At 44.1% G+C, this 206,668-nt stretch overlaps 1 protein-coding gene across 1 annotated transcript; it reads left to right on the top strand.

Moving 5' to 3' along the window:
- Positions 1-283: 283 nt before the first annotated feature.
- RGS11 (regulator of G protein signaling 11) lies at positions 284-167,519 on the top strand. Its single transcript, XM_030212787.1, has 20 exons — positions 284-390; positions 17,318-17,414; positions 21,774-21,824; positions 40,900-41,006; positions 46,740-46,791; positions 48,511-48,569; positions 60,069-60,145; positions 62,926-62,967; positions 86,791-86,872; positions 100,455-100,523; positions 109,744-109,773; positions 115,438-115,499; positions 120,208-120,321; positions 121,832-121,947; positions 124,083-124,170; positions 127,113-127,251; positions 130,679-130,761; positions 139,567-139,690; positions 148,443-148,600; positions 166,727-167,519. Exons 1-20 carry the CDS (start codon positions 328-330, stop codon positions 166,839-166,841), a joined length of 1,728 nt encoding a protein of 575 aa, XP_030068647.1. The 5' UTR covers positions 284-327; the 3' UTR covers positions 166,842-167,519.
- Positions 167,520-206,668: the final 39,149 nt, after the last annotated feature.

The raw sequence follows: 206,668 nt of genomic DNA, 5'->3' as shown, positions 1-206,668 counted from the left end.
TCTGCCCCAAATAAACTTTTTTTTTCCAGCAAGTTCTGTTTGAGAAAATCCAAATATCTGATGCCATTTACTAAGGAAAGGACGGCAAGGGGAGAAGGCAGGTGGGAGAAGAAGGATGTGAGCAGATCCCTTATGGGACAAACTGGAAGTGAAAGGGTTAATTCCTTGGCTGCTGCACATTTCTGAACTGGCAGAATCTCAGTTTAGACCATCAGATGGCAGCAGAAGTATAAAGGGAGCAGCAGATCCTGTGAGGAGAACAGTCTGTGGTCTGGGTGCTGGGAGAAGAAAGAAGTTAGGGACTGCAGTCAGCTCTGAGCCATCAGCATGACTATAACCACACAACATCAGGGCAGGAGCAACCTCAACCAGCTGCCATGTCTGGCCAAGGTAAGTTCTCTGTGTATCCATCTCTCCAGCCTTATGAAGAGGTTGGCAGCTTGGATTCTGAGGAAGGCAGGGAAAGAGCAGCTCCTGTACCCTAAAGATGACACAAGTTCTTAGGATGAAAGGGTTCTTGCTACCTCAGTCTACAATTGTGAATTATAACTTTTAAAACCATTTCTGGACGTTGTTAAGAGAAGATGGAGTGGATAAACACTATCAGATGTGGGCATACAGCTGCCCAGGGTGTGCTTGTAAAAACCATCTGGTATACAAGGGCAGGTTTCTGTCTATAGTGAGAGAGGAGGGTGAGATATAGGGAGTGGAAGGAGAGGTGAGAGAGAGGGTAGGGGTGGAGTGCAAACTGTGGGAGCGAGACTAAGGGGAGATATAGGATAGAGTTGCTATTTAAAGGGCAGGAAAGGACTGTAGGATGGAGGTGGCATACAAGGGACACAAGGGAGTACAAGGAGATAGTGGGTGAGACTGATCTGGGGAGCATATAAGGAGAGAAAACATTTATTTATTAGGATTTGTTTACTGCCTTTTTCAAGAAATTCACCCAAGGAAGTATAACCCAGACATAAGCAATAAACAATTACAGTGGTAAAAATATTCAAATAACAGTACACGTGATAGCACAGTATACTACTTACAATGTCAACAAAATACACATTAAAACATCTTCACAGACAGCAAAGGGAACAAGCAGAGATGGAACATATGGACAGAAAGAATAGAGTAACAAGGGTTTAGATACATGATAAAGGTGACTACCTTGAGGAAAAATTGCGTTTGCAGTCAGAAAAGGTGCATGAAAATGATCTCAGCTAGGGTATGTGGGGTGGGTGAGACCTACTGCATTATAGGGTCCATTTACTAAGCAGGGCTAACATGTGGATAGCTTTCACCAAATAAGCACTACTGCAGGGGTAGTGTGGGTGCCCTGTGGTAGTTTCGAAGCTGGAGCGCACTGTTTCCCGCGGTAGAAAATATTTTTCTATTTTCTACCGTGGGGAGGGGTTGTTCCCGGCAGTAATCGGCAGCTCAGCCACATTGGCGCGTGCTGCCTGATTACCGCATGAGCAGCGCATCAGCCCTACCGTTAGGTCAATGGGTGGCGGTAAGGGCTCAGGCAGTAAATAGCCATGCGTTACTTTTAATTTTAGTGCTCGACCATTTACTGCCCCCATCTACAAAAAAACCTTTTCCCCAGCCGCGGTAAAAAATGGCCCAACACGTGCCAATTTCTTGCGTCCTCGCTACCGCAGGCCACTTTTTACCGCTTGCTGATATTAGTCCTTGTGTGTGTGTGACTAGCTACTTAGTTGTTGCTTCCATTAAAGGTTTGGGAGAAGAGCCAAGTCTTCACCTACTGAAGAAGAGATAGTCTCAACCTTTCTGGAAGTGCATTCCAGAGTGTGAGAGCTACTCCTGAGAGATATACAGTGGGGAATGTATGTAGGGGTGGGAAGGAATATGTGAGGGGTAGAGTGCAGGGGCAAATATAAGGAGGGAGGAGAGTTAGGTACGGTATGGGATAAGGCGTGTACAGTGGACAAGAGTGGGGGAGGTGGCTTTCCTTCCTCTGTCCACTCCACCGATTGTGCCCTTCAAGTTCTGCCTTCTTGCTCTGCCGCTTTCCTACTCTTCTGTTCTTGTTACTCCATCTTTCTTATGCGACTCAAAATGTTCTTATCTTCTAGCCCGCTCATGATGTTTCTGTCTCTCGGTTCTCACCCTTTCTTTACCTGTGCTGGGAGGCTGCATCAATCCTTTGCCTCTTTTAACTGGTCTCCCTGGCTTTGGTCCCAAGTCCCTCTTCATTCTGAGGATAAAGGAAGATGGAGTTGTATTTTGGACAGCGCCCCTTATACCCAAGTGACAGTGAGAAAGGGTGAGTCATATATTGGAGTACCTCCTCCAGTTGTATGCAGTAAAAGTGGGTGGGGCTGTGAATTGGGAGCACCCTTCCCTCAGAGATAGGCTATGAGAATGGGTGAGGCTGTGCATTCAGGGCTGGTGTTAGACATTCAGGGGCCAAGGCAGAAACCGAGGAGGGGGCCCAAAAGCTGGCCTTAAGTCTATGCCTCCTTTAGCTTGAGGAAGGTTTGGGGCCTCCCTATGGTATGAGGGCCCTGTGGGCTCTGTTCTCATCTGCAGATGCCTCAAACACTTATGATTTTATATTTAGATCTTTTTATTAAAGTATAAAAAGGAACAATATGCTATGCAACTTTTGTGTGTAAAATTACAAATAGGAAAAAAATAATAACAATGAGCAGCTATAATAACCCTCCCATCACTACCACCCTCTACCCTTCCAACCCCATCAACAGCTGACTTCTACTACTTCAAGGAAACCTAATCCACCCTGTTAAAATGTCCAGGAGTACAAAATACAACCCGTTCTGTATGCCGTACAGAGGGAAAACATGCCTTATGAAGCACTGTTATGATTTTTTAATCTGTGGATGAATAAGAAGTCATCAACAATCTCAGGATTCAGTCTAGCTCGCCAGTCTTCCACAGTCCCTCCTGCAATAGATGTCTTCTTAGAACAGGTGCTGGCAGCAGGATGTACAGGATCCCCCGTGCAAATTTTGCTAGATGTGGCCAGCATGTTTGCTTGTTTTTCCAAAAAATAAAAATATTGTCATCTGTATCAATCACACATAAATAACAGTCCAATTTATTAAGAGGCTTGAAAGTAGAAAGTGACTCAGGCCCTCATAGGCTCTGTCCACATCCCCACCCCACCCTGTGGGATCTGTCCCCGCCCCATCCCTGCAGGCTCTGTCCCCGACCCCATCCCCGCAGTTACTGCACATCCCCATCCCCATCCCTGTGTCATTCTCTACTCAGAAGGTCTTAACCAGCATTTCCCTCAGCTGTTCTGTCCCTGTTTGCTAGCAGGAGAAAGGACGCTTAATAGTGTACCAGCTTCCTCTGCAGTGCGGGGCCAGTTTCATAGTATGAGCCACAAAGTTATGGGATCTTGCAGCTCATGCTCCAAGATTGACTCTGCACTGGAGGAAACTGCACATTAAGGGCAGGATTCAGTAAATGATGCTCACAAACAGGCCCCAAAAAGCACACAGGCAAGCAGTCTGCAAGATCCAAAACAGCAGAAAAGAAAAGCAGACCCACTTGTTAAAATAAAGCTACATATATTCAACGTAGATATATAAAATCAGCATCTAACTTTCCTCTAACTGCCCAACATGGCCATGTGTCAAGCTGCAGCTGCTTGAGAAAGACAGCTCACTGCTTGGGAGAGTTATTCTTTGTATTACACTGCACCAACCAGACAGGGAAAACATTGGACTGTTCCTGCTGGTTTCATGTTAAGCCCCTGATGCAGCCCTTGAGAGGGTGAAACATGGCCATGTTGGGCTGTTAGAGGAAAGTTATATGCTGATTTTATGCATCTGCGTTGAATAAATTTTGTTTTATTTCACCATGTTGGTCTGTTTTCTTTTCTGCTCAAAAATAGGTGCCATGAAAAATCTGTGCCAAGCGCTAGTCTATACGGAGTGCTCTAAGCTGAGCGCCATTTATAGAATAGCAATTAGGACCAGATTCCATATAAGGCGCCTAAAAAATCCGCTCAGTAGACATTTCCGTCTAAGTGTATTCTATAAGCGGTGCCTAGATTTAGGTGTGGTATATAGAACATGCTTAGTTGATATCCCAGTGCCTACAACTACCTCCATTTATACCAATGAAAACATGGCGTAAATCCCTGCACGTAGATTTAAGCGCACTGGGCCATATTCTATAACTACGTGCGTACATTTGGGTACGCCCATGGAATGCCTATTTCCCTGCCCATAGCCATGCCCCTTTTGAACAGCGTGAATTAGAATTTAGGTGTGTAAATTCCAATTATTGTCAATTAGTGCTCATTATTGCTTGTTAAATGCTGTTATCAGTGCTTATTAGCTTGTTAGGCCAATTATGTTACACACGTTGTTATCGAATATGCCTGGATTTCAGCACAGATCTCTAGGCGCGCTATATAGAATCTAGCATTTAACGCGGATTCTTATACCCAACTTTGGGTGCAAGGACCAGGGATTCTGTAACACTGTACCTACATTTCTGGAAAGCCCCTCCAATGGCCACACCCCCCTTTGAGTTGCACATGAGAGACATTTTGGGTGCATAGCGTTATAGATTAGTGCAGTGGTTCCCAAACCCGGTTCAGGAGGCACCCCAGCCAGTCAGGTTTTCAGGATACTCATAATAAATATTCATGAGAGGGATCTGCATACACTGCCTCCACTGCATGCAAATCTATCTCATGAATATTCATTGTGGCTATCCTGAAAACCTGACTGACTGGGTTGTCTCCAGGATCAGGTTTGGGAACCATTGGATTAGTGTGTACACAGATGGGCACACATGCCCAAATTAGTGCCAATTAGCACCAATAATTGTTAACAGCTCGTTAACTAATTAATTTGCCTGCACATCTGCCCTGCGTTCCCAAATTTTGGTGACCTGTGTATAATCTGGAGTAAATGCCCTCCTCCTGTGAGCCATGGGGACAAGCCACTATGAGAAGCACTGTTGTAGGGCCTCCAAGAGGGCAGGAACCAGGAAGGAAGAGATTTCAAATACCTGACCATTACCTTTTACTGCTCCCAGAATCTTGGCAGTCTAGGCAACTGCCTAATTCACCTAATGGAAGCACTGGCCCTGCCGCTTTGGCCTCTGTGTTTTCTGAATCTATGCATTAGTGATAAGGAACAGCTGAGGGAACAGAGTGCAAATGCTCACCAGCTCTTGAACTTACCAGTACCCAACAGCACTGTGCTCCAACAAACTGAGTGGCTGATGCACTAAAGTCCCCGGAGACAAACAATCACTATTTCCACCTCGGTAAAAATTGCCAAGGTGGAAATAGCGAGCAATTCCCAAATGAAATCACATGCAAATGAGCTGCTTGCAAAAACAGCGACTGTGCCGGCATTACCGCATGGCTTAGTAAACTGGAGGGGGGGGGGGGGAAGGGGGGGTAAGATTTAATAAGTGCTGAGAAATATCCATTATTGTATACAAATACAATACAATACAATAAAATTTATATTCCGCTATCTACCCACAAAGGATCAATGCAGATTACAATCTAATTAAAAATAAGCTAGGCCATCACTAGACATTTAGACTTTACATGAACTAGACAAATCTGAATGCTTACACTTGACTGATACCGTCACTACCAGTGAAAAGCACGCAATCCACGCAGTACCACTTTATTTTTCATACCGGAAATGAACTTGCTATATAGTTAATTTAACTTATTGTTATTACTCACTCTATCATTCAGGAACTTCAATGTAACACCACTTTGTACTCGACTTCCCCACTTATAAACCTTAATGCAATACTATTTGTAATTTCTATCTGGAAATGGCAATCGCCATTACGGCATAATGTAAGCCACATTGAGCCTGCAAATTGGTGGGAAAATGTGGGATACAAATGCAACAAATAATAATAATAGGAAAAAATACAAAATAACCCCAATATTGTATTAACCCAAACTGTACCATATTATTGCCTTACTCGGAGAACTAAATCAAATAAGAAGAAAATAAATGAGCCTTCACCAATCTATGAAATCTAAAATAAGATGTTACCTCTCGTAGTTCCAGAGGAAGAGAATTCCAACATTATACTGCACAATATACCAAACTAAAAAATTATGAAAAGATTTATATCTCATACTTTTAACGGATGGAAATTGCAACAAACAACGATCATTTGATCTTAGTGAACGACCTGATCTTCCCACCATAAATATCTCAACTAAGCAATTTGGAAACATATATTATTTATAATGATTAAAAAAAACACTGAAATTTGTGTTGCCTAATGGGTGTGGCAGACAGCAGTGAAAGAGTTAAACCAGGAGAAAAAAAACTCTATGGTGTCCCCTTCCCTTGGAGTCCTAAGCAAAGGTTTATTATGCTTAATGTTTAATCCAGGGCTGCTGGCCTCCCTGTGCTCAATGAAATTTGGGTTTCAACTAGGGGTGGGCATTCTAGTTCACTATTAAATTTGATTAATTTTTTAAATTATAACTAGGATTACATTTTTTAATCCTGATCAAAAATGTTAACTCTCCTCTGTTGTCCAGCATTGCTTTCTCTCCCCTGCCTATCCTATTTCACCTTGGCATAAGGTAGCAGAGGGAAGGCATGGAGGTCAGTTGCAAGTAGCATGTGGGAATCACTGCCAGAGACCCTATGTAGAGCCAGATAAATGTTAAAATGCATGTGGGCGGGGGGGGGGGGGGGGAAGAGATGCTGAATCTGTGTGCTGGGGGGGGGGAAGCAGTAGCAGGAGAGGAGAGAAATGGGTGTCTGTGTATCAGGATAACAGGTTTAGCAGCGGAAGGTGAGACAGGGGAAGAATGCAGCAGAAGAGGAGAAAGGTAGGTACCTGTATGGGGGTGGGAGGGGGTGGGTGGGAATGTGCTGTAGGAAAGAAGTCTGTGTGAATGCAACTTTTCATTATATTCAGAGGATTTAAAAATTTTTCCAGTTTGTACAGTGGAAACTTACTGGTAAAAAGCCATCCAACCCAGAGGTGCAATTAATTGTATGATCAGAAGTTTTAATAACATAATTAATTTTGATTAAAATTTGTCATCATTGCTCACCCCTAGTTTCAACCATAGTCACTCCATACAAGTTAGCACAAGACTCTATGCACCCTGTGTCTTCTTGGAATTACAGTGAGACCTTGCCACTAGCATCTGAGCTACATGTCCACTGCTTTTCTTTGGTAGCAGAAACTGTCCAATCAATGCATTACCCTCTTCCATTGCCTATCTATGGAAGAGGACATTCCAAAACACAGCCCCAACCTCTCTGTTTTAAAAGAAGGGGTGTTCTCCCCCCTTCGTAGAAACCAATTCCCTATATCTAAGAATATTTTTCTTTCATTTATTCTTTCATTCTCTTCTTTCTCTCTGTTCTTTGACCATTGTATGAGGAACACTCGTTTTCCTTCTTTTTCTCTTCTTTATATAATTAATCTAATTACTTATAATTATCAGAGGTACTGATGTTAGATTTTGTAAGTCTTGTTATAACTTTACAACTGATATCTGATGCTATGCTGGTGGGTGAGTAATTAAAGACTTTTATTGCTCTCTAATTCCTGTTGAATTTTTTGCCTGTAAAATTTTGTAAGATGTTTAGAGAATAGCAAACCAAATTTGCAGCCTAGTACATCTCCCTTTGTTTTTCTCTGGGAGGGGGGAGTGTAATGCTTCAATATATAGCTCCCACCTCTACCACTGCCTCTTTCTGTGTGGTGGAGGAGGGTAGCAAAACACTACAGTACATGGGCCCACCTATGGGAAGGGGAACTCCAATATAAAGCTCAATCTCTCTTACTGCCTGCATGTAGAGAATGACATGGGGACAAAGTGTGTCCCCATACCTGCGAGTTCTGTTTCAGTCCCCACTCTGTCCCCACAGGTTCTGTCTCCGTCCCCGTCCCCACCCTGTGGGTCCTGTCTCTGTCCCCGCCCTGTCCCCTCAGGTTCTGTCCTCCTCCCCACCCCATCCCCGTGGGCTCTGTCCTCATCTGCAGAAGCCTCAAACATTTATGATTTTATATTTAAATCTTTTTATTACAATAGAAAACAATAATAAAAACGAGCAACTTGTCTTCTTAGAAGCTGTGCTAGTAGCAGGAATGTACAGGATCCCCCATGCATATTTAGCTAGTTGTGGCCAGCATGTTTGCTTATGTCGTCTGTATCACTCAAACATAAAGAACAGTCCAGTTCATTAACTGGCTTCAAAGTAGAAAATGACATGGGGACAAAATCTGTCCCCATCCCCGCCCTGTCCCCAACCCATCCCCATGGGCTCTTTCCCCGTCCCCATCCCTGCGGTTACCGCAGGTCCCATCCCTGTGTCATTCTCTAGTTGAAGGGCATTCCAATATTTAGCATCAGGGGTCCTGCTTTAACTTCTTCTTAGATGTTTTCCATCTCTCTACTCTTCTATCTCCCCACAGATCTGTGCTGCCTGTTTTGCTGCTATATGCAAATGACGACTGCCCCTCTCCAGAGATGAGCTTGTTATTTTTATAAAGTATTGGCTTCAAAAGTAGTGAAGTAAAAGTAGAAAGTCTTATAAAAAAAATACTCAAAAGCAATACAGTACAGTTCTTAAAACTACTTTTTTACTACAAAGTAAAAAGTATTCTTAACAAGCTGGACCACAGAATCTATTATATTTACAAGCCAACTTCCAGGGGGGTCACACAAGGTCCTTCCTAGAAAAAAACCAACAGCCTGAACACTGTAGTGGGTAGGAGAATATCAGTGGTGTTCCTAGGGGAGCTGAAACCCGGGGCGGATCGCCGATGCGCCCCGCCCCTCCATGCAGCGCAACCCCCCCCCGGCGAAAGGACACCCCCCCAGTGAAAGAACCCCCTCCCCCCTGGGTGCACGCCGCTGGGGGGGGGGGTGCCGCGCACCGGTCAGCGTCGTTCGTTTCCATGCTCCCTCTGCCCCGGAACAGGTTACTTCCTGTTCCGGGGCAGAGGGAGCATGGAAACGAATGACACTGACTGGCACGCGGCACCCCCCCCCAGCGGCGTGCACCCGGGGCAGACCGCTCCCACCGCCCCCCCCCCCTTGGTATGCCACTGGAGATTATTAATACACCTATTGGGAAACAAAACGAGCTGGATTAGTACAGATCAGTCCTACACAGAGACTTGATGCTAACAGAATACCTAGTTTTTTTCACACATGAATAAAGATAGCCCCTCATGAAGTCTAGAATAAGTACCCACAAACTAAAAATAAAAATATGTAGACAAAAATTAAACTAAACCCTCAATAAGCTATATTCTGCATTCAGTGCAAAACCAAAGAAATAGAAACAGTGACATGTCCCTTTGTACCATGCAAAATATAAAGAGGGCAGATGTAATTAAAAAAAAAAAACTTTACATATTTCAATTGCAACATTTAAAAAACTAGCCCCCCTGTTTACTAAGCTGCACTAGTGGCTGCCATGTGGCAATGCCAAACACAGCCCATTCAAAGCAAATGGGCTGTGTCAGCATTAGCGCATGGCTCGGCTGTGCTAGCGTGGCTTAGTAAACAGGGGGGTAAGATTGTTTCCATGGGAAAAAGAAGCTTAGGGGCCCTTTTACTAAGCCGGTTGGTGCCTACATGTGCACAATGCATGTCAATTTGGAACTACCACCCGGCTACCGTAATTTTATTTTTAAACGTGTCCGCTACTCGCGCCGGAAAATATGTTATTTTCCAGCACACCACGCTAACCAGATGTAATTGGCATTGTACGCATGTAGATGATTATGGTCCAGTTAATGCGTCAGACCTTACCGCTAACTGAATGGGTGGCGGTAAGGTCTCAGGCCCCAAACAGACGCGCGCCTATTTTTATTTTACTGCACGTCCATTTCTAACAAAAAAAAGAGGCATTTTTTTACAGGCGTGATGAAAAATGGATCTGCACATGCCCAAAACATGCACCTACACTAGCGCAGGTCATCTTTCAGTGCACCTTAGTAAAAGGACCCCTTAGTAAATCGGACAGGAGGCTTCCTTTCTGAAGCATACTGTCAGTAGCATGCCAATACTACTACTACTACTACTAACTAGCATTTCTAAAGCGCTACTAGGGTTACGCAGCGCTGTACAATTTAAACATAGAAGGACAGTCCCTGCTCAAAGAGCTTACAATCTAAAAGACAATGACCCCTGATAGCTGTGCACAGCTGCCTCTTTGTTTCATGGAGGGGAGTAGTGGCCTAGTGGTTAAAGCACCAGTCTTGTAATCCAGAGGTGGCTGGTTCAAATCCCACTGCTGCTCCCTATGATCTTGGGCAAGTTACTTAACCTTCCATTGCCTCAGGTACAAACTTAGAGTGTGCACCTTGAGGGAAAAGTCCATTGAACATTATTAAGGTTTTTTTTTTTTTTTTTTGGGGGGGGGGGGGGGTTGCTGGGTCCTTGAAGCCTGGATTGGCCACTGTCGGAGACAGGATGCTGGGCTTGATGGACCCTTGGTCTTTTCCTGGTATGGCGGTGCTTATGTACCCTCCTGGGACAGAGAAATATCCAGAGTACCTGAATGTAACTCACCTTGAGCTACTACTGAAAAAGGTGTGAGCAAAATCTGAATAAATAAATAACTGCAGCAGTGGGGTCTCTCTCTGTCTTCCCCCTTCCTTTCTCAGAAATAATATTGCTTGAACTGGATCCTTAAAGCCTGTTACCTTACCATTTGGAAGAGAGAGTGAGAAAGGCTTGCCTCTTGCTCCTCTTGAGATCACTAATATGGAAATATGGAGAGTGGTGGCTAGGGTAGAAGCCATGATAATTAGCTATTTATTCATCTCAGTCATGTCAATGTACTTGGGAAGACCTCTGGGGAACTGGGTTTGATTCCCACTACAGCTCTTTGTGACTGTGGGTGTCACTTAACCCTCCATTGCCCCAGGAACAAAATAAGTACCTGTATATATGTAAACTGCTTTGAATGTAGTTGCAAAATACCACAAAAAGGCGGTATATCAAGTCCCATTTCCCCTTCCCTTTCCCTAATTACTCTGTTAAAATCTCTATTTTACAGGAAGAGGAGACCAGGTGTGTGGAAGACATTTGTGAACAGTGGGCTAAGTCAGAAGATCTAAATAAGCAGAGTAAAACTTTAATTAAGGATAATCGTCTGATGGAAAATAAAAAAAGAGAGCATGGTATAATAATTTACGTGTTCTTAATTGCCCTGTTTTTCAACATTTCTTCAGCAGAAATCAGTTTGCAAAGATATTTCATTGATGTTTTGCATATGAATCCAGTCTCCTTGCTGACTTTTTTCAGACCTTTTTACTAGTATGTACCTAAATCAGCACAACATATGGAGGAAGCAGGAAGTTTGGATCAGTTGCTCATCGATGAGTAGTTTTACTTTTTTTTTGAGACATTCACTGAAGAAGCTATCACTAGGGCTACATTGGTGGCCACTTTTATATTAGCTTCAAAAAGAAATGCGATACTTCAGCCTTTATTTTAAGAATAGAATGTCTCTGTTTTATAAGTGGCATTATCAAAGTGTTCCCAAATGTTTGTTAGGAGATTGAGAAGAAATTTCTTTGCGATCTAGGGCTTTGGTTGTTGGGATGGGGAAAGGATTCTTACAACTTTTATGAACCCCCTCAGTTTTAAAGAGGAAACCTTCTGTCTCGGACCCACCATAGGCCCCTCTCTGGGTTTACTTTACAGCTCTGGTGGTCCAATGGTGAGCTAGGGCAGGAGCAATCCTGCTATGCTCCTTCCCATGTGGTCTCTGTATTGAAAATAGCTGCTACAAGTTTAAGCAGCAGTCTCGTGAGATTGAGGGCAATGATGGAAAAGGGTTGTGAAAATAGCTAAAAAAACAAGATGGCGGGGGAAATTGATATATAGGAATTTTAATGCTTGCATTCATTAGTTTTGACAGTTGATTTGGGACTAGCATTTGGCATCTTTTTTTAATGTAGAGTACATACAACTGGTCTGATTGTCCATTAAGACAGGAAAGGGAGGTTGCTATTCAGAGGATTAATGAAAGCTTGCAATCAGAGGCGTAGCTATGACTGAGCAAGCCCAGCAAAATGCCCATGGAAATCCAATGATAGGGGCCACCTGCTGTTGCACCCTTCCCCTCGCCTATCCTGGCATCTCTCTCCCCCTGCAAGTGGGAGTGAGACAAACAGACCCCACCTCTCTCTCCCTGCAGCAGCATAAACAAACTGCCTACCATCACCACCAGGGCCTTTTCACTGCTGCATCCCACCCACAGGAAGTGACATCAGAGAGGTGGGATGCGGCAGTGGAAAGGCCCTGGTGGTGATGGTAGGCAGTTTGTTTATGCTGCTGCCTTTGCTGGCAGGATGCCATGGGTCTTGCATACTGTGGGGGGAGAAGGGGGGTTGGAGAGATGCCAGAATCCACAGGGGGTGGAGAGGGACGATATTGGACCTGTGGGGAGAGAGAGGTGGGGTCAGAGATATGCGGGGCTGAAGGAAGAGAGGGACACCAGATCTTTGGGGGGGTGGAGGGGTGTCGAGGCAGAGGGAAGAGAGAGAGATATGGGGAAGAAAAGGTGAGAGATGATGCTGGACTCAAGGGGGTAGAGTGGAGGGAAGAAAGAGAGAGAGAGAGGAGAGACCAGAAAGGGAAGGCAGGGATGGATGGATGCTGGACCCCAGAGTAAGTAGAAAAAAAGAGAGAAAGTGAGAGAGACCGATCTGACCCTGAGGGAGAAAGAGGGAGACAGTGATGCCAGACTGTGGAGGAGGAGTAGGTGGTAAGAGAGATAGGCCCAGGGTGGGAGGTGTGAAAGAAGGGGAAGAGACAGGAGACATGCTGGGAGGGAAAGGAACACAGAAAAGAGATCCTGGACACGGGGAGGGATGGGGGTCACTGAGAGGGCAGCTGCTGAACATAGGTGAGGATAGGGATACAGAAGAAAGATGGTAGTGGACCCTATGGAACTTTGGAAGGCTAAGTGCTTTGAACATATGCCTCATTGAGAGAGAAGAAATGTCAAAAGGACAGGACATCCAGGAAATAGATTTAAGAAAAAACTGAGAAAAGAGAGACAACAAAGGTAGAAAAAAGTATTTTTTTCTGAATTTATTAATTGTAATATGTCAGCTTTGGGAAATGTGCATCTCTGATATCTTTTACTATTATTATTTATTGTATTTGTACCCCACATTTTCCCACCTTTTTGCAGGCTCAATGTGGCTTACAGAGTATAGATATGAGAACGTCATTACATGTTTTACAAAAATAGTTGATCATAAGCTGAAGTGAAAGAGGATTAAGATGGAAAGGTGTTAGGTAAGGTCATGAGAGAGGTGATCTTTGGTGTATTTGGGTGGTTTAGGAATGATTTGTTTCATTGAGGATGACTTTTGTAGGCTCTGTTGAACAGATGTGTTTTCAGAGCTTTGCGAAAGCTGGTTAGATTGGTCAAGGTTTTCAGGGCCATGGGTAATGCGTTCCAAGACTGTGTGCTTTTGTACTCAAAGGTGGTAGCATAGGCCTGTTTGTATTTCATTCCTTTACAGCTGGGGAAGTTCAAATTGAGGAATTTGTGGGCTGATCTTACGGCATTCCTGGGTGGTAAGTCCACTAGGTTTAACATATAGAGTGGGGCATCTGCGTGAATGATTTTGTGTACAGTCGTGCAGATTTTGAACTCAATTCGTTCCTTGAGCGGGAGCCAGTGCAGTTTCTCTCTTAGGGGTTTCGCGTTTTCGTATTTAGGTGTTCCAATAATGAGTCTGGCTGCGGTGTTCTGGGCTGTTTGGAGCTTTTTGATGGTCTGTTCTTTACAGCCTGCGTACAGAGCGTTACAGTAGTCCAAGTGGCTTATCACCAATGACTGTACTAGGGTGCGGAAGATGTTTCTCGGGAAAAAAGGTTTTATTCTTTTGAGTTTTCACATCGATTGGAACATTTTTTTTGTTGTATTCTTCGCATGGGTATCAAGCGTGAGGTTTCGATCAATGGTGACTCCCAGGATTTACAGAAAACTATGTTAGGTTTTCTATATATGGCTAAAATGTGTTTGATTTTTGCAGGGTTTGTATTCTGGAGCTCTGAAGGCATTCTTCTCTCTTCCCCTCCACCCAGTCCCCACTACCTTGGGAGAGATAGTGTTATAGGGGGCCTATCTTAATTTTTCCACCTGGAGCCCATTCAGTTCTTTTCTATGGAATTATCTGCCCGAATCTCTAAGGGGCCCTGCGGTAAGGCCATTTTTGCTGCGGTAAAAACGCGTTAGGGTATACTGTAGCTTTTTAAAGGGGGTGGGTCTGGAGGTGCAGAGTGGGCATGTCCTATGCTAATTGGTTAGTGCAGCTACATTACCATGTGCTAACCGATTAGCGCATGCTTCACGCGTGAGCCCTTAACAACTACAGAATGGGTGGTGGTAGGGGCTCAGATGCTAATGGCCAAGTGATAATGGGAAAATTAGCACATGGCCATTATTATGAAAAATAGAAAAATCAGCCATTTTACCCCAGTGATGAAAATGGCTTTAGATTGTCCTTACGTGGGTTATTCCTGCACGCTAAGGCCATTTTTACCACTGTTTGGTAAGACAGCCCCTAAGTGATTAGAGCAGGGGTGTAGCCAGATAGCCAATTTTGGGTGGGCCTAAGCCCAAGGTGGGTGGGCATGGAATTTGCTCCCCCCTTCCCCCCCCGGTCCCCCTCTGGTTTGCTCCCCTCTCCACCCCTCTCTACCTCTCTACCCACAAACCCCAAATATTAAATACTGAAGATTTCCTCCTCTGCCTCCAGCAGCCAGCACTCTTCCAAATGGCAGCTGGTAGCACTTGCCTCAAACTGAGGCTTCTGCCAGCAGGCTGTGCATGCTCAGTGCTTTTGCATGTGCGAAAACTGAGCAAGTGCAGAAGGGCTGGTCTCAGCGTCAGCTTAAGGCAAATGCTTCTGGCTGACATTTGGAAGAGTGCTGGCTGCCCAAGGAGAGAAAATCTTCAGCTGGGAAGGTTTGGGGATCCCCACCAGCCACAGCAAGATTGTCACAATTTTGGGTGGGCCTGAGTCCAAAGTGGGTGGGCCCCAGCCCACCCAGGCCCATCTGTGGATACGCCACTGGATTGGAGATTTCACTGCTTTTAGAGAGATGTTTTTAGTTATTTTCATCGGTTGTTTGGTGTATTTGTGAATTTTAACAGTTTTTAGAATATTCTTGAGGTTACTTATAGTTTGCCTAGTGTTTGGTTTTCTGTTTTTCGTTGTTATTTCTGTAATTGTAATTTGGGTGTCCTTTTACTATACTGTGGTAGGAGCCAACTTTTCAAAATTATTGGGGGTGCTAAGCCCAGTGGAAATAACCTTTCCTTGAACACATACAAGGAATTTTCTCAATATTGAGGGGGCTCAAGCACCCACAGCACCCACAGAGTCGGCTCCTATTGTGTGCTTACTGCAGATCAAAAAGCACTATGTAGTTTTTGCATGTGCGCGCACTACCCATACACTAAAAAATAGTTTTATTTTTTAGCACTGGGATGGGTCTGGGGGCAGAGAGTAGATGTGTACTGCAACATTGCGCATGAACCCCTATATGGAGTGGAGGAGTAGCCTAGTGGTTAGTGCAGCAGACTTTGATTCTGGGGAATTGGGTTTGATTCCCACTGCAGCTCCTTGTGACTCTGGGCAAGTCACTTAACCCTCCATTGCCACAGGTACAAATATTTACCTGTGTATACTATCAGGCTTATTTTCAAAAGAGAAGGGCGCCCATTTTTCGACTCAAATCGGGAGATGGGCGTCCTTCTCCCAGGGTCACCCAAATCGGCATAATCGAAAGCCGATTTTGGGCATCCTCAACTGCTTTCCGTCGCGGGGAAGACCAAAGTTCCCGGGGGCGTGTCAGAAGTATAGCGAAGGCGGGGCTAGGGCATGCTTAACACATGGTGTCCTCGGCCGATAATGGAAAAAAGAAGGGCATGCCTGAGGAGCACTTGGCTGACTTTACTTGGTCCATTTCTTCTTGCGACCAAGCCTCAAAAAGGTGCCCGGACCGGATGACCACCGGAGAGAATCAGGGATGACCTCCCCTTACTTCCCCAGTGGTCACTAACCCCCTCCCACCCTAAAAAAAAAACTTAAAAAATAATTTTTTGCCAGCCTGTATGCCAGCCTGAAATGTCATACCCAGCTCCCCGACAGCAGTATGCAGGTCCCTGGAGCAGTTTTAGTGGGTGCAATGCACTTCAGGCAGGCGGTCCCAGGCCCATCCCCCCACTACCTGTTACACTTGTGGTGGTAAATGTGAGCCCTTCAAAACCTACCACAAATCCACTGTACCCACATGTAGGTGCCCCCTTCACCCCTTAGGGCTATGGTAGTGTTGTGGGGAGTGGGGTTTGGGGGGCTCAGCACACAAGGTAAAGGATCTATGCACCTGGGAGCAATTTATGAAGTCCACTGCAGTGCCCCCTAGGGTGCCCGGTTGGTGTCCTGGCATGTCAGGGGGACCAGTGCACTACGAATGCTGGCTCCTCCCACAACCAAAGGGCTTGGATTTGGTCATTTCTGAGATAGGCGTCCTCAGTTTCCATTATCGCTGAAAACCGGGGACGATGATCTCTAAGGACGACCATCTCTAAGGTTGACCTAAATGTTGAGATTTGGGCGTCCCCGACCGTATTATCAAAACGAAAGATGGCCACCCATCTTGTTTTGATAATACGGGTTTCCCCACCCCTTCTCCGGGATGTCTTGTGAGAACATCCTCAGGAAAACTTGGGCGCCCTGTTCGATTATGCCCCTCCACGTAAACCACTTTGAATGTAGTTGCAAAAACCACAGACAAAGTGGTATATCAAGTCCCCTTCCCTTTCCCCCTTGCTATTGGGAAAATTAGCACATGGCCATTATTGGCAAAACAGAAAAATCAGTCATTTCCTGGCAGTGCTAAAAGTGTCCCTAGCATGCAGTAATATATATATATATATATATATATATATATATACACACACACACACACACACACACACACACACACTGTTCTAAGCATGTGTTTGATGGGTGGTAAATACATGGGAATATATTGATCTATTCAAAATGGGAAAAAAATCACAACTGGGCAGGCTGAATGGGCCAATATGATCTTTTGTGCCATCCTCTGCTATGTTACTGCGTTATTCAAAAAGGATAAAATGAGAACAACAGCATTTGTGGAGAAACATAGAGATGCATGCACACAAGTCTGTATTCTTACCCGTCTGCCCTTGCGTTTGAGGAGTGTGTTTGTATTTGCTGTAGTATTTCAGTGAAACCTGCCCCATTCTGTGGCTCGCCTGACTCTGCTCCCCTTTTCTTTTCTTAGATGGAACGTTTAATTATTGCCATGCAAGAACCAGACATAGGCATCAAGATGAGAAATCAGAGGTTACTGATCACTGTTATTCCACATGCTGTAACAGGTAATTCCCATTAATGTTCTAGCACACTGTTGTCCTACCTGCCATGTCAGTGATTCTAGGCATGTTATAACGTACAATTATTTCATAAGTTGTAAGATAGTTACTGGTTGTATTCTAGCCATGGTTTTCTCACACACTTTCAGTCCTAAAAATAAGAGAAAAACGTTTAAGAGATGCACATGAATATAAGAGCCATAAATTGGCAAAAAGAATAAAAATAATAAAAGGAAGATTTTATTTTGATCAATGACGAAGAAACTCAACCGCAAAACAACAGAAATTGTTCTGCAAGTTGTGGTCAGTTATGTTGAGTATCTGAGATCTTTTCCTCCATTTTTTATAAAATGTTTCATTTGGCTCTGTGTTAACCCTTTCCTGTTAGGTGTTTTTTGCAAGTGGTTAGCTTTTTTTGTATAGTAGTTTCTCACTCTCTTTGACATATAATTTTCAGCAGTGCTATATTGCATGGCTACCCTTGTAAGGATTCCAATATCCTCCTATTTCTAATTGATCCAGCAGTTGGCACGCTCTACATCCCCCATTAACAGCACCTAGCCATCACATACTATCCAGCATTTCTCTATCTACTTCTTCCTGTTATTTTGACCAATGCTCTCTTTTCTGTTTGTTTTTATTCTGAACCACTTTGATTGGTTTTTGCTGTGAAAGGCAGTAGACCAAATGATTAATAAACTAAAAATCATGACAGGGACGGGGAACAGAGCCCTTGAGGACGGAGTGGGGACAGATCCCATGGGGACGGGGACAAACTTTGTCCCCATACGATTTTCAGCTTTGAAGCCTATTATTGAACTGGACTGTTATTTATGTTTGAGTGATGCAGACAACGATATTTAGATTTTTTTTGGAAAAACAAGCATAGCAAAATTTGCATGAGGGATCCTGTACATTCCTGCTACCAGCACATCTTCTAAGAAGACATCTTCTATTGCAGGAAGGATGTGGAAGACGGGAGAGCCAGTGGCGTAGCTATGGGTTGGCCTGGGTGGGCACAGGCCCACCCAGCTGCAGCGCCACACTGCACTCTTCTCCCCTCTCCACCATGGCGTCCCGGCATCTGCACTCCGGTCTCTAAAGCCCTTCCCTCCCTGGTGTCGGAGTCTGGTGGGGCCAGCGATTCATTCTTGCTGCTTGCGCTGGCCCTGCCAGACAGGAAACAGGTAATGACGTCAGCGAGGGTGGGACAAGCAGTTAGAATGAATCACTGCAGGTGCTACGGATGCCTGTACCGACATCGGGGAGTGTTAGCAACAGTTTGGATATATGCTGCTGGCCGCTGCTTGGAAGCGATCTGAATGCCGAAGGGGGTGGAGGTGTTCAGCTGGCAGGAGTGTCAATTTTGAATGGGCCTGAGCCCAAATTGGGTGGGCCCAGGGGTTTCATCATCAGACATCTCATAATGAATATTATCCACAGGCTGACATTCAGTGACTGGAATGTACATGCCACACTCCCAGAAAACTGGGATTAGAAAGAGGTTGGAAGCATCAACAGAGATCCAGAAGACAGAATCAGCAGTGGTGACAGACTTGATGACACAAGGGTATTGCAACTATTATGGGTGCCTGCGTTGAAATCTTCCTATGCTCACTTATGCCATGCCTACGGCAGGCTAAATGTGTGCCCCTAAATGTGACACTTTAGTGTATAAATAACACTATTCTATAACATGTGCGTGTAATTGTGGAAGATACCCATGCCCCGCCCATGGGCGTGAACACTCCCTTGCATTTGCACGCAAGATCCTTAAGCAACACTAAATGTATATTGCTCGTTATTCTACTACCTTGCCTTACTATTATCATGTTACCCAAGATCCTTAAGCAATACTAAATGTATATTTTCTTATAGATTTCCACTATTCACAATGTAATGTAAGCCACATTGAGCCTGCAAAGAGGTGGGAAAATGTGGGGTACAAATGCAATAAATAAATAAATAAATACACACATAAAATAGACCCTCCTCCCCCAGCCTGTTTAAAGTACCCAGTAAAACCATCATTACATAATTGATAGCATCATTCAACAAATTCTTCTATGAGGGCGTGAAGTTTGGATTCTCAACAGGATTGGTCAGAATCTCAATATAAACCTTGAAGCTCTGGTTCTGTATCACAAACTCATAACCCCAACAATGAAGTTACCCTATGCTTACAACTGGCCACACAAAATATATTCAAATTATGATAATCAACTCAGGAACAGCACATGCTCCTTCCACTGCCAGATACTTTGTTTAAAGTCTATGGGTTTTTTGTTTGTATGGTGACTACTGCAGTGCTTCTCAGCCCAGTCCTTGTGTCACACCCAGCCCCTCAGGTTTTCAGGACATCTACAATAAAAATGCAGGAGAAAGGTCTGCATACCAAGGAGGCACTGCATGAAAATCTCTCTCATGCATCTTCATTGTGCATATCCTGAAAACCTAACTGGCTGGGTGTGTCCAGCACTGCTCTACCAGAAGTGAAGACTCCACTAGTCCTGAGCATTTTATATTTTTCAAACAGGCTAGACAATGAAAAATAACAAACAAATCTGCAAAAAGGCACTCAAAACCTATATAGAAAAACTTACCAAACCATAATAGCCCTAACCCACATATGAAGACAGGCCCTAGAGCACCAAAATAACCTGCTACTGGGAAACTGGAACAAGATGGACTTTACAGATTCCTACACAGACACCACATGCCAGAAGAATCCTTCACCTCAGTTGCAGATGCAGAACATGACTCTCACCTGATACAAAATAGGGAACTGCAAAAAAACATGCAGACAAAACTTGAAATGGAGACAAGAACTGAAAGCAGAGATACCAGACTCTGCATGTCATGCAATATCAGAGAAATAGAAAGAAATGCATGTCCTCCTTTTCAGTGCAAAATAAAGTGGACAGATATAAACTCTCAACACCGACATAATTCAATCACTAAACTGAAAATAAAAGCATTTACCTTTGTTGTCTGGTGATTTTATTATTGTAATCATCTTGTTCCCAATCTCTGGTTCTCCTTTCCTCTGTCTGTGCTCTTAACTGTGTTTCATTTGCTATTTTCCCCACCTCCTTTCTTCTTCACTTTCTGCCTTATGTTTGGCACTGATTCCTCACATTCAGCTTTCTTCCATTTTTTTGCCTCCTTCTCAAATCTATCTAGCTTTCCCTCTTCCCTTTCCTTCATGTGCAGCACATCTCCCCTCTTCCTTTCACGTGCAGCATATCTCCCCTCTTCCCTTCCCTGCCCTCCTATCCAAGTGCAACATTTCCCCCTCTCTTTTCCCTCCTATCAATGTACAGCATTCCTCCTCCCTTCCCTTCCTTTCATGTGCAGCCTTTCCCCCTCTCCCTTCCCTGCCCTCCTATTCAAGTGCAGCCTGTCTCCCTCGACCTTCCCATCATGCAGAACCTCTCCCTCCTTGGCCCGGATGCAGCGCTTCTCTCTCTTGGGCAGCAGCAATCTCCAGTAACTGCTGCCCGTGCTGGCTCTGAGAATCAAAATGGTGGCTGCGTCCTCTCGCAGTAGTCTCGCAAGAGTTCGCAGCCACCATTTAGAACTGCAGAGTTGGCCTGGGAAGTAGTGACTGAGGGATTGCTGCCTGACCACACACCAAAGCCCCCTCCTTACAAACTGGGGAAAGCGCGAGTCCCCGGAGTTACTTGAACCGTTTGGTTAGGTCCAGGGACTCAGGATGTTCGCATGTGGCTTTCACTGAGGGTGCAATGAAGAATTTTGGGGGTGCATTTGCACCCCTGTAGTGATGCCTATGCTTGCAGATCTGTAACATCCATGCCTAACTGCTAATATTCCAGAATCCAAGCTTACATTTACATGCACATGTTATAGAATGAGGGGTTAGTGTGGATGTAAACAGGTCCCTAATGATGTTAGCAAGGGTGCACTAAATTTAGCATCATGTCTGCACTTGTAAGTGAAGGAACATCACATGCAAACACTGTTCCCTCTAAGCTGAGCGGGAGTCTTCCAACTGCATTGCTGCCAGTAGGGGGCGGTGCTTCAACGTTGAGCTTTTAATTGCTAGAGACAGGCAGGTTCCCTGGAATCCTGCAGAACTTGCTTGTCCCTCACTATTGAAACTGTAATAGCGAAACAGCACCCCGCACTGGCAGGACTGTAAGTGGAGGACTCTTGCTTAACTTGGAACAGTGCATGCAAATGAGGCTTTGTCATGTGCCTGTTAAACAGCATGCTATGTTTCCACATACTATTTACCAAGTACTCGATAAGGTGTTAAATTTTTACCTTGGAAGTTAAAGTCTAAAGTGCTTGTCTATCTTGCAATCACTTCCCTTGTAAAGACCAAAACTTGTCTTCTTTCAGGAAGTGACATCGTGGAATGGCTGATTCAGAGGCTGTCCATCCAAGAAGAAGGTAAAGTGTTCTTGTGTTTTGGGAACTGTGCTTCCCCAGTCCCTATACCCACAATGCAGCAGGCATCCATGAGTCTCCCTTTCCCCTTTCTTCATTTATCCCTTTCTGCTTCCTGCAGTAGTGCTGTTACTGATTCTGCTTTCTGTTGTACCATTGAGGATGGAATTGGGACATGCAGGAAGTGTCAGTTAAAGAAACAGAAGAACAGAGCAGGGTGTGGTTAGCATCAGTTTGTACTGGCAGACTCAGCTGTGGTGTTCACCTGACTGATCTAGGTAGAACTTCTCAAACATATTTGAGTTATCGGCCTGGTGGTACGTGCAGTCTCCTGACTTGGATAGGGCTCAAGTAACATTCTAATAGCTCTGCATTTTTCAGCAGAGATGCTGCTGCTGATCTGTGAGGGGCACCATTTAACGTAACACTGGTGCAGGGGCAGCATTTAGGGTGTGTGATCTGTGCAGCTCTATTGAGTGCTGTACTCTAGGGGGTGCTATTGCTTCCATCTCTCATGTGATTCCACATCATAGTAACATAGTAAATGACGGCAGATAAAGACCTGAACGATCCATCCAGTCTGCCCAAAAAAGATAAACTCATTTTACATGGTATGTGATACTTTATATATATACCTGAGTTTGATTTGTCCCTGCCTTTCTCGGGGCACAAACCGTAGAAGTCTGCCCATCATGTCTGCAGGCTGCAGCCTACATCCATCCAAAACCCAATGTTCATCTACAGGCAGCAGGCAGAAGTAGAACATGACATCTGTAGAACATGGGAAATCAGAAGCATGCTTGCCGGTCACGTAGCCAGACTGTCAATTTTAGGAGGGGGGGCCTGAGCCCAAATTGGAGGGGCTGCACAAAAATTTACCCCACTTCCGCTCTCCACCCCCGCCCTGCTCTCCATGCCCCCTCCAACATGATTCCCACACACCTGAGCTGGCGGGAATCCCCAAGCGCCGCCAGCAGAAGAGGTCCTCCAGTGGTGGTCTGGAAGTCAGCAGCACTTTCCATGGGGCATCACTGCCATGCTGCCTCCCACTGTGTGCATGTTCAATTTTCCTGCCTGCTTGATAACAGAACATGCGTTGGGGGTGGGGGGGAGGCTGGTGTGGCGGCAGCCCATGGAAAGTGCCACTACTACACCAGCCTCCCATGCATACTCAGTTTTTGCGCACATGTGAAAACGACTGGTTCAGTGGTGGCCCAATGCCGCCAGCTACCAGGCTGCTGCTGAAGGACCTCTACCACAGGCAAAGCTTGGGGATTCCTGCCAGTCTTAGCAGCAGATGGTATTGCAATTTTGGGGGGCTTGAACCCAAAGTGTGTAGGGCAGCAGACAAGAACAAGGAGACAGTGGTTGTGGGATAATGATGATGGCCAGAAAATGGGGGAGAGCGAGCTCAAGGGATGCAGGACATTTGAGAAGGGGGAAGAGAGAAGGGATCGGGGGCATTATTGTTCTGGGCAGAGGATAGAGGTGGCGTTTCAGTATATTCTGCCAGAGCCACTGCTGCATCCATAGAAAAGAATGCTGTGCTAGAGCTGCTAATGAAGTGGGAAGATGATTTCAGTTTTCACAACAGGCACAAATTAGCTTATGGTTGTGAGACCTACCACCTGTCCAGTGAGGAGCAGCATGTAACATAGCACTGGTGTATCGTGTCAGAACCTTCGTCATGTCCTAGGATGAGCAGCGTGTAACATGGTATTGGTATATCATGTCATACTCTTCCATGTGTCCTGTGATAAGCAGTATGTAATATTGCACTAGTATGTCATGTCAGACTCTTCCACAGTCCAGGATTTCTGACCACCCCATCCAGGTGCATTATGGGACTTGTGGCAATGGGCAGGATCAGGCACTACAAATCCCACACTGCTTTGGGATGTAAATCTCCAGCCTGGAACTGGATAATTTGGCATTTCTGAAGCTGAGCTAGAAAGAAAAGAGGAAAGAGATTCTTTCTCCAAATTTGTATTAACAGCCCTGAGTGGATCCCAATATTGTGTGTCTGTCATTGTCTCCATCCTTGAGTGTAGCTGTCCTCCTTCATCTATGTGTGTTTTTCTGCCTGTCTGTCTCTCTGTGTCTGTCTCCCCGTCTGCTTGTTCCTCCTTCTCCAAATGTATATGTCTTCATAGGAACCAGCTCTATAGTTGCCAGTGGGTGCTGAGCACCCCAAATATTAAGAAAGCTCTCTCAATCATTGTGAAATTTTGGCACCTATGTATGTCTACATGTCTTTCTGTGTGTGTGTGTCTGTCTGTCTCTCGCTCGTTCTATGTGTGTATGCATGTTTGCCTTCCTATGTCTGACTCCCTATTTGTCTCTCTTCCCCTCTATTTCCTGTGTGCCTCACCTGTATGCTTCTCTGTCTTCCTCTGGTGGGGACAGTTTCATCTATAAATAGTTTCCCTTCGAAAATCTGGATTGGTGAAGTTCACAGGTATAAATGCACCTCTGGACTTTGTACCTGTGTTGCTGAAGATGTAAAGTACAAACAGGAATTTCAGCATCTAATCACTAGGCACACTTTGGCTCCGCCTGCCCTTCCCTCTTCTCTGCAGCTAAAAGTGCTTGAGTTCTGAAACCCTTGTGCGTATGTTTAGCCACCAAGTGGAGAAACATTTTCAGCACAGGGAGCTTACCTAGGTACCTCTTAGTTGCCTCAGCAATTCCTCTGAAAATTGTCATCATGTTGCCTCCATTCTGTGTACGATGTTCAAAGAAATGAAAGGCAGACATTTTATTATTATTATAATTATTAAAACATTTAGCTTATGCTGATCTTTTCATTTCTAGGTGAGTTATATGATGACATACATAACAAGTGAGGGAAGCATGCACAGATGGTTCATGGAATTCTTTCCAATGTCTGCATGTGCATGATTATGTATGTTTGAGACAGTTGTGGGAGGTGTCTGTGTGTGTGTGTGTGTGTGGGGGGGGGGGGGGGGGGGTTGCAGGCTGGTAGCTTGGAGTGGGGCAATTTGCAAGGTGATGGACAGCTCTTAGGGGGGCAGTTTTGGAGGGGGGGTTGGGAACTGATGTATCATGTGAGATTCCTCCCCCTGGACAGCTTGCGAGATGGTGAAGCAGTTGTGTGTGTGTGTGGTTGGGGGGGGGGGAACGTTTGGGTTAATAGAAGTTGGTAGGGTGATGGACCATTGTGGAAAGGTAGTTTTGTGGGGTGGGGCATAATTGCAGGATGAGGCTTTTGTGGGTGGGGCAGTTTGTGGAAAGCTAGATTTTAAGGAATAGGACAGTTTGCGAGGTAGTAGGGCAGTTCTGGGGGTAGTTTTGGTGGATGGGGCAGTTTGTGAAATGCTTGAAGCAGTTTTGGTATCTCAACATGCAGCCTGCTGCACTTGAGCTTACAGATGTGCATACAATTTATAATTCTGGTATGCCTTTATTTCTTTTACAGTTTTTGATAGCATACACTCCTTCTAGACAATTTACATCATCACAATGTAATTGCCTCTTTGTACCTTCATTTAGACATGTACAACTTGATTCAATTAGGAATACTATTTTTAGCACTGCAGTCCCAACTGTATGGAATGCTCTCCCTCTTAGTTTATGACTGGAGCGTTTCTTCTAAAAATTCAAAGTTGACTTGAAGACCTTTCTTCTTCGTGATACATATGGCTTTTGATCGCCTTTTTGCGGTTGTCAGTAGGAGGGCTGGGAACAGGGCCACCGAGAGACAGAACCGGGCCCGGGGCAGGGTCATCACCCCCCCCCCCCCCACACACACACACACACTCAGGCTGCTGCCGCAGCTGCCCCTACCCCCATACCTTCTTGCATCTGCTCCTCCTTTGATCTGTCACTCTCCTGCTCCTGTGTGCAGGGACCCAGGTTATTATCGTATTAACGCAATCACCCGGGTCCTGACACACAGGAGCAGGAGAGAGACCGACTGAGGGAGCAGAATCTTCTGCCTTCCTCCGGAAGCCTTGGAGGCCGGGCCAGGGGAATCTTGCTCTCCATGCTCCCCCCCCCCCCCCCCCCCCCACCAGTGGCCCTGTCTGGGGGATACATGCTGGTAGTATTGACTGCATCTTTGGATCAGCCCCCTTCCCCCCTTTACCCAGGATTTTGAAGGTACAGCCTAAAGCAGTGTGGTATTTCTAGTTCCTGATTCTGCCCATTGAATTCAGTGCTGCAGTGCAGATCCCATAATGTACCAGGATGGTGGTTGTCAGAAATCGCATACTGGCCTCAAATCTCATAACTGGACAGCTTTGTTAATGACTGTCTTTTTCAGCCCAGGAGATTGGTTCTAGTGAAATTCTACATTCAGCTGCAGCTTGCTGTCTCCCAGGACCACCAGGAAACTCAAACTCATTCTATCTTTTTTGTTTTCTTGTTCTGAGATCTCCCTGCGGGAGAGGTGCTGGAGGAGAGAAGCCATGAGCTCCCCTCTTTAAAACTGCAGCTATAATGAGTTCTTCTAATTAGAAAAATGAGGAAGATAGTTCACCTATTAATCACATTTAATTAGTACCAGATTCCTGGAGGACAGGGGTGCTCAGGTGTGTACGTAATGGAATTAGCCTGATTGGACTTTGTTATTATATTCAAAGGTTCTGTGAACATTTTTCCTCACCATAGAGCTGTAGATGCAAGCTGAGATGGGGGGAGGGGTTGATGGAAAGAGGGTCCTTGGCTTACTTGGGATCTAGGAGGTTAGTGCATCCTTTGCTGTTCTTGGGGAAGAGTCCTGTGATGGGTAATGGTAGAGGGAATCCTATTCTATTCTAGTCTCTGTTTTTATTGGTCACCCACTCCTTTATATAAAAGGTTCTAAGTGGTGTATAAATTTACAAGAGACTAGTTTAATACTAGGAATTCCTTCCTATAAGATATAATCATTCTGAAAAAGAGAGAAACATTGATTATGATAATGCTTATCAAAGGTAAATGTCTTAGAGACACAGCATATTTAGAATGCTGTCTAATATTCAAAGGGAGACTATTCCAAATTTTAACCACTAAGAATCTAAGGGGGTCTTTCACTAAAGCTTTGGTAGCATTTTTAGCTTATAGCAGAAATCAGCTGGGGGTAAACACCAAGACATGCATAGGAATATAATGGATGTCTCAGTTTTTACAGCCAGCTGATTTCTACCATGAGCTAAAAACACTACCGCGGCTTAGAAAAAGACCCCCTAAAAAGGGGAATTAAAAGTTTGTTTATATCCTAGGGAAAAACACACAAAATCAAGCCATTGGGATGTAGGAGGTGCCAGCATTTTTAGTAGATTGGTCACACGTATATCCCAGCAGAGCAGTGGGGCACCCTAGGGGGCACTGCAGTGGACTTCACATAAAAGGTCCTAGGTACACATCTCACCATTATCACCTTATATTGTTGGGGGTGTCTAGGCCTTTTAAAGCGTAATATCTGTGAAGCTTTAATATCCTAGAAATATAACCTCGGCACATCAGAACACACCTGAAGCCTCTTTATTTTCTGAAATTTACTTTATTGAATAAATAAAGATAGTTTACTCACAACAGTAGATCTTCAGAAGTATTGCCTCAAGGCAAGAGACTCTGTAATTCTGAGAGCTGTATCAGTGGATGGAGATAGAAATCTGAAGAGAAGAAGTTTTATTGCAGAGGTGGGAGAATAGCTAAACAGATACAAGCAGTTCAGAGCTAGGTGGTTGGGATTGTGCAGTATCTTGAGAGAAAGAATGAACAAGGTAAAAAAACGAGTTTGTTACAAGGAGGGAGGGTAGCAGGACATGTGCTGTCTGAAGCAAGATGGAGAATGTCTCATGGAGAAGGGGAGGTCAAGAAAGGGCTCACACAAGCCCAGGGAGGAGGAGGAGGCAAAGGGACCAATAGGGACAGACCGTGCCTATTGGTAGCAGGGGTGGTCCCAGGGGGCAGTCCTCTATTGGAGGGAAAGGTCATGCTCACCTGACCTCTCAGGACAGAGATAGTAAGAATTACCAGGAAATAACAGTAAGTAACAAAGGAACCAAGCTTGAGGAGGTCTAGCAGGAGAATAGACCACTAGTAATAGGCTTTATACAAACAAGCAGGTGTGACTGTATTACATGCGAGACTACATTACACACAATGCATTGCTCATATATTTTTGCAGTGAGGACTGAAGCAGTAAAAATCCTTAGAAGTGAGGATAACAGTATTTTAGGGCCCCACTAAAACTAGTGTAAGGCTGTTGGGGGACAGAACAGGGGGAGCCCTCCAAAACACTACCACCACTACAATCGTTCTTATGTATGCAGGGGTCAACTATATGTGGGTACAGTAAGTTTTTGCTGTGTTTTGGAGGGCTCATACTTTCTACCACAAGTGTACCAGTTAGAGTGGGATGTGGGGCCTGGGTCCCCTTCTCTACAGTGCACTGTACCGACCACTAGGCTACTCCAGCTACATGCTTGCTGGTCTATAGAACTGGCCATAACATCTGAAGCTGTCATAGAGGCTGGTATGTACTGTTTCTTTCACATCTTTGGGGGTTAGGAGGGGGTCTGTGACCACTGGGGGAGTAAGGGGGGTTATGCCTTAATCCCTCCAGTGGTCATTTAGGGCACCTTTTTGTGACTTAGTCATGACTGAACCAGGTCTAGACCAAAACGTCTTAAGTTTTAGCCCTGGGTGTTTTTGCTTTGTTCCATTATGGCAGAAAAACATCCAAGTTCTGGAAATGCCTATATCCCCTCGTGATTTGGATGCACTGCAGACAAACTGCATAGAAAAACGTCTTAAAATTGGATTTTGAAAATAGCGATTTGGATGTTTTGGCAAAAAAAAAAAAAAGTGTCCATCTGCTGCTTTGTACCACTTCTGGGACGTTTTTCTGTTTCAAAAATTATCCCCTATATCGCATAAAAGACAGCCAGCTGCATAAACTTGGATATTTGATGTCAGTTCCCGGACATGCAGGGCCACCGAAAGACACAGCAGGGCCCGGGGAAGGGCCCCTGCCCGCCCCCCTCCACCTGGATCTATGCACTGTGCCCCCCACATTTGGGCCAGTGCCCCTGCTTGCCCTCAATCTGTCTTCTGCTCCTGTGTGCAGGGACCTGGATGATTGTATTAACACGATAACCCAGGTTATCACATTAATACAATCACCTGGGTCCTCCTGGCACACAGGAGCAGGAGAGAGACAGACCCGGAAGCAGGCAGCCAGGAAGAAGCTTGGCGGTACCAGACCCCCCCCACACACACACACACTTGGAAGCCGGGCCTGGGGAGTTTTGCCCCTCCTCTCGGCAGCCCTGCGGACATGGCCTGGCATTGAATATCCAGGAATAATGCTGCCAGCGGCCATAAAAACACTTACTGCTGCCAGTTGAATATTGACCCCATGCAGACTAAAACTGAACTGGAAACCCCAAGAGGTCAGACTCCGCTTGAAATGCAGCACCACAGAGAACTAGAAATAGAAATGCATTGCTCCTGTACTTTACAAAATCCATAGAGATGCACATTTTGCAAAGCTGACATATTCCAGTAACTAAAATCGGAAGGAGTAGCCTAGTGGTTAGTGCAGTGGACTTTGATCTTGGACAACTGAGTTCAATTTCAACTGCAGCTCCTTGTGACTCTGGGCAAGTCACTTAACCCTCCATTGCCCCTGGTACAAAATAAGTACCTGAATATATGTAAACCGCTTTGAATGTAGTTGCAAAAACTTCAGAAAGGCAGTATCTGGAGTCCCATATCCCTTTCCCTTTATTGCTTGGACATTTGATTTTCTGCTTGCATCTCTCTTTTCTCTATTCTTCTTGCTAATTTTCTTAAGTCCTTTTCCAGGATCTTTTTTTCCATTTGTTCTCCCTCTTCCTGCATTCATCCCTATATCTGACAATGAACTTTCCTTTTCCCCCTTTCCCTGATCTGCTGTGGCAGCAGAAGCAGCTGGAGCGTGTCCTGCTTCTGCTGCTCTGCGTCTGTCTGTCAACATGGCAGCAGCTTTGAGTTTGTCTTCCCACATGGCAGCAGGTTCAGATCTCACAGCATGAACTTCCTTTTTGCTAATTTTATGAGTTCAGGCTGCAAACTTTGAACCTGCTGTCATGCTGGGAGATAGACTCAGAGCAGCGCAGTGAACAGTCACTTCTGCTGCTGTTGTTGATCAGTGGATCAGATGCTGGGAAAAGTGGTGCTCCACAAACCCTCCTACTGTTCAGTCTGATTTGGAGGCGCAAGGAGCATTGCAACTCTCAAGCATGCTCCATGCTGCTGATCACTCCCCATGGCAAGTCAGTTCGGTGCTACCACTCCCTGGACCTGCTGCCCCAAGCAACTGCACAGCTTGCGTAGTGGATTGCATCAACCCTGCATTCTCTGAAGGAGAGATAGGATAGGGCCCAGGGCTGAGGCTTTGAAGGCGATGGGATAAGACTAGTGTTGCTGGGATCAGGAAGACTGGGGGAAGGTGTGTTCTGCGTTGGGACTGTATAGGAGAGGTATGCCGTGTGTTGCTGGGGTACTAGTGTTGCAGGAATGGATGCATGAATTTGTGATGCTTCAGGAGTCAGACAGCACACACCAGTATGAGAGAAAAATCTTCTTTATTTGCCAGCAAACAAGGCAAGACATCAGTTCTAGCTCTCTTCTCTTTCTCTCAGCTCTCTGTGTCTTTGTCTCAGCTGCTTCTCTTCTTATGCTGTCTTCTCCTTCTTCTGTCTGTTCCTTCTGTCCTTCTCTTTCTTCTGAGCTCCTTCTGAGTTCTTTCTGACGTAAACTGCTTCTGCTCCTACTTAAATAGGGTCCTAAGCCCTCCTCCTAGCCTAGCCCCCTTTACTCCCAATTGGTTAAGAAATTGATTGGCTACCTTGCCTCAACCAATCATTACTTTTGAAATATCAGTTACATAGGTTCCAGACATCCTAAACTGACCTCTGACCTGGGGCCCCTTAAGCCAGACATTTGATCTCCAGTCTCTTACATGTTATTATGATTGATTTCTCATATTCCTAGTACTAACTGCTAACTAAACTCTGGCATTCATTAAAGGGGTCAAAAGCCAATCTTACTTAATAGCATACATATCAGGTTATTACTTCCAGGAGGCCAGTCCTACACTTAGCTATAATTAATCAAAGAGAAGAGAGCTGACTAGTTCTGACCTCGTTCACCTATCAGCTTATACATTGAACCAGCCAGAACTATGGCTAAGTCAAACCACATGTTGATCTCCTCAACTGCAGTCTTAAACAGCAGACAAAGAGTAATACAGAATTTAACAGATATTCTACACAGACACAAACCTTATTAATTTACACAGAATCAGTATTTCTTATAAGACATATTCTAAATATCAGGAATATCTAGAATTATTTAGAATCTAACTAGCATTAAACTAATTCTTTTAAAACTACGGCATGTCTGGCTCATGCTTTGTTCATTCATAATAGTTTACAGCTGTGCCAGCTAGCATTGGCAATTCACAAGGGACAGAGTTTCATTTCTCACTGACCTTTCCTAACCTTAGCTCGGCCAAGCTAGAGTTCAATATAATCTGAACCATCTGGCATACCTTCACTTCACTTGCAAAGTAAAAAGTTAGAATTCTAACTTCAAGCTTTTAACAGAATTAACCCTTCATATGATTTCTTATATATGATTATGCCCATGGCTGCTTCATTCCCCCCTTTGAGACTAAAATCAGCTTATGCAGAGATAAGTCTCACAACTCAGACTCTGGAGATTATAGTGATCCTAACTAGGAATAGACTTGTGAATCACCATTACCCTACTTGTTAAGGTTCGACGGCATACTGCCGAAGCACATGAGGCCAGGAAACAAAACAACAACCCTGCTAAAACTAAGACTATTAGGGAAATGAACAAGGGACGTATCCAGGAGGTCAATGACCACCACCAGGAGGTAAGATCTAATCCTCCTCGGTAATCCTCCACATTAAGGCTGGCCAACTGTAGGACTTTATCCATAGCATGCCTAACTACATGCGTCCTATTTATGACAATAGTACAGCACTCTGAAGAATTTAGCACTGTGCAGAGGCCACCCTGAGCTGCAAAGAGGTAGTCAAGGCCCATACGATTATACCGAGAAACTATACTTAATTCATTAATTTGATCCTGCAATGCATTGACTACCACGTTCAGCTCATGAACTAAAACATGGAGTAGGGACTGAAGTCTCCGAGTAGCCATACCTAGTTCAGTAATACCCGCTACCGGGCCTCCAATTGGAATCCAGGCCGTGGCAGAAAGGGCTACAAGTCTCTTTTTAGTCAGAGGATAAGTAGAATTAATATACTGGAGGGCTAATTCAATCGCCTCATCCTCTGTGGCAACGGAGGAGGGTAAGGACAAAGCCTCTCGCTTAGAGCGGTGCGGGGATGGTGGCTTAAGAGGAATAACTTTAGGAAAATAATTCAAGGTTACCAATACACAAAAATCATATGTGGCGGGAAGAATCATGTGGAGGACATTATCACAGAGCCAGTAATGACCAAGGAGAGGGTGAGGAAAGTTCCCAATAAATGTTGGCTCAGGCTGGACAGGGTACTTAGGGTGCCCATAATGCGAGCCCCTATCCCAGGGGGAACGAAGACGAAATGGAGACTTTGCACACCATAGGCGCCAATCCCCAATTGTGACAGGCTGCTCATTTGTTAATAACTCTTCATACCCCGGGGACTTATGAAAGTAGAAAATAAGCTTGGACACTATAGTCTTCTCAGTGGTACGCTTAGGAGCCAGATAATCACCTGGGTCATAATCTACAGGTATGGTAGCAGGGCACATAGGAGTACCTGGAGAAACTACCCACACAGATTCTCCTTTTTCTGGGAGAACATTAGTATAATTACAGGGAATGGGAAGAACAGTTGAGATGCTTCTTGTTAAACAAAACACTCCAGAAGCTGGATAGGGAGACGTAAAAACTGGCCTTAGAGAAGAGTCAGAGGGGGAAGTAGCATTATAAAAGGACCACCAAGTATAATCCTGGCTCCAAGGACCTGAACTCGAAAAGTAGGGAGGTATAAGAGCTGGGAGTTGCACAGGGACAGGTACAGCTGGGACATCTGTGGTATAAGGAGAAAATCGGGAACACACAATACAAGGGGAAGTAATCTTTGCCTGGCTAATTAGTTCCTGGACAGAGTGTAACCAAAGGTTGGAGCGAGTTGGGGTATTAGGAACAAGGAGGCAAGGAGTAGAAAACAACAAAAGCATCCAAACTACTAACATTTTCTTTCTTCCTAATCTAAAACAAATACAGCAAACTAATTAAGCAGTAATATTTCAACAGTCTGTGCTAATCACAGATTACTCTCATATAGTGTTCTCAGTCTTTGAGTTCTTATACCAGTTGGGATAAACCCTCAACTGATAAGGATCAAGCTTTCAAATTCCAAGAAAGCCAGAATCAGGCAAGAAAGAGTCTCAGTGTGAAGCCGAAGTTCAGCCGCTCCTGCAGTATGCAGTTGACCCTTCTTTTCAGCTAGTAGATTCTTTGGTTCGGGTCAAGCGCAACTTCAATGGCTCCGCTGGATCTCTTTCTGCTCTCCACTGTCTAGGCTCCGTCTGATCCGTGCTGGGCTCAGTCTGGTCAGCAGACTTAATTCGAGACCAATGGACCCATGGAGTTATCCCTGCGACCTTCACAGCTGCAGGGGTAGAAAGCAAAACAGTAAAAGGTCCTTTCCATCGGGGCCCCAAAGGCTGGAGCCTCCAATCTTTCACCCAAACTCTATCCCCTGGCAGGAAGGAATGTACCTGAGCCTGGAAGGGGACAGGGTTTATTTCTCTCACATAAGACTGAAGCTCAGAAATTATCTTACCCAAGAGGGCTACCTGCTCCTGCACCTGGGCAGACCCTAAAATCCCTATGTCTCCCTTAATTCCCTGTAAAATGGCTGGGGGCTTCCCATACACAATTTCAAAGGGAGAGAGGGCTGTTCCTTTAGTTGGGGTGCATCGAAGGCGAAAGAGGGCTAGTGGCAATGCCTGTGGCCATTTCAATTGGGTTTCCTGACAAATCTTTGCTAGGCTATTTTTCAAGGTTCTGTTTGCCCGCTCAACCTGCCCTGAACTCTGGGGACGATAGGCACAATGCAATTTCCAGGTAATGCGCAATGCGCGGGACAGGGCCTGAAGTGTAGCTTCAACAAAGGCAGGACCATTATCTGAACCTATGGCAAGGGGCAGTCCATACCTGGGGATGACATCCCTAAGGAGGGCTCGAGCTACTTCTGTGGCTTTCTCAGTGACTGTAGGATATGCTTCCACCCACCCAGAAAAGGTACAGACCATAACTAAGAGATATCGGAGCCTACCGCTCCTGGGCATTTCTGTGAAGTCTATAACTAGGGACTCAAAGGGTGTTAGTCCTCTAGACTGAACTCCTGGTGGAATACGGGGTCCCTGACGAGCATTATTCTGGGCACAGAGAGTACATCGGGCAGAGGCAGTGGCAACCAGACTATCCAATCCTTCCAGCACCACTACTCGATTGAGTAGGCGGGCTAGTGCTGTTTTCCCTAAGTGTGATAGGTCATGAGCTTGAGACACTACAGGCCAAGCTAGGTGGCGTGGCACCAGAACTCTGGTATCAGGGAGATGTAACCAGCCATCAGGTCTCCTTACTGCACCTTCCTCTTGAGCCCATTTCTCTTCCACTTGGGTATATATAGGTGTCCATTCTTGCAGTCGGATTTGGAACAGGGGGGTCACAGTACTTGCTGGGGGTCCTCGAGCAGCTTCCTTGGCCACCCGATCAGCATGGCGGTTCCCTCGGGCCACTGGAGTATCTATTCTTTGGTGTCCCCTGCAGTGAATAACAGCTACCTTCTTAGGGGCCCACACAGCCTCTAGCAGCTGAAGTATTTCAGGTCCATACTTAACAGGTTGGCCTGCAGCATTTATGAGTCCCTTTTCCTTATACAAAGCTCCATGAGCATGTAGGGTTGTGAAGGCATACTTGGAATCAGTATAAATGTTGGTTACCAGTCCTGCTGCTAACTCCAGAGCTCGTATGAGGGCCACAAGTTCTGCTTTCTGGGCTGAAGTTCCTTGGGGCAGGGCTCTCGCTTCTATCACCTTGTCCTCTGTCACCACAGCATAGCCTGCCAGTCGCTTGGAGTTCTCCACATAACTGCTTCCATCTGTGAAATAAATTACATCTGGGTCCCTCCACGGAACATCTTTAAGATCTGGTCGACTGGAGTACACTTCATCCATAGTTTGGATACAGTCATGATCTGGTGGTCCCTCAGATGCTGGCAAAAGAGTGGCGGGATTGAATGTAGCCACTGTTTCCAGGTGTATCCGTGGATTCTCACACAAGCTGGCTTGGTACTTAACCATACGGTTATTTGTAAACCAGTGATTGCCCTTATACTCCATGAGGGTAAGAACTGCATGGGGGACTTTAACAACCAGTTCTTGCCCCAAGGTCAACTTATCAGCTTCCTGGACCAGTAAGGCTGTTGCTGCAATGGCCCTCATGCAGGCTGGCCATCCTTTAGCCACTCCATCCAGCTGTTTAGACAGGTATGCAACAGGCCTCTGCCAGGATCCCATCATCTGGGTCAGCACACCCAGAGCAACCCCCTGTCGCTCATGGACATACAATGAGAAAGGTTTCTCCACATCAGGAAGGCCTAACGCAGGGGCTTGGAGTAGGGCTTTCTTTATGGCAATGAAGGATTGTTGAGCAGTAGGTCCCCATTCAAATGGTTCCTTTTCACCCCCCTTTGTGGCTTGGTAAAGGGGTTTCGCCATCAATGCAAAATTTGGAATCCAAATTCTGCAGAATCCAGCTGCTCCCAGGAATTCCCTAACTTCTCTTCTGGACTTGGGTTGGGGAATTGCAGCTACCGCTTGCTTCCTACTAGCATCCAGTCTCCGACTTCCCTGGGAAATGCAAAAGCCCAGATACTTCACTTCTGACTGACAAAGTTGGGCCTTTGAGCGTGAGACCTTATAGCCTGCATCCAAGAGTAGCTCCAGCAATTCTCTAGTAGCCTCAAAACACTCTTCCTGGGTCACTGCTGCAATCAGGAGGTCATCTACATACTGGAGTAAAACTCGCCTGGAAGGCTCAGATTTAAAAGTCTTAAGGTCTTGCCCTAGGGCTGTCCCAAAAATGGTGGGGGAATTCTTGAACCCCTGTGGCAGGCGAGTCCATGTATACTGAAGCTTCCTTCCTGTTACTGGGTTTTCCCATTGAAAGGCAAAAAGCAACTGACTGGCTGGGGCCACCCGAATACAAAAGAAGGCATCTTTTAGGTCTAGTGTTGTGAAATGGGTAGCTCCAGAAGGTATCAATCCTAACAGGACATATGGATTAGGCACTACAGGGTGTAATGAAATAGTGGATTTGTTAACCACTCGTAAGTCTTGGACTGGCCGGTAGTCCTCAGTCCCTGGCTTCTGAACTGGCAATAGTGGCGTATTCCATGGAGACTGGCAAGGACGAATAATTCCATGGGATAACAGACGATTCAAATGTGCTTGAATCCCTTCCAGAGCCTTTCTGGGAATTGGGTATTGGCGAAGATGGATTGGCCGGGCACTTGGAAGTAAGTCTACATGTACAGGAGGAATATTTCGGGCCAACCCTGGGGGATTATCTTCTGCCCATACCCCTCTGACCTGAAAGCTGTCTGCCAGGGGTAGGTCAACTTGGCTATGTGACTGATGCAGCCGCCATTCTTCTTCAAGAGGGCAGCAGAAACTCAATATACCCTTAGGGCTGGATATCGGGGGCCGAAAGGAGACTGAAGTCTGGCCATCAGAGTCAAAGGAAATTTGGGCCCTAAGCTTGGACAGCAGGTCTCGACCTAACAAAGGGATTGGACAGTCTGGCATATACAGGAATTCATGAGTGACTATGTGTGAGCCTAATTGGCATCTACGGGTTGTCAGGAAAGGCCTCCGGTTCTGCACCCCCGTGGCTCCCACCACTCGGACAGTTTTTCCAGACACAGGCGCTAATCGCTCCGTCACAACAGAATGTTCAGCTCCTGTATCAATCATAAATGGAATTGAGCGGCTCCCTATAGTTAGCTTGACCATAGGTTCCTGGGAGCCCAGTTTGTAGGAACCCGGTCTGTCCTATTCGTCCCATTCTGCCATCTCGGCTATCCCGATGATGTCAGATTCAGGAGGCTCATATCTTCCCTCTCGAACTCGGCCTCGGCTTCCTCGATCTCCTGGTCCCCTTCTCAGTCCCTGGCGCCTCTGGGGGCATTCATCTTTCCAGTGCCCTCTTTCCTTACAATAGGCACACTGGTCCCTCTCCAATCTTGGTCTGGGATTCTCCCCCCTTGGCCGGGATTGATTGAAGGAATCTCGGGGCCTGGCTGGTGGTCCAGGGTCCCACTTTGGCTTCCCATTAGCTAGAGGTCGACCTCGGTTAAGGGTGGAATTAGTAATGGCTGCCGCTAAAAGGTCGGCCTTCTTCTGCATCTTCCGGTCAGCCTCTCGGCGCACCTCCTGATCTCTATTAATGAAAACCTTAGTTGCGATCTCAATTAGCTGGGTGGTATTCATCCCTGCGAATCCCTCCTGACGCTGCAACTTCTTCCGGATATCTGGCATACTCTGGGCCACCAATGCACTATTCACCATTCTCTGATTTTCTTGGGCTTCAGGGTCAAATGGGGTGTATGTTCTGTAGGCTTCAATTAGTCGCTCTAAAAAGGCCCCAGGGGATTCAGTTGCCCCTTGGAGAATTTCAGAGACCTTTGCTAGATTAATGGGCCTCTTTATGCCTTTCCTCATACCTTCCAGTAAGTCCCGGCAATAGCCAGACAACAGTTCATAGTGCTGCCCATCATTTGGATCCCAATCTGGAGCTGCGCGAGGAAACCGAGCTCTAACCCATCCCTCTGGGTCTTGTGTCCCCCCGGGGACACGCTCTCGCGTGATGGCCTCAGCATTTTGCAAAATCTTCCGCCTCTCCTCAGTTGTGAAGAGGGTCAGGAGAAGTTGTTGACAATCAGTCCAGGTTGGGTTATGGGTGGCCATAATGCTAGCCACTAGGTCCACCACTGCCTGAGGCTTTTCAGTATAAGAGGGATAATGCGTCTTCCAATTCAGAAGATCGGTGGTTGTGAAGGGTACATACTGATAGGCCTGTGCCTGTATAACCTGACCCTGATTATTAGGATCCGGTCGAGTGGTAGTTACCTGACGAAGTGGCAGAACTCTCGAGGAGGTGGGAATGGAACCTGAGGTAGAGCTAGGAGCTACCCTCCTATCATGCTCAAAGGTGATTGCAGCAGGTCTAACCCATTCAGTGGAGGTAGGTTGAACCCCTGAGGGATGGGGAGGGGTACTCATAGACTGAGAGGTGGTCACAGGTGAGTCAGTCCATTGAAAGGGATGCCGGGCCCCTGATGAGTGGGTAGGGGTATTAGAGGGAGAGGCTGGGCTGTCAAGAGTTGAGGAGTCAGGGAGTGGAACCCAAAACGGGTCTTCAGAGGTTAATAGGAGAGGATTTGGCACAGAAGGGTAGAGGCCAGGTGAAAAGTCCAACCTAGGATGTGGTGGGGTTCGCACAGTGGGGGAGGAACTATCTGGAGAAGCCTGTGCTGGAGAAGCTTGGGCTGGGCGGCGTGGATCTCTGGGGGTGGCACGGAACCCCAACAATGGGCCATAAGGTGGTGGCTCAAGGTCTGAGGGGTCATCAGAGAGTATGGGTTTCTCAGACAGGGTAGGGGCGGAAGCCACCGATTGGGTGGTAAGCTTCCTAGGGCTCTTTCCCTCTTCTAGTTTAGATTTTCTAATCTTTCTTTGAACACGGCCTAACATGAATTTTACTGGGGATCCCATATAAGTTTTCAACCACGAGGGAGGGTCAGTCACAAGGCTGTCCCAGGAATCTATATAAGGGAGTTGTTCAGAATATTCTGATTCTCCTACTACTATGCTGTAGACCTTCCGGATTACTTCAATATCTAAACTGCCACTAGGGGGCCACCCCACTCCCATAGATGGCCACTCAACTTCACACAAGGTTCTTAAAGTACTTGAGCTTAAAGTCTGTCCATAGTCATTAATTAAAAACCCTTTTTTGAAATTCTTAAGCATACAATCTAGGGGGGTAGCAATTTGTCTAGATGATGTCCCACCCATAATGCTTACAGTTACAACACACAAAGAGGGGGGGAATTTTTGAGAATGCAGTAAGGGGTCTGCACTCTCGAGACACTAGGTAGACAGACAACAATCGCTTCCTTCCGTTGCTGACCAATTGAACTCGCGTTAATTGGAAATGCAGCTATAAGAAGTCCGCACTCATTAACATTCAGGCTTCACACATTCATTCAGTACAGAAAATCCCACCCAACAATTTCAGATTTCTCAAATACAGATAAGCTCAAGCGTTTTCGCTTCTAGTCCCCGCGACTAGAAGGTACTAGGGCCTTCGCTGAGAATTGATCAGATTCTCCTTCCCTCCTTCTTGAGGGGCTGATTTACAATTTTCTAGCTAGAATTACAATACAAAATACAGAATACATACCCGGCGAATGTTCTCCAGTCAGTTGGGTGCTGGGATTAATGCAGGATTCATCCCACTGCTGCCACCAAGAATTGTTGCAGGAATGGATGCATGAATTTGTGATGCTTCAGGAGTCAGACAGCACACACCAGTATGAGAGAAAAATCTTCTTTATTTGCCAGCAAACAAGGCAAGACATCAGTTCTAGCTCTCTTCTCTTTCTCTCAGCTCTCTGTGTCTTTGTCTCAGCTGCTTCTCTTCTTATGCTGTCTTCTCCTTCTTCTGTCTGTTCCTTCTGTCCTTCTCTTTCTTCTGAGCTCCTTCTGAGTTCTTTCTGACGTAAACTGCTTCTGCTCCTACTTAAATAGGGTCCTAAGCCCTCCTCCTAGCCTAGCCCCCTTTACTCCCAATTGGTTAAGAAATTGATTGGCTACCTTGCCTCAACCAATCATTACTTTTGAAATATCAGTTACATAGGTTCCAGACATCCTAAACTGACCTCTGACCTGGGGCCCCTTAAGCCAGACATTTGATCTCCAGTCTCTTACATGTTATTATGATTGATTTCTCATATTCCTAGTACTAACTGCTAACTAAACTCTGGCATTCATTAAAGGGGTCAAAAGCCAATCTTACTTAATAGCATACATATCAGGTTATTACTTCCAGGAGGCCAGTCCTACACTTAGCTATAATTAATCAAAGAGAAGAGAGCTGACTAGTTCTGACCTCGTTCACCTATCAGCTTATACATTGAACCAGCCAGAACTATGGCTAAGTCAAACCACATGTTGATCTCCTCAACTGCAGTCTTAAACAGCAGACAAAGAGTAATACAGAATTTAACAGATATTCTACACAGACACAAACCTTATTAATTTACACAGAATCAGTATTTCTTATAAGACATATTCTAAATATCAGGAATATCTAGAATTATTTAGAATCTAACTAGCATTAAACTAATTCTTTTAAAACTACGGCATGTCTGGCTCATGCTTTGTTCATTCATAATAGTTTACAGCTGTGCCAGCTAGCATTGGCAATTCACAAGGGACAGAGTTTCATTTCTCACTGACCTTTCCTAACCTTAGCTCGGCCAAGCTAGAGTTCAATATAATCTGAACCATCTGGCATACCTTCACTTCACTTGCAAAGTAAAAAGTTAGAATTCTAACTTCAAGCTTTTAACAGAATTAACCCTTCATATGATTTCTTATATATGATTATGCCCATGGCTGCTTCACTAGTTGTGGTAACCAGAATGCTGTGTTGATGGAGCATGGGAGGACTATGGGAGAGTATGTCCTGTGTTGGTTGGGCTCTAAGGAGGGATGGGAGTAAGAGACATGTGCTGCTGGAGCTTGGGAAGAGTTCCTGAGATTGAAAGTCTTCTGTTCTGGGATTCATTCATGAGTAATATGGGGGGGGGGGGGGGGGGGGGGGGGAGGTGTTAAGCCATGCCACTGCTAGTTTTTTTTTTTTTAATAAGTAAAGACATTTTACAATAAAATAGAAATCTAGAAACAGAATATGACTGCAGACTGGTTCTTCCTGACTGGATCTGGCTTTTCTCATTTCCAGAGTCTCTGCATTTGGGGAATTTGGTAGTTCGATATGGTTACATCTATCCACTAAAGGATCCCAGGAACATGATCCTAAAGGCAGATGAGTCACCCTACAGATTCCAGGTATAGTAAAACCTGCCCCTTCTCCCTTCTCCCTACTCCGGCAGCACCCAGAACATCAAAACGAGTGAGTAAGACATGCTGAACTCATATACCTGAATATGTAATTTGTCATGAGTTTGAATTTGGAAAAAATCGAGTAATTCAATCTAAAAGCCAGACTAGCCTGCCATACCACTGCTGTGGCAGTAAGATCCTGCGTGATTGGATCCCCTCTCTCCTTATCCTTCGTGTAGACTGGTGATGGTCCCCACAGCACCCTTGTACCTTAAAATGCAGATAGCCACAATCATTGGTAAAATTCCTCTTTTGGATTTATGTTTCATTTATAATAGAGAGAGAAATTATTTGAGAGCTTCTCCTACTTACCCACAGGACCTCAACGAGTTATAGTTGTACCCTGTGCAACTCACCCATTGCCCCCCCCCCCTCGCTCCACCCACTTTGCCACTACCAACGAGAGGAGACATGGACTGGGAGCAGTTTTTCACCCCTTCATATTTGCGTCCTATGTGGCACTGATATGGTACCACTTATCCATGCCTTCTTTTGTGGAGCTAGATAAATCCTGTTGCATCCAAATAGATCAGGTCATGACCTGAGGGGGTGACAACCTGAGACGTGATTGTTAAATGCATGGCTTAGCGGTTAGAACACTGGTCTTGACATCCAGAGGTGGCCGGTTCAAATGCCACTTGGGCAAGTTACTTAACACTACATTACCTCAGGTATAAACTGAGTGTGAGCCCTCCAGGGACAGGGAAATTACCCAGTGTACCTGAATGTAACTCACCTTGAACTACTAGTGCAAAGATGTGAGCAAAATCTAAATAAATAAAATAAATGATTTCCAAGAGATCAGAAGCAGGATATATGTGTTTGATTTGTACAAAGATTGTCTGCAAGACCCTGGAAGGGGTAAAGGCCAAGAGTAGGAGACATACAGGGGAAGGAGTTTGCTGCTGAGCCAATTTCACTAGTTAAGTGGCAGGACTAGTACAGTGGTTCTCAGTATCCTTTAAGCTTATGCCCCTGTCAGTCAAATTTCTGACCCTTAGGGCAATGCTTTTCAACCCAGTCCTTGGGACTCACCCAGTCAGTCAGGTTTTCAGGATATCCATATTGAATACGCATGAGATAGATTTGCATGCACTGCCTCCTTGGTATGCAAATCTCTCTCATACATATTCACTGTGGATATTCTAAGAATCCGTTTGGCTTGGTGTGCTCCAAAAACTGGGAAGCACTGCTTTTGGACACACCCCGCCCCGTGGATTTAGATAATTAAACTCAACAGACATGATCCTCTACCAGAACCATGCTATAAAAATACGTAATTAAAATCATGGGGGTGATATTCAAAAGCACTTACGCAGTCAGCAGAAAATTCTCTCCTCCCCTCCCCTTTCATCTTCCCTGCGGTGCACATAAATTTTGGCCATTAAGGGTCAGACTTTATGCATTTTAAAAGATGCGGAATATGGGGCAAGTCAGAGGTGGAGGAAATGGTTAGACAGAGAACAACAAAATTCAGCTGCATATCGGAGACAGTCAACTAGAAAGTATGAGGTAGATAATCCACCAGCGGCAGTGAGTGTTTTTTTGTTTTTTTTGGCTGCCAGCGAGGTTATTACCAGATATTCAATGCTGAGCCATGTCTGGTTTTATTCAGCCAGCTATCTGCAATATTCAGCACTTAACTTCCTAAGAAACAACACATAAAGATGGGTCTGACTTTTATGTGATATGATATGGCTACTTAACTTAGGGGTCTTTTTACCAAGCTGCAGTAAAATGGCTTGTGGACTTTTCTTTTAGGAAGCTATCCAAACCTTTTCTAAACCCCACTAAGCTAACTACTTTTACTACATTCTCTGGCAATGAATTCCAGAGTTTAATTACACGTTGAGTGAAGAAAGATTTTCTCCGATTTGTTTTAAATTTACTACTTTGTAGCTTCATTGGGTGCTCCCTAATCCTAGAATTTTTGGAAACAGTAAACAAGCGATTCACATCTACCCGTTCCACTCCACTCATTATTTTATAGACCTCTATCATATCTCCCCCCAGCCATATTTTCTCTAAGCTGAAGAGCCCTACTCTGTGTTTTGAGTTGCCGCATTACAGGACCCCTGACGAAGGCCTGTGTGCAGAAACACAGCCCGTGTCGGGTATTGCCTGTATGTGGAATTAAAAGATATGTCTCATATTGTTATAAGTGAAGAATAAACACCTTTGGACATTCTTACTGGTTGTCTTTGGAACCTGTGAGTTTGGTGACTTCCACTTTTGTTCTTTTGCTTATTGCTACCTTTGTGGAAAAAAGTTTCCTCTTTTTTTTTTCTTTTGTATCTTGTGTGTAACTGACAATATTGTAACTTTAGGGCAGAATTCAGTAAATGGCACCCAAAGTTAGGCTTTGGGAAGATCTGCATTAAGACAGTATTCTGTAAAGGTTGGTCCGCATAGAGCGTCCTTTGCAGAATACTGGCTTAGCACGGATCTCGTGCCTAACTTTGGGCACAACACTTACACCATGCTGGTGACTCATGGCAGTTGGGCATGGAAACCAGCCTATTTATTGGGATTTATTGCCTTTATGAAGAGATTCACCCAAGGCGGTGTACAGCAGGTACAGATTAACATAAAACTTACAATTTTGTTAACAGCTTAAAAATAGTAAAATGACCAAATATAAACATAAATGCAATAAATGAGGTAAACTTGAGAGCAGCAAATTAAAACCTAATGATAGGACTACCATGAAACAGTATAAAAAATACACATATTTAACAACACTGGAATTCAAATACCAGAGATCTAATACAATGTCAGTATAATACTAATGAAACATTAATAAGCACACATTAGAACATTCAAATAACAGAGCTATGATGCTATATTATAACATCGTGCCCACTTTCTGGCAATGCCCCTGACCCACCCATGCCCCCTTTTGAGTTGCACTTTATAACATTTAGGCACACATTTTATACAATAGGGCACAGAGCAGATCTGTGCATAAATCCAAATGACTGTCAATTAACACCAATTACTAATGGCATATTAACTAGTTTACATGCAGATCTGGGATCCACACCCAACTTTGGATGACTGAGATACTGTGAGCAATGGTTGAGGGTGGGCCTTCAAATTACACAGCTGGACGAGGTTGCAAAAACAAGGTAAATACTTTATTAACTCAAAAGCTGAGGCCAGTTACTTCACATGTACAGAACATAAGGATACAATTCTCTTTCTTAGCTTGCCCAACACTGGTCTTGCTCCAGCCAGGCTTCAGAACAGGATTCCCACAAAGTATTCAAATAAAGTTCAGCTTACCTCAGCCAGGTTAGGGTACCTATAAGTAGGCAGGAAAGGCATCTGCTTCTTCCTTCCTTGTCCTTACTCCAACTGGCCTGCCTTTTATATTTCCTGGCAGCTGTTCTCCTGGCTCCATCCTTCCCATGTCACTTCCTGTTTGGGTGGGACTAGGGGGTTAAGGTGGTTCTGATTCTGTGAGAGAGCATTCTTAAGGGAGAGAAGTAGTGTTCTATAGATTCCCTCTCAGTGTCTTATATAGAATTCAGGGGTTTGTGTGTAGTGAGAACCTAGGATTCAATTTGAAATTCCAACAGTGATGTCATTGCAATAATTACTATTATAGGACTTTTTTGCGACCCCTGACACAGGCGCTTGGTCGCCGAAAAACAGCCCATGTCAGGTCTTTGCAATAAAGTCTCCCTCTGTCCTGTTCCTGGAGGTCCATTTGTGCTCTTTGGCTTGCTTTGGGGTGCCTCCAGGACCAGGTTTGGGGAACCACTGCCTTAGCATATAGCAGACTAATTCCTCTTTAATGGTTTAAGCAATTTTTGTGATATCTACTTTTTAATGTTTTTCTTGCTTTTGTTTTACATGCTATTGATTATTTGTTTATTTTTGGTAACTGCTTTGTACTCTATGGAAAAGCAGGTCATAAATCTGTTAAATATATACAGTGGGGGAAATAAGTATTTGATCCCTTGCTGATTTTGTAAGTTTGCCCACTGACAAAGACATGAGCAGCCCATAATTGAAGGGTAGGTTATTGGTAACAGTGAGAGATAGCACATCACAAATTAAATCCGGAAAATCACATTGTGGAAAGTATATGAATTTATTTGCATTCTGCAGAGGGAAATAAGTATTTAATCCCTCTGGCAAACAAGACCTAATACTTGGTGGCAAAACCCTTGTTGGCAAGCACAGCGGTCAGACGTCTTCTGTAGTTGATGATGAGGTTTGCACACATGTCAGGAGGAATTTTGGTCCACTCCTCTTTGCAGATCATCTCTAAATCATTAAGAGTTCTGGGCTGTCGCTTGGCAACTCGCAGCTTCAGCTCCCTCCATAAGTTTTCAATGGGATTAAGGTCTGGTGACTGGCTAGGCCACTCCATGACCCTAATGTGCTTCTTCCTGAGCCACTCCTTTGTTGCCTTGGCTGTATGTTTTGGGTCATTGTCGTGCTGGAAGACCCAGCCACGACCCATTTTTAAGGCCCTGGCGGAGGGAAGGAGGTTGTCACTCAGAATTGTACGGTACATGGCCCCATCCATTCTCCCATTGATGCGGTGAAGTAGTCCTGTGCCCTTAGCAGAGAAACACCCCCAAACATAACATTTCCACCTCCATGCTTGACAGTGGGGACGGTGTTCTTTGGGTCATAGGCAGCATTTCTCTTCCTCCAAACACGGCGAGTTGAGTTCATGCCAAAGAGCTCAATTTTTGTCTCATCTGACCACAGCACCTTCTCCCAATCACTCTCGGCATCATCCAGGTGTTCACTGGCAAACTTCAGACGGGCCGTCACATGTGCCTTCCGGAGCAGGGGGACCTTGCGGGCACTGCAGGATTGCAATCCGTTATGTCGTAATGTGTTACCAATGGTTTTCGTGGTGACAGTGGTCCCAGCTGCCTTGAGATCATTGACAAGTTCCCCCCTTGTAGTTGTAGGCTGATTTCTAACCTTCCTCATGATCAAGGATACCCCACGAGGTGAGATTTTGCGTGGAGCCCCAGATCTTTGTCGATTGACAGTCATTTTGTACTTCTTCCATTTTCTTACTATGGCACCAACAGTTGTCTCCTTCTCGCCCAGCGTCTTACTGATGGTTTTGTAGCCCATTCCAGCCTTGTGCAGGTGTATGATCTTGTCCCTGACATCCTTAGACAGCTCCTTGCTCTTGGCCATTTTGTAGAGGTTAGAGTCTGACTGATTCACTGAGTCTGTGGACAGGTGTCTTTCATACAGGTGACCATTGCCGACAGCTGTCTGTCATGCAGGTAACGAGTTGATTTGGAGCATCTACCTGGTCTGTAGGGGCCAGATCTCTTACTGGTTGGTGGGGGATCAAATACTTATTTCCCTTTGCAGAATGCAAATAAATTCATATACTTTCCACAATGTGATTTTCCGGATTTAATTTGTGATGTGCTATCTCTCACTGTTACCAATAACCTACCCTTCAATTATGGGCTGCTCATGTCTTTGTCAGTGGGCAAACTTACAAAATCAGCAAGGGATCAAATACTTATTTCCCCCACTGTAAGTAACCCAATCTTTGTTCCACAGATGTCTTGAATTCTGTGGATGTAAATGCTGTTTTGGAATCTCAGCAGGCTGCATAACCCAAGAGTCTTGTCTCTGGTGTTTCTGTCCACCTGCACTGATTCTACCTCCTTCTGTCTCTTACAGACTCCTTATTTCTGGACTACAAACAAGTGGCCGGCCTCAGAGCTGGATTATGGTAAATACAGGCCAGACAGACTTATTCTTGTTCTATAACTAATTAAGATATGTTTGTGGAAGTGAGCCTTGGGAACCTGTCATTCTGCACAGATATGACTTGGAATAGCACAGCTGCCATTTCATTTTATTCTATTTCCTGTTCCATTTTATTAAAGTTATAAACTGCTTTTCACAGTGATGCACAATGTATGAAAGGGTTATAAAGTAAAATTACAAAAAACTTTTATACACATAAAATTGTGTTTATGTGCAGACACAGTTGTTATAGAATAGCCCAAACTCTGGGGCCCTTTTACTAAGCTGAGGTAAAAGGGGTCTTGTGCTAGCAGCGGCAACAGATGTTTTTGCCACACACCAGGGCCCCTTTTATCACAAAAGAAGAAATGGCCATGCGGTAAGTTCGCACTTGCCATGTGGCCATTTCAGGGGTAACACTTAACACCAGGAGCGTAGCCAGAATTCGATGGGAGGGGGGTCCAGAGCCCGAGGTGAGAGGGCACATTTTAGCCCCCCCTCTGGCACCGCCGACCCCCTCCGCCCGCCCGCTGCCGCCGCCAACTTTCACCCCCTGCCCGCCCGCTACCGCCAACGTTCATACCCCCCCCGCCGCAACCCTCTCGACCCACCCCTTCTTGCCGCCAACCCTCTCCCGCCGTGTACCTTTGCTGGCGGGGGACCGCAACCCCCGCCAGCCGAAGTTCTCTCCTCAGCCGCGCGGCGTTGCTTGCTGAATGATCTGATCAAGTTTCTGTGATCAGATCATTCAGCAAGCAACTCTGTGCGGCCGAGGAGAGAACTTCGGCTGGCCGGGGTTGGGGTCCCCCGCCAGCAAAGGTACACGACGGCGGCGGGGGAGGGTTGGCGGCAGGAAGGGGGGTCGAGAGGGTCTCGGCAGAGGGGTCCAGGGCCAAATCTACGGGGGCCCAGGCCTCCGTGGCCCCATAGTAGCTACGCCCCTGCTTAACACCACCCATTGAGGTGGCGGTAAGGGTTCCTGCACTAATCCGGCAGTAACAGGGCAGAGCGTGGTACTGCCCGATTACCACTGTGTAAGCCCTGCGCTAGAGAATCAGGTCTGATTTTCTGTAGCACTGGAAATGGCGTGCGCTGGGGGTGGAACTACCTCTGGCACCCGCATTGGGCCGGTGGTAGTTCCGGGTTGCCGTGCGGCAAACCTTTTAGTAAAAGAGCCCCTATATGCAGGTAACAGCGTGTGAATAATGCCACCTTGCACATACTTTTATCTATGGTGTTCCTGGGGACAGAGTTGGGGCGGGATTTGAACTTACGTACATACTTTCCAATGTTCTGAAGTATGCCTGCACATTTTCGAGAACATTTTGTATGAAGTAGCCCGTGAAAATATGTGTGTGTGTTTTTGATGGGATGATAAAGGAAAAGCATGTGCACACTTTCCTTTTGAAAATCACCTCACCAAAAATACACGCACACAATTACACGTGCTGCTTAACATGCACAACATTTTCTCAAATTATTTGCATATTTTCTTCTTAAAATTGGCCTAGCTTACACAAATATTGGCTGTACAAGTTAGAAACTTGATGTAGCTTTTCAACAGCTTTTGCCTTGCCAAATTTGATCTATTTCTGTTCAATTTTTGAGAGTTATTCCCCCCCCCCCCCCCCCAGATAGCCCTGTAGCAGCTCCTGAACCTTCTTGTCATCCTCATTATTAAAACCAGCTTTGTATTTTTCAGCAATCTATCTGGCAAAGAAGAATATTCAAAAGCAAGGAGACCTGATTGGTCATGAGAAGGTATGAAGAATGTGTGCTGCCCTTCAGTATCACAGCCCACAACTAGAACACTGATCCTCAAATGAGCAATAGCACAAAAATACAAGAGCCAGAATGCTGAACCATCACTGGATTGAAAGCATCAAAATACCACTGTTAGAATGATGAGCCATCACAGTGTCAAAAGCACCAAAATACCAGAGCTAGAACAATGAGCCATCACAGTGTCAAAAGCACCAAAATGTCAGAGCTAGAACACTGAACCATCACCAGGTCAAAAGCACCAAAATACCAGAGCTAGAACACTGAGCCATCACAGTGTCAAAAGCACCAAAATGTCAGAGTTAGAACACTGAGCCATCACCAGGTCAAAAGCACCAAAATTCCAGAGCTAGAACACTTGCAGGCTCATTTTCAAAAGAGAAGGACGCCCATCTTTCGACACAAATCGGAAGATGGGCATCCTTCTCACAGGGTTGCCCAAATCGGTATAATCGAAAGCCGATTTTGGGCGTCCCCAACTGCTTTCCGTCGCAGGGATGACCAAAGTTCATGGGGGCATGTCAGAGGAGTAGCGAAGGCGGGACTTGGGCGTGCCTAACACAAGGATGTCCTCGACCCATAATGGAAAAAAAAGGGCGTCCCTGAGGAGCACTTGGACAACTTTACCTGGTCCTGTTTTTCTTACGACCAAGGCACAAAAAGGTGGCTGAAATGACCAGATGAGCACCGGAAAGAATCGGGGATGACCTCCCCTTACTCCCCCAGTGGTCACTAACCCCCTCCCACCCTTAAAAATAAGAATATTTTGTGACAGCCTCTATGCCAGCCTCAAATGTCATACTCAGGTCCATCACAGCAGTATGCAGGTCCCTGAAGCAGTTTTAGTGGGTGCAGTGCACTTCAGGCAGGCAGACCCAGGCCCATCCCCCCTACCTGTTACACTTGTGGTGGTAAATGTGAGTTCTCCAAAACCCACCAGAAACCCACTGTATCCACATCTAGGTGCCCTCTTCACCTGTAAGAGCTATGGTAGTGGTGTAGAGTTGTGGGTAGTGGGTTTTGAGGGGGATTTGGGGGGCTCAGCACACAAGGTAAGGGAGCTATGTACCTGGGAGCAATTTATGAAGTCTACTGCAATGCCCCCTAGGGTGCCCAGTTGGTGTCCTGGCATGTCAGGGGGACCAGTGCACTACGAATTCTGGCTCCTTCCACGACCAAAGGGCTTGCATTTGGTTGTTTCTGAGATGGGCGTCCTTGGTTTCCATTATCGCTGAAAATCAGAAGCGACCAACTCTAGGGACGACCATCTCTAAGGACAACCTAAATTTCAGGATTTGGGCGTCCCCAATCGTATTATCAAAACGAAAGATGGATGCCCATCTTGTTTCGATAATACGGGTTTCCCCGCCCCTCCATCGGGACGTTTTGCGAGGATGTCCTCAGCAAAACTTGGGCGTCCCTTTCGATTATGCCCCTCTGAGCCTTCACCAGGTCAAAAGCATAAAATTACAGAGCTAGAACATTGAGCTATCACCCGTTTCACTTCAGGCTTCTTCTGGAGATCTCACTGTGTAATATATTTCATTCAGTGCTATCTGACTGCAAAGTTTCGCCTGAAGCGAAACGGGTTCCCGTCGGGACCTGCACTGTTTTATTTCTGTGTTCAAGACTGTGAAAGATTCCATTATTATGTGCAACGACTGTGTTCCTGATTTGATCAAATATAAGTATGTGGGTTACTTCATGATGGGTTATTTTTTACATTTTTATTTTCTTATAATCTTTATTGAGTCATGCCTTTTACTAAGCTGTGGTTAAAAAAAAGAGGACCTATGCTATCGTCAGCGCATGTTTTTGAAGCGTGCTGAGGCCCCTTTTACAACGGCGGGTAAAAGACTTGAGAAAAAGAATGCTGTGCGGTAAATGAGCCACTTACCGTACAGGCATTTCGGTAGGGACCCCTTACCGCCACCTATTGAGATGGTGGTAGGGGCTCCCGCACTAACTCAGCAGTAGCCGGGCAGTGCGCAGAACTTCACTGGTTAAGTTCCAGTGCTACAAAATTAGAAAAAATTCCTTAGCTCCGGAAATGGCGTGCACTGGGGGTGGGAACTACTGCTGGGCTCCTGTGGTAGTCCGGCAGTAGTTCCAGATTGGCGGGCTTGCCACATGCCAACCCTTTAGTAAAAGGGCCCCTATGACAATAAACAGAAAATGTCAAAGCAGATAAAGGGATCAATACAACAGATAGAGGAAGCGGCGTGCCAGTATTTACGTTATTATCTCTACCCTCCCCTCCCCCTTCCTTAGGGTTATTTTTTAAAGTCATATGTGCATATGTTCCCTTTATTGTTTATCGTTTATTAAATCTTACTACTACTACTTAGCATTTCTAGAGCGCTACTAGGGTTACGCAGCGCTGTACAGAGCAACAAAGAAGGACAGTCCCTGCTCAAAGGAGCTTACAATCTAAAGGACGAAATGTCAAGTTGGGGTAATCTAGATTTCCTGAGTAGAGATATAGTGGTTAGGTGCCGAAGGCGACATTGAAGAGGTGGGCTTTGAGCAAAGATTTGAAGATGGGCAGGGAGGGGGCCTGGCGTATGGGCTCAGGGAGTTTATTCCACGCATGTGGTGAGGCGAGGCAGAAAGGGCGGAGCCTGGAGTTGGCGGTGGTGGAGAAGGGTACTGAGAGGAGGGATTTGTCCTGAGAGCAGAGGTTACGGGTAGGAACATAAGGGGAGATGAGGGTAGAGAGGTAAGGAGGGGCTGCAGATCAAGTGCATTTGTAGGTTAGTAGGAGAAGCTTGAACTGTATGCGGTATCTGATCGGAAGCCAGTGAAATGACTTGAGGACAGGGGTGATATGAGTATATTGGTCTAGGCGGAAGATAAGACGTGCAGCAGAGTTCTGAACGGACTGAAGGGGGGATAGATGGCTAAGTGGGAGGCCAGTGAGGAGTAGGTTACAGTAGTCAAGACGAGAGGTAATGAGAGAGTGGATGAGAGTTCAGGTGGTGTGCTCAGAGAGGAAAAGGCGAATTTTGCTAATGTTATAGAGGAAGAAGCGACAGGTTTTGGCTATCTGCTGGATATGCGCAGAAAAGGAGAGGGAGAAGTCGAAGATGGCTCCGAGGTGCGGGCAGATGAGACGGGGAGGATGAGGGTGTTATCTTGATATATTGCCAAATTTTAACAGGTCAAGCGGGCTACAAGTTCACAAATGAAACAAAAAACACAAAAAGAAGTACAAAACTGATAGGAAAGGCCAGCAACCAATAGACAAGAACAAACACACATTCCACCAAGCACACCACTGCCAGGGGCAGATCCCTGCATGGGCCTACTAGGCCCAGGCCCAGAGGACCAAAGGTCTGGGTGTTGGGGCCCTTCTCATTATCAAGGCAGGCTTTGCATAGCAGCTTACCTGCACAGTCCAGTGGTTGTGTTTTTCAGGAATGTGAAAAATCTATTTATAAGCTCTGCTGAAACCCAAAACACTTGAACAATTGCATGTATATTGTGCTTCTTGTGTGATGGATAGTAAAACTATGCACTTGGCAGTTGCGGCCGGGAAAGGGGAGGGGGACCTATGTGCTAGTTGGTCCAGGGGTCCATAAACTTGTTATTCATCCCTGCCCACTGCTCAATAGACCTCTAACCCGAGTCTCCAAAAGCCTTTTCAACATCACCTTGAATTTCATAAAAGATGCAAAGTGAGAGTGAGGCTATTCCAAAGAGTAGGAGCCAGTCAAAACAATGCACTGGTACGTGTGGCCACCAGATGAGCTGTGGATAGAGCAGGGATTGTCAACTTGTAGGTCACCGATGATCAAAGTGTCCTCCCAGGCACATAAGAAGAAAGCAACATTGCCATCTAAAGAGAAGTCTTATCATAGAAAGTCTTATGAACCAAGGTAAGTATCTTAAATTCAGTACAACACCTGACTGGAGGCTAGGTTTAACTTATGTACAAGTTAGCCAGCCTCTATAAAATTACTATGCAGTGCAACTGTGTCTTATAATCAGGGCTTTTTTTTGTGGGGGTACTTGGGGGTACTGAGTACCGGCACCTTTTCCATTGTCTGCTAAAATTGACCCAAGGACCCCAAGTTTTAATGAAAGAGCTCAGGCTCTACACACCAATTCTGCCTTGTCATAGGTTCTGTGACTGGTTGCAGGGGGCCTGGCTATTGTGGGGTGGATCCCTCAGTGATCACCCCACCCTTGAAGGGTGGCCTAGCATTTGAGTACCGGCACCTTTTTTGCTAGAAAAGATGCACTGCTTATAACTCAAAGTGTATAAAAAGGACGTCCCTTAATGATTCATATGACTCTTGCCTCACCAATCTATTACATTTATTTGAAGGGGTGAACAAACATGTGGATAAAGGTGAGCTAGTCGATATTGTGTATCTGGATTTTCAAAAGGCATTTGACAAAGTACCTCATGAAAGACTCCAGAGGAAATTGAAGAGTACTGGGATAGGAGGTAGGGTCTTATTGTGGATTAAAAACTGGTTAAAAGATAGAAAACAGAAAGTAGGGTTAAATGGTCAGTATTCTCAATGGAGAAGGGTAGTTAGTAGGGTTCCCCAGGGGTCTGTGCTGGAACCGCTGCTTTTTAGCATATTTATAAATGATCTACATATGGGAATAACTAGTGAGGTAATTAAATTTGCTGATGACACAAAGTTATTCAAAGTTGTTAAATCGCAAGAGGATTGTGAAAAATTGCAAGAGGACCTTACGAGACTGGGAGACTGGGTATCTAAATAGCAGATGACATTTAATGTTAGCAAGTGCAAAGTGATGCATATGGGAAAGAGGAACTCGAATTATAGTAATACAAGGTTCTACATTAGGAGTCACCGACCAGGAAAGGGATCCAGACATCATCGTTTATGATATGTTGAAACCCTCTGCTCAGTGTGCGGTGGTGGCTAAGAAAGCAAATAGAATGATAGGTATTATTAGGAAAGGAATGGAAAACAAAAATGAGAATGTTATAATGCATTTGTATTGCTCCATGGTGCGTCTGCACCTCGAATACTGTGTGCAATTCTGGTCACAGCATCTCAAAAAAGATATAGTGGAATTAGGTAAGGTACAGAGAGGGGGACAAAAATGATAAATGGGATGGGACAACTTCCCTATGAGGAAAGGTTGAAGCAGGTAAGGCTCTTCAGCTTGGAGAAAAGATGGCTGAGGGGAGATATGATAGAGGACTATAAAATAATGAGTGGAGTGGAACAGGTAGACGTGAATCACTTGTTTACTCATTACAAAAATACTAGGACTAGGGGCACGCAATGAAACTACAAAGTAGTACATTTAAAACAAATCAGAGAAAATGTTTCTTCACTCAACATGTAATTAAACTCTGGAATTTGTTGCCAGAAAATGTAGTAAAAGCAGTTAGCTTAGCGGGGTTTTAAAAAGGTTTGGATGGCTTCCTAAAGGAAAAGTCCGTAGACAATTATTAAAATGGACTTGGGAAAATCCACTGCTTATTTCTAGGATAAGCAGCATAAAAGTATGTACTTTTGGGATCTTGCCAGGTACTTGTGACCTGGATTTGCCACTGTTGGAAGCAGGATACTGGTCTTGATGGACCTTTGGTCTGTCCCAGTATCGCAATACTTATGTACTTATGTGCCAGCCTGCCACAAGGTGTACAGAGAATGTAGAGACAAATCATAGTGCATCAGGCTAAATGTAGGAAACTTGCAGCTCCCCAATCTGTGGTCCACAAAACCTCTGATAGTATTCAGAATTTTAATGCAAAAACAGGGAATCATTAAACGTACTTCCCCATGCCTCTGGGGAACAACTGGAGAGACATTGCGGAGTCCGAGGGAAGGTTTGAATTGAAGATCGGGGATCAGTCAAGGGGCATTGATGTAAAGATTGGGATGTCCATGGGAATTTTCTTTGAAATTCAAGGCTCTAGTGGTTGAATTGAAGACTAGAGATCTGGGAGGGGGGTGATTTGAAGATGGAGAGAGTCAGCTTGGGGGTTTGAATTAAAGATTGAGGGTCTTGGGAAGGGTTCAGTGTAAGATCAGGTTGGAAGGAGATGGGTCTTTATTCAAAGGATCTACCTACATAATCTAAGGAATCATGCAGATAGATCTTTTATATTCATATATAGACAGATTTTCAACCACAAACTACCCATATTTTTGTGACTGAATTTCTATTTTATATGGGTAAAATTTACCCAGATATCTTACCTGCTGAGTTACATTCTGCAAATTGCCACCAGATCTGTCCCTGCCTCCAGGCAGACTAGTCATCCACCTAAAGTGACAGATGTTGGGGGCAGTGGTGACGCAAGAGCCTTCTCTTTATTGGGTCTACCACTGCCACCCTCACCTGCCTCCTCCCACACTGGCCCCAAGCTTAAAGAAGAGTAAGTATTGTGTGGCCTGGGTAAACAGACCCATGCTTAAGTGCTGCCTTGTCCTGCTCCCATCCAGGCAGACTTCCTGTCGGAGGGAGGTGGGACATGGCAGGAGCTTCAACACAGGCCTATGCTTAGAAAGCTTATACAGCACTCAATTGTCTTTAAGCTGAGGGCTGGGATAGGAGGAGGTAGGGGCATCAGAAGCAGCTTACTGGAGAAGTAGGGAGTAAAGTGTGTGTGTGGTGGGGGGAATGCTGTACACAGGGCAGGTAGGGAAAAAAAGATGAGATGCAGGCTAGCTTGGGGAGGTTAGTAGGGAAAGGGAGATGCTGACCACCTAGAGAGAGTGTAGAGAGGTGAAGGGGAGCTTGTGGCCATGGAGGGGGAAGTAGAAAGGTGAAGGGTTGATGCTGGCTGGAGGGAGGGAGGGGGATAGAGGGAGGAAGGGTAGATGCTGGCTGTGGGGGTGGGGAAGTAGGTAGAGAGGGGAAGCACAGATGCTGCCAACCTGGGAGAGGGGGTAGGAAGGGGAAGGTGAGATGCTGAACTATGGGGGGGAGGGGTTAGGGCCATAGTCTCCACTGTGATGGAGAGGGAAACACCACTGACAGTTCACCTAGGGTGGCCCTGATTGCCCCCTATGTGTACATATCAGTTCAGTGTCTGAAATAGACAGTGTATGAATGAAGTGAATCTATTATACAGAGCTAAAGGCTCTAGGATCAATACTAGCAGAGCCAATGAGATAACCTTGGAGGTAGAAGTGTGAACTACTGAAGGTGAGCCAGCATTATTAACGTAATTTTATAAGTAAAGCAGGTCCCAGGAAAGCATGGAAGGGCATTTTCGATATGACATCTATATCCAATTTTGGATGTTTTACGAAAAACATCCAAAAATCCAGTAGCGAAATTTGTTGTTTTGTAGCCCCTGAGGCATTCCTTTTTGGGCGAAACATGGCCAGTGTCAGGCAATGCAAGGAGATTGCTATTTGCATGAATAAAAGTCTATGTATATCTATTACTGATCTGCTTTTATCATTTCCATCTTGGAGCTTGCAGATAAAACTGCCTTTCTGTTTTTTTGGGACATATTTTGCCTCTACAGAATAGGTGAAACTTATGCTCCTCCATACCATTGCAACCTAGAAGTCATGTCACAAACCTCTGTGAATCTAGAATCTATTGTATAGAAGTAAGGTCCCTGGGATAAATTCTTGCAAAACTCATGGCATAAGCCCGAAGACTAAGGAATGTGTAAGCAGACATTTTTTGATTTATTGAAATTGAATTAGAATTGATCTACAGATATGCAGAATAGCCATAATGATGATTGATGGAATCCATTTGGATTATTACTTAAGATTGTAAGCTAATTGATTTTACATGATGATAGATACATTTTATAAGATACTGGAGTAATTCATTAAATTTGTTTGCAAATAGCTACTTAACAATGGGCTAAGTCACAACCAATATATGTTTGTCAAGATCAGAGCATACCAAGCCAGCCCATTTTCATCTGACAGTAGATCAGGAGAGGAAATGACATCTCAATTTAGGCAAAGCATTTTAGCCTTTCTCATGATATTCTCATAAATAAGATCACACTACATGAAGATGGATGCATAACTGGCTAGTGTAATATACTTTTACACCCACAGTACTCACACTTCAACAATTTGATCAAATTTACATACAAAGTAAAATTTATTCAATTACTAGTAAAAGAGGCCCGTTTCTGGAGCAAATGAAATGGGCACTAGCAAGGTTTTCCTCCCCAACACCCCCCCTTCTCCCTCCCTCCCTACCTACCGAGCCCTTCGTCATTCTGACGCCATTGCTCCGCACCTCCTGAACGCACCGTATGCCATTGCTCCACCCTCGGTGTGTGACGCCATTGCTCTGCCCTCGACGTCATCACGTTTGATGCGAGGGCGGGGCCCCGAGACTTGGCGATTTCGGTGGCTTCACCACCACGAACCCTTCAAACCCATCTTGAAGGAAGTGACAGAAGTGACGTCAGTGTCTTCAGAACGTTGAGGGTGAGTTTAATATAATATAATATAAGATATTGTGTGGATATGTACAAACTTCACATATATCTCAAAGAAACCTCAGTATTCCTAGTCTACTAGTTCATCATCCGCTCACAATCGCTTAATACACTCATGTGTGTCTAATCATTCTCACCAACCACTTAAATTAATATATTTTTTAGATGTTACATTCAGAGCTCTAGATTTCTTCACATACAGTATTTAATATACATTGAAGATAAACCTCGATTTCACAGCTTGCGTTATACAAACGCAAAGCAATCTATGTCCTCCATGAGCCACTGGCATTTATATTTCCAAAACAGAGGTAAAGATGATGGGAATCATAGCAGTAATGATACGGGAGGAAAAACACTCCTTTCTCCGCTGCATTAACTACTTCGTGGCTGAATTGTAGCATTAAACTAGAGACAGGCTGCTGAGGAAACCACCAATACATCGGTTCTTAATATGTTCTTAACACATCCTGGTCCTCAATGCGAGACCGCATTTCGCCAAATTCTTCCTCAGGAGAACCAAATCACGCAGTCTGAAAACACATATACACCAAATCCCAGTTGTTGCAAATCCACCCATTAAATAAACAAATCATATTATTACTTTACATGCAGTATAAAGCTCAATCAATAATTGGCAGCTTACCCATGGGACTACCCTCCAAGCCTGAATAACCGGAAGTGATGACCGAACATACCCCCATCCAGAGCCTCACTCAGATTATATACCCACTCATCACCCCGCCCCTGACCACGCATCATCTGATACTACAGCCATTCTACTTCAAGATTTAAACCCCAAGAGGCTATAGTATTCCACTGGAATATATAGTGTTGCTCTATATTAAATAATAGGCTACTCACATCTTCTCCCCGAGTAGGTGGAGGAAGTTGTATTAAAACCAAACATCTAAGATCTTCCACTCGATGTTTATACTCTGCCCAATGGGAAGCTATAGGGGCTTCCATTTTTAAATTTCTCAGATTGCTGATATGTTCAGCCACCCTATTTTTTAGTTTCCTTTTAGTGTGCCCTATATAGTACTTATTACAGGGACACATAATGCAGTATATAATCCGTTTGCTGTTACAATTAGTAATAGATTGTAAATAAAAGTACTTATTAGTTCCTGGGATCATAACAGCATTTGTGGTAATGGCATATCTACAATACAACCCCCCCCCCCCCCCCCCCCACACACACACACGGGGAGTGATGACCATCTTGCCTATATAGAGCAGGTCTTTTTAACATTTCACCTAGGTTAGATTTCCTACGATATGCCATCTTGGGGTGTTCTTTAAACACAGAGTGTACCCCCAAGATATGCCAGTATTTATGTATGGCATGTCCAATTTCCGGGGCCTGCTGAGAAAACGGGATAACACAAGCTAAAGGTTTGACCATTGACGTCTGTTTTGGAGATAACAACCATGATCTATGAGCATACCGTGCTCTCTTGTATGCTCTCTTTATAATATGCATCGGGTACCCACGCAGCCTAAACCTATGGGTCATGTCCTGAGCCTGAATTTTAAAATCTTCACGATCATAGCCGTCTCAATCTCAAGAATTGTCCGACAGGGACACCCTTCCTTAATGCTATATGATGGTGACTCGAATAGTGTAGAAGGGTGTTCCTGTCGGTAGGCTTCTGAAAAATCGACGTAGACATAACACCAGTCACTGATCTATTAATTTTTATATCCAAAAATTCAGTCTCAGTGTAATATACTGAAAGAATAGTCAATAGTTCAAAGTCAACCTAGAAGACTTATACTCCCTGATTCTATAAAGGTTACCAAAAATAACGCACGCAAATTTAGGCATGGTGCAATTTAATAGAATAACAAGCCAATGGCTTTGTAACAAACAATTATTGGTATTAATTAGATTTAATTGGGTCTTGCATGCATAAAGGGGTCCTTTTACTAAGCTGTGGCAAAACTGGGCCTGCGCTAGCATCTGTGCGTGTTTTTGATGCACGCTGAGGCCTCCTTTTACTACAGCGGGTAATAGGTTGTCTCTTTTTTTTTTAAAAGAAGTGACCGTGTGGAAGTGAACCACTTACTGCAGGGCCATTTTAGGGGGGAGCACTTACCGCCATCCATTGAGGATGGGTAAGCACTGGCACTACAAAAATAGAAAATATTTTTGTACTGCCGGAACTAGCACACACTGGGGGTGGGAACCACTGCTGGTCTCCTGGCGGTAGTTCTGGATTGGCGTGCAGCAAGATCATTGCCGCGCGCCAGCCCTTTAGTAAAAGGACCCCAAAGTTAGTTGTGGGATTCGTGCATAAAATTGACGTGTGACCCAAAAAAGGGGGTGTGGAAATGGGACGGTCATGGGCATTTTGGGGCAGAATGGGGCATGGTTTTGAGTTATGTGCATAGTTATAGAATAACAGTGCTCCATGCATGGGCATTTCTACCACATGTTTGTTGGTGCAAATCTATAAACCGTACTGAACTTTAGGCACAGCTTATAGAATAATGCTTAAGTGGGTTTTTTAGGCACTTTATATAGAATCTAGCCCATAATAAGGAAGTCCTCGGGGATCAGTCCTGTGGCTGCTACTAATCTATTTTTCATTCATTACTTGGATGATAGCATGAAAAATAGGGACCCTTTTACTAAAGTGCATTAAGCACTTGACACAGGGTTAATGCCCACAAACAGGCTAACACAGAATTAACCAGGACCACTTGGCACCTCTTAAATAGGAGGGAGTAAGTGGTCCCATGTTAACTCTCAGCAAGTACCATGCGCTAATGGGAACAGTAATACACGATTGCAATACAAAATACTGGTAACACCCTGTCTTGAAGTTAAGCCCAAAATGTTACACACTTTAGTGAAAGGGTCCAAGAGTTAAATATTCACAAACCTTTCCAGTGTGGTAGGAGTTGTAAACTCCTTGTAATATAGTATTAGAATTCCAAATGATCTTGACAAAATGGGAAATGATGAAAAATTAATAGGATGAATTTCTAATGTGTTGGATTGTTGTTGATGGGTGGTAATTGTGTTTCTTTGCTTTATTGTTTAGGATTATTACAATCAGCTCCACAAAAGGATAAACCATACATGGGATTTTGTAGTGATGCAGGCCCGAGAGCAACTGAGGTCAGTGCTTTTGCTTATAATTCGACACTCAGTGCATTTTTACAATTTAGGATCTTCCAGGTCTAGCCAGAAAAGAGTATACACACTTTTTTAATACAAGCAGAAATGTGTCAAAGTAGTCACCATAAAGCAAGAATAATAGGCAGTGGAAAAAGAGAACTTAAGATATATTTTATTCAGATACAGACATTTGATTATACACTTCATGTAACTTTTCAAGCAAAATACAAGTTCACATAACTTCTGAATGAAAAAACTGGTTAAAATTAAATTTTCCTAATGCAAAGGGTTTAAAGTGCAAACCATACCCTCTGCCTTTCCCTTATCAATCCCCTGTTTTGGAATGTTCTGCCTTCTGATTTAAGAAATCAATCTGCTTACTTACTTTCAAGCAATAGCTTCAGATTTATTTGTTTCAGAAATATTAAAAATTGTAATTTGGAAGTATGAATTGAGATTGAAGTGAAAAGTCTGGTTTTATAAACATTTTATATTGTGATTGCCTAGTTTATATTATTGTAATTTGCCTTGATCTTTTGAGATACAGGCAGAATGTAAAAATTTGTTTTGTATTGTAATATGCAGTGCAGTGGCGTACCAAGGGGGGGCGGTGGGGGCGGTCCGCCCTGGGTGCACACCTCTGGGGGGGATGCCACGGCGCGCGCCTGTCAGCTGAGTTCGCTGACTTCGCTAACTTCGCTGCAGCTCCCTCTGCCCCGGAACAGGTTACTTCCTGTTCCGGCCGGGGCAAAGGGAGCTACAGCGAAGTTAGCGAAGTCAGCGAACTCAGCTGACAGGCGCGCGCCGCGTCACCCCCCCCCCAGCGGCGTGCACTCGGGGGGGGCGTGCTGTACCCGGGGGGGGGGGAGGGGCGCATCGGCGATCCGCCCCGGGTGTCATGCCGGCTAGGATCGCCACTGATGCAGTGTGACCCTAAACAAAAGACAATCTCCTGAACCACAGCTTACATGATACCAGCCATCCAACTTAAGTCAACTAGAATTCCCTCTTTCCCTTTACTTCCATATCCAGAAACCAATGATCAGGGGGACAGTGATTCAAGTGGCAAAATGTGGAGTAACAGCCAAAAATGTAGAGAATGTGAAGTCACACCTTGAGTATTGTATGCAATTCTGATCACTTAATCGCAACAAAGATACAGCAGAATTTAAAAAAAGTATATGGAAGTACAGGATGGCTGAAACCAAACCTGCGACTGAATTTCATTGCTCAGTTTCATCAGAAACTGAAACCATAACCAAAACCTGCCACCTCTAATCAGTGCTGCAATCCCTTCCTCCCCCCAATAATGATCAATTCGCCTTCCTTTCCAGCCCCCCCCCCCCCCAGGGCCTACCTTACAAGCATTGGTGGCCCAGCAGTGCAGTCGGGGCAGGAGCGATCTGCACTCACTTCTGCCTTGCCGGCTCCCTTGTCAAATTGGCTACTGCGATTTCAAGAGGCAGTCTCATGAAACTGCTGTCAGAAGTTGCAGCAGCCATTTTGAGATTGGAGCTGGCATGGATAGGCAATTGCTCCTACCCATGCCAATTCCAATCTCAAAATGGCTGCCTCAACCTCTGGTAATAGGGAGCTGGCAGAGGCAGGAACGAGTGGAGATTGCTCCTGCCCTGACTGCACCACTGGACCACAAAGGCTTGTAAGGTAGGCCCAGTGGTGTGCTGGAGCCAGCTTGCACCAGCTTGTGAGAGCCAGTTGTTAAATTTCCACAAATTTTGTGAGCCAGTTGTTATGCCATGGCGTGCCGCTGCACAGGAATGTTTGCTGGAGTCTGCGGGGTTTGGGAGTGTACGAGCCTTTCAGTGACCACCTACCTACCCAGAGTCCTCCAAGATGCCCAAATACCGCTGCCTCCTCCCTTCAATAATTCAGCGCAGCCGCACTTGCTCTCTGCCTGGGCTGATGCAGCAAGGGTCACACTAATGCAAGCACAGGCCAGTAGCATCAGGGGGCATCTGATCTACTGATGTATGCATGTGGTGTCCTCCACAAGCAGCTGGCTCGTGCTGTGTCAGTGTGAGGCATCTTGGAGCACTCTGTGCAGGTAGGTGGTCATTAAGACGCTCGTAGTCATTTACTGGTGTGTTCTTAGACCAAAATGTTGGTTTTCTTTGTATGTAGGGATGAAATCTTTCTCAACTTGTTAACATCCAGTTGACAGCACTAGTTAACCAATTAAGTTACGCACATTGCTATAGAATACGCTTCGATTTCCATACAGAACTTAAGGTGCAATATATTGAATTTGGGGGTTAGTGCACAGTAAGGTCCCACATTAAAACATGCTAAGCCTAGTTCCCTATGCAGTTTAGTAAAAGGGCCTCTTAATGACTTGTGGCCCTGTACAGATCATGGCTCTGATGAGAGAAATACCTCTCTCTTCCTGGTGTCTGCAGGGCCAACAAGGACTTTGCTGAATATAAAATACAAGATCTTAAACTGAACTCTCTGCAACCAGTGTAGCTCCCTCAATATTGGTATAACGTGATCTGTGGACCTCTTCCAGATAGTACTCAGCCATGTTCTGGACTACTTAGAGATTTTAGAACTAAACAAAAACTTCAGCCACCGATCTGAGTACAGAATAACACTGCTGCCTTGAAGCTCCTGTATACCAGTGGCCTGGTTGCACATAGCACAGGATATATCTGTATGACACACCAGCTATGTGCCCTGGTAGTAGAAGCAGGGGATGTCTGATGAAAATCTTGTAACCCATATGGGGTGACTAAGGGGTTGTTGCTCTCATGCTTTCTTAGGGTCCGGATATCCATTCCTGCACTTTGTTACCAAGTTTGGAGGTATTTTGGAGTATCTACAGTGGGAATTCTTATTTTGCCTAGGTCAATGTCTAATAACGTCATAGGAGAAATCCCTCCAAGCAAAATCTAAACGTGAACAGCATTCGCTTCTGTGTAAACAGATTTTTCCTTTATCGCAATTAGCCGCTGCTGTGTGGTGCTCTAATGTTTGGGCCTCAGCTTATAAATAATGCATATCCTCATGAAAAGCAGCTCATAAAATAGTAATGCTACATTGGCATCTGACCTTGAAGAGTAAAGCAGAAACGTTCCACCAATTTCTTATTCTCCATTTTCCAGCCAAAACCTGCCAGTGGCTTTTATCAGGGAGGAGAAGGAAAGGTGAATGATGAAGAGGAGAGGGGGAATGAGGGGAAAAGTCATTAGAGAGAGGTAAATAGTCAAAATCAGGCACCTCGGTGCAGACTTTTTTGATATTTGCACCAATAATTAAAACACAATTACATCAGCAGCTTTGCTTTAATTTTTGCCCACAGAAACTCTGCACACAGAGATTTTGCACATGTTTTCTCTGCAAGGAATTTTTCAGCAGGAGACTAAAATCCCCAACTCCCAGATAATAGGTATGAGTTATTGAGAATTCACGTCCTTTCACCCACAGACAGGGTCACAATAATCAGAGAACCTATTTCCAAAATACCATTTTACTTGCTGAAATGTTTTTCATTATTGCCTTAGTAGGGGGGCAAGTTTTCAACATCCTAATCACCTGATTGGGTGGTTAAGGCAGAGTGAAATAGATGTAACTTTTCCAATTTTAATGATAAAAAAATGATAAACAGAAAACAACAAGGTTGTGTACATGTGTATATACTGGTTCCCAGGTCCCTCCCTCCCCCATCTTTTCAATGAAATGGCAAAAAGAAGCTCAAGTAGCCTGAAAGACATCAATTTCTAAAACATATAACCCCCCCCCCCCCCCCCCCACACACACACACTTTGAAATTCCATTCCATCACGCTCGGCCCAGCATGTCTTTTCCAACATAGCGCAACCACCAATCTAGCAGTGAGAAACAGGAACTCATGCAGCTGCTTCCCTCTCCCCCCTTCCCGCAGGGCCGCCGAGAGACTGAGCCGGGCCCGGGGCAGAGTTGCCACCACCGGGCCAGGGGCAGAGTCGCCACCGCTGGGCCCGGGGCAGACTCGTCATCAAAGCCCCCCACCCTCCTGCCCGTCAGCCCACCGGCTGAAGAACCTTGGCTGGCCCCGCCAGCTGCAGGCAGCATGGCTCCTTCCTCTGCTCAGCATTTCCTGCCCCTGTGGCTGCTTTCCTCAGGTCTCACATGCTCAGACTCAAATGTGAGCATGTGCGGCCTGAGGGCCCAGCAGCTGCTAGGCAGGCAATGCAAAAGGGACCCAGCATTGGAGTTTTCTCTCTCTTGCTCCTGTCGGGACGCAATTACCTGGGTCCCATCAGGAGCAGGAGAGAAAGAGAGACCCCTGCACCGGGTTCCCCCTGGAGGCCCGGGCCCGGGGAATTTTGTCCCCCCTGCCCTCCCCTCTCAGCATCTATGCCTTCCCGTCCTAACCCTACCTCATCCATACATCCCAGTAGACAAACCTGGAGCAAACTGTTCAATCAAATCCAGAAATATCTCTTATTTGGGTCACTACTCCCCTCCGAATAACCCTATACTCTTTCAACCTATGAAAATAGGTACCCAACTCCCCACATCCTCGGAAGGCAGCAGGATATGATGGTGATTCAACACAGCAAAGGCTTGTGCTTAAAAGCCCCAATGCAAAGCTGAAAAAAGCAATAACATGCTGTTCTCCTGTTGTGCTTGCACTGGACCACCGTCTCCCCCCCCCCCCCCCCCCGCCAAATTACAGTTTATTAAAACTTACTATACCGCCTTATCTGGTCAAGCAGGCCAAATAGGTGTATAGACTAAAGTCAAGAAAGAAAAGAATTCCATTAATTTGACAGAAAAGCCCAACCAGGCAAGAAACAATCATCTTTAATCAGTACAGACACTAAATTCAACAGACAAGAAAACAATCATATCTTCACTATTCAAATTACAGGAATAACAATCATACTCATAATTATCCATCTTATGTCAGCAGACCTCCATAGTTATTCTGCACACAGTCCCTCATCAGCTTGTTGAATAAGAAAAGCTTTTATGGCTGATTTAAACTTGAGAAATGATAACTCTGTATGAATTGGAGAAGGAAGACGACTCCATATTTATTGGGACTTATTAACCACCTTTATGAAGAGATTCACCCAAGTCAGTGTACAGCAGGTACGGTTTAACATAAAACTTAAAATATTGTTAACAGCATAACAATGGTAAAATAACCAAGAATAAACTAAGTACAATAAGGGGCCCTTTAACTAAGCCACGTAGGTGCCGACACATGACCAATATGTGCCAGTTCAGAGTTACCGCCTGGCTACCGCGTGGCCCGTGCAGTAATTTCATTTTTATGTGCATCCGCTATTTTCTGGTGCGTGGCAAAAATCAGGCAGTAACTCTGACTTGATGCGTATAGGTGATTACCGCACGGTTAACGCGAGAGACCTTACCACTAAGTCAATGGCTGGCAATAAGGTCTCAGACCCAAAATGGATGCGCACCAATTTTTATTTTGCCACATGTCCATTTTCGGCCAAAATTTTTAAAAAGGCATTTTTTTACAGGTGCGCTGAAAAATGGATCTGTGCGTGCCCAAAACCCGCACCTACACTACCACAGGCCATTTTTCAGCACACCTTAGTAAAAGGACCCCTAAATGAGGTAAACGTGAAAACAGTAAATTGAAACCTAATAAGAGAAGTACCATGAAACAGTATCAAAAATATACACATTTAACATAGTATACACATATGACAAGTGCTATATAATAAAGAAGGCATTATGTCGAGCAGATTTGTGTTTTGCTATTGCAGGACTAAGAAGTATTAACCTATGCTTGTGTAATGAACTTAGAATGCTTGCAGGAGAATAAGGAATAGTAAGCACAGCCAAATATTGCAGGACACCCATATGAACTGGCTCAAACTTAAGGGTTAGAAGTTTTAAAATATGCTCTATGTTTTATTGTGAGCCAATGAAATTGGAATTACAAAGGAGTCACCTGCTCATATCTACCAGCTCGACAAAGTCAATGAGCAGCAGTATTTTGCAGTGCTTCTACTTGGGAAAATCCACTTCTTATTTCTAGGCTAAGCAGCATAAAATCTGTTTTACTGTTCTGGGATATTGCCAGGTACTTGTGACCTGTATTGACCACTGTTGCAAACAGGATACTGGGCTTGATGGACGTTCGGTCTGTTCCAGTAAGGCAATGTCCTAGGCAGACACATAATCTGCCTAGTGGTAGGGCTGGCTCTGCGCAGCCTTCAGGTCTTCTGTGCATTCCATTGCATCGATTTTAATATCTAATACCTTTGTTATCACTGGATTGGAATGAACGGTGTGCTGACGGATACATTTTTCTTGTGCACTAAGGCAGCAGTTCCCAAACTGTGTGCTGCGGCACCCTGATGCACCACAGTGAACTCTTAGGGGTGCTGCGGCAAATCCTGACCTCCCTCCCGCTGCCCACAATCCAGCATCGCTCCCTACTTTCCCTCACACAGGTCCGGAATCTGCCACTTCTTCCTTCTTCCCCTGCCACAGCTGCAGTGGTTGTAGTTTACATGCTCAGGACGTCCACGATTCACACAGGCACTGCGGGGACTTCCTGCAGTTGCACCACAGATGGCTGGACGCAGCAGAAAGAAGTCCCCGCAGTGCCTGTGTGAATTGCAGCAGCGATCCTGCACCTGTGGGAAGGAAGATAGCGAGCAATGCTGGATTTGGGGAAGGGATATGTGTGCTGGAATTTCTGGGAGGAGGGGGCTGCAGGGAATGGTGTGCTGGACGTTCTGGGAGGAGGGGGCTGCAGGGAAGGGAGAGGTGTGCTGGACTTTCTGGGAGGAGGGGGTCTGCAGGGAATGGAGTGGTGTGCTGGACTTATGGGAGGATAGGGGCTGCAGGGAATGGAGAGGTGTGCTGGACTTTCTGGGAGGAGAGTTGTACTGGAGTGAGAGGAGGGGGATGAAGAGAAAGGGAGACCAATGCAGCTGGGGGGTGTGTGTGCTGAGACCTATGTGGCCGGGGGGGGGGGGGGGGGGGGGGGGGGGGTTGGAGACCTATATGGCTGGGGGGGGGTGTGGAGACCTATGTGGCTAGAGGAGGGATGCCGTGAAAAATTGCTTGGACACTAAGGGTGCCGTGAACTGAAAAAGTTTGGGAACTACTGCACGAAGGGATCAGTTCTTGAAAGGTCACCTAGAGTTAGGCATCTAAATTTCATATGCTGTGCAAATTCTATAATGGCAATTATATGTTTATTTGCCATTATAGAATACAAGCGTAAGTCAGCATTTACGCACCAGCATTTAGGCATGACTAGTTATGTCATGTCTATAGCGGGGTAAACGCACAACTAAATAAGGCACCTTGCATGTGTAACTCACAGTATTCTCTAAAGTGCCTGCTAAAACAGTCTGAAAGCCCATGACCCGCCTATGCCCCATGTGAACGCTCCTGTGCAATTACACACTAGACAACTTACATGCACACATAACCTACCCACGTAACTGCAAATTAGTGCTACTTAAGGCCAATTATTGATATTTCCAATTAAGAGCCAGGCAAGGGTCAATTAAGTAATTGAGTTATGTGCATAAAGGGTAACTGAGTGCTATCTAGAGAATTCGAGGGAAAACTTTGTGCATTGGGCAGCCATTTCAGCTTAGAAAATTATGGCAGAAGCTGTGCTAAGCTGTTTGCTAAGTCTACTGCACTTCTTAAGAGAACATTTAGCACCATCTGGGGAAGTTCCTCATTAAGAGAAACTCCCCTGAAATACCTTTTGCTTGTAGAACACATTCCCTATCGACAGATTGCCTAAACCAGCGCTTCTTAACACAGTCCTCAGGGTACATAAAGTACTGATGCACTTCCTCCTTGGTTTGCAAATCTGTCTCATGCATATTCATTGTGGATATCCAGGAAACCTGATGGGACTTGGTATGCCCCGAAGACTGGGTTGAGAAGGCCTGGCCTAACCCACTCTAGAATTAATTAGTGTTCTCAACCGGCTCTATATTTTCCAAACTGATTGATCCAGTCCTGGTTTTACCAGATCATATGCAGGGACTGGAAGTTTCAGCTTTCCTGGGAACAGTGAGACAAGGATAGATCATTGTGACTTGAAAAAAATTTAATTAATTGGCTATTTCTTGCTTATTTTCCAGGTGTTGGAGAAGCTTTGTAACATAATATTTCTTATACTGTTGCTATTTTAAATTCTGATACTATAATATTAGTATATGCTAGGCAGGGCCTATGGGCCTACTTAAGTGAATGTGATGCCCTTAGCCAACTTTTGTTTCAGTGCCCCTGCTTCAGCATATCCAACGCTTCATTGCCCCCTCTCCATCACTTTCCTTCATACATCAGCGCTCTCTTCTACTCAGCCTGTCCACATTGACTCCTCAACCAGCCAGCTTCCGAGTCCCTCCCATCCACCTGCACCATCAGCTATCTTCCAGACAGATGCTTCCACCCACCAGAGGTCCCAATGGGGATTGTTTCTGCCTCGCATGAACTTCTGGATACCCACAGATCAAATAAGACGTATCTCAGGGGGAAGGGGGGGGGGGGCTTTAGATTTTAAGTGTGCTGGTGCTGGGGTTCTGTTTTAAAGCAAATTACAATAAGAGAACTATAATGAAAATACAAAACAATAATAGGTAAAAACATCCAAGCAATAAGATGACTCATTTTGAAATAACAAATTAACTAAAAGAATAACAATCACCAACAGTGGCGAGGAATTCCCTAAACAAGAATGCTTTAAAAAATTACAAAATTTCAAGTAATCAGTAACATATCTGAGTGACTTTGATAGGTGTATAAAAGGATGCCGCCACTTTTGTAGAGAACGCCAGACGAATTTCATATTTAATATAAACAGTTTATTTACAATTGTTCTGAATAGCTCAATGGGCTATTGCAGGAAGCATTTCTTGATAAGCAATATACAAGCCAGAATGAATGATCAAAACAAAGCAATGTAAAGCAAAGAAATCAGGATGATATATACAGACAAAGAAAAATTCAAAATGCTTACTTATTTCTTTGTTCCACTCTCCTTATAATCTTCTCCTGATATCACGTGCTTGCAGGCTGTACCATACCATAAATCCTACAGCAGAACATATGCTGCATCTGGTTCCCATTATCGGCCCCCCCTTCTTGCCAGACTTTCTGGAGCCATGCCTTTGGCTGATGTGGGCCTCATGTCTCAGGAGATTTAGTTTAGTGTTGAAACAGCTTGTTCTGCATGATCTTTGAAGCTTTCCACTTCTATCTTTCATGCTTTTATTCAACAAATCTTTCATACTTTTGTTCAACAAATCCTCCCTTTTGAGGCCTGGTATTCCAGGACTCAAACATCTGTTTTAGCTCCAGTCTGTTTCCTTACCTCCCTTCTAAATCTCCTCCCCCTTGTTATTTATGATATGCTGTGCCTGCAAGCTCTGCCTTTTCATCATCTTTATCATACATCTTTCAATATTTCTGCTGACATTTTAAAGTTCTATTCATTCTTGATTTCAGTTATCATTATCATTTTAAAAGCATCCTGGCACATCTTTGCAAACATGCTAATACATGTTGCATTAAACAGATTCAATTGTACTAGGGTACAAAATTTATATCTCTTGAGGTATATAATTTATAGGACAGTGAGCTTCATCACAGGGGAATACACTGTCATTCATTCTTACTTTTCATTAGCTGATGTGGCATTAAAAATTACACAAATTAAAAGCATAACATTCATTGAATCAGTTGTTACAACATTCTGCGTGTAAGTGCACTTTATCGGGGGAATGTGTTCAGTTGTCATACTATTAATCAGACACCAACATGATGTCTGTGGGTACTTGTCCATAAGCAAGGCTTGCTTATAAATAGTCTCATTTGTCCAATGAAGTCCCTTACACAGGTATTATTGGGATAACAGACATGATTTTATCATTGTAGTCCCATATATCATAGCTGGCAAGGACAAGGATGATGTCAGTCAGTGGGCACATATGATACAATCAGTCAAATTCAACATCTTGGCCGCTGCAACAAGTCTATTATCATATGTGTTCATTGTCCATTAACAAACACCAACAGTCCAATACCATCATGTTTAGGGACATGATGTTTGTTTATTCTTTGTCCATTTCAATGTTATTAATTCGTCGAATATCTGCTAAATGTATCCAAGAAGTATGACCTTCCAGACGGGCAGCGGTCTGAGTAAGGGCCGTGATAGCAAAAGGTCCTACATACACAGGATCTTTCCATATTTTATGTGTAAAGTTCTTTCGCAGTACTAGATCACCTACTTTAAAAGCACAAACATCATTAGTAGTCCCTGCCTGTGATGCTACAGTTGTTCGGATCATATCACTTGTCAGGTTCAACATAGGTTGTAGCTTTTGCCAGTACTGAGCTGTGCTATCAGTACTTGCTGTCTGCATCGGGAAGAAATGACGTCCTGTCTGAATTTGGAATGGGGTCAATTTAGTACGCCCATTAGGTTGGGCCCTTATAACCATCAAAGCTAATGGTAACAAATCAAGCCAGGTATATGGTTTACCTGCTGTTTCCTTGTTTAAAGCCTTCAGTAATACTCTCAATTTAGTTTTTAAAATACCATTGTAGCGCTCCACCAAACCATTGGAGGTGGGGCGATACACTGATACTTTTCTGTGTGTTAAACCCATAATCGTTTCCATTTCTGTCAAAACACTGTTATTAAAATGTGTCCCGTTATCAGAAATTATTCTAGACGGACACCCATGTCTTGGCATAATATGAGTTACCAGGCATTGTACCACTTCATGTGCTGTCTCCCTTTTACATGGAAATGCTTCTATCCACCTTGAAAAAGCATCCACCCAAACTAACAAATATCTTTTTCCCTGCACTGGAACAATCATATCGGTGAAATCGATATACCATTCTTTTGCTGGGCCTTCTGGTATTGGAAGTGTCCCAGGCGATATTTTAGGACCTCGTTTAGGTATGTTAATATTGCATACCATGCAATTTTGCACAACCTGTTGAATCAGGTTATCAATTTTTAAAGTCCAAAATCTTTGCTCAAATTGTTGCCTCATTGTTTCCTTATTCCAATGCATGGTTGCATGCCACTCAGCCAATACCTTAATCGCCTGGCTCATTGGCATACAAGGTAATCCTTCTTCTGCATTAAACCATTCACTTCCCAATTTCATACATCCTCTCTTCAACCATTTTTCACTTTCCTGTCCCTCTGGCTGCCACATTTCAATCTTATCTACATTCGTAAGTCCTTCCTGTGTCTGTCTAGTATTATACAAAATCTTTTCACTTTGCTTAACCACCTCCGTTGCTGCTGCATCAGCCATTGCATTACCTAGTGCTTCAAAGGTTGGCTTTTCAGTGTGGGCCGGGGTCCACACAACTGCAGTTTTTCTACCTTCACGTTCCCTTCTTGCCAAAATTTCAAACAGCAATTTCCAATATGTGTAATGTTGTAAATTTTTACCTGCACTGGTTATCATCCCCCTACGTTGCCATTTTAATATATGATACTGTAGTGAACTTGCAACGTAACCACTATCAGTATATATAGTGACATTTTGAGTCATATCAGTGTGTTGTAAGGCCGTAATAACGGCTAAAAGTTCAGCATGCTGTGCAGTATGATCAGGAGGGGTTTTATATTGTACTTGCATTATCTTTCTTAGATTCTTATCTACCTGCACGCAGGCAAAGCCTGCAACAGTCCTTTCACAAGCTCCATCTGTAAACCATATTAACCCATCAGATAAGGGTTCAAAAGTAAGACAATGAAATGTAGGGATTTCTATAGTATCAATCTCACCCTCTTGATCGACAGGAAAAAGCAGATCTATCTTATTTCTCTGTTCTTTAGTTAATGGTATTATTCTTATATCTTGTCCTAAAAGTACTGCTTGATATTTTCCAAATCTAGTGGCTGTCAATGCCGTCTGGCTAGGGCTCAACAGCGTTTTAATCGTGTGGTTGGTATGTATTACAATAGGAACAAAAGGCATTTGTGCTCTCCATTTACCTACTGCAGCCACTATAGCTGTCAGTAACTTTGGTATTTCTTTCATTCCCTTCTCCACATGATTAAAAGAGCCTGACAAAAAAGCTACTGGTGCATTTACTTCATTGTTTTAATTAATCATAGCTGCCCAACTGTTTCCCCTGTCTTTTACCCACAAATGCACAGGTGATTGGATATCTATTACTGCTAAGGGTCCTGGGGATAACAAATCCCTCACAATCTTAGCCAGCACTATTTTATCCTGTTCTTCCAACACAATTAGTGTATTCTTTGGTGTGGCTGCGGGCAGTTTCAAATGTTTATAAAGTCTCATTACTTTTTGTGTATAATTTGGTATCCATTGTCTGCAGTAATTTAACATTCCCAAAACAGCACGTAACTGAGTAACTGTTTGCGGTACCGGAGTCTCATTTAAAATAGATATAACTTCCGGTATAATGACCTTATGTTCTGCTGAAACATTTTGTCCTAAAAAGGTGACAGTAGACTGAGCTATAACACATTTTTCCCTGTTACATTTATATCCTAACTCTCCTAATAACAAAAATAATTTTCTAGTCCAATCTAGGCATTCTGCTTCAGTCTCAGCAGACAGTAGAATATCATCTACATAGACAAACAATGACACTGTGTCAGGCAATTGACTCCTGAAATCTTTTAAATCCATCATTAGTTGTTTTGAGAATACCGATGGACTATCAGTAAAGCCTTGAGGCATCCTAGTCCACCTGTATGCCTCATTCTGTACTATAAATGACGTCAAATCCCTAGACTCTGGATGAAGAGGTATTGAAAAGAATGCATTAGACAAGTCAATAACAGTGTTATATGCATATATATTCTGGGTATGCAAAAGAGTAGCAGGATTTGCACAAATCGGAAATTGATTTTTTGTAACCTCATTTAGCTCTCTTAAATCATGTACTATCCTTACATTGTTTTCCCCTTTCGGGACCGGAAACAATGGGGTATTATACGGGGATACTGAAGGTTCAATAATACCACATTTCAATAATTTACCAATGTGTTCCAGGGTTTTGGATACTAATTTAGGTCGTATGGGGTAAGGGTCTTGCTTCGGCCCCTTTGCCCCTTCTATTAATTCTATCTTATGGGGTTTTGCATTTACGGCTAGTCCATATGGTGAATCACTTGTACTCCAAATATGTTGTGGTAATTCTTCCATAATCCTTACTTTATTTTCATTATTCAACTGTTGAACCATGGTGAGCAAACTTGGTATTTCTTTATTTCCAAAATCTAAACACAATCCTAATTGAGACAATAAGTCTCTACCACACAAATTTACTGGGCAATCAGGTGCCACTAAGAAGGGTACCACAGCCTCCCTTGAACCGTGCGGTTGGCATTCCAAGCGCACCAGAGTGGGTTCTGTTAGCCTTTTTCTTTGTTCTATCCCCGTAAATCCCACTGTTGTTCTATACTGATTTGAAAGCTTAACTCCCTGTGGTTTTGCACACAATACAGAGGTACTCGCCCCTGTATCTATCAAAAATCTCACAGGAGTTCCATATTTTCCAATTGTCAATGTAATAAAGGGTTCCCTTGTGTCTAACCTGAAAATCATTCCCTCTTCCTGACACGGGTTTGCTTCCAGTCAATAGCATTGGTCTGGAATATTCTGCCAAGTTGGAAAAGCATTTACAGTACCCTGTCTCTGTACTGCCGCTCCTGGTCCCTGTGATTGCATCGCCGGCTGCTGTAAGGCAGTCTGCGGGGCACTCACAGGCATCCCTACTACTTGTGGCATTAATCCTTGCTGCGTCTGCATTTGTACTTGGGGCATTCCTGCATTCTGATAACATTCTGAAGCATAGTAACCATATTGCTGACAAATCATATTGTTCAGATGTTATTAAAGATTTTAAATCACCTCTTTCCCCTATTAGCCCTACACACAGAACTAGCTAGGACTGTGACTAATTCAAGCCAGATGATCTCTTAACACTGCAGGAATCTCACTTAAAAAAGAGTCAAACAAAGTTAAATTGCAAAGACATTCCACATAGAGAACTAGAAACAGAATAACACATATTTTAAAATAAACAGAGATCAGAATTCCCTGTAAGACAAAGAACTTATTTAAATCTAATCTAAAACAATCTTTTAAAAGGAACAAAAAAAATTTCAGTTCTTCCTGACCTTTCTAACCTTTACACCCGAGAAATCAAAAACAGATGACATTCCTCAACCTTCAGGCTGAACCAAAGGCTGATTTTCCTGTTCTCGCTGTATTTTTTCTACATCTGCATGAAGAAGATCTGCTGCTACAGAAAATAAATTCCAAATTGTAAGATGCTTTTCTAAGCTGTTCTTCTTTTTCTTATTTTCTTGTATATATGTCAGGAGAGATAATAATTTTGGACGATCAAACGATCCATCCTGAGACCAGCTCAAAACAGAATCTTTTGCATCATATTTGATCCATTTCTCATGAATTTTTTCAATCTGTTTTTTTTCTAATGGGACTAATTCTATGACATGCTGCAAAGGGGAGCATTTTTTTGAACTATCTAAATCTAAATACATAGCATATACAGGAGGCTTTTCTTTCTTATCTGCCCCTTTCCCTTTCATTGTATTCTGACTATTACAATTTCTCCTATAGAGCCACAACCTACAAAAATATACTAATGCACTTAAACAAAGAAAATATACAAAAAAGAAAACTACAAAGCTAAACAAATATATCGGTAATAAGGCCACAGTGTAAGCTTACTCACGCGTCTTCTTATTTCTCTTTTTAGCAAGCCCAGGAGTTATCACCTGTATGTCCACGTCAGTAGTTTGATCAATCCCACATCAGTGGAGCACAGAAATCAGGCGTAAACAACGCTTGCTCTCTCTCAGAATCCTGTAAAAAAACTTCATTAACAACAACTTAATTTGTCCTTCGTCTCGCCTTCTCTTTTCCGTGTGCGGCCTACTCCTGGCTGGCTCGCCACTTTTGTATAAAAGGATGCCGCCACTTTTGTAGAGAACGCCAGACGAATTTCATATTTAATATAAACAGTTTATTTACAATTGTTCTGAATAGCTCAATGGGCTATTGCAGGAAGCATTTCTTGATAAGCAATATACAAGCCAGAATGAATGATCAAAACAAAGCAATGTAAAGCAAAGAAATCAGGATGATATATACAGACAAAGAAAAATTCAAAATGCTTACTTATTTCTTTGTTCCACTCTCCTTATAATCTTCTCCTGATATCACGTGCTTGCAGGCTGTACCATACCATAAATCCTACAGCAGAACATATGCTGCATCTGGTTCCCATTATCGGCCCCCCCTTCTTGCCAGACTTTCTGGAGCCATGCCTTTGGCTGATGTGGGCCTCATGTCTCAGGAGATTTAGTTTAGTGTTGAAACAGCTTGTTCTGCATGATCTTTGAAGCTTTCCACTTCTATCTTTCATGCTTTTATTCAACAAATCTTTCATACTTTTGTTCAACATAGGGAATTCCATTTCCTAGTAGCATGATATGTGAAGCTTGCATCATGAATAGATCTGTAATGAAGATTTTTACAACACGAAAAATGGAGAAGAAGATAGGCACTCAATGTTGAATGAGCATTACGTAAAGGTAACAAGTATTGCATATAGTCAGGTAAAAGACCAAATAAAATTTGATAAACAAGTACACATACTTTAAAGGTAACTCTAGCATTTATTGGAAGCCAATGCAGTTTGATTAAAAGAGGAGCTGACTTGGTGAATCGAGGGGCTTTACATAAAGGACGATCTGCAGTATTCTGAGCTGTTTGAAGCTTTTTGGTAAGAGAGACTTTTAGGCCTGAGGAAACAGCATTACAGTAATCAAATTTGGGTAGCACTACAGATTGAACTAAAGAGCAAAAAAGTGAGTCTTTTCAATCTCCACAAAGAATTAAAGACACTAGAATGCACCATAGAAACCTGATGTTCAAATAATAGGTATTGGTCAATAGTTATTCCCAAGATTTTCATGGTGGTAGAAAAAGGGTAGGTCACATTATCAGTAGTGACGTTTTTATTAGTCATTGGGTGGGCAGAATTAACTTGGTTTTATCCTTATTCAGTTTTAATTAAAAATTGGCAGCCCAAGATTCCATCAGATCCAAGCCAGACTTAATTCTAGGCAAGATTTCATCTATATTTTCTTTAAATGGTAAGTAAATAGTGACATCATCAGCATAAATAAAGGTATTAAACCATTTGATTCCAATAATATAGTTAGTGGGACCATCATTATATTAAACAGAATGGAAAAAAGGGGGGAACCCTGGGGCATCCCATACACAGAAGAGCCAGAGTGAAGAAATGCTACCAGATAACTTTACTTGATATTGCCTTGACTTTAAGAAACCATTGAACCATTGCAGGACTTCACCACAAATGCCAAACTGATCCATCAGATTCAGTAAAATATTATGGTCAACCGTGTCAAAAACGCTGGACATATCAAATTGTAAAATCAAAATTTTCATGCACCGATCCATCCTGAAATTGGTTATCAAGGTCGTAAGAACCGTCTCTGTACTATATGTAGGTTTAAACCCCGGTTGAGAACTAAAATAAATAAAACAACCCCCCCCATCCTAAAAATGAAAAAAAAGAAAAGAAATCAAAAGAAGTCCATGGCTGTAGTATGTGCTCCCAATAAAAAAAATAATAAAAAAAAAGATTTGAAAACTGAACTTCCTTACTGTGTTGCTGTGGTGTGTTTTGGCAATGACCTTATTTTTATGTTGTCCGGTTGTTTTCATTCAGTTATGTCTCATCAAAATGGTCCCAATTAGTTTACAAATGCCTTTTTTTTTTTTTAAATTGTTAGAGAGAATCAGACTGCCAATCCCTGGTAGCCTGCCAGACTTCAGAAAAATACTTGTACTCTCTTGAGATGAGATCAGGAAACCAAGAACTTTTATCTTCAAAAATGTGATTTTTTTTCTTCCTTGCTTGTTTATTTTTACAGTGGCTCAAAACCAGCTGAGAGCCAGCTATAAAACTTTTCCCATGTCTTGAAGTGTAACACAAACCAGTGCTTTTTCATATGTATGATATGAGAGCCACCTACCATTTTTGACAAATATGTCTTTATAAAATCTGCAGCTGGTCTTCAAAAGGCAATTCAATATGAGACGGTGCCTGCATTTAGAGGCATCTGAGGGTCCAAGAAAACAGCAAGGCAAACGATCCGCAAACTCCAAGATGGAAAACAACGTAGCAGATCAGTGGAGAATGTAAACAAAATATCATCTAGAGTATATTGCCCGACACAGGCATTGTGCTACTGAGACGCAAGGGTGCATGACAATTTCTGTATGTCACCATCTGTCTAAGTCATATGGTTTGTGCTGGTTTTTTTCTAACCTATGAGAGAAAACTTTTGGTTTCCTGAACATTCGTTATTACTGGTGCACACAGTCATCAGATAATATAGTAAGGATCACCGAGTAGCCCCTGACGCAGCCCTGCTGGCGAAACATGGCCTGTGTTGGGCAATATACTCTAGATGATATTTTTCATAAAGTTTGTTTACATTCTCCACTGATCTGCTTCGTTGTTTTCCATTTTAGAGGCATCTGATGCACATAAATGCAGAATAGATACCAATTAAATTCACACTTGCCCAAAGCTCTATTCTGTAAGCTTCTGAATAAATGACATAGGAGTAGATTCAGTAAATGGCACCCATTAAAATGAGCACTGATTGTTATTCTAAAAATGGCGCTCTGAGTTGGGTGCCGTTTCTAGAATAGCACTTACTGATGGATTTTATATAGCATGTAGAGATTCGCACCGAAATCCAAGTGTATTCTATAACAATGCGTGTAACTTAATTGGCTTAACAAGCTAATCAGCATTGATAACAGCACGTAACAAGCAATAATGAGCACTAATTGGCAATAATTAGAATTTACACACACAACTCGCTAAAGGGCCCTTTTACTAAGGAGCACCGAAAAATGGCCTGTGCTGGTGTAGACGCATGTATTGGACATGTGCAGATCCATTTTTCAGTGCGCCTGCAAAAAAGGCCTTTTTTTTGCTGAAAATGGATGTGCAGCAAAATAAAAATCAGCGAGCGTCCATCATAAGCCTGAGACCTTACCGTGACCCATTGACTTAGCGGTAAGGTCTCACGTGTTAACCGGGTGATAATTGTCAGTGCACATACGCTGTCGATTACTGCCTGGTTAGCGCCATGCAGTACAAAGTAGAAATTATTTTCTGCCACGCATTTTAGACATGCATCAAAATTAGAATTACCACCCGGGGCACGCGGTAGCTGGGCAGTAGTTCTAATTTGATGCACGTTGTACGTGCATAGGCGCCTACGCATCTTAGTAAAAGGGCCCCTAAGTGTATTCTGTAATGAACTGCGCCTAAATTATAAAGTACACAGTTCAAAAGGGGCATTGCTATAGGCGGGAAAGTGGGCGTTCCGTGGGCATTCCCAAATTTATATATAGAATATGGCCCAGTGTACGTAAATCTATGCGCAGTGATTTACGCCACATTTCATTGGTGTAAATGGAGGCGCGTAGGTTTAGGCATTGGGATATCAACTAAGTAAGTGTATTCTATATACCACGCCTAAATCTAGGTGCTACTTGTAGAATACGCTTAAGCGGAAATGTTTACTGTGTGGGTTTTTTAGGTGCCTTATATAGAATCTGGCCCTTAGCTCTGGGACCCGAGGATTTATGCCAACTGAAACCTAATGTCAATCCTCATGCCTAAATTAGGCATAGATCCCCTTGATTCTATAATACGGTGCACATCTTTAGTGAATGTGCCTGGCCCTCCCATGGCCACGCTCCCTTTTCAGTTGAGTGCTAAAAGATTTACACACACATCTTACCTAGCAACATACGCATATAAATTCAAAGTGTTGCCAATTAGCTGCAATAATTGATTATAAGTGCTCAATTATTGGTGCTAATTAACTCATTATTCAATTAAATTACACACGCAAATTGGGTGTATACAGTTTTGAGCGCCATTTATAGAAATTAGGGAATAGTGTACAATTGAAAAGGGGGTGTACGCAGTGGTGTGCTGGAGCCGGCTCACACCGGCTCGCAAGAGCTGGTTGTTAACTTTGCTCGGCTCTTGCGAGCCGGTTGTTGAATTGCGTGAGCCGGCTCTCTTCCTCCCTCCCAATCCGGTCCCTTACGTCAGCGACTTCACAAATTCTTCGGGGTCGCTGCAAGCACTGACTCTCCCGCTGGCGCTGCAGGTTCGCATTTTAAAAATGGCCGCCGAGACTTCCAGAGGCGGCCTCGCGAGACTTCTGCCGAAGTCTTGGAGGCCGCCCTTGTAAGTCTCGGCGGCCATTTTGAATCGCGAACCTGCAGCGCCAGCGGGGGAGAGTCAGCGCTTGCAGCGACCCCGAAGAATTCGTGAAGTCGCTGACGTAAGGGACCGGATCCGGAGGGAGGGAGTTGAATTCGCCGAACTCAGGGGGGGTGGCAAGGGAGAGAAGGGAGTCGCTGGGCATTTGTAAATGGAGGGGAGGGGAGAGAAAGGTCACTATAGGTGCATGCAGGGCAGGGCAGGGGAGAGGAGGGTCACTGCTGGACATAGGTGGATGGAGGGCAGGGGAGAGGAGGGTCACTGCTGGACATGGGTGCATGCAGGGCAGGGGACAGGAGGATCGCTGGGTTTAGGTGCATGCAGGGCAGGGGACAGGAGGGTCACTGGACATGGGTGGATGGAGGGCAGGGGAGAGGAGGGTCACTGCTGGACATGGGTGCATGCAGGGCAGGGGACAGGAGGGTCACTGCTGGACATGGGTGCATGCAGGGCAGGGGCAGGAGGGTCACTGGACATGGGTGGATGGAGGGCAGGGGAGAGGAGGGTCACTGCTGGACATGGGTGCATGCAGGGCAGGGGACAGGAGAGTCACTGGACATGGGTGGATGGAGGGCAGGGGAGAGGAGGGTCACTGCTGGACATGGGTGGATGGAGGGCAGGGCAGGGGACAGGAGGGTCACTGGACATGGGTGGACGGAGGGCAGGGGAGAGGAGGGTCACTGCTGGACATGGGTGCATGCAGGGCAGGGGAGAGGAGGGTCACTGCTGGACATGGGTGCATGCAGGGCAGGGGACAGGAGGATCGCTGGGTATAGGTGCATGCAGGGCAGGGCAGGGGACAGGAGGGTCACTGGACATGGGTGGATGGAGGGCAGGGGAGAGGAGGGGAAAGAGAAGAAATGCTGGACATGGATGGAGGGGAGAGAAGAGTGAGGAAGGAGATGAGATGAGGGAAAAGGAAGAGAGGAGAAAAATTGCACATGGATGAAGAAAATAGGCAGAAGCTGAGGACCAGAAATGAAGAAGAAAGGAAGAAAGAAATAAATGGAAAGGAAGCCCTGGAAACGGAGTTAAGAGGACAGATAGCAGCAGAATCGGATACTGGGCCAGCATGATCAGAAAAACAGACCACCAGACAACAAAGGTAGAAAAAAAATCATTTTATTTTCATTATAGTGTTTGGAATATGTTCACTTTGAAAATCAGGTGCTTAACATTAAAAGTTTATATTTATTTACTTATTTATGGCATTTTATCCCACATTAAACATGAATTAGATTGGAACCTGGGATCATTTAATGTTGTTTTCCTGGAGAGAGTAATGCATTGCCCCCCCCCCCCCCCCCGGCTATAGCCAGCTCTGCAATTTTTTGGGGGGGGCGCAGAGGTGGACGGGAGGGGGGGGGCGCAGAGATGGACCGAGGAGAGAGCCTGTTGTTAAACATTTACCAGCACACCACTGGACGTACGTGTGGGAGAAATATGGGCAGGGCATGAGGAGTGTCACCCATCAATGCATTCATCTTATATAATAGTGTCAGATGTGCACATTGACTGACAGATCTAGGCGTGCCCTCCTACGCCTGCCGTTGACTCTCCTTTTTGGCACACCACTGTGGGTTTCGATTAGTATTCTGTAATAGCATCAGTGCGCCCTGATGCTCTTATAGAATTGGCACCCCCACATTGTATCTATGCACTGTTGTTCAAAGTACTAGGTTAAAGTAAAAAATAAATGTGAAGAACACTTTAAAAAAATGTACTTAAATGAAAGTAAAAAAGTTATTGCCTAATATACAGTAATACTTTTTGAGTAAAAAGAGAAAATTCCACAACTACAATGAATGCAACTATTGTTAATTCTTTTATCTCAACAACTTTATTGCTCTACAGTTCAATCCACTTTGCTTTTAGTAAACTGCATTTCAAAAATGACTGTCACTCATGCGTGTGCGCTTGTGAGTCATTAATCCAGCACAGCTGAAAAGGTTCAACAACTACACTAGCAGGAGGTGGATTGCTCAGTCTGATAAAAGGTTCCTTCAAATCAGGCCAGGTTGCAAAATTACTGTGAGCTGCTATGAGAGGTCATGGCAGCCATTTTACAGAGGTTCCACAAAGGGCAGGAGCGAGAGGGCTGGGCACCTGCCCCAATGACCCTGCTGGACCACCAGGGATGTAGGTAAGCCTGGGGGCTTACCTTCATGATTGGGGGGAGGCGGGGTGGGGGGTCTTAATATGGGCTGGGGAGAGGGAAGAAGGGAAAGAGGGGACATTTGGGGGGTGGGCAAGGGGGGGCAGATGGGGATCAGGAGCTTTTTAAAAAATAAAAGCAATAAAAATTTATGCTGCCCTGGCCCAATATTCAGCCAGGGCCGGCCCCAACTGAATATCGGCCAGGCCTGCATAACCTCTGGCAGCCTGCCTGCCCACCCCAAATTATCCCCTGATATTCAGTGCTGGTGCCTAGACATGGCCTGGCACTGAAGTGGTGCTGTCTAATTCATCACTTACATCTTCATCTTTATCTTTATTATCATTGTCATGCTGTCCAGTTACAAAGAAGGCTTTCACAAAGTTGGAATTGTCTGTTGTTGTTCTCACAATTTTTCATCTGATAGCAAATTCTGTTTTAATACCTGATGCAAGAACGTCAGTGTGTAAGAACTCTTCAGTCTTAAGGCCAGACAAGCAGACTTCCTTTCCAAAGACTATCCCTCCATGGGATGACCAGTTGTGGTAGATACATATGTCTGTTCATGATTTGTTACAAGCTTCAGTTTCGTCTCCACTTTAAATTCATCACCGCTCTATTTGGCTGGATTCCAGTAACCAGCTCAACAAACGCAGACTACACCACCGTTCCTATAGGCTATATTCACTGAACAGCAAAATTTAAGATGAGATGATCCACTCTTTGCTTGATGAGGTTTGCAGTAGTAAAATCCTGTCCCCGGTTTTGCTGTTCCATTTGGTTTCCTGAGGTATCGTCATTTACATCTCACTTCCATTTTTTATTTTTAACTGAAAGCATCAGATGTAACTGAGTGAAAGTTGTAAGAACTGGCAAAATTATTACCTCAATAAATGTAAAAGTAACAAATGTTATCCTGTACTTCTTTACAAGTAACAGTGACAAACTTTTACTTTACAGTAACTAGTCACATTTACTTAGTTACTATACAACAGTTCATCTATGCACCTACCGAGACAACTGCCCATATATAAGAACAATATGTTAGATTTAAAAATAGATTTGGGGACCAGCCCCATGGCGTCTGTTGTCTCAGGTCAGGATCACCTTCCAAAGTGATGCATATGAACCCAGCAGGAAAGGCACCTGTCACTGCTATAGAAATCCTTGCCAGCCATGGAAGAGGTGCTGAGGACAAGGCCTGAGAGAGTTCCTTCCAGCCTTCCTGGCTTTAGAGTTTATATGTTGCCTGGAAATGCTGTCTGGGCTGAGAGAGGACTGTATATGAGGAGAAATTAACAACTGGAATTCTGAGTTTGTGCAATATAAATACAGGGAGAACTTACAGAGGGGCCCTTTAACTAAGCTGCATAGGCGCCTACGTGCGCCCAACATGTGCGAATTTGGAACTACCGTCCGTCTACCGCATGGCCCTGGCGTTTGTACGCATGTCCAGTAGGCACGCTGGAAATTTTCCAGCTTGCGGCGCTAACTGGGCGGTAATTGGCATTGTACACGTGCTGACGATTACCACCCGGTTAACGCGTGAGACCTTACCGCTAAGTCAATGGGTGGTGGTAAAGTCTCAGGCCCAAAATGGACATATGACAATTTTGCCGCACATCCATTTTCGGCCCACCCCCCCAAAAGACCTTTTTTGCAGGTGTGCTGAAAAATGGACCTGTGCATGCCCAATACACGCGTCTGCACCACTTTTCGGTGCGCCTTTGTAAAAGGACCCCAGAATGATTTACCTGGGTAGATATTTCTGGAGGAAACTGGTCTCTTTAAAACCACTAAAATTATGTGTAAGCTTCCACATTCTCTCCCTCATTCTATAAACTTGTGAGCCCAATTTGGCGCTTAGTGCGAAAAGTTGCACGCCCAAGTTATAGAATAAAGTCAATTATGCACAAAAGGACTAGATTCAGCAAATGTCACAGAAATGTGGGCACTGAAAAAAAATCCATGAAGAACGCTATTCTATAAACAGCACTCCAAGTTGCGCCATTTATAGAATAGTGTGTAGCTCCGGGATCCACGCCCAGAGGATTTACACCAACTGAAACCTGGTGTTAATCCTGATACGTAAGTTAGGTGTGGATCCCCCAAATTCTATAATACTGTGTGTATCTTTAGTGAATGCCCTGACCCACCCATGCTCCTCCCATGGCCACACCCCTTTTCAGTTGCGCACTAAAAGATTTGTACATGGATATTTATAGAATAGTGCTTAGCAAGATGTGTGCGTAAATCTTAATTGGAGCCAATTAACGGCAGTAATTGGTTGTTAGTGTCTAATTATTGCTAGTTAGCTTATTAATTAAAATGTGCACGCTGATTAGGCATGCTGCCAAATTTGGATGCACACTTTTGGATGCCATATATAGAATTCAGGGGACAATGTAATTGAATAATTAGCTGCTAAGTGGCATTAACAGCCAATTATTGGCAATAATTGGTGTTAATTGATGCTAATTGGCACTGATTAACATTTACATGCATAAATACTATTAGTCGATATTCTAGAAAATGTGTGCGAAATTTCCATAGCACACAACTCAGGAGGGTGTGGACCCGAGAGGGGCATGGGCTGGTCCTTTTGAAGGCTCAAATCTGGTATAAAAATGTTTTTATTTCAAAATGCATATCCTAAATAGCCTTTTGCCTTTGTGTTTGATTGTTGATACCTCAGTTCCCGCAGCTACCGTTCTAGTTTTTGCTATTGTTTCTTTCTTCTTTGTTGAATTTATTGCATTTTATTATACTCTCTCCCAGGGCTGCTGAGAGACAAAGCTGAGCCCGGGGGAGATCAGAGCTTCTCCCCCCGGGCTGCCGCCATCACCGCCACTACTGTCCTCCCCCCCAACCAGGTCACCACCATTGCCCCCCCCCCAGCTACTGCAGTCCCCTCCCCCGGTCACGTACTGCATCTGCTCTCTCCCTTAGTCTGTCTCTCTCCTGCTCCTGTGTGCTGGGACCCGGGTTATCATGTTAACACAGGTCCTTTTTACTGCCACATCCCCTCCTGCCTATGTGGAAACAGGAAGCACTTCACACAGGAAGAGGCAGGACGGGGCAGAAAGAAGGACCTGTGGTGCCAGAGCTGCATTAATGCAATAAACCAGGTCCCGGCACACTGGAGTAGGAGAGACAGACCGAGGGAGTAGAACCTTCTGCTGGCCTGGCCTGCCTGCTACTGGAAACCTTGTCGGTGTTGGGCCCCCCTTGGAGGCTGGGCGTAGGGGTATCTTCTCCCCTCCCGCCCCTCTCTAGGCGGACCAGCTCTCTCCATTTGAATATTGTAAATCGCCTAGAAGGAAGTGTTGATGGGTCGTATATCAAATATTATTGGTCAGGGGGATGCCTGGCGCCGTGCACATGTTATAGAATACTGGCAGTTATAACCCTAACTGCCTACAGTTAGGCGTGAGCATTTACCTCAGCCATTGAGCAAGCGTAAGTGTTTGTGTCTAAAGTAAGGCGAGTAATTGCTGACTTTCTCTAGTACTCTATAATGGGAACTGTGCATACATTTTCTGACATAGAATTTGCACTCAGTGCACATCATCACGAAGCCCAATTTTAGGCAAACTATAGAGAAGTACTTCCTGTGCATATGTTTAACCAGATGAATAAGGGGCCTTCTAGGACTTATGATTTGGTTGGGGAGTAAACAGCATCCCCCTCGTTCTGTAACTTGGCCACCTACATGTACACGCTGAGCGTGAGCATAAGTTATAAAATACCAGCACTTCTGTGTGTGACAGTTAGAACTACACCCGTAAGTTCTAGTAAAGTGCTAAAGGCTATTTTGTGACTTTAGTGCGCAAATCACTTAGGGCTCAGTATTCAGCCCGTGCCGGTAAGCAGCGCCAGAACTGCTCACAGCCACAAGCTGAACTGACCCTGAATATTTAATGCTGGGGCATGTGTGGCTCCTGGCATTGAATATCCAGGTATCAGCGGTCACCCAGAAGTTAACCAGGCACCAGCCGATATTCAAACCGGTGCCCGATTAACTTTATGCAGTTACTTAGCTGGATAATGGACTGAAAATCACAGCCTACCAGCTAAGTAGGCACTCCACTCATGCTCATCCACCGGCCTGCCCCTAACCTAACCGGTTAGCTACAATTTTCACCAGCATTAACTGGTTAACTGCCACTCAATATTAGGAGCCTCTCCTGCTGGTTAAACCCTTTAAAATATTGGGCGGATAATGCTTAAATGCAAGTTTACATGCACAAGGAGAGGCGCATGGGTGGAATATAGATATGTCCAATATTTATAAGCATATCTTACAAAATAGGCCTATTCTACCACCCTTAAAACCACTCATTATTCCACTGGTCTGATAGCACTATTCTACTGCCCATAGAACCACACATTATCCCACTAGTCTGATAGCACTATTCTATCACCATTAAAACAATGTATTATTCCACTGGTCTGATGGCACTATTCTATCACCATTAGAATCATGCTTTATCCCATTGGCCTTTTGCTTCTTTTACACTACTCTTAGAGCCATGCTTTAGCTCTCTGTCATGCTGTCTCTGATATACCATACTCAGAGCCATGAGTTACTCTCCTGGCCTGATTCCCCTATTAAACCATGCTCAGAGCCACTCATTAACCCATTGGCCTTTTGTCCCTCTTACACCATGCTCAGATCCACGAGTTACCCTGTTGGCCTGATATCCTTCATACACCATGCTTAGATCCAGAAGTTAATCCATTGGTCTGATGCCCCTCATGCTCAGAGCCACATGGTACTCCATTGGCCTGATATTCCTCATACACCACGCTCAGATCCACGAGTTACTCCATTGCCCTTTTGCCCCTCTTACACCACGCTCAGAGCTACACGTTACCCCATGGCCTGATATCCCTCTTACACCACGCTGAGACCCATACGTTACCCCTTTGGCCTGATGTCCCTTGCACCAATCTCAGAGCCATACAGTACCCACTGGCCTGATCTCCCTTTCTACCTGGTGCACTAAATTTTTCTGGTCATTGCACTGTCCTCACCGTTCCTGCTAGTCACTCAGGAGCTGTATGCAGATACTAATGAACAGAATCTCTGTATTTAGTTTTTCACCATCCTTTTATATTAACTGTCCATTAACAGGGCAGCGAAGCAGCGCCGGAAGGGGGATCGCATTGTGATTGAGTGTCAGGAACAAGCCTACTGGCTGGTGAACAGACCACCGGTGAGTGCTGTTGGATTATTTGTAGTAAATAATTAGCAGATTTTATACACACAGCTTCAGCTTTAGAAATGTTAATTTCTTTTCTTCATCTCTCTCATACACCCCAGAATAATTCACTGCTGAGTCACTTTAAAGTTGAAGTAACAAAACATCTGTTTACTCACAGTTTGTAGTTAGATTATATTCAGACAGGCTTATATATACATAATACTATACATTTGGATTATCAGCTCTTTCCATGTGCTTAGATGGTAATGGATGCTCACACCACCATAGATCCTCTCAGCTTAGGAGAGATCATGAGCTCCATGTGCTGTGTCTGACCCCCACAGGAAGTTGCATGGGTGTGACCTCTCTAGGTAATTCACATCAGAGGTCACAGAGTAATCACAGAGAAAAAAAATTGGTGACAGGCAATGCATGTAAAATACAATACATTATTCCAACAAACCCCTTCTCATGCATAACTGTCATGCAATTATTTATTCATACAAAGTCCAAGCTTTATTCGCAGATTCTCAAAACGTTCTCTGGGTAACGGTTTGGTCATGATGTCAGCTGTCATCTCACTGGTGTGACAATAGTGTAGACTGATGACCCCTTCTTTCGCCAGCTCTCGCACGTTGTGGTATTTCGTTGCGATGTGCTTGGTGCGTGACTGAACCTTGTCATTCTGTGACAGTCGGATGCAGCTCTGATTATCTTCCATTATCTGGATTGGTCTCTGTTCAGCTATTCCAAAATCCAGCAAAAGTTTTTCAATCCACATCAGTTCTCTGCATGCTTCTGATACAGCCACATATTCAGCTTCTGTAGAAGACAGACTCACAATACTTTGTTTATGACTGGCCCAAGAAATTTGTACATTTCCATACATAAACACATATCCACTTGTGGATTTATAATCAGAATGATCCCCTGCCCAATCTGAATCACAGTAACATATTAGTTTTGGATTACTATTGGCTGAAATCTTTAATTTACAATCAATGGTACCTTTTAAATACCTTACCATCCTTTTAACTGCAGTCCAATCTGATTTGGTAGGTGAGCTGACCCTTCTGCTCAAAATTCCTACTGCATTTGCTATATCAGCCCTGTATGTGGTAGTCAGATATAAAAGCTTACCTATGGCTGATCTATATTGGATGTTATCTGGTAAAGGTTCTCTTACTGTTTCATCCTTCAGAAAATCAGTGATCATGGGAGTGCTTACAACTTGGGCATCTTGCATACCTAAACTTTCAATAAGCTCATTTATTTTCTGCTTCTGGCTTAGAAGATAAGAACCATCATTTTGTTTCTCAATTTCTATACCAAGATAGTATGACACATTACCAAGTTCTTTTATCTCAACATTCAGGTTTAAATATTTTACAATGTCCTTGTACTCTTGCTCACTTTCGCTTGCAATGAGCAGATCATCAATAAAAGCTAAAATGTATGCATATTGTCCATTTCTGCACCTAGTGTACAAGCATTTATCTGCTTCACCTTGCTTAAATCCTAAATTTGTCAATATTTCATGCAATTTGTCATTCCAACATTTTGCACTTTGCTTTAATCCATAAAGACCTTTGTTTAATTTACACACTAGCTGTCTTTGTTTTGTATTTATGAAACCTGTTGGCTGTTCCATGTACAAGTCTTCAGTTATATCTCCATGAAGAAATGCTGTTTTCACATCAATGTGGTTGACTTGCATGCCTTTTGAGACTGCAATGCTCAGAAGTGTTCTAATTGTCGTGTGTTTCACTACAGGTGCAAACACTTCATCAAAATCTTCTCCATATTTTTGAAGATATCCCTTTGCGACTAATCTGGCTTTATACCTTTCCACTTTTCCTTGTGCATTCCTTTTAACTTGAATACCCATTTGCATCCTATAGCTTTCTTGCCAGGAGGTAATTTTGTAAGAATCCAAGTATTATTTTTATGCAATGCATCAATTTCTTCTTGTGCAGCTTTACGCCATTCAGCAGCTTCTTCTGCTGGCATTTTCTCAATCTCATCCCATGTTAAGGGCTCTTGAGCTTCTGCTGACTTTGTTAGGTAAGACAGTCTTGGGGGTGGAACACCTTTGTTTTCCCTGGATGAGCGTCTGACAACAGGTTGGTCTGACCTTTCCGCATCCTCTAAATCTGAGAGTCCTTCTCCACTTGATTCCCCTTCTCCAACTGTACTGTCTTCTTCAATGATCCTTTCTGTGTCTGCTTCCTCTGCCTGTTCCTCGTTAGATACAGATGAGTTGCTTTCAGACATCTGCCTTGGTATGGCATTTATATACACTGGCATGTCTATTATGGTTCTAGTTTCATATTCTGGATGATAAGGCTCATCTGGGATAATCCAGCCTTTATCAACCCTTTTGTTTTCATCAAAATATGTAACATGTCTTATGCCAACAATGCCAGTTTTCAGATTCAAAATTCTATATCCTTTGTGTCCTGGAGCATAGCCAACTAAAATGCCCCTTTCTGTTGTGGAATCCAGCTTATGCCTTCTTTGCTTTGGTACATGAGCATATGCTGTACTTCCAAATGTTCTTATGTGTGACAGGTTTGGCTTCCTACCATGCCATGTCTCATGTGGTGTGCGCTCAGCGCCTTCAGTTGGCATTCTGTTTTGTAGGTACACTGCTGTGAGAATGGCTTCCCCCCATAGTCTTTTAGGGAGATTGCTATCTGACAGCATACATCTGGTCATTTCCACAAGTGACCTAAATTTTCTCTCTGCAACAGAATTTTGCTCTGGTGTATAAGCTACTGTTGTGATATGCTGAATGCCTTCTTGTTCTAGAAATGTGCGCATGCTTTGTGAAGTGAACTCACCACCATTGTCGGTCTGAAGAACCTTTGGTTTTCTTTCAAATTTATTGCTCACCATGGCTACATATTTCTTCAGCATGTCTGTGACTTGACTTTTTTCTTTCAGCAAATAGGCCACACAGTATCTAGAGAAATCATCCAAGAATATTAGCACAAATCTGTTATTTCCCAATGATGGGATATTAAACGGTCCACATAAGTCACTGTGTATTAAGTCCAGTACTTTATTACTCCTATTTCCTGTGTATGCAGGAAATGAGGGTCTCACACCTTTTTGAGTAGCACAGTCTATGCATTTCTCCATTTTACCAGTATCTGCACTGATCTGAATGCCTGTGGCTAGTTGCCTACTGTAAAGATCCTGGATCACCTTAAAATCACGATGTCCCAGGCGGCGATGCCAGATTTCCAGACTACATTTACCATCATTCTTCCTTACTTGCGCCAGATGTGAGGCTTCACCTGAAATGCTCAGTTTATAAACATCATTATGCATAAAAGCTTCAGCATACACTTCATCATTTTTAGAGATTGTGCACTTACTGTTTTCAAAATGAATCACAAATCCCTTCTTATCTAATGTAGATACACTAAGCATATTGCAAACTGCTTGGGGAATATACAAGACATCACTTACAGGAATTTCTTTAACTTCATTAGACACTTTGCATTTTAAGAATCCAATGCCTTTTGCTTGGATCTTAGCAGTCCCTGCGTTTGCAGTTTTAAGAATACCTTCTTCTGGACACATTTCCTGAAAGAAATCCTTACAATTGGTTAAATGGCATGTGCTCCCCGAATCCAAAATCCAAGTACTTTCATTTGAATTATTATTTACCATAGTCAAAGATTTTTCTGCCATTAGAAAGCCCTTATGTTTATCATTGTCTTTCATACATTTCCTGGTTGGAGAATTCTTTTGTTCCATTGGCTTAGGTGAGCTAGAGGGAGTGTTTTGTGTTTCCTTACACCATTTAGATACATGTCCCTCCTTTCCACATGAGTAGCAAATCAGCTTGCCCTTGGGTGGAGTTTTCCCATAGCTCCGCCTTCCTCTGTTCTTTGCCAAGAAATTTGTTTCATTTCTCTCTGACTGACTTTGAGAACACTTCTCCTCAGAATCATTAATTATGCATTCCTGCCTCAGTTTTGATGCTGCCTGTTCAAAAGATTGCCCTTCAATGGCTTCATTTACAGACCTAAAGACAGACTGAATCTTTCTTTTAAAACTTAAGAGAAAAATGTGGCTTTTTTACTGCCTGGTAATATTTCTCTTCTTTTTCAATTCCTGGCCCTGGGCCCATAACCCTTTTGTTGGATTATTTGTAGTAAATAATTAGCAGATTTTATACACACAGCTTCAGCTTTAGAAATGTTAATTTCTTTTCTTCATCTCTCTCATACACCCCAGAATAATTCACTGCTGAGTCACTTTAAAGTTGAAGTAACAAAACATCTGTTTACTCACAGTTTGTAGTTAGATTATATTCAGACAGGCTTATATATACATAATACTATACATTTGGATTATCAGCTCTTTCCATGTGCTTAGATGGTAATGGATGCTCACACCACCATAGATCCTCTCAGCTTAGGAGAGATCATGAGCTCCATGTGCTGTGTCTGACCCCCACAGGAAGTTGCATGGGTGTGACCTCTCTAAGTAATTCACATCAGAGGTCACAGAGTAATCACAGAGAAAAAAAATTGGTGACAGGCAATGCATGTAAAATACAATACATTATTCCAACAAGTGCTATGAATCTTGGAGCTGGGAAAATTGTTTTCTCCTATCCCCCCTTTCATGGTAGCTCAGAACAATTAAAATACAAAGACCCGATGTCATGTTAAATAATTTTTGGACAAAACATTTGCAAGTGGATCTTGAAGTGGTTTAACACCTACTTCCAGAAGTTGATAACGTTTCAATTCCAATATATTTACAAATTAACCCCCTTGTTTACAAAGCCGCACTGCAATGCCAACACAGCCCATTCAAAGTGAATGGGCTGTGTCGGCATTACCACACCAGCAGCCGCTAGCACAGCTTTGTAAAAGTCATTCATTAGAAATTTAATTTCTCTTCATAATATTGGTTGAGACTTCAATCGTTAATACTGGTCCTAAACCTTTGTAATTCTCTTTTTCTTAAGCTACTACACTCTGGGGCTCATTTACAAAACAAAAAAAAAAGTCCAAAAATGTCATAAAGTGACAGGACATTTTTCTCTCAAAAACATCCAAGCTGCAATTTTCGACATCCCGGTTTTAGATGCTTTGCGCCACAATTCATCCAAATTTCAAGGGGTGTTTTTTGGGGGGGGGGGGGGGTGTTTTGGGTGGGACATGGGCAGGACATGTGTGGCACCAAAAGGTAGATGTTATTCTGCAATAATGGAAGAAAATGAAAATGTCTAGGGACAAAATTAAGATGTTTTTTTTTACCAGGGCTATTGTAGTGGTGTACAGTTGAGTACAGTAGGTTTTTGGTGGGTTTTGGAGGGCTCCCCATACACTATAAAGGGGTAACAGTATGTTGTGTACCTGGGATCTTTGATGTGAAATTTATGCGGTGCCCTCTAGGGTCCCCCACTGCTCTGCTGGAATGTTTGTGTGGCCAGTCTACTAAGAATGCTGGGCCCCAGACATCCCAATGGCTTATTTTTATGCATTTTTCCCTTGGATGTTTTTTTTTTTAATTAGGTCCTAAAAGATATATGCACTGAGCACAAAACATCTTAACAAATGGCCATTTTTGAAACAAAAGGTTGGACGTCAGGTTGATTGGAAAAGCTTCACTCATTGGCTTCCAGTTGCAGACTCTCCTCTTGCATTCTGTTCAGGGCTGTTGGGAATTAAGAGCCTCAGTTTCATAGACATTTTCCACCAGATTCTACATAGGTTATATAGTAGATGACGGCAGAAAAAGACCTGCACGGTCCATCCAGTCTGCCCAAGAAGATAAATTCATATGTGCTACTTTTTTATTTGTACTGTCCTCTTCAGGGCACAGACCGTATAAGTCTGGCCAGCCCTATCCCCGCCTCCCAACCACCAACCCCGCCTCCCACCACCAGCTCTGGCACAGACTGTATAAGTCTGCCCAGCACTATCCTCGCCTCCCAACTACCAGTCCCGCCTCCCACCACCAGCTCTGGCACAGACCGTATAAGTCTGCCCAGCACTATCCCCACCGCCCAACCACCAGCCCCGGCACAGACCGTATAAGTCTGCCCAGCACTAGTCCCGCCTCCCAACCACCAGCCCCGGCACAGACCGTATAAGTCTGCCCAGCACTAGCCCCGCCTCCCAACCACCAGCGCTGCCACCCATTCTAGGCTAAGCTCCTGAGGATCCCTTCCTCAGCATTAGGTTGACCAAAATTGGACAGGGATCACAGATCTGTGCTTAAACTAATTAGTTAACAAAGCATTAACAATCTATAATTAGTGCTAATTGGCAGTCATTAGGATTTATGTGTGGATCTGCCCTGTGTGCTATTCTATAACATGTGCACCTACGTTTTAAAGTGTTCAACTCAAGAAGGGACAGGGCCATGAGAGTGGCATGGGTGGGTTAAAGGTGTTTAAATACTGTTCAAAGAACAAACAAACTGCAGTATCTGCTAGAGTTAACAAAAGGTAATCTAATACTGAAGAACACAAACTCTAGCTGGTATCGTTCAAAAAAGCTGTGCTTTAAATCATCATTTGGAGAAAAGCCCTCAGAAACCAAAGGCAAATTGCCAATGGTTCTGAACGCTATTACATGGTATGGACATACACGTAAATAGCGCTTGATTTCTATCACTCGGCTGTAAAAACTCCAAAGAGATTTATTTTATTTAATTTTTTTGATTATGCTTTTAAAGATTAACCAAAATTCACTTCAAATAGCAAAATTATTGACTACTTCTCTCAGTGATATGAATTTCTAACATGAACGCATCATGAAAAAACTGCACTTAGCTTAATTCTCACTTTCCTGATCCAGCACTGTCACTTTTGCGTTCAACGGGGCCACTGTTTCACCCCGACAAAAAGGCTTCCTCAGGAACAAATGCTGAAGAGTAATGCTGAGAGTAAAGAATGCGTTCTAGGTTACAAAATGGCACATTCTTTACTTTCAGCATTACTATTCAGCATTTGTTCCTGAGGAAGCCTTTTGTGGGGTGAAACGGTGGCCCCGTTGAACGCAAAAGTGACAGTGCTGGATCAGGAAAGTGAGAATTAAGCTAAGTGCAGTTTTTTCATGATGCGTTCATGTTAGAAATTCATATCACTGAGAGAAGTAGTCAATAATTTTGCTATTTGAAGTGAATTTTGGTTAATCTTTAAAAGCATAATCAAAAAAATTTAATCAAAAATATTTCTTTGGAGTTTTTACAGCCCAGTGATAGATATCAAGCGCTATTTACGTGTATGTCCATACCATGTAATAGCGTTCAAAACCATTGGCAATTTGCCTTTGGTTTCTGAGGGCTTTTCTCCAAATGATGCTTTGAAGCACAGCTTTTTTGAATGATACCAGCTAGAGTTTGTGTTCTTCAGTATTGGGTTAAGGGTGTTCCCAGAATTTAGGCGCAATGTCATTTGTGCACCCAACTGCTATTAGTTGAGTGCCAGCATTTACACCAGGTTTTGGCAGATGCATGTGCTGCACCCAAAGTTAGGTGCAAGATCCATGCTAAGCTCGGGGCCCTTTTACTAAGTGATGGTAAGCCCACTGCAGGCTTACCATGCACCAATCCAGAACTGGCAGTAGTCTCCACTCCTAGCGCACGCCATTTCCGGTGCTACAATCTGGAACTTAACCTGCAGTAATCGCCTGGTTAATGCAGGAGCCTTTATCACCATCTCAATAGGTGGCAGTAAGGGCTCCCCCCTCCCCCAAATGGCCACACGGTGTTTCACTTACTGCACGGCCATTTCTTTCCCTCAGAAAAAGACAGCCTTTTACCCACTGTGGTAAAAGGGGGCCTCAATGCATGTCAAAAATACGCATTGACACTAGCATAGGCCCCCTTTTACTGCAGCTTAGTAAAAGGGCCCCCTTGTATTCTACATAGGTCACATGATCTATGGAGAATACTAGTTTAGTGCAGGTCTTCCTGGTGACTGACTTTGGGTGCCATTTACTGAATTCTGCACCAATTGTTGATTGTTAACTCTTTGTTAACTAATTAGTTTAAAATTTGTACACCCGACTTTGAGCAGCCTATATAGAATCTGGGGGTATGTCTTTGTCTGTCTCTGGGTTCCAAGAGCTACATGTTCATGATTTCCTTAGATGTTGCACTCGCTCCTGTCAAATTTACCTCTCGTGCCATGACTCTATCCTTGCAAGCAAATAGTCAGGAGACATTGAGTAGCGGATTTAGCTAGATGGGAAGCACTCCAGGGTGGTACTGAGAGAGTAGGCTGCAAATTGGGGAGACTGGGGGTATGGTGGGTGGGAAGCTTAGGTAATGATAGAACTTTTGAGGTATACTGTACAAGAAAATCCTTTATACCTCCTTCAGGAAAGTAGATATTGCACGTTGCTGCCTGAGTGAAGGAGGATAGTGTGAGAAAGGTGAATTTTGTGAGGCACTATGGTGCATTGGGAGGTGTGAGAGGTACAGACCTGGTGCTCTAACAATAGTGCTTACATGGATACTGTGGTTTGTGTACTGACTTCACTGTCAATGTTTCTCTCTCTGGCAGAAGTCGGAGGTGAAACAAGGCAGGATGGAGTCCTGAAATCCATGTGAGCACAGAATGTAAAGAAATAGATGGAACGCACAGTGTGGAAAGCAGCACAAAGCTCCTCTCTCCTTCTTTCTCTTTCCATCTCTTCTGTATAAGGCTTTTCGTCCTTTTAAGTATTTTGCTTGTAACCCGGGATACATAATCAGCAACGCTATGACTGTAAGCAGCTGTTAGGATGGAAAGCTGATCCCCCCCCCCCCCCCCCCCCCCGGGACAGTGCAGATAATCCGCTTTGTATCAGAGAGACAAAACCTGCTCTGTACATAATAGAGAAAGCCAGCAGGACTGGACCCACCCAGGGACTTTGGCAAATAATCCAGACTAGAACTAGGCGCTTTACAGACTTCACAGACAGACATGATATTTATAGCAGTGACTGAAGCTGAGATTAAATCTGCTGTCCCCATGGGAGAAGTTTGATTGGAAGTTTTTTTAAGGCAGAGTGCCAGGAAGCCTCCATTAAACTGGTGGAAACACTGGGCAGGGCCATTGTTAGACACACAGGGACACAAGGCAGAAACTAAGGACAGGGATCAGTGCAAAGAAGCCTAATGCACTACCTCAGGTCCATCACTCAGCTTTGCCAAGAGGACCCAAGTAACGCTGGGGCTCCTGATGATGACCCTGCTTGACCCCCATCCGTCTAAAACTAAACTTGACACAGAGGTTGATATTCAAGAACCCGGTGAGTGGGTGAGGTAACTGGATACATTTCCTTAGTTATCTTGAGTCCAAAAATCAACTGAACCAGTTAATTTTTCAGCTGAATGGTTGGCTAAACCTAACTACTCAAAACTTAATCGGTTAGATTTAAGAATGTTACTTATGTGGCTGCAATGAGGCACATTTAGCTGATTAGCGGACTATCATACTAACTAGCTAAATTGGAAAACTTTTGTTCCAGGCACACCTTGATGTTGACCGTTTCTCTCTGATTAAAGCTGTGTGCACGTAATTTTGTTCTGGCGAATTTAGCCACATTGGGTGGGGGGGAGGCAGCTTTTTAACTGGTTAGATTTATATGGATAAAAAGCTGAATTTAACCACATGAATCTTATATCAACCCCCTTGGTGATAATTCCAGATAAACAAATATATGTTTTAATGTGGTCTGGTTTGCCTTTCTTCACACCTGAGCTTTCATCCTAGTTAAAACCTGCCCTAATGTTACAATTTGCCATATATGATGGTGAGAGGAGAGGTTCTCCCACTGCATTCACAGCAGCTAGAGGGGTTTCCACACTTAGACCCCACACTCCTTCCTCTGTAAATTACCTTCCTCTATAAATCTTCAGTGCAGCAACAGTATTAGTGTGAGCCTACAGATCATGGCTTCTTTTACAATGTGAGCACCATTAATCCCGCCCATGGGAGTCACTGTTGTGTAATAGAAACAGAAAAATAAAGGCAGATAAAGACCATCCTGCTTGTTTTCGAAGGAGATGGCCAGCCATCTTCCGACACACATCGGGAGATGGCCAGCCATCTTCTGAACACGGCCAAATCAGTATAATCAAAAGCTGATTTTGGTCGGCTCCAACTGCTTTCCGTCGCAGAGCCGGCCAAAGTTAAAGGGGGCGTTTCGGCAGGGTACGGAAGGCGGGACAGGGGCGTGGTTACGAGATGGCCGGCTTCTGCCGATAATGGAAAAAAGAAGGCCGGCTCTGACGAGCACTTGGCCGGCTTCACTTGGTCCATTTATTTTTAGGACCAAGCCTCCAAAAAGTGCCCCAAATGACCAGATGACCACTGGAGGGAATCGGGGATCACCTCCCCTTACTCCCCCAGTGGTCACCAACCCCCTCCCACCCAAAAAAAATTAAGAATCATTTTTTTGCCAGCCTGTATGCCAGCCTCAAATGTCATATCCAGCTCCATGACAGCAGTATGCAGGTCCCTGGAGCAGTTTTTAGTGGGTGCAGTGCACTTCAGGCAGGTGGACCCAGGCCCATCCCCCCTACCTGTTACACTTGTGGTGGTAAATGGGAGCCCTCCAACCCCCCCCCCCCAAAACAAAAACTCACTCCCCACAACTGTACACTACTACCATAGCCCTTAGGGATGAAGGGGGGCACCTACATGTGGGTACAGTGGGTTTTGGGGGGATTTGGGGGGCTCAGCACACAAGGTAAGGGAGGTGTGCACCTGGGAGCTATTTCTGAAGTCCACTGTAGTGCCCCTAGGGTGCCCGGTTGGTGTCCTGGCATGTCAGGGGGACCAGTGCACTACAAATGCTGGCTCCTCCCACGACCAAATGCCTTGGATTTGGCCGGGTTTGAGATGGCCGCCATTAGTTTCCATTATCGCTAAAAACCAATGCCGGCCATCTCTAAAGGCGGCCCAAATGTTGACATTTGGCCGGCTCCGACCGTATTAGCGAAACGAAAGATAGCCGGCTATCTTGTTTCGATAATACGGTTGGGATACCGCTTTACAGGGCCGGCCATCTAGATGGCCAGCCCCGTTCGATTATGCCCCTCCACATGGCCTATGCAGTCTGCCCATCTGTGTCATCTGCTCTCCATATCACTCCCTTACAGATCCTATGTACTTGTCCCAAGCTCTCTTGAATTCAGATACTGTTTTCATCTCCACCACTTCCCTCATTCCAGAGCTTCCTTTCAATTGAAAGAGACTCGCCTCCTGTGTATTTATCCTGCATAGGTATTTAAATGTCTCTATCATATCTTCCCTCTCCCACCTGTTTTCCAAAGTATACATATTGAGATCTTTAAGTCTGTCCCCATACGCTTTATGATGAAGACCACTAACAATTTTAGTAGCCACCCTCTGGACCGACTCTATCCTGTTTGTATCTTTTTGAAGATGTGGTCTCCAGAATTGTACATAGTATTCTAAATGAGGCCTTGCCCGTGTCTTGTATAAGGACATCATCACCTCCATTTTCCTACTGGCCATTCCTCTCCCCATGCACCCAAGCATCCTTCTAGCTTTTGCCATCATCTTTTCTTCCTATGTGGCCACTTTAAGGTCATCACACCCAAGTCCTCGTCCTCTTTCACGCACAAAAGTTCTTCATCCCTAAACTGTACTGTTCCCTCAGGTTTTTGCAGCCTAAATGCATGACCCTGCATTTTGTAGTATTAAATCTAAGCGGACAAATTCCAGACCATTCCTCTAGCTTTGCTAAGTCCTTCCTCATGATATCCACATCATCAGGGGTGTCTACCCTGTTGCAGGTTTTGGTATCATCTGCAAAGAGGTAAACCTTACCAGATAGCCCTTCAGCAATATTGATTGCAAAAATGTTAAAAAGAACCTGCCCAAGAACAGAACTTTGTGGCACTCCGCTGGTAACATCCTTTTCCTCAGAATGAGCTCCATTTACCACTACCCTCTGTCACCTTCCACTCAACCAGTTCCTAACCCAGTCAGTCACTTTAGGACCCATACCAAGTGCACTCCGTTTATTTATTAGTCATCTATGCAGAACCGTGTCAAAGGCTTGCTAAAATTTAAATACACCACATCTAGTGCTCTCCGTTGATCCAACTCTCTGGGACTTCCTCCTCTGGGAGCTTTGATTATTTCCTTCACAGCATTTTCAGCCTCTGTAGGGGCAGGGTAGGAGTTACTTTGTTAGGAATGCCACTAGGCCATGGGGGAGGGGGGCAGGGTCTACTGGTGGGATGATGGTGAGGGGATTCCCCTTCAAGAGACACTACTCTAAAAGGATGCTGCCTCCTTCAGAGGTGACTTTCTGTCTTAAGTGTTCTTAGATCTTAGCAGCTCTGTCCCATTGGACCCACCCCTTTAACTACATGTTGATGGTGGATTCTACAGTACCCCAATAATGCCAGCCTGCTCCTGCACCTTTAAGAGGATGGGTAGGGGAAAATTTTCACTGCTTTTTCTTGTTTTTTTGTCTATTCTGTGGTGGGCACTGTGGATAAGGAAAACTTACATTACTGTTGCTTGTGCTATGGTTGAGGTAATTTGTAAGGGAATATTGCACTGCTGCTTGTTCAGTAAAGAAAAACATTTTTTAAAGACAAGCAAAAAGATTCAGGTTAACCTTAAGCACTGTAAAGCAGGGGCGTAGCCAGACCTCGTGGTGGGAGGGGGGCTAGAGCCCGAGGTGGGGGGCACATTTTAGTCTGCCATCTCGCCGCTCCCCCTCACCTCCTTGCCGCTTCCCCTCACCACCTCATCGCTCCCCCTGCAAAAGCAAATACCTTTGCTGGTGGGGATCCTCAACCCCCACCAGTTGAAGCCTTCTTCAGCGCCGGTCTCGGCGCGTTCACTGCCCTGCTCTTTCTTCTTGCTGACGTTCTCCTGTGCATGCTCCTTTAGGTGAAACTGAGCCCAGTTTCACGTAAAGGAGCGTGCACAGGAGGATGTCAGGAAGAAGAAAGAGCAGGGCAGCGAACGCGGCTGTGCCGGAGACTGGCGCTGAAGAAGGCTTCAGCTTGTGGGGGTTGGGGACCCCCGCCAGCAAAACCAGGGGCCCAGATGAAATTTGCAGGGGCCCAGGCTCCCGTGGCCCCACCTATCTACGCCCCCTGCTGTAAAGGATTTTTTCACTTGAAATTTCCTCTTCCATTTATATGTGCAAGGAGTAATCTAATTCAGGTGTATTTCAATGACTGATGATTTCCAAGAGTCCCTCTAGGGCAATGCTTCTCAACCCAGTCCTTGAGGCACACCAAGTCCCATCAGGTTTTCAGGATATCCACAATGAATATGCATGAGACAAATTTACATACCAAGGAGACAGTGCATGCAAATCTATCTCATGCATATTCATTGTGAATATCCTGAAAACCTGATATGCCTCAGGGACTGGATTGGGAAGCATTGCTATAGGGTTCCTGTCCGGGACACACATGATTCCAGGGTTCCAGTGTAAGTACAGTGTCACACATGCACACAATTCCAGTGCACCAGTGACACAAACACACACACATTTACCCATGAACCTGCAGCTGCCCATGCAGTTTAGAAAATTGCTCTACTACTGACCTGGATTTCTTTTTTTTGTAGCCTGGAGTCTTAAATGTGATGGAAAATGGACCTGAGCGAGAAAACTGCCACAGCAGCAGAGTCCAAATGGTAAGGTCTATTTATTTATTTAAGGGGTCTTTTACAAAGGTGTAATATGATCATCCCTATCCCTAAATCTACCTAGAAGAGATTCTAATAGAGACTGGAGCTGTTGCTTTATGGTGACAGATAACAAAGGTGGTTGGAGAGAACAGTGTAGTCTTTAGTTTAGTTTATATGAATATTTTATTATACCACCTTACGTCCCAGAATATTAAAAATGCATCCCAAAAAAGAAAAAAGGAAGTTATAGTAATCTCAGTAGAATAAAAGAAGGAGAAAAAAGGAAGTTATGACTTCAAAATATGAAGTGCAGATCACTAATGTGCCGTTTCTATACTGGTTCAGTCTCTTCAAAAGTACAGGAAAACAAACAGGTTTTTAGTGCAGCTTTAAAACATTCATAATTAGTTTCAATATGGAGAAACTGAGGGGCTGATGCACTAAAGTCCCTGGAAAGAACTACTCGCTATTTCCACCCTGATAAAAATTACCATGGTGGAAATAGTGAGCGATTCTCTAAAGAAATCGCATGTAAATGAGCTGCAGGGACTTCTACTGTGCAGCTCGGTAGGGAAAATGCCAGGATATGTGCATAACAGTCAATCAGTAAGCGTGGCTGCTCTCCGCATGCCCTGAACAGTGTGGACGCGGCTCTGTGGCAACATTTTTGTTAGGTCCTACCAAGTCGGGCATACTGGACCACAGAAAACCTCTGCAAAGAAAAGGAAAACGTGCAGCGACTAGCCTGAGCACATGAAAGAGAGTTCTAACAGCCTCTCGGAAAGCAAAAGCAAAAACAGAGGGGGTCCACATAAGTGGAGAGAAATGCGAGATACAACTTGTGTTGACGCTGGAGTTCACGTCACAACAAACACAAAAGTTCACAGAAGTCAAAAGCAGCACTGCCGAGAACCAGAACCAGCTTTCGTGCCCCGTGCCCACACACAACTTTCATATATGCAGAAAGCTGCCCTACAGCCCTGGAGGAGGAGGTGGAGCTGCGATGGAGAAGGGTGAACGGAGTGGCAGAGGACCCAGGAGCGGCTGGAGGCGATGTTGGCTGGCCTGGGCAAGCTGGAGTGCATGCAGCAGTGCCAGGAGCTGCTCGTGAAGGTGCAGTTCCAGAGAGGGACTGTTATGCTATGCTTTCTGTGCATTGCTCATAACGGCTGGGCATCCCTCGGAATGCACATTTGAATACTTCACAGCTCATTTAAATACATTAGTTTACAATTTCTGGTGTCTGCTGCTGGGAATGGTAAGAAGCTCACAGAGTCCTTTTGTTCATTCATCACTGGATTCCCTGCTCGCTAAACCAGCTTGAACTGGTCAAAAACTCACATTGCTGGTCTGATAAGTTTTATGCATCGCCCCCTGAGGAAGCTAGTTCCATGTCAAAGGACCAAAACAGGAGAACCCTGAGCCTTTTGCTGAAGCCAGGCTGTATTGTGATGGTAAAGGAACAGTCAAAACAATTTGCACATTGAGAATGAATGGGAAACTGAGTGAATAGAGATAAAAAGATCAGACCCATAGGCTGGAACACTTGTAACATTAACTGTATAGATTAATAATTAGTTTAGTTTAGTTGAAAATTAAGTACAGGAGTTTGTACTTCCAACCAGCTGTTTTCCCCTTTTCAGTCTGCTTCAATAAGTTCACAGAAGGTAAAGCCTGAAAGAGCTATATTTTAATTTAAAATTTATTTTCTGCTTTTCTGCTTCTTCAAGACATACAACATGGGTTACAACAAAATCTAGTCAACAACAGCTTAAAATGAGTGCAGGATCTAAACCCTTCCCCCCATCAACCTTGCCATTATCCAATTTACTGCTATTCTTCAGAGCCCCCTATACAGTCAGAATGTTGGGGGCTTCAGAGACAACAGGTCTCTGTGAAGTTACAGTGGCTAGATTTACATAGGGAACAGACCCCTGTACTATCAAGGTATTAAGATTTGCATCGAGTGATCACTGTACCTCTTGACTGTGGTCCTGCTAAGTGTTGGTGTTTTTTTTTAATCCTTCTGATGATATTTAAAAATGAGGCAGTATGGTGACAGGTGACGGGGGTTGTGGCTTCCTGCATAGTGACACTATGGGGGAAGGGGCAGTCTCATTGTACTTCATCCTGTTTTACAGATGTTTATGACTTCAGGAAAGTGACTCTGAACTTCTAGAGAGGGAAAATAAGGGTCCTACATGTTGTAATGATTCTGATACCATGTTGCTGAATTCAGAGCAGGAGCCAGTCTGAAAAGTCATCAGGGATTTAGCTGAGGCTTTCCCTGGGGGTTCCAGAGATGTGTTATTTAGAAAGTAGGATATGAATATTGTGATTTATTAAAGTTTGGCACTGTTGGTCTATAGATTTTTCTTTGGTCTCAAAGGGAGTGCATGAAACCCCTGAAAGTTTTTCTGTTTCCTCAGGACTCTGTATGTGGGCAGCTGGCAAGCTACAGGTGGTACTAGGCTCCCTGCTGAATTAAATCACCGGCTCTGCAGAGGGAGCAGCCATAGTTCTCAGTATTCAGGAAATTTTCATTTTAAATATTTTATTTTCTGTCTTTGTTGTAATAAAAAGTGCTGAATACAAATCCGTTTCTGTTCTAATGAATACATCCTATACCGTGATGAGAGAGAATTGTGTCCCAGGGGCAAAGACTTAACCTCACTGCGCTAGGGCCTCATCACAAGATAACACCCTTACCAATCCCAAAGCTCCAGCCCACCTGTAATCCTCAGCTAGCTTCAGCAGCTGCTGCCTGACCTTAAAGTCTCATCAGTTACCTTCATGTCTTCTAAGATTCCTGCTGCCTTAGGGTTCCAAGTTGGCTTCATGTGTTCAGGACAAGTTAAGCCTGTCCTAATTTTAACCTATTGCAAGCAGTGGCGTGCAGTTCTATTTCCCTTTGAAAACTCAGGACTACACATCCATAAACACAGTGTGTTCAGAATGAGGACTAAATAGCCTGTCCTGCAAAAGTGGATCAGCTGGCAAACCTCAGGCAGTATGAGAAAGCACTGAGTACCCGGTCTGCGAGTGGTGTGTCTGATTACTGTATCGTCATGGCAGAATCAGTCAGGTAGCAGTAGCAGCAGCAGGAGCCAGAGGCTTGAAGGACTGCTAAGGAGAGAGCATGGCTTCTCGTTCTGCATGCCACGCCTCAAATCATACAATAGGTATTCTTTACTTTAAAGGTTATTTTCTCTGTTTGAAGGTGTGTAACTCTACAGCTTAATACTGTACACCCTTAGGATGAGTTCCAGCTCCTCATTAATGTTCCGAGCTGACAGAATAGACATGCTTGTTGTTACGTGGCTGCCCTCAGAAGACTGGACATGAATGGTCAGTCAAGTGGCTCAGTGGTAGAGCTGTCAGTGGCTCTGATCTTTCATTCCTTGGGTCACCTGGAGCTAGAGATGATGTGGAGGTGGTGTTTACAACCACCGGGGGAGGAAGTCTCAGCCATCACTTAGTGGATACCAGTTGGACTTTGGTGCATGTGCACCAGATTCTGGAGATAGCTGAACTAGCTGAGCTAGAGGAGAGATTATAAACATGGGGGGAAGGGGAAAGGGAGAGAAGAACTTAGGTAGTTGTGAGTGAAGGTTCTTGGCACTGTTATCCAGTAGAGGCTATTTCTGATTGAGCTGGAAGTCCAAAAGGGCAGGAGGAAACTACAGTTAAAAGAAATGGACTTGGCATGTTTTTTCTCCATATTTTTCTCTGTATGGCTATACTAGGTTTAACTAGTTATTGGGAGTGCTGTGGTTTTAACAGAAGATGTAATCATCCTGCTGTGGTAATGGTTGTAACATAATCATATCCATGATGGAGTCAGGTGGAAGGTTGTTAATACCCCTAGTTTATAGTCCAAAGTTCGAGAAAAGACCCCACATCTAGATCTCAGTCAAAAAGCCAAGATGCTGCTCATTTTTTACAACTGGCTATTCACCTTCTGCTGCAGCACAAAGAAGTCACAATGGAATGTTCACCGTGGGTCTTGATTTGAGGATGGCTGGGTCCATAGCTCACTAGGGGTTGATAGCAGGGCCTGCTTAACCATTAGATAGACTATACAATAACTTAGGATGGTAGCTTCCGTGAGGGGGGGGGGGGGCAGGAACAACAGCTGCAGTCAAAGCAAAATAATAGGTTCTGACAGCCAGAGAAATGTAAAGAACCATCAGCACCTACTTCAACCTGCAGTAAAGGTAAGCAGTTTTGGTAGAAATTTGCCTGATTTCACTGTTATTCAGCACCACAGTCAGTTCCTGTGAAGACTACAGATTGCCTCATAATCACCTCATACTCTTAAATCAGGGTTCTCAACCCATGGTCAGGTTTTCAGGATATCTGCAGTGAATGTGACTGAGATATATTTGCATGCATTGTTTCCATTGTATGCAAATCTATCTCATGCAAATATCTTGAAAACCAGACTGACTTGATTTGTATCAAGGACTGCGTTGAGAATTCCTGCTCTAAATTAAGGGCTAGGTTTATTAACATGCACTACCACATTAGCACACGGTAACACTGTTAATTCACATTGTTAGTATATAGTTCTTATTGCTTAAAATGAGACTTGTGGTGAATAATTATTAAGATGCTAGTTTCTGCTGACTTTGGAATCAACATGTACTCGAAGTGTTCATCACGTTGTTAAAGTATAAATGTGATATTCTTCTGGATTTAATATTTGTGGAACCTCCAGTAATTGTGTGAGTCCTTTTAATCATTTCTACAGTTTGATATGTATTCAATCCATAAAAAGGTACTTTCTTCCGTGGTACTATCCCAAAATGTGCAACACAACACATCTCCTCTTGCAGTTTAATGGTAGATATCCAGGAATAACCCTGGGTCTGACTATTCCCTCCATAAGGACCCCCAGACTTGTCTCTTCCCTTAGGAGGTCTTTTACTAAGCCGCAGTAGCATTTTTAGCTTGTGGTAGAAATCAGCTGGCGGTAAAAGCTGAGACACCCGTTATATATATTATATATGCACATACTGCAGTACGATGTGTTTATCCACTGCTACCCTATCTGAGATAATACTTAACCATCTCTCTGACCTCATGTGCAACTTTCTTCAAATCAATCACCTTACTTTCTAACTCTTCCTACTTTCTTACCCATCTATATGTTACAACTTTGCCTTACCCTTCACTATCAATTATAATTTTCTATTACGTATTGTGTTGACATTGCAAGTAGTATACCATGCCATACTTTGTATTGTTAGTTGAATATTTTTACTGCTGTAATTGCCTATGGCTCATGTTTGATCTATGCTTACTGTACACAGCCTTGAGTGAATTCCTTCAAAAAAGTGGTAAGTAAATCCTAATAACTAACTAACTAAATAAATAAATATTGTTATGGGTGTCTCAGTGTTTACCGCCAGCTGATTTGTACCACAAGCTAAAAATGCTACCATGGCTTAGTAAAAGACCCCCTTAGTGAATAACTCAGAAGCCTGTTTTTTCTTGTTTGAGTAATCCCTTAGCTGTCTCTTTAGAGTAACATGCACTGGCCTTCCTCTTCTTCTTTTTCCCTTGGTGTCTTCTCTCCTATTTGATTATGGAGTTCCTTTCATTTTCCCGATTAGTATTGTAAACCACTTTAATTACATTTTTGAAAGGCAGTATATTAAGTACCTAATAAACATAGGGTATGCCTGACACCTTTCTTCGGTGAGTTGCCCCTTAGTGAATAGCCCCAACCCCGTTTTTTCCACAGCGAATATCCCACTGTCTGACTACTCCTCTAATAACCCCCTAGCATGAAGCCCTCCCTCATTAAGCAACCTCTAGTTAAGTGTTAATATTCAGCACATAACCAGCTAGGTTAACTGCATAAATAGGACTTCATAAAAGTCAGCCCTATCTTTATGCGCTAGCCCATAATCATTTAAGTGCCGAATAGCACACTTAACCAGCTATATGTTAGCCCTTCAATGCTGGTGCCCAGACATGGCCCGGCATTGAATTTCTGGGTTTAACACTGGCAGCAGTCAGCAAAAAAGCTGATCACTGCCAGTTGAGTATCAGGCCCGTAACTTATAGAATACTGCCGCAGTTAGACCAGGTCTATGGCTAGTGTAACTGTGAGCACAGAACTATGTAAGGCACACCAATACTAGGTTACTCTAATATTCTGGGTGCTCCCACCGTACATCTTGGGGTGCCTAAATGGAGGCACCCAGTTACAGAATTGCCCCCTGAGTGGCCAGATTCAGGGTTCTGCAAAGAGTTCTCATGATAACTCCTAGCCCACAATTTTCACTGCAGCGTCCAGATGAAGTGTGTTTGAGGTGTGGGTAAAGGGGATATAAAGGGGAACAATCCCTTTATAGTTCTGAATGAAGGCTTATGAGGTCACACCTTATTCTGAGTTTTGATAGAACTGGAAGTATAAAGATACAGGAGGAAAGTTCAGGGTCAAACTCCCCCTCTTCCCCCCCCCCCCCCCAAAACACCCTCATTATCACTAGAGTAGACTCTGCTTGATTTTTTTTGTGACTCACTTTACTCACTTTTCCTTTGTGTTTCTTGTCTCCTTTTTGCATCTGTGCTTGACCCAAAAAGTAAGTATGAGAACCAATCAGACAGTTCTACAAATCTAGGATCAGATTCCCAGGGGTTCTATATAAGGTGCCCAAATTTAGGTGTGGATCCAAGATGCGCAGTGCACACACAAACAAGCTGGTTACCGAGCCATTAATTATCAATTAATTAGTATGAACAATCAATTATGGAAATTAATTGGCACAAATTTAGATTTGCACACGCATCTGCCTGCTCGCTATTCTACAAACTGTGTGCCTAAAGTTTATAGCGCACAAATCAAAAGGGAATGTGACCATAGGAGGGGTATGGGCAAGTCAGGGGTGTTCTGAAAAGCAATAGCGCCATTTAGACACCCAAATGACATGAGTTGTGCCCCAGCAGCTGGCGTAAATGTTAGCATCAAATAACTTTTCAGAGGAAAGAAGAGACTTTATACATATATCGAAAACACTCTTCTCAAGTTTGACAATAAATTACCACTCAAGTTATTCAGCTATTATATAGCAATAGTGTGATTTACATAAAGGGGAACCCAACCTACACTTTCCTTTTGTATATATACAGACAGCAGTCATAGGGGGATTCCAATCATAGGCATAAAAACCCCTTTATTCTTTAAGGGCCCCTTTTACAAAGTGGTGGTAGTTCCCATCCCAGTGCATGTCATATCTGGCACTACAAAAATATTTTTATTTTTATAGTGCCGGCGTTTATCTGGTGGTAATCGGCTGGTGCCACGCGCTGGAGCCCTTACCACCACCTCAATGGGTGGCGGTAAGGGCTCCCCCCTGAAATGGCCACATGGCAAGTGCTTCACTTGCCAAAAAGCCATTTCCTGAAAAAAAGATAGACCTACCTTTTACCCACTGTGGTAAAAGGGGGCCTCTGCGTGCAACACAAACATGCGCCGAGACCAGCATAGGCCCCCTTTTTTCGTGGCTTGGTAAAAGGGGCCCCAAATCACTAAGTCTAACTGCTGCATTGACATTTGCAGGTTACCCCTACTTCAGGTGACTAAACAAATTGAAAAAAAGTGCAAAAAACTTACCTCCCTGTTTACTAAGCTGCGCTAGCAGCTGCCACGCGGCAGTGCTGACACAGCCCATTCAAAGTGAATGGGCTGTGTCGGCATTAGCACACCGGCAGTCGCTAGCGCAGCTTAGTAGGCAGGGGGATTAACTTTCTCAAAAGAAATGTGCTTCTTAAAATTTGTGCTGCAAGCCACACCATAGCTGTATCAAGGTGCCTCAGTTAGATCAGCTGTAATTTGCACTATGGTCTTCAGCACTATTCTATAACACTGGGCACCTAAATGTTATAGTGCATAAATCAGAAGGGGGCGTGACCACAGGAGGAGTATGGGCAAGTCAGGGGCATTCTGAAAAGTTGCACACAGTGTTATACAATGGCGCCATTTAGACGCCCAAATGACATAGATGGGCGCCAGCCTTTGTAGTGAGAATTGGCACTATGTATGATTCTAGAAAGAGTGCTCAGCCCGAACTGCCTTTTATACAATAGTGCTTAACACAGAGGTTTTTCCAGTGTTGATTGTTTGAGCATTATTTACTAAACCAGGCCCATACCGTGTAGTTAAGGGGTGAAGGGTCTCAGCTCAGCTTGTAGAGGATATAAGTGCCACTGAGCCCAGACCCACCCTGCTCTCTAGGAGGGAAGAGGGACAAGGAAACAGTGTTGTGACATTGATATAACCACTGTTATGGCCGAGCAGACAAATAGCCAAAATCATGAACTGATCAGGTTCATATGATCATTGCTGCAAAAAGGATACAGTGCCACGCATAAAGCGCTCTATCTAATGCCATTTCACAGCTTCATGGCATTTAGTGATGGCATCTGGAAGAGTGTGCTTACACGATGATTTAGATTGATGTGATGCAATGCCTCTCTGCCTTTACAAGTGGAGCACCCCATGACATGTATTGTGCTTCATGGCGAGTGGTGGCAGAGCACCTCCTGGTGTTCAAAGACATGATAGTTTGGGGCAGTCTCCAGGAAATGTTATGTCAGTGTTGTGTGAACATGAACCACTGCCCCCCTCTATGTTGTACAGATAGGGGCCCTTTTACTAAGCCACCCAACACGCAGCAAAATGGAGTTACCGCCCGACTACCGCATGGCTCTTGCAATAATTTCATTTTTGGTGTGCCTCCAATACGTGCATCTGAAAAATATTTTTTATTTTCAGGCGAGCATAATGGACACTCACCAAGTGACTTTTGACATGCATAGGTCATTACTGCCTGGATTCTTTACTGCTAGGTCAATGGCTGGCGGTAAGGTCTCAGACCCAAAATGGACGCGCAGCAATTTTGATTTTGCCGCATGTCCATTTTTGGCAAAAAAATACCTTTTTTACAGGCGTGCTAAAAAATGGATCGGCGCGCACCCAAACCCGGCACCTACACTACTGCAAGCCATTTTTCAGCGCACCTTAGTAAAAGGATCCCATAGTTTCCTTAAGTTTATGTATGAACAACTCCTCCCGCAAATATTCATCTCCTCACTCTAGGACTTTCCTCTTGCTCCTATAAGAAAAGACCTGCAAGGCACTGGAAAAGCGTCATACTTACATCTTCTGCTAACATGAGACCAAAATTAATTTTGACTTTTTTTTTGTTATCAGAAACAGAATATTGATTATTATAAGAAAGAGGTAAGTCTCCAAATGGCTGAACATACTGCTGTCTGAATTTTTTGTGAACCGTCAGGATCCCAACATCATGGGAGGAAGAGTCAGGAAGAAAGCATGCTCAGAGCATCTGCTGGATCCCTGTATTGGGGGAAGAAGGGTGCTCTGATCATCATTAGGATCCCTGGGCTGGGGAAGGAAGGGTACTCTTAGCTTTGGTCTACCCAAGTTAAGCGGTATATTAAATTTTAAATAAACATCATCATCAGGATCCTGGGATTGGGGGAGAAAGCATTTTCAGAGCTGATAGAAGATATAGATTGTCACATGGATGCTTTAGTTCCAAAATCTTTAATACTTCTTGTGGAGTGTGACAGGTCTCTGCCCTGTCGCCTGTATTGTTCAATATTTTTATTGCCTCTTCGCTGACAATGGGGTGTAAAGGAATGGGGTGTAAAGGTTTATTGTTATACTGATGATCTGCTGCTGGTGGCTAAAGTGAATCCACTATATCCAGATCTTACCGTGTTACAAATTTGTTTATCTGTTATGGTTGGCTGGTTAGACAAGAATGGACTGGTTGCAAATGTTGACAAAACACAAACTTGTTGGATCAGTGGGCAAGCTGATAGCCCAAATGCCTAATCTATTGGGAAAATTGATTCCACCAGTAGATAGTTTTAGGTACTTAGAGGTCATTAATGATTCACATTTATCATTTGATAAACAGATTTCCTCAGTTTTACAGAAAGGTTTTTTTTAAACCTTATGGTTGTTATAATCAATCAAATATTGTCTGAATAAAAAGACCTGTTGCATGCTCTTTTTACATCATGTGTAGATTATGGAAATGTGGCTTATGTTGGTATATCTGCTTTAAATCTAAAAAGGTTGTAAACAATGCATAATGCAGCCATAAGGCTTTTGGCAAATTTAAGAAATTTTGATCATTTAACTTCTCTGTTTTTGAAATTTCATTGGCTGCCAATAGCATTTCAGATACTGTTTAAATTGTTGATATCAATGCATATAAAGGCATATTTTCAAAGCACTTAGAATTACAAAGTTACATGGAGAGACATTTTCAATATGACTTCTAAATCCGACTCAAGTAGTGAAAATGACCATTTTCAAACCAGAAAAATGTCTCTTTTTTTTCTTTGAAAATGACCATTTCCTAGATGTTGTGCTTAGTATGTCTATCTTTTTGGAACGTTAAAAAAAACATCCAAGTGAAAAACACACAAAATCAATCCATTGGGACATAGGAGGAACCAGCTTTCCTAGTACACTGGCCACACAGGCATCCCAGCAGAGCAGTGGGGCACCCTAGGAGGCACTGCAGTGGACTTCAAATAAAGGTTCCTAGGTACACATCTCACTATTAACCCTTATATTATATGGTGAGCCCTTCAAAACCCACAAAAATCCTATTGTACCCAACTACAATAGCCCTTATGGGTTGCAAGTGTCACTTATATGTGGGTACAGTAGGGTTTTCATTGGTTTTGGGGGGGGGGGGGGAACTAACACTTTTCACCACAAGTGTAATAGTTAGAGTGGATTATGGGCCTGGGTCACCTTCTCTACAGTGCACTGCACTGACCACTAGGCTATTCCAGGAACCTGCTTGCTGCTCTAATAGGAGTGGCCATAACATCTGAAGCTATCATAGAGGCTGGTATGTGCTGTTTCATTTACATCTTTGCGGGGTAAGAGGGGGTCAGTGATCACTGAAGGAGTAAGGGGGAGTCATTCCTGTATTCCTGCAGTGGTCATCTGGTTATTTAGGGCACTTTTTGTGGCTTATTTGCTAATAAAACAGGTCTAGACCAAAACATCCAACTTATAGCCCTGGATATTTTTGTTTTGTTCGATTATGGCAGAAAACCGTCCAAGTGTTAAGAATGCCCAGATACCGCCCATGCCCCCTTGTGATTTGAAAGCACTTCTGATGGACCTCATAGAAAAATGTCTAAAAATTGGTTTTGAAAATACCGATTTGGATGTTTTCGTGAGAAAAACGTCCAAAAAGCAGCCACTTTTGGACGTTTTTCTCTTTAAAAATGAGCCCTAAAATAACCTATGGAACTTTGAAAATGAACCCCAGAGTGTATTATGAGCATTTAGGGGGAATGGGACTTGATATACCACTTTTCTGTGGTTTTTACAACTACATTCAAAATGGTTTACATATTATATGCAGGTACTTATTTTGTACTTTGGACAAGGGAAGGTGAAGTGACTTGCCCCGAGTCACATGGAGTATCAGTGAGAATCAAACCCAGTTCCCAGGATCAAAGACCACTGCATTGACCACTAGGCTACTCCGCCACTCAGTTTACCAACTTATTTACATTCTTATGTAATTCCATATACACTTACTAGGATGCTAAGATCTTTACAGGATTATAGATTAGTCTTGCTGTCTCTGGTACGAAGTAAATGAGAATCAATCTGTTCAAGAGCTTTTTATTGGTTGGAATCAACATAGTGGAATAATCTGCCCAAAGAATTAAGAGCACAAACAAGTTTTAAAAAGTTTAAGATATTATTAAAAACTATTTTTTTAGAAAACCATTTGGGGTTCATCTGGCTGTTGGGGAGGGTGCACTAGAAAATCCACAAAATTATATTTAGACCCTATAAAATAGGTTTTAAATTGTGTGAGTCTTGGATATGTGATGTATCTTTCCCTTCTGAAGTTTATGGAGTTCATTTTCTGTTATTTTATTATTGATTATTTTTAATTGTAAACCACTGTGTACTGTAAAGATTTAGCGGTATATCAACTTGTAATAAAACATAAGCATCATTAAGATTCCAGGTTCTGAGGAGGAAGGGTGCTAGCATCATCATCAGGATCCTGGGGTTGGAGAAAGCATGCTTAGTGCATCATTAAGATCCCTGGGTTGGGGGGTTAGGGTGCTCTGACCATCATCAGGATCCTGAGGTTGTGGAAGGAAGTGTGCTCTAATCATCATCAGGATTACGGGGTCAGAGGAGGAAGGATGCTCTGATTACCATCAGGATCCTAGGGTTGGGGGAGAAAGCATGCTTAGAGCATCATTAAGATCCCTGGGTTGGGGGGTTAGGGTGCTCTGACCATCATCAGGATCCTGAGGTTGTGGAAGGAAGTGTGCTCTAATCATCATCAGGATTACGGGGTCAGAGGAGGAAGGATGCTCTGATTACCATCAGGATCCTAGGGTTGGGGGAGAAAGCATGCTTAGAGCATCATTAAGATCCCTGGGTTGGGGGGTTAGGGTGCTCTGACCATCATCAGGATCCTGAGGTTGTGGAAGGAAGTGTGCTCTAATCATCATCAGGATTACGGGGTCAGAGGAGGAAGGATGCTCTGATTACCATCAGGATCCTAGGGTTGGGGGAGAAAGCATGCTTAGAGCATCATTAAGATCCCTGGGTTGGGGGGTTAGGGTGCTCTGACCATCATCAGGATCCTGAGGTTGTGGAAGGAAGTGTGCTCTAATCATCATCAGGATTACGGGGTCAGAGGAGGAAGGATGCTCTGATTACCATCAGGATCCTAGGGTTGGGGGAGAAAGCATGCTTAGAGCATCATTAAGATCCCTGGGTTGGGGGGTTAGGGTGCTCTGACCATCATCAGGATCCTGAGGTTGTGGAAGGAAGTGTGCTCTAATCATCATCAGGATTACGGGGTCAGAGGAGGAAGGATGCTCTGATTACCATCAGGATCCTAGGGTTGGGGAGAAAGCATGCTTAGAGCATCATTAAGATCCCTGGGTTGGGGGGTTAGGGTGCTCTGACCATCATCAGGATCCTGAGGTTGTGGAAGGAAGTGTGCTCTAATCATCATCAGGATTACGGGGTCAGAGGAGGAAGGATGCTCTGATTACCATCAGGATCCTAGGGTTGGGGGAGAAAGCATGCTTAGAGCATCATTAAGATCCCTGGGTTGGGGGGTTAGGGTGCTCTGACCATCATCAGGATCCTGAGGTTGTGGAAGGAAGTGTGCTCTAATCATCATCAGGATTACGGGGTCAGAGGAGGAAGGATGCTCTGATTACCATCAGGATCCTAGGGTTGGGGGAGAAAGCATGCTTAGAGCATCATTAAGATCCCTGGGTTGGGGGGTTAGGGTGCTCTGACCATCATCAGGATCCTGAGGTTGTGGAAGGAAGTGTGCTCTAATCATCATCAGGATTACGGGGTCAGAGGAGGAAGGATGCTCTGATTACCATCAGGATCCTAGGGTTGGGGGAGAAAGCATGCTTAGAGCATCATTAAGATCCCTGGGTTGGGGGGTTAGGGTGCTCTGACCATCATCAGGATCCTGAGGTTGTGGAAGGAAGTGTGCTCTAATCATCATCAGGATTACGGGGTCAGAGGAGGAAGGATGCTCTGATTACCATCAGGATCCTAGGGTTGGGGGAGAAAGCATGCTTAGAGCATCATTAAGATCCCTGGGTTGGGGGGTTAGGGTGCTCTGACCATCATCAGGATCCTGAGGTTGTGGAAGGAAGTGTGCTCTAATCATCATCAGGATTACGGGGTCAGAGGAGGAAGGATGCTCTGATTACCATCAGGATCCTAGGGTTGGGGGAGAAAGCATGCTTAGAGCATCATTAAGATCCCTGGGTTGGGGGGTTAGGGTGCTCTGACCATCATCAGGATCCTGAGGTTGTGGAAGGAAGTGTGCTCTAATCATCATCAGGATTACGGGGTCAGAGGAGGAAGGATGCTCTGATTACCATCAGGATCCTAGGGTTGGGGGAGAAAGCATGCTTAGAGCATCATTAAGATCCCTGGGTTGGGGGTTAGGGTGCTCTGACCATCATCAGGATCCTGAGGTTGTGGAAGGAAGTGTGCTCTAATCATCATCAGGATTACGGGGTCAGAGGAGGAAGGATGCTCTGATTACCATCAGGATCCTAGGGTTGGGGGAGAAAGCATGCTTAGAGCATCATTAAGATCCCTGGGTTGGGGGGTTAGGGTGCTCTGACCATCATCAGGATCCTGAGGTTGTGGAAGGAAGTGTGCTCTAATCATCATCAGGATTACGGGGTCAGAGGAGGAAGGATGCTCTGATTACCATCAGGATCCTAGGGTTGGGGGAGAAAGCATGCTTAGAGCATCATTAAGATCCCTGGGTTGGGGGGTTAGGGTGCTCTGACCATCATCAGGATCCTGAGGTTGTGGAAGGAAGTGTGCTCTAATCATCATCAGGATTACGGGGTCAGAGGAGGAAGGATGCTCTGATTACCATCAGGATCCTAGGGTTGGGGGAGAAAGCATGCTTAGAGCATCATTAAGATCCCTGGGTTGGGGGGTTAGGGTGCTCTGACCATCATCAGGATCCTGAGGTTGTGGAAGGAAGTGTGCTCTAATCATCATCAGGATTACGGGGTCAGAGGAGGAAGGATGAGCTACTACTGAAAAAGGTGTGAGTAAACTCCAAATAAAGGACGCTCTGATTATCATCAAGATCCTGGGGTTGGGGGGAGAGAAAACTTGCTCAGAGCATCATCAAAATCTTGGAGTTGGGAAAAGCAGCTCTCAAGGGAAAACAGACACATTGTGGCCCCTGGGCAACAGCCTTTTTTTTACAGCCTCACCTGTTTACACTTCACATGTGCAGTTAATACTATGAGCTGTTTCACTGTCCAATTTCTCTTCTGTTTCTCTCTTTTTGGCTTCTGGGGCCAGCTGGAATATCTCAGAGCAGCAATATCTCAAACGAGACTGAAATCTTCTGTCTGCCTGGAAGGGTGAGCCACCTTCTCCCTTCCTGTTACCTCTAATCCCCCTGCATGCAAACAACAAAAGAAAACAAAAGCCTTATGCCTTCCTCTTACCCATAGTTTCTCTGCCAGGACTGATAAATCAGTTTTATTATAATCCTCCTCATTTTATCCATAACCCATCTGCTTACAGCAGAGAAGTATCTTGTAATCATCCCTCTTCTCAATGGCCCTTTTATGAAATATGAATGAAACAATGGAAGAATAGATATTATTTATTCTCTCACACCTCCTGAGTTGCAAGATTTCAGTTGTAACAAAGAATTTTTCAGCAGGCCCTTTGCCAGAACTGAAACATTGGCGCTTAAGAGGGATGTAAGAATGAATAATTTCTTCATTTGCTATGTGGAATGCCTGGAATTGTTTCCTCTTTAGTTGAGATGCATCTGGTTAGCAGTATTTATCAGCCTTGAAGCCAGAGCATCTGGAAAAAGAAGGGTTTTGCAATTACAGAGTAAGTACTAGAGAATTACTGTGTGCTCTTGGATTTTACTATGCTTGCAGGTAGACACTCTCACAGACTGCAGGTAGCGCGGTGTAGGCAGCCACTAGAATGTGTCGAAATAGGTTCTCCATTTTGACAAGTTAGAAATTGTGTGGTTAATTTTCTTTTCCAGTTGCAGGAGCTGTGTACTGTCTCAACTGAGTCAGATTTATGACCTATCAGATAATTCCCTTAGGGGCCCTTTTTACCAAGCTGCGGTTAAAAGGGCCCTGCGGTAGCAGCGGCGGCTGTTTTTCCCGTGCACCAGGGCCCTTTTTACCGCAGCAGCTAAAAAGCTTGAAAAAACACATGGCTATGCAGTAAGCTTGCATGTACCTCATGGCCATGCGGGGGGGAGGGGGGAGGGAGAGCATTTACCACCACCCATTGAGGTGGTGATAAGGGCTTCCATGCTACTCTGGCAGAAATCAGAAGCAGAGCCAGGTTGACAGAGCAGGGGGAGCGAAAGCGGCGCAAGAGCGGACTTCCACCAGTGCACATTTTCAATGTAACACGATGAGCAAAAATAGGCACCGGTGCCGGCAGAACTCCGTTTGGGACAGTGGCTGCTCCCCTGGTGCCCCACCTAGCCACGCCACTGGCAGTAACCCTCTGCAGTATATTCTTTTAAAAATCCAGCAGTGCCGGAAATGGTGCACACTGGAGGCAGAACTACCACTGGTGGCCACATTGGGATGACGGTAGTTTCTGGTTGCTGTGCGGCAATCCTTTAGTAAAAGGGCCCCTTAATGTACTTAAATCCCTTTCCACCAATATTCAGCTAGCGGCAGTGAGTGTTTTGCTACCCACCACTAGCGCTATTCCTGAATTTTCAATGGCAGGCCCTGTCCAGGCTTCACCATAAATATTTGTTTTGGGTTTTTTTTGAACTGGCTAACATAACTGGTTAGATTAATATTCACACACAAGGTCAGAAAGGATCCAGAAAACAAAAAGAAGCACCAAGAGCCTTCTGTTATGATTCTGTTAGAATTCTGCTGTCAGACAGGGGAATGCTTGGAACCGCTCCTGATTGGTCTGTCAGGGGCTGAGCTGATGTCAGTCTGATCTACTTAAGCTGACCGTTCCCTACAACCCCTGCTTTGGCGATACTTCAATTCTGCTGAAGCCTTACCTTTGCTCTGACTGAGCTATTAGCTCTGTGCTTGCGTGGAGTTATTACTCCTTTCCTTTGCTTGCAGTTTCTGTTGCTCTGTCTGCCGGCTGCTGCCTGTGTGTGTCTAATTACCTCTCTCACTGCACCTGGGTTTCTCTGTTTGGCTGTAGTGCTGTGTGGTGAGTTCCTACCTCGTTCTGTTCCAGTTTGTTTGTTTTGCTTCCCCTTCCTTCGGAATTCCCTTTGTGCCCTGTTTGTTTTCTGCTGGGTAGGTTCTGCCCTGGTAGCAGACTCGGGGACCCTTTTGTTTCTCTCCGTGGGGGTTGTTTGCTTGCTCTTTCATTGTATTCCCGATTAACTCATTGTCTGCAGTTTTCCCTGCCTCTGGTTGCTGTGTGTGTGCTGAGCTTGGTTTAACCCTTTGTCTGCAGGGTTTCTCTGCTTGTGGCACTTGTCTGTTTACGGCAGTCTTCCCTTTGTGACTGTTTCAGTCCTTTGCTGTACTACCTCCTGTATTACAGAGCACTTTTCCTTTCTGTGTGGGGTGTGTATGTTAGGCTCCACACTCCATTTTGCGGACTTTCCCCTTCCCTGTCTGTCGAGGGTCTCTGCCTACATTATCTTATATTGCAGTCCCTCACCTTCTTTGTGTGTGGTGGGCTATGGCTTGACGTGTTTCTGTGTATGCTTCCCTTTCTTCTTGATTACCAGCACCGAGGGTGTTGCTGGTGCTCCGGTCCCCATAGGGGACCCCTCATTTAGTCTCTTTCTTCCCTCCCTAAGTATGAGTCGGTTCCAGTTAGGCCGTGAGACCCGCATGCTTGAATTCTGAGTGAATCGGTTCCCGATAGGCTGTGAGGCCCGCCTGATTGCCCTATCTTCTCTTTTCTGAAGGTGCAAGTTGGTTGCTGCGTGTGTGTACAGGGCTTGGTAGCTGGGGTAGTGTGTAGTGCCTGCTCGGCCCACCCTCGGCCTTGGCCTAACCCCTATACTAGGCCTCGGCCGGGGCCCAAGGACTCACAACCAGACTAACACCTTCAAAATCGGGACACAATTCCTTTAATGATATGACTTGAGAATTTTCCAATGGTGACCCGACACAGGCCATGTTTCAGCGCATAGCACCTGCATCAGGGGTCAAATTTGATGTGTCATCTAATGGATACAAAGTGCAACATTGAGTCAAACAGGATCGAATTAACAAAGGGGACAGTCTTAGTTCTGAATGCACTGAGAAGCAACTCAGTAATGTGCATGGGAATAACTTCCATTGCTGCACATTGTATCCATTAGATAACACATCGAATTTGACCCCTGATGCAGGTGCTGTGCGCCGAAACACGGCCTGTGTCGGGTCACCATTGGAAGATTGTTTCTCAAGTCATATCATTAAAGGAATTATGTCCTGATTTTGAAGGCGCTTGTTGCTTCTTTTTGTTTTCTAAGTTAATATTCAGCCCTCGATCACATAAGCCAAACCGCTTAAAGATAAGACTGCTATTTACGCTGCCCCATTTAAATGACTTACTTATGTGGTGAGAGGCTGAATATCGGCACATAACCTGACTTTGCCCCTGGAACACCCACAAGTTAGCCGTCTTTTAATTTGGTATTAACTGGTCATTTTCATCAGAGATAACCGAAAGGGAAATGGGACTTGATACACTGCCTTTCTGAGGTTTTTGCAACTACATTCAAAGCGGTTTACATATATTCAGGTACTTATTTTGTACCAGGGGCAATGGAGGGTTAAGTGACTTGCCCAGAGTCACAAGGAGCTGCAGTGGGAATCAAACTTAGTTCCCTAGAATCAAAGTCCACTGCACTAACCACTAGGCTACTCCTCCACTAGCAACATTCCATGTAGAAGCCTGCCCTTGCAGATCAGCAATGCGGCCACGCAGGCTTCTGTTTCTGTGAGTCTGATGTCCTGCATGTTGTACGTGCAGCAGGACGTCAGACTCAGAAGAAACCAAACGCAGGAAGAAGACTTCGGCTGTCGGGGGTTGGGTTCCCCGCCAGCAAAGGTACAGACGGCGACGGATGGTGGGCGGGTTGAGAAGGGGGGGGTCAAACTTGTTGGAGGTGGTGCTGGCGGTGGCAGGGGGTGTCAGTAATGGTGGCAGGGGGGTTGGCGGCGCCGGGGGGGGGGGCTAAAATGTGCCCCCTCACCTCAGCTCTGCCCCCCCCTCCGCTGAAGTCCAGATATGCCCCTGAACTATGCACTCTTCGGTGCTCTCCCATCCCTGAATATGCATGTCCAATTCTCAAGCTGACCAACAACAGCCCAGCCTGCGGTAACATGGGGATGGCTATGGGAACTAGGCAGCCAGGTGGATAGGGTAAGTGCTATACAGGGAAGGAGATGAGACACCAACAGCAACCCTTGCCTGGGGTGCCATGTTCCTCTCGACAGTTCTATGCCTAGATTTAAGCTCATTCTCAGCCAAACTGAAGGGATTTGCTCCTGAATGTTTTCCTACATTTAGCTGGCCAAAATTGGGTAGTCCTGATGTAAACCTACTATTGGAATGACTAAATTTGTCTATCTAAATTCCCTGCCTGGATTTAACTGCACCCTCACAGCTTTATAATTTCGGAGGAGCTAAATTTAGGGGTCCTTTTACAAAGGCATGCTAGCATTTTTAGTGCACACTAATGATTAATGCACGCTAAACACTAGAGACATCCATAGAAATATATGGACATCTCTAATGTTTAGCGTGTGCTTATTTTTAGCGTGCACTAAAAATGCTAGCATGCCTTTATAAAAGGACAGTGCTGGGGGGGGGGGGGGGGGATTTGCCCCCTGCTGGACCTAGCTTCCTAATTCCCTACTTGCATGGCAGATCCCTTTGAAAACTTATACCTAAATTATTTGCTTTAGCATTATTAACAATTTTAGTGTCAAAATTGCTGTTTCCTGCAAACCTCCCTTTTTATTTTTTTTCTCCTCTGCCTTAAGCTCCTGAGGGACAATGAGCAGTATCCCAGTTACCATCTGCCCTCACCCCATTTTATCATGTCTGTCTCATTTTAGACTCACAAAGTTCACTTCCTTTCTTCTCTCCCAGGATTATGAGGTTCACTGAGCAGTACCACCCACAGGATCCCATCATGTCTGGCTGCCTTCCCAGCAACCCTTGGATAACTGATGATATCACATATTGGACTATAAATGCACCCGTGTAAGTCCAAATATGGGACCAACTATGTAACTGCAGGAATAGGAGGTTCCTTACTCCCTGAACCCTCTCTCATTCTTAGAGTTCTCCTTGGTCTTACCCTTAATATGAAGACTTGTGTCTGAGCTACTGACCATCAATATGGCTGCCTCAGCCAGGATTACAATGCCTGAATAGAGAAACTTGACCTTTGGGTGATTCCTGTTTACCTTTGTTCTTGCATTCAACAATACTGTCTGATGGCAAGGAACTCAGCTGGTCACCTCCCCACTGTAAATATCAAGCCCACTATTATCACCTTCTCTGGTGGGTTCTGATACTAGTTGTTTTGTTGAAGGGAATCTGGTATCTTCTTGCTTGTAACTGTTTCAGCATCAGGGATGCTCCACACCACATCTGATGAATTAAGATCTTCCACCAGCAACATTTCCCTCTTCATTGCAGTCTTGTAAAGATATTTGACCAAGAATCTCATTTTCAAAGCACTTAGACTTACAAAGATCCATAGGCTTTGAAAATATGCCTCTGTGTCACTATCCAGTTTGTCTGTTTGTGTGCTGAAGCTCTGTAGATCACACTGGTATAAGCAGAAGTTCTGGTTCCTGTTTTTAAAACAACTGCAGGGGGAAGCAATGGACAATAAATGATGTGTCTGCCTAATCCCCAAGCCATACCAACTCTGGAAGCATCATGAGCTTCCATTTTCAGGTCCATGAGGAGTTGGTGCTCCAGAATATGAGGAAGAAAGGAAGGAAAAGAGTGAGAGAGAATGAGTGGAAGAGAGGGTGAAAAAGGTGAGATAACAAGAGGAAGGGAAATACAGCAAGAGAACATGAAGGGGTGGGGGTAGAGGGGGAAGAGTAGCAGCAACAAAACCATGGAGATAATCAAAGAACCAGCGCTGGTGTCATCAAGAAAAGTCCTTTATTGATAACAGCTCACACAAACATACATGGAGAAGTACATAACTGCTAAATGGACTCAACACAGGCCATGTTTTGGCTATACTGCCTGCATCAGGGGGAAAAAGTGACAGCGAGATAAAGAAAATGAAAGAGAAACAGTAGTAGGGAAGAAGAGAGAGTAAGACAGAAGAGAAATAAAGTGGAGGGAGAGAAAAACTGCAGAGAAAGAGACAGTGGGGAAGAGAGGTAAGTAGCAAAACTCTACCGACAGAAAAAGCAAGTGCAATTAACTGTGGGTGTTACATACCTGCTGCCAGTCTAAAATTAAAAACATATGCATATCTTCACTTTGAAAACTGGATACAAAATCCACATGTAAAACATACGTGTGGTCTTTGTCCCAGAGCAAACAGTTTGAAAAGTATGATTCCAATCATATGTTTTTACAGGTTATCTAGTCCTTTGGTTATTAAAATCATGGGGGAAGAGTTTATGAGCTTAAGCCTAGAGCTTTATAACTACCTAGTAATGTCTTTATCACCTCTTTTGTGGAGTTTTGCTAATACTGGTTCCATGCTGTTTGAAGAATTACATCTCCTTCTTTACAGGGTACCTAATCCAAGCAAACTGCGTGTGGAGCGCTGGGGCTTCAGCTTCATGGAGCTCCTGAATGACCCCCGGGGGCGGAAGGAGTTTTGGCACTTCCTGGAGAAAGAGTTCAGTGGTAAGAAATGCTCTTTGCTTTCCTCATTCCCTTCTATCACTTCTTGTCTTTGGTCCCTTCGCTTTCTTCCTTCCCCTCTATAATGCTCTCTTCTTGTCTACCTCCTCTTACCTCATCTTTTCTGTATCTTTCCACCCTCTTTCCTTTTTTTCTGCCTCATCTCCATTTCAGTACCTCTGTGTTTCTAACTCTCCTCCTTCCTTCTATATATCTCTTTTCCCCCGCTTTTTCTCTTAGCATCTCCTCCTCTGCTCATTAATTTCAAATTGATTTTAAGCTAAACATTGAATTGCCTGGTTGATGAAATCTATTTTTTTGCACCATCTTCTGACATTTTAAGAGAGTATTGGGTGATCTGACCAGCTCTGAAGCATCACAGCTTAGCCATTAAAGGGCCTGATGCTCAAAAAAAGCTGAGCTCATAAATTTAGGCTCTCGAGTTAGGTTCCCAAATTTGTGCCCTATTTTCAGTCAAACTTAGGATCCTAAAGCGCTCATTTTCAAAAGAAATTAAAGCCTCTCAAGAGCAACAGAAAGTGCCAGAACGTTTTTCTTGCCAAAATGTCTAAATCATGATTTTCAAAAAGGCAGAATTGGGACTTTTTTCACTGAGTTCGTCCAAATAGCAAGGGGGGGTGTTGGAGGTTTGTTTTGGGTGGGCTTACTATTTGACCTTTTTCTGCGATAATGGAACAGAAAAAAGGTCCAGGACAGAAAAAAAAGTACATTTTGATCTATAAGGTGCTCTAACTGCCTGGAGGAATGAAGGTGGTCAGTGAGGTGGACAATGAACAATAGGACCTAGATTCAATTCCCACTTTAACTCTTTCATGTCCATACAAATATGTGAGCCTTCCTAGAACATAGAAATACCTCCTGTACCTAAATGTATAAGTGACCTGCCTAAGGGCCTAAGGGCTATTGTAGTGGTGGACCTTTAGGTGCAATAGGTTTTTGTCTTTTCCTGGAGGGCTCACAATACAATATGAAGGGGTTTAGGTGGGATTTGTACCTGGGTCCCTTTATGTGAAATCCACTGTACTGACCACTAGGCTGCCCTTCTGCATTGCTGGGATGTCTTTGTGGCCAGTTTACTAGCAATGCTGCCAGATAGAAGTCCCTATTGCTTGTTTTTCTACGTTTTTCCCTGGGACATTTTGTTTTTCAAAAATGGTACTTACAGATGGGCGTGTTCAGCCTGAAAATGTCTAGCTCAAAGCCATAATCAAACCAGGAATTTAGACATTTTTCTGGTTTGATTACAGATTGAGATTTTTCAGCAAAATGCCTCAATTCAGATTTAAACGTCATATTGAAAATGGCCCTCCATGTTTTCAGCTGAAAATTCATCATAATTTAGGAGTTTAAAAGTTATGTTTATAAATCTAGACCTGTCATTCATTAACCTAGGTTTATGATCCTAATTTATGAGCCTAGTGCTGAAAATTGGTGTAAGCTTCTAACTTCTTTTTCCTGCCCATTGCCACCCACTTTTTATACTCCTATTAGCATAAATTTAGATACTGAAGAGCCGTTTTACCAAGCTGTGGTAAAAGGGGTCCCGTAGTGGCATTGCCGTGTGGATTTGCCGTGCACCAAGACCTATTTTACCACAGTAGGTTGTATTTTTTTTTTTAAAAAGGAAATGACTGTGCAGTAAGTACAAACTTGCTGTGTGGCCATTTCCTGGGAGTGGGGGGGGGGGGGGGGGGAGGGAGCCCTTATCACATCCTATTTAGCAGGCAGCAAGGGCTCCCATGCTACTAGGTAAGCCGTCAGCAGTAAAAATTAAAAATATTTCCACTCGCACTGAAAATGGTGCGCATTGGGAGTGGCACTACCGCTGGCTCCCGTGGTGGGCCATCAGTAGTGCCGAATTGGCATATGCCAACGCCGCTGCAGCTCTAACTTGCTGTTGTAAAAGAGCCCCTAAGTCCAAGTAAATTTTCAAAGAGGCCAATTTAGGAGCATAGCTCTCAAAATTAGAAGCATAAATTCTTTAAATATCAGACCGTAAGATGATAAAATGTGGGGTGAGTGAAGGAAGGACTGAAAATAAGGGGAGAAATAAAAAGCTATAATTAACTTATCTCAAACTGTAACATACAATATTTTAATGATATTTTCTATGTCAGCGGAAAACCTGTGTTTCTGGGAGGCCTGTGAGGACGTGCGCTATGGAGATCAGTCCAAACTGGCAGAGAAGGTGAACTTGGTGTACCAGTAAGTTATCCAAACTCTGAATTTCTTCTTCTACCCACTGCAGTGGTGTATCAGAGAGATAGTGCCACCCTGCTTCTCTGACACCAGCCGACAGGGAGAACAATTTTCAAAGCCATCTGTAAGTGCACAGCAATTTATGCATTTCACTTGATTGTCAGAAATCTGCATGACGTCGGTGCCGAGCAAAATGGGAGAGACTATTATAAAGATCAAAATTACAGAGCATATTCAAAAGCATGGATTAATGAGACATAGCCAACATGGATTTAGTGAAGGGAAATCGTGCCTCACCAATCTTTGAAGGGGTGAACAAGCATGTGGGTAAAGGTGAGCTGGTCATTATTGTGTATCTGGATTTTCAAAAGGCATTTGACAAAGTACCTCATGAAAGACTCCAGAGGAAATTGGAGAGTCATGGGTTAGGAGGCAGTGTCCTATTGTGGATTAAAAACTGGTTAAAAGATAGACAACAGAGAGTAGGGTTAAATGGTCAGTATGCTCAATGGAGAAGGGTAGTTAGTACGGTTCCCCAGGGGTCTGTGCTGGTACCGCTGCTTTTTAACATTTTTATAAATGACCTAGTTATACATTTCTGTTTTCTGATTGATGTTAATTTCTCTTTTCTGTACAAGTACTATTGCTTCTAATATAATAGAAGAAATTATAATAAATAAAATTTTAAAAAATGACCTAGAGATGGGAGTAACTAGTGAGGTAATTAAATTTGCTGACGACACAAAGTTATTCAAAGTTGTTAAATCACAAGAGGATTGTGAAAAATTACAAGAGGACCTTACGAGACTGGGAGACTGGGCATCTAAATGGCAGATGACGTTTAATGTGAGCAAGTGCAAAGTGATGCATGTGGGAAATAGGAACCCGAATTATAGCTACATAATGCAAGGTTCCACGTTAGGAGTCACCGACCAAGAAAGGGATCTAGGTGTCATCGTTGATGATACGTTGAAACCTTCTGCTCAGTGTGCTGCAGTGGCTAAGAAAGCAAATAGAATGTTAGGTATTATTAAAAAAGGAATGTAAAACAAAAATGAGGACATTATAATGCGACCGCACCTCAAATATTGTGTTCAATTCTGGTCACCGCATCTCAAAAAATATATAGTGGAATTAGAAAAGGTGCAGAGAAGGGTGATAAAAATGAAATGATGGGATGACTTCCCTATGAGGAAAGGCTAAAGTGGCTAGGGCTCTTCAGCTTGGAGAAAAGATGGCTGAGGGGAGATATGATAGAGGTCTATAAAATTATGAGTGAAGTGGAAAAGGTTGATGTGAAGCATCTGTTTACTTTTTCCAAAAATACTAGGACTAGGGGGCATGCGATGAAGCTACAAAGTAATACATTTAAACTCTGGAATTCATTGCCAGAGAATGTGGCAAAGGTGGTTAGCTTAGCGGGGTTTTAAAAAGGTTTGGACAGCTTCCTAAAGAAAAAGTCCATAGACCATTTTTAAAATGGAGTTGGGGAAAATCCACTGCTTATTTCTGGGATAAGCAACATAAAATGTTTTGTACTTTTTTGGGATGTTGCCAGGTATTTGTGACCTGGGTTGGCCACTGTTGGAAACAGGATGCTGGGCTTGATGGACTTTTGGACTTTCCCAGTATGGCAATACTTATGTACTTATGCTGCCCTTCAATGCTAAATACCTGCACAACACATGAACTTTCAGTCACATTAGGAGGAGGTGTTCTCTGGGTTATGTCTTGATTCAGTGAGAAAAATAACACACACATTCTGAATTCTAAACATTTCTCATGAAAGAGTTTGTGCACAATAGCAAATACAGATGTGGTGTATTTATTGCCACTTACATATGTAAAGACTGCACGACACAGCTCTTTTTTAGAATGTGTAGTTTTGTGAAATCAATGCACCCACAGTTTGTGTCAGAAAATATATGTGTATTCACTGATGTCCTTATATGTGTTTCATATAACACCCAAACATTCAGCGGAGCCTTTTATTAAAAACTTGGGGAATTATGAATGCCCCGACACGGATGCCCTAATTCCTACCTAGATGTGCTATGCAAAATGGGGCTTCATGTATGATACAACCCTCCACTTTCAAGCATCTAGCAGTGTTATACTGTTTAGTCAGATTTATGGCTGCATTTCGATTAAAATTCTAATTGCGCGATTAATGATATGTTTTATTTTTACCCACTGCGGCTCCTTGTGACTCCAAGCAAGTCACTTAACCCTTCATTTCCCAGTCACAAGGAGCCACAGTGGGCAAAAAAACAACAACATACATTTAATCGCATGATTAATAGTGATTACAAATTTTAATCATAATGCAGCCCTAAATAAATTAAAGAATAAAAATTAATGAAAAGATAAGCAATACAAATTGACAAATTACAAATTAAAGAATCTAAAACAGCATGCAGAACAGCTATAAACAGCCTGACAGTTTTCACAGCCTACTTCAGAAATGCAGCCCTAGATTTTATCATTATCATTGAAGGCATTCCGCCTGCAAATGGCACTCGGATCCCCTGACAGGGAACCCCAGCTCCACAGACACAGGGGAAAGAAAATGAGGTGAAATTGATCTTTGGGAGCATTTCTCATTTCTTAAATCTTCTCTTTCTCTCTGTTTCATTCTGTTATTCCTATTTCCCCTGTCCCGTTTCTCCTTTCACTGTCTCATCCTCTGACTTTCTTCTTGTTCCTTTTTCTTTCCCCTTTGTGAACCTCTGCCCGTTGCTCTTATTCTCCTCCTCTGTGTGTTTCTCTTGTATGGCTTCCTCTAGCTCCTCTGTCTCTCCCCCCCTTTCCATTCCGTCTCACTTTCTCTCTTTCTGAGTGTGTCCTCCTTTTTCGGTGTGTTTGTCCTGTCTCTGTGTGCACATTGCTTTCTCATCTCTATTTCTCACTCTCTCTTTTCTGCATCTGCCTCTCTTTTTGCTATGCAGGCAGTTCCTGGCCCCAGGAGCCACCAGGTGGGTGAACATTGACAGTAAAACCATGGAGAAGACCATGGAAGGTATGAGGAGTCCAGATCGCTACGTATTTGATGACGCACAGATGCATATTTATATGCTGATGAAAAAGGTACTCACCATTGATGCAGTTAGGGGTCTCCTTCTCACACCCAGTACTGGGCATCGATAGCTCCATATTCTAGGTACTTATAAGTGCAGCCAATTAAGCAGCGAAGTCATGAAATGTAAATTTATACATTTTTAATGACTAAAAAAAAGTACTGAAGGCTGAATGCAAGTATCCTTCAGTCAATCCTTTCTGGCCCTGGCTGAAATGAGCACTTTGTAGAACTGTATGCCCTGCCTCTTCAGGAGTTGCAAAAGCTGATAGGAAAATGTTTGGAACTGTATGTAAATGGGAAACACATGAATAATTTTTTGACCTGCTCCAAAACATATTCTTTTTAAATCTGTACATTTCAGGCCATCTCCACATGTAAACAGCGACATTTGAAATCACAATTTACGCAATTATGTGATCTGCACATGTAACTATCCCAAGTTACATGTGGCTATGTCATGCAAGGCTTTTAAAATGATCTCCTTAGACTTCCTCTCTCTCAAGTTCAGCATTAGAGAGGTTAAGGGACCTCACCTCACAAACAGTCCTAGGAAGGTTAGAGGATCTCCGATTTCACTTAGCATGAAGGAGGAGGAACTCCTCTCATTACTGTCTGAGATGTTCTGGGATTGTCTTATTTTTTCTCTCTATTATTTATTGAACATTGTCAAATATACTTCTCAGCGTATTACATTGTTTTTTTCTATCACCAGCTACATGTCCTCCAACATGCCTATCACAACTTGCATAGAAATGCACAAAACAAAGAAATAAAAAAATTGAACAACTGTTATACTCCAGTATGTAACATACATAGTTGAAGACGGCAGATAAAGACCTGTATGGTCCATTCAGTTTGCCCAACAAGATAAACTCATGAAATTCATATATGATACTTTATATGTATACCTGACCTTGATTTGTCCTTGCCATTTTCAGGGCACAGACCATAGAAGTCTGCCCAGCACTAGCTTTGCTTCCCAATTACCGATGTTGCCACCCAATCTCTGCTAAGCTTCTGTGGATCCATTCCTTCTGAACAGGATTCCTTTGTGTTTATCCCACGCATATTTGAATTCTGTTACTGTTTCTTTCCCTCTTGATTAGCTGCCCTTCTGGAGAGGGTTTTTTTCCTTTCCTTTTATTTTTATCCCTATGTACAAGCAAAAAAGATACAAAGGAATGGGAAGTATCCAAAGGCCACATCAATGAGAAGCAAGAAGAAAAGCAAGGGAAAAAATAAAGAAATATGGGTATTACATCCTGAGAATTAACCCGCAATATTCAAGCCCTGTGTCTATGTTAACAGAACCCACAGTTCCCTACCCTCTATTCAGATCAGGAAAGCTGTTTATAAATGGAGCAATGTTGTAGCTGAGCAGGAGAGTGCCATATTGTTTAACTATCAAGTGCAAGTGGAAATTTCTTCCAGGACTTCCCATTCACTCTGAACTGGCAGGGGAAGAAGGGGAGAGAGAGAGAGAGGGGAGGGAGAGAGAGAGAGAGGGGAGGGAGAGAGAGAGAGGGGGGGGGAGAGAGAGAGAGAGGGGAGGGAGAGAGAGAGAGAGGGGGGGGAGAGAGAGAGAGAGAGAGGGAGAGAGAGAGAGAGAGAGAGGGAGGGAGAGAGCGAGCGAGAGAGAGAGAGAGAGAGAGAGAGAGAGAGAGAGAGAGAGAGAGGCAATGCTGCATGCCAGGGGCACAGAGAGAAACAGACAGGGACAATTGAAAAAAATTAAATGGCCACACAGCAAAGGTAGAAAAAGAATTTTATTTTTAAATTTAGGATGAAGAATGTGGTAGCTGTGTTAATCTATTTTTAAAAGTTAACAAATATAAATAAAAGAAAAAAATGGAAAATAAGGTGACACTTTTTTATAGGCCTAAATACATTTTTTGACTAGCATTCGGAGGCCAAAATCTCCTCCTTCAGGTCTTGACAGTATAGTGTTGTTATAGTATGCTTGTCCTGACTTAAGGAAGGAGACTTTGGCCTCCGAAAACTGGTACCTCTACTGCTGAGTTACCGCATGCCAAATCAGGCCTACTGCCAGGCTTGCTCAGGAGCCCAGTGGTACCAGCTTCTGATGCGCAGCAACTAGGACACTAGAAAATAATTTTGTATTTTCTAGTGCCAGGTGTGTACCCAGAGCTAATCAGGCAGCACTGTGCACTGCCCTTTAATCACCGGAGCCCCTACCGCCTTCTAAGCAGGAGGCGGTAAGGGCTTCACCAGGAGATGGCAGCACGGCAAGTGTTTGCGTCCCCTGCGACGGTAAAGGGGGCCTCAGCGTGTGCCAAACCAGTGCACCAACCAGTTAGTCCAATTAAGATATTACCTTATTTTCCATAGAGGGTGAGTTACAAAATATAAAATGTGGCCCTGATAGAAAAAGATTGGACAAGTGTGCCCTATAGGAATAGCCAGATCCCCCAAGAATGGACAAGTCACAGTCTTGGGTACTGGAATCTAGTTGTCTTCTGACGGAAAGGAGATTGCAATGAAGTGAATGACCACTCACCCTCAAGGAAGGAGAACCAATACAGAAGAACTCCATCTTAGGGGAATCTAAGGACGTCACAAGCAGGGGTGTGGTAGAGTGACCCCCTAGTACTTAAAGAGCCCCAGAGTCAGAGTGATGTAATGGAATATCAAGAGTCCTTCTCTTCACAGATGTAACATGTCTCTCTACATGCCCTCCTATCAAAGGAGCCTGGAGCAATTCTACTTTTGCTCTTTTCCTTAATCTTCCCTATAATCAGTTACAATACCTGAAGCACTAAATTAATATCCCACAGCAGGGGATTCAAAGAGAAATTTCAGTACCACCAAGCTCCACCAAACACCTCCAAAATCCGCCAGTCTCCACAGGGACTCTGAAGGGTCTCCAGAGGGGCATTCCTCTGCAGCTGAGTGCTGAAGCTCAACGCAGTTTCATTCCTTTAGAGTCAGCTGGCCAGCTTCAGATGCCAGCGATTATCCTCCAAACTGCTCCTACTGAAACTGGACAGACCTTTACAAGCTCCAGGCAGCTGTCACTCCTCCTCCTGCTCCCCTATCCTTTGGGAATTTTAAAAATCTGCTATGACTATTCACAGCCCTACTGTGTAATATCCTTCTCAGCACCCTTCATTTCATGGGATGGGGTCAAGCATAAGAGTTATCTGGAGCCTTTCCCAGAATAGCTTTCAGGACAGCAAGGGGCACCTCAGCAACCTTTCTCAGGCTTCATCCCTAGCTGCAGTGAGTGCCGGAGAACTATGGATTGTCTTATTGGATAGAATTGTTATTGCTGAGTGCAATGGCTGTAAAGGAGTTAATGAAATGCTCATAACTGAGCACTGAATTCCAAGTGAGATCATAGGCTTTATAAGAGGGAAAAATGATCATGGATGCCTGGGGCATTGGTCCTTCCTAATCTGTTCTGCTCTTTTTCAGGATTCTTATCCCAGATATCTGAAGTCAGAAACATACAAAAACCTGATCAGCCAGGCCTTTATTCCTCTGGAAAGCAAGAAAGGGTGAGTTGTATCTTTCTCATCAGACATCAGAGATGGTGATTCCTATTGCAGAAGAGAACCAATTACCAATTGCCCTTCTTCAAGTTTATTTCCATACATACAAATACTAGGACTAGGGGGCATGAGATGAAACTACAGTGTAGTAAATTTAAAACAAATCGGAGAAATTTTTCTTCACCCAACGTGTAATTAAACTCTGGAATTTGTTGCCAGAGAACCTGGTGAAGGCAGTTAGCTTGGCAGAGTTTAAAAAGGGGTTAGACGGTTTCCTAAAGGACAAGTCCATAAACCGCTACTAAATGGACTTGGGAAAAATCCACAATTCCAGGAATAACAAGTATAGAATGTTTGTACGTTTGGGAAGCTTGCCAGGTGCCCTTGGCCTGGATTGGCCGCTGTCGTGGACAGGATGCTGAGCTCGATGGGCCCTTGGTCTTTTCCCAGTGTGGCATTACTTATGTACTTATGTAAGTAGCAAAGATACATTCCTGGCATCCACTACTTTTCTGTATCCCTTCTTCCATTTTCTTATTAGGACCTCTTGTCTGTGAGCTGCTTTTGTGAACAGGGGTATATTTGTTTTTAAAATAAAAGTTTTTTTTTTACTTGCCTGCTGGCTAGTCCCAGGCCGATCCGGGGCTGGTCCGAGCTCTATGTATCCTGTTGGGAACTGAAATGGGTCTGAGGGCTTGTGGGGGCTCCAAATCATGGCAGCCATGACTAGCTGTGAAGACGCGTTGCCCGCAAATGTGGTGAAAGCATGAGGCAGACCAGCAGGAAAATAGCTGATCTGAGGCCCAGCCTGCCGGGCAGGAGGGAACTGAGCATGTGCGAACTTCTGCACATGCTCAGTGCATCTCTAGAGCCTGAGGTAGGCCTGAGTTGAAGCTGGGGCCTCAATTTTTGGGCCTGCTCAGCAGAGCTCCATAGGAAACCGTAATTTCTAACGGGAGCGAGGAGGATCCAACTGGACCAAATCCGAAGGTGGAGGTGGCATTTCCTACATATGGGGAGCGGAGCTACCAAGTTACTCATTCCAGATGGGAGACTTTTGGCCGGTCATGATTTTAAACTTACATCCGAAAGCAGTGTAGTATTTGTAGTCCATGATTCTATCCATTGAAATCAGTGCTGCAGGTCCCATAATGCACCAGGATGAGGTTGGCAGAAATCCAGAACTGGTCAAAATGTCTCCCTCCTGGAATGGGTAACTTGGCAACTCTGAGAGAGCCAGGTAAGAGGTCCATGGGGCCTTTGATGTTTTTATCTTAATTTTTAAATGCTGTTTTAGGCCACATTTGATGGGGCTTCAGGGAAAATCTGAAGTGGATTTTCTTTGGTGATGTGGGTCTCTAAGGTCTTCCTTGGGTGAGCCAGGGGGGTCCAGACCCAAGTCAAATTTATTTTTATCAGTAGAATGGGGATTTTGTGTTTGGAGGGCTAGCGCACCTTAGGATGCGCGTCCAGGAATTCTGTTAGTTATAGTCGAGAAAGGAGCATTTTTGAGAATTTTTAATGTGGTTATGAGAGAATGTTATTGGTAAGTTTGCAAGTTTTATAAGGAAAATGTGTGATGTCTGGGAAATTGTTTATTTTGAACATTTAAAACCATAGGTGGTCTTAGTACAGGAGTAACATATTAGAGTAGCAAATTTAGTGATAGTTGACATTAATTTTGTGTTAAAATATAAAATTTTATAGTCTGTGGGGTTGTAGTGGTTCAAAATGGCGCTGAGAACTACAAGCTCTGTTCCGTAGATCTGAGAGAAACTGTAAGTTTTGTAAACTAGGTGCTAATCGGCTGTTCAGGTAAGGAATAATGTCAGAGTGGTCTGGTTGTCACTGACTTGGGCAGCTGGTCAACAGTTGGGAGTTAGCTTTGGGATGGAGAGATTGCTGTTAGCAGTGGCTGCAGGAAAGTCAGGACTTGGGCCTGTAGGGCTTTTGCTATGGGGGGGGGAGGTGGGAATGGTTCAAAAGTTGTCTCTGTTTGCAAATCCCTTGGGCTTCCTTTATGAGCAGTGCTGCCCTGCTCTTTGATAGCTTTGCTTAAAGCAGTTGCTAAGCATACCCTTGGGACAGCACTTGTTGTAGATGCAGGTACCAACAAGTGGAAGTTGGAGGGTTGGGAGCAGGGAAACCCCTTTCCTTGCTCAGGAGAGACACTTCTGAGTCAGGTGGGAGAAGTAGGGGCATGTGCTTATCTTTTTATTTTCTTTGGCAAGCTAGCTACAAATAGGCTCCTGCGGGGAAGACAAGATATACTCTAAGAACGACACAGGGAGAAAGGGTTTTCTCTTATTTGTTTTTATTAGTAAGGCAGTAGGTACCTCCAGACTGTGTTCCTGGTTCGTGCGGCTCCTGGCGCATGTTCTTGTTTCCTATTGTACCCTCTGCAAGCAAGCAATGAGCTGGTGAAGAAAGAAGGTTTTGTTTGAAATTATTTTATTTTAGTGTGCACACATGTCTTTTTAAGTTCTTCTTGTTTTTATGAAGCTGAGTACTCAGGCTAATTCACGGTAAATGCAGAACACTACAGTATCTATTCTTACCTGTATGTGGGAAGGATAGCTGCTTCGGGCAGTAAGTAGCCTGAAAGGAAGCAGACACAGAAAAAGAGGGAGTTTACCACAGAGTAACAGGTACTTAAGGAAAAAAGAGTAAGCGTGACTAAGAACAAAGTGGTAACAAATACTTATCTGAGTTTGGTGGCTGAGTAGCCGTGAAACTGGATTCCTGTGTGGGCATAATCTAGTACCTCACTTCTTTAAATGCTGAGCTGGGAAGAGAAAATAAAAAGGAAAAACTGGTTAAATACTTACCTGGAAAAAAGAAAGCAAAAAAATATTACAATTGAAATTGCCTAACAGTTTATAGATACAAGCTGATATTTATTTTTATTACATTTGTACCCCATACTTTCCCACTCATGGCAGGCTCAATGTGGTGGGCAATGGAGGGTTAAGTGATTTGCCCAGAGTCACAAGGAGCTACCTGGGCTGGGAATTGAACTCAGCTCCCCAGGACCAAATTCCACCACCCTAACCACTAGGCCACTCCTCCACTCCAACTTTGAATATAACTTTGAATTTTGTATCTTAGAAGTCACAACCTAATTGGAATCTCAACTACTCATTTTATTTGGTCCTTAGAAAAACTTAAGAGCTGTGGTGAAAAGTAAAATGTAATAAAGTATAGTTGGGAATAAAAGAAAACCTGTTGTCCAGACTTCTGACTCATGATTTCAAGGGCTGCCACATTCCTGAATGTAACTCTGGTTCTCTAACAACCGTAATTCTTTTGTGGAAATGAACCTTTTCTCATGGAAAACCTGCCGCTACCACTGTGACCAATGTCTGTTGAAGCTATTGCACTGAGAAAAGGTGTCACTGAAACCAAGGGGGCGTTACATTTTCAAGATAAGTCTGACCAGAATCATCCAGACCAATATCTGTAAAACATAAAACACCAAACACCAATCAAGCCAAATGGTGTAATGCTGTGTTTCTCAAACTGCACCATGGCATCCCAGTGAGCTGCGGCGAACTCACAAGGGTGCTGCGTCGGACAGTTGCATACCAAGGGTGGGGCGGTAGGGCAGACTGCCAGGGCTGGTCTTAGGCAGGGGAGACAGGAGCGGTCACCCTTGAGGGGCTCCTCAAGGGTCTGTGCGAGGACCGCTGCTTTTTAATATATTTATAAATGATTTAGAGATGGGAGTAACTAGCGAGGTAATTAAATTTGCTGATGACACAAAGTTATTCAATGTTGTTAAATCGCGACAGGATTGTGAAAAATTACAAGAGGACCTTACGAGACTGGGAGACTGGGCGGCTAAATGGCAGATGATGTTTAATGTGAGCAAGTGCAAAGTGATGCATGTGGGAAAAAAGAACCCGAATTATAGCTACGTCATGCAAGGTTCCACATTAGGAGTTACGGACCAAGAAAGGGATCTGGGTGTCGTCGTCGATAATACACTGAAACCTTCTGCTCAGTGTGCTGCTGAGGCTAGGAAAGCGAATAGAATGTTGGGTATTATTAGGAAAGGTATGGAAAACAGGTGTGAGGATGTTATAATGCCGTTGTATCACTCCATGGTGCAACCGCACCTTGAGTATTGTGTTCAATTCTGGTCGCCGCATCTCAAGAAAGATATAGTAGAATTGGAAAAGGTGCAGCGAAGGGCGACTAAAATGATAGCGGGGATGGGACGACTTCCCTATGAAGAAAGATTAAGGAGGTTAGGGCTATTCAGCTTGGAGAAGAGACGGCTGAGGGGAGACATGATAGAGGTATATAAAATAATGAGTGGAGTGGAACAGGTGGATGTGAAGCGTCTGTTCACGCTTTCCAAAAATACTAGGACTAGGGGGCATGCGATGAAACTACAGTGTAGTAAATTTAAAACAAATCGGAAAAAAGTTTTCTTCACCCAACGTATAATTAAACTCTGGAATTCGTTGCCGGAGAAAGTGGTGAAGGCGGTTAGCTTAGCAGAGTTTAAAAAGGGGTTGGACGGTTTCCTAAAGGACAAGTCCATTAACCGCTACTAAATGGACTTGGGAAAAATCCACAATTCCGGGAATAACATGTATAGAATGTTTGTACATTTGGGAAGCTTGCCAGGTGTCCTTGGCCTGGATTGGCCACTGTCGTGGACAGGATGCTGGGCTCGATGGACCCTTGGTCTTTTCCCAGTATGGCATTACTTATGTACTTATGTACACAGGGACCCGCGCCTCCAAGGGCCCTTTGGCGCTCCCTCCCCGGCATTGCAGGGCCAGCGCAACTTAGTAAGCATGGCAGAGGGGCACCACAAGCCATGCTTACTGCTGCCGGGTGGCTCACAGTTGCAGCCCCAGCTGTTCTCGGTCCTCACCTGCTCGCACTCAGCTTCCCGACAGCCCTCCTTTCAATTCCTGCCACCCTGCGTTTAAATCTTTTATTTTACCTCAAGTTGCAGTGGTAGCGGCAGCGGCAGTGAAAGCAGCAGGCTCGCCTCCAGCCTTCCCTTCCCTCTCAGTGTCCTGCCTTCCTCTGATGTAATTTCCTGTTTCCACACGAGCGGGACACTGAGAGGGAAGGGAAGGCAGGAGGCGAGCCTGCTGCTTTCACTGCTGCCACCGCTACAACTTGAGGTAAAATAAAAGATTTAAACGCAGGGCGGCAGGAACAGAAAGGGAGATGTTGTGGTAGAAGAGGGTGGTCAGGTGGGGCTGGGGTTGGAACTGGAACTCAGGGCTGAAAAGGGGGCAGGTGGGGGCTGGGGCGAGTCACTAGACATGGATGGGAGGGGAGGGCACCGGAGAATTGCTGGACATGGATGGGAGGAGAGGGCAGGGGAGAGAGGAGAAATCAGTGGACATGGATGGTTAGGGGAGGGCAGAGTCACTGGACATAGATGGGAGGGGAGGGCAGGGGAGAGAGGAGAATTACTGGATATGGATGGTCGGAGAGGATAGGGGCAAAGGAGAATTGCTGGACATAGATGGAAGGCGAGGACAGAGGAGAATCGCTGGACATGGATGGTTGGGGAGAGCAGGAGAGAAAGGAGAGTTGCTGGACATGGATGGATGGAGGAGAGGGCAGGAGAAATGCTGGACATGGATGGAGGAGAGGGAAGACAGGAAATAGATGCACATGGATAGAGGGGAGGGGAGAGAGGAGAAATGCTGGACATGGACAGATTGGAAGGCAGGGAAGAGAGGAGAAATGTTAGAGGGAAGGAGAGACAGGAAGGAGATGCACAAAGATGGAGGGGAAGGGAGAGAGGAGTAATGCTGGACATGGATGGAGGGGAGGGAAGACAGAGGAAGTAGATGCACATGGATGGAGGGGAGGGGGAGGAGAAATGCTGGACATGAATGGAGGGGAGGGAAGACAGGAGGAGATGCACATGGATTTAAGGGAGAGAGGAGAAATTCTGGACACGGATGGAGGGGAGGGAACACAGGAAGGAGATGCACATAGAGGGGAGGGGGGAGAGTTGAAATGCTTGACATGGATGGAGGGGAGGGAAGAGAGAGGAAGTGAGATGAAGTGAGATGAACATGGACGGAGGGGAGGAGAGAGAGGAGAAATGCTGGACATGGATGGAGAGAGGGAGAGGAATAATGCTGGACATGGATGGAGGAGAGGGAAGAGAGAAGGAGATGCATATGGATAGAGGGGAGGGAAGAAAAGAAGGAGATGCATACTGACGGAGATGAGGGAAAGAGAAAAGAGAAGAAAAACTGCACATGGATGGAGAAAATAGGCAAAAGCTGGATTCATTCTATATCTCCTCCAGTAAAGTCTGCGGAGGACCCAGCTTTTACCTATGGATGTAGGGCAAGAAATGAAGAAGGGAGGAAAGTAAAGAAATAAATGGAAAGGAAGCCTTGGAAATGGAATTAAGGGAACAGATAGAGAGCAGCAGAATCAGAGACTGGGACCAACATGATCAGAAAAACAAAGTCACCAGACAACAAAAGTAGAAAAGATAATTTTATTTTCATTTTAGTGTTTGGAATATGTCCAATTTGAGAATTTACATCTGATGACTTATTTTGCAATGTATTGCAATGTGTTTCTTTCTGTTTTTCTGGTATTGTGCTGCATGCAGAGTCTGTGAAGTAGGGGTGCCGTGAAAAATTACTGGTACACTAAGGGTGCCGTGGCCCGAGAAAGTTTGGGAACCACTGGTGTAATGAATAAGTCTCACAGGAGAAGGGGAGTGGCACACTGTCTAACCATGAAGTGCAAGTGGTAATTTCTTTCAGGACTTCCTATCACACTGTGAACTGGCAGGTCAAGCCATTCGATCATACAAAAGTAAACCTGTTACCTTCATTATTATTTTAAAGGGTTCCCTGAGCCTTTCTCCTCATTGGTAATATGGTCATGTTAAGTGACACCAAAAATTCTTTGCAGGCACTACTAATGAAATAAGTTAATTTTTTGTGCTGTCTCTGTAATAATTTTCCATGTTTCATAGGCATTGATCGCAATTGGAAAGACAATAGCTTTACAGAATTTAATTTTCATCATAGTTTGGATTGTTGTTCTTGTCCATATTAAGAACATAAGAATAGCCATACTGGGTCAGACCAATGGGCCATCTAGCCCAGTCTCCTGGTTCCAACAGTGGCCAATCCCAAGTACCTGGCAGAAACCCAATTAATAGCAACATTCCATGATACCAATCCCAGGGCAAGCAGTGGCTTATCCCATGCCCATCTCAATAACAGACTATGACGTTTTCCTCCAGGAACTTGTCCAAATCTTTTCTTAAATCCAGATATGCTAACCGCTGTTACCACATCCTCCGGCCAATGAGTTCCAGAGCTTAACTATACTATTCTCATGTTCTGGCTTATCCTTCCCAGTTATGCTCACAATGTTAGACAGGTTCCTGGTTTTAATTGCCAGTGGCTCCATTTTCTACACTTATGTTTCTGTACCATCTTGTAAACTGTGCCCCCACCACTGGAAATCCCTCCCTTAGCCTATGGTCTCGATTCCACTCAGTCAAATGTTTGTTTTTAGTTTTTTTTTTGCAGTATCTAGCATCTAATAGGCAAGTCTTTGTCTTTTCATCACCTTCAGGTTGTATATGAGGCATATCATTCTAGTGTTACTTGATCGCTGGCATCCACTGGTTGTTTCCTGTTTTTGCTGATTTCTTGTGGGATTGCTTGCCTTCTCTCTTTTTTGGGCCCCTAAATGAAGCTCCTTTGGTTGTCCTGAGCCATGTTCAGTGGCCAATATTGTGATATCATTTTTCAGTAACAAAAAAGGATGATAAGAACCATGTACTCTGTGGGGTCCTTCCCTTCCTTTTCTAATAATGTGACAGAGGCAAGCTGTATAACTGGAATTAGTGGCTGTCCCTCAAGCACCTTGTTAAACACATTAGCAAGTTCAGCAGATAACAGACATTGCTCTGAAGCCATCTTCACCAGGACACCACTGTGCTCACAGAGCTTAATGCTTTTTTGATCACCTGGCTTCTGTTTGCTTCCAGAAATGTGTCACCCCCCTATTCATAGTTATATTCTTCAGGGGCATTTTATATATTACCTGCCCACTACAGTTCTGCTTCCTCAGTTTACTGAATATAACCTCCCCCAGTGACATTATACATATCCTGCCCCGATTGCTTCCTATGGTCTAGTTTCCCTGAGTATTACACATAATCTTCCCTCCCCCACTACCTTTCTGCGCCTTGGGATTCATGTAAATAATCTGTCTGGGATGTACTGCTGTCCTTCTCCCCTTCCTCCCTCTTTCTCTTGTTGACACTTTAGTTCATTTTCTGTCTTTCTCCATCTTTTACTCCCTTGTTTTTCTTCCTCCCCCCCCCCCCTTGCTCTCTTTCTCTCTCTTGAGTTTTCTCTCTTCCCCTTTCTTTCACTATTTATTCTTCTCCTGCCCTCATGTGGAAATTTCAGTCTCACTTCCTTCTCTTCTCTCCTTCCTTCCTTTGCTTTCTGACAGATCCCCTTACAGTTTCTCTCATTGACACCTTGCTTTTCTTTGTCTTTTGCTGTCTCATGAACTCGTTTTTTTCCTGTTCTCTCTGATTTTCTTTCTTCTTTGCTGTCTCTTTGAGTCCATCTCGCTTTCTCTAACTCTCTCATTTTCTCTATATGACATTTTCTTTTTTTCACCTTTGCAACCTACTTGACCAAGGAGAGCTCATTTTCTTCCATTCCTCTCCCATGATTTTCTCTTTTTTTGCCATCTGGCTCTGTGAGTCTGTCTCACTCTCTCTGACTCTCATTTTCTCTGTGTGACATTTTTTTTTTTTTTCTTCTACAGTGTCTTTCCATTTATGAGGCGGCAGCGACACTCCAGCCCCAGCCCTGTCCTGCTTACCTCAGGGGAATTGGAGATGGTTACAAATGGGAAGTACAGCGCTTCATCTCCTGCAGCTGTGTCACAGGTGGAAAATTATCTGTTCATGTATCTCTGTCATCTCTGCATTGCTCTCACCTTGCTTCTAACCTTCCCGTGTTACTGACCTGCTGTATATTTGTATGCCAGTGATTTCCAAACCTGTCCATCTGGATTTCCCTGGCCATGTTGTTTTCAGGTTTCTGAGCTGGCTGGCTGACAGACAGACTGGCCTTCTTCCCCTGCCCGCCCGCCCCCCCCCCCCCCCCCAGCCTACTGTAGCGCACTCTGGTGTTCTGGTGGCCTCTTTGGGGCAGGAAAGAGCTTCACTCTTTGCTGCACACTGCCGCTGACCTCCCTGCTACTGCCGCTTCTTGAAAATGGCTGCCAGGACTTCAAGTGGTGGCCTTGTGAGACTTCCCCGAGAAGGGAGGGGACAAGCTACTCATGGATAGGAGGGAGAGAAGGGGGCAAGCTGCATGTGGATGGGAGGGAAGAGAGGAGAGGGCGACATGCTGTACATGGAAGGGAGGGAAGGGGAGGGTAAAGAGGAGAAATGCAGCTCATGGAGAGAAGAGGATGGAAAGGAGAGGGGAACATGCTGCTCATGGAGCTTTGCTTTTTTGGAAATGTACATCTTTTCTAATTATGTATTTAAACTACAGAAGAAAATGCATTTCTGTTACTTTTACCAGTATTTTCACTGCTTATAGAATATGGCTTTCTTGGGTGATCAAGATCATCAAAGTGACTGTGCGATGAGGGCGGGCTGGGGCAAAGCGGCATTTTGGTTTTTGTGTCCTCTTTTTTGTCTCCGCAAATATACTAACCCTAATCCTGGAGGAACTCCAGCCAGTCAGGTTTTCAGGATATTGGTAATGAATATTCGTGACATCGATTTGCATACACTGCCTCCTTAGTATGGAAATCTATCTCAAACAACAGTCCCTCCCTGGCAGTGGTGCATCTTCTCTCCCTCTTGGCACTGCCGTCCTCTCTACATCATTTTCTTTCATCTACCATTACATTCTCCCCAGTGGACCCTCTTAAATAACCACTCTGCTGTCCATTTCTACTCTGGCCTTTAGTAACATGGCAGATGGGGCTGCAGCAGCTGACTTGTTCCATGACCACCAACAACTCAATAAAAGGACATGATATAGGGAAAGAACCTTCTGAAATCTTAGTATCACATTCCTGTCTGCTTCCTCTAGTGCTTAAAGCAACAGGGAAAGAACCAGGAAAAAAAAATCAAGGCTCAAATCCTGGTGACGCCATGATCTTGGGAAAGTCACCTCACCCCCCATTTCTCAGGGCTGTTTTTACTAATGTGCATTAACCTGTTAATATAATTTAGTGCAAACCCCATTATTGTCAGTGGGACTTATTAATACAATTTGTGTTAATTGCCAATTAATATACATTAGTAAATCTAGCCCTTAGGTTGTAAGCCCTCCAAGGATAGAAAAATATCTGCTGCACTTAAAGGTAACTTACCTTGAGCTATTAATGAAAATATATCAGCTAAAAAGAAATAAAACGTAATGAGACTAATTGCTTACTGCAAATCAGCAGCACACTAGTGTTGCTTGTGTTCACTCCTTTTGGGTGGATCACTCTGTCTTTCAAAATGGTGGCTCTGAGAACCTTCAGAGCCAATGGTTCTCATACAGTGGGTGTCCAATATATGTAAATTTATCTTATGTATAGGCATTGAAGTTACTAACTAGTACAGTTAAAACAAATGGGATTAAATATTTTTTTAATTCAAGTTCTAGTTCTCTGAAACTTGCAGTTGATAAAAGCAGTTAATGTATTTGAGTTTAGAAAAGGTTTGGACAAATTCCTGGAGGCAAAGTCCATATACTGTTATTAAGATAAACCGGGGCAAGCCACTACTTATCAATGGGGGTCGATACCATGAAATCTTGCTACTTTTGTGGATTCTGCAAAGTACTTGTGACCTGGATTGGATATTGTTGGAACTAGGATACTGGGCTAGAAAAACCTTTGGCCAGACCCAGTTTGGTAATTCTTGCATTGTTATGTTCTTAATGCAAAATACCTGACTGGCTAGGTGAGCCTCCATGACAGGGCTGAGAAGTACTGTCCTAAGCTGTGACCTGTTACGTAAGACCAGTGGAATCCATTTATGTTTCATTGCATTTTTCATGCTGCGACTGAGAGATCTTGCAATCTATTAGGATGGATATAAAGGAAAGGAAAAGGTTGAATCCCTTCACTGAAATACCTTGGTCAGAAGGAGGGAAGCATATCCAATGAACATTCCCTCTGTAATCCACCAAAGGGACTATCTATCTGATATCAAAATAACAGGAGTATGTGTCTGAGGATAATAAGCTAGGTAAGACTGTTGTTCCATGTTACAAGAATGGAAATCAGAGATGCCCATGGGGAGTCCTTCCTCCTTTAACAAGCCCTTCTCACTCTTTCCTCTCCTATGGACCTGGCAGAACCAAGTTTTAAGTCTATTTATTATTTCCTACACCGCTCAGTGTTTATGCAAAGACTCCCTGAGGTGCGACAAGCCATACCTAAATCTGGACCTTTATTTACCCTCTGCTCTGAGTGTAGGTCCTAGGAGACCGACTTCTGGCTGGATTGCAAACACGCATCCTTTTCTAACAGTGGCTCCATTGCTGTCTTTAAATGGAGCCTGAGAAATTCATGTGGAAAAAATCCACAGAGAACTTCATGTTGCAGTTTCCATGACATCAGCACTTCTCTCCTGACATCAGAGTAACCCCCTGAGCTCTAATCCTGGTTCTATGAGACTCTGGTGCATGTTATCTCCCTGTTAATCAGTCCACTCAGCTTTAATTAGCTCACCTATAAGGTGCTACCACCCTCCGTTTCTTTTGCTACTTCAGACTACTAACACAAGTACACCTCTGGAAGTTTTCAGCTTTAATTGATTAGGTCCTTCTTGCATTTGCAGGGCACCAAAACTCCACCTCCAGAAAAGGCTCCATATCTGTGATATACTATGATATTAAAACATATCAGATTGTGTATGAATGAAAGGTGCAATATAGCTCCAAATGATTATTCATGTGGCACAGTCATATCAGACAGAGCAGACTGGACCTCTTTAGTCTACTTCTGATGTTTCTGTTGCACAGTGGTGTACCGAAGATGGTGCGGTTGGTGTGGTCTGCCCCGTGTGCAGGCAAGAGGGGGTGCACTGAGCAGTCATTCAGCTGTTGGCTCTGCCGGTCCCCTCTGACATCAACCTCCTGTTCCAGGGCAGGAGAATTGCAGAGCCAACAGCTGTGCAGCTGCTCAGTGCACCCCCTTGCAGGAAGGACAGCGGGGTGGGGTGGGGAGGATGACTCACTTGGAGGAGGGAGGTGTTCCGCCCCAAGTAGCTACCAAACTAGGTATGCCACTGCTGTTGCATCTACCTTCCTCCAAGTTACAGCCCTTCTGCAGGGGGAGGTGGTTGGATCCTGTACATTCATAGATGAATAAACAGAATCAGTCAGAGATGCTTCAAGGAACAAAACAAGACAAGAGAGAACCTGAGGGACCTAATTGTCAGCACCGCAGCCTGGGAGTACAACCAATGGAAACTGTATAAGAATTACGATTGGACATCCTGGAGGCCCTGCAGCTGCCTGATACTAACCCACCATTCCCACTGATGCCATCCTGGAGACCCTTTTAGGGGCTCTAGGACAGGATTAACCCTTTTGTGACCCCTAGGAAAACAAGCATGTTGCCCCCCCCCCCCCCAAGGTAATATAAATACATTTTAACCCCCTCCAAAGAGGTAAACAGCTGTATGTTAGGCTCTACCCAGTGGTGTACCTAGGGTAGTTGACACCCGGGGCCGGTCATTTTTTAACACCCCCCCTCTCCAAAATCTAGTACTAGGCATGCCGAGAATACAAAACACTCAGGACCTATAGAGCAATTCTAGCATACCATAAGCAGTAATTTCTACAAGTTACACAAGGAAAAGGAAAGCATCTTAAACACTACAGTGAGCACTAGAACATCAATTCACCTACTGTAAAACAAAACCAGGCAGAATAACACAGATCGTCCATCTTGCACAGTCAATGCCAACCGAAAGCCATGTCTTTTTCACAAACACAGATACACCCTAATCCACTATAGAATAAGCAATAATAAACTTTCTATTTAGACAAAAATTAAACTGAACCCCCAAGATGCCAGACTCTGCATACAATGCAACACCACAGAAACAGAAAATGTCCCCTAGTACTGTGCAAAACATAAAGACAGCAGATGTAAATTTGAAAAAACTAACAAGTACCAATCACCACTTTACAAATTAACAAATAGAAATAAAACAAATGTAGAAAATAAAATAATACCATTTTATTGGACTAATACATTTAGCTTTCAGAGGCCAAAACATCCTTTCTCAGGTCAATACAGTATAGTGTTGTTACAATATCCTATCCGGACCTGAGGAAGGGGGCTTTGTTCTCCGAAAGTTAGCCAAAATGTATTAAAATTAGTCCAATAAAAAGATTACCTTGTTTACATGTTCTATTATAAACATTAACACAGCTACAATACTACTTTATCCTAAAGCAAAAAAAATAAAAATATATATTTTATTTACAGTTTGTTGTCTCTGGTTTCTGCTTTCCTCATCTTCTTTTCACTGTCTTCCTTCCATCCAGCATCTGTCTTTCTTCTCTCTCTGCCATCCAGTGTCTGCCCTCTCTGCTGTCCCCTCCATCCAATGTCTGCCCTCTCTCCCATCTACATATGCCCTCTATCTCTGCCCCTTCCATCCACCATCTGCCCCTGTCTGCCCTCTCTCTCTCCCCCTTCTATCGCTTCCATCCACTGTCTGCCCTTTCTCTCTGTCCACTCAATCCACCATTTGCCCTGCCTCTCCCATCCATCTAGGGTCTGCCCTCCCTCTCATTCCCCCTTCCATCCAGGATCTGTCCCCTCTCTGCCCCTTTTTTCCAGCCCCTAGTTCCAGCCCCACTATCCCACCAGTCCCCAGTTTCAGCCCCAGTCCTTTTCTCCCACCAGTCCCGAGCTTTAGCCCCCAGCCACTTCTCCTGTCCCCTTTTAGCCCCCAGTTTCAACCCCAGCCCTTTTCTGTCGCCAGTCCTGAGCTTCAGCCCCAGCCACTTCTCCCTGTCTCCTTTTCAGCCCCAAGTCCCCACAATTTCAGCCCCTGCTGCCTTTCAGCCCCCAGTCCCAGTACTAGCCCCCTTATCCCACCTACCCTCCTTCAGCCCCCAGTTTCAGCCACCTTCATCCACATGCCTTGCCCCCCTTTTCAGCCCGACCCATTCTCCCACCTGACCCAGGCATGCCCCATTTTCCATCATGACCCCTTCTCAGACCCCAGTTCCAGCCCCCTTCTCCTATTTGAGAGCCCCCTCCTCCCATCTGAGAACCCCTCCCCACCCCTTCTCCCATCTGAGAACCCCCAGAACACCCCTCTCCTCTACCATTTGAGAACCTCCTCCCCACCCCAGTCCCCTTCTCCCATCTGAAAACCCCCTCCCTATCTAAGAACCCCCAGAACACCCCTCTCCCATCTGAGAACCCCCTCCCCACCCCAGTCCCCTTCTCCCATATAAAAAACCCCTTCCCTCCCCATGTGAGAACCCCCACAACACCCCTCTCCCATCTGAGACCCCCCTCCACACTCAGTCCCCTTCTCCCATATGAAAACCCCCTCCCCATGTGAGAACCCCCACAATACCCCTCTCCCATCTGAGGACCCCGACCCAACTCTCCTGCTCCCACCCTACCTTTAAAAAAATTATTTTGAAGTGTCGTTGCAGGCAGCGCCTCGCGTCTGCCCTGCAGAAGTAAATCTCTTCGCTTCGAAGTTCGTCGTCGTCGGGCCTCACTATGTCCCGCCCTCCTCTGAGGAAACTTCCTATTTCTGCGAGGGCGGGACATAGTGAGGCCTGACGACGATGAACTTCGAAGCGAAGAGATTTACTTCTGCAGGGCAGACGCGAGGCGCTGCCTGCAACGACGCTTCAAAAAACTTTTTTTTAAGGTAGGGTGGGAGCAGCGGGAGCGAAGCGGATCACCCCCCCCACCCACTGACACCCGGGGCGGACCGCCCCCACAGCCCCCCCTTGGTACGCCACTGGCTCTACCCCATTCTCTGGCATAAACATATCACCTCCTGCCCCCCCGGCCCGATTCCATTAAGCACACTAGGTGGTCATCTAGAGCAGCAACTTCAAGGCAGTGGCGTAGCCAGACTGCCAATTTTGGGTGGGCACAAAATTTTCTTTCTACCCCCCTCCCCCAGCAAAATTTAGTCACGCTATTCAGATGCATTTGTCACACAGGGTAAAGTGCTGCTTTTCAGTGCATCAGATTTCAGAAAATTTATTTAATAGCCTAACACCCTTTTCAGTGAGCTTTCAGAGGCCAAAACCTCCTGCCTCAGGTCAGTATAATGCTGTTACGGTATCCTCGCCTGACCTAAGGAAGGAAGTATTGGTCTCTGAAACTTCATTAACACAGGTACCATATTATTTTATCCTAAATTAAAAATAAAATTATTTTCTTTACCTTTCTTGTATGGCCATTTACTTTTTCTCATTGTGTCGCTCCCAGTCTCTAGATTCTGCTTTCCTTCGTTTTCGCTTAATTCTTCTGCCACGGTTTCCTGGCCATTTCTCATTTTTCTCTCCTTTTTCTTTGCTTTCTTCAATATTTTTCTGCCTCTCTCTCTCTCTCTGTCCTGATTTAATTCATTCTTACTATCCATTCTTTAATTTCCTTCATTTACTTATGGCTTTTCATCTTTTTCTCACCCTTGTTCTCCCCATGCCCCTTCCTCTTATTCTCCAGTCTTTCACTACTCTCCTTTTCCATCCAGCAGCTCTCTTCTTTCTCTCCCCATCCTTCCAGTCTCCCCTCTCTCGCCGCATCCTTCCAGTAGTCTCCCCTCTTTCTTTCTGCATCCTTCCGTCCAGTGTCACCTCTTTCTCCCTACCCTTTCATCCAGCGTCTTCCCTCTTTCTCTCCCCATCCTTCCATCCATCTACCCTCTCTCCTGATCCTTCCATCTAATGTCTCTCTCTCCCTCTTTCTAACCAGGGTCTCTGTATCACTCTACCCTTTTCTGTTCAGTGTCCCTTCTCTCTCCACATCCTTCCAGTCTCTCCCCTTTCTCTCTGCATCCTTCCAGTCTCTCCCCTTTCTCTCCCCATCCTTCCATCCAGAGTCTCTCTCCCCATCCATCCGTTTTCCCTCTTTCTCTCCCCATCCTTCCATCTATTTTCCCTTTCTCCCCATCCTTCCATGTTTTCCCTCTTTCTCTGCCATCCTTCCATGTTTTCGCTCATTCTCTGCCATCCTTCCATCTGTTTTCCCTCTTTTCTCCCCATCCTTCCATGTTTTTCCTCTTTCTCCCCATCCTTCCATGTTTTCCCTCATTCTCTGCCATCCTTCCATGTTTTCCCTCATTCTCTGCCATCCTTCCATCTGTTTTCCCTCTTTTTCTCCCCATCCTTCCATCTGTTTTCCCTCTTTTTCTCCCCATCCTTCCATGTTTTCCCTCTTTTCTTCGACGAGGCCCGCCCTGCATGCCAGCCCCAGCTCCCATTGCCGGCCACTGCTGCTTTTCCTGTTGAGCAGCAGGGCCGGCGCTACAAAAAGAAGAAGCGCTAACGGCGCTAAGGAGAAAAAATGTTTAAAAAAAAAAAGCGCGGCACCGGCAGGCACTGTCTAGGCAGCCTTGAGGCATTGGCTGCTGGCTCGCAGGCTCCTCCCGTCTCCTACGTCACTGTGACGTAGGAGACGGGAGGAGCCTGCGAGCCAGCAGCCAATGCCTCAAGGCTGCCTAGACAGTGCCTGCCGGTGCCGCGCTTTTTTTTAACATTTTTTGTCCTTAGCGCCGTTAGCGCTTCTTCTTTTTGTAGCGCCGGCCCTGCTGCTCAACAGGAAAAGCAGCAGTGGCCGGCAATGGGTGCTGGGGCTGGCGCTGGGCGGGCCTGGGCTGAAATTGGGTGGGCCTGGGCCCAGCTAGGCCCACCCGTAGCTACGCCCCTGCTTCGAGGGGGAGGCAGCTGCAGTCAAAGCTCTAGGTTCTCACAACTTTAAAGAGCTCTTATCCTAGAAATAAGCAGTGGATTTTCCCAAGCCCATCTTAATAATGGATTATTCTTTTAGGAAATTATCCAAACCTTTTTAAAACCCTGCTAAGCTAAATGCTTTTACCACATTCTCTGGCAATGAATGTCCTCATTTTTGTTTTACATTCTTTCCTAATAATTCCTAACATTCTAATTGTTTTGTTAGCCACTGCTGCACATTGGACAGAAGGTTTCAACATATCATGAACATTGACACCTAGATCCTTTTCCTGGGTGGTGACTCCTAATGTAGAACCATTGCATCATGTAACTGTGGTTTAGGTTCATCTTTCCCACATGCATCACTTTGCACTTGCTCACATTAAAAGTCACCTGCCATTGGATGCCCAGTCTCCCAGTCTCATAAGGTCCTCTTGCAATTTTTCATAATCCAATGTACTGAACCAGGTATCGCCATCATTCACTGTCTGTGACAATTTTATTAGCAATTATTTCTTTCCATAAAGGTAGTCACACCACAAAGGTCTTGTGTCTAATACTGTTGAAATCACTCCTTTCCTATAACTCTTCTGTCTAACCTCTTCCTGATTGTTTCAGTAGGGCGCTTCACTTCAGAAGTTCTTTAAGAAGGATAGTAATGCTTACCAGAACATGCAAAGGCCATAAATTAATGTTTAACCCTTTCCTGTCTTCTTCCCCCCCCCCCCCCAGCTCTGCATCTGTGCCAATACTGTGACCGTGTCTGGAGCCACATGCCCTGCTGATTCCGAGGAAATGCATTACTGGTCCCACTCCAGTGCTGCTTGCTTTCAACTGGGAGCCCTTGCCACCTCAGCTGATACTTCTCCCTTCACTAATGATCCCAACAGGTTTGCTTTTTGCTCTGCTTTCCTTTCACAGTTTCTGCTAAACTTTTTCAGGTCAATATTAAGCTGGTGGTGAGCATTTTTATTAAAACACTGGTCACTGCTGGCTAATTTAGACCAAAATATTCAATGTTGGGCCATATCTGAGCACTGTTATTAAATATCAGAGTCAGTAGCAGTACCCTGAAATTATGCGAATATGGCCAATATTTGATTCCTCACCCACATAGCTACTGGGCAAAGTTAGGGCTACTACTTATGTGATCCGACTTGCCTGGTTAGCTATGCAGACACCGGCACTGAATATTTCAGTGACTGCATAATTCTAGGATCTCCTTGAATCTGCTACTGAAGTGGCACTCCCCAAACAGTGCCACAGAGTCAGAGGGGATATTAAGCAGCACTGCCTGGTTAGATGCTGCTGAATATCCCCTCCTTACCTGCTCAGTGCAATTTGACTGGGCCTGCCTGGTTAAATTCTTTTCACTTCAGACCCATACAGTGGCGACACACATCATTTGTGTAACTGGCGGGAATCCCTGGGCCCCACCAGCTGAAGAGTCCTTTCTGGAATCCCCCGAGCAGTCTCATCCCCGCGTCAGTCAGCAGCACTTCCTCCCACCTCCCACGCGTGCTCAGTTCAGTTAGCACCCCCATGCATGCGTGCATGAGGGATGCTGGTTGAACTGAGCATACGTGTGGGGGGGGGGGAGAGAGCGGTGTCGATGACTGGAAATATGCTGCCGCTGGACTCCAAAAAGGACTCTTCATCTGGCAGGAACGGTATTCATCTTTACTGCTTGCAGGGGGAGGGAGGGGGGTTGGCAAAGAGGAAATGCGGGTATCATGCTCACCCACTCTACTCTCAGGCCCACCCCAAAATTGAGGTCTGGCTATGCTACTGTTCTGGTTCTTACATTTTTCCTTTGTTACTTTCTTATGCTAATCCCAGAGGAAACTAGGGATAAGCAATATTAGCTCTTGCCCTGGTCACAATAAAACATTCTCTACCCAATATTCAAAGCCATTTAAACAACTAGGAAAGGCTCCTGGCTATTTAGCTGACTTGGCCAGGGCTAACCATGTATATTCAGTGGCCATTAACCAGACAGTGCCACTGAATATCACCAAAGTCAGCCCTTACACTATCCGGTTAGTAACAGGGTGGTCCACAGGTGGAGCTTGGGCAGAGCCAGATTTTCATTGTTTACCAGTCATATTCAGACAGCTAACTGGTTAAGGAAGTGTCTAAATGTAGGACAGCAAAAAGGCTTCCTAATTTTAACTGCTGAGGTAACCATATTGGCCGGTGCCCAGTTAACTTCTGGGTAGTGGCAGAGCACCTCTGGATGCCCCCCTCCTTCAATCTCCCCTCCCACTTCCCCAACCCCAAAGAAACATAAAAGCAGGCCCGAGGCCCCCATACCCTATTCCATAGATCCCCCCCCCCCCCGGGTCTACCTGGGTGTTCCAGAGGGCAAACAGGTAAGATTGATGCCCACACGCTCCTGCCTAGCTTGGCAGTCTATTCAAAATGGCTGCCAAGACCACTAGAAGCAGACTTGTGCTACATGGAAGTACCACGAGGCTGCCTCTAGGGGTCACAGCATCCAAGTATTCACACGGCCAAATATAGCTGCTGAATTGGGGCTGAAAAATTAGTGGATAGCAGGTTATATCGCCCGATATAACTGGCTATCTGCTATCCACTAATGACGATATTCAGTGGGAGATAGCTGGCTATCCCCTGCTGAATATTGCTGGATAGCCGATAATAGGCCATTTAACTGAGCAGATGCCAATCCTGGCCAGTTAAATGCTTTTGAATATTGGGGGTATAATATAAGGTATGATGTGATACTACATACCTATACTTGAACTTGATTTGTCCTTGGCATTTTCAGGGCGCAGACCATAGAAGTCCGCCCAGCACTGGCCCTGTTCTCCAGTCACTGAATCTGTCCAACCATGAGGGCACAGATTGTAGAAGTCTGCCCAGCACTAGCTTTGCTTCCAAATTACTGGTGTTGCCAATTACCACTAAGCTTGTTTGATTCCACTTATTTGATTCCACGTCTTCAGTACAGGATTCCTTTATGTTTATCTCATGCATTTTTGAATTCCATTACCATTTTCATCTCCATTACCTACCTCAAAAGATATCTAAATATCGTAGAGATGAATATGATTATATGAAAGGATTTGTATACCCATGGTTAAATAAACGGTTTCATAAAAAAAAAAAGTGGGATTATTATCTCAGCAAATGATTCTTCAAGTGATGAAGTTAGTAATACTGAATCTGGAGCACAGGATAAACAGAATACACTGGTGACTTTACTTCCATCTGATTTTTTTATGTGTACCACCTGCGACATCAGTTACAACTGTCTCTCAGGTGTTGCATGAGAAAACAGGCAAAACATGAAAGAAAATACAGAATTGTTAATGGATGTATTTAATTTGTCATCAAAAAATCTAGCAGTGGAACAATTACAGGTTCTTCAGCTGGGACTATCATTTGTTCCCTCAGATTACTATGACTCTTTTTCTGTGCATGTTGATTTGTATACATTTTTTAGAAAGTTGCGCTTGAAGTTGGTTTTTCAGAATAAAGATGATGATAGTAGTAAAAAGAAGGAATTCCTAGACATCTATCATCCTACGTCTACATGAGTACCTCCCAGGGTTATTGACTCAATCATCCCATGCATTTTTGAATTCCGTTACCATTTTCATCTCCACTACCTACCTCAAAAGGTATCTAAATATCAGAGATAAATATGATTATACGAAAGGCTTCATGTATGTTCAGGCATCAGAAGTCACAGAATGAAACAATAACAGATATAAAATGTTGCTGTCCCTTTATTGGTGGGATGGAGCATGAGGATCATGCAAAAAAAAAAAAAAATGGTACAGCACTACTGGATAAACACAGTGCTAAACAGTGGTGATAATATTCAGGTTCAATGTGTCCCTGCCCCAGAGAGTTTACAGTCTAAGTGGGCCACTGAAGTAATGGGGGGAAGGAGGGGGGAGAGTGTAGAAAAGAGAATGCATATGAAGAGGATGAAAGAAAGCTAATCAATGTCCATCAGAGGGATGGGTGTGAAAGTTTATCCCCCATCACTACAAATATCAGTTCTGTACCCCTTGCACCTCCAAAACAGTCAAACTACACATTTTAGCTGTGATGCTGTGTATGTCCCCTGGTATATTACTACTACTACAAGGCATACACAGCGCTATACATCATACACGAAAAGACAGTCCCTGCTCAAAGAGCTCACAATCTAAATAGGACAGACACACAGACAGAACAACTAAGAGGTAAGGGATAAAAGGTACCTATGAATGCAGGGTTTACCTTGGACTATTAACTGTGGTGTGTCCCCCCCCCCCCCCCCCCCCCCACCCCGTATATTAGCTGTGAATGCAGGCTGTCCTGTAGAGTATTCGCTAAGAATTTTAGGTGTTTGAGGGCTGTGAATCTTGAGGTTGCTCTTTGATTTCGTATCCTTGCTTGGACACTTCAGCATTAATGCTTTCCTTTCACTTCCTCCTCGCTTTCATCATTCCTCCTTCCATCCCGTTTATGACCTGTAATTGAGTTAATGGTGAATGGATGTATCTGGTTGTATCTCGAAAGCACTTTCATAAATGAATTATGGTTTCATATTATGTTTAGCACCATCTGCTCCTGCTCAGGGCTTAGCATTCCTCTGACTGTGCTGAGTGCTGCCTACTTCCAGTACAGACACAAAGATTCCCAGATTCATGTGATCCAACAAATAAGGCTTTATTATCATGGATCTGGGTCAGCTCTAGCAACCGATGAAACCTTCTGCTCCTCCACAATTTCTCTCAGATATTACAGTTTGCTACCTTGGAAATAATTTATCATTTGAGATCTCTCATCCAGGAGCCATGACACACAGCCTCTCTCCTAACACCTTCCCAGCTAACACTCATCAGGAAATCATCACTTACAGGTTCTCCACTTCTTCCTCCAATGCACTTCTTACAGGGAGCCATCCATCACTTGTAACCCCTCTTCCTTTTCCTGCTTTGTTCTATCTAGTCATCAGGAATTCATTGGCTGTAGACTCTACTCTTTCTCTTCCAATTCTCATGAAAGAACGATGTACTGCTTCTTTCCTAAGTCTTTTTAGACGTCTCTAATCATTTGCATCATTGCTGGTTTCATTGCACTGTTAAAGATCTCTCACTGCACTATGGTTGGTCACATAATTGCACAACGATTCAACAAGTCTCTTCTGATAACATGCACATATGTCTGCCCATGTGCTGGAATCTATTTTGTGCATAAAGTGTATCGCAAAGATGTTATGCACAGAAGAGCATTTCAGCACATGTGCAGATGTGTAAGCGCACAACTGCAGATGCTGATTTGTGTGCAAGTCGTATCTGCCACTAGTGCATGTACCCTGTTCTGAGACTATCCCCTTTCACCTCAATTCCAGGAGCAGATGATGAAGGTGAAAGGGTAGGGTTACCATATGTCCGGTTTTACCTGGACATGTCCTCTTTTTAAGGGCACAACTGGGCATCTGGGCGGGTTTTGCAAGCCTGCCCGTTTGTCCGGATTTGTGGATGAATGGACAGGCTGGCGGGCGGATGTCCTATCCTCCCCTCCCCTCCTTTACCTTAATGTGGTTCCCTGGTGGTCTAGTGACTTCTTCAGGGCAGAAAAGAGCCCCCTCTTTCCTTCCCGGCGTATCTGCAGACTGCTTTGCTCCCGGCACCACTTCAAAATGGCTGCCGAGAGTTCAAGTGGCAGCCTCATGAGACTTCTGCTGAAGTCTTGCAAGGTCACTGCTTGAACTCTTGGCAGCCATTTTGAATTGGCGCTGGGAGCAAGAGAGGTCTACAGCCACGCCGGGCAGGAAAGAAGGGGCTCTTTCTTGCCCCGAAGAGGCCACTAGACCACTAGGGCACTATAATAAAGATACAGGAGAGGAGAGGAGGAGGAGTGAATAGAGTCATGTGGGTGGAGGGAGGCTGGAAAATTGGGGAGAGGATATACATGGGGGGAGAGAAAGGGAACCTGGCCTTCTTTGTGGGAGTCAAAGTGACAGGGGGCAAGGTGGGGTGTGACCGGGGGTGGAGTAGAGGTGTGGCAGGGGGGCAGGGTGGGGATGTGACAGGGAGTGGGGCATGTGTCCTCTTTTTCCTTAGGGCAAATATGGCAACCCTATGAAAGGGGATAGACTCGGGAGTAACCTAAAGAAATATTTCTTTACAGAAAGGGTGGTGGATGCCTGTAGTGGAAAGAAAAACTATCTCAATTTAAAAAAAGCTTGAGATAAGCACAGAGGATCTCTAAGGGAAAGGGAGAGACAGTGGATAGTGTAGATGGGCAGACTGGATGGACCATATGGTTTTTATGTGCCTTCATTTTCTCTAGGTCCATGTTAGCACACATTTTTGTACATTATTTGGTTACTGCACTGGGGAGCAAAATTGTTGCATTAGGCAGCAGTGTGCTAAAAGTGAGTGCACGACTCTAACGCTGGGTTTCTGTCCTATCCCCAGAGAGTTTCACCATATGAAGCACAACTGAGGTGAGGTGTCCACAGTAACTGGTTTTGGCTTGAAGACTAGGGAAAGGGCAAAGGTTGGCTGTCTGTTCTTGTTTCACATGTTCTGGTCTGTCCTTTTGAGGAAAGTGGTTCTGGCTGGCTGGTGCTGGGAACTGAATCAAAACAAATGAACAATTTCCTGCAGGAAGGAAGCTTTCAGAGCAGTAACAGCAGCTTCATATTACACTTGATTCATTACTGGTTTATAATTTTTCAATGAAAGCTCCTTCATAAGAACGGGGTGGCAATACATCCTGCCGTTGCCAACCGTGCTGCCACCAATCTCCCTGCATGTGAAGAGAGATCCCGCTTACTGTACCTGAATGTAACTCACCTTGTGCTACGACTGAAAAAGGTGTGACCTAAACCCAAAATTCCCTCCCTCGCTTCCCTTTGCTTGTCAGTATCGCCTGTTAGGAGCAGTAATAAATTTGTGCCAGGTTATGCCTGACAGATCACTAACCTAGATGAAATGTTTTGTCACCAACCTGGAACATTTTGGAACGGGCTTCCCTTTTCTCATTGCAGCAGGTACGGAAGGCAGAACCCCCATCCCCCTCTTACTGAACCCAAGCTGAAACCTTTTTTAGCATGGATTAGGATAGTGCTTCTCAGCTCAGTCCTCAGGGCACACCCAGCCAGGCAAGTTTTCAGGATATTTATTTTATTTTATTTATACATTTCTAGCCCGCTTATTCCCTATATCCAATTAATGTGCATGAGATAAGTTTGCACGCCAAGGAGACAGTGCATACAAACCTATCCCATGCATAGTCATTGTGGATATCCTGGAAACCTGACTGGCTGTGAGTGCCCAAGGACTGGTTGAGAAACTCTGGATTATGGGTTTGTTTATTATCTTGTGACTCAGTGTAGTGTTGCTTTGTTTGAATTTCACTACATTCATGAGATGTTCTTGTTTGGCTTCATTTTTCAAATGGTTTTCATTTAATTAAAACAAAAGTCAAGCACTAGCAGCCAGCCCTGGGCCTCTCCCTTCCCTATGAAAAAACCCAAATATGTTGCCAAAAATGAAAACAAATTCCCAGAAGTGGCATAGCTACGGGTGGGCCTGAGTGGGCACAGAACGAAGCCCTGCAGATCACAAGGCTTCGTTCTGTTTCTGTGAGTCTGATGTCCATGCAGGACGTCAGAATCAGAAAAAGAACGAAGGAAGAAGAGGACCTCTGCTGGCAGGGGTTGGGGTCCGCCGCTGCCAGCAAAGGTAGCAGATGGCGACGGCGGGTTCACGGTGGGAGGGGGGGGTTGAGAGGGTTGTCGGCAGGGGGGTTCAGGGCTAAATCTATGGGGGTCCAGGCCCCCGTGGCCCCACGTAGCTAAGCCCCTGGTTACTATATATTACACAATTCTCCCTACTCAGAAGCAGGAGTAATTATCCATGCCTGAAAGTGTGATTTCTGTCACTTTTTCAAGTATTTTATAAATACAAGTAGGCACCTGCTTGTCTTTGTAAAACAGCTCCTCAGGAGGCATCCATTTACCTTCTTACACCAGACACCCTGTTAGAAAATGACCCTCCTAGGGTAATACTTCCACCTAGGGTGAGAACCTATTCTATATTGGAATCTGGGTGCCCAGATTCCATTATCGAATAGTGGCATAACTCACCATGAACGGGTGTGTATTTGTACACCAAGCAGTATTTTAAAAGAGGCCATTTGCATGTGTAGATACAAAAATAACTTTATAAAATTGCTTCCTAAATGCTGATTTAGCCGTGTAAATTGTCTCCTTCATGCATTTAGATGACACGCTCCAGATGGCATGTTTTAGGTGGGATCAGAAAACACTGTCACGAAATATGTAGCCACCCACCTGGAGTTACCCCGCAGCCACTTAGAGGGTCTATCCCCAGCACAGCTCAAGTCCACCTGCACTTCCGCTTGTGCTCTACACTAGCACCCTCCTCCCACTGACTGGGTCTCAACTGCCTCTGGGCGAGTCTCCCACTCTCAAATTATCCCCAGTGATTTCTAGGTTACTGGGGGCCACACTCCCAGTGGTCCCACAGTTCTTAGAAAGCACTCACAGACCCAACACACACGCTACCAAGATTCTTAGTCAGTCCAGACAAGCAGAGGCAATAAACCAGTGGCTTAGCCAGACTGCTAATTTTGGATGGGCCTGAACCCAAAGTGGGTGGGCACAAAATTTTCTCTCTACCCCCCTCCCCCAGCAAAATTTAGTCACGCTAATCAGATGCATTTGTCACACAGGGTAAAGTGCTGCTTTTCAGTGCATCAGATTTCAGAAAATTTATTTAATAGCCTAACACCCTTTTCAGTGAGCTTTGAGAGGCAAAAACCTCCTGCCTCAGGTCAGTATAATGCTGTTACGGTATCCTCGCCTGACCTAAGGAAGGAAGTATTGGTCTCTGAAACTTCATTAACACAGGTACCATATTACTTTATCCTAAATTAAAATAAAATTATTTTCTTTACCTTTCTTGTATGGCCATTTACTTTTTCTCATTGTGTCGCTCCCAGTCTCTAGATTCTGCTTTCCTTCGTTTTCGCTTAACTCTTCTGCCAGGTTTTCCTGGCCATTTGTCATTTTTCTCTCCTTTTTCTTTGCTTTCTTCAATATTTTTCTGCCTCTCTCTCTCTCTGTCCTGATTTAATTTATTCTTACTATCCATTCTTTAATTTCCTTCATCTACTTATGGCTTTTCATCTTTTTCTCACCCTTGTTCTCCCCATGCTCCTTCCTCTTATTCTCCAGTTTTTCACTACTCCCCTTTTCCATCCAGCAGCTCTCCTCTTTCTCTCCCCATCCTTCCAGTCTCCCCTCTCTCTCCATATCCTTCCAGTAGTCTCCCCTCTTTCTTTCTGCATCCTTCCGTCCAGTGTCACCTCTTTCTCCCTACCCTTCCATCCAGCATCTTCCCTCTTTCTCTCCCCATCCTTCCATCCATCTACCCTCTCTCCTGATCCTTCCATCTAATGTCTCTCTCTCCCTCTTTCTAACCAGTGTCTCTGTATCTCTCTACCCTTTTCTGTTCAGTGTCCCTTCTCTCTCCTCATCCTTCCAGTCTCTCCCCTTTCTCTCTGCATCCTTTCATCCATCTCCCCTCTTTCTCTCCCCATCCTTCCATCCAGAGTCTCTCTCCCCATCCATCCATTTTCCCTCTTTCTCTCCCCATCCTTCCATCTGTTTTCCCTCTTTCTCTGCCATCCTTCCATCTGTTTTCCCTCTTTTCTCCCCATCCTTCCATCAGTTTTCTCTCTTTCTCCCCATCCTTCCATGTTTTCCCTCTTTCTCCCCATCCTTCCATGTTTTCCCTCATTCTCTGCCATCCTTCCATCTGTTTTCCCTTTCTCTGCCATCCTTCCATCTGTTTTCCCTCTTTTGCTCCCCATCCTTCCATGTTTTCCCTCTTTCTCTGCCATCCTTCCATCTGTTTTCCCTCTTTTCTCTTTTCCTCGAGGCCCGCCCTGCATGCCAGTGCCAGCCCCAGCCCCAGCTCCCATTGCCGGCCACTGCTGCTTTTCCTGTTGAGCAGCAGGGCCGGCGCTACAAAAAGAAGAAGCGCTCAGCTGACTGAGCAGAGCGCTAACGCTAAGGATGAAAATGTTTAAAAAAAAAAAAAAAGCGCGGCACCGGCAGGCACTGTCTAGGCAGCCTTGAGGCATTGGCTGCTAGCTCTGCAGGCTCCTCCCATCTCTTACGTTACTGCCCCTGCGTCGCTCCAGGGGCAGTGACGTAGGAGACGGGAGGAGCCTGCGAGCCAGCAGCCAATGCCTCAAGGCTGCCTAGACAGTGCCTGCCGGTGCTGCGCTTTCTTTTTTTAAACATTTTTCGTCCTTAGCGTTAGCGCTCTGCTCAGTCAGCTGAGCGCTTCTTCTTTTTGTAGTGCCGGCCCTGCTGCTCTGTAATTAGCCATATAAAAAGGAGATGTTCCTAGGGCTATGTGTAGGCTGGGGCGGGGCCAGCATTAGGGAGTGCAAACAGGGCATGTGGCCTGGGTCCGTATGTTACAGGAGACCCCAAACCAGTGGTGTGCTGGTAAAGTTTTGACACCAAGCTCTCTCTCCAGGCATAGCCAGCCCTGCAATTTGAGGGGGTGGTGCCAGGGATGGACTGGGGAGGGGAACACATTCCTCTCTCTCCCCCCCCCCTCCCCACTGTTCAGGCCTGCTAGGCATACTTTTTGATGACAGGGATGCTCAGAGCCAAAAACAAGCAGCAGGAAGCAACAGCACTCCATTTATTTGGCTGTCGGCTTGGCATCTCCACCAGCAAAGTAAAAGGGAGTTCTGGAGGGGGCTCAAGACCAAATTTGGGAGATGGTTGTTAAAATAGCCCCCCGGGGGTACTACTTTAACAACTACAGCTACCGAAATTCTTAAAAGCGTAACAAACAGCTCTCATGAGCCACTGTGAGCCAGCTCCAGCACACCACTACCCCAAACCTATCTAAATCTGAAAGAATGCATCCTCTCTGCAAATAGCACACACTATTACTGGTAAATGAAAAACATAAAGTGCTATATTTTTTTCTGCTCAGTTTTGTTTGTTAATGACATAGGATATGTTGTTAACATCTCTCAAGTCACTGCAAATGACACCCCATCCTTAGAAGATGCTAATTGTAGGCAGAGGAAAGGTAGAGTGCACAGGGAGAGATATAACCAACAGATTAAAAAAAAGGAGAAGATATGAACTACACCTAGAATATTGTATCTAGTTCTGGGGGCCATACCTCATAAAGGATATAGAAAGGCTGGAGATGAAAAGAAACCAAATGGCTCATAGGCCACAGAATGGAATGCAAAAGCAAAATAAATTAAGGTGGAACAAAAAGATATGGAGGGACCCAAAGACAAAACACACACCAAAATATCAAATGTTGAAGCACATACCAGGAAATGTAAATGGAAAGTGATGACCACAAATGCTCGCAGTCTTGGCAACAAAGTTCATGACCTTCAAGCCCTGATGTTGGAGGCAGACTTAGACGTTGTTGCAATCACAGAGACATGGCTCAATGGTTCCCATGAATGGGATGCAAACATACCAGGCTATAATCTATTTAGGAAGGATAGAGAGGGTCGTAAAGGTGGAGGAGTAGCCCTATATGTGAGAAATGATATCACAGCAACCGAAATGACAGGGACCTGAGGTAAGGAAGAAGCGATATGGATCACCTTAAAAAGAGATGATAGAACCTCTGTCCACGTGGGTGTTGTCTACAGACCTCCAACACAATTGGAAGAATTAGATAAAGACCTGATCGCAGATATTCAAAAGTTGGGAAAAAAGAGAGAGGTGCTGTTGCTGGGAGATTTCAATCTGCCGGATGTAGATTGGAAGGTTCCGTCTGCGGAATCGGAAAGAAGTAGAGAGATTGTGGATGCTTTCCAAAGTGCTCTGCTCAGACAAATGGTCATGGAACCCACGAGGGAGGGAGCGACGCTGAATCTGGTGCTCACAAATGCGGATAGCGTGTCAAATGTCCAAGTGGGTGCCCACCTGGGCGGCAGTGACCATCAAACGGTTTGGTTTGATATAACGGCTGAAGAGGAGGGTGGCCACTCAAAACTCAAAGTCCTGGATTTCAAGCATGCTGACTTTAGTAAAATGGGGGAATACCTAAGGAAGGAGCTGATGGGCTGGGAGGACGTACGAGAAGTGGAAGGACAGTGGTCCAGGCTGAAAGAAGCTATAAATAGGGCCACAAACCTTTATGTAAGGAAAGTAAATAAAAGCAAGAGAAAAAGGAAACCACTATGGTTCTCCAAGCAAGCGGCTGAGCAAATAAAGGCTAAAGAGTTCGCATTCCAGAAATACAAAAAAACTCAAGACAAGGAACACGGGGAGGAATACCAGAGGAAACTGAAAGAAGCCAAGAGAGAGGTACGTCTGGCGAAAGCGCAAGTGGAAGAACAAATGGCTATGAAAGGTCAGGAGGGGTGACAAAAATTTCTTCAGGTATATTAGTGAAAGGAGAATGACTAAAAAGGGAATTGTGAGACTAAAAGATACTGCAAACCGCTATGTAGATAATGATGAAGAAAGGCAAATTTGCTAAATAGATACTTTTGTTCTGTTTTTACTGAAGAAAATCCAGGAGAAGGACCACGATGGACTGGCAAAAGTTCATTTGAGAATGGAGTGGATATAGCACCGTTCACGGAAGAGAGTGTGTTTCAACAACTAGAAAAACTAAAGGTGGACAAAGCCATGGGACCGGATGGGATCCACCCCAGGATATTGAGGGAGCTCAGAGAGGTTCTGGCGGGTCCTCTTAAAGATTTGTTTAATAAATCCTTAGAAATGGGAGAGGTTCCGAGGGATTGGAGAATGGCGGAGGTGGTTCCTCTTCACAAAAGTGGTGATAGGGAAGAAGCTGGAAACTACAGGCCGGTAAGCCTCACTTCGATTATTGGAAAAGTAATGGAAGCGATGCTGAAGGAAAGGATAGTGAATTTCCTGGAAGAAAATGAGTTGCAAGATCCAAGACAACATGGTTTTACCAAAGGGAAATCGTGCCAAACGAATCTCATTGAATTCTTTGATTGGGTGACTGGAGAATTGAACTGTGGACGTGCTTTAGACGTAATCTACTTAGATTTCAGCAAGGCTTTTGACACGGTTCCCCACAGGAGGCTCTTAAATAAACTGGATGGGCTGAAGATAGGACCCAAAGTGGTGAACTGGATTAGGAACTGGTTGACGGACAGGCGTCAGAGGGTGGTGGTGAATGGAGTTCGCTCGGAGGAGGGAAAGGTGAGTAGTGGAGTGCCTCAGGAATCGGTGCTGGGGCCGATTCTGTTCAATATATTTGTGAGTGACATTGCCGAAGGGTTAGAAGGTAAAGTTTGCCTATTTGCGGATGATACTAAGATTTGTAACACTGTGGACACCCCGGAGGGAGTGGAAAACATGAAAAAGGATCTGAAAAAGCTAGAAGAATGGTCTAAGGTTTGGCAATTAAAATTCAATGCGAAGAAATGCAAAGTGATGCACTTAGGGAGTAGAAATCCAAAAGAGGCATATGTGTTAGGTGGTGAGAGTCTGCTAGGTACGGATGGGGAGAGGGATCTTGGGGTAATAGTATCTGAGGATCTGAAGGCGATGAAACAGTGTGACAAGGCGGTGGCCATAGCTAGAAGGTTACTAGGCTGTATAGAGAGAGGTGTGACCAGCAGAAGAAAAGAGGTGTTGATGCCCCTGTACAAGTCGTTGGTGAGGCCCCACCTGGAGTATTGTGTTCAGTTTTGGAGGTCGTATCTTGCTAAGAATGTAAAAAGAATTGAAGCGGTGCAAAGAAAAGCTAAGAGGATGGCATGGGATTTGCATTACAAGACGTATGAGGAGAGACTTGCGGACCTGAACATGTATACCCTGGAGGAAAGAAGAAACAGGGGTGATATGATACAGACGTTCAAATATTTGAAAGGTATTAATCCGCAAACAAACTTTTTCCGGAGATGGGAAGGCGGTAGAATGAGAGGGCATAAAATGAGATTGAAGGGGGGCAGACTCAAGAAGAATGTCAGGAAGTATTTTTTCAAGGAGAGGGTGGTGGATGCTTGGAATGCCCTCCCGCGGGAGGTGGTGGAGATGAAAACGGTAACGGAATTCAAACATGCGTGGGATAAACATAAAGGAATCCTGTGCAGAAGGAAGGGATCCTCAGGAGCTTAGCCTAGAATGGGTGGCAGAGCTGGTGGTTGGGAGGCGGGGCTAGTGCTGGGCAGACTTATACGGTCTGTGCTGGGGCTGGTGGTTGGGAGGCGGGACTAGTGCTGGGCAGACTTATACGGTCTGTGCTGGGGCTGGTGGTTGGGCGGCGGGGATAGTGCTGGGCAGACTTATACGGTCTGTGCCAGAGCTAGTGGTGGGAGGCAGGGATAATGCTGGGCAGACTTATACGGTCTGTGCCAGAGCTGGTGGTGGGAGGCGGGACTGGTAGTTGGGAGGCGGGGATAGTGCTGGGCAGACTTATAGGGTCTGTGCCAGAGCTGGTGGTTGGGAGGCGGGGATAGGGCTGGCCAGACTTATACGGTCTGTGCACTGAAGAGGACAGTACAAATAAAAAAGTAGCACATGTGAATTTATCTTCTTGGGCAGACTGGATGGACCGTGCAGGTCTTTTTCTGCCGTCATCTACTATGTTTACTATGACCCCACCAGTACTGTGCCCAAAACAGCATCAGCAGCTTCAGAGCTAGGGGACAGGGCTGGAGATTGGTTTGTTTGGCTCCCACTCCTCCAACTAGAAATATGTTCTGCTGCCACTGGAATGGCTTAAAACTGTATACACCTGAGGAGAATGGAGACGGGGGATATGATGGTGACATTCAGATACCTTAAAGGATACATATCAGACACAAGAAGTACACTTAAAGGAAGCCTTCCAGAAGGCATGATTTGGGTGAGATCAGAAAATAACACATGTACTTGTAGCCATATTAAAATTAGGGGGCTGTGTGTAGGCTGAGGCAGGGGTGGCATTAGAACACATGAAGCACTGCTCCTAGTGCAGCAGTGGCTGAAGTTCTTTGGGATTCTGCAGCGCGTGTTGGGCTGTTTCTTGCTCAGAGGTTGATGAGCTGGAGATTCTGAAGAACAGATAGGACCCTGCCCAGCAGGGGTCATCTCTGAAGGAAGTGCTTTGTGATTCAGCTACATAGGCTCGAGTGGGTCTCTCAACAAGTGTGGGAATGGCAGCCATTTTAAGTTTGGGTCCCTTCAAGCCTGGAGCAGGAACAGGACATCTGTCAGCTGTTCCTCCTCAGCCATTCTTCTTCAGCAATCTCAGCTTTTCTCATCAAGGGAAGATTCCTTGGAGCCACAGGAGATTTCTGGAGGATCCCTGGGGACAGAAGTTCCTTTCTGTCCAGAGTTAATATTATTGCTCCATGGGACATTTCTCCATAAGCGTTCTCAGAAAGATCAGGACCTTGCTGTTACTTTTTAAACCTCCACAGCGGCGGAGAGTAGCAGAAGAAGCACAAGGCTATTGAGACAGACATGGGGGAAGCCACTGCTTGCCCTGGGTTTGATAGAATTGAATGTTGTTACTAATTGGGTTTCACTGCCAAGTATTGGTCACTGTTGGAAACAGGATACTGGGCTAGATAGACCATTGGTCTGACCCAGTATGGCTATTCTTTTGTTCTTATCCCTTTTACAGAAGAAATGATGCTTTGGAGAACAGATCACAGGGGCTAGACTCAGGAACAACACTAGGAAATATTTATTTGCAGAAATAGTGATATTATTAACATTTGTATAGCGCTATCAGACGCACGCAGCGCTGAACACCTGACGCAGAGAGACAAGTCCCTGCTCGATAGAGCTTACTACTACTTAACATTTCTAGAGCGCTACTAGGGTTATGCAGCGCTGTACAAATTAGTAACCAAGGACGGTCCCTGCTCAGAAGAGCTTACAATCTAAAGGACGAAATGTCAAGTTGGGGTAGTCTAGATTTCCTGAGTAGAAGTGTTGTGATTAGGTGCCGAAAGCGACATTGAAGAGGTGGGCTTTGAGCAATGATTTGAAGACGGGCAGGGAGGGGGCCTGGCGTATGGGCTCAGGAAGTTTGTTCCAAGCATGGGGTGAGGCGAGGCAGAAAGGGCGGAGCCTAGAGTTGGCGGTGGTGGAGAAGGGTACTGAAAGGAGGGATTTGTCTTGAGAGCGGAGGTTACGGGCAGGGACGTAAGGGGAGATGAGGGTAGAGAGGTAAGGAGGGGCTGCTGATCGAGTGAATTTGTAGGTTAGTAGGAGAAGCTTGAACTCTATGCGGTATCTGATTGGAAGCCAGTGAAGTGACTTGAGGAGAGGGGTGATATGAGTATATCGGTCAAGGCGGAAGATAAGACGTGTGGCAGAGTTCTGGGTGGACTGAAGGGGGGATAGGTGGCTAAGTGGGAGGCAGGTGAGGAGTAGGTTGCAGTAGTCAAGGCGAGAGGTAATGAGAGAGTGGATGAGAGTTCGGGTGGTGTGCTCAGAGAGGAAGGGGCAAATTTTGCTAATGTTGTAGAGGAAGAAGCGACAGGTCTTGGCTATCTGCTGGATATGCGCAGAGAAGGAGAGGGAGGAGTCGAAGATGACACCGAGGTTGCGGGCAGATGAGACGGGGATGATGTGGGTGTTATCAGCTGAGATAGAGAGTGAAGGGAGAGGAGAAGTGGGTTTGGTTGGGAAAACAATAAGTTCAGTCTTGGCCATGTTCAGTTTCAGGTGGCGGTTGGACATCCAGGCAGCAATGTCGGATAAGCAGGCCGATACTTTGGCCTGGGTTTCCGCAGTGATGTCTGGTGTGGAGAGATACAGCTGGGTGTCGTCAGCATAAAGATGATAGTGGAAACCATGAGATGCGATCAGGGATCCTAAGGAAGAGGTGTAGATTGAAAAAAGGAGGGGCCCAAGGACAGATGCCTGAGGAACTCCAACAGAGAGCGGGATATCTAAAAATACAGACAGACAAGATAATTAAGGGCGAGGAAATGTATATAACAGGCTTCCAGAGGAGATAGTAATGCAATTCAAAAAAAGTGCAGGATAAGCACAGAAGATCTCTAGTGGCAAAGATGATGGTAAAGAAGCACTGGAGGTAACCTGCATTGAGCAGCAGTTAAACCCCAAAGTAAACAACAGTGGAATGACTACATCAGACTTCCAAGGTGGCTGAGGTGATCTGCACGGAAGAACTATGGTTAAAACCCAAATTTCAATATTTTGTGGATAACAATCTCACTAATTTGGGTGGCTGTGAAGAATACTACAAGACATGGTAATAAAACATGGTAGGGACCCTGGTTGTTGTTTTAAAGTCTTGATCTTGTAAGAATCAATGTTGAGGATAACAAGGTTTAATATGACCTACCAGTGAAGCAAGTACTTCTAACAGATTTTGGGTATACTTGGATAAAGGGCTGGGAAATCAGATAAATATCAGGGTGGGAATAGGGAAGAGTTAGAGTGGTGTTGCACGAGATATTTACTGTCTAAAATGGAAACTTCTTAGCTGGGCAAGGGATGGGACAACTTCCCCATGAGAAAAGACTAAAGAGTTTAGGGCTGTTCAATTTGGAGAAGAGGTGTCTGAGAGGGGATATGCACACTATCTATATAGGTGCAGTTATAATTTTGTCTAAATCTGCCACAATTGTCTATTTAACTAAAAAAAAGTACCGGTACAAAAGCAGGTGCATATGTCCTCGGGTGCTCTGTACCCACAGCATATTCCAGAGTGAAAGTATGAGTGTACTTCCTCTTTTTAATTTGGTGCAATCTATGGATAGTCTGAAAATTGTCGCATTATAACTGCATAATCTTGAGAATCAGTCACTTGTGCTTCATATAGCTGCCAGCAGATGTTACCCCTGCTCTGTGTACAGAACCTGGGCTGATCCTTACTCTGTGACTGGGAGCATGGGGAGAGTGTAATGAAATGCACACCTAGTAGCTCATCGCTAATCCACTCCATGGGGAACAAGACTGCCGCTTGCTTTTTATGGTCCAGAGAATACATTTGTCTTATAGCACCTTGCCCAATGAAAGCTGTAGTGGCAGCAAACAAATAAAAGATTGCAAATATCACAAAATGATCATACTGCAAGCTCATTCAGTACATGTGAAGGAAGCAACGTTTTACACCGAGTAAGAAAATTAGAGATTTCTTTATTTATTGGGATTTATTAACTACCTTTATGAAGAGATTCACCCAAGGCAGTGTACAGCAGGTACAGTTTAACATAAAACTTATAATTTTGTTAACAGCATATCAATAGTAAAATAACCAAAAATAAACATAAATATAATAAATGAGGTAAACTTGAAAACAGTAAATTGAAACCTAATGATAGAATTACCATGAAACAGCATCAAAAATATACACATTTAACAGCAGTGGAATTCAAATACCAGAGATTTAATACAATGTTAGCATAATACTAATGATACACCTAATAAGAGACAGAAAAAGCTTCTAATTCAGAACAAACCTAGTATCCAGCAGCATATAGATACAGTTCAAACTCCTCTTACTGATTTACAAGGGCCTAGTTAAACTACGCTGAGCTGGCCAATATTCAGCCATTACTCAGTGCTGCTCAATATGAGCTTTGACCATGGTGGCACTCTACAGGCAATGTGTGTGTGTGTGTGGGGGGGGGGGGGGGGGGGTCTGGGGGCAGAGCTGGGAGTTATACAGGCACAGTGCCAGTGTCCACATACCAAACTGGGCAAACTGGACCATAAAAAAAAACAATGCTAACTTTGCGTGGTTAGGTATGCAGGTTTGGCGCTGAATATTGGCTGTACAGACATAACATTAGGGTGCTGCCACAGACTCAGATATCAGGTGCTGGTGCCCAGACACAGCCTGGCATTGAATATCCAGGTCTAACTTAGCTGACAACAGTTGGTGTTAAACAAAAGAGTTTTATTTTTACTACATTTTTGCTTATTTCTGGTATTATTTCACAAACATTTACACAATATAAAAATAAACCCTGATCTGTTTGTTTTTATTGTCCTTGTACAGGTCCAGGTTGTCTCTGGAACACCAGATTTATCCTTCAGATCCATTCTATCAGACTCAGGACAACAATGTTGGGCAGGAAAAAGAAGGTATCCTCAGAACCTCCACAGCCCTCTAAGAAAAGACTGAGAGAGATTTACTGCTTACTATATATATTGTGGCTTTTTAAAAATCAGAGCTGCCTTTAATTGGGACCAGCACACAGAGAGTTAGTGACCTGCAGTACAAAAAGTTTAGTTAAGCATGGGTTTAGTAATGTAGGATTAATATGTAAACCCAGGCATTCTAGTCACTAATAATATGTATGAACAAAAACCTGAGGGAAAAAATTAGAAATTATTCGTGATGAGTTAGCGCAAACCAGTCCTCAGTGTTTGAGACAGCTTCTACTCTCATTTACTCAAAGGGCTGAGCTGGGATCAGGTCGAGAATCGCTCACAAGTCTCCTGCTTCTCTTCATGGGCAGCACTAAAGGGTGTCTCAGGTTTAGACTTGCTGGGATTTATGTTCTAGAATAAGGAGTGCACAGGAATACTGGAGTGCATAGTCCATAAGTGCTCAAGAAAAGGTTTCAAAGTTAGAAGGGAAATAACTAAAAAAAACAGGGCAATACCAAAACAAACTCATAGAAATAGTTCCCCAAACAATTGCCATTAAACTCTGAGGGGAGCCAGGTTTTATTGCTGTGCAAATAAGAAACTCGGGATCCATTTTGTGTATGAAGAGATACAGCACTGAAAAACCTGTAGATGGCACACAGACCTGACATACACAAACTAGAGAGAGCGCAGTACTGAGAAACTGTTGCAGGAATTGATGCATAAATTTATGATACTTCAGGAGTCAGACAGCACACCAGAATGAGAGAGAAATCTTCTTTATTTGCCAGCAAACAAAGTAGAACATCAGCATTAAGTCTCTTCTTCTCTTTCTCAGCTCTCTTTGTCTCTCTCTCAGCTCTCTGTGTCTTTGTGGCTTCTGTCTCAGCTGCTTCTCTTCTTATGCTGTCTTCTCCTTCTTCTGTCTGTTCCTTCTGTCCTTCTCTTTCTTCTGAGCTCCTTCTGACGTAACCTGCTTCTTCTCCCACTTAAATACAGTTCTATCTAGCCTAGCCTAGCCCCCTTACTCTCCAATTGGTTAAGGAATAGATTGATTACCTTGCCTCAACCAATCAGTTCTATACAAATATCAGTTACATAGGTTCCAGACATCCTAAACTGACCTGTGACCTGGGGCCCCTTACACCAGACATTTGGTCTCCAGAACTCCTGCATGTTATTATGATTGATTTCTCATCTATAGCTTAACCTGGGTTCCCTTAGAGGATAATGGATATTCTTACATTTATTATTCTCATATTCCTAGTACTAACTGCTAACTAAACTCTGGCATTCATTAAAGGGGTCAAGGGCCAATCTTACTTAATAGCATACATATCAGGTTATTACTTTCAAGACCATTTCTACATTTTACCTATAATTAATCAAGGAGAAGAGAGCTGACTAGTCCTGACCTTTTTCACCTATCAGCTTCCTTCACAGAACTAGCTAAGACCACAGAAAACTCAAAACACATGTTGGCCTCTTCACTGCAGACAAAGAGTAATACAGAATTTAACAGACATTCTACACAGACACAAAACTTATTAATTTACACAGAATACAGCATATTCTAAAGTAAGCATCCTTATAAGACATATTCTACATACTTATAATGGTCTCTATCTATATCTAAGCTATCTCCTTATAACAAAATCTACATATCAAGAACTTCTGAAATTATTTCAGCTTTAAACTACAGCATGTCTGGCTCATTCCTTTATTCATTCATAATAGTTTACAGCTGTGCCAGCATTTAGCAATCCATCACTCACAAGGGTGAAAGAAATTCCTGTCTCTGACCTTTTTAACCTTTTGCTCGGCAAGCTAGACATTGAAATAATATGAACCATCTGGCATTTCTTCACTTTAGTTGCAAGGTAAAAAGTTAGAATTCAAACTTCAAGCTTTTAATATCATTTCTTATGTATATAATTTCTCAGAGTTAACACTTTCTTTGCCCATGGCTGCCTCATTCCCCCCCCTTTGAGACTAAAATCAGCTTATGCAGAGATAAGTCTCACAACTCAAACTCTGGAGATTATAGTGGTCCTAACTAGGAATAGACTTATGAACCACCATTACCCTACTTGTTAAGGTCCGACGGCATACTGCCGAAGCACATGAGGCCAGGAAACAAAACAACAACCCTGCTAAAACTAAGACTATTAGGGAAATGAACAAAGGACGTATCCAGGAGGTCAATGACCACCACCAGGAGGTAAGGTCTAATCCTCCTCGGTAATCCTCCACATTAAGGCTGGCCAACTGTAGGACTTTATCCATGGCATGCCTAACTACATGCGTCCTATTTATGACAATAGTACAGCACTCTGAAGAATTTAGCACTGTGCAGAGACCACCCTGGGCTGCAAAGAGATAGTCAAGACCCATACGGTTATACCGAGAAACTATACTTAATTCATTAATTTGATCCTGCAATGCATTGACTACCACATTCAGCTCATGAACTAGAACATGAAGTAGGGATTGAAGTCTCCGGGTGGCCATACCTAGTTCAGTAATACCCGCTACCGGGCCCCCAATTGGAATCCAGGCCGTGGCAGAAAGGGCTACAAGTCTCTTTTTAGTCAGAGGATAAGTAGAGTTAATATACTGGAGGGCTAATTCAATCGCCTCATCCTCTGTGGCAACGGAGGAGGGTAAGGACAAGGCCTCTCGCTTAGAGCGGTGCGGGGATGGTGGCTTGAGAAGAGGAATAACTTTAGGAAAATAATTCAAGGTTACCAATACACAAAAATCATATGTGGGGGGAAGAATCATGTGGAGGACATTATCACAGAGCCAGTAATGACCAAGGAGAGGGCGACGAAAGTTCCCAATAAATGTAGGCACAGGATGGAGATTAGGATGCCCATAATGCGAGCCCCTATCCCAGGGGGAACGAAGAAGAAATGGAGACTTTGTACACCATAGGTGCCAATCCCCAATTGTGACAGACCGCTCATATGATGCAACCCCTTCATACCCCGGGGACTTATGAAAGTAGAAAATAGGATGGGACACTATAGTCTTCTCAGTAGTATAGTTAGGAGCCAGATAATCACCTTGGTCATAATCTACAGGTATGGTAGTAGGGCACATAGGAGTACCTGGAGAAACTACCCACACAGGTTCCTCCTTCTCTGGGAGAACATTAGTATAGTTACAGGGAATGGGAAGAACAGTTAAGATGTCTCTTGTTAAACAAAACACTCCAGAAGCTGGATAGGGAGACGTAAAAACTGGCCTTAGAGAAGAGTCAGAGGGGGAAGTAGCATTATAAAAGGACCACCAAGTATAATCCTGGCTCCAAGGGCCTGAACTCGAAAAGTAGGGAGGTATAAGAGCTGGGAGTTGCACAGGGACAGGAACAGCTGGGACATCTGTGGTATAAGGAGAAAATCGGGAACACACAATACAAGGGGAAGTAATCTTTGCCTGGCTAATTAGTTCCTGGACAGAGTGTAACCAAAGGTTGGAACGAGTTGGGGTTTTAGGAACAAGGAGGCAAGGAGTAGAAAACAACAAAAGCATCCAAACTACTAACATTTTCTTTCTTCCTAATCTAAAACAAATACAGCAAACTAATTAAGCAATAATATTTCAACAGTCTGTGCTAATCACAGATTACTCTCATATAATGTTCTCAGTCTTTGAGTTCTTATACCAGTTGGGATAGACCCTCAACTGACAAGGATCAAGCTCTCAAATTCCAAGAAAGCCAGAATCTGGACAGAAAGAGTCTCAGTGTGAAGCCGAAGTTCAGCCGCTCCTGCAGTATGCAGTTGACCCTTCTTTTCAGCTAGTAGATTCTTTGGTTCGGGTCAAGCGCAACTTCAATGGCTCCGCTGGATCACTTTCTGCTCTCCACTGTCTAGGCTCCGTCTGATCCGTGCTGGTCAGCAGACTTAATTCGAGACCAATGGACCCATGGAGTTATCCCTGCGACCTTCACAGCTGCAGGGGTAGAAAGCAAAACAGTAAAAGGTCCTTTCCATCGGGGCCCCAAAGGCTGGAGCCTCCAGTCTTTCACCCAAACTCTATCCCCTGGCAGGAAGGAATGTACCTGAGCCTGGAAGGGGACAGGGTTTATTTCTCTCACATAAGACTGAAGCTCAGAAATTATCTTGCCCAAGAGGGCTACCTGCTCCTGTACCTGGGCAGACCCTAAAATCCCTATGTCTCCCTTAATTCCCTGCAAAATGGCTGGGGGCTTCCCATACACAATATCAAAGGGAGAGAGGGCTGTTCCTTTAGTTGGAGTGCATCGGAGGCGGAAGAGGGCTAGTGGCAGTGCCTGTGGCCATTTCAGTTGGGTTTCCTGACAAATCTTTGCTAGGCTATTTTTCAAGGTTCTGTTTGCCCGCTCAACCTGCCCTGAACTCTGGGGACGATAAGCACAATGCAATTTCCAGGTAATGCGCAATGCGCGGGACAGGGCCTGAAGTGTAGCTTCAACAAAGGCGGGCCCATTATCTGAACCTATGGCAAGGGGCAGTCCATACCTGGGGATGACATCCCTAAGGAGGGCTCGAGCTACTTCTGTGGCTTTCTCAGTGACTGTAGGATATGCTTCCACCCACCCAGAAAAGGTACAGACCATGACCAAGAGGTATCGGAGCCTACCGCTCCTGGGCATTTCTGTGAAGTCTATAACTAGGGACTCAAAAGGTGTTAGTCCTCTAGACTGAACTCCTGGTGGAATACGGGGTCCCTGACGGGCATTATTCTGGGCACAGAGAGTACATCGGGCAGAGGCAGTGGCAACCAGACTATCCAATCCTTCCAGCACCACTACTCGACTGAGTAGGCGGGCTAGTGCTGTTTTCCCTAAGTGCGATAGGTCATGAGCTTGAGACACTACAGGCCAAGCTAGGTGGCGTGGCACCAGAACTCTGGTATCAGGGAGATGTAACCAGCCATCAGGTCTCCTTACTGCACCTTCTTCTTGAGCCCATTTCTCTTCCATTTGGGTATACATAGGTGTCCATTCTTGCAGTCGAATTTGGAACAGGGGAGTCACAGTACTTGCTGGGGGTCCTCGAGCAGCTTCCTTGGCCACCCGATCAGCATGGCGGTTCCCTCGGGCCACTGGAGTATCTATCCTTTGGTGTCCCCTGCAGTGAATAACAGCTACCTTCTTAGGGGCCCACACAGCCTCTAGCAGCTGAAGTATTTCGGGTCCATACTTAACAGGTTGGCCTGCGGCATTTATGAGTCCCTTTTCCTTATACAAAGCTCCATGAGCGTGTAAAGTTGTGAAGGCATACTTGGAATCAGTATAAATGTTGGTCACTAGTCCTGCTGCTAACTCCAGAGCTCGTATGAGGGCCACAAGTTCTGCTTTCTGGGCTGAAGTTCCTTGGGGCAGGGCTCTTGCTTCTATCACCTTGTCTTCTGTCACCACAGCATAGCCTGCCAATCGCTTAGAGTTCTCCACGTAACTGCTTCCATCTGTGAAATAAATTACATCTGGGTCCCTCCACGGAACATCTTTAAGATCTGGTCGACTGGAGTACACTTCATCCATGGTTTGGATACAGTCATGATCCGGAGGTCCCTCAGATGCTGGTAAAAGAGTGGCGGGATTAAATGTAGCCACTGTTTCCAGGTGTAACCGTGGATTCTCACACAAGCTAGCTTGGTACTTAACCATGCGGTTATTTGTAAACCAGTGGTTGCCCTTATACTCCATGAGGGTAAGAACTGCGTGGGGGACTTTAACAACCAGTTCTTGCCCCAAGGTCAGCTTGTCAGCTTCCTGGACCAGTAAGGCTGTTGCTGCAATGGCCCTCATGCAGGCTGGCCATCCTTTAGCCACTCCATCCAGCTGTTTAGACAGGTATGCAACAGGCCTCTGCCAGGATCCCATCATCTGGGTCAGCACTCCCAGAGCAACCCCCTGTCGCTCATGGACATACAGTGAGAAAGGTTTCTCCACATCAGGAAGGCCTAACGCAGGGGCTTGGAGTAGGGCTTTCTTTATGGCAATGAAGGATTGTTGAGCAGTAGGTCCCCATTCAAATGGTTCCTTTTCACCCCCCTTTGTGGCTTGGTAAAGGGGTTTCGCCATCAGTGCAAAATTTGGAATCCAAATTCTGCAGAATCCGGCTGCTCCCAGAAATTCCCTAACTTCCCTTCTGGACTTGTGTTGGGGAATTGCAGCAACTGCTTGCTTCCTACTGACATCCAGTCTCCGACTTCCCTGGGAAATACAGAAGCCCAGATACTTCACTTCTGACTGACAAAGTTGGGCCTTTGAGCGTGAGACCTTATAGCCTGCATCCAAGAGTAACTCCAGCAATTCTCTGGTAGCCTCAAAACACTCTTCCTGAGTCACTGCTGCAATCAGGAGGTCATCTACATACTGGAGTAAAACTCGCCTGGAAGGCTCAGATTTAAAAGTCTTAAGGTCTTGTCCTAGGGCAGTCCCAAAAATGGTGGGGGAGTTCTTGAACCCCTGTGGCAGGTGGGTCCATGTATACTGAAGCTTCCTTCCTGTTACTGGGTTTTCCCATTGAAAGGCAAAAAGCAGTTGACTGGCGGGGGCCACCCGAATACAAAAGAAGGCATCTTTTAGATCTAGTGTCGTGAAATGGGTAGCTCCAGAAGGTATCAATCCTAGCAAGACATATGGATTAGGCACTACAGGGTGTAATGAAATAGTGGATTTGTTAACCACCCGTAAATCTTGGACTGGCCGGTAGTCCTCAGTCCCTGGCTTCTGAACTGGCAACAGTGGCGTATTCCATGGAGACTGACAAGGTCGAATAATTCCATGGGATAACAGACGATTCAGGTGTGCTTGGATCCCTTCCAGAGCCTTTCTGGGAATTGGGTATTGGCGAAGATGGATTGGCCGGGCATTTGGAAGTAAGTCTACATGGACAGGAGGAATATTTCGGGCCAACCCTGGGGGATTATCTTCTGCCCATACCCCACTGACCTGAAAGCTGTCCGCCAGGGGTAGGTCAACTTGGCCATGTGACTGATGCAGCCGCCATTCTTCTTCAAGGGGGCAGCAGAAACTCAATATACCCTTTGGGCTAGATGTCGGGGGCCGAAAGGAGACTGAAGTCTGGCCATCAGTCAAAGGAAATTTGGGCCCTAAGCTTGGACAGCAGGTCTCGACCCAACAAAGGGATTGGACAGTCTGGCATATACAGGAATTCATGAGTGACTGTGTGTGAGCCTAACTGGCATCTACGGGTCGTCAGGAAGGGCCTCCGGTTCTGCACCCCCGTGGCTCCCACCACTCGGACAGTTTTTCCAGACACAGGCGCTAATCGCTCCGTCACAACAGAATGTTCAGCTCCTGTATCAATCATGAATGGAATTGAGCGGCTCCCTATAGTTAACTTGACCATAGGTTCCTGGGAGCCCAGTTTGTAGGAACCCGGTCTGTCCTATTCGTCCCATTCTGCCATCTCGGCTATCCCGATGATGTCAGATTCAGGAGGCTCATATCTTCCCTCTCGAACTCGGCCTCGGCTTCCTCGATCTCCTGGTCCCCTTCTCAGTCCCTGGCGCCTCTGGGGGCATTCATCTTTCCAGTGCCCTCTTTCCTTACAGTAGGCACACTGATCCCTCTCCAATCTTGGTCTGGGATTCTCCCCCCTTGGCCGGGATTGATTGAAGGAATCTCGGGGCCTGGCTGGTGGTCCGGGGTCCCACTTTGGCTTCCCATTAGCTAGAGGTCGACCTCGATTAAGGGTGGAATTAGTAATGGCTGCCGCTAAAAGGTCGGCCTTCTTCTGCATCTTCCGGTCAGCCTCTCGACGCACCTCCTGATCTCTATTAATGAAAACCTTGGTTGCGATCTCAATTAGCTGGGTGGTATTCATCCCTGCGAATCCCTCTTGACGCTGCAACTTCTTCCGGATATCTGGCATACTCTGGGCCACCAATGCACTATTCACCATTCTCTGGTTTTCTAGGGCTTCAGGGTCAAATGGGGTGTATGTTCTGTAGGCTTCAATTAGTCGCTCTAAAAAGGCCCCAGGGGATTCAGTTGCCCCTTGGAGAATTTCAGAGACCTTTGCCAGATTAATGGGCCTCTTTATGCCTTTCCTCATACCTTCCAGCAAGTCCCGGCAATAGCCAGACAACAGTTCATAGTGCTGCTCATTATTTGGATCCCAAACTGGAGCTGCGCAAGGAAACCGAGCTCTAACCCATTCCTCTAGGTTCTGTGTCCCCTCGGGGGCACGCGCTCGCGTTATGGCCTCAGCATTTTGCAAAATCTTCCGCCTCTCCTCAGTTGTGAAGAGGGTCAGGAGAAGTTGTTGACAATCAGTCCAGGTTGGGTTATGGGTGGCCATAATGCTAGCCACTAGGTCCACCACTGCCTGAGGCTTTTCAGTATAAGAGGGGTAATGCGTCTTCCAATTCAGGAGATCGGTGGTTGTGAAGGGTACATACTGGTAGGCCTGTGCCTGTATAACCTGACCCTGATTATTAGGATCCGGTCGAGTGGTAGTTACCTGACGGAGTGGCAGAACTCTCGAGGAGGTGGGAATGGAATCTGAGGTAGAGCTAGGAGCTACCCTCCTATCATGCTCAAAGGTGATTGCAGCAGGTCTAACCCATTCAGGGGAGGTAGGTTGAAACCCTGAGGGATGGGGAGGGGTACTCATAGACTGAGAGGTGGTCACAGGTGAGTCAGTCCATTGAAAGGGATGCCGGGCCCCTAATGAGTGGGTAGGGGTACTAGAGGGAGAGGCTGGGCTGTCAGGAGTTGAGGAGTCAGGGAGTGGAGCCCAAAGCGGGTCTTCGGAGGTTAACAGGGAAGGATGTGGCAGAGGAGGGTAGAGACTGGCTGAAAAGTCCAACCTAGGATGTGGTGGGGTTCGCACAGTGGGGGAGGAACTATCCGGAGAAGCCTGTACTGGAGAAGCTTGGGCTGGGCGGCGTGGATCTCTAGGGGCGGCACGGAACCCCAACAATGGGCCATAAGGTGGTGGCTCAAGATCTGAGGGGTCATCAGAGAGTATGGGTTTCTCAGGCAGGGTAGGGGCGGAAGCCACCGATTGAGTGGTAGGCTTCCTGGGGCTCTTTCCCTCTTCTAGTTTAGATTTTCTAATCTTTCTTTGAGCACGGCCTAACATGAATTTTACTGGGGATCCCATATAAGTTTTCAACCAAGAGGGAGGGTCAGTCACAAGGCTATCCCAGGAATCTATATAAGGGAGTTGTTCAGAATATTCTGGTTCTCCTACAACTATGCTGTAGACCTTCCGGATTACTTCAATATCTAAGCTGCCACTAGGGGGCCACCCCACTCCCATAGATGGCCACTCAACTTCACACAAGGTTCTTAGAGTACTTGAGCTTAAAGTCTGTCCATAGTCATTAATTAAAAATCCTTTTTTAAAATTCTTAAGCATACAATCTAGGGGGGTAGCAATTTGTCTAGATGATGTCTCACCCATAATGCTTACAGTTACAACACACAAAGGGGGAGGGAATTTTTGAAAGTGCAGTAAGGGGTCCGCACTCTCGAGACACTAGGTAGACAGACAGCAATCGCTTCCTTCCGTCGCTGGCCAATTGAACTCGCGTTAATTGGAAACGCAGCTATAAGAAGTCCTCACTCAGTTAATCATTCACGCATCACACATTCCATACAGAAAATCCCACCCAACAATTTCAAATTTCTCAGATACAGATAAGCTTAAGCGGTTTCGCTTCTAATCTCCACTAGACTAGAAGGTACTAGGGCCTTCGCTGAGAGTTGATCAGGCTCTCCTTCCCTCAATTTTTGAGGGGCTGGTTTACAACTTTCTAGCTAGAATTATAATACAGAATACATACCCGGCGAATGTTCTCCAGTCAGTTGGGTGCTGGGATTAATGCAGGATTCAGAATCCCACCGCTGCCACCAAGAATTGTTGCAGGAATTGATGCATAAATTTATGATACTTCAGGAGTCAGACAGCACACCAGAATGAGAGAGAAATCTTCTTTATTTGCCAGCAAACAAAGTAGAACATCAGCATTAAGTCTCTTCTTCTCTTTCTCAGCTCTCTTTGTCTCTCTCTCAGCTCTCTGTGTCTTTGTGGCTTCTGTCTCAGCTGCTTCTCTTCTTATGCTGTCTTCTCCTTCTTCTGTCTGTTCCTTCTGTCCTTCTCTTTCTTCTGAGCTCCTTCTGACGTAACCTGCTTCTTCTCCCACTTAAATACAGTTCTATCTAGCCTAGCCTAACCCCCTTACTCTCCAATTGGTTAAGGAATAGATTGATTACCTTGCCTCAACCAATCAGTTCTATACAAATATCAGTTACATAGGTTCCAGACATCCTAAACTGACCTGTGACCTGGGGCCCCTTACACCAGACATTTGGTCTCCAGAACTCCTGCATGTTATTATGATTGATTTCTCATCTATAGCTTAACCTGGGTTCCCTTAGAGGATAATGGATATTCTTACATTTATTATTCTCATATTCCTAGTACTAACTGCTAACTAAACTCTGGCATTCATTAAAGGGGTCAAGGGCCAATCTTACTTAATAGCATACATATCAGGTTATTACTTTCAAGACCATTTCTACATTTTACCTATAATTAATCAAGGAGAAGAGAGCTGACTAGTCCTGACCTTTTTCACCTATCAGCTTCCTTCACAGAACTAGCTAAGACCACAGAAAACTCAAAACACATGTTGGCCTCTTCACTGCAGACAAAGAGTAATACAGAATTTAACAGACATTCTACACAGACACAAAACTTATTAATTTACACAGAATACAGCATATTCTAAAGTAAGCATCCTTATAAGACATATTCTACATACTTATAATGGTCTCTATCTATATCTAAGCTATCTCCTTATAACAAAATCTACATATCAAGAACTTCTGAAATTATTTCAGCTTTAAACTACAGCATGTCTGGCTCATTCCTTTATTCATTCATAATAGTTTACAGCTGTGCCAGCATTTAGCAATCCATCACTAACAAGGGTGAAAGAAATTCCTGTCTCTGACCTTTTTAACCTTTTGCTCGGCAAGCTAGACATTGAAATAATATGAACCATCTGGCATTTCTTCACTTTAGTTGCAAGGTAAAAAGTTAGAATTCAAACTTCAAGCTTTTAATATCATTTCTTATGTATATAATTTCTCAGAGTTAACACTTTCTTTGCCCATGGCTGCCTCAAAACCTGTAGTTACACCAGGCAGATTTAATGTATACAATTGATAGAAAGCATCACAGCGCTGAAAAACCTGCAGGTACACCAGGCAGATTTAATATATACAATTGATAGAAAGCATCACAGCGCTGAAAAACCTGCAGGTACACCAGGCAGATTTAATGTATACAACCTACAGACAGCACAACACTGAAAAACCTGCAGGTACACCAGGCAGATTTAATGTATACAATTGATAGAAAGCATCACAGCGCTGAAAAACCTGCAGGTACACCAGGCAGATTTAATATATACAATTGATAGAAAGCATCACAGCGCTGAAAAACCTGCAGGTACACCAGGCAGATTTAATGTATACAACCTACAGACAGCACAACACTGAGAAACCTGCAGGTACACCAGACAGATCCTTTTACAAACAGTATGGGGATCTCTCTGCCACTTTTGACCTCATTGATCACATACTATTACTCTTCCACCTTTCTGATCATGGTATTTCAGGTACTGTTCACAATTGGTTCTCTTCTTTCCTCTCTAATTGTTCTTTTTCAGTAAAAACTACTTTGTCTACTTCATCAACCCATCTTCTTTCTTGCGGTATCCCTCAAGGATTCCTCCTTTCACCTCTTTTATTCAATCTTTTTCTCAGTCCCTTACTATAATTCAGGAGCATTCTGTTTCTTCCTACACACATGCCAATCATATTCTCCTAGTCTACCCAGTCCATCACACATCTTCTGATTTCTCTGCTCTTCAAGCTTGTTTTGAAGCTGTCTACTTGGTTTACATCTAATAAGTTGGTACGTAACCAAAACAAGATGGTAGCATGCTGGCTGACAGGTTTCTACATTCATCCTACTATTATTATTTCACTCCCTTGACACCCATGAAAGATTCTATGTTTTCCAAAGTCTCCAGAAAAAGCTCTAGAGTAATGTAAGCCAAAGGATGAAAAGTTTTCATGGTTCTTCATAAATTAATACTCAAAGGATAAATGCTTAAATTAGAATTAATGATTGGACCAAATGTTGCATTCAAGGTGTGTGGGAGCTCAGTGCTCATGTTCCTACCGTCAGGGATGGTAAAGCAATCTCACAGTTTTAATAATATGGGGCAAGCAGTATTGGTGTATGGCCGCTGATATTGAGAAGTGGAACTCAAAGGGGTGAACTGCCACATCTTAACGTGAGTGGAGGAGTGGCCTAGTGGTTAGGGTGGTGGACTCTGGTCCTGAGGAACTGAGTTTGATTCCCACTTCAGGCACAGGCAGCTCCTTGTGACTCTGGGCAAGTCACTTAACCCTCTATTGCCCCAGGTACAGATAAGTACCTGTATATAATATGTAAGCCACATTGAGCCTGCTATGAGTGGGAAAAGCACAGGGTACAAATGTAACAAAAAAAATATTGTTCTGATAATGGAAATTTCTTGTCCATGTAAATAAGGACCTGCCTTTTGATCCAGATTTTATAGGTAAAACACAGTCACTGAGATAACGACATTTGGGTAGATTCAGAATGGCATCCGAGCAGGAAGCAGCAGCTGGGGTTTCAGAAAAGTCCTCCCACTCACTGGTCAGTTACAGGTCAGATCTCTGCTTGGGCTTTAGAAACAGCAGTTCTCAAGGAGATCATAAATGTTAAGAGCTGTCATTGGGTCCAGTTCTTATAGGTTGAAATGCCATCACTGAAATAATGTCAGCAAGGTCATGGACAGGACCAGAATGGCACATGAGCAGGAAGCAGCATCAGAGGTTTTTAGTGACTTAACAGGCCAAAATTCCAAAGAAATTCAGACCTGACATGTAGATGTTTTTAAGAGAGAGGTGGAAGGCAGTGTGACCTGTTCTTGCAGTATTTCGGAGTCTGGAAATTTTTAAAGAGGAAGAAAATTGGCACATTTGGAGCACAAGAATAAAAGTATGCCTTGTTAAAGAGAGATAGAGCTTTGGTGGTTCTCATAATACCTTACCTTTCAAGGGTTTCTTCTCAATCTACATGCAGCAAAAAGATCTTCTTTAAATTATTGTATGGAGGGCAGTGGTACCAAAAAGAATATAAGAAGCTGGTAGTGTAATGTATTTATAGCACAAGCCATGAGACTGGGAGTCTGGGTCCCTACCCACTGCCCATGATGTGATCAAACAAGTGTTGTTTCTTCTGTTATTGAGTCCACCTTCAATTAAGTGTTTCCTTTGATACTGAGTGCTTTCAATAAAAGGATCTGCTTAATTTTATCCTGGCTCATCTGTTTTGGTCATTTCTACTGGTCTGTTTTCATTTTGGTTTGTGTGGGAGTGTTTGGGTTTCTTCTTTTTTTGTGACCTTAATTAAATCATTTTGTGAAACTTAGCTTGTAAGCTCTGTGGATCATGAACATTGTAGCTATGAGATTTACTGTTGTAGCATTGTGTATACTAATCATGTTATATATATATAATAAATATTAATCAAATTAGACCATGGCTTGTGTTTTTATTTAGAAGCTTTTCCTCCATAATCATGATAATTTGCATTTTAGACACTTGGGAAATCATCTTAGCCTGCAGTGTATGTTATATGCCATTCTTGTACAGCACTTCCCGAAACAGAAGTGCTGTATAGTTATGCTGTATCACTAGAGATGTTTGTAGCCACAACTTAGGCCACCTGTAATCCTTGTATTTCATTTTGGATGGGGTTCAATAGATTTCTGTCACAAAGCACAACAATAAGCACCCAAAAGAATCAGGCAACAAATGACAAAAGGGCCCCAGATAGTATGGAAGTATGGACACCTGTTTTCTTAGTTGCTCAGCTAGTCGGCAGAGTTTCCAGCCCTGCATTCTGCCCTAGGGGATATGAACATTCTGCTCAGTCCTGAGCAATTACTGGAAAAGCTGGAGCCAGCCTGAGACTTTGTGTAGACATCTGCACATTTGGCCGTAACTGTTTTCATTTTCATTTCATGTCAAATTGACACAAGGCTTTCCTAAGTTGGTTGCCATTTTTGCAAAGAGGCTGGCGCTGTCTTATGGACTAACTAATTTATTGAGCCATGAGGTTCCGAGGAAATGGGTCCACTTTGTTAGGCTCTGCTTTCAAAAACTTATACCTGAATAAATCAGTTAGTTCATAAAGTGCAATCCAAGGCTGGAAAAGCTATTAGAATGAACTAGGCGGTTGCCTAGGACAGCATTGTCTAGGGGGCATACCAAAGAGAAAGCAACTGTGCAAAACTGACATTATTTAAATTCAGTTGGACGTCACTTTGCCTGGCTCTGTCTGGTACTGGTATCAGTAGTTAACTCATGCAGACTTATTTATTTCTGAAATTATACCTGTATATGCCACTCTATCTGAAAAATAACACTCAGATTGCTGTATAAAAATGGAATTTATTTGTTACATTTGTACCCCACATTTTCCCACCTATTTGCAGGCTCAATGTGGCTTACATAATACCGTAAAGGCTTTCGCCAGTCGGTTGATAACAAATACAAGATTATATTGTGGTCGAATGAGGTTGGTGTGCATTAGGCTCCAGGAGGGTCGAAGGGAAAGAAGAGAAGGGCAACGAAAATGATAAAAGGGATGGGACGACTTCCCTATGAGGAAAGGCTAAAGTGGTTAGGGCTCTTCAGCATGGAGAAAAGGCGGCTGAGGGGAGATATGATAGAGGTCTATAAAATAATGAGTGGAGTTGAACAGGTAGATGTGAAGCGACTGTTTACACTTTCCAAAAATACTAGGACTAGGGGGCATGCGATGAAGCTACAATGTAGTAAATTTAAAATGAATCGGAGAAAATGTTTCTTCACTCAACATGTAATTAAACTCTGGAATTCGTTGCCAGAGAATGTGGTAAAGGTGGTTAGCTTGGCTGCTGGCAGAGTTTAAAAAAGGTTTGGATGGCTTCCTAAAGGAAAAGTCCATAAACCATTGTTAAATAGACTTGAGGAAAATCCACTATTTCTGGGATAAGCAGAATAAAATGTTTTGTACTTTTTTGGGATCTTGCCGGGTATTTGTGACCTAGATTGGCCACTGTTGGAAACAGAATGCTGGGCTTGATGGACCTTTGGTCTTTCCCAGTATGGCAATACTTATGTACTTATGTATGTTAACAATGTGTGTATTTTTTTAGGGTCAATTTATCCCTACCTATGAAGAAATAAATCACCCAAGGCTGCAGCAGTTTGCTCTTTATTAGATGCCTTATCAAGTATTTGTATTATTAGCAGATCAGTGATATCTCACTGGGAGTACAGAACATTGCTACACAAGAATTACTTCTATATCTGAGACTCCAAAGAATATACAAGCAATCAAATGCTCTTATTTATTATTCTCCAACTATATGTATAAAAGATTCAAAATTACTTATGAGAAAGCAGATACAATTGAGTGGTTTCTCATGTGGGAGGGCAGCCCTGCTTGCACAAAGGTGCTGGTTGTGACTGTCTCTCTCCAAATAAATAGGAAGTACACTCCTTTTTATATGCCCATTTAGGATACAGACAAAATGACAGTAACACACCTTATTGGATATAATATATTGTATTCACCACCTTAGTGGTACCATTTACCGTACGTACTTGGCTTTTTTAGCATTGCTCGGAATCTTCTTGCGAGACCACTAAGTTCTACATTTCTGACCATATCTTCTTGGGTGTAACTGACTCTGCCCTGTTGGTAAACCGCACCATCCTGTTTGAGGTTTTTGCACCCTAGCCCTTCCTTATTTTGCTGCATGGTGTGTCCCAACAGCTCAGGAGTCTTACTGGAACTTCAGAGTTCAGATTACAGTTACCGGCCTGTAAACTTTTTCTGTCACTTTTAAATCCTGAACCAAAGTCAGGCTTTGAACCAAGGCTCTCAGTTATGATGATAATATTCATGTGATACACTCTGAGGCTATCCAGTTATAATATTTACAGACTATACAGAGTGATGTGCTCCTCCTGGCAGATAACATTTGACTGTTACTGTGGAGGACTTATCTCTCCTTTCTCCAGCCTGAAGCAGAGTGGGGGGGGGGGGGGGGGGGGTGAAGTAGGACCACATCTGGCCACTACAACATAACACAAGTGGCACGAAGGTGTGCCACATCCCACAAGATGGATAGTACCTTCCTGAAGAAGACATAGGCTTATAAATGCAGCTGAACCATCTCCCCAGTAGCCTATGTCTAATGTAATGGGGCTAATGTTTACTAAATACCCATCGGTGAGAGTTAGGACATCGAAACAGGCAGTACAGCACCTAGCCATTAGCTATCACTACTATACACAAAAAGTGGCACATATGAGTTTATCTTGTTGGGCAGACTGGATGGACCGTAAGGTCTTTTTCTGCCGTCATCTACTATGTTATGTTACAGGTGTTTCTACACCATTCCCCCAAAGTGGTCAACCAAGTTTCTGATAATCATATCCCTTGCAGACAAGTACCATGAAATAGCAGCCTCACACCCAGCCCAGCACAGAATCTGACACCCGGTAGCCTACATACCTAGAAATAAGTGGTGCCCTCCTGTGTGGGTGTACTCCCATAAGCAATTGATTGTACATATATTTGGAGAATAATAAATAAAAGTATTTGGTTGCTAGTATATTCTTTGAAGTCTCAGATATAGAAGTAATTTTGTGTAGCAGTGTTCTGTATTCCCAGTGAGGTATCACTGATCTGCTAATTGTGCAAATAATTGATAAGAAATAAGATCTACTATAATAAAACGCAGCCTCAACGTTCTGAGGACACTGACGTCACTGAAGTCACTCACACACCGGTTCGTGGTTTCATGGTGGTGAAGCCACCACATCATCTTCATGCCCCGCCCTCGCGTCACACGTGATGACGTCGAGGGCGGAACATGAAAACAAATTAACACACGGGGAGCAGTAGGGAAACACGCGGAGCATGTTTCCCTACTCCTCCCCTTCCAACAAATCCCAGCCGCTGCTGACGTGCACGTGAACCCCGCCCCTTTCGCCACATAGCCCCGCCCACGGTAGCACACGCTTAACCTCACCAACCTCCCTCCCTCCCTCCCTGTCACCTCCCCTCCCCTTACGCGTCTCTCGCTGGTGGTCTAGAGGTACCTGTTCCGTCGGCCCAGGAAAGAAAGAGCCCCCTCTTTCCTCCCGTAGCGGTGACTTCCTTGCTGCATGGTGTGGGAGTCCGGCTCTCGGCATTTCAAAATGGCCGCCGAGAGTTCAAGCTGCCTCGCAAGACTTCAACTCTCGGCGGCCATTTTGAAACGCCGAGAGCCGGACTCCCACACCATGCAGCAAGGAAGCCACCGCTACAGGAGGAAAGAGGGGACTCTTTCTTTCCTGGGCCAACGGAACAGGTACCGGAAGGGGAGGGGAAGGGAGTCCCGTGCCCGCTAGCGCCCGTTTCATCGGCGCCAGAAATGGGCCATTTTTACTAGCATCTAATAAACAGCAAACTGCTGCAGCCTTGGGTGATTTATGTAATCCTAGGTATTGTGCTTGGTGAGTACACACAACCGATCACATTTCTCATTCTAAAAGTAGCCTTGGTTTATTTATTCCACCTATTAGAAGGTGGCAGGTCCATATACTTTAGAAAGGGATAAATAAACCTAAAATTCATGGGCAACATATAGGCTGATAGGGAAAGGCACAAAGACATATGTATGCTCAGCAGATGAACTGTTCCCACGGCATCAAACAGTCCAAACCTCACAAGCTGATATTCCCAACCTGCACATATTGCAGGAACCTTGCAAAGGTTACAACACCACCATCTCTATGTATGCATCTGTACAGATAGAACGAGGAAAAATCCATTCCCAAGACTGACATCTCCAGTTCTCAGGTGGAGTTTGGAAGACATTCTGTGACAATGCAATGGCACAGCAAGCACTGAATGCAATGGTTGAGATCAAACCCTGTACTCAGCTTTAGACTGTACATATCCAAAAAAGAGGGTTGAGCTCATCTCCTGGCTGTAAATGCGTAGGTAGCTAAGTAGGCCAATGCAGCTGTAGCTGCAATGCATGGCACCTTTCAAGAGAGCTGTATCCAAACCTGCAAGAGGCCTGTGATGGCACAGGTGTACAATGCAAATAGGAACAGTGGTAGCAAATTACACTACTTTTGGACCCTATCAAGCACACAAAGGATGTGGAGGAGTGGCCTAGTGGTTAGAGCTCTGGTCTTGCTATCCAGAGGTGGCCGGTTCAAATCCCACTGCTGCTCCTTGTGATCTTGGGCAAGTCACTTAACCCTCCATTGCCTCAGGTACAAACTTAGAGTGTGAGCCCTCCTGGACAGAGAAATATCCAGAGTACCTGAATGTAATGGACGTGCAGCAAAATCAAAATTGCTACGCTTCCATTTTGGGTCTGAGACCTTACCGCCAGCCATTGACCTAGCGGTAAAGACTCACACGGTAACTAGGCGGTAATGACCTATGTGCATCCTAAATAATTTTTAGACAAAATGAAATTACTGCAAGAGCCACACAGTAGTTGTGCGGTAACTCCATTTTGGCACATGTTGGGCACGCATAGACGCTTACAAGGCTTAGTAAAAGGGCCCCTAAATCAATAAATATTAAATAAAATCTAAAAAATAAAAATAAAAAATAAATTATTAAATATTGAATTTAATAAATCAAATAATCAAATAGATAAATAAATAGATAATACAATCACGCCTATCACCTATGTTTAAGGTGCATTATGGGTGTGTTAGCATTTGTAATATGCATAAATGGTTTATGCACATTAAACGCTAATGCACCCATAGAAATGTGTAGGCGTGTTAGTGTTTCATGCACCTTAAATTTAAAGGTGCATTAGAAACGCTAATGCACCCTAGTAACACCTATGTTTACTAAGGCACGCTACGGGCACATTAATGGTCTTAATGCACATAAATGGTTTACACGCTTTAAACACTAACACACCCATAGAAATGTATAGGTGCATTAGCGTTTAATGTACCTTAAATTTAAAGGTACATTAGAAACGTTAACGCAGCTTAGTAAACATACCCCTAAATAAGCTGTCTGAGCCAAGCCAACATTTGGGGTATGTTTACTAAGGTGCGTTAGCGTTTTAAAATGTGCCTTTAAAGTTAAGGCATGTTATACATTTCTATGGGTGTACTTGCATTTAACATGCGTAAACCATTAACACGCATTAACAGCGCTAACACACCCATAGCACACCCTAGTAAACATAGGCTTTGGTTTGATTGTAAACCAGAGGACCATGATTGCCCACCCCTGCTCTATCTGATTAACCCACAACTCTACAGAATGGATGTAGAGTTGCCAGCTTATTCAAGTCATCCTGAACAGGCTTAATTTAGTCCAGGTTTTGCCCCATTGCAGATATGGAGATACTGGCCTGATTGCCTAAGAAAAGTTGGCTTACATCACCCAGGAGGCAAGGGGCCAAAACTAGGACTGGATCAACCTCAAGCTGACCTGGGGTGACATGGAAAAATCTATAAAACCTTGCCCATTCTGTTCTAAGACACCCTGCAGCTACAGAAATTCTCCCATCAATGAGTGCAGAGGAGAGCTAAGTTTCCCTTTATAGGCAAAAAGAAGGAAAGAATATGCAAATTCTGGTGTTGCCTCAGTAACAGTGAGGTGTACTCATTCCAGCATCAGCAGCTTTATGAGGTAACTCAAAACTCTGCATGAAAGTAATAAACCAGCACAACTAAAACAGCAACAACCACACAGGACCTATGAAAAGGCAGCAGCACTACAGATATTACAACTGCAGATTGGAAAACAAAACAGAAATGCATTTGCTCCTTTAGTTTGCAAAATACAAAGATATGAGATGCACATTTCCCAAAGCGGACAGAGAAAAATCAATCTTCCTACATAAGTATAAGAAGTTAAAAACTTAGGAGAAAAAGCAGCATTAGCAGCAAAATATGGTATCCTGCCACCATGACCAGAGACATAAGAACCTGGGAACTGTCTTTTTAATATGTATGTTCTCTTCTTACAGTATATTTCCTTTATTACATAATTTATCACTTTAATAACATGTACAAATTGTCATGCCAATAAAGTATTTCTTTAGGCATGTTTCGCCCAAGCAGTAGTGCTGATTGAGGACGCTCCATTCATCTGTCTGCAGAGGTAGAACAACACACAGAGATGCCTCATCTAGCCCCTAACAGGACACCCTTTACCATGTCTTTATACATCCAGTCCCTTAATTGTACAAGAACAAGTTTGCACATGGAAGGGGAAATGCACTATTTTGTCAGAATAAATGTGATCAGTAAGCAGAATCTCAGCCACTGTCACCTTTTTCACACATAATGGCAAACTGTCTCCCAATAGCAGGACATAGAGGCAGATGCACTAAAGCTTAATGAGCCTTTAATGACCCTCCAACGAGGAAATTTTGATCCGTTGCATGCATCAAAGGGCTTTTACCGAGGAAACTAGCAGCTAACGAAAACAGAATGGAGATGAGCAATTAGTGTAAAAACCCCATTGAAACGAGATGCACTAACCTTTTCCCGATTGCCTTTACGCAGGAAAAAGGCAGGAAATCTAACGAGAGGTTTGGACCTCTCGTTAGGACAGCTCTGTGCCAGGAAAAATCGTAAAGTGAAAAAATAAACAAACTTTGAGCCAATCCCAGCGCATTAGCAGAGCTAAAAGCGCTGTGATTGGTCAAAAGGACGTAGCATTACATATGTCCAAAAGAGCTGTGTTTAAGCTTAAAGAAAACGTGTCAGAAAACACATCAAATAAAAAAATAAAAAAAGGATCGGGAGGGGGCAAGGGCGCTCATCAGGAGCGTCCTGTATGGACGGCCATGCCTCCCCCCCCCCGCTGCTCCCCACTGTCTGCCACTTCCCCCACACACACACACACGAGAAAGCGAAATTCTAGCAGCCCCGGTCCCCCTCCCTTCCTGTTCTTCTGCTTTGCAAAAGCTAACTCCGCCTCCCGTCATTCTTCCGCCCCTGTGCCCCGCCCCCGCTGCCCCCCCTGAGGTTGACTACGCCGCTCCCCCCCTCCACCGAGACCCCCCTCCCTATTACCGACCCGAGCAGCGCCTCTCACCTCTTTCTGAAGCGCTGCACGGGCAGGAAGATCTGTTGTGTTGGTCGCAGAGTCTCCATGACGTCTCTTCTTCCCTGGCCTAGGCCCCGCCTCCTTCTGACGTAAGTAACCTACGTCAGAAGGAGGCAGGCCTAGGCCAGGGAAGAAGAGACGTCATGGATACTCTGTGACCAACACAACAGATCTTCCTGCCCGTGCAGCGCTTCAGAAAGAGGTGAGAGGCGCTGTTCGGGTCGGTAATAGGGAGGGGGGTCTCGGTGGAGGGGGGAGCGGCGTAGTCGACCTCAGGGGGGGCAGCAGGGCACGGGGCGGAAGAATGATGGAAGGTGGAGTTAGCTTTTGCAAAACAGAAGAACAGGAAGGGAGGGGGAGCGGGGCTGCTAGAATTTTGCTTTTTCGTGGGGGGGGGGGGGAAGCAGAGGAAAGTGGGGAGCAGCGGGGGGGGGGGGGGGGCAAGGCCGTCCATACAGGATGCTCCGGACGAGCGCCCTTGCCCCCTCCTGATCCTTTGTTTTGTATTTTGCTGACCGGGTAGCCACGTGTATGTGTTGTGCCTTTTTTTTTTTTGTTTGTTTTGACATTTGCAGCATGCACAGAGCAGCCAGCAAAACGCTTGGCTGCTCGGCGCATGATTTAGGGGCCGATTACCGACGTGTATTGTGATTCTTTGATACATTGTACGTTTCAATACCAATCTGAGTACGTGTGACTTTTTTTTTTGGTGCATTCTTCATTTTTTAAAAATCGTTAGGGACTTTAACGATTTAGATTTTTTAACGTTTGGTTGATGCATCTGCCTCATAGTCAAAGTAGGAATTTCCCTGTCCCAAGAGGGCTTAAAATCTAAGGGGTACTTTTACTAAGCTATGTTAGGTGCTAACACAGCAGAAAAGGCCTAACACAGGACACACAAGCATCCTGCGTTAGTTTTGACATATGTGCATGCTAACCATGCGTTGTTTTTTTTTAAATTATTTTGAGGGTGTGTATCAGAGCAGGAGAGTGGGCATTCCTACGCTAACTGGTTAGTGAATGGTTAACTCAGGAACCCTTACTGCCTCCTAAATAGATAGTGGTAAGGGCTCACACAGTAATTTCTTTTTAACTGGCTGCACACTAATGGCAACATGAAATAAAAAGAAACTTGGAGGTTTATGGCTGTGGTAAAAATTGCCTTAGCATGTGGGAATGACCCATGTAAGGACACACCAAGGCCTGTATAGACATTAAATTCAATAGATACTGCACTACTCCAGACATATGGATCCAAGATGGTCACAGCATTATTTTTCCTCTATGGGACACTGAAGATTTGTTTCTATTTGTTGTGGGTTTTCTACAAGGGGAAACAGAAGAGTAAAATTGTTCTTACCTGGTTGAGCTTCACATTTCCTCTCATTCTGTGCCAAGGTATTCTGCTCCTGAAGTTTGATGCCCAGATTCATCAGGTGAATTGTTACAGAGGGCGGCAGCGGCAGCAGCAAATTCTCACTACCCTTTGATTCAGATGCAACATTAAGGTGCAAGGAGCATATCCCCCCCCCCACCCGCTTCCAAATGGGGATGAGCATGGGGATCTGAAGCAAGTTTTAGTTTCCTGATATCAATGCTGGCACAGCTACAACTACAGGGCTGCTTCAGACAACGGTGGGTGTGCTGCTACTAGAGGAGGATGCTGTGGAGCAGAAACGAGATGGTGCCAGGCGTGGAGACTAGCAAGATGGTAAGAAGGCAGAGTCTTAGGTGTAGATGTGGTTCATTCAGTGGGGGCATCTACTGCAGGAACATTAAGGTCTTGTATGATCACTCCTAAAACTGACTTAGGACGTATGGAGCTAATTTTATATAGCATGATGTATATGGGGTACACTAGTCTTGTAAATGTGTGCAGAGCTGTATGAATGCAACAGCTAGGAACACTGGAAGATTGCATCCAGTTTTACACAATGTGCTTATAGGCATCTGGGAGAGCAGAGTTACAATGTACACACATATTTTACAAAATACACACATACATTTGTACCTTCTTTGGATTAAGGGTAAATTTGTGTGTCACTAAGGGCCATTTATGAGCCTAGTCTATAAAAGCACATAGGTGCCTTAAAAAAAAATTAGCTATCTTTTTAGGACATTACCCCCCCCCCCCCACACACACACACACCTCATAATGGGATGCCACGGCACTTTACCAAGGTAAATTATACATCTATCTAAACAATTGGAACCTTTGATATATTTCATTACTAACTATAAGCAGTGAACCAATACTACAGAACAAAAAACAGAGTTCAGGTAAACAGGATTATTATTAAAGGAAATGTTTCTTCAAAATAGACTAGAAATGTTGGAAAATGAAGATAGGTAGAGAAATATATGCCTAATACATTTTCTGGTTTATTACTACTACTACTACTTAACATTTCTAGAGCGCTACTAGGGTTACGCAGCGCTGTACAATTTAACAAAGAGAGACAGTCCCTGCTCAAAGAGCTTACAATCTAATAGACAAGTGAACGGTCGGTCCGATCGGGGCAGTCAAATTGGGGCAGTCTGGATTCACTGAACGGTAAGGGTTAGGTGCCGAACGCAGCATTGAAGAGGTGGGCTTTAAGCAAAGACTTGAAGATGGGCAGGGAGGGGGCTTGGCGTAAGGGTTCAGGAAGGTTGTTCCAAGCATAGGGTGAGGCGAGGCAGAATGAGCGGAGCCTGGAGTTGGCGGTGGTGGAGAAGGGTACTGAGAGGAGGGATTTAGCCTATCACATATGTTTTAGAAAATATGTATAAAAACTGCTTATGATTTTAGCATAGCTATAGCTGCCTGCTTACTGTGGGGGGTGGGGGGGGGGGGGGTGGGAGGGGGAACAGAGGAGAAAGTCAGTGGGCAGAGCAGGACAATTCAGCATTACCATCTGCAAATTTGGGGAAGAACACCTACTCAAACTACAGCTATGGATTCCAAGGGAAGCTATTATGATGTTGAAGGCTTACTCTCTTTCTCTGTTTGAGGGAGATGAGGCCCAGTCACCAGAGATCAAGAACATTCATCAACGTTTTCAGGCTCATTTTTGAAAGAGGACCACGCCCATCTTTCAACACAAATTGGAAGATGGGCGTCCTTCTCCCAGGGTCGTCCAAATCGGTATAATTGAAAGCCGATTTTGGACGTCCCCAACTGCTTTCCATCGCAGGGGCGGCCAAAGTTCAAGGGGGCGTATCGGAGGCATAGCGAAGGCAGGACTTGGGCGTGCCTAACACATGGACATCTTCGACCCATAATGAAAAAAAAGGGCGTCCCTGACGAGCACTTGGACGACTTTACCTGGTTCTGTTTTTCTTATGGCCAAGGCACAAAAAGGTGGCCGAAATGACCAGATGACCACCGGAGAGAATCGGGGATGACCTCCCCTTACTCCCCCAGTGGTCACTAACCCCCTGCCACCCTCAAATGATCTTTAGAAATATTTTTTGCCAGCCTCAGATGCATGCTCCAGGTCCATCACAGCAGTATGCAGGTCCCTGGAGCAGTTTTAGTGGGTGCAGAGCACTTCAGAGTGGCAGACCCAGGCCCATCCCCCCTATTACGTTTGTGGAGGAAACAGCGAGCCCTTCAAAACCCACTGTACCCACATCTAGGTGCCACCCTTCATCAATAAGGGCTATGGTAATGGTGTACAGTTGTGGGTAGTGGGTTTTAGGGGGGGCTTGAGGGGGGGGGGGCTCCACAGACAAGGTAAGGGAGCTATGTTCCTGGGAGCATTTTATGAAGTCCACTGCAGTGGGTGCCCAGTTGGTGTCCTGGCATGTGAGGGGGACCAGTGCACTACAAATGCTGGCCCCTCTCCCATGACCAAAGGGCTTGCATTTGGTCATTTCTGAGATGGGTGTCCTTGGTTTCCATTATCGCCGAAAATCAGTAATGACACGGTTGGGGACATCCCCGACCATATTATCGAAACGAAAGATGGACACCTTGTTTCAATAATACGGGTTTCCCCGCCCCTCCATCGGGACGTTTTGCAAGGACATCCTCAACAAAACTTGGGCATCCCTTTCGATTATGCCCCTCTGGGAACTAATGAGAAGAAATTCCAGTTCCAGCAATCTTATTGTTCACCTGGTCCTAGAATCAGGCAGGGGCTCCAATGTTATAAGGTCAATTTATTTAAAAATTTAAAAGTAAGATTGCCTGATATGACCAAGGCCATTCAAAAGAAGAAATTTATTTTTCATTTTTAAGGCCTAGAGCATTTGAGTTGGACGTTCTGTTTTGGTTAAATTTCTCCTGCAAAATGTATGATTTAAATATGGGAATGTGAAGTCTCTCTTATACAATCCAAGTAATCTCAGAACTTCTTTTTGATAAAATGCCACAGGGCATCCTAGATCTGGATTTCCTTAGCCAGCTATCTGTGCAAAATGGAGTTATTTGGTATGGCACTGGTTTAGTCTTTTTCATGTGGGAGGTGGGAGATGAGTGGGGGGTATAATATTTAACAAGGTGATCAAACAAGAATAACATATGAGCAATAACTATTGGAATTCATGGTCGAGTTTAATGTTCAATGTAGTAGACTGTTTCTTTATTCGCACAAGGAAATGTTAAAGGCAAGCAAGATTAAGGGGGGATGGGGGGGGGATGCTAGCAGCATAGGATTACTGTATATACGTTTGACAAAGTTCAGACCTGTCAGGTACTTAAGCAAATACATGTGTTTATATGTGAAACCATCAATAAAATTGTGGGAATATAAAAGGCTTTGTAAGGGCATGGGGAGAAAACTAACAAAACTTTGATGATAGCAGTTTATGACTAATGTACATAAGGACGTTATGTTATTTAAACAGTCATAGGTTGAATCATCAATAAAAACCGCTGAAACATAAAAAATGAATTATTTTTAGGGCGCATTGCCTCCTTCTTAATAATCTACCTTTGTAGCTTTATTTGTGGCAGCTCATGTGTGTGACTCATTGATCCCTGATATGTTATGTTTTGGAAGTTTTTTTTAAATGGGAGTGGGGGGAGGGATTTCTTACTCCCGGGATGATTTTCATTGAAGTGTTTATGTTGCAATTGAAGAACTTGTTGGAATTATTATTGATGGTGGTGGTGGGTTGGGGAGGGGGAGTGGGAAAAATGGTTGATGACGGTTATAGTCACTTCTCTTTATTGTGTATGTTTGGCTGATGACATGGTTATGTACTTGTTACTTTTGCTGTTGTCATCAATAAAAAAAACTATTGACTTAAAAATAGATTTTTTTCTTTTCATTTTCCTTTTCTGAATGTGTTACATTGCTAACTTTGAGATTCAAAGATATACACACAGGAATTGTATTTTTGGACATAACCGTTAATTTTCCACTAATAAATAATATTGTACATTACAACTTGTCATGTTTTTCTTCTGTGACAAAACCCTGTTTTGTTGATCACACTGCTCAGCCAGTGTGACCTTTTCTGAACATAATGAATTCACATCAAGTATTTTTGGTGAGAGGACTTCATTATGGCAGTAACAAGATTTTCCACTGATCCTACACACAGGCAGAAAACCGATGCCAGGGACAAGTATCTATTTAATTGAAAGTGGAAAAAAACACCAACACACCATGAATTCTGAAAACTTTTAAAATTATTTTTATTTTACATAAGCCCATCCCCAAGATATAAAAGCCAACACCAGGACAGTGCAATTGAAAATATATATTAATCATATTATTAAATAAAAATGTTTAAAAACTCTTGCAACTATTAAATGTTCACTGCAAAATATAAAATTATCTCCACAGATTCTAGAACAGATGGAATTTAGAATTCTTGCAGATAATTGGCATAAAATCAAACATACCCAGGTATGTGTATAACAAAGAAATTATAGGGGGTCCTTCTGCCCACCATTACATTAGTTTTCATTTTTTAATTCTGAATGCATGCATGACCATGGAGGCAGCAGAAGCACACAAAATGGCTCTTATGTATTAAGGGGTTTCTCCATTTGGCATCTATGGAAAAACTGCTTAGCACATCTAGTCCAATGTGGCTGAAACACAGAAATCTCTCTGGAACCTGTTTATTGCTCTGTTATAGCACGTGACATATTCCTCCATGTTGTAAGAGGTGAGAAAACAAAGTGCTTGAAGTCACCAACTGCACAGCAGGAATTACATGAATTATAAACCTTCTCCTACAAGGAGTAAGGGTTTGATTAGTAAAATTATACATATATATCTAAATACATTACATATATATATCTAAATACATTTGCAGGCTGGAAATAGTGTCTGTTGCTTTTGGGTGGAGTGTGCAATTACACCATAACAGAGGGAAAGATAGTATGTCAAATGCAGTGAGCTGGAGCCATAGCACATGGGAGCAGGTAAGCTAAAGGAGGAGGAAGAGAGATATGGGAAGAAAGCGTGTGAAATGTGCCTCACGGAGGGGAAGGAAACAGAGTGCCTTGAAGGAAGAGGAGAAGAATGGATCAGAGAGCTTGCATGCTGGGTGGGTGCGGAAGAAGGGCCTGGATGGTGAGAGGGGGCATCATGGGGCAGGGGGGGGGGGTGGGTGGGCAGTGAGATTGTGTGTGGCTCAGGTTGGTGAGGGCTAATACTAGGGCCACTGTAAATTATTTTCAGGATGTGTACTAGAGTGAGAGTGTAAGTGTGTAGATATATACACACACAGAAGTGTGTGCACCCACATGGCTACAACAGTGTCAGAGGAGGCCCACACATTGTCCTTCTCTCCATGTGCAGGACAAGGACCCGGGGGGGGGGGGGGGATAGGTTACTAGGTGATGTTTCAACAGCTTAACACTTCATTATTTCTATTTAAGACTGTACATTTGCCAAGCCCCTGCAGGTATATTCCAGGTCTGGCAACAGCAATAAAGGCTCTCAGCACCAATGAAATGTTCTGCCTTGTCTAAAACTACTTAGGACAGAATTTCATCCATGTTCATTTCTGTGCAACACTTTTACTTAACAGCTCTCAACAAGGTAAAAGTAACACCATAAAAAAAAATTCAGTACAATATACTCTAAATCAGCCAAATATTTCACAGTGATGCATATTACATCTCTCATTTTAAGAACTACTGTTACTTGGGCACTGGGTAGTCCAGTGTAAACCAGCATCCTTTCTGTTCCCAACTCCCACAGAATGGCAGGTAGATAATCTTTAAGAAACTCTCTCCTTCACTGGAAGTTTTCAGAGTATGTGTAAACTCTATGTTGTGGAAAACCACTCACAAGCAGACAAGTTAAGCCATGCTGAGCCAGACCAAGGTTCACTGAACCCAGCACCCTGTCTCCAACAACTACCAGTCTCAATCACAAGATCCCAAAAAGTATACCTATGCTATTTCTCATTTCCAAGGATCAGCTATGGTTTTCAAGTTCACCTGGCTAGTAATTTTTTTTATGGACTTTTCCTCCAAAAAACTGTTCAAACCTCTTTCAAATGCCGCTACAGATTCCACATTCTCCAGCAACAGATTCCACAGTTTACTCTGTGCTGTGTGAAAAAAAAAATGTCTGCAATTTATATTCAATTGGCCCAGAACGGCATGCAGGCAGCCAAGGCTCAATATTTTCAGTTTGAATCCGATACTTAAGAAATTAGGTATTGTTAATTTGCAGCTGGATTTGAAACGCAGCAACAACTGAATGGATTGATCATTAGCTGCTACCATGTCCAAACTACAGGTGAAAAACACTGTCTTCCCTCCCCCCAACACAAAGGGTTCATTTTATAATGCTTATTCCGCATGGTAAATGGCTGGTCCATAACTGCACAGGGGTCCTGCAAAGAAAGCACTGATAGCACCTACTTTTATGTGACTGACCTGGCAGCAGAACTTGAGCTGAGCAGGGTCAGATTTGCAATCTGTGCTGCTAACTGGTCTATGGGCATTGGACCTTAAAACAACTCCACACAGTGCTAAATATGGCTGTGAAGATAACAAATTCCAGGAAATACAACTGTGTGACCCCGTCCCCTCCTTTGGGAGGAGCACCGGTTGCCTATCACAGGATAACCTTTAATATCTGTCCATAGTTTATAAGGTCCATTACACAGGTATTCCACTTTTTAATTTTTTTTATTTCTATTTTTTTAGTTACATTTGTACCCCGCGCTTTCCCACTCATGGCAGGCTCAATGCGGCTTACATGGGGCAGTGGAGGATTAAGTGACTTGCCTTGAGTCACAAGGAGCTGTGCCTGAAGTGGGAATCGAACTCAGTTCCTCAGTTCCCCAGGACCAGAGTCCACCACCCTAACCACTAGGCCACTCCTCCACTTATTGATCCCTCATCTCCCTCCACACCTCCTAGGCCTCTACGATCATCTAAGGATTTCTGCTTAGTTCCATCCTATTGTATTGATTGGGTTAGACACTATCCAGTCTCGGATATGTCATGGGTCCATCGCTCTGGAATGCCCTTTTGTTGTCCCTGCAGGAGGAACACTTCTCTACAAGTATTCAAGAAGAAACTAAAGTCCTTTTTATTTCAAGATGCTTTTGGCACTTAATACAGAATGGCTCCTTTTCCTTGCCCTTTGTGTTCTGAGATGGAGACGGGCTGCTCATTGCCAAAGGGATGCATTTAACTAACGCACTCCTCTTTTTTTCTGTTCATGAATGGAGTTTCTTTCAATTCTTCGATAACAGATGTTGTAAACTGCCCAGAAAGTCTTCTGACTGGGCAGTATAACAAAATTTTGAATAAACTGAATGTACAAAAGAAGAGCATGTACACATCTGCTTCAAAGCAGATGCTAATTTGTAGGAGAGCATCTGCACCACTGGGAATAGCCCTGGGAGCCCATGTAATAAAGACAACTAGGCACCTGTGTTACCACTGTACCACAGTGGTAAAATAGGCACTTCTTTGAAAATGTTTTAGGAACCCTATGATGAAATTACCTCAAAAAAATAGAGAAAACCCTTTGATACACCTGGTCTTAAAATGTCCTTTTGTACAGCTCAGGGCTGCACCACATCTGTCTCCAATCAGAATGGTATTCCAAGCTGATCCACCAGGGAACGCCAATTTCTAAAGTCACTGACCCAGTTATAGCTTGATCTCCTCCTTTATGGCAACCAGAACAGGCACAGCTCAGAGAAGGTGCTCCCAGAGACATATTATGAGGACAGGACAGGTATGTGCACAAATTGCATTTTCAGATCTGCACACTTTACATGTAAAGAGTACTTCTACAGAAAGCAGGTGCAAATGTCACTTTGAAAACTGGTGCACAGTCCACAGGTAAAAAGCACCTGTGAGCTGTGACCTAGTGCAGTTTGAAAACTGCCCCTAAAAGTTCACCTTCCTCCATTTCTGCAGCATCACTGGTACACAAGAGTAAAGACGGTGCCTGAAAGTAGCCATTGTGAACTGTGGTTTATAAAGAAGTATACAAGATGTCGTTTTAATGAAACGTTCTGCTAGGAAGTTTTAGCCAAACTAAAACAGACATACAGAGCCTTACCTCAGATCACCACGAGATTCTGAAAGATTTGCTTCAGCTTAGGGTAGAGGTCAAGGCGTGGCCCCCTCTCTTATCCTTGGTTTGCATCTCTGCTGGGTAATCCTACACTAGGTGTGTCCAACCTCGGTCATCAAGGGCCACAATCCAGTTGGGCTTTCAGGATTTCCCCAATGAATGCATGAGATCTATTTGCATGTACTGCTTCCATTGTATGCAAATAGATGTTATGAATAGTCATTGGAGAGAAATCCTGAAAACCTGACCTGACAAGGGCCGAGGTTGGACATTCCTGCCCTACACAATATCCTTCTCCCTGTTATTTGGATTTACCTCAAATCTTTTGAAGTAGCTCAAAGTGAGTTACTTTTAGGTATACTAGGTATTTCTCTGTTCCTGTCTAATTTTGTATCTGAGGATTTTGTACTGTTTATGAGCAGCTTGGACTTTGCATCAACACTCAATTGTGCCCACACATGTAGAGGGGCATTTGTTGGACTCCATTTTCTCCTCAACACTTCTACCACCTTTTACAAGGTAGGGTCCAAACCACTCTTATGGACCGACTGCTCTTCAATGTACATCCAAGGCACCTTTCCTCACATTCCTATAGGAAGGCCACCAGTAAAAAAACAGCTCGTTTCCTCTCTAAAATAGACAGGTTTTTACAAGACTATCTTTACACCAAACTTTGACACTTTGCCCTTAAATGATCAAGCCATGCTGTAGAATAAAGGAATACTGTAGGCATTTGAATTGCATGCCCCTCAAGTCACATTAAGTTTGGAGTCAACTATGGTATAAATCAGGTAGAGAGTTCATTTGAGCAAGCAAAGAGTAGCTATGTAGAACATACTAGACACTAAAAGAAATAGACAGTCAAGAAAACATACTATTTAAAATTTGTCGAGAAAAGTAACCGCCGAGCCAAAACACTTTTTCAAATACTTAAGGAACTAACAGGGCAAGATTATGTACAATGTTCTTCAGTCTCAGATCAGCTGGCAGCTTACTGAGTGGAGGAGTAACCTGTTGGCACAGTGGGCCTGGAATGTTCAATTCCCACTGCAGTTAAGGCACTCAACCCTCGATCGACCCACACACAAAACTTAGATTGTGAGTCTGCTAGGAACAGATAAAGTACCTGCATATAATATGTTAAACCCCTTTGGTTGTACTACAGAAAGGTGGTATATCAAATACATTACCCTTACCATTTGCGGAAAAATTCAGAAACTTACAAACTTCCTTTCCTTGTACATTGTGCTCAGTAACCTCTCCTAGGATAAAGAATGATGAGATAGAGAAGATATTCTTTGCTTGAATAAAGGGGTGGGAAGCTTTAACCCGTTAGACAACTGGTCTTCAGAGACTACTGAAGAAGGTACATCTTATATCTACACTGCTAGATCCAATTTCTTCAAAATATCTTGCATATTCTCTCCAATTATTTCACCTTCTAATTCTCAGTATGTTTAATAATAGTCTCTCTACAGGTTTTCTTCCAGTCCAACAGAAAACAGTTGTTGTATGGCATATCTTGAAAAATGTTCTTTAGATCCATCCTTACCAGAAAACTATAGACCAGTCTCCAATCTTGTATTCATTTCCAAATTAGTGGAAAAGGCAGTGTTAGAGCAACTGTAAAATTGTTGACATAAAGAATTTATTGCACCCATGTTAATCTGGCTTTGAGGAAATGCACAGCACCGAGACTATACTTGTTCATGAATATTACTGAGCATTGATACATCTGGATAGGGGGCTTGATTGTACTCATAGTATCCTTACACTTATATGCAGCCTTTGATTTAATTGATCAATTGATTTGAGAGGGAGCTCAAAGGGTTTAGTCCAGGGCTTGTCAACCCAGTCAAGTTTTCAGGATATTCACAAAGAATATGAATGAGACAAATTTGCATACACTACTCCCACTGTATGAAACTCTCTCATGTGTATTCACTGTTGGTATTATCCTGAAAAGCTGACCGCTCGGTGTGTCCAGAGGGCTGGGCTGAGAACTACTGGTGTAGTCTGTCATTGGTTTAATTCATTTCTTTCAGAATGCTTTTTGTGTTTTATATATTTCTAGGGATTCTAAATTGCAAATACGGGTCTGCAAAATCCCTTTTTTTGAGCCCATGAACCCTTTTGGTCCAAGAACTTGGCGTTCTAGCACACTTTTTTTTTTTTTATGATATTCAGCTAATAACTTATCTGGACCCTAGCCAACCAGATGCACTTGTTAATTTTCAGTAGAATGGACTGGAATACTTCCTCACGGAAAGGGTGGTGAATTTGTGGAACAGTCTCCTGGTGGAAGTGGTGGAGACAAAAACAGTATCTGACTTCAAGAGAGCTTGGGACAAGTACATAGGACCTCTAAAAAAGTGACAGGAAGAATAGACAACATGGATAGGCAGATTGGATAGGCCATATGGTCTTTATCTAGCTACATTTTCTATGTTAAATGGATTGTCAAAATATACATTAATTGCCTATAGCCCATTCAAAATGTGGCTAACAAACTGCTGGAGCCAAGCAGTTTGATCACATCACACTCTGCTTCTGAAAGAAGCTCATTGGTTACTGTGTACATATCACATAAAGTATAAGATTTTGGTCTTGACACACGAGGATTTTATTTTTAGAATAGCCTCAGTACTTAGCCAATCTTTCATCCCCTATAGTCCAACACACACAATAAAGTTCCAAACCAGAACAATATCTCTCAGGAGCCAGATTACTTTACTAGGGAATCCGCATTCTATTTCCTAGAACTAGCATTATGGAATGCTCTTTCCCAATATCTGGTCTGAGATGCACTTAGCTTGTTTTAAGAAGGACCTCACTTTTTTTATGATGGCCTTCTCGGGGACTTGAGAAGTTGGGGTGGTAAGATTTGGGATATGTGTTCAATGACTGTTGAAATGCATATTATTCCACATTAGGAATTACTGCCCAGGAAAAGGATCTAGGTGTTATCATTGATGATACGTTGAACCCTCTGCTCAGTGTGCAGTGGTGGCTATGAAAGCAAATTGTTGAATAAAAGCATGAAAGATTAAAAGTATGAAAAATGGTATGAAAAATGCGGAGTGGAAGGCTCCATGATTACAACAAGCTGTTTTAACACTAACCCTCCTGAGGCATGAAAAGAATGTGGCAACACATTAGCCAAAGGCAGGCTCCAGAAAGTCTGTGGGCTAAAAGGTAGGGGGGTAATAGAAAGCAGATGTTCTGCACATGATTAACAGTTTGTGGTATTCAGAGACTTGCACAGGAATGTTGTATGAGAGAATTGGTCAGATGCCAAAGAAGAACGATATAAAATCAGATTGGAACAAAGAGGTAGCAAGCATTTTGAATTTTTCTTTGTCTGTCTAGAGCATTTTTGATTTGCCTTAAGCTTGCTGTATATTGCTTGTGTGTGTAGATGTGTTTTGAGTAGAAATGCTTCCTGACTACCCCTATTGATGGTAATCAGCTTGTACACTAAACAAATGAGTAAACTGTTTATATTAAATATGAAATTCGTCTGGCCTTCTCTACAAAAGTGGCGGCATCCTTTTATACAAAAGTGGCGAGCCAGCCAGGAGTAGGCCGCATACGGAAAAGAGAAGGCGAGACGAAGGACAAATTAAGTTGTTGTTAATGAAGTTTTTTACAGGATTGAAAGTAAAGCAAGCGTTGTTTAAACCTGATGATTTCTGTGCTCCACTGATGTGGGATTGATCAAACTACTGACGTGGACATACAGGTGATAACTCCTGGGCTTGCTAAAAAGAGAAATAAGAAGACGCGTGAGTAAGCTTACACTTTATTACCGATATATTTGTTTAGCTTTGTAGTTTTCTGTTTTGTATATTTTCTTGGTTTAGGTGCAGTAGTATATTTTTGTAGATTGTGGCTTTATAGGAGAAATTGTAATAGTCAGAATACAATGAAAGGGAAAGGGGCAGATAAGAAAGAAAAGCCTCCTGTGTATGCTATGTATTTAGATTTAGATAGTTCAAAAAAATGCTCCCCTTTGCAGCATGTCATAGAATTATTCCCATTAGAAAAAAAACAGATTGAAAAGATACATGAGAAATGGATCAAATATGATGCAAAAGATTCTGTTTTGAGCTGGTCTCAGGATGGATCGTTTGATCGTCCAAAATTATTATCTCTCCTGAGCTACTTACAAGAAAATAAAAATAAAACTAGGCAGAAGAAAAGCTTAGAACAACATCTTACAATTTGGAATTTATTTTCTGTAGCAGCAGATCTTCTTCATGCAGATGTAGAAAAAATACAGCGAGAACAGGAAAATCAGCCTTTGGTTCAGCCTGAAGGTTGAGGAATGTCATCTGTTTTTGATTTCTCGGTGTCTGGCTGTTGCTAAGCTAACGGTTAGAAAGGTCTGAAAGAACTGAAATTTTTTTTTGTTCCTTTTAAAAGATTGTTTTAGATTAGATTTAAATAAGTTCTTTGTCTTATAGGGAATTCTGATCTCTGTTTATTTTAAAATATGTGTTATTCTGTTTCTAGTTCTCTATGTGGAATGTCTTTGCAATTTAACTTTGTTTTTTTAAGTGAGATTCCTGCAGTGTTAAGAGATCATCTGGCTTGAATTAGTCACGGTCCTAGCTAGTTCTGTGTGTAGGGCTAATAGGGGAAAGAGGTGATTTAAAATCTCTAATAACCTCTGAACAATATGATTTGTCAGCAATATGGTTACTATGCTTCAGAATGTTATCAGAATGCAGGAATGCCCCAAGTACAAATGCAGACGCAGCAAGGATTAATGCCACAAGTAGTAGGGATACCTGTGAGTGCCCCGCAGACTGCAATACAGCAGCCGGCGATGCAATCACAGGGACCAGGGGCTGCAGTACAGAGACAAGGCACTGTAAATGCTTTTCCAACTTGGCAGAATATTCCAGACCAATGCTATTGACTGGAAGCAAACCCGTGTCAGGAAGAGGGAATGATTTTCAGGTTAGACACAAGGGAGCCCTTTATTACATTGACAATTGGCAAATATGGAACTCCTGTGAGATTTTTGATAGATACAGGGGCGAGTACCTCTGTGTTATGTGCAAAACCGCAGGGAGTTAAGCTTTCAAATCAGTATAGAACAACAGTGGGATTTACGGGGATAGAACAAAGAAAAAGGCTAACAGAACCCACTCTGGTGCGCTTGGAATGCCAACCGCACGGTTCAAGGGAGGCTGTGGTACCCTTTTTAGTGGCACCTGATTGCCCAGTAAATTTGTGTGGTAGAGACTTATTGTCTCAATTAGGATTGTGTTTAGATTTTGGAAATAAAGAAATACCAAGTTTGCTCACTATGGTCCAACAGTTGAATAATGAAAATAAAGTAAGGGTTATGGAAGAATTACCACAACATATTTGGAGTACAAGTGATTCACCATATGGATTAGCCATAAATGCAAAACCCCATAAGATAGAATTAATAGAAGGGGCAAAGGGGCCGAAGCAAGACCCTTACCCCATACGACCTAAATTAGTATCCAAAACCTTGGAACACATTGATAAATTATTGAAATGTGGTATTATTGAACCTTCAGTATCCCCGTACAATACCCCATTGTTTCCTGTCCCGAAAGGGGAAAACAATGTAAGGATAGTACATGATTTAAGAGAGCTAAATGAGGTTACAAAAAATCAATTTCCGATTTGTGCAAATCCTGCTACACTTCTGCACACTCAGAATATATATGCATATAACACTGTTATTGACTTGTCTAATGCATTCTTTTCAATACCTCTTCATCCAGAGTCTAGGGATTTGACGTCACTTATAGTACAGAATGAGGCATACAGGTGGACTAGGATGCCTCAAGGCTTTACTGATAGTCCATCGGTATTCTCAAAACAACTAATGATGGATTTAAAGGATTTCAGGAGTCAATTGCCTGACACGGTGTCATTGTTTGTCTATGTAGATGATATTCTACTGTCTGCTGAGACTGAAGCAGAATGCCTAGATTGGACTACAAAATTATTTTTGTTATTAGGAGAGTTAGGATATAAATGTAATAAGGAAAAATGTGTTATAGCTCAGTCTACTGTCACCTTTTTAGGACAAAATGTTTCAGCAGAACATAAGGTCATTATACCGGAAGTTATATCTATTTTAAATGAAACCCCGGTACCGCAAACAGTTACCCAGTTACGTGCTGTTTTGGGAATGTTAAATTACTGCAGACAATGGATACCAAATTATACACAAAAAGTAATGAGACTTTATAAACATTTGAAACTGCCCGCAGCCACACCAAAGAATACACTAATTGTATTGGAAGAACAGGATAAAATAGTGCTGGCTAAGATTGTGAGGGATTTGTTATCCCCAGGACCCTTAGCAGTAATAGATATCCAATCACCTGTGCATTTGTGGGTAAAAGACATGGGAAATAGTTGGGCAGCTATGATTAATCAAAACAATGAAGTAAATGCACCAGTAGCTTTTTTGTCAGGCTCTTTTAATCATGTGGAAAAAGGAATGAAAGAAATACCAAAGTTACTGACAGCTATAGTGGCTGCAGTAGGCAAGTGGAGAGCACAAATGCCTTTTGTTCCTATTGTAATACATACCAACCACACGATTAAAACGCTGTTGAGCCCTAGCCAGACGGCATTGACAGCCACTAGATTTGGAAAATATCAAGCAGTACTTTTAGGACAAGATATAAGAATAATACCATTAACTAAAGAACAGAGAAATAAGATAGATCTGCTTTTTCCTGTCGATCAAGAGGGTGAGATCGATACTATAGAAATCCCTACATTTCACTGTCTTACTTTTGAACCCTTATCTGATGGATTAATATGGTTTACAGATGGAGCTTGTGAAAGGACTGTTGCAGGCTTTGCCTGCGTGCAGGTAGATGAGAATCTAAGAAAGATAATGCAAGTACAATATAAAACCCCTCCTGACCATACTGCACAGCATGCTGAACTTTTAGCCGTTATTACGGCCTTACAACACACTGATATGACTCAAAATGTCACTATATATACTGATAGTGGTTACGTTGCAAGTTCACTACAGTATCATATATTAAAATGGCAGCGTAGGGGGATGATAACCAGTGCAGGTAAAAATTTACAACATTACACATATTGGAAATTGCTGTTTGAAATTTTGGCAAAAAGGGAACGTGAAGGTAGAAAAACTGCAGTTGTGTGGACCCCGGCCCACACTGAAAAGCCAACCTTTGAAGCACTAGGTAATGCAATGGCTGATGCAGCAGCAACGGAGGTGGTTAAGCAAAGTGAAAAGATTTTGTATAATACTAGACAGACACAGGAAGGGCCACTTACGAATGTAGATAAGATTGAAATGTGGCAGCCAGAGGGACAGGAAAGTGAAAATGGTTGAAGAGAGGATGTATGAAATTGGGAAGTGAATGGTTTAATGCAGAAGAAGGATTACCTTGTATGCCAATGAGCCAGGCGATTAAGGTATTGGCTGAGTGGCATACAACCATGCATTGGAATAAGGAAACAATGAGGCAACAATTTGAGCAAAGATTTTGGACTTTAAAAATTGATAACCTGATTCAACAGGTTGTGCGTCTCATTAAAATCTCTCAATAAAGAAATGGTGGGAAAATTATATACATGGCTTGATGTATTGCCATTAGCATTAATGACAATACGGGCCCAACCTAATGGGCGTACTAAATTGACCCCATTCCAAATTCAGACAGGACGTCATTTCTTCCCGATGCAGACAGCAAGTACTGATAGCACAGCTCAGTACTGGCAAAAGCTACAACCTATGTTGAACCTGACAAGTGATATGATCCGAACAAATGTAGCATCACAGGCAGGGACTACTAATGATGTTTGTGCTTTTAAAGTAGGTGATTTAGTACTACGAAAGAACTTTACACATAAAACATGGAAGGATCCTGTGTATGTAGGACCTTTTGCTATCACGGCCCTTACTCAGACTGCTGCCCGTCTGGAAGGTCATACTTCCTGGATACATTTAGCAGATATTCGACGAATTAATAACATTGAACAAAATGTTGAATTTGACTGATTGTATCATATGTGCCCACTGATTGACATCATCCTTGTCCTTGCCAGCTATGATGAATGGGACTACAATGATAAAATTGAGTGGGCACCATGACTGTGATCCCAATAATACCTGTGTAAGGGATGATGAAAACCTTCATTGGACAAATGAGACTATTTATAAGCAAGCCTTGCTTATGGACAAGTACCCACGGACATCATTTTGGTGTCTGATTAATAGTATGACAACTGAACACATTCCCCTGATAAAGTGCACTTACACGCAGAATGTTGTAACAACTGATTTAATGAATGTTATGCTTTTAATTTGTGTAATTTTTAATGCCACATTAACTAATGCAATTGGGCATTATCCTTATAATTGTTCTTATATGAAACATAAGAATGACAGTGTACTTCTCTTTGATGAAACTCACTGTCTGTATTCAAAAGAAATATAAATTTTGTACCCTAGTACAATTGAATCTGTTTAATGCAACATGTATTAGCATGTTTGCAAAGATGTGCCAGGATGCTTTTAAAATAACAATGATAACTGAAATCAAGAATAAATAGAACTTTAATATGTCAGCCAAAAATATTGAAAAAGCGTGCAGAAACTGAATGCCACAAACAAGGGGGGAGGAAATTTAGAAGGGAGGTGAAGAAACAGACTGGAGCTGAAACAGATGTGTTGAGGCCTGAAACAATCAGCCCTCAAAGGGAGGATGTTGAATAAAAGCATGAAAGATTAAAAGTATGAAAAATGGTATGAAAAATGCGGAGTGGAAGGCTCCATGATTACAACAAGCTGTTTTAACACTAACCCTCCTGAGGCATGAAAAGAATGTGGCAACACATTAGCCAAAGGCAGGCTCCAGAAAGTCTGTGGGCTAAAAGGTAGGGGGGTAATAGAAAGCAGATGTTCTGCACATGATTAACAGTTTGTGGTATTCAGAGACTTGCACAGGAATGTTGTATGAGAGAATTGGTCAGATGCCAAAGAAGAACGATATAAAATCAGATTGGAACAAAGAGGTAGCAAGCATTTTGAATTTTTCTTTGTCTGTCTAGAGCATTTTTGATTTGCCTTAA

This window comes from Microcaecilia unicolor, chromosome 8 (assembly GCF_901765095.1).
Source record: "Microcaecilia unicolor chromosome 8, aMicUni1.1, whole genome shotgun sequence".
Taxonomy (NCBI): domain Eukaryota; kingdom Metazoa; phylum Chordata; class Amphibia; order Gymnophiona; family Siphonopidae; genus Microcaecilia; species Microcaecilia unicolor.
The sequence above is the reverse complement of the archived record's forward strand: the minus strand, read 5'-3'. Positions and strand labels throughout refer to the sequence as shown.

Bases quoted from the DNA above. Each gene is read 5' to 3' on its own strand.
- RGS11 (XM_030212787.1), top strand. From the start codon at position 328: ATGACTATAACCACACAACATCAGGGCAGGAGCAACCTCAACCAGCTG. The intron at 100,524-109,743 runs GTAAGGTCTATT...TTTTGTTATCAG, and splicing joins ACAGCAGCAGAGTCCAAATG to AAACAGAATATTGATTATTA. The intron at 120,322-121,831 runs GTAAGTCCAAAT...CCTTCTTTACAG, and splicing joins TGGACTATAAATGCACCCGT to GGTACCTAATCCAAGCAAAC.